The sequence below is a fragment of the Pipra filicauda genome, unplaced genomic scaffold (assembly GCF_003945595.2).
Source record: "Pipra filicauda isolate LSUMZ 115617 unplaced genomic scaffold, ASM394559v2 scaffold27_size4233163_pilon, whole genome shotgun sequence".
In the NCBI taxonomy this organism is placed as follows: Eukaryota; Metazoa; Chordata; class Aves; order Passeriformes; family Pipridae; genus Pipra; species Pipra filicauda.
The window spans coordinates 203,668-418,483 of NW_024104398.1; the positions used below are offsets into that span (position 1 = coordinate 203,668).

The 214,816-nt window shown below is 39.0% G+C and overlaps 1 protein-coding gene across 2 annotated transcripts; it reads right to left on the reverse strand.

The window, feature by feature from the left end:
- Positions 1-64,880: 64,880 nt before the first annotated feature.
- Positions 64,881-202,899, reverse strand: TTC7B (tetratricopeptide repeat domain 7B). Of its 2 annotated transcripts, XM_039382669.1 has the most exons (21): positions 202,679-202,879; positions 182,574-182,728; positions 181,719-181,887; positions 168,447-168,577; positions 166,403-166,524; positions 155,961-156,039; positions 154,719-154,891; positions 150,714-150,777; positions 145,953-146,090; positions 139,317-139,400; positions 137,987-138,091; positions 136,545-136,662; positions 136,291-136,348; positions 131,518-131,590; positions 130,125-130,285; positions 116,010-116,126; positions 111,764-111,861; positions 101,335-101,475; positions 95,406-95,608; positions 77,625-77,742; positions 65,787-65,873 (listed from the first exon to the last, which is right to left on the reverse strand). In XM_039382669.1, exons 1-20 carry the CDS (start codon positions 202,797-202,799, stop codon positions 77,641-77,643), a joined length of 2,412 nt encoding a protein of 803 aa, XP_039238603.1. In that variant the 5' UTR covers positions 202,800-202,879; the 3' UTR covers positions 65,787-65,873; positions 77,625-77,640. The 2 variants fall into 2 exon arrangements, with proteins under 2 accessions (XP_027595781.1, XP_039238603.1); XM_027739980.2 differs by lacking the exon at positions 77,625-77,742 and having other exon boundaries at positions 64,881-65,873; positions 202,679-202,899.
- Between the last annotated feature and the right edge of the window lie 11,917 nt (positions 202,900-214,816).

Sequence of the window (214,816 nt, forward strand, 5' to 3'; positions counted from 1 at the left end):
AGCAAAACAACATAACACATGTTTACGTATATATATATATATATAAACATCTGGGGTAATGGTCTGGTATAGTTACATGAGAGAAAAAAGAGGAAGACACTTATCTAAGGAAACTTTCAGTTCTAAACTCCTGTGTGAGTATATTGAAACATCCTTGAGTAGGAATGTAATGCATTACAGTGATTAAATAAATACTGTCTGTGTCCTTATAATGTAATTTTTTGTACAGTACTGTGAACAAAGCAGCATGTCAGGACAAATATATCCTTTGTTGGCAATAACTTAACAGGAACAAAATACAGTCCATTGTGTCTGTTGAAAAAGAGCTAATATAACATAGTAAAATCAACTTTTTTTTCTCTCTCCTTGTAAGGATGAGAGACGAGGGAGGAAGAGTAAAGGTCATTCCACTTCTCATAGATTTACTATGAATTTGTGATTTATCTGGTTTTAGTTTTTCCCTTTTGTGTCTGTTCATGCAATCCTTCAAACTCTCGTGGTCTCTGAGAAAAGGCTCCATGGAATGGGTTCAGTATCTGCCATGCCCATCTATATTCTGAATTTAATTCTGTTTTCTTAAACCCATGAGGATGATTTATGTCTCTGGAGAACAAATGTTCACACTATCAGGTCACTGCTTGTTTCCTCTGTTTAGGTTTATCTAATTTCTGTGGATTTAATTTGGTTGGTGTGTTGGTTGGCTGGTTGGGGTTTTTTGGAGGTTTCTTTTTACCCAGTTCCCCATAGTGCTCCACTGTCAACTACCTACCTGTGATGATGTGGGTGGGGAGAGGAGGAGGTGAAGATGTCTGGTTGCATTGCTTTAGCTGCCAGCAAAAATGGCCCTAGGAACAAAGCCAGAACCACCCCCTGAAGTACCCTATTTCTCTTTCTTATGTAGAGAGGGAGACAATCTCCTCAAAGGCCCTAACTTAAGCACCTTAACTAATTGGAAGAGAATAGGGACATGTACAGTTATATACAGATTTTAGCTGTGTTGACTGACTCTTCAGAAATGTCCATTACTGCTGTGATGCAGAAGGACACTTTGGTGAGGTGACTGATGCCAGTGGCTACCACTGGTGATACCACAGTGGTGGCTCCCAGCTGTCCCAGGGCCATCGCATCTGGGCTGGGACTGCTGCCATAGATACTGGATTCAGTGAAATCTTCACAAAATCCCATGTTGACCTCTTCCTGCTTCCTAACCACATGTTGAAGATACTGCATTTTCCTTTCGTTCTGTATTTTTTATGTTTTCCTTACTTTCTCTTCTGTGATGCAGACCATCAGTCTAAGAGAATGATTTCATTGGTTTTATTGTTTACAGGTCTTGTTAATTTTTAACCAGATTGCCACAGAGACTTGTTTGGTAAGGTTTGCGTTTTGCAACTTCCAAGTCTCAGCTGTCACACACTGAAAGGGCTTTTGTGGTGTTATTGTGTGGCAAGCAGTAAGAGTAAACAAATGTTTCAGAGATACTCTATGTTCTAATGGAAACAAAAGGTAGAAAACACCTGTCTCTGCATTATTCTCTCCATCCAGCTGTCCTTGTAATTGACACTAGATACCTCTTTCCAGTGTGTATCTTATTTTGAACCAGGTTAAAGTGTTCCTAACGATGAGACTCTCCTTGTTTTATTTTCTTTTATGTTGAATGCATTATAACTGCAAATGAATTTTACTCTTTGCTCAAGATGCAAATATTTTTATTTCCTGCTCCAAAAAAAAAACCAACATGGCTTTGGGCAGTAAGCCTGTGTAAAGCACAGTTTTAGCAGTTTTATTGTTCCCCAAAGATTATGACCTCTCTGAAGTCTCTCTGAACTCCTGAATTTTCTCCTAAACTGTAACCAAAGTTGGGCTCTAGAGTCTAAGGGGTCACTCAGGAATCCTTATTATTATGATATATTGCATTTATCTTGTCTCCTTTGATGAATGCTGAGCAATAATGTTAAACCTTTCTTCCTTTCCCAGCAGGATAGATTTTCATCTGGTATTAAGTGACTTCAAAATAAACCCAAGATAAAGTCAGCAACATAATGAGCAAATGGAGCATTGAGGAGCAAATATGGGGCACAGTGAGGGTTTGAGTTTTCCTTGTCATTATACCACCAAAAAGAACCCTTGTAACCAGTGAAATCAATTCTTGACTTCTTTTCCACTCAAACCATCAGTTCAGAAGGTGTCTTTAAATTAATTAATCTCTTAGAGCAGTAATTCACATGTGATTTATGGTGATTCAGCAGATTCATGGTGAATTTAAAACACTGGTTTGAGAAACTTGACCCCTGCAGCAAAAAAGTTAATTTCCAAAACTGTGAAGTGCCCAAAATATGGACTCCTATGTCTGCCTGATTTTATTAAATAAGACTAACATTCTTTACCATGTTTTTAAAATACTCTGCATCAAGGCTGCCATGGATGCTCAAACTATTGAATTAGACTTACTCAGGTAACCCTCCTCTTCCTTGACCTTCTTCTCTTTCCTCTAGTTTTAAGCGCCTTGGAGCTACCAGAGATCGAGTTGGGATCTGCCATGGGGATTTCACAGTGAGCTCTGAGAAACACCAAGGGTAGACACTATTGGGAAATCAACCAAATTACCAAGCTCACACAATTTATAAAAAGTTAGCTTTTTATGTCCTTTCTGGAAATAAAAATCCTTTCAAAGCAAGCAGATCCTTTTGGAGCATGAGAAAAAAAAATGCAGCACTAGTTAATCCCATGAAGACTTCCCTTTGGCAATGCCTTCCTGTAAGTAAAATAGTCCACTAAAAGCTGTCCAGAAGGATAACGTTCTCAGATGGCCACAGAGATAATATGAAAAAATGCTTTTTGGAAACATTTGCCATCAAAACCACTCAGAGGATCTCCTTGCTGCTTTGGTACCTGGACATTTCCTGTGTGGAAGGAAGGCAAAATCTGTTTTTGTCCATGCCAGCCCCAGACACCCTGGGCCTAGGCCCACAGCTAAACCTGGGCCCATTTTTAGGATGGGTGTAAAAAGTCCCCAGCTGGCCTGGCTGTGCTGAGGGCTGTAGTTCACTCTCTGCCTTCTGTACAGATGGACACATCAAGAAGGGTGAAATGAGCCTCATGCACCCCCTGGGGATTTGAGATCACAGAGGTCATAGAATATTCTGAGTTGGAAGGGATTCATACAGGGGTCAAACCCACAGCCTTGGTGTTATTAGCACCCTGCTCTAACCATGGGGCATGGCACTAAAGTAAAAGGGACAATAGAAAACTGCTCAGAAATGAAGTTATGTATGTTATGAACCTATTTGTGAAATTACTCCCAGATTTTATTTTTCATCCAAAAATAGGTTCCTTCCTGGCTAGAAAATTATCTATTTGAAATTTAAACGACTTTGAGATTAAATTAAAAATTAGATTTCTGGATTTTAAAATTTCATTTTAATTAAGTGGTAAAGTCCTTTGGAATTTAAAGCAACTGAAACTCTCTGAAGACAAATGGCAGACACATTATTTGAAATTTGATGATAAACTTGTCCGTAATTTTATCCAATTATATTAAGAGGTCTTTCTATTACAAAGCATTAAAAAGCACTACTAAGGCCAGAGAGGTGTTAGTGAAATATTGTTTCTGTTGTGTGGAGCTCTGTACAGAATTGTGTGGGCTTAAATAAAATGTATCTTGATAGTTTACCTTAAAACTCTCTGTCCTTTTCCTCAGTTCAGTTGAATCCTATGAAATAGATACGCAGCTTGGAGAAGTTCTTCACACCCCCACAAATGCTAAAAATGGCCCTGATACAACATGTATTTATGTAACAAAATCATCTGCATTAATATCTTCCTTTCCTTTCTGCAAGAAGCACAGGAGGGACCCAGGCTGACACATTTTCATGCAGCCCCTTCCATTCTTCTCCTTGCATTTGGGGCAGCAGGGATGAGCTGTGTTTTCCCTTAAAAGAAAGGCCACCGAATATACAGGAATATGATATGGCTATTAATAGGGTCTGCTGCAAACCTACAGCCCAAGCTTTTGGGCTCTCTCCCTTCAAATATTCAGTATCCTGTTATGGATCAAAATTGCGTGGTAACAACAGTTCTGGTCACTGTTGTTCTCCTGATCTTTCAAAATAAAGAGAGTATTAAAACTGAAATATTTCTTCTACTTTTCTGAAAAGACAAGATGCTATCTGATGGGATAAAGTGTGATGTATTGAGCTGTTAACCTCTTACTTACATCTGGCAGAATGAAGAGAAAAATGGTCCTGCTTGGCAGCTGTTTGCTGTCCCATTTGTCACCATCATGTTCAGGTGGACATCTGCTCTCTAGATCACAGCTGAAACCCCTGGCACCTGGGCAGGTGTGCAGCTGAGAAGAGGGCTCAGGTGAACAAAACGAGAGGCTTTATGTTGGTCTCCTAGTACTGGCTGCCAGGCTGAGATGAAAGGAAAGAGGAGTGAATTGTTGCTACTGCTGCTGCCGCCAATAGGGTCAGAAAAAGTTTTGGTAACCCTGCCATGTTTAGCATCACTACAATATCTGGGATAATCAACAGCCAACAAGCCTCGCCATTTTTCATACAGGGATTTCTGTGCCGGCTCTGCCATTCTCCTCTGACATCCAAAAGTGCTGCATCCCTTCCTTATGCCACGTCTCACCAGGATGGCTCCCAGCTGCAAGCTGGCTCTTTGGCTCAGTGTGTTACTCCCAAAAGGCTGTCCTGAAGAATGACCTCCTAAGTCTGCTAAACCAACGCTCACCTCCCCAGCCTGCTGCCTGTTGTTGAAATGAATCCCGACCAGCAGCGAGAATCAAACCAATATTCTCAGCAGCAGCTGTAAACTCGATAAGCTCCCTGTCCTCCTTTTTCTCCCCCCGCCCCATCCCTCCCTTTGCTGTTGAATGAAGGCAGAGACACGCTGAGAGAAGCAGTGCAATGCTCTGTTTGCAGGATAATATGCAGACCACATGCATGTATTAAAGACTGTATGGAGTTATAATTGAGCCAGGAGCATTTAAATGCAAGCCAAGGGGAATTTGCTATTCTGTGTGGGCAGATTTCAATTGTAAGGTTGGCAGCTCTGGTATCCTGTTCTCTAATGCCATGGGATGAGAAAAAATAGGCTTTTCTTTCAGAGCAGTTGATTATTGAATCCGCACCAGCTGTTCACCCTAATCCAAGCTTTCTGTGCTCGTTCCTTGTAATAGAGGCATCCCTCATCCATCCGTCCGTCCATCTCTCTGTTCTCATTTTCACAGGTCTTTTGTAATCTTTCAGAAAGGTGGTTAGCAGATATCAGCCATCTAAAGTGACATAAGCATCAGTACCAGGCAAGGGTTATAACTAATTAACAAGAGAAGAAAGCCCCCCCCCAGCTATATATTGAAACTCAAATTATATTTCACATCTACTGCAAGATAGGAAAAAAGCCATCATGAATCAGAAGGCAGAGAACCATTTTTTAACAGTGACACCTGACTCTGTGCCCAGCAAACCGTGTGGGATCAGAGCTGGAGTGAGTCCTGAGCCGGCGCAGAGCAGCAGCTGTCCCTCCCTCCCCACTGCGAGCCCAGGGACCTGCACCCAGGCATGCGGCAGCAGTAAAGGAAAAATAACCTTTTTTTTTTCTTTTTTATAATAAAGGGGGAGGAAGGGGTGAGATGAGAAGTGAGTTCCTTCTGGGTGCTTCTCACTCAGCCTGCAATGTTATGTAAGGCTGGTACAGCTAATGCCTGCTCTGCTTCACCATCATCCCTGCTACACAATTATTTCATCAGTCTCTCCTACTAGACATCACAGTGCTATTGTGATTAGTCACATTTATTAGGATGGCAGCTAAAATAAAATTAGTAAGCACAGGGGCCCAGTTGCACAAGGGACTGGGTGAACATGGCTCCAGAAACATTCTAATCTCTTGGAGGAGGAGGACAAGAAACAAGGGGGTGACACACAGGACCCAAAAGAGGGATGTGAAAGCAGCAGGAGAAATGCTGTTTCCATGAAGAGCTTTGGTAGGGAAGGGTGAATCTAAGTCAAAATGAGCCAACTGGAAATAAAAGGCAGTAGGAGAAAGGATATTGTAGAGAAAAGTAGAGTGGAGAAAAAGGTAATACAGTAAGTGACAAGCTGAAGAACAGAGGTTGATGGTGGGGAAAAAAGACAAATTTAATCAAAAAGGCAGCCAGCACAGCAGATCCCATCTGAATGTCTCCTGCCCATTTTGGCTGCTGCTGCTGCTGCTGCTGCTGCATGTTTTGGCCCTCTGTCCAATTCCCCCATACTGTTCCTCTATCTGAAAGCTGCCTCCTTCTCTGCTTGCTGTGTTCTCCTCGGCTCAGTGGATTACCCCATGCTATATGTATAGGCAGCCTATGGCCTTCTCTCTGGAGATCTTGGCTGAGTTGCAGATACTGAGTGTAATGCCAGAACCATGCAAACTGAAAAGCTGCATTAGCACTAAAGATGTTCAGGTTTGGAAAAGAGAGATCGTGAATGTGCTGGGGCATGGTGGGGGAAATGGACCGCATGACCTGAGAAAGGACAGACAGACAGGCACGTACAATTGCATTCCTGTATGTTATAGGCATATGGATGGAAAAATGAGCCCTTGAAGTGACTATTGGATTTCCAGGAGCTGGAGCTGCCAAATGGTATATGTGACTTAGCTAACAATTTATCGGTATATCTGGACAATTTACAGATAAAACTTCATAAAGAACTGGCTTGGCAACTCATTAGATAACAGGTGTTAATACAAAAAGAGGCCTGAATGTGATTCTTGGATGAGTAAAGAGAGGAATAATAACTTTCAGATTTTTCCACTGCAAATGGCATTGCTAACATGTCGAGTGTCCACATTTTCAGCAGAATATTGAAAAAATAATGAAGTTGCAGAAAAGAGTTCCAAAAATGCTAAGAAAAACTAAATTATAATTTGAGATGATACTTTCTAGTAAAAAAACTCTTAGTGCTTAACCTGTTATATTTATTAAAAAAAATAGAGAAATGTTTTGATTACAGTGTGAATACCTTCATGATGAGAAAACACCAAGTATTAAAGACCTCATTAATTTAGTGGAGGAAAGCATAATGAGAAACAATAATTGCAAACTGAAGCTGACCAGACAAATTTAAAAGAGGAATTAGGAATAATTTGCTTTTTAGAAGTAGGAATGTTTTCTGAATGAACAAATTTTAATTCACCTCTGTATGTGTCAGATGAGGACTAAACTCCTTTCATAAAGGTTCAGTCAAACATGCTATTTTTGTGATTCACTGCAGATGATATTGGGTGAAAGTTGATGGTTTGTGTTCTAATTTGGTGGTGTTTTTTGCCTAGAATTCCATGAAAAGCCTGTGTATCCACAGGATAGATAAGAGCTAGAAGCTTTTTTATTCCACACACTTTATCTGATCACTTCCTTTGCTACCAGTTTATAGGTAGAAACCTGATGATCTGTACACCTTTACATAGCAGTTAGCAGTCATCCCATTCACATGCTAAATAACTGTAATTAAAATTTAAAGTGCTTACAGCCTCAGTTTCAATCAAGACTGACTTCCAAGTGTATGCTTTTGGGCTGACAGCAACAGAAAGGCAGATATGAAGGTTATATGAGTTGAGGGAAAATTGGACAGAAGAGAAGTGTTAATTTGTCAAAGTAGAAAGTTCCTTAAATCTGGCACTCAGCAGGTACCTAAAATGGTTAAAACTGACATACAGTTCTTGGCAAGTACTGTTAGAGGGTGGCTGATAAGGTGCTGGGAACTGTTTGGTATAGAGTAGATGCTGTCTGGACTTTTCTGGATTAAACAAGTATTAGATGAAGTCTGCAATCATGACTAGATTCAGTAATTCAGTTGCTTCAAGTCATATGGTCCTAAAACATCCTCCGCTGGGCTGTGCTGGTACGCACCAAATCCACAAACATGTTTGTTTGGCCCAGCCTGTCTCCCATTGCTGAGGACACTCCCTGCGTAGTCTAACAAGGGAGCTGGTTGGCATGAATCTTGGTGTCAACAACAAATAAGGGCAAATATGTCCCAAATTTAGAGCCAGCAAGTTTAATAGACACAGTACTTCATAAGACTGCTGAAAATGAACCACAGCTGCCGGGCTGTTTGTCTCACAACTTCTACCACTGCAAGGGTCCAGTCAAAAAACAGAAAAAGAACAACCCAGTCAAACAAAAGCTTGGTACAAAGCCTGCCCAAACGTGAATCAATGCAGAGCCCTTAAATCAACATGGCCTAGCCCCACGTGTGGCAAATTTACCCCATGATGAATCAGTGCTAAAATTGTGACATCTCACAAGCCTGTCTTTCCGAGCACAGCCTCCTTGCTCCTTTCTCACACTTTCAAATGAACAGCCGGCTCATTTTGTACACAGCTGCCACGGTGTGATTCGCTTTGTGTTTATGCCTCAAGCTTTGCCTCTCTGTTTCCATGTCCGCAGCCTCAGCCTATTTCATGTCATCCTATCTGGAACGCGTGCGAGAGAAACGTCCCCTCTAGTCACGTGTGAGGGCATCAGGGCTGCAGTGACACCGAAGAATTGCACCTAATTTCTCTGATTGACTCTTGGTGGTGTTGTGGGGTGATGGGGTGTCCTCGCACTTGCCAGCCTGCCTGTTCCCATGTAGCACCACATCAGGTGTGGCTGGGCCATGGGTCTTGGGGTACCGATCTCTGGCAGGTCGTCTGCTGCCTCCTGTCCATCATCCAAGGAAGGTGCTGATGCAGCATAGCGGGGGACAGGCAGCCTGACCAACACAGTGTGGCACCTAGCCCCACACTCTGCAGCTCATAGCTCCTCTTTCCACGGGTATCACGGGTTTGGATCTGAGCCCAGAGCTGTGGTGCAGACCCTGTGTGGTAACGTGGGTGTAAATAGAGAGCAGCAGTTCTGAAGTCGGTGATGCAGCATTGGTGTGGAGCAGCGGTGTGGGGGCTGTGCTTTGGTTTGAGAGAGGGAGGGAGGGGGAAAAAGGGAGGGAGTGCTAAGGTAACCACAGAAACATGGTATCCTTGGATATTAGCAATCCTGACCTACTTCTGGGTATTCACTCACTCTTTTAGTGCTGTTGACAAAGGAGGAGTAAGATGGAGGGCTTAAAGCTCTGAGGGAAAAGAGGGATCTTTCCATCATTTTCTGAGATGAAGATTATTCATGATAATATTCAGCTAATTAAAATATTTAACAGTTTTCTTCCCTTGCACATCATACTGTTTTCATTCCTGCTTTGTATACTATGGAAAGTATTTTAATAATACATTACCGAAATACAACTGACAGAGATGAATTGTTATGTGTAGGGTGTAGATCGGAGTGACTGACTGGGGTGTCATTGTGCATGTATAATCTAGCTGCTGTCAGTGGTGTTAATCTGGCTCTGCGTTTGATTTAGATCAGAGAGAAACCCTTCACACGTGGTACCTGCGCCTGCAGGGCTCCTGGTGATCCTGCTGCAGTTCTCCACTTATATCAGTAAAATCACACTTTTGTAAGTGCAGGAAAAAACAGACCCTGGATGTCAGTGAGATATGGAGAATTTATTCTACTAAGTAACTGAGAGCAACTGAGTCTGTCTGTTTTATGCCAGATTAAATACCTCTTTCAGACTAAAAAACCAATGACAAGGAAAATGTGGAATTCACAGTCATTCTTAAACTATCAAAGAAGAGGGCATTATTGATAAACAAAACCAGATGGGAAGACAACAGTGCTGTTTGCTTTTGAGCAGTAAATAACCATTGTAAAGCATGGAAAATACATAGTTTAGGCCTTCAACTGAACCCCATTAAAGCTTTCATTTCAGTGGACCATGGACCATTGTTGTGCAAAAATCTATACCCGGTGCATTAATAAAGACAGAAATTGCAGCTTAAAGCCATAACTTTAGCTTCTAGTCTTTTTTTCATTTTTGACAATTCTATACCAAAAAAAAAATTAATAATGAGTCAGGGCTTGTCAAAGTGTTTTTAATATTTTTCTCAGCTGCAATTCTTTCCTGCATACACAGTCTCAAACATTTAGACTATGCTGGCAAAATGAAACAAAAAGAATCTGAAAGTAAACGGTATTGAAAGTGGAGCTTTCCAGCACAACTTGTTATTAACTGCTAAGTGAAGATCGGATTAGCTAGTGATACTAACGTAATGGTGCCTGAATTCTATTCTAATATTGGGTATATGCAGAGCTGCAAATTGAAATCCACATGTATTTATATACCTTCTGCAGAATTTGCATCTCAGCAGCATGGTACTGACTAAAGACATGGCTTGAAGAAAGCCTGTGTAGCCCTTCACCTACACCAGACCTGGTTCAATCTCTATTGTTAGTCTGCAGAGCTGTAAATTATGTGCTCAGTTGTAACAATTGCCACTTTATAGGTGGAAAACCAGTAAACCTGGATGTAGGTTAAATAATCTACCTAATGCCACTCAATGATTCTTTTTGCAGGATTGAGTGGAAATTCATTAATTCCCAATCTGCAGAGTGCAGGCATTGATCCAAATATTTTCACTATTTCTTTCATCTGTTCAAGAAGGATTCTGCTGATGATTCAAGCATTGTCTCATGTAGACTTACTTTGATCAGTCTTAGACTGTCTGGATTGAAATTTTGGCTCCACTGAGGTCAGAAAGAGTCTTATCATTGATATTGTGCTGTGATTAATGGAACTAAATCTCCACCAGTTGCTCTTACCAGTAGCCTTGTCTACTCTACACGGTAAAGCCTCACATACACAGCACTACCTGGCAGTAAACATTGAATGAACCTCTGGTGGAAACAATGGCAAATGTGGGGCATACACTGCGCCCTGCCTCTGCCTGTGTCCCCTCATCCTCCGCCATCAGCATGGACATCCGGGGGAGGGTGATAAGCAGGCACGAGGCAGCAAACATGGAGGGGGGAGAATGTGTCAGTGGGCTGTGGATAATGCTGAGCAAAATGTGCAGTTTTGCAGTGCTGTCTTAATGCCCGTGTCCTCAGCAAAGTAGACTTTCTTATTTTGAAAAGGGCTTGTGCAGCAGGTTCATGAAAGATTTTTCAGAAGAAACCTGTCTCAACAGCATATTAGTAACACTAACTTATGAAAGACTCAGAGATATTTCTAAAGCTGTTAGCTTAATTTGTTATGGTTGGACTGTGATATCTGAGGCTTTATTTTTTTAAAGGGAGTTTTTTTTTTTTCTGTTACACTCCAATTTTGATGTTTTTTAATTAAAAATGCATGACACAGATTGACTTTCTGGTCTGATTTTTAATAAGCTCCTGCACCATACTATACTGGCTCTGCTAGTGGGGTCTTATTCATTGGATAGTATTTCCCACAAGCCTGTAAACGCCCTTCTTCATTTAAATAGTTACTTAGTCTTTCTTTACTCCAAAGCTGAACTTAAATGAAATGTAATTTACACAAGTCACTCAAAGACTATTGTGTGTCAAAAAAAAAAACCACCTGCCATATTTTATCCTTTCCAACTGACAAGTAGAAAGAAATATGTTGAAAGGACATACCATTATTAAGGGAGGTTGACAGTATTTTTTTCTTTTGTTTTAATTTGGTGAAGTGGCCTTGCTGTAAACTAGGATTTTTAAACACAAAAAGATCCTGAAATATTAGATTGTGCTATCTGGACTGTATTCTCAACAACAGGTAGAATGACAATGCAAATGGCTTGTAGGAAGAAGCTCAAAGAAAGAGGCAAGATTAATAAGGCATCCATGATGGAGTAGAGACTGGATGAACTGGTTCTTGCATAGCATACAAGTCAATTCCATTGACTTTAAGTAAAACATTGCAATATTAGATCCTCTAATTCTTACTCATCTTCTTGGAGATGTGCTTCACTGCATGGGATGCATAGTGAACAGTGCTTTGAAAGACTGAGTTGTAGGTAATCAGTTGAGTTGGACCTTGCAATTACTATCAAATACCTGAAGTTGTAAGGAACATCTGGGCAACACTGAAGCCTTACAACCTATGAAATGCACAACAGAGGTCATAACCAGCCAAGGATATTAAACATCCTGTGCAGTTTTCTAAGTCTAGCAATTGTTTTTTGTGTACAGGTCACATTTCAAGGTGGTCACATTTCAAAAAGAATCTACCTGTGGCAGTTTTACCCATCTTCATTATTCTATTCTGTCCCAAGCCACAGCATGGCATGCTCTTCACTGACAAAAAAGCTTCTGCTCTTTGTCAGAGAAATTACAGTCTCAGTGGACAGAAATACCAATGTGCTAAAGTCAATGTGACAAGGAAATATTTGTGGTGAACAGAAACGTGTAAATAAAACCTTTTCTCTGGAGCAGGTGGGATTTTCTGGGGGTTGACCCCATCTATGAGCCCTCATGGACTGGAAGTTCTGTGATCCTCCAGCATCAAGGTCTGAAAAGTCTGTTCATGATCTGCACCAGCAGTAGCCATTTCTTCCTGGTATCTCCATGACAAAATAAGCCCTATATTTGCAGCTTTTTGCTAATGGCACGATTAGTGGGAACACTGGGTATCCCACTGAGGAAAACCTAAGAATAACATTAATAATGTAATCCTCATGAATTCAAGTGTTGGCCAGTCTTTCAGAAGCAGTAGAAGGGACATGATACATCCTGCAGCTAACATAGCAACTTCAAAGTGCACAGGCAGTGTACTCACAGTGCCACTAAGCGATATAAATACTTCTCTTAGCACTCTGTGCCAGGCTCCCTGTTGATACAAGCTGTTCACAAGAGATCCAGGCTAAACCTATCAGTAGACAGAAGGAACCCAAAAGGTTAGGATTTTTTAGATGGAAAATATATGAGGCCGATAAGCTCCCACTTACTAATTATCCTGTACTTCTTGGAGGTACCATTTTCTGTTTTAAGCCAATCTCTGTATTTGAACCTGCATGTTTACCCACCAGCTACAGTTTACTTGGGGAATGGTGGGGTTCATCCTCACTGGAGTGATACAAAACTTCATAGGATCCTTTTGTGCCATATTCCCACCTCCTCACATGTTGGCACTGAGCCCAGTACCACATCTCACCAGGGTGAGAAATGTACACCATGAGGGGGGAAGTGCACAATACCCCTTTGGCAGGGATGCCCATCAGTCAAAACACCTTAGAGCCAAATACAATTCCCAGGCAGGACCTAAATAATAAAAAAGATATTATAAAAGTGCCTGCAACAGGATCAAACTCACAGTGGAAATCCTGCAGTCAGAGGATCTGGCTACATATGACTCCATGCTGGCCTGGGGAGACAACTTCTTCCCTGTCAGCTCAGAGCAGCTCAGCAAAGCAGAGGCTGTTCCTGCCAGTTATTACAGTGCTCACTGACAACACTAGAGCAACACATTATGCAAGCAGGATGAGTAAGAACATGCAGGCAGTGCCAGGCAGCTATGGAGAGTTGAGTGTCCATGATTGCATCCCTGTCATGGGACACAGGTTGAGTTGTCCAGAAATGGAAACCACCCCAAAGGACTGGTTAGGTAGACTGAGCCAGTAAGTGGCCAGTGATCCTTGGGTGTTGCCTCTGTTCCTAAAAATCCCTAGTCTTCAAATACCACCTTGGTGAGGGAAGTAGCTTCCCCTTATCTTCAGTATGTTCTTAGTATGATGACATGTGAAGTACATGTGGCATAGAATGACCTGATTATTTCTAGGATGGAAAGACAAAGGCTTTGCAAAACCCATTATTGTGCTGTTGATCTCAGCACAGGGTGAATTTTAAATGGGAAATGGGCATTACTATAGCAACACATAATGTAAGCACACAACCATAGCTTCCAGAAGCTCCTAGAGGTTGCATAGGTCTCATTTTCCTTTGTACAGCTCTTCTTTTTCCTAAAACAGATTTTTTTGAAAGTTAGCTGTAGGGAATTCACATCTGTTTTCCCTGCTTTCGTTACTGGTAAAAGCGAACAGCAACTGGAGGCCTTTGCAGATTATTACATTATAAAAATCTGGTTTTGCACAGCTTAGGAGGCTATATGCTTTTGTGAAAAAACTGCTTGTTGATTAGAGCATTAACTTGGATACTCAAAATGCTCCTGGCCAGCTCCTGGAGCTGGGCGACTTTAGATATGCTACTTAACCACCATACATTACTAAAAGACATTTTTCCCTTACAAGGTTTTGTTAGAATAAGAATATGAAAGATTGTAAACTACTCAACGTGGTACAGTGGACAATATACATTTAAGATAGATATTTTTGTATTGATAAAGCATGGGTCTTGGGTGACTTTGTTGGGTTTGCCTAATCAGACAAACACTGAAATAATCAGGGAGCTGATTAAAAGTGTTCTGCATAACTTTATTGAGAATACAGCAAGTTGTCATAACCATGCTTGTTTTGGAGAGTATCTTGACAGAAAAGTACCTTAGAGTTCAGAACCAGAAGCTTTCTGTATGGCAGCTGGGTCTGCCAGTGTCTATTCCTTTTCTACTTTTATGTGTTGCTGTATTCTTGGTACCTTCCCTGCCAGGATTTTCAAAAGTGACTACAAATCTTGGATGCTTCAATTGCTAGAGAGTTCTGAGGTGCCCCCTCAGTGCCCAGATGCTCCTGTCACAGGCTACAGGGACAGGAGAGCCGGAGATGTGGACCCAAAAACAGGCTCAGAGTTCAGTCCTTTTCTCCCTAGAGCTGCAGATGTGCAAGGCATCTTGAATTCAAGATGCTTCACATTTCTATGTGTTGCTCCTTGTATGCTTCCATCTGTGAGAACCTCTAGTGAGCCTGGGAATGCATGTATATATAGCTGGGGTGCTAGAATACATAAAAATATTCATTCTGCATTTTTTACAGTCCTACAGAGTTGGAGACAGACCAATAGCAGTCAGACCAATTAACCTTGGTAAATGTGTTCAGTTCATCTCTGGGTACTAGAGGTCTTTAAGTAGTGACCAACATGCCCGTGTGACCACATGTCCACCAGCCTGATGAACTAGGTTATTTGACTTTTGAATAGCACAAAACAGACAGAAATAGTAGATAAATAATGAGACCCTCTTTGGTTTTAGGAATAAAGATTTTCACTCCCCAGCAGAGCTGGTGTTATCCAGCTTCTGGGACTTTCCCCATTCAAAGATCAGTTCCCTCAGGGGAAACCATAGGAAAATGCATTGAATGGCTATAGAATAAACTGCCAATAGGGGAGGAGGTGTTTCATTTAGCCTAGACTAAAAATATGGTAAAGAATTGCCCTTTAAAATGTTTTTAATCTTGTCTAGTAGAATTGTGGATATTTTTGTCATTCATATCAGAATGTAATTCATCCTTTCAGGATGAAAATTCTACCTCTGGCATTACAGTCAGATGCCTGTCTTTCAGAAAATGCGGGGCATCACACTGCATTCAATTGCTCATTCTTGCTGTGCCATGTCCCTTTCTTTCCACCTTGAGAAACTAAAGCCCAGAGCCTGAGTGCCTGACTGCATGATTGCTTGCTGCAGAGGGGTACAATTACCTGTGGCATGGGAATGGGATCAGGAGTGGCCAAAGTCTGGAAGAGAATTGAAGCAGCACTAACACCACAGGCTCAGACTCCTGGTCCATTTCCATTGACATGTAGACTCTGGTACTGAGTTACCAGGGCAGGAACACTGCAGCATGCCTTGCCCTGCCAGTGCACCTTTCTCAGACACATGCCAGTCTCTAATGGTTTTGGCCACCTCATCAGGCACTTGGGGGAGCAGATTCTATTTTCTCTTAATGAGGTAAAGAAACCAGCAGACAGAAGTCAAATGAGACAGATACTCTCAGATTAAGTTCCCATCTGGTTCTGTATTTTACTGTGGTCTATTAGTTTTGTATTGAATTTTTGTTCTGTAGGAAAAGTCTTTTCTGGAAATGAAGTAAATGAACAAAGGCCAAGATGAGCTTCCTTTGACTACTGCTATTATTGCTAATGCAACACTAACACTCTGTGGCCCTTCCCATAGCAGCATCCTTGGATTATGCTTCATACAAACCCAGGTCTGATGCTCATGTAACCAGGCCTAAATAGTATTGTCTCTGGATAATGAAACAAGTGATATATAGACAATATGTATAATGGTACATTCCATATAGAAATATAAGACAAAAGTACAAATATAAACCCCTTTTCATTCTCCCCCTCCCCCCCCCCCCCCCCCCCGTTTTATACAAAGCTGGGTTGAGATTGGTCTTCTTTTAAATATTTTTAGAAATATTGAAATAACTGATGCATTTTAATCCCAGTAGAGGCCGCACCATTGTACCCTCAGGCATTGCTCTGCTATTTCAGGCTCTGAAAGAGTGCGGTTTAATAGAGTGAGAAGATCAGAAAGCTTTGTCTTTGTCCTAACTTGATGTCTGAGTCCTCTAGGATCTGCTCAAATGCCCTGGGATTTCTGCTTAGTTCTCTTGAGCATTATTCCAGTGCTGTAAGAGAAGACTCTTGAACTGGGACCATGCTTCATCTCCAGAGGCAAAGAAGCTTTAGGGTAATCATTTCATTGCCTAGGGATTTGGGGAAAGTTTAAGGCATCATTGTGCCTGAGGATTTCAAGCTATATCAGGGACCAGAAAAGCCGCTGGCGTATATCAGAGCAGTTTCCACTGCCTAAATCAGCCCACAGCCTCCAGAGCAGTATATACTACATGATATTCTCTGCTCTTAGTGCTTTTTCTTTCATCCCTGCCATCTTTCCTAGGCCTCAGAAAGCATCAATATTGGAGACACAGCAGGGATTGTTCTTGTCTCTTACTCAGCTGTGGTCCACATGTGCCTTTCGAAATGTACACCATGACCACATCTAGGGCAGAATCTGCCACTGTTCAGCTGGATTTCCAATTATTTTCAAATCAATTGATGCAAACTCACTAAAGAAAAAATCTAGAGGGATTTTCTGTAATATGAATAACTAGTTATAGCCATAACTGAACAATTGTTATGCTGTGTGAGTGGCTGTGCATCTGTTTCTATCTTTAGGCAATCAAACCATCATTAGAAATAAAAAATATATAACAAATAGGCAATGAATATAATAAAAAATTCTCAAGCACAGTCATTCAGATTTTAAATAAATTTCCATAAATTCTGCTCATGCCTTTCCTCCCATCATCAATGAATATTCAAGAAAAAGGTTCATGGTCAAAAGTGTTCACAGAAATAGCTTGCTTTAATTAAGTGATACAGAATATTCACAGAAGTGAATTTCCTACTCATAACTGTCAAAACTACACCAGAAATCTCTCTTGAATAATTTTGCCTACTCTGGAAGGATGTGAAGACCTCCACCTGACCTCTGTGTCCCACCAAAGTGCTTGAGCTTTCTACATGGAGCAAAAAGGCTCCTCCTCTAACCATTTTCTCTTTGAAATTCTGCCTGATGCTGTTTTATACCCACAAGAAACTGAGTATTTTTTACAATATTGTCCTCTGTCTTCTTATTTATCTGACATTTGACATCAAAGTCCCTTTGTTGAGCAAAATGATTTAAGTAGCTGAAGCAATTGCCCAAAGCAGTGGCTAAAGGGAAAACAACCAAGAATTTGATTTCTGTGAGCAAGAATATGTTTTGTAAGCAGTGGAAATTAATGGTTACCTATGGCAGAAAACCAAGAACATGCTGAAGCTTTTTGTGCAAGAAGACTGAGGAAGCTGACTTTTTATTAAATAGTGTTGTGATTGTGGATTTTGTGGACATCCTTTGTAACCAAACAGGAATGTGTAAAATTCAGTTTCCACAGAAAACATACAACCAAAAGGCATGATAATTCTTATAAAAAACCACAGGTAGGTGTTAAAAAGCTGATATTTAGCTGATGCATCTCAAAAAAAAAAAAAAAAAAAAAAAAAAAAAAAAGAAAGAAAGAAAAAAAAGGAAAGAAAGAAAAAGAAAAAAGATGACAGGGGAGTTATGCCAAGACAAAGGAATCAGTAGGGCTGGGGAGGGAGGTCAGTGGCCATGGTTGTGGAGTCTCTCTGGAGGGGCTGTCTGCCCTGTAGGCTGAGCTACTGCTGGAGAAGCTGGGCTGAAAAAGCAAATGGAAGAAGGAGAAAAAGCATTCTCTGGTCCACCTAAAAGAACTTGCTAAGCTGTGCCATGCTTCTGCCAGCCATGAGGCACAGCACAGGCAGCGGTCCCCTGTGGAAAGGCTGCAGAGCACCCAGCCATGCCTTTACTTCACTGCCTCCATGTTTGCTTAAGGCAGAGGAGTCAGCCCTTCCTAAGGTGTTTGTAACACAGGTTTTATGAATTCATTTCATGTGAGTTTCCTGCTAATGTGAAGCGAAAGAGGAGCTGGGGCAGGCTGCGTTAGGGAGGCTCATCGGTACGGAAATCATACAGCAGCAGTAATCTCTCTAAGAGATGTGTTGGGGTAGGGGTGGGACGCAGTGACTCAGAGCAGGCAGCGGCAGCAGCCGCACGGGGGATCCGCCTCGTCCCCTGTGCCCACCACCACACCCGGCTCGACCGCCCTGCCAGGCTGCCTGGCTCCTGCCTCCCTCTGCCAGCGGACGCAAAGAGCTACCTTTGGGGAGCCACTGCCAGGTGTCCCCACATTGTCCCTCTGCTCCCCTAGGCTGTGGAGGAGCTGACCACAGGCACACTGTGGCACCCTGGGGAGGGCGTGGGGACACGGACTGCGAGGACGGCTGCTTGCCCTGGGAGAAATGGTGATTTTCAGCTGTGACCTGAGCAAGGTTTGCGATGGGGCCACTTCGGCGTTGTGCGGGGTCCAGCCTGCCCCTGAACTGCTGGAACAGGCGCAGGAGGTGGCTCACGCCCAGCCTGAGCACCGGGACTGGGGCTGCACTCCTTTGCAGCAGGGCTGATTGCATGAGGGAGCACCAATGGAAACACCACTGCCAGCTCGTGCAGCTGAGCAGCATCAGGTTTGGGCAGTTTGGCGGCTCTGAACCTGCCTACAGCGTAGTGTGGCACACTGCCATGATGCAAGGCACCAGAAGCTGCAACAGCCGGTACTTCCCCGGCTATCCCGGGGGACCAGCACTGGGACATGTCTAGCTGCAGGGATGCAAGGTCTTGTGCAGCAGCTCATTGGCAGGATCTGTGCAATTTGTAACCCCTCTGGGTTCAATGGTACTGGAAATGGAGTCATTTAAGGTGCAGAACATTTTTTTCCATCCTCCTGCACCTTGCAAGGTAAACAAAGCAGGCACGTATGTCCAGTACCTGCTTGAGGTAAAAGTAAGAAAAACATTTGATTATTAGTAATAAATTATTCTATATATAATCACTTAGTTCTGGGTCAGTCTTAAGGAAAATGCTACTGAACTTGTGCCAGATCAATCGACAGACACTTAAAATTGTTTTAAACTGTTAGTTTCTCTCTTTCTCCAAAACTGTCTCTTGGAGATCACTTACAAAGATGGAGCAGAAGGCAAGAAATGACCACGTCCTAGTGGTTTAGTTATGATAATGGCCTACTTGGATGGGTTGGAGACAGTTTAAGTTAAAATGGATTTTAATGTTGGTAATGCATATGATTATCCTCTGCCTCAAAAATCCTTTGAGGTAGGCAAGTTATTCATATCCAGATGCTGAGACATCCCAAGATTAGCTCTGTGTCTCATGTATATAAAAAATTGCAGATTTGTGGGATGAATTACTTTATTTTTTGGCTGAAGAGAAGTAACACGTGAGCAGGAGCAATTTTCAGAAGACTGTGTTTTGCAAGGTGTCATGTGAATCTAGTCTCCAAAATGGCACTGAGCGTTGCAGGCCATCAGTTCAGAGGCATAAAACAACTAAACACAGAAAACAAACTAAAGCAAACTCAAAACTTTCCGGTCCGGCAAGAAAATGATTTCGCCAAAACGAAGGAATTTATGCTTGAAAAGTTATTCAGAAAGGCTGCCCAGGAGGGAGCCACTCAAGGACTTCTAGCTGTAGAGTAAGAGGAAGAGCCCTAAGAGTTTATCTGCAATAACAGTCTTGAAAGTAGCCTGTCATTGCTTCCCGAAAGGATAACACTAAATGTAATAATTAACCCATCTGTAACCAGCATTTCTCTCCTAGTAGAGAAAAGTGGTGGAGAGCAGCCTGTCAGAGCATTTGCTTTCTTCATTGTTGACAACATATGCTTGTGTCCTAGTTAGGACAGCTGAGATCAGTTCATCATGGTATGGGTGTAACCCAAAACTGTGTATTCTATAGCCTTCCATGCCATTTCCCAGAAACTGTTGTGAATAGACTATTCGCACCCTCTGCCCATAGAGCCTGACTCCTCAGGCTATAAACTAGGTGTTAAGAGGCCTGTGAGATAGGAGGATGCTCTTGTCCTCACACCCTTTGTGGAACTCCCCGCCCTGAGGGAAGTACTGAACATTCCTGCCTGAACTGTAGGGTATATAATCTTGGAGTTTTGGAACATTTTTAACCACTCTGTGGGATCCAGAGAAAGACTGCAACAGCTCTTCCCCCAGCATCTCACTGCAATCACCACTTTGACCAGACTGCAACAGCTCTCCCACCAGCAGGTTCTTCCCCTCTCCCTTTACTTTGGACTCAAGCGGGGCCCAAGGAACACCACGTTGTTCATGCCCCAGGGTACTGGGTTATACATTTGGGTTTTGTGGGTTAAGACCAATTGTTTGTTTGTATGATTGTACTTACTGTATTATTTTAGTAAATTGTTATTCTGACTTATAATCTCTCCTTTGAGTTGAGTTCATTTCCCCTGCTGGTTAACTCTTAAACCAGCACAGCTTGCAAGGGTTACATCTAGAGAGATAGTACAAGATAGCACCTCACCTGCAGAGAGGTTGGAAGGAGGGGGTAAAACAAATCCCTTGATGGAAAGCTGGGAACGTTTATAGCCAAGTGGTATTTTTGAATGGAGCTAGGAGTACAGTTTTCCTGCCTTTTTGCCTATAAATAAATCACTAGAAATAGATTCAAGTGCTGATGCCACTGTGCAGTCTATTTTTCTACCTCTCAGCAGGATAACCTGGCTATATCAAGGATTATCACTGTCCTGTATTTTGTCTTGAAGCAGAGAGTCTCAATGGGTTGCTCAGAAAGCAAGTTTAGACTGAGTAAATTAAGTGAGTTCATATTTTGGCCTCAAAGACCAAATTTAAACATTGACTAAATTCAGTTGACGGTACGCAAACCTCCAGACAGAAAAATTCCAAAAGTTGCTGCCATTGATTGTTCCTGCCCAGCTCCATGTAGGGGCTTCACTTTCTTAGGATGTTCTCAGCTATTTTGGAAAACCAGACATTGTTGATATGCTACTAATTTTGTTAGCACTCCTCCAAACCCTGGCTCAGGTTCTCCATGCCTGAAGTACCCCATCAGCCAATATTTGTTGAGAGTCAGATGAGGATGAAGCCTCGTTTCCTGACTTTGATACAGTGCTGTAGGAAGGGCTGACAGTTAAATAAAATTTACTGATTCAGCTCACTCAAATATCTCTGCAGAGGAGCTGCCACACTCTTGACAACACATCAGTGTGGTGTTATGCTCCTGAAGGAGCTGAATGTATTCTAGATGAAAAATGCTCTTCATTTTTCTGCTTGAATCTATGCAGCTTTCATGGGGATTTTTCTTAAGCTCACTGCTGTTCTTGGTCACACACTGTGTCAGCAAAAGGAGACAAGGTTTGTCCTTGTTACTGCTGAATACAGCTGTCTTTCCTTTGGCCTGAGTCCTGGTTATCAGGGCTCTGCAGCAGAGCAGAGGAAGGAGAAGGGAAGGGGAGTGAAACTTCAATATTACCAGCTTTGCTTACTTGTGCCCAGTATGCAGGAAAGACTGAAGCCATTGCAGGAGGCTACTGTGCTAGTCCAGCTGTCACTAGGGGTTGCCACGTGAGTCGTGGATGTTGGAATACTGTAATGCCACGGTAATGGCTTTCCTGTCACCAGTGGTTGCTTTAAGTCATCTTCAGGCAATTCCACAAGTGGAGCCTTATCTGACAGAAAAACAATTGTGTTGTTTCCCTTGTCAGACCTGCTGGACTGAGCTACTTGCACAATTCCTTTACAGCAAATCCCTGTTACAACAATTTCCCCCTTCAAACATGGATTTGTTCGCTGTGGCATCTGCAAGGATACAGTTGCTTGAAAGTGGGGTGACAGCTTGATGCCTTGCAGTGAAAACTTTTTAAGGATCTGTGCTCTTGCAATCACACCAACAAAATTAAGTAGATTTCTGATACTCTTTTCGTTGGTCTGTATTATTCTAACCACTGTATGTTATCAATGCTTCTCAATATTGCACTGAGCAAGATAGGAAGCCTTTTTATACAAGAAAAGAATTCTAACATGTTCAACTGATTATTTTTGTAGCTTGGACAAATGTGGAGTTTTATTGGGTGCAAAGGATTACTCTTAATCACTAAACATCCAAAGGTGTGAGCAGACAGGATATAATCAGCAACTGCTCTACTATCTTTTGCCTTTGCTTTTATACGCAAGACCATGATTATAAAAAGGACTGAACCCTGAGCTCTGATCATTGAAAGGCCTTTGGGTGTCAACATTGATATCCAACTAAATGTAATTTCCTACGAAGAGCATAAGGCAAAAAGCCTAACCTCAGTACACAAAAAGAGAGATTTCAACAGCAGGGCAATTTGTTCTGAATATGGCACCAAGCAAGAACCCAGTTTGGGATCTGTGATTTTTGGGAAGAATCAGGAAATAACTAGGCATGGTAAATGTGCTTGATGGAGAGATTCCTAGTGATAACCTGATGTGTTTTTAACATCATGCAGCTGTGGGCTGCTAACCTGAATGCAACCTGGATATAATTGCATCAGCTGGGCTGGTCAAGAGACAAGTTTAAATAGCTCTAATAATCTCATTGGCCTTTACAAATTTTGTGATTCCTTACAAGTGTGATTTCTGTGATGAGCCTTGTGTAAGTCATGACAGACAAATCATGTGCCTAACTGCATGCCAGAATTGTTCCTCTGCCTGAGAAGCAGCCAGCAGCTATTACTAGACAGTACTCTGCCTTTAAATATTTTATTTTTGCTCTTTTGTTCACTCCTGAAAATAATTGAAAGATGATGGACTAGGGTAGAAATCAGGAAATAGCCACTCTTCCCTGAAGAAGCTGTGGTTTGGCTGCTGTTAAGATGTGATGAACTGTTAATTGTATTGAGCTTTTGTCTAGTGCCAAGAGTTGGAATCTAGCATTTCAAAGTTTTACCAGTTTATAAAGAAAAAGATGCAAGCAATCCTCAAGTTAAGAAAAAAAATCTCTATGTACAGACTTGGTATTTACAGCACAGGTACCTTGGTGAAATATGGTAGTCAGTGGTCCTTGTTTAGGTTTCATTGACTTTTATATCTAAAACAAAAGGTGCAAAACCCAGTGAAGTTCAGCCCAAGAGTGCCATTGCTCCAGCCCCTTCGTCAAAGTCTGATAAGTTTTACTTTTGCTTTTATAGAATGCATTAGGCAAGCTGACAAACTTAGATGTCAGTTGGATTTCCTAAGTAAAAGAAGGTTCAGACAGGTAGGTGTCTGTCTTTTGATTCACCTTATCTGGATTTTAATCCACATACAACTGCAGTCAGTGCGACGTGGTTAACATTGAATTTAAATATCACGAATTCTTTACATGATTTGTCATACAAGTAGAGGAGAAAGACACTGGTAATGTCTCCACTGAGAAGGAGGATTGCATTGTGAAGCCCCCAATTTTATACATCAGAGAATTCACACAGGAAAAAGTAACTGTGAATTTCCTGCAATTGGAGCCAGCTTTGCTCAGAATTTGGACCTGTAAGGCAAGAGTTACATCAACCGTATTACATCAACCATGAGGCACAAATTCCTAGCAAATTGTGTTTCCTTAGTTTTAGTGTTATAGAACTACTCTGTTAGTTTTGAGCAGTAAAGCAAAAATCTCAGTTGTGTTCTCCTCCTCTAAGGAGCTGTTTGCAAATGTTTGAAATCTTGTCTTTGAGAATAGAGTGGTTGCTGGTGTAAACAGAGCAGGATGTTGTCGAGAACCCCAGGGGAGACGAGAGCCTGGGCTGCATGGGTGTCAGGACCATGCTGAAGGACTTTGCCAAAAAGAGATAGAAGAACATGGAGAAGAAGAGGCAAGAAATTGAGGTAATGACTTTAATAAAATAAGGAATAAATATAGAGGCCTCAGTAAAGAAACAAAATATTCTGCAAAGTGACAGAGTTAGTGAAATCCTTTTGATCTGTGTTCTGCAGTTGAATTCCCCATTACCAAATTTTCCAGTGCAGCTTTTTCCAGCAGCTGGGAATGCACAGCATGTCTTCTCTGAGTGGATTCACTGTGGATTCTGAATAAGGGCTGAGTTTTACTTTCAGCACTCCTCTGTGGGAGAACTAAAAAGTTTTAAGAGGGGGTTGATAGGAACAGGTAGTGCATTTGTACTGGTTTGCTTGGAGGAGGTAATTTATATTTAGTCACTGGATGGCTTGGACATTTTTCTGTGGATCAGAATTTACATTATGCAGGCTTTCTCTACAGTGGTGCCTAAGGTAGCTGTGAGAATGCATTTATGCATTTTCTCACTTCACCACTCATTTTGTTCACTAATACCAAATCATACACACAAGGCATGTTCACACAAGGAAGAAATATCCAAATTTTAAAAAAGGTATTTATACCTGAGTCACAGTGAGTTTCAATCTCGGACTGTTATAGTAACCATCAGATTGTCAAGGCCACAGACATGGCTTGGTATAATAGAGAGTGGATAAGCTTTTATTAATTGTTTATCCAGATTTTAGACTTGTGCACATGCCTCAAAGCAAATAAAAGGTTTTAAATTTCCATTACTGCGGTTAGATGTTACTCAGAAGTAAGAGGAGGAAGTAAAAAATAACTTCAGTGAACCTACATACTGCTTAAAATGCATTATCATAGCATACAGTCATAGAATGGTTTGGATTGGAAGGGACCACAAAGATCATCTAGTTCCAATTCCCCTGCCATGGGCAGAAACACCTTCCACTAGGCCAGGTTGCCTAGGGACCCATCCAGCCAACACTTCAAGGGACAGGGCATCCACAACTTCTCTGAGCAACTTGTTCCACTACCTCACCACCCTCACAAAGTAAAGAATTTCCTCCTAACATCTAATCTAAATTTCTCCTCTTTTAGTTTAAAACCACTCCCTTTTGTCCTGTCACTACATGCTCTGTGTAAAAAGTCCTACAGCTCTCTTGTAGATCCCTTTTAGGTACTGGAAGGTGCTCTAAGGTCCCTCCAGAGCCTTCTCTTCTCAAGGTTGAGCAAGAACTCTGATCATCTTGGTGGCCCTCCTCTGAACTTGCTCCAGTGGGGTCTCACAAAAGCAGAGCAGAGGGTATTGTGGTTTGACCCTGGCCAGATGCCAGGGGCCTATTAAAGTCCCTCCACTACCCTCCCTCCTCCCCTCTGCATCAGTGCAGAGGAGAGAGGAAGAAAAAAAAAACAGCAAAGGAATTTCATGAGTAGAGATAAGGATTGAGAGAAGGCAGTGTAACAGGCCAAACAAACTCAGAGCGAGGATAAAACTTAAATTTATTACTAACAGAATAAGAGCTAAAGAGTGAGAAATAAAACAGTCTTAAACATGCTTTCCAACCACCCCTCCTTCCTTCCATCTCTCCATCCATCCCTGTGCATCAGTGCAGGAAGAGAAGTCTACCCATAAGGCAACAGGTCTTCCAAGTCTGCTGCACCTGTGGGTCACCCTTCCATGGGCTGCAGGGAGCAGCCTGCTCCACCGTGGTCTTCACCACAGACCGGGGGGGGCTAAAGACCTGAGTCCTTCCCCTGTCCCATGGGGTCCTTCCCACAGGAGACGGTCCTTGATGAACCTCTCCAGCATGAGTCCATCCACCCCTCGGGCAACAGTTCTTTTCACTGTTGCCCCATGGACGACTTCCCCAAGGGAGTGCAGTCCTTCATCGGTACCCACAGCTGTACCGATGTGGGTCTCCCACGGGGGCCACAAGTCCTACTTGGAAAAAACTGCTCCAGTGCATGCTTCCCTCTCCGTGAGCCACAGGTCTCCAGCAGGACTTTGCTCCATTTTGGGCCTCCAGCATGGACTCCTCCATAGGCTGCAGGAGGATTTCTGCACTCCAATAGTTCTTTATGGGCTGTAGTGCAGTTAAGAGGCAGCAGGACAGCTGCTTGGGGCCCTTCCCTCCATCCCCTCTATCCCCACCAGCTTTCACAGGCAGCTGCCATGCTTTCCTCCAGCCCCACACTGGGGCAGGCCTTGGGCACCTGCAAGTGCCAGAGCCCGCAGGCCTCCAGGAGAAGTCACGGCAGTGTCTGGCAAGCAGGGAAGCTGTGGGAGGGTGAGGGGTGTTGACAGCACAGAGTGGGCACAGCTCCTGGTCCAGGGTCACCTGCAGCCTGGCAGCATCTCACAGAGACTCAGTGTGATGCCTTGTAGGAAATTCTTCCCACTCGACGTTGCCATGGTGATGTGGAAACAGGCCACGTTTCAGGCTCTTTTCTTGGCAGCGGTGTCTGAAGGGAGCGGCCAATGCGTGGGTGCATGTCAGCCCTGCTCCACACTCTCACTATAATTGTGTGTATATATGCATATAAATACATATATACACACTTTTTTCTGCTAAAGAGCCTTGCAGAACCTGTTTAAGGAAGTAAGCTAAACGATTGATATGAACCAGAAAATCAAGAAGGCAGCTTATGCAGGGGAGATCCTAATTTAGGAAGAAAACCACCACTCCAGTGTTCCCCATTCAGTACAAGACAGCATTTAGTTCTTTCCACTGCTGCCAGCTGTGCAACATGCATAGGAGAAGGTGGATGTCCAGCACAGCAGTGCTGGGTGGAGAGGCGGCCCCAGGCTAATGGGATTCCCAGCATGGAGCTCCCAGCAGCTCCTTAGCCACGTGCAGGAAAGCACCTTCTGCAAGAGAAGCTCTCCCTCTGAAAGAGGAGGGACTCTTCAGGTGAAATGCAGGATATCTTGGCATGCCAGTGATCCCACACCCCTTGTGCTTGGCCTTGCAATGTTCATATGACTAGGGAGCTTCCATCTGTCAAAAGGAGGCATATCTCACCAGAGTGGGGTCAAAGCACTAACAGTGACCCGCTCCAACACGTTGGCTACAGGCAACTGCAGGTAAACTACTCACGTTTGGGACCTATGCATCCTTTTTACTCGCTTTTGCAGAATTAATATAGTGAGATCTTATAGTTTTTCTTGTTAACTCTTTTCCTGAAAGATCTGTGTATATCAGCAGCCACATATACAAGTGATCCTGCAATAACAAAGCAAGTTGTTCTTCAACAGGAAGGAGACCCTGGAATAACATATAGCCTGCAGTGTAGGGATGTTTTCCCTTTTATAAGGGAACCTTGGCTGTGCTAAGGTTCAGCTTTGCTGTAGGCTGAATTAATCCAAGGACTTTTCTGATTCATAATACAGTGAATTGTGAATTCCAAGGTGGTTTATTTGTCTTTTGTTCAGGTGATAAATTGGAGATGTGATTAATTTTCCATTTATTCCAGCATAAATCAAAAGTATGTTGTTGAACATGCCAGAGTTTTACTGAAATAAAGTTCTCCAGACTTTCTGGCCCCCAAATCAATACCAATTTCTGTTTGATAACATTCACCTTAGACAAGGCTATTGAGGTAGGTTATCACATTTTGTTGTTCAGTATGCCTCAGTAGACCAGTTCCAAGTAACCTAATGTAGGATTATGGACTACTTGTAGGTTTGAAAGCCACTAAAATAATACCATAAATTAAAAAAGAAGGCAATTGGTCTTATGATAACAGTAATCAAGACCATATAAACAAGATGCATTTAAGCTTAGTGAAAATGAAATAATATACATTGTGAATTATTCCCCTGATGTTTGTCTTCTTTACCAACGTAATTTTCTTACAACACATCTCTAGGATACGTTTTCAGTACTGTAGGTTTCTGTCTGGTAGAAAGCAGCAGTGGTTTCAGTTGCTAGAGGAAGAAATCAGAGACACAGAAGGAAATTCCTAAACTGAAATTTGCCCAGAATTTCACCAAAGTCAGGTGGCAAAATAGGTGAAGAATTTAGCAAATTAAGACAAAAAAGAGATTTAAGAAAAAAGAAATTCCTTTGGCCTAACTCACTGCATTATGCTTCTCAGATGTTGCTGATGTCTCTGAACTAATGTGTTCATGGAATCCCCTTTAAAGCAGAGTGAATTTGGGGCAGTCAGACCCTACTGTTCTGGCCTTATAATTGAACATCCTTGGTCTCACTCTATCATGGATGCTTTCTTAGCATTATAATTGTCAGAGTAATTTCTGTGGGAGTTTGTGAAATACCATGCAAATATGTCAGTTCATATTTAGATTACTACCAAAATTCATTTTGCATGCCCTTGTGATCATTTGCACTAGTCATCAGTTATTTCTTCCAACTATCTGAGGAGCACTTGTCACTTCACTGGCTGACCTGTTTCCTGTGTAGGATCAGGTGAGGATTTGGCTTCTATAGAAGAACTGCCAAGGAATAGGACAGTGTGTGTCCTTTTTCATTCCCTTCCCACTTTTCCTGATGAGAGTAGTGCTGCCCCCAAAGTGGTGTTTGGCTGATAAATGTGAGCAGTCAACTTCAGCATACATAGAACTGCCTTTTTAACAATGCATCACCCCAAATGCATGAATTGTTTGACAGGTATTTCTGTGATTTCAGGTTCCCTGTATCATATATTCACCTTTCTAGTCAAGGATGCCATGGATGTGTGAGAAGAGTGAGCCCTTACTTGCCTGGGCAACACAGTGAGAAAGCCCTCAGGGGTTCTTACTGGAGAGGCAGAGATGGGGACAGAATGGGAGCTGATGTCTGGGCAAGGATGAGTTTCGGGGGGGGGTGAGGGATCCGCAGAGTTGAAAGTTGATACCTGTTAAATTACTTGACTGAGAGATAATTAAGGGCATGAGGGGTCTAGGCAAAGCATTTAGAGGACAGATCCTGCCCAAATTATAGTCACATAGAACTAGCATAACTCCAGTGATTTTGGAGGGAATGACTACGTGGGTCTGAATCATAACTTTTAAATTTTTTAGATAGTGACTGTTATTTACCTGGGGCAAAATATGCTTCTCTATCATTGTGCTGATTTCCCATTGCAGAGTTCGGCCAAATTTAACATTATACTTTGCTCCTTTTTTCTTGGAGTTTGCTCTCACCTTATGTACAGAAAGATCTAAATTTACTACAGCTTTATCACCTGCTTCAGAAAGAAACACCTCCTTTTTCTCACTGAATCTGCAAGTTAAGTAGCAGTGAACTCCAAACAGCCAGGGCAAGCTGAATACACTTGAGGCTCATGTAGTCAGTACATCAGTGCATCTAATAATTAAAAAAATATAGTTCTGTCAGTTACTGTTCCCTGCAGAGTTTTAACTTTAGTTTAATGCTGCAGAACATATAAACTACACTCCTTTATAGATTCATTTTACTCTTTCTTTTCTGGGTTTCCAATTTTGCTTTGGTACAGTTTTTTTATTGTACAATATTTACCATACAGAAACTGGAAAAGTCTTAATCATTCAGATTTTATTAAGAATCTTTAAGTTGCAAACCAAATGAACATTTCCTTACTTGGAAACTTGTTCATTGCCCCTCAGACTGTTTGTAGCACTAAGAGAGCATCTCACTGTGTCCCAAAGGCTTGTTGCCTCAGCAAACTGTCCTGGACCTGCAAAGGTAACATAAGGCATACAAGACAGGAGGGGCCTGGGTGGCATCAAACACTTCAGGTTGTCCCCAGTTTCCTTCTAGATGGGCAATGATCAGATCTGGTTTTGTGGCTTTTTAATGTCTGAAGTATTGTCAGCTTGAATGATGACTGTACGGTAACAAATGAGAACAAGGAAGAGGAAGTAAACAGTCTAGTTTTGTGATTTAAACGTAATAGAAAAACAGAACAAATTAAACAGGCAAGCAATATATACAGCTAAGTTTGTTAAGGTACCTATAAAACATATGCAAACCTGTGTCCTGTGGAAATTAATGATTTAAAGCACTCAAAGTAAATTGGATGTTTAAATATAGCGATCATGATCTGGAGTACTTAAGGGACAACAACTTATATGACACTTCTGTGTGAAGAAATATGTATAGTTCATTTTAATAGTCTGATATCTTATGATTTGAGAGGCAAAAATATTTTGCTAATTTTATATTCACAATATCCTGTTAAACTAATAGACAACTTCACTCGCTGTTTTTCTTGTTGCTATTCAAACTGATTTATGTTCTTGCTGCAACTGGAAAACCTCCCTCCTGCAAACACATACCTCAGTTACTCACCTAACTCAGTACCCAAACAGTCTTGTTTGTCAGGGTGAGCCAGCTCTGGCACATTTATGACCATTTATCCACTATTGAACTGTCACACTGAAAGTTGACTAATATTTTGTGCTGCACTGTCATTTTCAACGGCAGTAAAGAGATTTCCACGACAGGTTGTCCTTTCTGTCTTCTCACATGCAATTAGTCTCCCATGCCATTAACACAAACATGTAGTGTTTGCTTTCTAGAAATATTGAAGTTGGTAGTTTGTTTGAGCCACAAGTGGAAGCAAAACAACTGGATATCTTGAAAACATATATTTCAAATCAGTGAACTGTTACAAAAGGGCCATTACATTGCTGTATATAATACAGCATATCAGAAAGGCAGCACCTTGAACAAGACACAGATGTCAATTAAAAGCTGCCTCATTACAGGATAAGACTCTGGTGAAGTATCCCTCAGTTACAGGGCAGCATGACCATCTCCTTGGATCACACATGGATTCTCTACAAAGGCACTCTCCAGTCCTATGAAAAGTTAATAGCTTTTTTACTGTTTTTTACCATGTTTTCAGTGTGTGTTTAACTTAACAGAGCAACATGAATCTTTATACATTACTGCTGAACCTGAAGGATCAAAGCTAGCTGTCAGTGGCCTAAATGAGAGGGGCTAATTAAAAAAGATTCCTCACTGAAGGAAGGGTTCCCTGCTCAGTTTCAGAAGACAAAGCGCATCTGAACTGGCACTATTGTGGCTTGCCTCTGCTCACAGTCATGCAGTTTATCTCTCTTCTCACTCACACGTTATCTCTATGACAGAGAAAGCGGATATGCATAAACAACAGTTATAAATGTGAAATATTTACTGGAGATTTGGCTTGAATTCATGTATTGTCTTGTCCCTCTCAAGTGTTCCTATTCTTTGCCTTTCTCATTTCCCATGCCTCTCTCTTTGAAGAACTGCCCCAGATAAAAATTCCCTCTTGGCATCCATATTCTGCAGGGCAGTGCAGGATCTTGTCACCTTCTTTCCATCTTCCCCTTCCACTCTGACAGCAGCAGCCTCTGGTACAGACAGATATGGTATCCTCAACTCCCGTTTTTAATGACATTATTAAGAATAAACTCTTTTCCCCAGTAAGGAAACCACAGAGGCAAGGAAGGGAGACGGAGTGTGGACTCTGCTGCTGCAGGCACAAGGAGTGCTACTGCAACAGGAGATTACTCCTATTTGAGTAGCATCTTCAGATCTAGTAGGCTTCTGACAGCCTCCTTGTAGAAAGATATACCGAACCTTTCCTGGATATTAATTATTCATCACTGCAGAATGATTTAAAACACATGTGAATTCTCTTAGCAAGCAGTCCCTGGTAAATATGTATTCTGTGAAATCCCGAACTGGTTGAGTTGGTGGCAATATCTGTAGGGATTTCAAGGGACCTAGAACCTAATCTGGACTACTCAGTTTAGTCAAGATGACTTGAGTGTCAGCATCTCCAATAAATGAATGATCATATTTGTATAGGACTTGTCATGTGTCTTAACTCCTCTACCTAAGTACTCATAAGGCTCCCATCACTACTGCATGCAAATGTGATGTAGATCTTACATAAAATCAACTTAGTAGAGCTATTCTTGATTTACAGTGACACCAGTTAAACCAGAAGTGAACCTTTCAAAAGTGTCTCTGCAGAGTGCTTTGAGTGTTATTCAGTGTTGTAAAACAGCTACAAACAAAGGTGTTTCTTACTGGAAGTTGAACAGATGTACTGAACTGTTGCAATGTAAACACAAATACCTTACAACTGGGGCATGGTCCCTCAGACTCACCCCAGTCCTGGGTGCAGAACAAGGTGAGATAAGCAACATGAATGGAAGGTTTTATTTAATCTTGTGACTTGCTGCAACAGAGAGAATTACTGGAGAATGTGTTGAGTGACAGTTTTCTTAAAAAGATTGTCTTGAGAATGCTTTAACACTGATAAAATGGTGACTAACATTTCAGAGCTGTTACAACACTGTACCTGCAGAAAGGCCACTCCTTGGGAATCAGTCCAACAGAGAGAGAGTAAGCTACAAGAACACAGGAGGAAAAAGACCTGCAGAATGAAGAGACAAGAACTAGTGAGAAATACTATTTATGCATGTGGAGTAGGCCCCTCTCCCTAGTGTCAAAGCCCATGCTTCTTCCACAGCCCAGTCAGGATGTGCAAGGCCTGAATGTCTCTCTTAGTCCTTTGCCCTTGCTCTATGGCTGCCCTGGCATTTCATGCAAGACCAAGGGTGAGCTGATCTTCTTAAGAAGAAAACTGGTGGGGGCTGCACAAAATGAGTCCAAATCTCCTCCTGCTAAAGCAAACCTCTCCCTCCCCAAGCCCTCAGCGAGGCAGCCTGCTTCTCCTAATTCATCAGCTGTCCTGTTCATGGCCACCTGAGCTTCTAGTTCCTTCGCTCGGCACCCTTGCTGCCACTTATGGCACTAAGGAATATAAATCTCTCCTGCAGTGTATGAGAGCTTTTAACCTCCAGTTTGCAGAATTACAAATGAAAATCCAAGGGGAAAGGCAGAGGGGAATGTGAGAACAGTGCTGGAAGAAAGGCAGACAATGTTTAAATCCTTAGCAGTCATGCTTTGAACTTGCCCTACATGACTGTAGCATATGGTGTTTGTAGGGCCTAGTGCTGTAGGAGTCTACTGTCTTTAGGATGTGATATTTAAAATGGTGAGCACACACACACATGCACCCATGCACAGAGGGCTGACTGCTTGTACATGCTACGGTTTAACTTTGCATGTTCACAGCTGCAAAATCAATAGGCCTTGTGTCCCAGATAATTTGAAGAGTGTTTTTATTCTGTTTTCCTGACTTCCCTCCTTACCAGTTTTAATTGGAAGGAAGCCTTTTTCTTTATTTTAATTACCTACCCTAAACTCTAGTAATTTTCTGTGTGTTTCACTGTAGACAGGGATGTTCCAGAACAAATGGTCTTCAAACTTTAAATACATCTATTACTGTGTAATTCACCTACATTTGTCTGTGGATAGGGAGGTTGCCTTCAACCCACTTTGGGCATCTAGCAGGGAATTGGAAATTAAAAGTCTATCCAAGAGTCTAGTTTTCAAGGGGCTTTTTCTTCCTTTTTTGAAAATTATGTTTTCTTAATTCATGCATTGATGTTATTTATAAGAATGACAAGAAAATTTCCAAGCCAGCAAATTTTGAACTATTGATTAAGCCCAAACAACCCTGAATACAGTATAACAGTAGCCTAAAACCTGTTAGATAAATGCAGATCAGTGTCTTCCCCAATGGAACAGAGAAAAGTGTTTCAACAGCAGTTAAAGCCACTGGAACTGATACTGTGGTTGTGAGGCCTGAAGCTGTTGACAGTGACAATTTTGCCAATCATTTCTGCCATGAAATCATCAGTCAGTCCACAAGTACAGACACATTAGCATGCTTCAGCTGACAAACTGTCAGTGCATTGCTTTCAGACAATGTCCTCACTTTTTGCTTCCTAAGCTTTCAGTTGGCCCTGACTGCACAGTTTGTACATACTACTTATATGTATATACTACTACTTATATGTTTCTCAAAATAACTGGAAATGGGCTATCCCTGTTCTGCATCATTTGCTTTTGAGGGTTCCCGGTGCACAGAAGCATGTCTTTCTCTAGTAAGCTGAAATGACTTTTTTTAACCTAAAATATCTGTCAGTGGGGCTAATGGCTAAGAAGCAAGAGCAGGCAACTCTTCTGAAGGGTAGCAAATGACAGGAAGGGGCCGTGACCTTTATCAGCAAACCTGCCTTGTGGTACTTCCAGGTTACCCTGTCGGTGGGTGTTGCACAGCCTGTTGGGTCACTTAATGGGATTGCTAGTGCTGCATGAGAGAGCCGGTCTCCCCTTGTCAAGTTTCTGCAGCCACCAAGTACCAATGGATCTGCCTCTTGGATGCTGTAGTGTCTTTCGGGGGCTTTGCAAAATAGATTATCAAAAATACATTCCTGGCCATATTTCAAACAGTAAACTGCTTTCTTTATGAGATTAGTGATGGGTCATTCTGAGCAAATAAATATTTGACAATAAGTTACCACATGTGGACAAATGCAGCACGTTCTATGATCTGTGACTGAAGTAGGGGGCTGAAAGGAAACATTTAGAAAAAATCCAATAGTGAACAGAATGGGCTAAGGTTGACTACCAGAAAAAAAAAACCAGAGAAAGTAGAAAAAGAACTCCTCTTACAGTTTTTGGAGCTTCTTATTACCTAAATTTGAGCAGATAAATTGATGTAGTCAGCAGCAAGCTGAAAAAAGATAGGTTGGGAGGGATTTTTCTAACTCATAATATTCTACTAACCAGGAAGTGCAAATTGTAAATGTTTGAGAACAAGCCCTTTATAAAGCTGTTCCAGGTGACTGTTAGCAGAATAGGGACTCCAGTCTGGAAGAAGTTATGCAATACAACATTGCGGAGTAATCTGATTATGACTTGAAAATAAGCAGGTAGAATGATGAGGCTATGAAGGATGAACCTTTTCATGTTTAGATCAGGATACAGTAGCAATACAGTGTTGAAAGACGTGGTAACTCTGACCCATGCTTCATAAAAAGTTGTTGATAATAGCACTGGAATAGATGAAACCAATTAAGAAAGTGATGAGTCAGTTGGGGTTTAGGGGGGTTATGACTCGGTCATGACATGATTATGATAATGAAACATTAGGTGTGTTTTCAGTAGCATCTTTCATTACAAGAATAACATCTCTTTAAATGTATTACTCTGAGTAGGAAATTACAGTGACTATCTCTGGAAGAAGAAGTGGCTCAGTGTGCCAGGTTCAGTGCAGCGAGGCACTACTTGTAGGATAAGCAAGCAGAAAAACTATGTGCAGCTGCCTAAGAAGTATTGTATACTACCTTACAGTATACCTGTGAAGCACGTCATTGGATTGAGCTATTATTTATAAGTCTTAATTCCCTTGCCTTTGCCCTTGCCCTTAAGAGAGCAAAATACCTTATTGCCATAGGAATCTGTTTTTGACCTGTAGCAACTGGGATCGTGTGAGGATGGTAAAATATACAGCTAAAATAAATAGCTCAGAAAGACTGATAAACAGTAGATAGTAAAACTTTTGTGATAGGAACGGTATCACCTACCCAGCAAATTCCCTACCTATAGTCTTTTGCTCAACTCTTGATCACTCTATATTTATTCTGATTTAGACATATCTTTCTGAAAACAAACAGAATATCAGATACTTATGACTTGAAGAATATGACTAAAAATTACCTTTAATATTGTATAGGGTAACGGGACAGGAAAGAAGGAGTCTTCTCTTTTCTGTTAATAATAGATCAAAATAGATTGAAGCCATTGGAATAGGACTCTGTTCTTGACAGCTTAAGCAAAATTAGTCAGATCTGTAGCTAAATGAGTCATGAATGGGTAAATCAGGTACCAAGGGAAACAGTATTGGATCTTCTATTATTTGATTCAGTTCAATGTGCTTTTAAGGGGCAGTGTCATTCAGGAATTGCTGTCCTTTTAACAAATACTGAAGTACATAAAAAAATAAAGTGCAAGCACCATGATTCCTCTCTGAGGGTACAGGTAGCTGGCGTTCTTAAGTTATCCACACTGTATCCTTAGCCACTGAATTGTCATCAAATACCGATACATGCCAGATCTGCCTCACAATCTCAACGTTTGTGCTGTCTGAGTAGCCAACATATTCAGCTAAAAGGGAGACATCATTTAAGAATGGATGAAATCACACCTATGGGCATATTGATTATAAAAGCTGTCCTGTAACTGGAAGCTACTATTGCCTTAAAACTTTGTTAAAGAGAGTTATGCTCTCTGGAATTAGATCCTGAATTAGATGAGATGAATATGAGGAAAAAATTGTTTACTTTGAGGGTGACAAAGCACTGGAACAGGCTGCCCAAAGAGATTGTGGAGTCTCCTTCTCTGGAGACATTCAAAACTCTCCTGTAGGTGATCCCAGGCATCCTGGTCTAGGTGAACCTGCTTTGTTGGGGAGATGTTGGGACTAGATGATCTCCAGAGGTCCTTCTACTCAAGTCATTCTGTGGCTCTTATATTTGCCAAAAAGATTTGGTTAATAGATTTCAAAATCCCAAAGTAGCTATTGTATGACATCCTGGTTTTGATTCTCAAAAAAACCCCTAGCTGATATAGAAAACAGACCTGCAATGTAAGGTATATATTATTCCCAATCATATCACTCAGTCTGGCTTAGATTTTTATCTAGTTGATTCTTTCTGCAAATTTTTTCCTAAGAAATGTCATCTGATGGGTTTAGGTCACCTCCTTTTTAGTTTGTGCTGAATCTGTTTCTTCCAGGTTAGCTTCTTAGTCAACCAGTAATTACTATCTGGGTAGCTGAAGTTGAAAGTGTTTGTTAAATTAATGATGGTCAATCAAACAACAGCAATTCTGGATTAAATTAATATATAAGAACTGCCATTTCAGTATATGTGTTTGGGTGTTTGAAATAAAAAATACACATTCACTGGGATTTCACAACTCCCTGAAACAAATCTGGCAGTAAACTGTTCATTGTGTTACTAACGGTCATGCAATGGAATGGAAATGTAAAGTGATTTGTATGTGTGTCCAGCACCCCACGATAGAAGTTGCATAGAAATGATGGCTGGTTCCTCCTTGATTTTTTGTAAATGTGACTTGTCAACTCTTCTGTGAATGAGATATGGAATGAGTGAACCTTGTTGATATGTTTTGAAGGAACAGAAGAACATGAAAATTACCAAAATAGATTGCATTTTCAGTCCTTCTAAGCTAGCATCCTATTTTTGACAAACTCATGTATCAGGCATTTTGGATAAAGGTGAAGGTGTGAGAAAGGCACTGTAGGCAAATAGGAGTTTAATTCTAATCTGAATTTGCAGTAGTAAGTTATTGGCATTACAGTTAAAGCATGAATTTAATTTTTAAAAAATCCATAATAGTCATAGCTTTACATTTTTGACACAATTTAGTATTTTGTTTATATTTAACATCAAATTTAAATATATATATATAGTATTTTTAATATTAACTTTAATATGGCTTTTAAATTTCAGATTCTGAGAGATGACTCCAGGAGGCTTGTGGAATGCTGCACCATGGACTTTGTAGGCAAGGGGAGGCCACCTGGAAGGTAGAGGGAGAAACGACTGACAGCCAGTGGGAACAGTTTTATCCATTCTTGTTAAAGCTAAATAGGAGACATTTTCGTTGAGAAGTGGGTTTTAAAAAAACTAATTAAAGAAGTCCTTCCAATTGCAAATCACAAATGAAAATTGACACTAATTCTGCATATTCAGAAAGCTGGCATTGGTGAGAGACTTTTGTTTCCTGTTTTCAAAGGAAAGAGGTCACTCCTTTACTCATTTGTTTGATGTTTGTCATAATAACTGTAATTATGAGGCACTACTGTGATAATTTAATGTAATTTAGCACATAATTAGTGAACAAAAATACTACACAATAATTCTTTCAGGGAGCCATGCTGCTAATAAATAGTGGCATTCAGTGACATCTTTCCTGTCAATGCACTTGTCAGGCTTACGTAGCTTATAGTATTTTTACTTGTCTTAGTTGTTTTGGTTTTTTTTTTGAAAAGGGAACACAAGTATCATAGCAGAATTACGGAAATGAGAGCTGCAAAAAATGCTCTGCCCTTTGACAAAGAACGCTAACTCATTCATTGTCCAGTGGGTACAGCTAAAAAAGTGTCCTCTGAAAGCTCCATTGTCCTTTCCACGCTCCGATAATGCTCAATAATGTCATCACTGCTGATCCCAGGGAAAAATACTTCTATCAGTGGGAGGGGTAACAGTAATTTCAATAGGCTTTTCTGGTACAGACTCCTTTCAGCTGATCTGCAATACAGGAAAAAATCTGTGATGTTTTTTCTTGGTGTAGAAGAGAAAAGACTTGAACTGAGGTGTATTGTGACCACTGCACACACACCACAGAAAACTCAGATGATGCAGTTGACACATGTCACAATCACAAAGCTGAAGTAAAAGAACCTAAAAAGCTCCCTTTTGAAATCCTCCTAAATGTTAATGTGACTGTGGAAGCACTACTTTGTATACTGCTCAGATCAAGTACCTGAAGCGATGAGTTTCCAGTCCAACAGCTTATCTTAGATGAATAACTTAATGATTTTTAATCAGATTTTAAAATACAAAGATTTCCTTAAACTCATATTTAGTCTGAAGAAGTCTTGTGGGAATCCTACCAGCATATATAGATACCTGATGGAAGGGAATGAAGGCAAAGGAGCCGGGTTCTTTTCGGTATTGCCCGCTGACAGTTCAAGAGACAATGGGCACAAATGGAAACGCATGAGATGTTCTGAACACAAAAACACAGTTATTTTACTGTGAGGGTGGTCAAACACTAGCACAGGTTGCTCAGAAAGGTTGTGGATACTCCATCTGTGGAGATATTCCAAACTCAACAGGACACAATCCTGAACAACCTACAGTAGCTGATCCATCTTGAGCAGAGTGGTTGGATTTGATAAGCACCTGCAGCTAGAGAAAATTTGAGTAGAAAGTCAAAAGATATCTCAGAAGTAAGGTGCCCACAGCCAGATGTTGATTGCATTGAAAAAGAATGGGGAGAGCACCATATTCCCTTCTGCACTGTGATATTATTAGCCTGCCTGTGTGCTCTAAGGGTGTGAGTAGTCCCCCCCTTTCCACAAATCCACTTTCATCATTCCTATTGAAAACCTTTCATTCTAAATCTGAACCCTCATGGTCCTGCCCTTTCTATATCAGCCTATTGTATGGGGATATGGTTAATCCCCAAGCCCTTGACCTTTAGTGATTTGTACCGCTGTCAAGACACATTATACAGCTTTCCAAACTGCTCTGCACTACAGAAGAAAATGTCCACAGTAGGGTTCTTTTGTTTAAACTACCATGCAACAGGCATCAGTTTTATCATGCAAACATTTTCTTATTTTTCTTCTGGGGAAACAAGCCCCCCCATCCCTTCCCCAGAAGAGTTTCAGTATGAAAAACAAAGCTGAGAAGCTCAAGTAGGTGCAGGGGAGCTGTCTGCAATTTGCAAACCAATGAAGATTATGTTATTCCTGCTGGGACAGAAGCTGAGAGGAAAATGTGAGCTTAGTATTAATACCTAGGAAGATGATGGCTTGATTTTTCAAAGGAAAAAACATAATTTCTCAGGCTGCCCATAGCTTTGAAAAAAATAAGTTTTGGGGGTTAGGAGCATCTGTAAGGTACTCAGGGACCTCAACTCTACCCTTCATGGGTTTTGGTAGAAAAATTATCTTTGAAAAGGTTTAGGGATTAGAGGGTAATCTCCCTTTACCCACAAAGAGAGCAGATGCAGCATGTATCCAGTCTCCTTTATGCAGAGATTTAACCTTAGTATAACAGAAACAATTTCTTATCTCTGCCAGTTCAATTCTTGTATTTTTGAGGAATTTGGCATGTGTCTCAGCTGGACTAATGGAAGTTTTGAAATGGACTGAAAATAGCAACTACTTTCACAACCAACAGTGATGACTTTCAGCCATCAGTTTAAGCTGCGTTTTGATATGGGGCTGACAGAAGAGAAAGGACTTGGATGTATTAGAAGTTCCCATAAAAGAAAAGGTTAAAGAAAACGTTTTCTTCGAAGATTTACCATGTTCTGCTTAAGAATGCCATTCTAATGCCAAAGAGAGATTTCATACGAAATTTTCTAGCTATTATCTTTAAGAATCAATTCTCACATCAGCTTCCCAATAGGAACATTTACCTTTCATGGTAAAGGAGATTAATATCAGATAGTTTAAAAGGACTGTATCTGTAATGATAATCTTAGCCTCACATGCAGAGTGATGACCTTTAAATTAACAAGTGCAACCAGAAAAGAGATCTTTGGGTCACACTGGTTATTTCTCTTAAAACTGCCTCTCAATAGCCATCGCATATATCCATAGTTTGCCGGTGTCTGGAGTAGCGTCTTCTTGCAGCTGTGGTCCTTCAACCTGGCAAGGGGAATCGGGATTCAGAGGCGCACTAACAAGGGTAACTGGGGTGATGATACATGAGGAACAGCTCTCTGCATGGAGTATCAAACAGCCTCTGGTTTACTGTTTTAAAACAGAGATGACTGGGGTGGAGTTGTTAGATTTAATATTATCACAAGTGTTGTGGAAAAAGTAAATGGGAAGTGATTATTCGCTAACTCTAGCGATACAAATTAGCTAATGATGTCATCCATTGACAGATATAAAACAAACAACACGAGGTAACAAATGGTATGAAGTCTGCTTCCCCCCCCCACAATAGTTCCAATATTAAAACCATGAGACTCATTGCTACAAACAGTTGTGGAGGGCAAAAGTTCAGAAAGTGATAAGACGGCTTCAGGAAGGATAGGTCTGTCAGGGCCTATCAGATATCAAAGCCAGGCAGCAGCCTGAAGCTCAAAAAGTTCCCAGACTGCTCACCACTGAAGCTGGGAGGCTGCTACTGCAAAGGGATTACCCTGTCCACACCTCACTTTCCTGAACATCCTCTCCTGACAGCTGCTGGAGTCTGTAAGGGATAGACTGTAGACAGACCTGTAGTCAGAACCTATCTATAGTTATGTGTTCAGCTTACCACCCACAGTGTTAAGCATGTCTGTAGATGGTACAGTCCTGATAGCCTGGACAGAAAGTCATGGCAACAGCAGCATAAAGTCTTAAGCAAAATATGCCCATGATTTGCCCTGTGCCACTGTAGCAAAGGTTGTGCTGTGTTTTCTGCGCAGTGTCACAGCTGAACCACATAGTTCACATTTCACTGTGATTTCTCTCTACACTGATGTGTTTTGTAACCATATTGCAGGGATTTTTAACCGGTGAAAAGATGGTTTTCTTGCATTCCCTATTGCTGCTGGCCTACTTTCCCATACTTCACTGGTTTTTGTAACAGTTGGGACCCCTCATTCAGCACCCCTCCCAGTCCCCTGGCTTCCCCAGCTCCAAGCCAAATAAATATGCTTTTCAGAAAGGAGAGACCTGCCTGACAAAGGGACAGAGAGGGCTGGAAAACTTGTCAGGGTATTCACCTACTTAGCTCCAGCCACATTGCCTCCTCATCCCTCACACCTGTGTTTCCAAGTTCATTTGTAATCCATTGCAATAGCTTTCAGTCTCTCCTGTGTTTTGAATTTGCAAATCAGTCTGCCTGTCTAGAGCCATATCAAATGTTTTCAACCAGCTCCACTCTCTCACCCCTGTCAGCCGTGCTGACTACATGAGTAGACTCAGGAATCGGGCAGGACTAGCCAATGTGACCTTCTGTGAATCAGCTGCAGACAGGCTCCATCTAAGGGGACTAGAGACACGCTCCAGCAAAGTTCACCATGGCATTTTAAGACTTTGCCATCTGCAGCTCCCTCTTTTTTAGTATTTGGTATTTCACAGTGGAAGAGAAGTACTTGCTCCCACCTTAACTCACTTGCTTCTCATTCCCCTCATCAGCTTAAGCCAGCTCTGAAAATTGAGGCAGTGGTCACACTGACAAAGCCACTCCTTCTGTCTCTGCCACAGATCAAGTGCTAAGTCCGCCATGAGATCTCTCTCCTGTTTTCTGTGTTCATCAGGAAACAGTCTCACATATACAGATGTGGTCTTTGGTGAGAAATAAGTGACTTTTTGTTTTGTTTTGTTTTTCACAATAATTAACAGAGACAAGATACATTTGTTTTACTGTGGGAGCTGCAATAGGCAACATCAACTCCAGAAACAGCTACTGGCTGTAGCTGAATTAATTTTTTTTTTCATTCTCCCCTCCTCTGGACTATGTAAAGTAAGGTAAAGCAGCACATTTTGTAAATGAATCTCAATTTTACTAAATTTCTTCTGTGAGAAAGAATCCTGGAAAAGTCTTTCAAATCATGAAAGTATTTTGTTGAGATGCTTTTGAATATTCTTTTACTTTGCAGCAATACTTTATTTAGAAATTTTCCTTACTGTTTTGAAGGCTCAGACAAAACATTCTGGGTCATTTTTCTGTTTCTCTTGATTGATAAAAAAAATTCCCCCGCATTTTGGGTTGCACAAAATCTCTGTGTTTTTTTATTGTGGTTGACCTGAATTCCCAGCATAGATTCAATTTTATTAATTTTTTTGACACAAAAGAATCAAAACATCAGTTATTAGCACATCTCAGAGCGCATCTTACATGTTTATCTCACAGCAGAAAAGATACTTTCTTTTGCTTCATTACTTCTTATTTTTTATAGAGTCTTCCTGTGTTACCCTGACAATTCCTCTGCCTCACTTCTCCAGGCTTTTCTGTTGTATCCTTCTGCTCTATGTAGGTCACTACTGCACTTCCCTGAAGTCTCCCCTTGTCATTTCTGAAATGAGATGCTTCATTAGCCACTCTCCAGTCTTCTGGCATTACTGACTTCTGCAGTCAGCTTGCAGACACCCCTGCTAGTGGCTGTCTTCCTCCTCTTGCTACTTTCCCTGCAGAAATAGTACCAAACACATTCATGAGTCAGAAACTCTGGGGAATGCCCATTACTGTGCACTGGGTTTCTCTTGGGTGCGTTTCACACTCTGAATCTTATGGAACCTCATTTCTTTTTTATTTAGATGCTCAACATAGCTAGTATTTGAGGAGGACAGATATAAAATTTTAACATTTTTTAAAAATCCCTTAAATTGCTATATTTTTGGGTAGAGGGAGGAGACTTGCAAATAAGAATCAGTTCTATGCTTCCAGCTCAAATGGCTCTTATTTTGCCCTAAGAAAAAGAAAACTAAATGAAGAGGAAGACAATTATGTATATGACTATGTGAGACTCCCTGCCACCTCCAACAGGAGCACTGAAACCAAACAAGGCACGATGGCTGTCTTCTGCTGGGAAGGGGCATTTCAGAGGTAGGAAACAGAGAGAACAAAGCGTGTATGTTCCAGAGTTCTGCACATAATCACCAACAAATAAGCCTGGCAGCGTCTTCATAGTCTGTAGGAGTGTGCTGCATATAGCTAATCCCCTCGTCCTGAGTTGCCATCTGGAGTATGCCATGAGCAGGTCTGTGTAACAGAGGTGTTGCAAGTCTGCGACAAGCCAGGCAGTGCACTGAGGGCCTGCCAGCAGCCACGGGCTGTTCTTGCTCAGTCACACTTGTAGCCTAATACACAAAATGTACTCAGTGAAGGGCAACTGCCTCTTGTGAAAGGTCTCCTGGAAATAAAAGCCTGTGTCGTATCAGCAGTGTTTCCTTCATGCAGTTTGGGAGTGGGGTGGCCCTCAGCACAGTGCTTGGAGCACCACTGGTGTACTGTGTTTTGGAGCATTTCAGAGGGATGGAGAAATATTGACAGCAAGTAAAAAGTGATGAAATGTCATGAGAGGATGCTTGGTCCTCACTGTACTAGGAATGGCCTTTCTCCTATCTGAAGGCCAGGCAAAGGCTATGTGGCAGCCAGGGGCTGGAGGTTGTCCTGTTACCTGCCCTGCAGTCACCCACAGTACACATTGCTCCACATCACACACAGTCTCTGTCAACTGCTCATCCCAGACAGCAGCATCGTGGCATCCCCATCACCCTGTGTGCTGGTGCAGGGCAGCTACTAGAGCCCCAGCAGCTCATCTGGAGAGCCCCATGGCATTTCCCCCACCTCTGTCCACCCCCCACATCCAAGCATCATTGCCTCCCACTCTTCAGCAGCCACAAGTCTTTTGGTGGGTGGTAGGGGGCCTATGCAGGCTCTTTACAGCTGTGGCTGTTTCCGCGTCTGCTGGATGATATGGGGTTTGTCTTTCCTGTCTTTTCATAGCTTCATCAGCATCCTAATTGTGCTCAGCTCTCTTTTATGGCAGGCATGTGAAGGCATGTGCAAATTTCCTGACTTCTGGAAAAGCTTTCTATTGGGAAAGGGGGAAAATGGCTCAAAAAGTGCAGCCAAGCCCTGATGGCTGTAAGCATGCAGGACAGTTTGTCTCCCATTTTTAGGCTCTGTACTGGGCTGTTGTAGCAGCAGCAGTTCCTGGCTATGGGGGTGCTTTCCCCCTAGCGATCTCAAAGTTGTCTGCTGAAAGCAGTAGACTCTCACTAATCACACTTCGGGGACACAGGGAAGGAAGAACTGAGACGTGACATGATCTCCTGGCTGCCCTGCCTTGTTCCTGTCTCTCCCGACAGCTGCAATTTCTTGCCACCTTGAGACTAGAGCCCTTTTGTCACGCAAGAAGTAGAAAATCATACATTAATCCTCCTTCTATTTTTCCTCCTGGGAGCTGCTGTGTTTGCCCTAAGGGGGCCCTGCCCAGATAGGGATGCACGTAGAAATGAGAGTGCTGCCCATTGGCAGTGGACACCCTTTCTCTGTCTCTCTCCAGAGGGCTTTTCCCATGGGGAGGCTGCAACAGCCTTCTGTTTGATGTCCATCACTGGTAAACTGGCAGACGGGTCACCCGCTGTTCCAGAACCAAAGCACCAAGCCCCTTTGCTTACATTAACGTCAATAATGAAAGGTGCAACTTCTGTTTGTAAAGAAAAAGAGAGAAAAGGCAAAGGTTTGGGTCATGTGTTTGCCGCCTCTCCCTCTGATAGCTTTGATCCCTTTCAGGCTTTGCTCCAAAAGCTCATTAAAAGGAAAGTACAGCCAAGTATTACTCTGAAAGAGAGGAAAAAATGGCTCATCCATCAGGAGAAAGACAAACAGTGTCAGGTACGGGTTGCTAATTTGCTCTCCCTAGGGAGATCTGCTTCTTTTTAACCAGAAGAGTGTTTTTCCACAGAGGGATGCTGACTCAGCCTGACTTTTTCTTACCTTGGGCTTCTCCCTTTCCTGGCATGACCCCAGCACAGACATCTCCCTTGCCTGTTGATCTCTGAAGGGCTGCATAGGGGACTGGGGAAGAGACCAATGCACAGGTGGCACTTGGAGTATCCTGCAACAGCTGAAATGTGGCAGGTAGAGGCATCCTATAACAACAGCGTGATGGTGAATAAGGAAACTCAAAAGAGAGAAACCAATCTGAGCCCTAATTCTATTATTCTGTTTGTCTGGAGAAAAGGACTCTGTACAACTACCTGAAAGGAGGTTTTGGTTGTGGTGAGGTGGGGGTTGGCCTCCTCTCCCAGGTAATAAGTGATAAGACAAGAGAAAACGGCCCCAAGTTACATCAGAGGAGGTTTAGAGTGGATAGTGGGAAAGATTTCTTCACAGAAAGAGTTGTCAAGCACTGGAACAGGCTGCCCAGGGAAGTGGTAGTGTCACCATCCCTGGAGGCATTTAAAAGAGGCATAGATGTGGCACTTAGGGACATGGTTTAGTGGTGGACTTGGTGGTGTTAGGTTAACTGTTGGACTTAATGCTCTTAAGAGTCTTTTCCAACCTAAATTATTCTGTGATTCTGTAAGACTCAAGTATAAAAAAAATAAGATATTTTTTAAAAAATATATTTCAAGACAAAACTAGTTATATCGCTGATACTAGCCCAATACTCAACAGAATACCTGTTCAGGGCAAGGACTATGGAGAAAGCTAGATGAAGATCCAAATGTTGCACGAAAGGAAATGCTGCACAAGGAAATGTGGGGGTTTTGTCTAAAAGTCACTCAAAAGCCTTTTGAGCAGAAACTACTGAAGATGTTGATTTGCAGCGTTGCTGGGAGCACTAGGGATATGACAGAAAAGTGGAAGAAGGGTGATGTTTTTACTAATATTTAAGAAATATAAATGAGATGTCCTTTCATGACCTTTGAGTACAGGTAAAAGAATGGAAAAGCTGAATGGAATTATTTATTAAAAATGAAGGAAGGGGGGGCTAATAAATGCCAATCATTGTCAAACTAACTGGAGTCCCTTTCTTTGCTGAGAAAATACTTATGTGTTTAAATTTAGTTTTTAGCCAGGCATTTTCTTTGAGAAAACACAATGTTTTGATTAAAAAACCCCAAATGATGCATAATTCAAAGTGGAGCATGTTCAGTGGGTTGGAAAGTGACTCATTGCCAGAGCTCCTGTGTAATCATAACTGGGGAATTGTTTCAGCAGGCCTGTTTCAGTTGAGTCCTCTGCAGGAGGAGGAATCTTGCTTCTTCTCCTGCGTTAACTGTGGCGTGTGATCTGCATGTGTGTGCATGTATCGCTTTTTCTGGTGGGTTTGCACCTGTCTACAGGGGCTGTTCCTTGATCCCACATCTTTAATGGCTTTTATCAATAGTCTGAAGGGCAACAACATGAACCCTGCGGTGATCGCATTTTTGTGCAATATAGGAGTTGGAGTCTGGTGAAGAAGGAGGAGATCTGCTTACTGATACAGTACATCTGAGACTGCTTAGCAGGATGGGCACAACGGGAAATGTCTGCTCGGCAAATGCACGGAAAGCTGTACCCCACTGTGGGAGCTGCTGGGAGCCTTGCCTCTGGTTAAATCAAGCTTTCTCTCTGCAGGTACTCCTGTCACAAACACACCGTTGCAGGGTTCCTCAGTCTGGCAAGTGAGGGCACAGGAACAGCAAAAGTGGGAAAGGCCCATCTCCACAAATTCAGCCTGGAAATAAAGTCCGGGTTTTTCACAGCCAGGGGAATCTCTCCTTACCACAACTTGTCAAAGGTCATGGTCACTGGGCACACAAAATCAGTACAGGGCATTTTTCCAAATGATGTACTGATGTTCAATTGCAATTTATTCAGGGAAGGCCTCTTGTCTCTGGTGGTAGTTTTCATGTGCTTTTCATCTGAGAACTCCTTAATTTTTTGCCACAGAATATGTAGATCCCTTAGAAATGTCATTTATGTGGAGTGTAATGCACTTGTTATTGAAGTTGTTTTATTGAAGTTGCCCTGTTTATATTAATCTTTCCTATATTTTAGAAGACAGTCTGCATGGGAACTGTAGGTCAGCCGTCAGAGTGTAATCCTGGCAGTTCTGCCTAGATCATCCAAAAACTGGTGCTTGTACCAACTTATTCTCCAGAGAAAGATGTATCGTCTAGTACAGCATCAGTCAGCAGTCTTCTCTGCTTCAGCAGTTGCTATTTTTTAGTCATTGGAAGGAGGGCTGCTTTAAGAAATACCATTTGAGTCATAGGAAAATTGAGCAGAGGTCAAGTCTCACTGTCCTGAGTAGGAAGTTGAACTCCCACTTCCTTCCTGCCTCTTTCCAGAAGATCTTGGTAATCCTCTCCCTCCTGCCTTCCTGTTACTGAGCTGCCTGGGGAGAGAAACCTTCCCCAGCTCCCTCAGGAACCTGTGAAATGGTCCTGAAAATGGCCTCTCCCAAACCGTACTGGCTGCATCATTTGTTGAAGCTGCAGGGTACCAGTAAGATTTTTTTTGTGAACTCTTGGCTACTCTCAGCTGTATGCCCATCCCTTACTGTGTGTGTCATGGCTCCTGGAGAGGTGAGAAATCAAGTGGCTCCAGCTGTGGGAAGCTGGGCTGAGAGCCCAGAGGGTGGTGCAGAGCTCTCCACAGCCCTGCCCTGCCGTTATCACCTCTTCCTACTCAGTCACCAAGCCTGAGCAATGGCCACTTGACCAAAGCACTTTTTCAGCTTTAATTATTACTAGGCCTGCTGCTAGTTAAGCAAGTATGATTTAAATCCATTTTGCAAATGAGGAAAGTTTAGGCCTGCTCCTGTGACACCACAAAGGGATGTGTCAAAGAGCTGCACGAAGAAGTGAGCTAATTCTAGGTTACCAAGAAGAAAATGGCTGAGGATACTTTCATCTTAGCACAGCTGGATGCGTGCATGCCTCATAAACAGCTGTGCTTCCTCCCTTCAGCGCACGGAGGAAGGAAGCCCTGCAATGTTAACAGAGGGTGGAAGGTAGTGCTGGTTCACCAGTCACAGGGAGGATGTGACTCCATATGTGTCACTGGAGCAGGCCAGAGGAGTTTCCAGTGGCAATCACCACTGTGCCAGCCGAGAGAGGGCCTCCCAGCTTGGATGCCATGTCTGGCTGAGGAGAGACCCTGAACAAGGACAAAGGGCTTAGCTGCTGCAGTAATAACAAAACCACTGCTGGGCCTGCACTACCTAGTCGAGGCAGGGTGGAAAGACAGGAGGGGGGAGCTTTCTGGCTGATTTAGAGGACACCTGCACATCTGAGAGATCCCCACTTTGGAAAGGCATGTCTTCATTGCCTTGAACGTCAGTACCCCTCACTGAGTTTTTTGGTTGCCAGACTCAATTCTTTGTATGTTACCCTGCATACAAGGTTTCCAAAGCAGTCTGCAGTCCTTGACTAAACTGGTGCCTTCCAGAAGTATGCAGATAATAATAAGGAATGGGTTTCATATGATTATATAGCTCTTTAAAAAAAAAAAAAACAAAAACAAAACTATGTTACTTTTTACACCATATTAAAAATATGATAATAAATATTATATAACAATTATTTAAAAATAATAAATATAATCATGGCTGGGCTTCGCAAACGAAGATTTGGGAAGGCTCTATCCACATTTGTTACAGGCACGTTGGTGACTTATGAGGCCAATACGAGATAGACATATCCGATTGCAAAAGGCACAGTAGAAAGACTCTTTAGATGGTATATTCTGCAGAACACGGTTCTTTCTGCGTTGCCTTTTCTCCTCGAGAGTGATCCTGCGTGTGTTCTCGAAGGAGACAGCTGCGTTATAGATGGTGTGTCTCCAGGCCTCCCGATTTGAGGCCAGAGTAGACCAGTTATGGTGATCAATATGGCCAAGGCTGAGATGTTGTTTCAGGGAGTCCTTGTATCTTTTCTTCAGGGCTCCTCTCATGCGGCAGCCAGTGGCAAGTTCACCATAAAGCAGGATCTTAGGGAGGCGGTGGTCCTTCATCCTGGAGATGTGCCCTGCCCAACGCAGCTGTGTTCTCATCAACATGGCTTCTATACTTGTGACTGCTGCTTGTTCTAGAACAGATGTATTGGTCACATAATCTGACCAGTGGATGTTTAAGATTGTTCGGAGACAGCGTTGATGGAAGCGTTCTAGGAGACGCAGGTGGTGACGGTAGATGACCCATGATTCGGAACCATACAAGAGAGTAGACAGCACTATGGCTCTGTAAACACTGATTATTTAAAAATAATAAATATAAATATTAGACATATTTAACTCTACTCTAGCTAAAACCAGGACAACACTGAAACACCACTGGTTCTCTAAACTGATGTGGGAAGGGTACAAAACTGGATTTTGCATTTTTTGTTTGCAGGACGCATTGATCCAAGGCTAGCGGAGAGCTTTGATAGCACCAGCTGCAGATGTTTGTTCCTACTTTGTCATGGGTGGCCTTGTGCCTCCCATCCTGCTGAGCCTCACACGTGGTGAGCTGACCGCCCTGGTGCTCCAGCCTCTCAGGCACAGCATGGACAACAGACAGCTGAGGAAAATGGGGTGACTCTGGCAAATGCTGGCAGCTCCTTACTGTCCACATGGCAGTGGCACATCATCTGGGCTCATTGTGGCTGCTCCTGGCAGCTTGCCCACACAGCAGCACTGGTGCCCAAGTGCCATCACAGTGAAGCAACTCACCTCTGCAACTGAAGCAGTGTGAGTTTGCTCAGCAGTGTCATTTGATGAATTCATTTTTATTTTCACTGTGACAACTCTTACGTGGAGAAGTCAAACTCTCCCCCTACTTAAACCTTTATATTTTTCAATTGCATTGCAAAAGAAAAGTAGAAAAACTATTATAGTCTGCAAATGTGCATTCCTGCAGTTAGTGTATTATTAGGAATGAAAGAGAAGGCTCCAAATTCTTATTTTGAAGGAAAATTAAAATCATTATCAACTATATCTCTTTGCATTCTGAAGGATTGGGTGTAACCTGGGTTTTGGGCAAAAAATCCAGGGGACACTTGCAGTACTTCTTCTGAAACTTCACCTTTTATTCATTTGTATGTGGTCTGCTCTGCCAAGTGAGACATGGTGTCTCTGAGAGCAATGGGCACAGAGAGCTGCCACTGAGCTTTACCAAGCGTGGGCAATGGCTACTCTGCGTCTGTCAGATGGATGCCTCTGCAAGGGAATTACAAAAAGTTTGTCATTCTCTATGCTGTCTACATATGATAGGATCTTCTATAATCAGAAAGCAATTAGCAAGCTAATATCTAGGAAAGGTGTCAAAGACAAAATTTTCAGACCAGATTTTACTGCAGTTTTAAGCAGAAATATCCCTGCACACTGCTGTTGTGCCCAGATGTCCTCTATGCAGGATTAGTTTGTGACCAGAGGGCAGCTCATCTGCGAGCCCAGGTAATCTTTTGAAACTGCATTTCTGAGGAGACCTCATTATGTTGCCAAATGACACTGAGCTGGCCTAACGCACCAGTCTTTCAGGGCAGCCTTGGGCAGCCAGACGCCCCTGTCAGCCAGCAGATGATTTTCTTAATAGTTTCTTGAGAGGCATAACCTCGGGGTCTAGTGACCCTCGAACAGGCCTGCACTGAGGGCAGCAGGGAGGAAGGAGAAAGACCAAACTTGTGAATGCAGGTGGAAATAGAACAGGATCCACGTCAGGATGTGATGCTGCATTTGCGTCAATCCTTTGCCATCAAGGAGTCCTGGGTTTGTAGACTTTATTGGGATGATGTGACATGTTCCAGAAGACTTCACATAGAAAACTGAGAAGTGTTTCTGTTTTCCCCTTGCTGTTTCTCTGAGCCTATTCATTATTTTCACTACTGTGGAGAAGTTAATCATAGGCACCCAGCAGAAATGACTGCAGTGCATTATGGGTGGTGGGGCCTTCTGCAGAACTACTTGCCATAACGAGTAGGAGGTGTTTCTGCAGAGAAGTCTGGAGCCAGTGGTCCAGGCTGGGCATCTGGACCATGACAGCAAAGAGCTGCTGCTTCCTGCTGCCTCCCCGTGGCCTGAAGCCCTGGTGACAGAAAAGACCTTCTGCAGGAGCCAGGGTTGGGGAAAGAGTGCTGGGGAGTGGGCCCCACTGACAGGACATTGATGTTTCTGTACCCTGGGCTGGCTTGCACACCATCAAGTCGATGAAAGGCGCCATGACTATACTCCAGCATGAAGGAGAATCAGTGGTGGGGTTGCTCGTACTGCAGTATGTCTCAAAGCAGTGTTTTTGTGGATTGAATATAGACGTATGGTGTTTTCCTCCTTGCAATGAAGGACAGACCTTTTGTCTAAAAATAATGTCCAAATTCAGCTGAGAGTGGATTCCTCCAGAATATTGCTTTTGGCCAGACTTCTCTGAATTGGACAACAGTGTCTGGAAAAGCTTCTGTGTCCCTTGACTGGCTAGAGAAAAAACTGTGCTTGATCTTGGCAAACATCCCAGCTCTCTTCAAGGCGCAGAATGCTTCTCTCCTTTTTGACCTCATTGCTGTTGGACTTCAACAGCAGCCAGAGTTTAGAACTCTCAGTTTATTGCAACAAACTGAAAATGGCTGGCAGCTGAGTTCGATACAAGCAGGAATAAGGTGGTTTATTCTTTCTCCAGAACGGCACAGAAGAGAGGCTTTGTCTAGCCAAGCACATCCCACAAAAGGTACGAAGCAGAGCAGATTTCACCAACTCCAGCCCACAGAGGCTGCCCTTCCTAGGAGGAAAATCATCATACTGCACCACGTAAATCGACATTTTGCTGTGTGGGTCAGGAGACCTGTCTGCCATGGACCCAAACAGGCTGCTGTAGGAACTTTCAGTAGCAATAGGCCACCAGCTCAGTTTCTCCCGTTTGAAACACTGGAGTTAGTCATCATTACCTTATTAGCCCACTCTTCCATGACATAGTATGCAAGTACATTTTTAACTACCATTGTAGTGCTTCATGGCATTTATTCCATTGAAAGGCAAAGGAGCAACATCTGTTTCAAAGGGAAGTGCAAGCGTGGGTAGAAAGTGCCTCCTCTCTCCCTCCTCTGTCCATGTGTGCTGAAGTCAGCTGCAGTGCTCTGAAGCTGGCCCTTGATTTGGGCAGAGGGAGGCGAATCCTCCAGTTCATTTGTGGGGTGCAGGATGTGTAGATCCAGCCCCTTTGAGAACAGACAAGAGCAGGCTGCCCATTTTCTGACATGGCTCTGCCAGTGCTGGAGACAGATGGGCCAAGGGATTCTGCAGTTGACTCTGCACTGCTGAGATTTGTCTGGTTTCTCACCCACCTCCTGCCTATGTCCTGAAAAGTGAGAAAATCTGATTTCCTGACTGTTTCCTAGCTGGCTTCCAGCCCAAGGGGGTGAATCACAGTACCACTGTCCTGCAGCCAGGCTTGCCCTCAGCCAATCACTCATTGCCAACAGCAAGTCCATGAAGCAGGATGGCTCCTCCGCTCTGCCCCCTAAAATCCCTCAGACTTTGGGCTGGTACAGTGCCTGCCCTGCTGCTGATCTGGTCAGAAAACCTGCAGAGGACTATCCAAACCTCCTGTGTGCTCCAAATTTGACAGGCTTTTCACTGCGTGCTAGAGTGTTGGCTCACACAGATTGCATACTTACACCTAAATAAAGTGAAGAACCTTCTTCACATAAAAAAGACCACACATTTTGTCTAACATGGCCTCCCCTTCATCACCCCCAACCACTACTTGCTCCTAGATCTGCATATCCACCTAGATATACAGACTTTCAATTGTGTGGGGCTTTTTAATTTTGAGTTAAATTTGATTTTGAAAAAGAACGAGATGAGCTCCAAGTACCAGAATGTGATAGCTCTGGAATATTACGCAGCATTAATCTCAGCAGTGAGTGGGAGCAAGACACTGAGGGATGCGCAGCCTGAAAAAAAAGGAGGCTTAGTAAGTAGCAGGAGCAGATAAAAGCAGACAGCTTGGAAGATTTTTTTGGAAGAGAAATATCAGTATAAAGAAGGCAGACAGGAGAGAGACAACCCAGGCCATTTCCAGGGCAGACCTTTCTGTGAGTGCCAGCAGTTCTGTGCTGCTGGATATGGAATTGTTTCATGGGTTTCTCTCATTTCCAGGCTCTTGGAAAACTATTGTCTTGTGCCTGACCTAACGGGAAGTATAACTGCTCAAAATAGGGGAACACATCCAAGAAAAAAAATGAAAAGCAAAAAATTAACTACAGAGGTTAGCTTTTCCTATTCTTAGCTTTTCTGCAAGTTATCCGGAGATGCATGCATCTTATTTTGGAACATTTAGGAAGCAGAGGGTGTTGCCAGTTCTTACTGTATAAAACCCCAAATGTACTGCATTTCTTTTGACAGATGATGAGCTGCAAAAGATACCTAAATAGGCAGCATCGTTAAGGGAGGCTGGTTTTAGATGGCTGCATTAAAGATTTTTCAAGTAAAAGGTGAAGCATTTGTCTCCCTGATGTTAAAGAGAGACACACAGAGTGCAGGACAGAGACCCAACACGTGTGGTTGCATGGATGGGGTCACAGGTTGTGTAACTGCTCAGAAATTAATGAACTGGGCCACAGCTGTATAGGTGTTTTGCACTTCCAAACCCTCCCATAAGAGGGAGGTTGTACTCAATCCTTTGCAAAGATCCCCACAGTTCCAGTGAGGATTTGGCAGCAGTAGTCTGGCCACTGAGCGTTTGCCTGTGTTACAGGCAGTCAGGTAAAAATATTGCCCAGGACCAGCTCCTTTCCTGACCCCGTTAAGCACTGTTCCTTTCTCTGACCTGACCCATCAGTGAGCTGCAGTTTGAGCTCCTCAGAGAGCAATCCTGAAGCTTTCACTAAACTCCCACCTTCATTTGAGGTCCGGCCCCCTGAGAAGAGGAACGGTGATTTAAACCCAGATTGTGAGTGCCCCGAGTCTCTTTTCTCTGACTTACTGCACAGACATGAAGAACTCACTTTTGCTTTCCTCTGAACCTCCATGGCTGCCTGATTCCCACTGAGTTGCTCCTGATGGAGATCCAAAACTGTCCCTTGAACCCAAACACAGCTATTCCCAGTGCACATAGGCTCCCTCTTCCTGCCAGCTGCATTTATTGCTAAGGGCCTGTTAGCGCCCCAGTACATCAGGAACCTGGCTGAGGTGCCATTCCCTCCTGCAAGCTCTGGGAATATCAGGATCCTAGAGGCAAAGTCACTCCAGGAGGTCACAACCAAGAGATTTGCATTGTGTTCAGCCAGAAGGTTATTGCCTCAGGCACTAATTGCTGATAAGACCATGTGTATGTAATACATCTTGTTTCTAATCACATAAACAAGTATTTTCCTGACCATGGCACTGGCAGCCACAATGTGATTAAAATTCAGAGAGTTCCCTCCTCTCCCTGGCAGCGAGCACTCCCACTGAGCCAGCAGAGGCAGCCAGTGGCCACAGCTGTGACCCAAGCCATAGCCTAGGCAATGAATTCTGCAAAGGAAGATGCAAACCTGTGGGAAGGGCTGGTTTCCTTGGAAAGTCTGCGGAGCCTGTTGCTCAGAGGACCCCACTGCATTACTTCAGCAAGGAAAAGGCAGTGCTGCCCCACAATGGACAAAAGGGATGCAATATCCTGAGGTCTCTTCCAGCAGCAGATTCTCAACTTCAAGAGAGGACAGGCTGGAAAAGAGGCAGCTATGCCTCTGCTAATCCTGACTGCACTCTCTTGAAACATCTTCACTGTGTGCATAAAGGCTTCTGCTGATCACCTGTGGGGCCAGGAGGAGTTGCTCAGCTCTTCAGTAAAAACCATGGATAGGGGGTGCTTGTTTCTCAGTTATTCCCATCCTCCAATGATGCAGAGGAGTGTGCCTGCTAATACCTGTTGGCTTTCCATGATTAGCAGCAGAAATTGTGTTTTCCAGCCTAGGAAATGACTATCCAGCTTTTTTTTCCTTCCTTCCCTCCCTCCATCTCTCCCTCCTTCCCTGCTTGCTTCCTTCCTTCCTTCCTTCCCTGGGCACGTCTTTTCCTACCTGTGGTCGCCTGAGAACTGCCGTAAACAAGTCCTAGGCTGCCACAAAAGACCTGAACGTGGGTAAGGCCCTGGGACTCCCCTGCACTTCCTGTGTGCAGCAGGGTTTTGACTTTCACCAGCCTTTTGTAGACTTGTGAAGTGAGGCGTTGATGCCCTGTGGCCCTTTGCTGGTCCCTTAGCTGGTCTCAGCCTGTCAAGTGGTCAAAGCTCATATCCCTGGTAGATACTAATTTATTCAGGAGGGCTTGCTCCTCTGGCAGATGTTCTGCATTTTGCTACATGAGATACTCAGCTGTCAGCAGAGGGGGCAACATGCATATTCAGGGCCTCCTGCAAGGACAGCCATTGCAGAAAGTGCCTGTGCCTGCAGAACCATATTTGTCATTTTTTTAATTTCTCAAGCTTCCTAGTATTTCACCAAGTGGTGGAGGCCTGTGATGTTGGAGTAAACTGCACTGAGCAACCAGGAGCATGTTTGCAGTCACTATATAAAATCTAGATGCTTATGGCATCTCATGGGTGAAGACTTTCTCAGTCTGCTGGAGGAGAATAACTGGAATCACTGTAGTGGTATTCTCTCAGGCTGCTCCAGACTTGAGCATATCAGAAACTATCAGAAGACATTTACTGGAACCGTCATAACATGTTCTTCACCCAGTTTGCCAGTTTTGCTGGGGCTTTCAGCTAAGACCTGCGAAAAACCTGAGCTGTTTATTCCTGCTTGAGATCACATTAATTTATGGGTATTTAATTCCTTAAGTCTAGGAGGTTGAAGGGTTTCACTGTGGCACAATGGTTTCTGTAGGATGCTGACTAGTTACGGTGCTTCTGAAGATTACCAAGCTTGCTTTTCCAAGGCAGGGGTCAGCCAGCAGCCAGAACATGCCAACCAAGAAGGCCACAGATGTGTCTTGTAGAACACTGAGGATAAGTGTATGCACAGAGTAACACCTAGAAAAGTCTTTCACAACAGCAGGGTCAGCTCACATTAAGCAGTATTCCTGGTGCAGTGCCTTGCTACAGGTTGCCTCTGTGGGACAGCTTGGCTACACACCACTTTGCAGCTCTAGTGGTAGAGAAGGTACCCAATCTCCAGCCATTGCACCAGTAAAAGCACTGTAAAGCTTTGTTGCTAAGGGATGGCCTCAGCATGAGCTTTCACAGTGAAAGCTGTGTGTCTCTCTGCACAGTGACCTGTGCAGAGCAGTGACAGGCACAAGTCATCACCAGCTGTGGCTACCAGTGGGTTGCAACTCCCCAGCAGCTTGTCCTGGAGAGCAAGCTAGTGGTGGTGGTGAGTGATGTGGCTCAGCTTAGCAGGTACCTCCCTTTGGAGACACAAGCGAGGCCTCAGCCAAGTGTTTGCTGCCATTTTCATGCTGGGCTGATGGAGGAAGGTTACTAGTGTTCATATTCAGCATTAACTTATAAAACCTCTCAAGTCCGTCAGCCTGCAGTTTTGCTACAGGCAGACTGTGACCTTCAGTGCAACTTCCACTCCCCACACAAGGTTTAGGGTTTAGTTAACAAATCCTCATCTCTCCTGGATGGTAATCTGGCATTAATGCAGGCATCAGTGGTGTCACCCAGCTGAACCCATCAGGAACACTCAGCAAATATAGGTGACCATTCAGAAGAGGAACCTGTACTTTCATGGGCCACCAGGCTTGAAGCACTAAAAATCACCAAGTATCTACTGGTCAGTAGGGAAGTTTGTGTGTCATATAAACCAAGTACCACATACAGCTAGGGATGCTCAGGTTTGGTCCATTAGACATCTGACTCCTACCCTGAAAACTTCAGCACTGTTTTGCTGCAGTCCCCTTGGGCTTGGTGTGTAAATGTGCCCAGACCATGCCAGCCAAGCTACAGCCCAGAAATTACAGCCTTCATCCAGTCAGTAGTTCAGGTCTTGTCTTGTCTCATCTGGGCTGGGAGCATTTGGACCCACAGCTCCCTCAGCACAAAGGCAGGTGGTCAATCAGCAGGGTAAGGAAAGGAATTAAGGAGAAAATACCCCCCTTTTGAAGCTACGTGTCCTGCAAGGAGGAGGACAAGGTTCCCAAAGACTGCATGGCATATGGAGTAAGGCCCTTGCCAGCAGCCTAGTGGTTGAAGCTGGGCAAGCAGAGTCCCTGACTTGCAGAATACATAGGCTTTTTTCTTTTCTGTTATTCAGTGACTGAGATAAACCTCAAAAAACTCATGGTCACTGATACCACAGTAACATTTCTGCAAAATATTCAGAAAACATAAATTTTACCAAATGAGGAAAACTGGAAATTTTAGGACCCCCAAGTATAACTCTGATCCTGGCTCAAACAAAACTTATTGCAGAACTAGGCTGAACCTGAATGCCGCAGCTCTGGCCATAGTGCCATACCATGTAATTTTTCCTGCTTCTCTTCTTGCAAGCTATTTATACCACGCCTGCTTCATGTAGGCTGCAGCTGCTGCTGTGCCTGAGCATCTCAGGCTGAGTGAGCTGCTCTCAGGAGGATGCTTTCTTCTAGGAATCAGGACACAAAAGCCACTGGAGCATATTGTTCATCATCTCCCAGTGAAATGGGAATTGGGTACAGTAAGCAGGATGGAGGCAGCGCTTGTTACTGATCCACCGTGCTCCTTGCACAGAAAGGAGGATGAAGCATCAGAACATGAGAAGTGCACCAATACGAGCATAGTGGGGAGTAAAATCAAACGGAGGCAGCATCTATGCCTGCTTGTGAAACGCCAACAAAAAAGCTAATACATACTTCCTCCAAGATGGTGGAACATCCAGCTTTCCTGGAGCACATGCCAGCCTTCAGGAGCACTCATTAGCTGTCTTTTGATTGTCCCTGCTGAATTAGTGGGAACAGATCTGAGTTGACACTGAATACTTCTGAAAATGTATTGTCTTCTCACCTTTGGCTAGAGCCTTTTAGGCATTTAGGTGCTGGGTGGGTAAGTGTATTTGGTGCCTCATTTTCCAGATAGTGTGAGGCTGTTAGGGCAAAGCCTTTGCTTGCCATGTGTTCCTATAGCTGTGCCGCAAGGCCATCTCAATGCTGTTGGATGTATGGATGTTATTACAGTGCAAGCTTGTGCACCAGGATTATCACCTACAGAACGCCTCTGGTGTAGGCAAGGCTCTTTTAAGGAAGAGTAAGAACCATGGGTTGCCTTGCGCTCTAAATGTAGCTAAGGCTGCATCCCCAATATCACAGTGCATTACACCCAGTGAAAATCCTGTTAGAAATGTCTGTGAAGGCTGGATGCTGACAGAGCTATCTCACAAGCACGGCCAGACTGCTGGGACAGTCCCTCCATCGTGTGCCAGAGCCCTTTGTTAACATTGGCCTAATTTGGGCCTATGGCAAGAGAATGATTCAAAAACTGCAACCCACTATATGCAGCACTGAATGTTTGGTTGTGATAATGGCCAAGAATTACAAATTAGGTCCATTTTGAGTCCAGGAAAGGAAATAGTTGTGCAATAGCATCACTTCCTATTCGAATTCTCCACAGAGATGGAATCAAGGTCCAAGATAAGAATCACAGGGTGAGGCTGATACACTCTGAGGTATGTTGGCCATGAGAGTTGTTTTGAGTCTTTTCAGTTGTGACCTATATGATCTGTGCCTCCTTTCCTCTGACTCTTATGGGAAGGCTGGTCCAGGCTACTGTTAGACACCTATTTATGAATTCTCGTGGTACATTTGTAAGCTACAGTGAGCAAAGTCCACATTATTTCTGAACTAGAATCATCCACATAAGCATGTAGTATATTTTCATCTTACAGATTATCAGCATCACAGTTGTAATGAATGCAATTTAACCTTCCTGAGCATCTCTATTATCACCCAGTCTCTTTTTCAAACCGTAATGTAACAAGAGACATCATTAGCATAATACCTCAGGCTACTACTTACAGCAAGGGCATCTCAGCTGGGAACAGAAACCTACCATGCTCTTTCCTACTGTGTTTCTTAGAGCAAGTGTGATGCTCTGTGGCCAGGATGGGAAAACCACCTTACATGTGGGTGAGACCCAGCTGGGAAATGCCAGACCAACAAACTTGTGCTCTGCCACCCTACCTCAGCCTTTGCTGTGATGAAAACAGTGAGGGGAAAAAACAGTGCAGGTTCTCAATAGGCATAATCCAACCTACCTAACTGCTGTTTATTTCTGAAAGCCTCCTCACTTCCACTGCCTCCTCTGCAGTGAAAAAACAACCCAAAAGTAAAGGCCTTGAGCACAGTGAGCTGGTCTGACTCATCCTGTAGCCTCACACTCACTAGATGTAACAGGAGCAAAGCAAATACAGGGACAAAGTCTCCTGTTCAACAGCAGCTGCCTCTTGGTTTGGGTGAGGCATAAGATGAAGTTGCACTGTAACCTGGCATCTGATACATGTTTTGGTTAACCCTTTCTCTTGCTGAAGCTCAGCCTTACGGTACATGATCCTTCAGGTGAAGCCTCTAACCCAAAACAGACGATGAAGAACATGCCAGAGATCTCTGACAGTACAAGATGGACACAGTACAAAGATTTGTTTGCATCTGCTGGTGGGCCTTCTCGGGTGCTTTTCATAACCAGAGGAACTCGTGCCTGCTCCTGTTTTTTTTTATTTTTAATCTCTCAGATGCCAAAGCTGGCTGACTCAGCACACACTGAGAAGCAATTGCTCCCAAACAACTCTGTTGTGATTTACTGCTTCATGTAGTGCTGCCACCCCATGCAGCTCCTATGTGGCAAGGCAGGATTGGTGGGCAGGAGCACCTGTCCTAGAAATCTGGCTTCCTACAGGCTGACCACCAGCACGGGTAACTTCCGCAGAAGCAGAGCAATGGGATCATCCCCACTTATTCCTGAAGCACACGTGTGGGAAGAAGTGATTTTAGCCTAAGAGCGTGTAGATCCTGTGTCAGTGAAGGCAGTTGCTCCATGCTTTGGCCACAGGACCTGCCCTGAAGTTTGCAGGTTCTCATTTCAGCACCCAGGAGTTAGTTACCCTAAATGCTTGCAAGATTAAGAAGAAAGGAAAGGAAAAACCCTTCCTGAAGGGACACCCAAAACGATAATTTTTCTGTCAGAAGACTGCTGTTTCACTTCAGATAAAGAGCTATTTTTGCAAGGCGGTCAAAAGGAAAGCAACTTGTCATGTTTTATGGCCTCTGTTGCCCCCTCCAGTCCTACATTAGTAGTTGGTGCTATTTGGAAAACAACAATCCTAGGAAAACCTGCACTTTAATAATAACAATGTCTCAGGGTCATCATTTGATATACATCTGACATGCATTGGAAGTGAAAATTGGGGCCAGAATTTCCTTTTCTGGCACAACCAATTTTCTATCAAAAAAGCAAAGCCTGTTTATAAGAGGAGTTTGCTTTACAGGAGCTGGAGTGAACTCGCACAGGAACTTACTTTCAGAACTTTCTGCTTGAAGTATAAAATGCACCTGTAACCTGTGAGCACATGCATGTGTGTAGAAAAAAATTACACTTAAGAATTGGTAAGCAAGTCCTTTTTTCTCTTTGATAGCAAACCCAGGGGCACACATGCTGATCAGATGTTTGTTCTTTAGTTGTACCCATCAGAGAGACCCTCAGCTTTACTGTCCTCGCAGAGGAGTGGGCTCAGCTATAGAAACAAACAGAAAAGCACTAAACCTGCATGTTTTTAAAGCCATGTCACTGTGGTAATAACCAACAAATACTATAATTACCTTATTTAATTGTCTACTGATTATTTTTTCAAGTTAGATAGACAGGGTACCTTCAGTAATTTCATATTGAAGAGTGTCACTTCCTTGAGGAGGCAGTTCTAGAGGCAGAGAGGGAGCCAAGAGCTAGTCATGCTACTCCCAGTTTGGGCAAGGGGAGCAGGCTGTAGAGATTTATACCTGGATGAAGCAGACAAGGGCAATCTCTCCCACAGAGATGTCTGCCTCATGTAAGGACACAAAGGAAAAGAACTCAGTACAGAAATGACACATTTCATTGACCCTTTAGTGTCCAAAACAGTTTTTTTCACTGAGTTCCTCCAAGTAAGCTTTCTAAGTGAAGGCAGATTTAGAAAGGCAAAAGCACTCTTTCCTCCCTTCAGAAGCTTTGCTGTGTGCTCCTGCCATGCTTCATGGACTGCATCCAAAAGATCAGATCTGTCAGCTGCTGTACTCCGGAATTGTCCGGCCAGAAATGACAGTGCGCTGGCGTCTAGTGCTTGTCTGCCCCATGACCTGGTATGGAACAGGAGTTGGACAGAAGTGGTCACATCTTTTCAAAGGATTTAGAAATTAATAGGTAGAATTTTCTCTCTTTGAAATAAAAACTGGGGAGCCCAGACACCTGGGCTACAAAGGTGCTTTAAACTGGGAACTAGAAAGGCCAGGTGACCAAGGTGGTGGCAATCAGGACCATGCGTCCCTGCAACGGCAAAGAACAAAGTCTGACCAACATCCACCCCACACACATTCCTCTTTCCAAAAAAAAGCTTGGGGATGCATTTCTTTCCCATTTTCTTTAGGTTTAAGTTCACTGTCCCATTTCTTTTAGCCCACTTGATGGCTTTGCAAGTTTGAAAGATTCCCAGCAAATTGCACACAATCAGTTATGACAGCCACACATGGCAAAAGCTGAGTACTCTGTCTTTCCTATTGTCCATGAGTAGGATCCTTACCAGTTAGTTTTTGTGATAATAGAGACCCATGTGGGAGCGCCACACATTCCAGCATAGCCCTCCAGTGGGACTGGAAAAGGTAGTTTGGAAATGATGAGGTTAAATAGATGAAAGTGTACTTACTGAAAGCATATTTTAGCATATAAGTTTTTTAACTTGATGCTAGAGAAAGGATGATTGCCAGATTGACAGTTAAGAAAAATATCATTATAACTGACAACTGAATAAACAAGGAATTAGCAAGGTAAATCTGGAACTCTGATATACCCAGGCTTATGCTATCATTCCAGAATAGAACAGGTTACTCAGAAAAAAAAAAGATTTTCAAGGAAAATTAAAACAATTTTTAAAATAGCCTTTGATGTTTAAAATGCATATAATTAATGACAAAAGTTTTCAAAGATACAGTTGGATTAGTTCTGCTTGGATTGCTTCTTATTCCTGTGATTCTCTATCAATCATGAAAGCAAAAGAAGAAATTAAATAATTCATAGAGTAAAAACGGTTATCTGCACCAAAATTAGAGATGAACTTTTACCAATTACTTGAATGATCAGTTTTCTTATTGCAGGCACTGTGGAGTCAGACCTTTTATCAAGTGCAACAGACACTGCACTTACACATATGCCTAGTACACCAAATGTTAATCATTTTGAGTAGCACAAGCACACTGCAGAGTAAGGGAATTCTCCTCTGCAACCTGCTATTCCAGTCTTATGGATGAGAGAAAAGTGCTTTTAATCCCTGTTGAAAGGCTGGAGATCTCAGGCTTGTACAGCTTGTCACTATCGAGATACAGTTTGAGTGCTTGACAACGCAACTTAATACCTGTTTTAAACTGGCCTAAGTAGGGGCTGCCCTGTGGAGGGTAAGTCATCTTCTCTTCTGTGTGTGTTACTACTGGTGCAGCAAATCAGACCAAAGAACTGCCTGAAGCCTTCACAAAGCTCCTACCCAAAGCTTAGTAAAACCCTGGGGCAAGGGAGCAAGGGGTTGGTGTAGTTTTCAGCAGGATCAGCCCCTGATTTATCTCACCGTTCATCTGAACAGCTCTTATTCCTGACACAGGCTGAGGGAGCAAAAGCACACATAGACTGTGTATCCACATAGAGATTTTGTCAGCCACAAAGTCCATGAACAACCCTCATGTGGATGACCCACTGGCAACCAGGGGAACACTTCCTGGGACTGGCTGTGCACCTCAGCATTTCTTCCTTCAGTCCTGTGACTGAGAAACCATGGTGGTCTGAGAACAGATTGCAAAAGACAGATCTTTCTGTATAGCAACTAAAACAGATACAAAAATATTCTTGGCCTTCTTACTTGATTTAAAAAAAAAAGGAAAAAATGCAGCTGTAAAACCTAGCAACTTGTTTTTTTAACTTGAAACCCGTGTTTAAACAAGCATTGCTGTTTAATTCATATGCTGCAAGGATTTCCACTTCTGCCTGAAAATTCCTAAATGTACAGTCTTACAGCGATAATCCATTTTTAAAAATAGGTAGCTGAGGCTATTCCCCAGAGGCAGAAGCTTGTGGATTTACAGTGAAACTGATTCCAGTGCAAGAAAAAGGAAACAGATATTCAGGTTCACCTGATATGCACAACAGCAGTGACAATTTCTCCACTAATAAAAGACATGACGCAATTAGATTGCTAACCTTTCCATTTCGGGAGTTTATCAAGAGGCCAGGACTTGAAATTAAATGAGAGGAATCAGAGCTAAATTCTATTACAGAATTCTCCTATCTCTACTTTTGTCTGAAGCTCTCTTGAGAAAGACCACCCGCCTCAGACCTAGGTGCAAGTTGCCTTGTTAGAAAAGCTTTGTTATTATAATAAAAGGTGAGTGAATAATGTGAAGGAGCATACCTGTGAAAGGTATCACAATTGTAACTAACTGAAGTGGGATAGGAAAAAGGCTCAGGAGGAACTGAATTAAACAAATAGAGGTTTGCACTATCTTCTGGTATCATGTAGTGGGTGCTAAAAGACAGCAGGGCCAGAGCACAACTTACGAGCTGGGATTAGAAAAGCAAGAACAGTTGGCAAATAGAAAAGCAAAAAAGAAAGCCAAGGACAGTAGGAAGAAAACATGCCAAACAGGGACTCAAAAATGGGAAACAAAACTGATGTTTTTCGCAGTGAGCAACATGACACAATTTCTACTGCCTTTTAAATAGATTTGAAAACTCTACCTATTACAGGGTTTGATCCATTTTACAGAGAACACAAAGTCCAAGCACTACGCAGATACAATTTGAAAGTAGCCTCAGCCTAACAGGCACATGAAATGCCAAGGGGAAAAATGGAAGAGCTCCCCCAGGTTTAAGTCTTCTGCCATTTGAAGATGCTCACTGGAGCACATGGAGTCTGTGTCACAGTGAGGATCCTCCATGCATTGGAGGTGAGTAAGCTCTCAGGTCAGTGACAAAGAAAAACATTTGCTGTTATTCTCTGAATCATCTGCTATCCTGTACTAAGCACTTTAAAACCACTTCTTGTGACAAATCAGGCAAGTATCACGGAGCACCCAATCTAATGGGGAACCTGGAACTCTTCCCAGGCTCCAAGTGTACCCAACGCTGTAAATGGGCAGACACTAGAAAACCACAGCTCACACACTGAAAATTCATTGCAACAGTGATTCTTCTCCACACACATCCCAGAGAATCTCTGGCAAGTATTTTTCTACTAAACCAGCCAACTTTCCCTTCAAGGGATACAAAGTACAGGAGATGTTGAGAAAGAACTATGAAGACAATAAGGAAAACCAAACAATATTGTGTAAATATTTAACATGCTCTTCCCAAGCACTACCAAGCTATATGTAAATGTCCATGTATTATGTAGAGGCAGGGTAATCTGGCTTCACTGAGAGCTGAAGGGGAAGGAATAAAAACAGAGTAGTGAGGATTTAAGGAAACCTGAAATCTAAGATAACAATACCATTGGCAAAGAGTATAGCAGCTTCTCTTCTCTAGACCAGCCTCATACATTTAATTTTGGTGTTGTTCATCTTCGAGACCAGCCAGCCCCATCATAATAATACGTTCACAAGCCATCTTTTCCCCCTGATTCTTAACCAGGACACGAGGAAGGTTCCATTTAAAAATCATTTTATTATTAACATAATCTTCCCATTTAGCCAAGTGTGGGTCATGTATAAGGAATGTCGGTAAATATTCCATTTGCGGCTTCTTTTTACATATTTCCATTGATAAATAAACTCTGAATTCACATAAAAAAGTTAAACTTAAATAACTAATATATTTTTTTGTAACAGGCATACATCGTAAAATATAAATATTCTTGTACTCAGCCTTTGCTCTAGATAACAGTTAGCCACACATCACAGTTATTAACAACTAAAACCAAGAACTCAACTGATTTTCTGGCCTGGACTAAAATAGAGATGGAAACAGAAAATTCACATTTTGACTTTAGGCCAAAAGAGATTGAGAGGCAGGAAGAGAACAGTTTTATTAACAGCCTTGTTAAAAATAGTCTGCTCTGCCACTGAATTTTAACTTATTCTACAATTGGTAGTCAATTCCATTATAATTTTATGTAACACTCAAGTATCACTAACAAAATATGGCACATCATCCATGAACAACATAATGATGTTTTAAAACTACCAGGGCAAAACCGCAGGCGATATGAGTGATTTGGCTCTGGCTTCACCATTCCATCCTCTCAGTCCGACATTAATGTGTTGTGTCACCTCACTGTTTTGGCCACTTGCCTGCCAAAGACCTAAAGGTTCTTTGCTCTAAAGGTTCTCAAACTACACCAGTTACCAGGCAGTCTGATACACTGGGTCTCCTCATCCAGAAGTCAGACCAAAAATCGTTTGATCAGGATGCCCTGTCAAAGGACTCTGGGAATGATGGTGAAAGGAACCACAGGACTGCTCGCTTCAAGCTCCAGTGCCGTCAGGAAGCATTCAGTTGCAGCATCATCATTGCCTTGAGCCTGTAGCACCTCTCCCAGGCTGTTCCAGACCTCGTGGGCTGTAGAGTTGACCTGGACGGCATCTCTGAGAATCTTCTCTGCCAAGCTATAGCGCCCGAGTTGGTGAAGTATCAGAGCCTGTAAGAAAACAGAGGGAAAAGAGTTGAGATTGGCCAGTAGGGCTTTCATGAAGCTCAAATGATTTGTCACAACAGTGAAATAAGAGTAAGCAGCTCTGTGGCTCAAAGTGTTAGAGACTATGTTATTTATTTATTTATTTATTTATATTAAAGAAAAGAAATTACTTGATGCAGGACTGGAGCAAGCTACTCCACACAACAAGGAGTCAAGTGGTTTTAGATAGGAAACAAAACTGAATAACAAAAACTCCACCAACCGCAAAAAATCAGTAAGAACCAGAGCTTTTGCAGCAAGCTCCAGTTATCCAAAGTCCTACTAAGGTGTGTGCCCTGAAATGTTCCTATCCTACCTGTGCATCTCAGCAACCACCTCATGTCTGATAACATCTGAGACCACACACACAGCACCATAGGCCCTCAGGGATGGCAGTAACAGGACTCAGTTCAGCCCAATGAGCAACAGCCACGGTACTTGGAATGCACCTGGTAAACAGGAAGTGTTCTCGGACAAATATCGCATCAGTAATGTATGAAGGACCAGCAGGCACATAACTTCCTCAGGAGCTTCCCTGTCACAGATTCTTTATCTTTCTCTGTGAGTTGGAATCCAACTCACCAGTACATGATCCCAGAGCATGTCCAAACCCACTAGGATATGCGCTGAATGAGGCAGTGGAAATCTCCATCCATCACATTCAGCTATGTTACTGTGCCAGAAATGTCATGGAATGACCCAGTAAGAGAGCTTTGTTCTGGGATTATAATAATCCTAAAGATATTATGCATTTTTACATTGTGATTCTGTATTGCAAAATGCACATGGAACACAAATCTTTGTTTTCCAGAGAGGCATCCTGATTACATGCTTACAGAGTCCTTGTGACTTCTCCCCTCCAAGCCTCTACTTCCTGGACCACAGTTTCTTTTATCTCTCTCTGTACATATGTCCCTCAAATCCTTATTAACCCAAGCACTGATGATTAGAAAGTACTGACATTCTATGCAGCCTCCGAATTATCCACCATACATTTTTGGAATTGTGCCCACTAGGCTGACTTGAAGACTGCTAACTCCATCCTGGAGAACATCTCAGCAGGCTGTGCTCTGAAGAACAATATAAAGAGTGCTGTATAGTATTGGTAAGTAAACAAATAAATGCAATGCAGGCTAATTTCTATCAGCCTGGCAGATGTTCTCACATAAAGGTGCTAGAGGGATTTTCTGGTTTTGGAATTTTTTTGAGCTGTCAATTGAGTCAGCATTTACAGAGGAAGTAAACAGTACTTCCAGTTCAAAAATCAGATAACTCTCAGGGTCAGTGAAGTGATTGTCAGGTATCAGATGTGAAGTACAAAAAATGAAGCAAAGAGATGGAATATATAAAGCTGCTTTGGCTGCAATACACCTAACCTTAATAAAATTTAAGTGTTCTTCAAGATTCTGTATTTTCAAAAATCTTGCTTTTTCGTGTGCAGATATGTATATTTTATACTAATGAAACATGCGAGATCTTTGAATATTGGTAATACTTTTTTTCTTAAATATGCCAGACTAGTTTCCCTCCTTGCTAAGGATACAAGCTGCTCTTTTCAAGACCAAAGAAAGCAAGCAAATTTTACAGATATAAGCCTGTTCATAGGAAGAGACACGTTACATCACATCTGCCCTATTCTGTACAGCAAAAAGTATAGCTGAGCTTTTCCAGGTGACAGAACTAGGGCAAATACTAGCTGTTTGCCTGCTGTTACACTTTTCTAAGAATATTAGTGTTGAAATTAGCAAATTAGCATTAATGAAGGAACCACTCTTGCATGGGCAATCAGGTTGCATCCTGTAGCCTCATGTTTTGAGGGCACAGCTTTCTCAAGGGAGCAACTCCCGAAAGTCAGTCTTTCACTGGTGTCTCAGGCTGGGATGGTATGAAGATTCCTGCCTCAGGTAGCAGCCCTGGGACAATGAGCTTTGCTTCCAAAGAACCAGTAGAGAGAAATTTAGACTTGTTCCATGCAGAGCTTCAAAAGGACAGTGACATTTGGTCACTGTAGCTGTGGCTAAGCTCAAAGAAGCGATCTAGAGAAAGAATGCAAAATACCCTCTGATTCATCAACTCTCTCTCAGAATGATGGTCAGATGTCATATATTGTAAGTGTCCAGCTTGTACATCCCCTTCCTGGATGACTTCTTTAAAAATACTGAGGCGCGGAACATTTCAAATTGTTTGCAGTCCTTGCCTGACTTTGCTGTAATAAGCATTACAGTACAGATCACAGGGAGAAGGAGAGGCATGTCTATCACACAGCAATATCCTTTTGTGACCCCACACCATTACCCATGCAAGAAAACAGACTTCCAGTTTACCAGCTGTCAGCATACGCTTGCTTTTGGTACCAAACCCTTCAGGAAAAAAACAAACCACTAAAACCAACAATACCACCCAACTAACTCCCTCTCCTTCCCCCCAAAAACCAAACTCCTCTCTTAGAGGAGACTTCCCAAAAATCAAAACAAATTATCCTAGTCCTCCACTGTGTATTTTCCTCTGCTTTCCAACTGGAAACAAAATCTCCAAGTTACCAGTTCTGGCCTTTACCTATTCAGCAGCAGATGTACAGACAACATTTATCTGCAGACTAATGTTAGGTCTCTTGCTTTATGGCTGGAGATGGGCTTAAGCAACACATCAGGTCTGCAGAAACAGAGGGATACCTAAGTGACATATGGTTCACACCTTCAGCCTTCGCAGGTTAGTTTAAAACCTAAGCAGAATGCCATCTCCCTACATCCTCTTTAAAACCAGAGACATAATCTTTGAAAAAATAATATGATAGGGATTTTGGAACTTGAATCAATTAGAAAAAGTGCTATACAATAATTTGTGTAAATAATAAGAAATATAAATAGTAAGAAACATCCATTCTACAAAATATGCTAAAAACAGTTCCTAAGGTATTACAGAAATCTAAGGTAATCTAGTTGTTCTTTCTACATTTTAGAATGCTGCAGTATTTGACAGATATGTTTAAGACATCTGTTGGCATCCTGCTAAGAGAAAGCAGGATCTTTCCTATTATTGCATCTCTTTCACATGGAAGAAAAGAAATTTATGACATTTGCTTCTAACACAGTTATAAAAGCCTCTAATGTGTGTGGGCTTCTTCATTTTTTGCAGCTCAGTACAAATGTTGCTTATTACTTCACTCCATGTTTGGTTTGCTGAGAATGCTGGGGTTCTTTGTTTTGTTTTGTCAAATCACTGATCTCTTAGTGTGTTAAGGCCTCCACTTTGTCTTTATGTTGTAAACTCTCTAAGCCAGTTCTACATTGTAGAGGTTGATTTCGTAACTCAAAAAAAACTCCAAGAGAAAAGTCTAATCAGAAATGGCACAGGCAGAAAGTGAAGGGAATCTCTGAAGAAACGAAGAGACTTTTTTGTGCCATCATCACAAGAAGTGAAAGAAGTGCTTCATGTCTCCAATCCGCTGATATTTATACCAGTCACTTTGAATAATCAGCAGTACTCGAAGATTTGTGGAGTTCAGATGCTCTCTGCTCAAGGAAAGGTCAACAGCCCTTTACAATGCCCAGGCCACTGCTGGGGATTAGAGCTGGGAGTAACAGAGACTTTGCAACTCCAAGAGCCTCCAGAGGCTCTCAGAAGGGGCTTTCTAAAAGAGTATCACTGTGTGCTGCCTGCAACAGGGAGGTACTGCAGTCACTATAAACAAGGTTCTACATAAATTTCACATCCCAACAGAACAAAATCCCTTAGGAATTAATAAAAATGGGGGGAAAAGTGCTTCCAATTTCTGCCACAGGATATTTTTAAGATCTTACCAATTGTTTCCTCACCAAGTTTGGAGTCACAAAGTCTCCCTCTCGTTGGTCAACAATTTTACGTGTCTTTCCTCCCCCAATCATCCCCTTTACACTTCATTTTACATTGCCCCACTTACAAAACTGCCACCGTTGCTTCTTTCACCCAAGCATCTGTTCAAGGACTGTTTTTACAATGCTCAGTCAAACAAGGCCCAACCCCTGACTAAAGGCCCTTGACGCTGCTGGTAAAACAGGAGTAATTTGTTATTTATTACTCAATATCTCCTAGACACCTACACAGATACAGCCCAGAAAAACAGCTATTGAGTCTGAATAGACAGAAGTATCTTAATGTATCATTCAAAACATTTGGCTGAATAACCTTCATTTATACTTATCTTACTTGCATTAAGGAACGGGGATTGTATCTTCTGTATTCTGGATACTCTCTTGGGACTAATCATGTTCTGTGTTTTAATTAATGACACATCACAGGAATCATGATACAATTAGATAAGCGGAAGCTAAGAGGATACAATATAGAAAGCAACAGGCTGATCATGAGAACTAGGATAACAGAAATATTGCAGGAGTCAGTAAAACAAAGCAGCAAAAATAACACAACAGTAACACAAGTTCTGCAGCATGGTGGAAGCCTGTCAATCAAACAGCTTGGGAGATGGACCTGGTTTTATCAGGCAACCACAGGATGACAGTGTGAAAATGTGCCAGTTCAAAAGAAAAAAAAACTCAAGTGACATCAGGGAAAGGTTTCCACTAGAAAGAGAATAAGACTTCAGCAGCTGTGCAACACACAGCTACACTAGGGCCTCCTCTGGCACCTTGGGCAGTCTCTTCTATTCAACAAAGGTCATTTAAACTGGAACAGACACAGAAAAATGACTATTGAAATGATCAATAAAAATGTGAATTTACAAGAAGAGACTAACAGACTTGGTTTGACTAACCTAGAAAATCAAAACCTGAGAGGAAATGAAGGAACTTGTTATAAAAACAGTAGAAAGAACAGAATAGAGAAAAACCTTTTTAGTTAGAGAATAAAGTTGGCACAAGAATACATGAGTATAAATTTGCAGTAAGTTTACCAAAACATTCCTGGTAATTGGAGTACAGAGGTTTTGGAACAGCATTCTACTTGCAGTCGCAGGGTGTAAACCAGTGTTAAGTCCTACAGTCCTACAGAAAAAGCTTGCATGCTCTGCAGGTTATGAGAGGAGACTTGTCTAGAGGGCCCAGGGAGCTTCCACTACTCCTGTTCTGATATCAGGTTATCCCTCTCCTGCACTGTCAGGAAAGAGAGTGATAACATTGTCATGCCTATAGAATATTAGTACTTGATGCTTCTGTTTCAAGAACAACTTTCTCTTCATTCTTTGGGTAACACTGAAGAAGCAGGTGCAGAGAAATGTCCAACTAATGAATGCAAAAATTAAAAAAAGAAGAAACCTAGTATGGCAAAATTATTTGACTCTCAAATCTTCAAATCCATGAGGCTTTTTTTTTTTAAAACAATCATGGACCCTACACCACAACACAATCTTTTGGGCACAGAAAGATGCATAATGGGAATTACAAATGCATGTTTAATCAGCATTCACTTCAACAGGACCTAAATCCTTACTCCACCTAGATAACTTTCAGTTTGTCATTACAGATCTATCTATATCCTAGATAAACAAGATACTTTTAAAAACTGGTCTCTGGTGATGGTACAATAAAACAAATAATTACAATTCTTCAATAAGCCAGAATTATACTTTGATATATTCTGGACATGTCAAAGTTATATTTTGGCACAGTTATTTTTCCCCTTGCAGTTCAACATATTAAGGTTATTTTTCATTAGCTAAATGTAAGCATTTTTAAAAGGAACACATTCAAGTGAATCTGATTTTCCAAATGGAGTGTTACAGTCTCCAAGTCTTCAGTTAGAAAATGCATTACTATTACTTATTAATAAAATATCATCCCTCAGAATCTGACAATATGATATAATAAGCAAATGTATAAAGTCATAATTACTTAAATAAGCATGTAGTGTAGTCTTCACTGCAAAGGTACATTTTTTTTCTGCAAACAGGCTTTCTCTCTTGCAAATTAAACTGTCATAATGATTAACCAAACAATCAATGGAAAACAGACACCTAGAAAAATAAACACAGGACAGAAATGGAAAAATACTTAAATAACTAATTTATGATTTTAGAAACATGATTAAAACTAGCCATTTAGAACAGTCCAGTAACTAGTCTAGTCTAGTAACATTCAAATTTTTTCCATGGAAGTAACTTAAAAAAAATTAGTCATAATTATCACTCATCATATGCCTCAACAAACCAGAGCTTGATCATAACGTGCTAAACTATATTTGCAATAACTGAAAAAAAAATAAAAATAAAAAGGTAGCACTACAAAGATCACTGTCGTTTCTTCGATGTAACTAAAATTTTCATCTCGAGAGAGCTGGAGGTTTCCTTAAGGTTTAATGTGTGACTATTTCTCCACCCTGTCTGAAAATAAACAGTTCTCAGTCTTGACAGAGGCACCGCTTGAGATTTTCACCTTTATTCATTTGCTATCAAGAATAACAATTTCATTTTCCCTGAGAAAAATATAGGCTACAGGTGGGAGATGTTCTCAAAAGCAATGAAATTTATTTCAAAGTGGAAAAAAACCCCAAACCAAAAAGCTTTGACCATGAGTCCATTCGCACTTTTGTCTGTTTTAGGAGGGATGCTGAAGTATCAGCACTAAACTCTCTCTGCAGAGAGAGAAACTGGTATCTGAGAGAAACGGACAGTATGAGAACAAGAAACGTGGCTGACCTAACATGCAAAAGAGTGCCAGAGACTCTCGCTATGTTTAAGAACCGCAGCCTGCTGACCTACGGAAGCCTCAACTATGGAGATTTGAGTTCTACCAGATATGACATTTATATTAACTCATCTCTAGTAGGTCTGTTACATGAGTTGTTTGCTAGAAAGCTTTTAAATTTGTATGATACAGACCTTATTTAGGTAAAAAATAGCCCTCAGAGCTAAAAGTTTCCCTTGTTAAAACAACGGCTATAAGAACACATTACAAGCATATGAAAATAAAAAAATAGACTAATTTTGCTTTTAATGATGAGAGCAGGGAGACAGAAGAACAGTGGGAATACTACTTGCCTGTTTTGCTGATGACCTGCTGAAGCTGAGTAAACTAGCAGCTGCAAATGTGTAAGCAGATACAGAGCTATTCAGATGCGGAAAATGATTTTTAAAAGCTACAAAAGACTTAGAGAACTCACTACATCTAACTTTCCAGTAATTTTCCCAGTCCACTATCCTACTGTTTTTAAACAAGTCCCAGTCTAAGAGAGAATCAACTTTCCACTGTGGTTTTCAGAAGGACATGCTAGTAACATCCCCATCTTATCTAAAAACCTTAAAAGTCAGGGATTATGACCATAAACAGTTACAAAACGCACTGTGCAATGTGTGGAAATCCATATGCACTGTAATTTTAGCATCACAAAACTGCCCCTTGTTACATGCTGCTTTTTCAGCCTATTTTGCAAGTGTTAAGGTGGCTGCTATTTTTAAACAAATCTATCAAACTTCAAGGTTTACCAGAGACTTGACAGTGTTATGCTAAAATAACGAAACAGAAGTGTTAGTGAGGCAAAATGAGAAGAATTTGTCATGATACATGGAAAAATAAGTAAAATTCTGGCTGGTATTTTCCAACCTCTGTGATAAAAATACATTTTTAAAATGTATTCTATAATCAATATTTTACACTTATGTAGAGTGAAATAGCACATTATTTATACACTATCCTCTCTTATTTTCCTTCTAGCTGATGAATTGGTGTTGAAACATGTCCATCTAATAGAAGTATGACTTTGCATAAGAAATCATGTGTACACTCCTTTTGAAGGCACATACATGTCTAGTCACTGTAAGTAACTATTTTCTGCAAGTGCAAAAAAATTGTGACATATTGCATCAGTTTGAAATACGTCATTCCATCAGAAAAACAATGAATAAACACAGTTCTGTGTCTGCAGACATAGATGTATTTTAATGCAGGGATTTTGAAGGGAGGCCATATTATAAGGTTTAACACCAACTGGATTGACCACCAATACTTACAGGTAAAGATAATAAGTGTATTTCTTCAAATATGCTCAAAATAAAACTTCCTAGCAGCTCAGTATGGATTTTCTTTTTAAAATGAGAACAACCAGCTAATAATACTACAGTCGATCGCTCGTTAAACCAAACAAAGCAACTGATGAACAAATATGAACCTGCGCCTGCAGGCAACATTTTGTTCACAGCCTATCCCAGAACACTGTCTACGTGTCCTTTTCTGCCTTGTCCCCCTCCCTTGCCTTCCCCCATGCCCAGCACACACAGAAGCTGCTCTGTGTGCTCCGTGTCATCGCTGAAGGCCCAGTTTGTTATTTCTCTACCCTTCCCCCAGTGCTAACATACCCCCTAAGGTATCCAATTGCTTCCTCTGCTGCAAAACACTTGTTGCTAGGAGAAAACCTACTGCTTGGCAACAGATTTTTAAAACAACAACTTTGGCTTTGTTACACTGAACTTCCCATCGCCAGCATGAAATAACGAACGTGCGTGGTCGGTCGTGCATCTGTGTACTTATAACTGCCCTGAAAATCACTGACCCCTTCCAGCAGGGAGGTGCTTGCCTTTTAGTTCCTTACTGCTCGCAGCCCAGAACGCAGAAAGGTTCACAACTGAAGTTTGTTTTTTAAAGTTGCTGATCACAGCCCTCCATGCCATGGAAGCTCTTGGGGGACATCTTTTCCTGTTAAGACAACATGATCTTGCAGTAGCCTGCTGTACTTTTGATTTACACTCTCTGTGAATGTCCTATCAGTTTATAAAAACATAGCATGACTACCAGGCTACACTGCAAGAACTAATTTGACTATAGCAAGCACACTGGAAACAAATAAAACATCTCAGGGATAGAGTGAACTAGCTAAGGACTCCAAAGATTATTTAACTTTTTTTTAACTCCATCTGAATATTAAACAGATGGTTTTAATTCATATGCTCTGTTTACCAACACCGTAAACCCTCAAGGATTCTCCCTTCAGAAGTCAGATGACTGTGGCTCTGGCAAGTACCACTCGCATCAGGGAATAATTAAGTACAACCTTAGTCCTCAGATTATGGCCAGTCCTAAATTTGGTTACTTGTCATTTGGTACAAAAGTTTTACATTTTGTCCCAGGTGTGACACCATGAGACAACCATGAAGTGTATGTAGGTCTCTTGATCACCTCCCTCAGCGTGGAAGCTTGGCAGCACTCTATCTTCCCTTCCCTCCCTCCAAGCACTGAAGCCACATCAGTGCCCACAAACAGGAAAAGAGGATTTCCCAAATGTATAAAATCCTTCAAGTACATACACCTGTGATGAAAATTGGTGCTGGAGACCACAGCTACAGACAGTGCTGTTTATGAATGGGCCCACAGTGCTTTCCTTAATTCAGTATGTCCTTGTATATTGTCATGGATACATTCACCCCTTTCCCATATGTAGACAATTTATAGATGTACGTGCATCACAATACATTCACAACAGAAATCCTACCATTTTATCAGTCTAATCTGTAGCAGCATTTCAACACTACTTGGGTTCAAAGTAAGGCCAAGTTTACCACTGGATCACTGTGGTTCATACAGAGACTCCTAAGTACTGTCTGTTATTGATGCCATTATTTGCTCAGTTTTGAGTCAAAGGATTGGAAGCACAGAAAACTACATTTCTGTTATTCAAAACTTAGAACTAACATAAAATTCTTTCAATATCCAAAACAGGAAAAAAACCACCAACTCCTCCAAAAATTATTCCGTGCAGAACAGGCTAGAGAAACAGAAAATCAGACTAAGATTTTTCAAATTAGGAGCCTCAAAGTCAGCCCACGGAGTCAATATTCGAGTATTTGAAAAAAAGCTGGATTTTTCACAAGAATTGAGGATACTAGGAATTCAGTGTCCTACCTCCACTGCCTAATACTGGATTCTAATCTAGTACATCTGAAGGTTCCTGGTGTTGAAAGCTTGTGCTCCATGCAAATCTATCATAATGTCAAGAAATTCATGTTTTTCTGTCCATCAGTCAACCACTGATAGAATTAAAGAATAAGTAATTAGAAAGAGCAAACAATGACTTTTTAAGAAGCTGTTTTTCATTAATGACAGTTTTTCTATAAAATCACATTAAACATACTGGTTACATGTAGTTTCTGGAAATAGTAATTAGAAAAATTGATCAAATGTTTTAATGGAGAAATCAATCAAGTCAGGGGAATAGTTTATGTATCTAAGAAAAACCAGAGCTGCAGATGCAGTACTAGGCTCTGTGGGTAAAACTTATAATTAATAGAACTGTCAGAGTTCAAAACAAGCACTTTGGAGATCTTTAGCTAGATTGCCACTATACTGAAAGCCAGCACTGGCAGTCCATGCTTGTACACACTCAATACTACAGAAACTAGCACTTACTTGTCTGAAATTTTGAGACTATGGAAAAGGAATCACAAGTGAATTATATTCTTCTGAAGAACCTTTCTGCATTTATGCATGTGCATTTCTCTCAAATATTCTGAAAAATGCTGTATTAAATATTCAAAGTCAGAACTGCAGTATTAGATAAAAGATGACCAGTCCTTCCATTACTGAAATAAAACAGGAATTCAATGATTAAAGCACATTATTCACATTTTCATGCCTTTTGCCTTTAGCCAAAGAAACTTTTGCATATAAAAATATGTACATACATATGTTATAACTATGACCAATGTCACTATTTCAAAAGTGTATGACACCACAGCAGCACATACTATACTGGCATTGCAGTAACCTCTAAGAAAAAGAGATTATTTTTAATACAGCATTAATAAATATATTTTTTTAAAGCATTCCCAGGAAACAGACCATTTCCTTCCCTACCAAGCAGATGTGAACTGCCATCTTCTCATCAGGCTCAACACACTACACTGGAAGAGCCATTTTCATGGTAGTTCGCAAAAACCTTCCATCATGACAGGGAATGCACCCCTTTCTCCCCTCAGATTCTGAAAGGAAAGGCAGAAGCTGTAGGTAGCCTGCTAACCTGCCTGTCTGACAGGACAGCTGCCAGCAGACCCATCTTTAAGGGATGGCTATTTTCAGTGTGAAGGGAAGGCATACACCCTCCCATCTGTGCACCATCAGGCAGAGATCAGAAGAGCCAAAGCCCACCATTGGCTAAGAAAAGGCTTTTAACACTTTCAGAAAAATAAAACAAACACTTCTCTATATACTGACTTACCTTTCACAAAACCTGAATAAGTTGAACATACTGAAAACTAAAGAAAAAAGCTTCAGACAACTAAAGAGAGAAACCCAAACAGCAGTATTTTTTTGGGGGGAAGCTAAGAATAGCATCAATGTACCTCAACATATAAGCCTTTGCTAATACTGATCTGGAAGCAAACAGATTAATATAACTGAAGTATCACCTGTGTTTTATAGTTCAAATCTATATAAGCCTATCACATTTTCTCAAATCTTTTTGTGGATCTTTGTTAATTTTTTACTGAAAACTTGCCAAAAATAAGGTATTTTCCACTTAGTTACCATCAGATCAGAAGAGCCCTCCTAGGTCAAACATTTGTATCCCCTGTTGTTACACACAACCTTAGTACAGGATTTCTTGTTCCACAGTGTGGAATTCCACAGCAAGGAGTCCTCACCAAATGATCTTCCCAAATTTTTCACTAGCTGGTTTGTTTTCATTTGTTCCAGTGCCAATGCCACTTAGCCTTACTTGGATTATGCATATTCCTCTCATGTTTACAAGGAGCATATAGTATTATTAAAATGTCCAGGAAATGTTTCAGAGACTTACCAGAGCTACAGTGCAGTCACCTCAGTGCCCACTGTGTGTAAGGACAACACTGACGCAAAGCTACAAGTCGGTTTTGCCATCCAGCCACATTACTTGGGATTACAAGAGTATCACAGACCTGTGAGGAAAACCCATGTGAAACCTATGCTTTAGTTCACACAGAGGTTTCACTTGCCCTATTGACCAGCCTCAACTGTTTTTACTGGGCATGGCAGTCTCCCTGTTTTGGGAATATGAAGAAACCAGTGGAGCATGAACACCACCCCCTTCTACAAGGAAAGGAGAAATCTGTAAGCTTACAAAATTAATGGTGAGACTACACTCTTGACAAGATGATGACACTGATAACAGGGACAACATGATGTCTCATGTTGGGTTCATTGTTCAACTCATGAACAATGAAGATGCAGCTCTTGTAGAACAATGGAGATGACCAACTACTACCCAGCTCTTTGTTCTCCCCAGTCATTTCCATACTCCATCTTGCTCTTGCATGTTTGTGAAAGTTACCATATTTCTTAAACTAAAGGGTCTCCAAGACTCGCTTTCAATCAAACTTAGGTCTTTGTCCTGCAACTGTTCTTCCCAAGTAGAGGTACTACATTAACTATTCTAAAATCTTCTGTTAACAAATGATTAATCCAGTAATATTTAGTGAAGCCCAGGTTATTTCACTAACTAGTTCTTCCAGAATTCTGGTCAACTCCTCCATACTCTTCCACCAGCAAGTACTTGCCACAATTTCTATACTTTCATTTCCTCTACTAATTTTATCTTTGCCATCCATGATAAACATCAACATTCCTGTTAAAGATTGAGGCAAAATATGAACTGTAGTTATGGACTTTTTATAAGTGGATATCCATCACTGCACTGATTGACACTGATTGACATTTTAAATCATATGCTGTGGTTGGTTTATGGCTCTTGAAATCCATTTTCCAAACTGTATAATAAATTAGTGTACAAGATTAGAATCTGTAGAGAAGTGTAATTCCAAATGCTGTTTCTCCCTCAGTCCTTTTCTTTGGTTTACTATTCTCAGTTGACAGGTAGCTGGAATAAATTTGAGCCCTGCTTCCCAAAGTGTCAGAACCTTGTCCATTTGAGTCACTTTTCTAGTTCACTGGAGCACAGTTGGCAGCAAGAACACAAGAATGGTAGAAAAGGCACTCCCACACAAAGCTAGGATTTAATTAGAGTAAGCAAACTGGGAAGTTAATGCTGAGTGAAGAGCTGAAATGCAGAGTGGCAGCTTCCACTTTTCAAGGAAGGAATTTTCAAGGAATAAGAACTACAGCAGCAGCATGGGTTTGGTGGGGAAGGTGGGAATTCTGAACTTAAATGAGCTGTTGAGTCTGAGGTGAGATACAAACATTTCCTACTAGTTATTGTGTTAAACATTCATGGATTTTATCTTCACAAAAATATTCAGACATAAATGTTACATTAACTTGAATGTAATGTACATGGCAGAAAGACTGCACCTACTAATAAAACTTCCTTAAATTTCAGGAAGCTTAGGGTTTGATTCTGCAGCAAATGAGATGAGTTTGGATGCCTAGGCTGAAGCTACCTCATTTATTTTCAAGAGATCACCAGCTGCTTATACTATCATATCACAATTTTAAAGGAAATTAAGTTTGATGCATCAATTACTTTAATAGATCTGACAGCATTTCATACTGTTTTAGACTTTATATCAAGAACAGTTATTTCTGGCAGCTGTAACCTACCAACTTGTGGCTAGGCATCGAATTAATATGACAAAGCATCATCACAGACTCCATTTGTGTCACAGCATTTCATAGCCCTCTGGTAAGTCTTTGGGTCTATGACCCTCATAATACCATCTGTTCTGATGCTATTGTGGCTATCACTTCTTCAAATGGTCATAAATTAAAAACCAGACAGAGTCTCAAAGAAGCTATTGTCAGCTGTCAGGACAAACTGTAAAAAGGACCATGAAAAAAAATGGAAATTGAAACGGCTCTGCAGCTGATAGACGTTCATTTGCTTGTCTTTTGAACATTTGTAACCACAGGACAATATATGACTTAATTTATTACTTGCACCCATTTAGAAAATAAGTGGTGTTGTTTTTAAATGAGAGAATGTACTTTTAAAACTATGTATTTATTTTAAATTACTTATTTTAAGCAAAACCCACTTACCAGCAGAGACATTTTAATTCAGAAACCAAGGCAAAAGCAGTCCTTTCTTTTAGTAGGTCAGATCACCTTTGATAGATGGCAAGTATTTTTCCTAAGTGCTACCTAACACAACCTTTGCCCATGCAGATTTAGAGCTCTGAAACCTTTTTCACACTGTGTATTGTACAGAAGAAATTTTGAATCTCCATGAATTTTTTATTATTTTTATAGCCCTTTACTGCTAAGGTCTTTATATCACTCACAATTCACTATTTCAGCTAAACATGTTATGCTATCAATTAATATAGCTAAGCTAGTGTAGCACAATGTTATGTTCTGGAATAATTTTAAAAAGTTAAACTTTTAAGAGCTATCTCCATGAGCACTAATCACAGTGAAGGCTGGTTTGGTTTCTAATGACTGTGCCTTATATTGCTGCAGGAAGAATTCACAAACGCTCACTCTCATACGCGCCTGATGTTACCTAATTAAAAATCTGAAATAATGAAAAAGCCTTAGTCTTTCCCCCTGCCTCTTGTTTTGTAATACTTGCACAAGCCTTTTTTTTTTTACATCATTCTCTCTTCTGTCCAGATGAAACTGATTAAAGAATTAAATAATGATTTAGTATGTCTGATTTCCTAAGGATATTCAACTTAAAGAGTAAGTTCGATGTGTGAGATATAAACAGTGTATTGGTAGTGACTGAGGAAGATTGAACACACTAAGTTGCAACAGATCATTTCACCAGCATTACTGATTAAAGACTAATTAATGAATTAGAACCCAGAAAAAAAATGGAACTCACATGCTAATTTCAGATACATCCATAAAAGAAACATCTGTAACTTTCACTTACAAAGTTTAGTTCCTGCAATAAGACAAAAGCATCTAAAAACTTCAGGATTTTTCATCAAAGTATTTAGAAAAAAAATTGAAAGAATCAAATGTCTGCATCTTAATGGGCCTACAAAAGCATGCTATATTGCTCAAGTGGTTTTGGGTAGTGTCTTTCCTTGCAGTGCTTAGCTTTTAACACTGTGAACAATGTTCATGTTTTGATATTTCTGCCAAGTAAGTGCTTTGCTAATGAATTGCTTCGCTTGGTTCATCTGCACAGTTCTAAAAGACTGAAGATTTTTTCCAGGTCAGCTGCTTTATGTATAGATATGTGGCTCTGGAATATGAGTACTCCATTTTAACATCTCAGTGTTTTGCTAATTCTTCTTTTTCCTTCAATTCTATACCAGGTCTTAAGAAAGAAAAGCTGTTTCTAAAAGCAACTTCAAATCCAATGCAAGGGCTGCTTCTTGAAAGCCAGCTTTCTTAAAGCATCACAACAGCATCTATCATAATGCAGGATTTCTCAGATTTGTGAGAAAAAGCCACACAAGTATTAACTACATGTCAGAGATCAGCAGAAAGAAGTTGTAATGCAGAGTTATGTAGAAAGTTTTTTTAGTTTCCCAAGACTGTTTAAGTGCATCTAAGTAAAAATCTACATTCAACATCAGCATCTGGACAACAATAAATATTTATAACCATTCTGACACATTTCTGGGTATTAAACTGCCCTCTTTTGTTTTCCTCTCACTAATCACAGTGGGAGCACAGAGTTCTGTTTTGCCACATCTTACCAAACTGATCTTCCCCAGAGGATACTACTCTCTTCAGGAACAATCTGGTCTGAGAAGTCTTACTCGAAACTATATTTATTGCAGATAATGGTAATCGCATAAGCACACAACATAACAGCAAAAGGAGATTTATGACATTAGTTCTCCACACCTGACTCTAGTTACACATAAATAAACATATGTTACATATGTGCTCAGCAATTCATGTTAGGGGCTGTAAGTCTTCAACTTCCCCCAAGGACACAGAAGAAGACTTATTTCTTTTTTGTTCAAACCCAGGTAGGAGTCTGATTTGTAGGACAGAAGGATACACCAAACCATAGATCTGAGCAGATCTGAAAAAAACTAACCACCCATTATATAAAAGCCGCAATCTTTTTTTCCTTCAGATCTCTATATCCGTAGACTTCATATTTAGTGCTGGTTTGAAGTTAACTTTTTTTGAATTTTGAACTTACTATCAAGGACAAATATAAGACAAGAAACAAAGACTTACAGTAGTTTATCACCTATAAAATACATTACTATAAAACAGTCCTAAGTTTAACTGAGCTCTCAAAAGTAATCACAGAATTAAAGTACTGATGCCACAGATACTTCTGAACCAGTCTGCTGTCCAAACAGCCATCTCCTTTGCCTAGCTGTAATGAAATAATATATTCATTGAGCAAATCCAAGGCAATATTGACAAAATCTTTCAGAAAGGAAGAGAGCTGGGGGAAAGAGAGATGTAGGTAAATGAAGTGATTTATTATTTAAAAGTATTGAAAGTTCTGCAGTGAGTTTGAGATAAAGGCCTCATTTTCAATGGCTGAGCTGAAATGGCTATTAAGGAGATGCCACATATCCCTTCACTTAAACAGCATGCAAAGGCAGTAACTCTCAAAGATGTAATTTTCACTGATAAATGACAGAACTGATTTAATCATCTACATTTAAATAGGAGGTCCATCAGTGACCATACTAATTTAAATATCATAAGGCAAAGCCCTTCTAGAGTCTGCCAATCATGTGCAAGTCAAAACCCAAAGACACTCCACAGGCTCCTTTCAGCAGGCAGTGGGAATGCTGCAGCTGCTGCCTGTGCTGGTTTTGGCTGGAGTAGAGTTAATTTTCTTCACAGTGGCTAGTATGGGACTGTGCTTTGGATTTGTGCTGAACACAGGGTTGATAATACAGAGATGTTTTTGTTATTGCTGAGCAGGGCTCACACAGAGCCAAGGCCTTTTCTGCTTTTCATACTGCCACGCCGGCGAGGAGGCTGGGGGTGCATGGGAGGTAGGGAGGACACACAGTCAGGACAGGTGAACCAAAATGACCAAAGGGATATTCCAGACCATATGACATCACACTCAGTATATAAAGCTCAGAGGAAGAAGGAGGAAGGGAGGGTTTGGAGTGATGGTATTTGTCTTCCCAAGTAACCATTACATGTGATGGGGCCCAACTCTCCAGGAGATGGCTGAACACCTGCCTGCCTGTGAGAAGCTGTAAATGAATTCCTTGTTTTTCTTTGCTTGCGTGTGCAGCTTTTTGCTTCCACTATTAAACTGTCTTTGTCTCAACCCATGAGTTTTCTAGCTTTTATGCTTACAATTCTCTCCCTGATCCTGCTGGTGGGGCAGTGAGTGAGTGGCCATGTGGGGCTTGGTTGCTGGCTGGGGATAAACCACGACACTGCCCTAACGAGATTGACATTGGAGATGCCTGTGGGGAAAACTATTTCTTCAGAGTTCAAAGGCATTAGAAAGAATAAGCATACGAATTAAATGTGAGTCCCATGAATGTGATGCTCAGAAAGAGAAATCAGGAGGCTTGTACTGTATTTAAAGCTAGGTATGTCACAGCACCTATGCTTCGGTTTCCCCATTTCTTGATTGGGAATACATACTTCAAGGCAAAAGATATTTGAAACTTCACATATTGACCACTCAAAACTGTTATGGAAACAAATATTTTAACCTTTTTAAAATACCTAGATTTTTAGAAAAAGGGTAAAAAATATTTGAGTTATTGTCTTACTCTCTGCCATCCCAACTCCCTTAGTTTCCATAACATCTGCAGCCGCTCAGCTTATTTTTTCTTCTTCTGAACTTCCTCAGATGTTTAAGTATTCATGCCTAAAAATATAATAACTATAACTAATGCCATTTTTTCAAACGCCAAGAGTTGTTTGCAAAATCAGTGTTTTAACAAAATGTACAGACTAGAGTCATGATTAACTGTTGAAACTAAAAAGCTATTACCTTTTTGCTCTCTATAAAGTCCATGTAGAATTTAAAAGGTACACATCAACAACACACTACTGGTTCAAAGAATGACGAAAGCTCAAAACAGCTTTCTGTTTTCAAGTTTAGCATTATTTAGTTTCACTCATGATATATTTTTCCACCCATATCAGCTTAACCAGGTAGTTTACCATGATAGAAGCAGCATCAAAAGCAGTAACAATTCTAAATCTGCATTCACAATGTTTCATGCAGAGTGAACTTGGATTAAACACACAGTGTTTATTCATAAATGGCAGAGTATTGCTAAGAGTCTAGTTTTAGAAAACCTTTTATGTGCTTTCACACATGAAAGTTTCTTTGCTCAAGCAAAGAAACTGTACAACGTAGCTTCTAACAGTAGTAACTAGTACCCAGGTTAAACATGGTAAGCTTACTATGGCTGCAGTAACCCTGCAGGGTTGACCAGATTTTTCAATCATTACCCAATTAAGGCAACATAAATTGAAACTCTGACCATTGTTTCTCAATGCCAAATGTATCAATACCAGTTTACCAAGACGCTGGCTCATAACTTTAGTGTTGATGTTAATACTACACCACATCATAGCAACAGCATGAAAAGATCCTTTATGCTCAGCAGAAAATCAGATTGAAAAGGCATCCAGACTTTCAAAGTAAAAGAATTTTCCAAGCCAATGGAAAATTTAAACCAGAGAGATCCAGATAATCAAATTGTGATAACTGGGTATCTCCATCCTAGAAAAGGACAGAAAAGAAAGATAAAAGAAACACAAAGACTACCTCGCAAGTTAATAGTTGAATAATTTTTACTACCTAAAAGTAGTATAATGTTTGTATTTCAGAAAGAAAATTATTATTTCAGTTTTCTTAAATTACATGCAAGGCGTCTGAACAAATGTTGAAGAAAGGAATAGTTAGTAGTATGGTAAGATGGAAAAGTAAAATAAAACACAGTATGCGTTTATCACTGGTGAGACATTAAGCTAGCTTTTACAGTATTTGAGATTAATTCCAGGAAAAAAAATAAAAACGAAAAAGGTTGGACAACTAATTTGTCTGAATTTTAGTAAAGTTTCAATACAGCTGGATATAGGAAAACAAATAAGAGATGGCATAGAGCAGCACAAGAATACAAAAATGAGTTAAGAACTAGTTTCTGCTAGTCCATTCATCTAATAGGGATGGATGATGGTGAGCAGAATTCAAGGTTTGACCTCAGGCCATATCTTAGTTTCATTTATTGTCTTAGTACATAAGTATCAAGAGTACTGATGAAAATTGATTGCAATGAAGTTATAGCAGAGAAGCAGGTCATCCAAAGGCTTTTAGTAGAGAGCTCCTCCAGTCCACGGCTTGGGTCGCAATAGTTTCACTTAAAAAATCATTCTCATCTCCTATTCCCTAACTCTAGTTGCAGAAGGCAGCAATTAGTTTTATTCCAGAAAAACATTGGCCTTTTTCAGTGAGATTCAGCACACGAGGTGGCCAAGCACCATGTCTCCTCTCCCCTGCTAAGAAATCATGAGATGGCAGCTTTCTGCAGAATAGTACCGCCACATAATTTTCTTCATACCATTTGTTGCTACTTGTTGAAAAGAAAATATTCTAATAGGCATAATAATGGAAAAATAACCATCACACCTTAGAAAGGAACACAGTATTCAGAGTTGGACAAAACACACTTTAGATTTTCCCACAAATTAAAGCTCACTGAAATAATTGCTTTCTCTTTAATTAATTTGTTCATCTAGATTAAAAAAAATAACTTGACATAAAAAATAGCCTGTCAATAGCCTTAAAGGCCAATTCTTTAACTCCATCTAACATAAGTTAGCTACCAGAAAACAGTCTATGTTAGAAGAAAACTGATCTTGAAGAAAATATATTATGCTATTCACACGTAGTAAGTTCGTTGAATTCTTCCAAAATGGAAGGTGCAACTCATCTTTAAACTGTAGACTCATGAGCAGGGGAAGGACTGCTATGTACAAAACCAGCCAGCAGAGAAGCTAAACTTCTATATGCAGAAGTGGTCTTCCAATGAAATTTAAAATGAGATCAGTTGAAGAGTGAGAGAGAGACATGAAAAGACTGTTCCAGACTGGGGATCTGCAGAAAAAACACTGAACCAGAGTAGACAACTTATCTGGGGAATGCAGCTGCTTGACATAACCCTGGCTAAAGCGAGCATTAAAATAATTCCCTAAGGTACAGTTGCTTCCAGATCTCTAGTTCTGCATTAAGGTAGGCCACTTTCTGCTTGATAAGGGTAAGATAAAGCACAATTTTAAAAAGCAAGTTGTTTATAGTTCCTAGTCAGAAAAAAAAGAACCATAGTTGATTAGGTAACTTCTGGTCCTCTCAAGAGCAGTCTGTTGTCTCGGTAAACAGCTTCTTGCCAAAGCAAGTAAAGCTCCTCTGTGCTAGATATAAAGCAAAAAGCAAAAGGTAATTTTGCCACAGCACCAGAAAAGTACCTCAGAACTGCATGAGATTTATAGCAAAATACATGCACTGATAACTTCTGTGCAATTTTGTAACAATACGTTATTCTAAAACAGGTCGATAAAGAGCCAGGGCTCAGACACTTGGCAACAGAGCTGCAAGTTGCTCACACATTTACTAAACACCTCAACTAAGCCATACAGAATGGCTTGTGCCTAATTCTATAGCACCTAGTAGCACCCAGTTACATTTCAATAGTATGAAAAGTTATGCAGCACAAGAAAAGAAAAACTAAGACACAATATGTGTAGATGACTTCACACTTCAAATGTTTTTCTGTAGCTAGAGAGTTCTCACCTACAGACTTCTACAACAGAACCTTTCTCAGGAAAAGGAAAATAAAATCCCTCTTGCTCATTTGAAGTCGAGGATGGCTGCTGTCTCAAAGCCTTTTTCACATTCTTTATATTTACCCCCCAAATAAATCCTTAAAAATGTTTCTTCATTAATTATATGAAATTCAATTATAAATTATTAGATGTCAGATGTTACCTACGAGCAAAAGCATACCAGGTGCTACACAGTTTTTATTGCTGTGTAAGTTCTCAGCTCCAGCTATAAAGTAATACTTCAATAAATTCAATAAGCACAGAAATGCCCAGGGAAGCAAAATAATCATAATTAGCTCAGTGCATACTTCAGCTGAATGACCTAATTTAAAAAGTGTTTTGCAAAGCAATTCTCATATTGAAAGGCAATTACACAGAGCAAAATAAAAATAGCATTTTTGAGATCCATGCAAAAAAGCACCAGCAAGTATCCATGAAAAGGGATGTAAGAGATTACAGAGGATAGTAGGGAAGAGCACACATTTTCAATTTTTTTCCATGCCTGTTCTCTTTTTTTATTTTTTTTAACAAGGAGAACTTAAACATCAAGAGCAACTATTAGCACTTTACTGACATGAGGCCTCCCGGTCATATCCTGAATTAGTGGGACAAAGACTACTGACATTTTGATTTTGTTAAAATTAGTCTTCGTTGTTAGTATTTTTCCATTAGTATAAATCTGCATGTTTTTCCCTCTCCATCCTAATTTAGGTGGCCAGCTATCCAGGAAAAGGCATGGAGGAAAAGGGATATCAACAAAACCCACCCATTAAAGTCAATGACTTTAATGTCACCTGTAATGTTACCTGTAGAGGGTAAAATGCATAAGGAGATGGAAGGACTTTTAATAGGAATTGCCCATTTCTAAAACCTACAAAAAAAAAGCTCGAAAAAGTAAATTTTTCATTATGTTGTGGTCAGATGCTTTTACTAGCTTGCTGGTTTGTTCATCATCTCTACTTAGTACTATGAAACAAGGAGATTCCACATAAACAGTGGTAAAGAGTCATAAATATTTTGTTTTCCTTAAATAATACTAGACATCTCTGTCTATAGAAGCCTCAGTGCAGATCACCAAGGTATAGTTGAACCTCCCATGAGAAAACCATCAAGAGAGACAGAAGCCCAAAAACTGTATTTGTGAAGATCCCAACTGAGGCTTTTCAGTTGCACTGTTTTGCCACTGACATTTCTGTATGCAATGACATAGATGTACTCAAAATATTAAGGCAGATTCATAGCAGAGAATACATGTATACATACATATAAGTGTATATTTTACATGCACACATGTAAGACAAGTCAATATAGTTGAGAAAAATACTAATCTCTTGCACCTTCCTTCCATGATGCTATGGGTAATGTATCATGGAAATGAGAGAAGAAAGAATAAAATCTATGCTTTATAGATTTTTACCACTTATAAAAATAAGAAAATCTTGCATAACAGGAAAACTGTAACAAGATTTTGCCCACAGACAAGTGTTTTCATTGTGTTTTTAAACAGAAATCATTACCTCTATCTACAAAGCTTGTCTTGCTTGCATTCCTAGAATCAGAGGATGACTGAAGTAGGAAGGGAGCTCTGGAGTTTGTCTACATATAAACTTGAAGTAGAGTCACCTACAGTGAGTTGCCAAGGGCTGTGACCTGTCAGATTTTGAATATCTCCAATGATGTGAGATACCCAAAAACTCTTTGGCAAGTGGATGTATCTTACATGTGTATCTGAAAAACTGTCACCATTGCACAAACAGTATGTGATCATTCTCTCGTTTCCCAGTTCTTTGCCTGTCAAATTACTTGAAACACTGCAGAGCAGGGAATCCCTCCTCAGATGCTTTGTTACGATGTCCAGCAAAAACAAAGCCCTATTCCAGACTGGGCCACTGTGATCTTTGGATTTTTCCTCCTTGAACTTGAAATGATACCTGGTTGCTACTTAACAAATGATGATATTTGATCCATAGTTGCTGTATATTAAATTAATTGATAATATCTCAGTTTTGATAACAGAACCCAATTCAAAGACTTTATGCTACAAAACGTGAAAAGCTTGAGATGAACACTACTTGTATTACAAAACCTTAAAACAAAGATTTTTAAAATCTTCCAAGCAAAGAGAAGCAGCTTTGGAGTAATACTGCACATTGCAGAATGACCTGCTGCAACTGCGAATTGTGATGAATTATCTGATGGGTGGAATTTTATCAGCTCCACACAATACAATAAAAACATGGAATGATTTGTGACATGCAAAATAAAGAGGAGTAATTCTAGCCAAAGCATCCTTTCCTTCTGCCAGCATCTACCACTAATTAATTTTCCATTTTTTTACATGGGAACAAATACAAATGATAAAATGGTTTCTGCCAAGTTGAGCCTAAATTGATAAACTGTGGAAAAATCTATCACACAGATAACATGAAAACAGATGAAAACAGAAAGTTAAAGCTGAGCATACCAGGCAAAAATCCTTACGTAAAAAAAACCAAAACGAAGAAAAAACACTAAAGACCCCCAAAGAAACCCACAAAAAACCCAAATACCACCCCCCCACTTCAAAAAAAAAAAAAAACCAAACAAAAAACCACTGCAGATTTCTGAAAATTTTTTTTAAGTGTTTTGGGCTTTTTATCTACTTTTGAATTAACTTTCCTAGGATTTCTAATTGAAAGAGTTTCTCTATGTATTTTGAAAGCTGCCTTAACCAATGCTACTAGACTCCCAGTTAAATTCTCCATCTTAGTTCAGTTCCATTCAATGCAGCAACTGTGCATGCTGCACAAAATCAGACTACCTTTGCATTTTCAGAGATTGTCTATACCAAGCAACTAATTTAAACCCAGTTGCAGTATAGCTCTTATAATGGATGACAGCTGAGGACAGCACAGACAAGTTGCATCTAAGAGTGGGGGTGTTTTCTTGTTGAAAGATCTGCTCCGGTCACAGCTGCTTTAAGCCATTTGGCATAAATACAGAGCAGTGTGAAAAGAAGGTCTGTTACTAAGCAGGACCTATGTTTCATCAGCCCCCAAATACCACTTTCAGAACAGCAGTTCTCGGGGAATCTACAATTGCCCGAGTAAATGGGAGTTCACTGCTTCAAGTTATAAACAAAATTAGTGCTGTAAATTCCTGTAGTCACTTTCTAAAACAGCAACTAAGTTCTAGTTTAAACTCAAATTTGTAGCAGTTATTGTTGTCAAAAACTGAACAAAAATAGATCTATTTTAAAAGAGAACTGTAAAATTCAGATAACGCTTTCAGGAATCAAGAAATTCTACTGATCTTCCTCCAATGGTAATTTTTAAGATATGAATCAGTGTTAAGTGGTTAACTGCTGTACTTGAGCTCAACAGCTTTAAAAATAAAAGGAGATAGCTTTGAAACAAATGGGAAAAAAAACTTCCTTGATTTTTCACCTTGATTTTCACTTTGTTATATTTCAAGAGCTAATGACTATGCAAGTTGATTTTATGTACTTTTTATTGCACTAAGCACGGATGGTTTTCTGTTGTAAGGCTAAAATGGGAAATAATATTTTCAGGACAGAAAAGAATATGGTCTGTGAGTGTCACATGGCAGATGAGGTATTTAAAGTGTATCTAAACAGTCCTTGAGTCACTTGAACTCAATGGGTTCCAGGTTAAAATACAAGCAGAATGGCTATTGTTTCCTCAGAGTACAGAATGCAACCACTTGAAACATTTAGATGTGACAGTGGTCAAATCACAGCAAAACACCTTCTGTAAGGTGCAGTGAGCTTTTGGCCCAATACATGTTTTGTTTTCTCTATTCTGTGAAATAACCCTGAAGTTTCTGAAGGGCAAACCCACAACATTCTACTAACAAATCTAACAAACCCAATGACTGTTATTTCTCCATTCTTCTTCAATCACCACGTGCATGCGGATGCACTTAGAGAGCAAGTCAAATGAGGACTGAGATTTGGCATTAGCATTTAGCTCTGTGGTAATCAGTTACAACCCAAACCACCTACAAGAACCAGAATAATGTGCTTAGGACAAACCTATGTGGCCTAAACCAACAATTTTACCTGACAATGAAAAGCAAATGAGTTAACAAATATTCTCCAGATGAGAACACTGCCTTACTGAAAGAAAAAAAGTTAGTTAGGGTGACTGTGTTTAGACTTACTCTTCTTTAACTCCCACAATCCCTTCAAATGGGGTCTGAATTCACATTTCTAAAGACTACTCTGTCAGTGCAGTTAGAAATAAATAATAACATATTTATGACAGAGAGATAAAGCACACATAGTTAATCTAAGCCTTAAGAGATCTGCCTTAGTTCTGCATGATTATAGAAACTTTAACAGATATCTAACAGTGTGGTGTAGGGAATGTAACTCTCCAAGAAAATGCTTTTTGAAAACTAATTTCTACATGAGTAATTTGGTTAAGTAATTTCTCCCTTTCTGTTTTAGTTTTCTACTCTTAGAAACTAAGCTACTAATAGGATTAACTGGCAAGTGCTATGATGAATTACTTAATATTCAAAAAATACTACAGTCTTCTGGGATTGTAACAACATACAAATGCTGGATAACCATTTCATGTCAAAGCTACATTCAGCTAAGAAGTTTTCAGCCTGAGAGAGAATACACAGATTTGTTTCCTGGACAATGGATTGAAATATTCAGTGCCATTTCAGGCATTACTGAATGATGGCCTGTTTCAGGACTTTTTGGACGTCAGCAGTAAGGGCTACTTTCCACAACAGCACTCTGACTGCAGGAGATAAAAGTGTGTTTATTCTTTTTTCACAGGGGAGGAAAACAATGACAAAAGCAGGAAGGCAGCAGTAATGCAGAAATCTGGAGGTACTGATAAAGGGGAGGGAGAATGGAGAAAGTTGCTCAAATAAATCCATTCTGGTCAAAATCAGACAGGTGACAACCATGTGTTTATGACACTGAATTGAAGTGCGAATCATAATTTCAAAATTAAGTAATTAAAGAAAAATTTAAATTTCATTAGGTGTGAGAAAAAATTATTTGAAATACAGAACACAAACTGAAGTATTTCAAACCTTTAGAACACAATTTCGCGTTGCTCTTCCTGAGCGCACTACACAACTCCTAAAAAGAAGAAAGGACACTGCATTTGTTCAAAGCCTTGCTGCTGCTCTCTCTGAAGTACACCTAATTAATACTGACATGTTATTGCTTCCCTCTTGACATCTTGTGAACAGTCAGAGCTAGCCAAATAGCAAACCAGGATGACCTCTGGCTTGGAGAAAATTTCAGTTAGTGACAAACAGTAAAAAATAGCACCTGAGAACAAGGCAGATCTTAAAATGAGCATTGCTCAACAGAACAGAGTGAATAACTGTATGGATTTAAACATTAACTGTATGAGGAATAATTCAGTTGCACAAGGAACCAAAGAGAATTTTAAAGAACTGGTTTTGTTGTTCAGCTGATTTAATTAATAACCCCCCCCCAACATTTTATAAGGGGCAAAGATAGCAGTGAGCATGAACACAAACACGCTGCCCCCTGCAGCCAGCTCTCTGTTAGAATAGCTCACATCTTAGGTAATGCAGAGGTATGACCCAGTTAGTTCAATTTCTCAAGTTTAGGTAAGCAGAACACAGCTAAACAATTTTTCATTTACTCGTGGATCAAGTCACCAACATTTGGTGTTACACTGTCCTAAGGTTTTCATTAATAAGGCAAAAACCTCCCCCCAAGCCCTCACATGTACGATTATCATTTTGCTGGCAAACAGATCTCTCTCATCACTCTTAACTGCTCCAGTTTTGACACCATCGCCAAGACCTCCTGTTTTTCATTTTAGTGATCTCTTGGAACAGGAGTAAATCAGTGAAGACCCTAGCGAGAGGAGCAAAATGAATAAGAACTTGTTTCTTTAGAAAACTGTAATTTTGGAAAAATATAATCTTTTAACAGCTGATATCAGCAAATAAAAAGTGACTTCATTCAGATAATACATTAGACTTCTGCAGAGAGCATGTCTTAATGGTTACATTAACAGAATGTGGAGTCTACACGAGAGACAAATGCAAGAGTCTTTATGCAGGAACTCCAAAGCACAGCACATGCTGCAAGTCACAGGAGGAAGTACAACAGTTCTGAAGCCATAAAACCAACCTTTCTGGTCTTTATTCACACATTTCTTCAGTAATTTAGATTAATAAGGTTGTTTCTGTGTAGAAAGAGTAGATCATATTCAGGAACAAGTACTTAAAAAGACTTATGGCCAAAATGAAAAATAGTAAAGCTTCAAAATTTAATTTTTCATCCTTCTTACCAGAGTTTTGTAACATCATTAAAAGGATGGATTATAAAAGGAGAAAACTTACGTATTCCCAATATGCCCCTGTCGTTCATACAAATTTAAAAAAATATTTTATTTAGCTTTTGTTTTTCTCTGGACAACTACAAAGACTATCTCAAATCAAAGATTAGCACCAGGAAATGTTACTGAGTGTCAGATGTCACTCACTCTAAAATTTTAATCAAAAGAAAAAAAAATCCTTAAAACTGACTGCAGCTTCAACTATTTCCAGTAAATTTACTTGGAGAGGCAGAGGTGTGTACATATGCTACATGCTAGAACTTGTGTCATCCTTACATCTTATTGCCTTTTTGCTGCATTTTATACATAAAGTTATTATGATCTGTACTTGGTATTTTCTCCTCTAAAAAGAAATTCACCCGAGCTTATTAAATAAATCTAAGCTCTAAGGTAATTTTTACAAGGAAACAGTAGCATTTTATATTACCTTCCAAGCATTGCTAGAAAGCCATATCAAATAATTTTAAAATATGAAATTCATCACAGAAAATAAGGGTTTTTTACACAGATATTTTGTTCATAAACCAAACTGTCAGCTTAGAATTGAGAACACAAATATCAGAAGTTAATGTTTCAGCTGTTTTTATAGAGGCTGGTACCTCCACAGTGCTGTGGCTCTAGCTCCTCTGCCACTGAGATCATATTCCTTTATAATAAATAGGTAAATACACACTAAGTGTTGGGATGTGCAGATATTAATCTATACACACAGGAAAGACTAAATATTGCAAACTTCCTCCTTAAAATACTTCTTGCAATAGTCAAAGATCAAGAAGTAAACACAATCTTGTACTTTTTCCCTACATGAAATTACATAGACAAGTATTTTTATAGCATACATCTTTAATATTTGTATTTAAACAGCATAAATTTCTCAGAATCTACTCAATACAATATCTTAGTGCAGAAAACGTCTAGAATAGTAGAGAAAGCTTTCAGAAACAAAATTTAAAATTATAAGAATTCTTGTAAAGGACTGGCCAATCCGATGAAATGAACGGTTACCTCCCAGCTTGGACTCAGAAAAGCTCATAAAAAGGAAACTTTCATTGGAAGCCCAGTAATTTTCATCTCACATATCTCTTAAGATAGCTAATTTCTCAGTTATTCTGAAGAGCATTGTGTGTTTACACACTATTTATTCAAAGGTGGATTCAGAGGAGGGACAAAAAGATACCTAGAAAAATAAGGTTTTATTTTCACTGAGATGCACTGCTTTAGGATGACTGTCTGCTCCTACAGAAAAAGGAACCTTTTGGCATTTGTCAGCAGGCTCAAATATCCTGAAACGCTGAAAAGGCGAAACAAAAAATTTTCCCTGTGCTGCCTTTCTATCTGATCTTTTGTCTCATATGTTTGCCTCGGGGATGCACAAGAAATTTCTCTGAATAATTCATAAGTACCTAGGCAGGAACCAGCTTCCACTTCTGAACAAAAAGATTTGGTAACAAGCTGATTTCAGCTGTTATATTCTGCTCTATCTGGAAGAAAACTGGATTAAAAGAGAGAAAGTAATCTTCCTAACATAGTAAGCACAGAATATATACATGTATGTATATGTGAAGTATATAAAAACCCATACATTTATGCTGGGGAAGGCACCTTTGTACTTAAAGCTACATTCACTTGAGGGCAAGACTGATTCTCTACCTTTCAAAAATTCAAGAAACCACGTAGCATGAAGGTAACGAATAAACATGCAGAATGTAGAGATCAGCCCTACTCTGTGCTGGTGTGGCTTCACCTCAAGTCCTGTGTGCAGTTTTGAGTGCTACAATATAAGAAAGATATTAAGCTATTAGAGAGTGTCCAGAGGAGGGCAATAAAGATGGTGGCTGAGGGCACTTGTTCAGCCTGGAGAAGAGGAGACTGAGGGGAGACCTCACTGCAGTTACAACTTCCTTGTGAGGGGAAGAGGAGGAGCAGGCACTGATCTCTTTTCTGTGGTGACCAGCGACAGGACCCGAGGGAATGGCCTGAAGTTCTGTCAGGGGAGGTTTAGGTTGGATATTAGAAAAAGGTTCTTCACCCAGACGGTAGTGGGGCACTGGAACAGGCTCCCCAGGGAAGTGGTCACAGTGCCAAGCCTGACAGAGTTCAAGAAGCATTTTGTCAATATTCTCAGTCACATGGTGTGATTCTTGGGGATGGTCCCGTGCAGGGCCAGAAGTTGGATTCGATGATCCTTGTGGGTCCTTTCCAACTCAGGATATTCTATGATTTTATGAATTCAACTTTTAGTTTGGAATAGCAGAATCACTGGTCTTTCCTCTAGACTACAGTATTTTACCACAAGCCATCTTTATTTCCTAATGGTGTTGAATATTAGGCAGATGCAAATGATTTCTTTTTCTGTAGTCTCTATTAGGACTGAAATAGTCTTATTGCCTGCAGATCCTTTTTACGTCCCAACAGAATAAATTCCAGAAAAGACTGTTTCCAAAGCATTTTCTTAATAAGAATACAGATCCAAAACTCATAAACTATGGGTCACGATTTCACAATACAATATCATCAGTTGAGATGACAGTACTTATGAAGGTAGACTCAAGACTTACCAGCCTCTGCATGCTTTTCACATGTGTAGGACTAATAGATAAGGCCTCTTCATACCAGCGTTTGGCTTCATCAATATTTCCACGAAGTTCAGACACCTGACCTCTCATGTAGAGAACATAGTGGGACATGGGAAAGAGATTAGCTGCTTCCTGGGTACACGCTGTGGCCTCAGCAGGCTTCCCAATCCCTATGTAGACTTCAGCTGTGGAAGGAATGGGAGGATCAATTAATGATTCCTGCTTCATCATTAGATTGTCACATTAGACGTTGTCACATGTGCTCTATTAGTAAATAGTTTCATTCTGAACAAAGGCTATATTCCCCCCCAAAATTTGCATTTTAAGAGAAATTATTACCTGAATTATTTTAAATTAATTATTCTTCTAGAAAAGTTGCTCTTCTAGATATAAAAGGAGTTACAGCCTCTAAATGGCTTTTTTAAACCCCAGAATTCTCTTTATAGTTTGTTATTTATAACTTAAGTCTGGGATTTTTTAATTTTAGTTTTATTTTTGAGATGTGAGCATGTCAGTATTCCAGTACTATTTAAAACAATTGAGTAGCTAGACATACACTTCTGTAAATCAGATTGACTATAGGGCGAAAAGAAAGGGTTCATTCAGTAAGCAATTAACAACTAACAATAGAACAAGTATTTGCCTTCAGTAGCTCTTATGACACTCTTCAACAGTGTTATTTCTCTACCCTGCTGGATTATCCTAATCTCTTGCTGAAAGAGTGGGAGAAGAGAGGAATAAAGAGATCCTAAATGCAAGAAAAAACTATTAAAAATTCTGAGTTGGGTCATCTTTCTCTTTATGTTGGTACAGACCCAATAAAAATGAGTAGGTATGGCCAGTCTTCGCGAACGAAGATTTGGGAAAGGTCATTACCTTTCAAGCCTGCACAGTGGATTTTTTAGGTGAGACACAGTGTGCGCTGAACTGAGCCCACCCTTTAATCCTGAGGTTCAACTGCCGGGGCCGAGCGAAGCTCGGACAGTGGCAGCGAGGTCCTCGGGACGTAGGTTTGTTTGGAGTGACCTTCTCTTAGATGGATGGCCTTACAGGGCTGACGAGCTCCATCTGCCCGGGGTCCCTGACTGGGAATCGAACCCGGGCCGCGGCGGTGAGAGCGCCGCATCCTAACCACTAGACCACCAGGGGACCCCTGGTGGTCTATAAAATAAAAATGAATAAAAATAAGATAAATAATGAATTTTTATTCAATAAGTGAAGCCTCAAAGTAATTGTATAACTGCATTCTATTGTATTGCACTGTACAAGGTTTTTATAGATTAAGGTTTAAATCAAGGTGCTGCATTGAAACAGCAAAGTGATCTATCACTGCTCAAGATATGCCTCTCGCTGTACTGTACAGGCCACCCATCTTGGTTTAAAGTCTCTCAGATCAGGAACTCACACTACAACAGTGGATTTGGGATTATGCCTAAAACTCTGAATGAGACTGATGTTTGAGTGCCTTTAAAGAGGCTTTTCTCCGAGATAATTGCATCAAACAGACTTGACAGTATCTCTAACTAGTTAACTTCAGTACAGCAGAGTGTATAAACTGTAACTTACAGGTGATACCTGCTATGAATATTCACAATTATTATTTTCATCAAAATTAATTTATAACAATGACTAACAAAACATTGACTTTCAGTAGCAGTAGATGGGCAAACACAGTTTAAAGTTCTTTCTCATTTTCTATTTTTTTAACCAATTTTTGTAGGATTGCAAGAATAAATTATTTTCTTCCTTCAAGACCTGATCTTACTGGTGGGACAACAGATCTTTTTCTACCAGAGGAGTATTATTTTGCTTCTCAGTTGACTCGGTGATTTCACAGAAAACATTCTACCAAACACAGCGTGTCCACATGGATGTATTGATTAATGCAGTATATTTTTAGAAACTACCAAAATGTTATTTGATGGAAAAAGTCTCACCCACATGAAGAACTAACACATGAAATTGCAGATCCAGTCACATTTTTTTCCCCTAACCCTAAAAGAACCACCTCACACAGTCAGAGATGGTACTGTATAACTAAGGAACAGCAAAGTTCTTTCTTCTGGAAGACAATGAACAGATAAAATTCTGCAATCAAAATCAAAATTTAGGAGAATATAATTTTTCTAGGATTTTACTTTTACTGTTAGTAGACTTCAAAGAGTAAGTGGTAGCCTAATTTTTGAGCTGTATATAGAGCAGAAAATGTGAATTTTACTGAGAGGTGTTTTTTTAAAAAACCCTACAATATTTTTGAAAAGCTTTGGGTACTGTTACTCTTGAGTGCTTTTTGAAAAGGTACTATGTGAGAAACAACATTTTAGTGAGTACAAAATACACTACATTATTTAAATGCTAACCATTTGAGCTCTACCGGTCTTGCTGTCTCTTCTCCAGCATCATCAGATTTGAAACATAATTTGAAATACACACTCCCCAGTTGCTTGGTGAAAAGACAAGTTCAGAAAAATATAATTTACACAGATTGTAAAAGGTACTATGTAAAGCTAATTATTAATTAGGCAATTAATAAGATAATTATTAGATATTAATACTCAGTAACTAAAAATTACTCCCATTGGTGATTGTCTGCTATCATAATAATTCTAGACTGAAATATAAGCAGAGATTGTCTATTTTAACAGAATACAGTTGAAATTCTGTATTTCTTGAGAAGAAACAATTATAGTAGTAATAGCTTTTAACACTAGGCTGCAATACTGCTTACAAATTCATCTTCTGTTGTAAGAGATAATAAATCTTGCTGTCCTGCTCATGAACTGCAGCAGAGAAACTTGATTTATTAACACACCTTCCTAAAAGTATTAAATTTAAACAAAATAATTCCTTTTGTTTTTAAAGTAACTCTGTAATAACTTTAAACAATCTTCTCCTTTCCTCTACCAGAAGTTACGCCACCCCAACAGAACATATAGCAGGCTTTTTGAAAAACTGTGCATGAATGAATGACTAGAAAATGGAAGTTGTAGTTAAGTGTTAAGCATGAAAGTTCATTCAAGAAATTTCTGAATTCAAAGGAGAGCTGTTCATTCTGAGATAATGACTTCAAACTGAATAAAAATGTTAAAAACTAACATGACAAATTCAAACAAATCAGTTGTGGAAAACTGGCAAGTGCCAGCAGACTTTGTAGGAACATCTCAGAGGAGCAGCCGTTTAAAAAGAAACCAGGTGCCAATCTGATGTGCTCTTTCCAGTATCTCCACCTGGGGAACACCAAGAATGCCTTCTGGCTCAAACACTTCCAACACTTACATGTGCATTTTATTGAGGAATCAATCTATTTTCCAATCAAGCAGCATAGCAATAATGAGTTCAGGCTTGATGCATTTCTCAAAGGACTATCACAGTCATTGATCACTTAGGGACAGGTCAGGTTTTTAACAGTGAGCTACTGAAGAATGGACTAATTGCAAAAGTCACTTCGTTTCACATTTAAAATAAGCCTGATTTTCCACCTTTACATGATATGCCCAAAAATGAAAGGCTGAAACAGTCCATTAATAAAAACAAGATGAAAAATTAAAAGCAAGTTACTGTGTACAAAATCAACTTCTATGGACTGAATGCCATGCTCATTTACACTAACGACAGCTGAAATGACACTGTATATCCATCCATAAGAACAAGCATTTTTCTATTTTTTTACACCACCTGTATTAGTTTGGGTAAATATCTTCCACTAAGTTTTGCATGTATTAGAACTTATTTACATAACTTTTCCATGTCTCTATAATCTTACATGAAGAATAATTCTTAATTTTTGTATTTTAAGATTTAAAGCTTATTAAAGATTTTTCTCTCCCCCATTAAGAAGTAAAACCCTGCACAACCATACAGGGACTCAAACAGTTAAATGTGGCATGAGTCTCAAAAAGGAAGCAATTTCCCAATGGTAAATCTTCACTTTTATTTAAAGAATATGTGCTGTAAGGCGTTAAGTAATTTGTTAAGTAATTTTATCGCTGTTTTCTATGCAAGTAACCTATATATACACTGATGAAGACACCTTCCAGAATATCTGTTTTGTATTGTGCTTCTGGGAAAAAACTTTATTCTCAGTGTTGCTACAGTTAAGAGCCTTTCTCGAGGCTCAGCATATTTACTGTAGCAGGACAAGCAGCTAAACAGCAGGATACCTAAAGACTCTGAAACACAGCACAAATCACCAACAGAAGCACCAAGAACAGGATCATTTCAAAAAGAAAGGAAGCAGACTTCAGGTTGCAGAACCTTCTCTGAAGGTAGACAGCAGCTCTCTTTAATCTCTTGGGGTTTTTTTGTTTTCACTGCTTCCCATACACAAACAGGCAGAGCACTCTTCATCCTCTGCAGTGTCCTTCTACTGGATCTTTAACACTTCAGCTCATTGTCCAACCCAGCTCTCTCCTACTTCCCACCCATGCTTCCTTCTGCTGGGAGTCAAGAATATGGCCTACAGACCACATGTGCCAAGATAGATATTTTTAAGAGTGAAAAGTGGCCTGTGTAGTGGATTGCAGCAGCCAACCACCAATGTGTATGCAAATCTGATTAAGTTGTGAACTAAAAAGGAATTAGAAAAGTGTGTCCAGACCCCTCCTTTGTGGGCAAAACAGCAGCAGTCACTTGCATGAATAGAAAAATCAGCAACAGGACATGACCAACAAAAACTAAAAAAAGCCAAACAGAAAATTAGCAGTTCAACAAGTTGTCAAGGAAGGCTGAGAAATTATCAGCATTACAGATGCTAAGAGTTACTGTGGATGGCTGTCTGTGACAGTTTATAAATATTTAAAATCCATGATGCCATGATGCAGGGCAGGAGACTACACTATGCCCTGTTGGACCCTACCTTGTTCTAATCTGTGTTGTTTTCAAGGAGCCTTTCCACCCCCAAATGAGATCACTATTATTAATCACTGTAATTGCTCTTTCTTTCTAATCTTCTGGGCTTTTCCTCTAAACCACTAAACCATTAATAACTGGGAGCCCTTGCCCTGCAATGACTTTCACACAATAAAACTGTTAATGCAAATAGGTAAATTAAAATGCTAAGAAATAAAGGACAGTTTTGTTAAATATAAACATGAAAGGAAAAAAAAAGCGTATCACTGAAAAATGCTCTGAGAGCAGACCAAAGCAGAACAATTGCTGGATGATTTCTAAATTACGCCTTTCTGATGCAAATATCATTAAAAACAATTGCAAGTTATACATTTTTAACTGTGTAAAAATACACTGCATTATCATTTTCTGGTTAAAATTTTATGTAACTGTCACTTGTGATATTGCATTTAGCTTCAGGCTTGGGGCAGCATAACAATACTAAATCCACTCAAGATGACTCCACATTTAGACAAACAATCCTGGGTATCTTACATTAATGAAGTCAGAAGGAAGAGAACTGAACGAGAGCTCATTATCACAGCTTCAAGGGACAGGTTGCTCAACTACTACTGTTTTTTTCCCCACATATGCAGAGTTATTTATTTCCAATTATAAAGATCTGTAGTTACAAGAACTCTATTCAATAATCTTACAAACATCTTTTTGCATTCAACGGAATCAGGACACCTAATTTTCCATATATTAAGATTCTCTATGTACATCAGAAATTAAATTCTTCAGGGATAAGGGAGAGAGTGTTCCTTTTGTTCTACAGAAGATATGACTCCATTGATAACAACTGCATTCTAAAAGTACTGTCTTATCTTTTATAAACTGACTTACATACAGAACAACTCTAGTGTGCTTTTTATTTCTTGGCTTGCTTCAGTGCCACATACATGGATAATATTTGATCTGATAAGTGATAACAGATTCTGAATGAAACGAACAGATTTTTGCAAGTCCTTAGGCTAGCAAGAAAGGCGAGGACAAAGAAGAATAAATTTTACTTTCATAATACCTGCATGAAGCCATATTTGAGCCAGAGTCATCCAAGGATGCAGGGGACCTTGTTTAGGGGCACTGCTTTGCAGAGATGAAGCAACCTCGGACAATGCTTGCTCCACTCTGGAAGCTGCTATTGATGTGGCATGGACTGAACCTGCAGAAGCAATAAAAAAAAATTTACCATCATAGAAAGAACAAAGGCCATGTACGTTGCATAAAACACTTAACAGTGACCCTTTTTATAAGAGTCTTTACCCCAAATTCCTCATATTTAATTTGCATTTGCCATTTTAGAGAAGTTGTTTTAAATGTCAGGGTAATTTTCCTTCTTATGAAAGCTTTTATTCTTGTCTAAAAGACTATATAAAAACACACTGGACATTGGTAACTATACTTGATGCTTTTTTGGGTTGCTACTATGAATACTCTCTATTAAAACTTGACACTTCTTTTCTGGCAATGTACAATCCAAAAAAGGTTTGTGATGGTATTGTACATTATAGTCTTCAGGTTGCTGCATGCACTTTGATGTTAGTATTTGCTATGTCTTTCCATAGAGTGCAATTAGAGGATTATTTTAAGACTAATAACAGAGTAAAAAAAAAAGAGAACTAAAATACACAAGACAATCACAACACACCCCATCACAAACACACAACTAAACTGCACTGAATGTAAAACTCGACTAATCAAGAAGTCTGAGTTAAAATGCCTTGTGGCAAAAAAGTCCCTTGCTTAAAGAACATTCCCAAGGTACACTAAGGATAAAAGCTGCCATGGCTAGAGAATACCTAATGGCAATTGTACTTTTGATTGCTACTTACTGCTAGCATATCCAGTAGTGATTTTCTTTTAAAATCAAGGACATGAGTATTTTAAGCGACACCCCTTCTTGTCATCTAAGTCTCAACATATTTCTAATTGTTTTATAATTACAAATTACAAAATCTCAGACTCACTAGACCTGATTAATAAATAATGACAGTAAAATGTTCTGCAGATACTATAAAAGAAAGAACTGGTTCCTGTAAAAGTTGAACTGCACCCCAAAAGTTTGTCCTCATCACTAGAAGTTATGAAATAAACAAAACCTTTACGCTCAGTATCATGGGAATTTTAAAGAAGAGATCTGCCACATAAAACATACGTTCTTAAGTGTGACAAGATAAATCAGAAAACCAGAAAGCATGAGAAACTCCCAGTATATAGATTAGGAGGAAGTTTGTCTGAAAGTGTGCATCGTATTTCCTTTAAGTGACAGAAACAAGGGAAAAGCAGCACAGGACATAATTAGCATTTCATATCATTATGAAAAGGAATTGCCTGGGAGATCTGGAACAGTATGTGGCAGTGGAGCTTGCTCTCCTTTACTGGCTGATGAAACAACTCAAACTCCAGCCTTCACAGCTGAACATTCACTAAAGTTTTTGCGTATCTTATTTTAAGGCTTGACTTCTGAAGAAATAAAAATGTCTAAGTAAGAAGCACATGGAGTGTATTCTAAGAAAAATACTAGCAAGGGTACCATAAATAAGTACTAGTCATCAGCAACCCTTTTCTTGTCTGACAGTCGTTTCTCTAAATGCACCTCACTGAAGACTGTCACTTCTTACCCTTCAGGGGACTGACAGTGAAAGAGGCTTCTTGTCTCTCCAGAAAAATTTGTAAAGAAAAGGTGCGATTCATTGACACAAAGGAGATTATCTAATCCCTTCCTTCTGAAAAGCAAGTATGCAATTCAGTATTAAAAAGTGCCTATACTTTCTATTGTGTAAAGCAAGGACTCTGGCTGCTAGCCAGGCCACAAGTAAATTCAGGTAAAAAATGTGCTGTTAGATTTTAAGCCTCTAGTACTTAACCATAAAGCACATATGGTAATATATTATTAAAAATTTTTGTAAATCAATTTATTAATAAAAAAAACCTATACTGTGATAAAATTCTTATGAGTTTCTATGCCACCTATATTAAAATTAAAACAGAGTGGATACTGAGTGCTTCCTACCCTGGATTTTACACTAAGTGGCACAAAAAAGAGGAAAAAAACATAAAATATCTTCTTAGAAAAATTTTTTTTAAGTGGTATTATTCAAATTGTTTATATTTCCTCCTTAGGAAAGAGGTAATCCTTAACATATTGCAGCAATTAGTTCTCTGAAGATAAGATACACATATACACAGCAAGTCTTCTAGACTTTTAGAAACTCAGGCTGTAGATTATTCAATATAATCAACTAAATTTAAACAATATTGAAAACAAGTGGATTCTTGGGGTTCAAGTTTGAAGATCAATGTTAAGCAGCATACAAAGAAACTTGGTGTAAACTTTTTGTTTGGGAATTCCAGCCCTTGAAATCTTTCACACTGCAGTCTTATTTAAAATGTAGCAAACTTAAGGATGTCACAAAACAGCGAAGACCACTGATAATTGTGCTTTTTTTATTTGGTTTTGTTTCTTTAATAACCCTCTTTGCATTGGTTAAGAGAGATATCAAGGACAGGGGTACAGTTTCCAAAAGAAGGAAGGATGACCTCTAGTACAGCCTTGCATATCTAATCAGCACAGCCACTTTACCATACATTTACATCTTTGCTATAACCCTTTTTCTTTCTTTTTGTTTTTTTTCAACACTGTCCAGACGGGCATCTTTCAGGTATATTGCACTCATGTTGATAGTTCTAACTCATAAACCCGTAAATACTTCTTCAGTATAGCCACAATTAGCTGTCATCTGACTCATTTCTGCCTCCTTCTGTTAAAACACATTTAGTAAACTTTCATTTTGCAGACAACTAAAAATCATTTAAAGATCTTCTGTACTAAAAAGCTTTTTCCTGCCTTCCTTCAAATTTTATTCCTGCCTTTTCTTACTAGAACTAACTTATCTGAATTCTTTGTTCCTTGCTCTAGCCCAGGATGCCCGGGTTCAGATTTTTATATTTACATTACAATTCTAAAACATACAGTAATTTCAACTACAACTGCTAAATATACAAAGTGGTTTGTGAGAAACTGAGGGTAAGGTATAGGTCCTGAAGTCATCTTAAAGTCTGTTTGAGGCCTCACAGATCCTACACAGCCAGTTACTTATTTGGTGGCTCCCTGATAATTTCACTGTAAGCTCTGCTCTCTCTTCCCAGTCTTATCTGCACTTTGCTTTCACTAGTTTGAGTTCAGCACCCAACAGCCAAACACAAACATAGCCTCACTTTCAGTGTTACAATTCACTGTTGTAGCTTCCTTCAAAAGCTCAGATAGAGTAGCAGCAATTTCTGATTTAAAATTTTACCACATCTTTCACGCACGCAAATATCCTTCCTATTCTAGACAACTTCTATACCTGCTGTTAGAGCATGACACTTAAGAATCAAGAAAAAATTCCCTCAAAATACCACAAGCAGCAAAAAGTGTTTATTTTGAGACAGAAAAGCATGAGGTCTGGAAAAGTATTATATCACCAAATAGATTCCGGCTACTCACTTTTATTTAGTTAGTTTTGCTCTGAAGCTTGTTTATACTACAAAAGGCCAAGTGTGAAACAGGAACTGTCTTTGCAAGATCTAGAGTTCACTACTTAAATTACTTTAAATCACAGAGTATTCTGAGTTGGAAGGGACCCACATGGATCATTGAGTCCAACTCTTAAGTGAATGGCCCATACAAGGATCAATCCCAGGATCTTGGTGTTATTAGCACTATGCTCTAACCAACCGAGCTAACTTATTGATTAACATCTGGAATCACAATCACATTGCACACTGCAAAGTGTGACAGAAGGTCTTAACCATGTCAAAATGTTCCTAAATAAATATCCAATAACCTCCCACTCAGGTTTCCTATAATGGCACTGGTCTAGAATTTACAGTTTCTACTCACCATACTAACATACAGTCTGCAGCAACCACGTTGCAGATTCTGTGTTTCAACTATCTCTCAAATAGAAAACCTACCAACAGCCTTGAACAAACACAATTTAACCAAGAAGTTAAGTCATCTCACAGAAACCTTTCTCTCCCAAGTCACACCTACAGTACAACTTTTGTGAATAAAGCATTCAACTTACTCTCTTCAGGCTTTTCTTAAATATTACAGGAGAGTCTACATGAACCCATCTATTAAATACCATTTATAAGTCACCCTATGTAAATGAACCTGTTATGATTTCTTCAGTTCTTTTCTTGGTCATTTCCTCATAAATTCTTCACAATGTAGCCTGATGGACATAAACTAATATGTGGACTCTAACAGCACCTATCTGGAATGCAAGCTTGGAGAAAAACAAAATCACTTTGTTATGAACATCCAATTTTCCTTCTGAAAATGAGTAAAAGACTGGACTATCATCTTTCATGGAACATGTTCATACCAACTGATAAAAGCACTCTGGTAGGTTTTCTTTTTATGCCGTAAAAGAGAATATTACTCAACAGTTTTACATTCATCATGTTTTCAACATTTCAACATTTACATTTAGAAAAAAAATACTTTAACTGCAATGCTCATGCAGGAGAAAAGAGGAAAAACCCCACGACTTTCAGCTTTACATGCACACAGTTGGCAGTAAGAACATTAGTGATGTGACACAGACAACTCTATGCTAAGAAAAGCAATTGTTTGATACAAAGAGGCAGTACCTTCTGCAGGACTAATACATCACCCAAGTGATGCATTTAATAAGACAGACTGGTAGGTTTAGCCAAAATTAAAAATTTTTTCCTTTAAAATTCATTAAGAGTCTGAGACACCTTTCACAATCACAAATTACAAAGCTAGCTTATGTTTTGCTGCAAAGTTATGTGTGGAGATGATAGTAGTCAAGTACAGACAGCGTCATTGATAAAGCATCCTCTCAGCACTTTGAAAAAGATTTTCTGTGCTTAGTCACTGTCAAACATGTTGGTTTACGTATCTTCTTACTTTTCTCTCCTTCACCAAATTGGTCCTGTACTACACCATAAAAATTTATGAAAAGGTAAAGCAATCAATGAAAAAAAATAATCTACTATTCAAGGCTAAGCACACAGCTTTATAAGGTAACTGTTTGAAGAAAAAGAATATTATTTAACGTCCTGATTAAAGTAGCAGTTATTTTTATTGATCCATATTCTTCATTCTCTCTTATTGAGCTTGATTTCATAATTTCATTATTTTAAAGTGTACTCTTCCTTTATTCTACAAGTAAAATTTGTACCACAAAATAAAGCAATAGTTTATTATAACTCATGACAGTAGTTGCAACATACTCCTTTAGGAACAGCAGTGGTATAAAATCTTCTCTAATACAACATACTGGCAGCTGGCCATTATGGTACACAAGACCTTCCTAATATATCTTTATTTGCAGTCCTCTAGAAATGAATACTGCCTCTTTAATTATTAAATGCAAGTGTTAGTTGAGTGCATTCAGATATCATAAGATTACAGCCCTCAGGGTTCTGAATGGGCAAAGAGCATCAGCCTTGTTTTACACACTATCAAAGCTTCCACTACTGATGGACAAAACATGTACGTTTTGTGGTAAAGGAAAAGGTGATTTTAGTCCTTGAGAAATTAATAGAAATGCACAGTGAATACTACTTACAAACTGAAAAAAGGGAGTAAAAACCATGAAAGTAAGCATCTGATGGATTGCCTTTGGACAGATCAAACCACAAATTAAAACACAAAGTAAGAAGAAAAAAAATGTTATATGTATATATAAGCCAAAAACTCCAAGAAAGCCAGAGGATTTCTGATAATCTTCAAACTGTAAATCAGGTTTACAGAATTTCAAGAAATAAAAAATTAGGTAAGATGCTACACCTCTAAAGTCATGTTCCTGTTCAACAGAAGTCAAGCTGATGATAGAAAATGCCTTAGGCTTCTTTCACTAGGGAAAAAAAAAAGAATTGAGCAAGATAAAGAACATAAGATTTTTCAGCCCTGGAAACTATACTAATATACTATAAGCATCTAGGGAAACCGTTCCTTACTCAGACAGCTTTAACTTTCAATAATTTTTGACACTATACAAAGGACTCCAATATCTTTTTTTTTTTTTCGTAGTTCTGCTACTTCTCATGCACATGGTGGAAGCTCCTTTCCCTGAGGATACAGTAGCTTGGAAGTGGAAAATCTGGGCTTCACATAATCGAATCTGTGCTTTGGTTTCAGTGTTCTTTCAGTTTGCCTTCATTCTTAAGTAGGTTCTTGTTAACTTGTAGTTTTGAAAGAACAAGAACAAGCCAATTAATGCTAACTGGGATGTACTGTTTATATATAGAGTAGCTCTGAGCAACTTCAACTCAACGATGCCCAAACCTGCAACAGAAGCCAATCAGGATTCAAATACTTCAAGAAAGTCAGACTTCACTTCTGTAGGACATGGATTTCCTCGAGTCTGAAGGAAGTGCTTTCCTTAACTTCCAGTTACAGGTTTGCATATGAGCGAGCTAGTGTTTTCAAAACTCTGGTCTTATGTCAGCTATTTTAACAAGTAAATTTTGCTAATATGCAAAGATTTATTTTCTATGTTTTGTTAGGAATTAATACCTTTGATATGACATCAGTTTAAAGACTAGGTGTCAAAACAAATTCTTAAGATTGGATTACAGTAAATTCAGTGACAAAAAAGTGCTATTTATAAAGGTATCAGTGAAGGACAATTTAACAGAAGTTAAAAGAAGTTAAGAAGAAATGCCTGAAAACCTATGTTGATTTTAACCTGCCACCTGAACTACTCTAGTAGCATTGCTGTAAAGTTTGTACGAAAAGCAGCTGAAAGGCTGGATTTCATTGACATTCTGTTGAAACATAATCTATTTAAACACAGTTTATCAGTTGTGAAGATTATCAGAAAAATACAGCACAAACATGCCCATCAGGAATAGAAAGCCAATTTACAGCGAGTAGGTGTACAGGGCTCAGGAACTTGGTCACAGTATGGAGAGGCTGCATGGGGCCAGATAAAGATATCTGGTTTAGGATGAGGATGAGGAAGATGAGAAGATACAAACAGTTGGAGAGGAGACTCTGTTCTTGAGAGAGAAGATGAGGAAGTATCAGAGGCTAAAAAGCGAAACAAAGAGAATGATAAAGGGGTGTGGGGAGGGCAGGAAAGAAAAAAGATTCAACAGGGTTTAATGGACTAATAGATGCCAAAAATGCAAAGCATTTGTGTCACAATTCAGCAAGATGGAAATGGTTTCTACATAAAATAAATATCACTTCTGAGAGCAACAGCAATGAAAAATACCCCTTTACTTATATGTACTCTCCTTCCATACTAAACTAGAGTACAAAAGTAAAATAAAGATTTTTTTTTCACTATGTTCTAATGCATAAATTTTAAAAATAAATTAAAGGGGAAATAAAGACCAAAGTCTAAAGTAATATTGTTTCTTCCTATAATAAACTCAGTGGACTCCAACCAAATTGAATCCTCTGTTTTTTAAAAGACTGAATGCAACTTCTCTTAACCAAATAGCCAATGAGTCTCTGGTGATTTCCATACACATATCTACTTTTGGATATGAAATGTGTCTGTCTCCCTATGAGATTTTACTTCAGTGATTGATTCATCGAAACCCTTTTTTTGCCCCCCCCCCATATTTATTTCCTTCATCAACATATACAAACATAGGTGCATGCCACTCACAGCAAGTCAGCTGAAACAGAGGGCAAACTTAAAGTAAATTTGGCACAGTTATTGACCAGAGCACTAGAATCAACAGTCTTGCCTTGTAAGAAACTCACAATACACTCTTTTGATATTCAAGGGCTACACAAATTTAAACTTAAATCACTTAATCATTATGGTATTGGTAAGACCTCTATATAAAGCAGTTTTTTAATAACTTTTTTTTTTAGATGTCAACTTCTGCTTAATTGATACACCTAAAAAAAAGAATTTACACCCATCAAACCTAGATTTTTTGAAGGATTTTAAAAATTAAATTTCAAGTACATAACAGTTCAGATTTGAATTTTATCTCTCATTTCTTGGTATTTAGATTGACTGAATTCAGGGCTAGACAGGCAAATGGTATCATCATCACAGATGACAAGCAAAGTTAGGAAGGGGAAAACTTCTAAATTTGTGTGCATACGCACATATACACAAAGTAGCACTACACTGTGTAACAAGGAAGGGAGCAAACATTTTCATTCCAAGAGGATTTTCAGCAATAACTTTCTTGCATTTTAACATTCGTTTATTTATTTGTCAAATTCCTTCTGCATTTCTAACCACTGTGGATCCACAGAGGTTGCAGATAAGCTCTTTCAACCCTATAAAGGTCTAACATCCTGATCACCTATTGTTTTTATCATCTACCTATTGTGAACAATATGTTACTCACAGTCTGCTTAAGCTTTCTTGAACACTATGACAAGCTTCACTTCTTTCATTCTTATATATAACCTTTTAATTCCTGCAAAATTTTTATATAATATTCTGGAAGAAAAATTCTGGACAAATCCTGGATGTGAAGTTTTTTTATATATATTGAGAGAGTACATAACAGAGCTCTAGTCCTTGCCAGAAACTGGTATTGCAATAAACCAGAGTATTGGTATTGCAACAAGGCTTCTTCTGCTAAAATGAACAACTGAAAAAACCCACCAACAAACAAAACCAACTCCAACTCTCAATTTAAAAAAAAAAAAAAGGCCCCCCCCATCCTTCACAATTACCTTTTATAAGATAAATAATCAAAAAGGGACCCCATAATTTTAATTTCCCATCTTGTTCTCCTTGACAGTGAAATTCTAGCAACACAGGTGAGATTCAGAAAAAAGACAATTTGGACCTGCCAGAAAAATCAGAATGTATGCAGAGATCCTGTTTTCCAGTCAAGATATTGTCTGCAGGACTTGAATCTGGGGCAAGTTTCTTGAAAAGTTCCCCATTTTGGATGAGGGTTCATCTTTACTTAAAAGCATTGAGGAATCTGCACTCTTTAAAATGCACCAATTCACTATGCTCTCAAGTGTGGCAGATGTAAAATAGTACACCCTGGGGGTGTAGATCAAAAGCTGTATGTCCCCACTGGAAAAATAACAAACAAAAAATCACAACTAACCACAAAAAGCCCTTTTACAACACCCCTCCCCAAAAAGCACTTTTTTTAAGGCATAAAATTTTATCTATAGCTATGTCTATCTATATATGTAAATGAAACCTATAAAATCTAGATATGTTCTTAAAAATGAAACAATGAGCTAGACTAGAATATAGAATGATCACCACAGAATGATATAATGTCATCTTCCCCATTTTAACTACACAAATAGAAGGAGACATAAAATTCCACATTAGGGGCACCAAGCTACATTATGCCATAACATATGGCAATTCTTTGATATCAGGTGACCTGATCTTTGTAATCATAACTGTTTGCACTATAGCAAGCACAGAACACTTTTACTTTATTTTAAATTCAAAACTGAGTGATCATTCAATCCAATTTTAACTTTCAGAAGCTAAATATCTAAATTGGATTTTTATGTAATGCACAATTCTGATACTAAACAAAGATACACATTACACATTTCAATGTATCTTAACTTGTGGGTCAAAGGTACTCATATTCATAGTTTGGCAAACTTTTCTATAAGCTGTTTGTGTCAAAGTGTGATTAAACAGAAATACACCCCTGAAAGGTGTCAGGAAAAACATGCTATGGTTTTCATATAAAACCCAGAAAAGAGAAAACTCTCAAAATTTAGAACACAAGCAAGATACCGTAAAAGTTACACAATTCCTTCTGCAATCTTCACAGAATGCACGTCTCATATGCTTTCTGATTGTATAACTTTTAAGGTATATTAGTTTGCATTATGATAACTGAATATATTAATATAGGAAATGACATATTGTCAGTATTTACTGACATGTAACAATCTTAATTTTTATGTAGTGCACCTGTGTACTACAATTTTTATATGTATATAAAAATAATACAGTATATACAATTTATAACAAATAAATTTTGCTTATAATGTCAACCATGTCTACAGTAAGCCTATCCACTCATGTAATTATATTTTAACATAGATTTTAATCCATTTAATTAGCAACAATGTCTTCAATTTTTTTGAGATTAAAACTTCTGAAATTTTTTTGATTTACCTTTTAAACAAAAATGTGCAAGTACCGAACAGACTGAAAAGCACAGGACTTTGGCAAATAGGCTAGTTCAGAATACTAGTTTTTAGCCCTTGTGTAACAAAATACAACTAAGCTCAGCAAGTTCCATACTACAGATATTTACAGAGAATGTGGTCAGCAAATACTTCATAAATAAAAAAAGAAAAAATCATATATCACACGATGTCTATTTCTACTTACATAACAGTGAAGATATAACTTCATTTTGCAAAATAAACTAAAAAAACTAATGCAAAATCTAGCTATGGCCATACCATTTTACCTATTTCATTGTTCAAATGTAGCTCTTACCTGTTTCAGGATCACTGAAATCTGGTAATGTAATTGTATTAAGCTGTCGTCTGTCAGCAATAGCTCTGTCTAACAGGCTGCTCCCACGGCCGGAGTCACTGCAGTGAAATACAGAAATTGTGAGCTATTAAAATATAAAATTTTATACCGATATACAAGTTGCATGCTGCCCTACTCCCACAAAGGTTCTTGCTATAAAAGTTCTGGCTATGACCAAATTTAGTACCAAGCACCACTAACCACTCACAGTGCATTAAGCCACTTGCATTGAAATAGAATCAAACTGAGCAAAACTAAACCCGTATTTACTTCAGCAATTCTGTTTTCATAATTAATACAACCACAAAGGAAATAATGGTTTTTAATTTGGTTCATGACTAACACCTCTACAGAAAGGATCTACTGTGCCTTAAATATTTATATAATATGAAGTACAGCTATCACAGAAAGCCGAGAAGGCAGATGTAAGTTTGAAAATCCATACTTCTCTCAGATTGAAGAGAAACACTAAACTCAGGACATCTAATTTTTGGTAAAGATGTTATAAAGATGCCATAACTTCACTTCACATAAAAAAGCATCACAATTATCTCCAGAGTTGTGGGGCGGGCTGCTTGTTTTTTGATTTTTTTTTTTAATATAGGCACATTTGCATATTAACTGCCTAATGTTGAATTTGATTCTAACAGCATAGTAGGAACATTTTGAACACTTCTAACATCTAACAGCTTATGCAGTAGCAGTGATTTTCACTCATTGCACCTGTGGACAAATGCACTTAATCTCTATATTAGCTGTAACTCAGTATCTGCTCCTCAGGTTTCTTGTTAATATGCTTGCTGGAAAACTAATAGCTCCTAGAACTACTATTAAAGATTCAGCAGAAGAACAGGGACTGAAGAACTAAGTGCTCTTTCTCCTCAAGATGAGGCGAGTACTGAGACACGTTGTCAGCAAAGTGTGAGGAAGCACATATGGGCATTCCTTCTTTAATATTCTATGCTTAATAAAGTAATTTCATTTTTAGGATTGTAAGTCTGGTACTACTCACTATCAATGAATATCTTTTTAAAAGTCTCATTAAAAAAAATAGAGAACAAAGCACCCCACAAACATTAATTAAGCTTTAAAGCAACTGAACTGTTAGCCCAGCTTTGCAGAGTGCAAACTTTTGTCTGATTCTCACTGAAGAGAAAAACCTGTACAAAACTCCTAGTTTAAAGTAAAGCCTGAGAAACTTTAATCTAAACTGCAAGACTGGAATTCAGCACATCTCTTCATCTGCCTTAATTTAACAACACCCTCCTTACAAATTTGAACTGAGAGGTCAAGAAGCCCCTCAATAAGTCCTTAGAGTAGCACACTTCAAAAGTCAGTGAAACAACATCCCCTCTTTCTACCGCTGTTATTAAATGGTATAAATACAATTTTGTATTACCTAACAGTACTGCAATATTTCCTTACAAAATTACATTATTATAGCAATCCACATGAAACAGAAGGGAACTTTCTGGGACACACACTATCATCTGTAGTTGTTACATCAACTGGTATAAATTTTCTGGTAATTGCTGTCTTCAATCCACAAGCAGCAACGTGCCACATTGTTGCTGATGAGGAAAGTCACACTTAGCCTAAGTATCTTCTAAGACCAGCTCTGTCATTGTGGTTTGTTGTGTTTTCCTAATGTAAAATAAGAAATGGAAAAATACTCGGATATTTTCTAATGCACTTCAAGTAGCAGGCTGGAGGTACACATTTAAACCTTCCAAGCCTTGCAACACAAAGTAAGTTTTAAATTCATATTAAGCATCTCATGAGAAAAAAATTTGTATGTCAACTGAAGACAAAATAAAAAATGTTCTAAATCTTAGGCACACTGTGGCATTTGGCCCTCACTTTGTGTGGTACATCTAGTTATTTGTAATTTATTTCTATTATTGAAATATTATTGAGGGCATTGAACCCAAGTTTATTGCACAAAATCAGATGAATTGAAGAAGAAATATTTAATGTAAACCACAGCTTATCAAAAAAGTGACTTCTTATCTCATTGGGAAAATGAGACATCAAAATTAGTTTTCAGTCCAAATCAGAATAGAAGAAGATACTTCAAATAACCATAAAGGATATTTAAATCTTTGACAAACAACATTCCAAAAAGGTTTAAAGTTATTAAAAGACTTTTTATTATTGGCTTAAAGAACTATTAAAAAAAATTCAATTATTTCCAGTGGGAGACATTTTCAAATGGTGCTTTGCAGCAAAATGAAGTGCATGTTAAAATTGCAGAATTTGGAAAATTTAACTTTTCACAACAATCCTGCATCATCACTCTTCGGTATATCAGGAGTGCAGTCGGGTGAACAGAACTGCTCAGTCACATTTCAGATCTCAGTGAGAATTGTTATCCCAGTCCGACCAATCTGGATCACTGTAATACCATAGGAAGTTATTCAGCCCTTAAATTTCACACAGATGAGCCAAAGAAAGATTACAATTCGGTATCTTTATTCACTGTTTGATATAACTCTGAATGTGTCATTTAGAAAACCCGTCTCCTTCCATCATGACACTTATCCACAGTTCCTGTCCATTCCATTCCTAACTTGATTTTAACGCATCACCAGAGCTTCAAGAAAAGATTTAAATGTTAAGATAAAAAAAAGTAGAAAAACTATCAGATGCAAAGTAGTTCTTGTTAATTTTTCCACTTAGATGTTCTTGAAGAATGGTAATGAGAATTAGCAACCACTGCTGTTTGAAGCTGACACAGCCAAGAGTAAATTTTCACAGTCACTGCTGATGTCTGAAGGAGGCATTAAAAGTGTGTTTAACATGGCACAGTAGCTCTTAGCACAAAGACAACAACAACTACAAAGTAATGACAAGCTATGATTAGAGCCCTGATCTCTGTAGAAGATGTCACAGCAGAGAAGGAAGGTGAAAAGTTGTGCCAGAGTACATGCAAAGCCTCTCTGAAATTACACAGAAATTTTAACTATTCTGCAAAGCACAGCACTCCGATACTAAACTCTTAACCCCCACTGCCCACACACACAACCAGCTAACTAAAATAAACCACCACCCACCAAGGTAAAAGAAAAATTTTCTCCCGGGTCCCTGCTGCTCGTTCAGTGACTTTGACTTGAAACCGACTGAGCTCAAACCTTCCTGGTTGCTGACATACTTGCTTTCTGTACCCTGAGGGATGCTCCCTGTTCCACAAGGCAGTATCGGTCTCTCTCAGTGTGTTCCGAGTGACTCGAATCCCTTCCCAGGCTTTTCCTGCCACACCTTCCAAACTTTCCTGCTCCCAACTGCTCACTAGCTCATTAAGGAGAGAAGCAATTGTCCCTCTTCAGCCATTAGGTCAGCTCTCTCAATCTTCTTAAAGAGTTTCATGTATTTACATAACTGAGATCAATTTAGAGGAAAAACTCTAACAGCCAATGTTCATCATACTGCTACACAGGTATCTGATGCCACCTGGTACAAAGTTCTTCTGCTGTAGCATCTCTTCTTCAGAAACTGTCAACCCTTCAAACAACCAAATAGCAGAAAATTCTGCCTGTCCTCTTCTTCAGGTACTCGATAAACATGTTGAATAGTACCAGCATGGATTTCTGCTAAGTGGCCTTTCCATTTATTTCACAGCTTGCTAAATATATATGGCAAAGGACCTCCACAAAAACATTTTGGAAACCCAAACAGGACTATAACAACTTATCTATTGGTAATGCCTTTGAAGACCTAAATAGGTTCATAAGCAAGACCTCCTTTAAAAAAAAAAGCCATGCTAACTTTGCAAGCATATCATATCCATATGACCTCTGATGTTTTAGTTTTAATTAATGTCTAGTCCTCTTTCATATTATTTAATGAAAATTCTTGAACTATATTTCCACTACAGCAATCTCTCCACTTACCAGTATAAAAGACTCTAAAACTCCAAATCGGGAAAAAAACCAAGACCATACAAGTACATTGAGAATGGATGAGTTACCCAATCTCTCTAAGCAGTGCTCACCTCTGCAGAATTTACTAGCTTTGGCATACCTTACTTCATAGAACCCTGGGTACTTCTACATGACCATCAACTGATGTCTTTGCACTTCATCCCCCAGATTCTCAGAGGATTAGTTTGTTCATATGAAATGCCAGACCAAGCAAATGCAGGACTGCTAACCTAATATTGCCCTGCTGAGCAGGGTAGCGAGCAGCCTAGAATTCTACAGCATCTTACCTTGGGTTAGTGAGATTGTAGCAGGATTTCCAAATCTGGAGCATGTGTTTACACGTTAGGAGTGCTTCATCTGGGCCTCTGCACAGAGACTCCAATTTGACTTTTGTAAACAGTAATCTAGTGAAAAAGGAAATTAAAAGAGAAAGAAAAGAGATTCCCATTCAAGCAAAACATTTTTAAAGATAGTCAACATCACACTAAACTGGAGGAAACATAATTTCAAATATAGTCATAACTTAAGTAATAGTTTAATGAAGTAATTACATAAAGTCAAATATGTAATGTCACCAAAGTAACAGTGCTTTTTACATGATGGCCTTTTCAACTGGACAGAAAGAACAGTTGAGAAGACAATGTAGCTTAGTGAAATTAGCAAGACCACTAAGAACAGCACATCACACGCTGAACAGTGACATCCATCCCTGCCCAGGGGCAGCGGTAGGGAAGGAGGGATTGGAACTAGATGATCTTCAAAGTCCTTCCAACCCAAGCCATTCTATGATTCTATGTCTTCACTAAAAAAAAAAAAAAAATCTTTACTACTTTCATGAGAAAGGACAGTATTTTGCATTAACTGGTCTCAAATGACAGTAATCTAACATATAACCCACATAAGAAAATAACTTGGTACTAATGCAAGTTACTTCCCTATGTTATCAAGTTCTCTTACAGGAAAATGGAAGAGGCTATACTGAAGAAGATACCACTAGACCAGACAAGATTCAAGAGAACTAGTCAGCATTGGTAAAGTCAACCAGAAAACATAGTTCCACTCTACATTATGTTGACATCAGTAGACACAAAAATTGATATTTGATTTCAATTTTGAACATTTACAAGTGAGAGTCTGAAGACAGCACAGCATCCATCAAATATGCAGCAAACCATTCCTAATGGACGCAAACATGCTTGCCAGAAGTCACTATAAATTAATTCTGATTTCAAAGTTGATGTTTCTAATGGCAGCAAGACAAATAAAGTGCACAGCCTCATAAGATGACAACTGCATATTCCTCTTATATTCCATGTATCCCGTTGAAGGTTCTCCACAGAGGCTAACTTAGACACCTTCCTGGATATTTAAAGAATATAAATGCAATGTGATAATAAAGGAACTAGTCAATTGGTATGCACATTTATAGGAGCCCCAGCATCTGGGAACAGAGAATACACTAGAAAAATACTAATTTAAAAGCAATTTTTAGTAAATTGCAGGATTAAAGAGCACAAAGCAGGAGGAGAGTATGGATAAAAAACTGTTAGCCTACTTTCCCTTTTTAAACCCAGGTGTACTTTGGCATTTTGTTCCAGTGCAACCTTAATCATACCAAGTGAAAAATTTATATGATTGCTCATATGGTTTGTGTGGGAAGACTGGGAAGGGCGTAGAGGGTGGGCATGTGTGAAAGCTCAGAAGTTTCTTATCCCAAACACCAACTTTGAGGCTGCTAATAGTAATTGCAAACTGTCAGAGAGTTTTCTCAAGAATAAGAAATTACATCAAGTGCCTCAGCAAGTTACAGTAGCCAAAGCTTTAGCGTTGCGCTGAACATCCTCTGCAGAAACTACCCAGCATGTAAACCTAAAAATGAATCACACTACCTTAAGTGTACAATATGTGTGTTGTGGGACTGGGGAGGAAACGAAAGGCAGGTCACTGAGTTAGTTTAAGAAAATGAGTACCTGTAGATAAGCCAGGTAAATACAGTCATATGCAGTCTCACTTGATGTCTTGAAAGAATGCAGAACAAAGTAATCAGTTACAATAGTTTAGCTTTCTTCCTATTAGTAAATTGGATTTGAGCATACAGGGAGCTATATAGATAATTTAAAGTCATATTTCATTTGGCAGAGATGTACTCTCTAGATATTAGTTTAACTGTGACTATATCACTGCAAGAAAAAAACATGAAGGTCTGTCCATCACTTTACTGAAGAGAGAAGAAAAATGACAAATAACATCCTCCTTCCCTCATGCTCCCCTCCATCTATTTTACCCTTAACACACGCACACAGCTCCCTCACCAAAGAAGACCTTTGCCTCCAAATCCAAACCCAAAATCACAGGAATCTACCTTATACAATCCCTCTCCTGTTTCTCTGTATGTAAAAGACAGTACTTTTTATGTTTTGAAGAGCCTACAGAAGTTTAATTTTTTAAAATCTGTGATCATAAAGCACTTTACAAAAGTTATGGAACACAATCAATTCAGAAGCACTGAATTTGCAAGTCATTCTAGAGTCAATAATCATAATATATACCTTATTATGTACAGTTTACAGATAGACTGAATTTACATTAACAGTCTTCAAGCATTTAAGATGTTCAGGAATCCTGTAGCAGAGAGAAGGCACAGGATCAGTAATACACTAAGATTTAGCATGCAAGATATAAAAGCAAAAATGAAGCAGGAGATAGAAAAGGAGGGGATTTTATTATTGAGAAATGACTTAAAAGCACATGTAAAAAAATAGCAGGAGTCTGTGCAAGAAAAATGTTGGAAGTTGGGCTACTAGTGCAGGATTCAATGTCAAGATAGCAGAAGACAAATATACTTGTAAGAATTAAAGCAACAGAGGAGTTTGGTGCTTCCAGATGCACTTAGTACACATGCAACATCATCCCTGTTTCTTGTGCATTATGACAGTAAACATACTGGATCGTTGCACATTTCCCAAAATGCAAACAATAAACAAAGTATGATGAAAAAATATTCACAATTCTAATAAAGAAATGCTAGGGAATTGTATCTAGTATGGAAAAAATGAAGTACATTGGTGTGGGATTAAACCAAAAATAATCTTTTGAATAGAAAAGGTTGCATTTATAAAGCCACACAGAAAACTTTCCTGGATCCAAAAAATATTTGGACTATAAATCTTAAAAGAACTAAGACACTTCAGAAAACTGAAATGGGATGTTAATAACAAAATGAAAACTTGCCAACTTAACAAATGGGGGAAGGAAGGCAAGGGGAAAGAAGCAATAGAAAGGAGGAATACCATCTGACAAACTGGTCTCCCAAATTAACTTAATTTTTTCAAGTTCCCCTGAAACACGGCTGGAGGTATGAGCACCTCAGGGACAAGTATTACCAGGAAGGTTTTAGAAACCAAGAGGTAGAACATTTGAAAAAAGCTTTTCTGAAAGATCAGCTTCAAGCATCTGTGGAAACAGCTCTTCTGGAATACAGCCCGCATTAGTAACACAGAGAATTTTAAACTTTACAAGGAGCTTTTCACACCGGGTTTTGATACACTGTTAAAAATTATGAAGAATGGATAAAATCTACAAAGTGATAGGATGATGAAAATTAAGCTGTACATTTAATGAGTATCATGAATTATCTGTTCATGTCAGTTTGTGAGAGTCAGAAGTTTAAGCTACTGGCACATGGTGACAGAGTAACCTTGACATAGTGGAATAGCAGTTGACTAAGAATGCAAGTACTGAGGAAAAGACAATATTCAAAAAAGAAATGAAGAATAGGACAATGTGTGTCAGAGATCTGTCAAACTGGAATAAATGTAACAAATAAGAACAGAAATTTGCTTGGGTCAAATCATCTGGGTTAGGAAGTAGGTAAAACAGGTTCTTTTAAAGACCTACTAATCAGGCATTTGTGCCAGCATCAGTATCTGATATGGATGCAGTTTTTATCATCAGCTAAAAATAAAGTGAATTGTATCATTTTAGGAGACTAATTACCCAGACACAAAATGGAGAACAAATCAAACTCTTAAGTGGAAAGGCTTGGTTATTCTTGGAGCTAATAGCTGATAAATTTATGAAATAGCTACTGAAGCAGTAAATGACTCCATTACTTCAAGACTGTTCTCACTAACTAATGAGGACATTATAAAACAGCTGCTGATAATCTAATCCATATATTACTGGATATTTATTTAAATAAAGAATGAAAAATCCCAAAGGAGTTTATAACACAGTCTTTGAATTTCACTGTCATACACCCAAATTATTTGATAGCAAAGTTTAGCAAAGATATCCAGAATGCAGCAGAAGCCTGGTGTTTAACACAAAGATGCTAAAACGTTTAGGGATCTGTATCTCAGGTTGAAGGGGTAAAACTCCTTGTGCGACAAGCCAATCACTGATTAACGGTGAGCAAGTAAGACACAGAAACATGCAGAGATCCTATCAAGAATAGCAGGGGACAGGCAAGGGAGAAAAAAAATCAGCACAGAAAGCCACATCTTAGGTACCTAGTAAAAAGCAAAGCTAAACTACACCTGAACAGGTTATTATTATATACAAAAGTTATAGTCTTTTAAGGCTTTTTTGTATTTAAGTAAGAAAAAAAAGAAAATGTGCATACTAAACAGGGACAAGGGGATGAAAATTAAGAATATTCAGGAATTGATCCCCAACCTCCACCACAATCCTTACCTATGTTGTCTCAGATATGAGAACTATAACAAATGGAGAATAAGAATGATTAAAGACTGACTGATGATTAAATTTAAAGCAGCCAAAATAATCCATTTTTCAGAATTATGGAAACAGTGGCAGGTAAGATTGTCTTTTCTAAAGTAAAAACTTTAAAGAAAGTACCACTTCTGTAACGACCGGGGAACGGCAACTATATTGCCAATGCTTTTGTCAAGAGGAAAGGAGTATTAGATAACATCATTAATGAAAAAAAGGGTTATTGTTCAAGTTTAATAAAGAGATTGTACCAACAACCTGTGTAACAGTTATTCCAAACCAGAGCTGCCTAAGAGCTGGGTTCATCAAGGTAAGACAGCTGTGAAGAGGCCAGATGCAATTCAGAAAGACACGGTGCCATTGTACAATACCCCAGTGAGACCACATCTGGAATGTTATATGTAATTCTCACTGTAAGAGTCAAAACCACACACATGAGGAATTTCAAATCAGAGCAGCTACAGAGAAAGGCTGCAAGGGTGATCTATTGACTGGAAACTGCAGAGTAGGAAAAATACTTCATTTAGTTAGTCTAGCAAAAAAAAAAAGCCAAGAAGAGGTACAAATTCTATCTATAATTACAGATGAGACAAGCACCATGAAGGGAAAAGAATAATTTATCTAGAGGATAATGTTTCCACGAAAATGAGTATATATAAAGGCCATTCAGACTATTAAAACATTAAGAGTGGAAATTAGGTCTCAAGATTATAAATAAAATTGTAGAAAAGACTGCTTCCTCACAGTTTGTTTTGGATAGACTGTAGAAGAGGTGGAGCAAATAACCTAACTCCTTAAAATACAGCTGATTAGTTCATGGGGAAAAAAAAGGAAACAAAACCCAAACAAAACCAACTCCCTCCCCAAAAAATAAACCACACAAAAAAACCCCTCACCAAGTCTAATCATATGACTTGTCAAATCTTAGACTAACTAGTTTGACAAATCAATCTTTTTTAACAGACAACGTAGGCTTCCTTTCATAAGATCTGAATTTAAAGGAAAAAATAATTATGGTGATGTAAAACTTACATTTACGTGCATATTTCATACAGTTTAATCTCATGTCTGTAACAAACTGTCATAGAGTCAATTGCTTGTGCAAATTAAATCAGGTTAACGCTGGGACCCCACAGAGTAACTGAAATGGGAAAGTAGTACACAGAATGCACAAAATGAATTAAGCTGGAACAAATATTATTCAATAGTGATTATCCGTAAGAATCTAAATCTATTCACTTTTCCTAAACAAAGTGTTAGCAAGACATTTCTTGCACTCAACAATTACATATATAGGAAAAACCTCTGATGACTGTTACAGGAAACAGAAAACAAATGAGGAAGTAGGAAGAAGCCAAACCTTGGCAAGTTCAGTTTTGCTATGTCAGTACATTCTATCAGCAACTGCCCTTTTAAAAATCTTGTAATTACTCATAAATAAATGGCTCAGAAGAAAAAAAGTTAAAATTAGAAGAAAATCCTAAAGTTCCCAGTGTTTATTTCATCCACAGTTCAGATTTTAACAGTTTACTGTCTGCAAGTTAGTAGCTTCTTTTAGAAGGAGAAGCTAGGGCTGACTGCTTTAAGATCCTTCACATGGGAATTTCAATTGAATGCAAAAGGACTCTTAATTTACATGTAATATATCCTCCTAATGAAAAGATCCTTATAAAGCACAGTAGGAAACTTTGCAAACAAACTGTTCAGCAGCACAGCTTAATAGCTGTCAAGCCACATTTCTTTTTAAAATCACAATATATAGCTATTGGAACAAATACAGCCTTTGCAATCTATATGTGGAAACACATCCTAGAAATAGCTAACCAAGAAGCAAAGAAGACTGTCAAAAGACAGGTAGTTGAATATAAGTCCCCAATGAAGCCATTATGCTCAAAATAATTAACACGATCCTTTCCAAAAGACATGATGCAGGTGATTCTCTCTCTGTAGTAATAAATGATATTGAAATATTTTTTGCACTTGTTCGCATGTGAAAACTGGCTACAGTGCCACTGAAAGGCCAGGGCACATGCCTTTACTGTCAGCAAGTATGGTGACGTTCTTATCAGAAAGGACGTTTGGAGGTGGTCTTATTACAGAAGCCGGCATCAAGAGTATGAAGTTACCAGTACTACAGAGGGCTTGGCAAAGAATAATATAAAAATCAATGGCTGGAAACCAATACGGGATCAATTCAAATTAAAAACAAAATTGCAGTCTTAAAGAAGAGTGCAGCTGAAACAAGGTACCACGTGCTGCAATGGTTTCTCCAGGTTTTGCTGTGTTCTTATCACGATCGAATGCCCTCTGGAAGGTAAGCTTTAGCTCAACCTTTATTAACAGAAAAAGTAAAGTAAAGTAAATTTAGGGACTTCTAATATATAGACAGTCAGGTGTTTTAAAAATTGTTCTTCCTGGCTTCAAACTATGAATTCAAACATTCAGTTTTGACAGCTGTCCCTTTAAACCTGCTGTAGAAAGCTTACAGCTTCACATTACTCAACTCCCAAACATCTGCCTGATCACCAAAACACAAAATGACACAATTGCAAAAATCTATCTTACAGGGAAAACAACAACATGAAACTAAATAGAACATGAAAGAATACAGTTTTATAAAGGATTTATTTACATGGTCAGTGATCTTAGATGCAACACTTCTATCACCATGATAATCAAAGCACAGCAAGAAACTTATGGAGGTGTCTGCTGCAATTGCAAACTGAACTGCTGCACAGTCTACTCCACTTTGAGCATTCAAGAAAAGTTTTATTATCAGGAAAGATACAAGTAGTTCATTATAAAACATCAAAAATCATCATTTTTAAGTACCTTGAAATCACTGTATGCCCAACATAGGCAACAAGAGGTCATGCAAACAAATCTAGTTTTTGTAAAAACTCCAGAAAATCATTCAACTTAAAAAAAGAACTCCTAAAGTGTTTCTCAATCAGTCACCAAACCTTCTCCAAATTTGGCTGCACAGATCCCAAGTACTGGGAAGCCCATACACATACAGAAAAATGGATGAAGTAAAAATGGACTGTTCGGATTGCTAACTGAAACATGACTCTCAAACAAGCAAAAGAAGGAAAAGAAATCAGCCCTCAAGCCCCAAAATAAGACAATTTTGTGAAAATCATGAATAGGTATACTTGCTGTGCATCTGATGGCCTTTCTTGCACCCTTTGAAGTATTATTCCTCATATATTTGTTCATACAGCAGTTCATCCTGTGACTTTTGGTGTAGTGTATGTAAACAGTATTCCATATTATGAACTCAACGTCCCTAAGAAAATGTAAATCTGTAAACTATAATAAAGATAGTTTCTGACTAAAGCCAGAACAAATTAGTTATACTTGAAAACTTTTTGTTTTCCTGCCTTGAATACCCTGCAGCAGCCAGCTCATGACCCAAACTGGGACTCTTTCAATCAAGTTTCAAAGAAGAATCTACAGCCTAGCAACTATAATTCAGGGATAAGGCCCTGAGGCCAATGACCAATTTGTTATATAAAGTAGTATCTACCAACAAACAATGTCTTTCTAATGAACCATTCAGTAAAAGCATATAACAATAACCATAGGGGAAGGGGAGTTAGAAGAGCCCGGAATAAAAAGAAAAAAACATAAGCAAACCATACTGTCTCTCATGACTTATAGAAAAATAATTCCTGAGATCTAATTCATATAACTCCCAAGATAAACAGGATCTAAATGGAATCGATTTGAAAAAGCATGTTGTCAAATGTTGACAAGACTGTATATGCAACCTGAAAGACATGATTTTGGCAAGCATAGCACATCACTACTTCTTATCCAATCTTATATCACCATCCTTTCCTCAAGTAATTCCCAGTGCTCTATTTGTCAAGAAAAAACCCCAAAACACAAAAGCTTAAGTTTTACCAGCACCACACACTGCAGTGCAACTATAACCCACCTTGGGAAAGCAGAATACCATACTATTGCCTTTAGTTGGTAAATATCCTTGCGTCCCACAAAACATCAGTGTACGTATCATCCTATATTGCCTCTACCAATCAGCTCTTCTTTTATGCCCACCTGAACAGCTCCCAGAGGGAAACAGGTTTGTTATTCAATGAACTGAGAGAGATGTTAAAAGGCCCTTTGATTCTAGGAAATCTAATGTAGCTCAATAGAGCCCTTGAGGGTCAGGAAGGAAAGGATTTAATAGTTTTCAGAGGAATGACATATTGGCCTGATGATGCTGTGAAATATTCTCAGAGCAAAAAAACTGCCATCACACTTCAAGAAATGTAAATGTTTAAACTGTGAACTTAGTCTTCAGTTGTCTTCAAACCTGTTACCATATGTCTTTCCTTTTTGAGTGTACTTAACATTAAAATAACATGCTTGCACTTCTGAAATAACCCATCTGTTGTTCCCTACTTCTGCTACTTTAAAAGCTTGTCAGATGCTCTCCATTACAGTTCCAATTTTCAGCATAAAATTAGCAATTTACTATTTATTTTGCCTAATTACACTAATTTCAGGCACTATATTCATCTTTAAGTGCCCCAACACTTGAAATAATGAGGGAACCCCAGTCAAGATTAAGAAAACAATATCCCTAGCATTTAATTAAGAAACCTAACTCTGTCTCCCTTGACTGAGAATCTAATTTTGACTAACCATGAATTAGAAACAGATAGAAGTGTTTTTTCAAGATTTCACATCATTCGAAAGACCACTAAGATATAAATTCCTTGTAACAAGCAGATAAAAACAGGGAAGAGTCATACAAAGGAGTTTGTAAATAATGCTGCTCAGGTAATCACATATATACTATATATATTGCACAAGGTTTACAAGCCGAATATGAACCAAAGCAACACAACCACCATCACCTTGCATATCCTTAAACACACCCTCAGACTGTAATGCACACCTCTGGGAATGCCTATACATTCAGAGGAGGAAATCAGTGGAATAATATAGATAAAACAAGGAAATCCCAAGCAACCAAGACCTCAAGAACCCCTCCCAGTTAAGTACTTTAGTAATTTAGGATATACCGTGGCTCCTTCCTGCTTACTCTCCTCGCATTCAGGGTAGCACGTCCTTGCTTCTGTTTCAGGAGGAGAAATGGATCATCTCACCCAGCTTCCCACATATTTCAACAGCTAGGACTCAGAGCAGCACCATTTGTGGGTTCAAACTTTGTCAAGCTGGAGAAGAACTGAACTTCACATTTCTACTACTGGGACAAGTTGTCTAATGAGAGGGGGCTAAATGTGTAATTTCAAGTGAATTCAAACACAGTAGCACCTGACTAGGACTAACTATTCAGGATTTTTGGTGTTGGCACTTTACTCCCACCCATCTCAGCAAAGTACAGTATTTGTAGTCTTTTCAGTACCTTAATCTGTTCAGCAGTCTTTTATTTAGAGATTTTTTTGTCCCTGGATCAAAGCATGCTCGATTTCCAGAGGCTTCAGAGGCAGCATTTAAAAGGAGATTGATAGTATTACTCTGAAAAATACGGCTAACTTGTTTGTAAGTAGTGGCTACAACCTAGCAACTTAAGCTGACAAAAAGTTTGAACCAATATTCAGATATTCAGTAAATACCTTGAATTTTTATTATCTCTGAAAAACATTACTACACATCTATTTCACTTCTAGTGGTTTCCTAGATTTTCAACAGTATTTTTCCCAATACCTCTTAAGGTCTCAGAGTAGATTGTGTATTTATGTTCCCAAATTAATGAATAAAGGAAGAACAATCAACCCTATTCAAAAAAAAAGCTAGACCTTGTTGCTAACAGCCCAATGTGTCTGCTAATTCCTTCTACTTCTTTAGATAATGATGAGACATAATTCTTTGGCTCTGAGGAGTTTCTTTCTACTTATTGACCTTGAGGCATCTATGGCAAAACCATTATCTGATTGGTCAACTATCAGCTTTATAATGCAGGAAGGTTAAGGCTAAATTAAGATACAAAGGTATGCTTGCTGTACGCCTCAACTATTGAACATGAATTCTAGGAATGCATCAGGCTTTCAGATATAAAAAACTGACAGATAACATATTTACTAAGTGATTACAAAAAAGTGCTGGAAAGTATCCACTTCCCAGCATGACTCACTACATATCCTATAACTTCCTTTCAACCTCTGGAATTTTACGAAGATGCTGTATTATAAATTTCTGAAAATGTAGATACTTTTTAAAGAAAAGCAAAATAAAAGAAAAGCTGTGAAGAGGGCAGGACAGCACTCAGTGCAGTAATGCAATTACAGCATACAGAGATATGCAGATAGGAATAACAATGGAAGAAATAAGAAATAACATAAATCACAAGTTCTATGTTTTACTTTAATACTTCCAAATACAGAGGCTTATTATGCTGCAAAGCCACTAAAGTATCATTTTGCATAAGGGTGAGGTAATGGAGATGTCCTAGTTATAGGGGCCGGGATCAGTATATCACTATGTGAGTATAACTAAAATCGTGTATTCTACACCCTCTATGTAATTTCTGACGGACTGTTAATAAATGGATCATTTGCAGCAGCTGACCAGGGCACACCTAACACCTCAGGCTACAAGCTGGGTGTTAAAGAAACCCTTCGAGGCAGGGGAGTGTTTCTTGTCTTCACACCAATGACTCAGCTGTGATAACTCCCCTCTGGGGAGGCATGAGCACGTTCACACTCAGCCTGGGGGTCGTCTCTGCTAATGGGCCACACTGGACTGGCATAATACGCAGCTACAACAAACAACCTAGACCATCAAAGATTCCAAAACTATCCCATGACTCACAGAGCTAAATCACCCATTGTGAAACTCTCTGTCCTGTAGGGAGGTACTGGGCATTCCCACCTGAACCTAAGCATATATTGGGACTTCTGGTACCACTCATAAGATCCTGAGGAGAACCAGAACTTTAACAGGACTGCGACTGCCACTCTTGACAAGACTGTGATCATTACTTCCACAGAACTGCGACCATCACCCAGACCAACAGCTTTCCTTTCCTTTTACTTTGCACCCAGGGGGCCACGTGGTGCTCAGCACAGGGTTTGATGAACACCATTCTGTTCTTGTCCAAGGGTGCAGGGTTACACATCTGTCTTTGGGGGTTAAAACCAGTTTTTTCTCTGTACTGTATCACTGTATTTATTGTAATCCTTTTAATAAATAGTAACTCTGACTTGTAATCTCTCTTGAGGTGGGTTCGTTTCTCCCATCGGTTTACTTTTAAACCAGCACAGGAGTCTAACAGGAAATACAGAGAATACCAAGAAAACTCTTGTAGTATTTACTTATTAGGATTGCAGACATAACTGAAAGATAAAGCATAAAGATAAGTGAAGTGTTTACAAAAGCCAATAAAGCACCACAGTTGAATAATCAAATGTTTCAGCGTATTTAAAAACTAGCAAGCTGTAGCGGAACACAAGAGGATCTCTTCCCAATCTGCTAGGAAATACCATTATATTGTTTATAGAAGTTGCAAAATAAGAAAATGGACTCAGTGATACACTAAGCACTTGTGTATATGCACATACACAGAGCACCAGATACAGTGTTCAAGAATAGACTGTAAACCTGAGGTTTTGCTGATAAATCCTTGCAAAAATTACCCAGTTATGTGAAGCAATCAATCTAAATTTATATTATTGACCAGATATGTCTGTCTAGCTGTCAGTATCAATTGCAGAGAGCATCCAAGAAACCTCAGTCATATTTTTGACTTCTCTGGGAACTTGACGGCACTAAAAACCAGACTCTGAAAGACTTTCTAGAGATATATATAGCTGTGTTGCACCTTGGATTCTTCAGCAATTGCTGCCACATCTGATGGTGATTCCTAATGCCAAAATATTCCTCTCAAATTCCCTGATCTGCACCAGTAGACTGTAACACAGTACACTGTACGGACACAGTGTTTGCATTATACAACAGGACTAATGATTTAGAATCACTATTATGACTCATATGATTAATAATACACACATGCATTAATACAAAGATCAGTACTGTCATGAACAACTTGGGCAACATGTTTAACCAGAGCTGCAGTATAAACAAGTCTGGAAAGGCCATGAACCACATTTGAAAAACCCATAAATACCTTTTGAATGCTCAAGAGTAATTTTAAATGTTTTACTGAATGAACCTTTGGTTTTGCATTACAAAAGAGATTAACGTAATAGGGAGCTCTCTTACAACAATCGGGAATTCTGAAACTACAGTTTCAGACATACTTCTAGACAATTATTACTCTGAGAGATACAGCTTTAAATTACAGCTGTAAATTACAGCTTTGTCTGTAATTTACACTGCCACTAAGCTGCAGAAAATGAAACAAGGACAGAAGATGACACTCATAGTTCTTTGAGCATATCTCTTTAACAATAATAGGGTACAGAATTAGGTTGCTGATACTTCAATTGCATCTTAAACCATGACTTGCTGACATGTCCCTTGGTCCTGAGGAAAGCACAGACAGGTTTGAGAGAGGAACTGCTAGACAGTTCTGAAATCATGAAGCATGTGTAGAAGCCCCTGATAAGAACCGAGACAAGCCATAGGTGTGTGGATAAAACAGGAAGTGAGAAATAGCAAAAGGTCACAAAAGCATTTACACAGAACTGGCTGCAAGCCACAGAAGTTCTGAGGAGAGGTGATATCAACAGAAGTCCTGGTCAGATTTATAAGGAAAAAGGCAACAGTACCTTACACAGACAGTCAAAAGGAGAACTGAAATGTCAAGGAACAGGAAGGAAAACCACTGCAATCTCTATTTTCAAACTAATAATTCTTTTAAAAATCCTATTTTTTTGTATGTTGACATAATAACAATTTATGACACAGGCCAGTAATTTATACTTCAAAAAAACTGTCTAAATAAGTATGTAGGATGTTTGTAATACTATGGATTACAACCTCACTGACAGTTGATAAAGACTGGAAAGTTGGAAGATTGGAAGTCAATGGTTAATGGAAGCTGTCCCTGAGAAATTTCACTGTAAAGCGTTTAATGAGACTTTCACTAAGAAAATAAATTTAAAAAAACCCAAAAAACTAAAAAAGTACAGAACCCAAGTGTATTTTAAGATGTTCTCAACATGAAAAATAAACAGAAAGAATAATTTCTTTCTTAAACAAGAGAACATTTACCAAACACGCTTCTTCCCTGTTCACTTGTTTAGTTATCCATCAGCCAGCTTCAGATGACTGGTTATTATCCAGGCAAAACAGGAGATTCTCTGTTATGATGTATTTTACAGAACACATTCCATACAATATGCATAGAGTTATCTGTAGGATGGAATAAATCTATGCAAGCTAATAGTAAAATCCTGTTTATTCTTCTTGGAATATAGCATAAAAGCAGAAGATGCAAACATACTATAAAGCATGCAACAGGGAGAAATTATCTACACAGAGTGTAGAAAAAAAACTATAATAAGATCAACTATACAGGTCTATCCTCCCTTCCAAACCAAATCCTTAATTGCTCTTTAACAAGTGTTTAATAAAGAGAGTTGTATTAAATGGGCAGGAGGGAAGACTACTGTAAACAAAAAATAGACTAAACTTCAAATCCATCCCCTCTTGAAATGAATGAGATGAGAATCTAGAAAAAATAAGTATGAGAGAAAGCGCAGAAAGCAAACATGACATTCACTCACATAAAATTTTCTGGATATTCACTCAAGGCCATATCAATGATATTCAAAGCATCATGATAATGTTTCTGGGCTGATAGTAAGAGTGCAAGGAGATGAAGAGAGTTGGCATCATCTCCTTGTAGTTGCAGAGCCTGACGAACATAACCCAAAGCTTCTGGTATCTGATTTGAAAAAAAAAAAAAGAAAGCGCCACTATTAGAAGTATTGCCTATTACTTGACTGCATATCCATAAAATTTTCGAAATACACATAACATGTAGAATTCTATACACTCCTGTAAGACACTACTGAGAAGTTTAAAATGGACCTGATGCTCTACAGTAAAAATTAAGTAAGATATATAAAACAGTACCCTTCAACCCCTTAAAATATTCACTTACTATTCTCTTTCAAGTATTGGTTGTACTTCTAAATGATCTTGAAAATACTTTAATTGTAATGTATTAACTAAAATGTATAGTTAGACAGGAACAGTAACTTTTCTTTACGTAGAATTTCATTATCTCCTCAGCAGCATGTGCTTTTGTTCAAAATAAGTACATTAGGTGCTAAAAATGGAAAATTTAGTTAAGCAGCATGAAAATTTTGGAATTCAGAAATACAGAGTCATAGCCTGCTACTGAAATATGTTTTGTGCTAATTGACAGTCCATTCCACACTAATGTGACATAGACCAAGGTTTGCGCTCCTCTGTCAATAGCAATGACAAGTAGTCACCTAGATTGTGTTCAAAAATAAACAACTGTGCTCAAAATTAAAATAAAAGACAACATAGGAAAAGGCTTATCATGATAGATACAAAGCAGTTCCACAATATACAAATCCATGTGATATATGGTAGAATGCCTCAAACATAACAGCTGCACAAATTGGACTAAATTTAACTCTTTTATAGAGTTAAAATATTTTCCAGTTTTCTTAAACACTTTTTTTGTAATTTTGTTCACAATAATCTAATCTCCTAAAGGTACTCAGAAAGGCCACGGATCTTAGCAGATACTCAAGATTTAAGCACTATCAACATCATTAAAGACTAGATTCAGGAGTCCCACTCTCCAGGATCTGAGCAGAGATTACACATAATAGGTAGAAATATGGTAAAAACTGACTTTTTTTTCTCTCCATCTAGCAAAATAAATGCTGAAGTAAGTGGATTTACTTATGTTTTATTTCTGATCCTAGAGCTGAAAATACAGGCAGAACTCCGGAGAAATCTATAGATAAGACTGAAGGTGTTTGGAGAGAGTATTTCAGGGTTTTTCTCTCATATATGCATATAGGCACAAGGAAAAACAGGTTTTTATTGAAGAAATTTTTACCTGTATCCATCAACAGATAGAAATTCTAATCCTCATATGACAGCATGATGCTGCACTTTTAAAACAAAACTAACCTGTCTGGATATGGCAAGCTGGAGTGCCAAGTAAAATGCTGCCAGATGATCCGTTGGAGACAAACTGTGAGCCCTTACAAATAAAGAAACAAAACAAACAATAGTGAGTTTTGCCCCTGTTCAGACAGGTTAGACATACCTACAAATGCATATATATTCATTTATTCATATTCGGATGTCTTAACTACCCGTATGCTCATATTTTTATAAAAGCAGTGTTCATTCAGCAACTTTTCACATACTTCTTAATCATCCATGATTTAAAGGAAGCACTTTGGGACATTAAAAGTAATTTTTAATAGAAATTAATTGTGTAATTTCAGTATAACTCTATAAAATGAGCAATACAAAATGATTCTTCAAATATATTGTACTCCAAAGCAAACACTAGATGTAATTACTTAAGAATAATATATAGTTATAATAAAAATTAATTAAATTAAGTTTTCTAACAGAAAAAGGAACAAAAAATCCAAATACAAATCCCCCAAAACAACATGCCTTCAAAGAGAAGAATTATATCATCTGCACAAGAAGTACCCAAGCAATCACACTGAATGTGGTCGGATGGTTCTGAAACACAGAACTCAAAGAGGAAGAGTAGTAGCACAGTAGGTCAGAGTTTTGTTCATTCCCAGACTCACAAAGTTCAAACATATTTTCAGTCCAGCAAAATAAGCCTCCTAGGAAGCCAGTTAATTCTTGGTTTTAAGTTGCTTTAAGACTAAGTTAGTAGAACATTTTGTTATCACAGAATCATTAAAGTTGGAAAACACCTCTAAGATCATCAAGTCCAACCATCAACCAGCACAATCATCGTGTTCACCACTAAACCATATCTTCAAGTGCCATATCCGTATGCACTTTGAACACTTCCAGGGATGATAACTCCAACACTTCCCTGGTCATCCTGTTCCAATGCTTGACAACTCTTTCTGTGAAGAAATTTTCCCTAATATCTAATCTAAATCTCCCCTGGTGCAACTTGAGGCCATTTTCTCTCATTCTGTCACTTGTTAACTGGGAGAAAAAACCGACCTCCACCTGTCTACAATCTCCTTCCAGGTCGTTGTAGAGAGCAATAAGGTCCCCCATGAGCCTCCTCTTCTCCATGCTACACAACTCCAGCTCCCTCAGCCACTTCTCACCTGAATGTCCTTCTTGTCCTGAGGGGCACAAACATGAACACAGAATTCAAGGTGTGGCCTCATCAGCGCCAAATACAGAGGGACAATCACTGCCCGGTCCTGCTGGTCACACTACTCCTGATACCAGCCAGGATGCCATTGGCCTTCTTGGCCACCTGGGCACACTGCTGGCTCACGTTCAGCCAGCTGTTGAGCAGCACCCCCAGGTCCTTTTCCACTGAGCAGTTTTCCAGCCACTCTTCCCCAGCCTGTAGCACTGCAGGGGGTTGTTGTGACCCAAGTGCAGGACCCAGCACTTGGCCTTGTTGAATCCCATACCATCGGCATCGGCCCATCAATCCAGCCTGTCCAGATCCCTCTCCAGAGTCTTCCTACCCTCCAGCAGATCAATATTCCCACCCAATTTGGTGTCGTTTGTGAAAGACTGAGGGTGCACTTGATCTTCTCATCTGGATCATTGATAAAGATGTTAAACGGGGCTGGCCTCAATACTGAGGGAGAAGACTGCTTGTGACCAGCTTCAGCTGGATTTACTTGCTGTGTTGCAATGTAAAAGAGATTTAGGCTGGACAGCTTCTTTATCACAGCATTACAGTAAAAGGCTGCATAAGATCTGATTCATCATGAACCTATATTTGAAGTTCAGATGAAGAAGTTTATGCTGATGATCTTTTTACAAGTAGAACTTTCATTGACAAAAGCATTGAGATGCCCAACCGCAGAAGTGGTTTTTTGATTACTCACTCTCAAAATATTTCTAACTACTGCTGTTGCAAGTAATCCCAGTTATTGAAACACAAAATAACTTTTCCCCATCTTTTTAAAAATTTTGTTTGTTTTCTTGTTTTTAATGTTTTGGTCAAATGCACACTCTGAGTCTTATTTATTTTATTATCCTACAGAAGTTGTTCTTGTAATACACTCTACTATTTTCTCCTGTAATACAATCTTTCTGCTTTTTAGCAGGGCAATGTTTGAATATAAGAACAAAAAAAAATATGGCTGTACCCCAAAATGATGTGTAGTAAGTTCTGGGCAGATAGCATGGAACTATTTTTTTTATTTATATTTGTTTCAATCTTCCAGAATGCTCATTTAGAAACAGGATGTGTAATAATCATCTTTGGAACATCTAATGAGTCGTCTCCATTGGGATGAAGTAACAAAATTGACCTTCAAATCATTACAATCACAAAGAGATCCTTCTGCTTCTGACCTGTGCATTTCTGTCTTCCTGAATCCAAAGAGCTGTACAACTTCTTCAGTTTAGCAACTACACCCAGTACGCTTTGAAGTTGTTTTAAGTTATTAAGGGACAGTTTTATATTTGGTAATTTCACCTCTAAATTGGAGATTAGAGGCACAGGTAAAGCCTGTCCAGGACCAGCCCTTTTTAAAATTTAAGTTTACAAATGAAGTAATACTGAGAGAGAACAAAAGATTTTAACTTAGAGGGTACTTGTTCAGTCACCCAAGCTCCAGATAGTGAAAGAATAAAGCTGTTACTATCTATCTACCATTTGGTGAGTTCTGTGAAACTTCAATTCACACCAACCACAGGAAAAGCACTGAAAGTCTTCCAAATTTAAAAAAAAATTCAGTCAAACACCCACTCAGTACTGTGTGAAGACAGTAACGAGCACCTTCTTGACTGACCACTATCACAAACTGGTAAGCCTTGAAATTTGGCTCAGACAAGGGTCCAAAACATAACCATATTTCTTCAGGGCAAATATGTCTTCAGGAATTGGTCCTCGAGGTAAGTGATTAAAAAAATCCACAAAAAAAAAGTTAAAGCAAATGGCACATCAAAATACTCAGTCCAGTATAGGCTGCTCGCTTTATGTAGGAGATGAATGGAGAATTTGAACTTCCATCTCCTAGAAGACATTTATTTTTCAGATGTGGGAACAGAAAGTGGGCATGACTGGTATGTTGAACATAACATACTCTCTGTGGTAGCAAATTTTTAGTAGCATCCTATACTTATGTTATCAAAGCAAGGAACCAGAAATATTACCAATTATATTGGAGTGTATTTCCAGTACAGCTGATCTATCAGATATAAGTCTCTCTATGAACACAAGTGGGGAAATATGTTAATATGGAGAACAAACTCCTTTAAAACATACTTTTTTTCCATTTTCTTAGAAGGTAGCTACGGGGTTTTTGAGATGCCAAAAGTCTGTTATTTTGGAGGAACAAACCATTCTACTCAAGATTCTGTACGGAGTCCAAGCCATTCACTAGAACTTTCAAAACATATACCCTGCACATGGGTAAAACCTCTGAAAGATAATTTAATTAGTAGTCTATGTACAAGTTCATTATGAGAAAGGACAGCTGAAAGGATGACTACATAACTGAAAGGATGACTAAGCATAACTTAACAGCAATATCCTGGAACATGCAGTTAAAAATACAAAACATTGTTTCTAGGATATTGTATCAATTGAAAGCAGATGCCACTAATCCTCATGTTCTAAGATCTTCTGTGTATAAATTTATATTCTGATAGTTTTGAAACAGTGATGATTAAGTCAGTAGTGGTAAGAGGGATGGGTGAGGAACTGAGGTATAAACCAGGAGGTAGAAAGTTCAGTTACAACGTGGAGAAAGAATGCTGAAGTACTAAAAAAAATAATTAGAGCCACTAAGGAACAAGAAGAGCAAAGACATGTTAAAATATATTTACATACAGAAGAATAGCTAAGACAAGACAGAAGAAAGAAGGACCAATATATACCAACCTCGCTCTAAAGTTACCTGCAAAATACTTTTTCAATCCTATTCCTTCAGATACAAAATCACCACTAAGAAACCAGGACTTCATTTCACATTAATGCACAAATCTGTTTCCCTCCATTTAGGCTTATCTCACCAAAGGAGGGTTTTAAAGGGTATATAAACATAAAAGAGACATATTTAGATGCTGCAGCACTTTTGTCAGCTTTTCCATCAAGATTTGTTTCTTCTATAATTAGGGTAGAGAGTTCTCATTCACCTGTTCATCCTCATTTCGTTTGCAGAGTCAAATCCTTGAGAATGAACTACTGTCATCCCCAAGGGCACTACTTCCATGCAAGATACTTGGAAGACAGGGCATTTGCACTGTCACTGCCTACACTGTTACATGTCCAGATAGAATTTTTAATTTATCCCTAGTTTACTACCTTACTACCTGCAATTTGCCCCTCACCCACAGCAGCAGGGCCTCAATTATTGCTCTGCCACTATGGAGGTAAGTGCAAAAGCCTGCTCTACAACCTGATCAGCGGCTGGCTCTTAGAAACACTATAACATTGAACCACGACTAGAAACCTTACATCACATGATTTTTCCTTCTAGATCAGAACAGAATATTTCAGCAAATATTTTATACTAGAGAGCAACACAAGTGTCTTTAAAATTAAATAAAAGGAAATCCGTAGAAATCAATTGAGGTAATTCTGACAGAAGATGATGGAAAGAAATGCTAAAGAAATACATTCTGTACTGAGGAAGGGAGACTCCCAGAGGTGAAGTTGTCATTACATGATCTTCTACAAGTCTCTCTTTTTAACACACAACGAAAGCTTTTCACTACATATAGCAGAACAAAATGAAAAGATCAACACCCACTCACCTTTGAAATGCAAGAAGAGCCTTTCTCTGCAAGACCTCTTGCATCCCTCGCAAAGATGCTAAAAAGGATATATTGAATCAGTGATATGAATGATGAAGATAATTCATTCCACACGCTAATTGAAGAAGCTTTAATACATTGACTGAAAAAATGGTTGCACATAGAAGCTTCAATTTTATGTCTAGCATTCTGCTAGGTAACCTTTTTTAGAGAACATGGGAATTTCCAATTGTGAATGTTTATTCTTATCTTACCATCAGTGGCCTGCAGACTGTAAGTCAATCCCAGTGCCAAGTAGCCTTTTGCTTTGAACTCTGATGTTTTGTCCCCAAGATCAACAACTGCCTTGGCAAATCTTTCAGCTTCTTCCAACTGAAAACATTATAAAACATCCATGTAAGTCTAAAACTAGCTAAATATTTCATTACAATGTGAAGAATGCACAAAATGTATTTTATGCGCACTGAGCCTGCTAAAACCTCAGCCATGATTGCTTTCAAGGACCATTTCATTTCTCATTAGACTTAGTTGTCCTACTAAATATTGAGTAAAGACAACAGATTTTAAACTGAAACACTCATGGTAGAGAGAAACTCTGTCACACAACACACTGTGTTTTTACCTTTTTTCTTTTCTTTTTCTTTTTTTTTTTTTAATTAAAAAAAAGTATTTCTGGTCCATATATGCCATCTACCATTTTTGCATTTTTATAAATAAGAGTTCTTGGCCCATGAACAATTTCTTTAGGAAAATCAATCACAAGAACTATGTCTCCTGTAAAAAACAGCATATCCATGCAGAACTCTGTTTTGAATACTTTATTGCTGAATGCATGCAAACTCATAAACAGAGAAACATAAAAAAATTAAGGTTTAATAGCACATCCATCCTAGCACACTATTTAACAATCTAGAAAGAAAAAAATACCATCTGAATCCATTCCAGTAAATGTAAATGCTAAGTACAGTAAACTACTCCATATGGACTCAATCAATATGGAACAATTTACAGAACTAGGATCCACTCTAATTAAGACTGTATTTTTGTCAGCCTCAACAAGTCATGTTTCTGCTACTACTCTATTTTCTCAGTTTCTGATTGTGACCTTTCCCTCCTTTTTTCCTCCTTTTTAAAATATTTTAAATATATTCTCCTAAAAATTACACATATATCTTGAAAACCACATGATGATGTTCAATCACCTTAATGTTTTTGTACAGATACACTAATTTCAAAGTTATCTAAAATACAACTCAAGTCACATTTCTTTTAAAGACACTGTCCCTACTATGAATTCATAAACATCAGCTACCTGCAAACATGGTACCAACAGAAGAGTCTCTTGATTATGAGATCTGTCTCATTATCTTCCAAAAAGTTATTTTCTTTTTGCACAGAGGAAAGAGAAGTCTAAGTTGCATTTATAACCTGTCTTCCAAGAACTCTTCAATTTTTATACATTTTAAGCTAGGTCATAGATCAGTATCAAAATATGCTACCTTGATAAACATAACCATTGCTGTCAAATATTTCAAATTAGCCATTCAAACAGGGATGTACACGTGCATTTACATATAAGTGCTATACTTTTAGAGATGCCCAAGTGTATGCAGTCACTGCGAGAAAGTATTTGCAATGTCCCTAAACCAAGATTTTAGTACAGCTCTTGATGAAAAGACAGAGTGGCAAAGCTTACCCAATGGAGAGATCCCATACAGAGCTTTGCAGCAAGGAGTGGAATAGTTGCATCATCTGGTTTCAAACGTATACATTCCTTCAAGACTTTAACAGCTCGAGCAGACTGTTAAAAACATTTTCCATTGAAATTACTGAAAGCATAAATAGGAATCTTCTATCTGTGAAACATAATTTACTTTATTTTTCCCACATGAAGGAGACATTACTACCCATTTTGTTGAGAATCTGTCACAACTCCTCATGCCAGTGCAACACAAGACTTTAGGCGTTGCTTTTGTTATTTAACCCCCGTGAACCATCATTAAGCATCCCCAGAGAAACATTTGTCGAGAATGTAATTCCAACGGTACACGATTCAGGAAACAGTTGAGATGCATTTAAAACTTTGCTAGGCCTGTAACTTCACAGCCTTTGAGCCAGGCAAACAAAAGAGAAGGAACAAGACAGAGCCCTGACAACAAGCAGGGTTTTGGTGTTCTTTGGGAGTTACGACAGCAATTAGGAATAGCTCTAAGACAGACTGGCACTGTTCCTCCTTTTTTTTTTTTTAATTTATTTGCCTCTATCCAATTACAACTTAGAAGATAACTCAAAGTATATAGAGAACAGGAGGAAGAACCAAGCCTCTTTAGAACCAATGTCCTGCTAAAATATTTTCTAAGGAAAATACATTCCTTTCCCCTATACTGAAAATAAGCAAATTATCCTCATTGAGAATGATCTTTTAGAAAATTAGTTGTTTATATTACATAATTAATGTGATTTATTTTCTTTAACATGACAGGGAAAAGCAAAAATAACTGAAAATAGAGGATTGCATCTGATAACATAAGTTCCTAGGTTATATAAAATTTTAAAACTATCCATCAGTTGCCCAGAATACACAGTCTCAAAGACAGCAACATTAAAAGAAAGACATAAATTTTCAAAGGACAAAAAAAAAGCAAGAGCATCAAGAATTAGCATTAATTTGTACTGTGGTATAAAATTCATTCATCAAAACCATATTTAAACAAGTTTCAATGTATAATAGGATCTCGTATAATTCACTGCTTCCATTCAATCAGCTGATCTTAAGATTGTTGGCAAGACAGTTGTTATCACCACTTTTCAGTCTTCCTTAGTTAGAAACTATTGAAATAACAACATTCTTTGTACAGCACTAGGCATAAATTTACTAGGCGTAAAACACTAGGAGTACAGTGTACTTAGGTGATTTAAGGATTAAAATTATTTTCAAAAACACTACGGATGAAAATTATGGAAGTGTCAAATGTTGTTATCAAACATCATCAATACAAGAATCACATAAAAAAATTTAGACTTACTTTTCCCGCTGCCATCAAGGACAACGCAAATTGATACCAGAGATGGAACTCCTCAAACGCAAACTTCATGGCTCTTTCTAAACACTAATTATGGGGGGAAAACTGTTATTTAAGGGCACATTCTTCAATTATTAATAAGATATAGTGTAAAGATTTTCTTACAGACTCGTATCTAACGTACATGTAATTAAAAATTTAAATCATCCAAATACATGAAAACAGCTGCCACATTCTATATGTAAAAAAAAAAACTAACAGAAGACTGTTTTCCTGTTTATTATGTTTGTTTAAATACTCCTGCTGGTACTGTATTATGCAGTCTGAAACAAGGAATGATAAATAATAGCTTACTAAAGATACCATCTGTAAAAGGCAGGAGATAAGTCTTAAGTGAAAAGGAAAAAGAGTACATAGCCTCTTCCTAAACTGTGAATACTTAACAAGCAATGGCACCACGAGTACTTATTCATGGCTGGGCTTCGCGAACGAAGATTTGGGAAGGCTCTATCCACATTTGCTGCAGGCACGCTGGTGGCTTATGAGGCCAATACGTGACAGACAAATCCGATTGCAAAAGGCACAGCAGAAAGACTCCTTAGATGGTGTATCCTGCAATACACGGTTCTTTCTGCATTGCCTTTTCTCCTCGAGAGTGATCCTGCGTGTGTTCTCAAAGGAGACAGCTGCGTTATAGATGGTGTGTCTCCAGGCCTCCCGATTTGAGGCCAGAGTAGACCAGTTATGGTGATCAATATGGCCAAGGCTGAGATGTTGTTTCAGGGAGTCCTTGTATCTTTTCTTCGGGGCTCCTCTCATGCGGCAGCCAGTGGCAAGTTCACCGTAAAGCAAGATCTTAGGGAGGCGGTGGTCCTTCATCCTGGAGACATGACCTGCCCAACGCAGCTGTGTTCTCATCAGCATGGCCTCGATACTTGTGATAGCTGCTTGCTCTAGAACAGATGTATTGGTCACATAGTCTGACCAGTGGATGTTTAGAATTGTACGGAGGCAGCGTTGATGGAAGCGTTCTAAGAGACGCAGGTGGTGGCGGTAGATGACCCATGATTCAGATCCATATAAGAGAGTAGACAACACAATGGCTTTGTAAACACTGATCTTGGTGCTTTTCTTCAGGTGTTTATTACGCCATACTCTTTTATGGAGTTTTCCAAAAGCACTATATGCCTTTGCTAATCTGTTGTCTATCTCTCCGTCAATCTTACCATCTGAGGAGATGAGGCTACCGAGGTAATTAAACTGTTGGACTGATTTGAGCTCTGATTGACCAATGGTGATGTGGGGATGATGGGGGACATCCTGAGGTGCAGGCTGATGGAGGACCTCTGTCTTCTTTAAGCTGACCTCCAGACCAAAGAGCTCAGCAGCATCTGCAAAGCAGGATGTTAAACGCTGCAGAGCTGCTTCTGTGTGGGCAACAAGGGCGGCGTCATCAGCATAAAGCAGCTCCCGGACAAGATGGTTTAAGGTCTTAGTGTGGGCCTTCAGTCGCCTTAGATTGAATAGACTTCCATCAGTATGGTATCGAATGTAGATACCGTCCTGATCATTGAGGTCTGCTGTGGCCCTTTGGAGCATCATGCTAAAGAAGACGGTGAATAGGGTAGGAGCGAGAACGCAGCCTTGTTTCACACCATTCTTAATTAAAAAGGGCTCAGAAAGTGTGTTGCCATATCTGACTTGGCCATGCTGATCCTCATGGAGTGAGATGATCATTTTGAGGAATTTAGGGGGACAACCTAAACGTTCCAAAATCTGCCACAGACCTTTTCTGCTCACAGTGTCAAAAGCCTTGGTGAGGTCGACAAAGGTTACATAGAGACCTTTGTTCTGTTCCCTACACTTCTCTTGCAGTTGTCTGAGGACAAATACCATGTCTGTGGTGCTCCTGTTGGCTCTGAAACCACACTGACTTTCAGGAAGGATTCCTTCTGCTATAGTGGGTATTAGTCTGTTCAAGAGTATTCTTGCCAGGATTTTGCCAGCAATGGAGAGCAGAGTAATACCACGATAGTTTGAGCAGTCAGATTTAATTCCTTTCTTCTTAACGAGTACTTATAAGTAACATTTAAAAGGAGGGGTGGTGTATAAAGGTTCATCTTGCAGTATTATTTCTGTTTTTAAAAAGTTTAACTTCACACTCCATATTCTGCTGAGATTTTAAACTAAATAACTGAATGCCAAAAGGAAATTCATTATTACTATACTGAGACTAAACACATTAAATTAGCATTATATGCTAATTTTGGATGGTTTATATCTGCTGTTGTCAATAAGAATTATTTCATTTTGCTATGTCCATTTTTACTAATCAGGCCAGTTCCAGAGAGCAGAAAGGTAAAACACTTTTCTGGATTAAACTGATTTAGGAATTAATTTTCTAGACTGCAGAGTCCAATTTCTGCTCTGACAGCTACAATGTACATAAACTATAAAACCATGAATTATTCTTCACATTCAAACTCAGCCGTACCATTACAGAAAGCACAACCAGGTATGCAGTGTGTTACCACACTATAACAGAATCCAATGCAAAGCAAAAAGATCACATGAAGAAACAAATACATAATTTACATGTGATATCTTCTCCTGTTAGACATTCCCTTTCACAAACTTGACAAAAGAAAAAAGTTGCTAAACCCCTCTCTCTCACCCTCCAATAGCTGTGGTACTAAATCAAGTGTCTCTAAATCAAGGAGAACTAATTCAGGCTTTTCTTTTCAAATACACTTTTAAATACAACTCTACCTGTTTTGATACCAGTGTTCTACACATGACTTAATTAATTTCAGTACTGCTTCCAGAATTCTGACCTACAGCAGCCATATAATCCCAGAGATTCACACAAAACAGTGGTATACGGACACTTAATACTTAAAAGTTTTTAGACTGCATAATCATACTTTTTTCTCCCATTGTTACATCTATGTCTGTGCACTAATTATACAGAAGTATTTGTTCACAATTAGAAAAATAAAAATTTTGTTTTCTTGGCCTTGCCTAATTAAAAACTAATTACCAAATCTAACTAGAAGACAATGAGGTTGAAGAAATTGACAGTTTAGGGGTTTATAATTTTGCACTTATAAGGACACAGGACACAACTCTAGATTAGTCTAAAAGGTTTGATTTTCATGTACTAATGATCTAGCTACCATTCTTTTTGCTCGACTTCAAGTTCTCTTTACCTGGCTTTGTTCAATAAGAAATGTGACAAGTTACAGGATTTTTCTTTTCTTTGGAAGATGACAGAATTGGCAGTTATGTGGGGGGGGGGGGGGGTAAGGGATACATGTACATGTTTGTGACCTACACAACAACATGAACACCTCATAAACTGGATTATTCTGAACAAAGTAACAACAAGTAATTTCAAAGAGCTAAAGGCTCTATCAAGAAATCCACATCAAGCAATAGTACCCAGGCAGACTGTAAGATAACATTCAGGATAATAGCAACTGACTTAACTAACTGAAAATATATTCAGCACAATCCCTCTTCTGAGGAAAACACAACTGTTGATATTGCCTTGTAAATAACCACAAATCACTCCATGAACAGATAATGTTGAACACATTACAGAATTTTGTTGCTTAGCACTATGGTCTCCTGAAAAGAATATGCTTGAAGTTAGAGAGTTGAAACATGAAAGGACAAAAATCTAAGAAAATTTCTGGTCTGGAAAGCATCTCTTCTGATAGGATATTTATAAGCTCAATATGCTGTATCCTTCAAAGCTTAAAAACCAACTTGATGACAATCAGAGAACTTTGGTTTAGGAAAAAATTATGACCGTATAAAGTTCTTTCATCTAGCTGAAGCCACCCTAAGAAACTGAAAGCCCTCTGTATGTAAACTCGACAAAAAAATGAGCCCTTTTCAATTAAGAACATAACTCAGCATCAGAACAGTTTAACAAGGATAGGACAGATTTTTTATCATTTAATGTTTTTATATAACAGTTGTCTACTTCCATAAGTAATCAGCTATAGCTAAACCAGAAGATGACAATAAGATATTGGAACTGGTGCGTGAATTCCATTTCTACAGTTAGAATAACCTCCTGCTTTCTAATTTGAAGCTACAACAGCTCCTCTAGAGCAACCATAACCAGCTCACAGAGAATGAAGCACTAAAAAATTAAATGCCTTATTACATAAACGAACAGAATGTTCTACGTTTCTGAATTTGTGTTTATTGCAATACTTTAGATTATAAAGGTTACAGACTATGGGCTGCAGGATTTGAGGGTAGATATCCTCTACTCAACTAAAATGTAAGAGTTTCTTGAAGTCTATGTTTTCTGCTGTGCTTTGGATGACAAGAAAACAACAAATGAGATGTTCTAACCATTTCCTGGTAAGACCCTGTTGCAGCTGTATATCTAGAATATCTGTATGCTAAAATAAGTATTGTCTATCATACCAGATCTTCATAAGATGATTTTTTTCATGTTCAGAAAAGATACTTAATGGACATATAACAAATATGTTTTAATTATACTGAACTGAAAGTATTTTTCCAACATAATGGAATTATTTTTTCTTTTTTAAAGAGAACATGTTAAAAGAACCTACATACAATTTTGATTGAATATTACCACAAAGATGCTAGACAAAGATTTAAAAAAAAACAAGAAAAGACCTTAAAAGAAGCCTTAGCCAGACTTCTGGTGTCAAAGACTAAGCCATGGCTAAAAACCCTCAACTAAGCAGCTGGTCAAACACGGAGTCTTTTATTTTCCATGTACTTGTGGATCTGCTTTTGTCTGTAACCAAGATCACCACCAGCACAAGCAACTCCTAAAAGGCACTGAAATCAAAGATCTAAGTCCACTATTCAGAACATTCAACTGTGCTCAAAACACAGAAGGAAAAGGAACAGGCAGTACTCATATGTTAGCTACAGGGGCTAAACCAATCACACAAGCAGTGAGGGAAGCAAGCTCTGTGCTTTTTCTCCATGTGAGGGGACTATGAGACTTTCTTCCTACCCTTCAGGATATTGTCCTGGACTTCAAGACACATGGCTAAGAACAGAGATACCACTAGCTCTCCTGATGAAGCCAAAAACCTCTCTCTTAAGAAAGGTACAAAGAACTGTCAGCAAGAAGCGGCATCTATTGTGACATAAATACTACCCAAAATGTTCCCAAAGGAGACAGTGGAGGAATCCCAGGAACCTGTGATGTTCCCATAAATACAATGGGTGTTTTACATTCTAAAATTAAACACAAAAAATCCATAGCAAAAAAACCCTACATAAAGCCATCTTGACACCAGACAAAATAAAAGAATCAGAATTGAAACCCAGGGCTGCACTACCCTTGCCCAGTTGCTAAGCTACTATATAAAATGGAATGGCTGCTAGTTGCTTGACGAAAAAAGAAATCAGAGTTATCAAGTTTGGGTTTTATTACAATATTTTTTGATGTCTCTCCTTTCAGAAGTTCTAGACTGAAATATATCAAGTGTCAACTCTTGCAGCTTTGGTGCTACCACCTAAAATCACCGGAAGGTGATAGTGTCTGTTGTGGCAAGTAAATGGAAATATTCCTAATTAGATTATGTTGTAGGGTTGCAGTCCTGTATGAGATTTAGTACTCCTTCGTCTTGTGAAACAAACTTCCATCGTACTAATTAAAACTGACTTGTATTGCAACTTGCAGCTATGAAGAGTTTTCAAGAATAAGAACACTCAAATTGAGAGTTTAACATCACAGGAGACACAGATTAATAGCTGACTATCAACATAGATCAGAAAAGAACTGGAGCACTTTCTTCTCATTTTTATCTCAATAGAAGTCCTCTATTATGGTAGAGAGAAACCATGTCCCAGCAAATTAATCCCTGGGTATGCCTTCCTAGCACATACGCTGAAGTATTCTTTCTGTATACCAATAATTAACTGTGGTCAGCAACAGTACCCTGCTGCTGGGTGAGCACTGTTTGAGCAGCAGAAAGATCTGTTCTGTCCAAAAAGCTGTAGTTATTTCTCAGGTATAAAACTGTTAACAGTACTTGACCATTCTCTGAAGAAGTAAGCTGCCACAATCTAACAAAACACATGCGAGTTACATAATCAAACATAAGACATCCGAGAGTGAGAACACATTTCCCACATACCTGAAAAAGAATACATTTCCTTTTGATTAACTTCAAAACCATTTTATAAACTATGAGGACTATGGATCACCCCAAATACTAAGAGTTGTAAAAGAAAGGTTTTTTCTGAAATAAAACATCACAAATCTTTTTTCTAGGTAATTATATCTATCATTTTTATATCCACAACAGCTTTTATTTTTTGCTGTTCATTCTTGCTGTCTCCATTTAATGTGTACCCTTTTAAGCAGATCCATGCATCCCCACCTAAAAATCATGTGAATTTCCACAGCATTAAACATTTACCACATCTCCACACAACTTCTGTGCTTGACCACCTCGAGTCACTTGTGTAAATTTAGACAGTAAGCATTGTGGGGTTGAAACTACCTCCTGTATTAACAGAGTAGTTAGAATTACAGTGTCCGTATTTGTTTATCCCTTCATTACTACCACAATTAACATGATTAACAGAAAACAGCAATGACAACACAGTTGAATATTACTGACAAACCTCTGAGAGCATTTCATACTGGCCTCTTCTTCCCAAGGCTATAGTAAGTAAATCGTAGACGACAGATGCACTTTGCAAACTGATGATACGATCGTTTTTGTGTTCAGGTATTCTGCTTAGTACAGCATCACGGTTAGCCTTAAACACACCACAAATAAGGAAACAAAGTCAGCCAATCTAATTGAAGTTATATTTTCACTCAAGTAACTACCACTCTATTCAAACTGACAGCCACCAGTTGATATAAGTGATACAGAGAGACAGTATCTGCTACTCATTTATAGATAGAAAGAATCACCAATTTTATACATTAGTGGAAAGACTGATGTTTTTACCTGAATCTACTTTTAATTATTTCATTCTAATTACATAAATTAAGTAATGTATTTAAATTATTGAAGAGTTCTCAGAAACAAAATAAGGTGGGGGTTTTAAAATAATGTATATTCATCTTCTAAAATTTATTTTTATTCTTGTATGCTAGTAAAACATATTAGAAGAATCTTCAAATCCTGTACTCCAGTTTTTGTAAAATAAGGCAATAAATTTCTTTTCTCTTCACAACATTATGACACTAGCCTCTCACTTGTGGAAGATAACCTGTCCAGGATAACCCACAATCACCTTCAGGGTTTACTACTGAGAATGAAAACTGACCCTGGTTCTGAAAACAGGTTTGGAATCAGGCCATGTTTGCAGTAAGGCTTTGTACTTTCAATCCTGTTTTGTGAAAGGCACAGTGTAAATCTGATTCCTTAATTAAACTGTTCCTTTTGTGAAGGAAGACAGCTGAGATAGAAATGGATTAAACGAATTGACCATGTTCACAGAGAAATCTTGTTAAAGAGCAAAGAGTAAAAGTCAGGTCTCCCAATAGCTAGTACCTATACTGAAAAATCCAGTACTTCTCCCACTATACCATCAAGCCTCTGAAAATACCTTATCTTGTTATTTTACCTTTTTCTAGTTTTCTTGGTGTTTAATATTCCCATTGGTACAAATGTTAGTATATCTGCTAATTTGAAGTCAGAAGTTAAAGATCCTTCTCTCTCCTCATCGCCCCTTTTCTTTATTTTTAATTACACAGGGCATGGCCTCCTTAATACATTTAGTTAAATACATTATGCATCTTATTTCCCCCTTTTCCAAATGCAAAGAATGACACACAATAAGGGATAATAAATTTTTTTCTGCTTTAACAGGATAACATTTTAAGGTCTGAACATCCTCAATATATCATTAAAATCAGAATAATTAAATACTGAAAAAAAATTTAAAGAGATACATGGAGAGTAAAATGCACAGACATTTCAGGAATTATCAACTGAATAATCAATCCACAGTTTGGTTTGAAAACACCCCCCCCACACACACACACCCCAAACCAGACATTTTGCTTTCTTTTGATCAAGAAGTCTTTTGCTTTTCCTTTCTACGCTGCATAATGTTTAATGAGCTTCAAGAACTTCTTTTTAACTCCACATTTAATCACTATTTGACTCAATTCCTTGCAAGTACAGAACAAGCTATGAACTAGCACTTCTTGTGAAAAAATGGCTGCCAATCCCAAAGCAGTATTATAGGAGAGGACGTCTTGTAATTATTAAAGATATCTTATATATTTGAACAATCATTTTCTTCATAATTATAATATAGAATGTACATACAAACTTCAGTCATCAGTATTTCAGAACTGCCACGGTCTCAGACACAATCAAGGGACAATTAGTTAAACTGCAATGAGTCACTTGGCCACAGTTACCACACACACTTTAAGCCTGTAACACATCTGAGCACTACAACTTAGTTCAACGACAGCAGAAGAAAGGATATGCTCAGCCATTTTACCACTGGTTAAGAATTACACATCGTAGTGATCAGTGACACGAAGTCTAGCTGGAGGCCAGTAACTAGTGATGTATCCCAGAGACTTATGCTGGGCCTGATCCTGTTCCTGATCTGGATGCAGCCTCAAGCACATTTGCAGATAATACAGAACTAGGAGGAGGAACTGATACGCCAAAGGGCTGTGCTGCCATCCAGAGGGACCTCAACAGGCTGGAGGAATCTGACAGGAACCTCATTGAAGGCTTCAACAAAGACTTGGAAGTGCAAAGTCCTGCACCAGGGAAGGAACAACCCCAGGCACCAGAATATGCTGGGGGCTCCCCAGCTCAAAAGCAGCATGACAGGAAAGCATCTGGGGGTCCTTGGTGGACACCAAGTTGAGTTGGAGCCAGCAATGTGCCCCAGCTGGAAAGAAGGCTATTGATAGCCCAGGCTGCGCTAAGGAGCGTTGTCAGCAGGTCAAGGGAGAGCCTCCCCTCTGTTTAGCACTGGTGAGGCCACACCTGTAGTACTGGGTCCAGCTCTGGACTGCCCAGTACAAGAGACATGGAGCTACTGGAGACAGTCCAACGAATGCCCACTAGGATGAATAAGTGACCTGGAGCATCTCTTCTGTGAGGAAAGGCTGAAAGAGCTATGACTCTTCAGCCTGGAGAAGACAATGCTCAGAAGGGGAACCTTATCAATGTGTAGAAATATCTGAAGGAAGGATACAAGGAAGAGGGAGGCAGGCTCTTTCCAGTGGTGCCCAATGACAGGACCGGAGGCAGTGAAACACTGGAGGTTCCCTTTGAACATCAGGAACCAGTTTTTTTACAGTGAGGGTGAATGAGCACTGGCACAGGCTGCCCAGGGAGGTTGTAGAGTCTCTCTCCTTGGAGATATTCAAAAGATGTCTGGACAGAGATGCAGCCTGCTCCAGGTGGGCTGGTTTGAGCAAGGGGTTCAAATAAAATGACTTCCAGAAGTCCCTTCCAACCTTAATCATTCTGTGATTCTGTTACCACAACTCAGCTGACACGCAATACATACATGCACTGTAACATGAAGGTATCAGTCCTTCAGATCACAGAATCACAGAATGGTTTGGGTTGGAAAGGACCTAAAAGATCATCCTGCCATGGGCAAGGACACTTTCCACCAGACCAGGTTGCTCAGAGCCCCATCCAACCTGGTCTTGAATGGGGCTTTTTCTTCACTAATTCACAGACAATGAAAGGAAGGGATCATACTAGTTTAATAACACAAGAGCATCTCAAAACACCAGCGATTACTCAATCTTCTGTAAGTGTTCTTATTTCTTTCCCAAGTAGTGGTTTCAAAATCATAAATCACATACTACTTCACAACTACTACAGCTAGAAAGTTAGCATGCATGGAAGCTGAAGTAACAGGTCTCAACTCTCAGAAAGGTAAGTTTGTAATGATGAATATTTTTATGCTCAATCTTCCCCTTTCCCCCCTCCAAAACTGAACAAATGACTTAGCCAAAGTAAGTCAGTCATGTCAAAGATTTTATACTCCCCTGAAACAAACTTTTTACCTGAGAAAATCTGCAATAATTAAAAAAAAAAATAAAATTGAAAGCTTGCTAAGGGTTATGCTCTACAGTGACAGCACTTGATATAATCAGGCAGATCTGATTCAAAAAGGGAAAGCTGTAAGTAATCTGAAATGAAACTTAACAAGGCAGTACTTTTAATTTGTTTTTTGGCTTCTTAATGATGATATGTAAGGAACTACACATTCGAACATAGTAATAAGCAGTCAGATCTTGCAGAGCCGGGACTGCTTCAACTTCACACCATGACCGTGGTTCACATCAGAATTCTGTACATCTCCACAAGCTGCTCAGGCACATTACAGAGGCACCTCTCAGTGCTAAGTATATACTGCAGTAAAATCAACATATGATATGTGGAAATGTTTGCTCAGTCTATTTTTCTGTACTCTGAGAATCAAAATCTAGACAGAATTTCTAGATTCTGTCATGAATATTGCAAGGCACATCACTAGGAATGAGGAAAGTAGTTAGCACACAGTGTAAATGTGTGCCACTTCAAAATAGTTCAACTAGGACAATGTTCACTAAAATGCTCTGATCTATTTAACTGTAGCAAATCAGAAATTATGCCAAAGCACGTAGGCATTTGAATCACCTATAGAACTTAAAAGACTACATCTCATTGATGTGCAGTGAGACAGACTGCATGATGCCTGAGACTGCAGAGGTTTCACACCTCCAGTTAAAAAAACAGCAAAAGCTTCAGCTTCAGCCTTCATTTAATTTTATCTGAGAACATAAAAAACTGACATGGTATGAGAATGCCAGTACGTGGCAGTTGATTGATGACTAGCAAAATCATACTAGAGGAAATTATGGAAGATTGATTAAGGCCACAAGCAGGCCATTGGAAGGAATCACTTATGAGGACTTCTTAAAAAAAAATCCAGTAGCAAAGACTGAATGTCATTATCATTAAAAATCATTTACAAATTTAAGTGACCGAAGTTTTATGCACAATAGAAAGTACTTTTTGACAACGTTTATTATGCCCATCTAGTAGTCTTTGATTTGCCTTTAACAACAAAAATAACTTAGATTTTGATTCTGTCTGAATAGCAACCAGCTGGTGTAGTAGTGCCAAATGAAAGACCTGGCTTGTTCACTTGCCCATGCTTAGAAGGAGGCTAAGTACAGCCACTCCAAAGGAGAAAAACTCCATAACACTTGCAGACCTCATCTTGCTGGCTCAGAGGAACAGAAGCCTGAGTTTCAGAAGTAACTGCCTGCTTTCCTAACAGAAAATGAAAGACAAGGCAAAGTAAGGCATGGCAAAAAAAAAAAAAGAGTTCTATTTTCATTTAAAAAAATCCCAAGGAAAACACACACAGTCTCTCTATTTTACCTACCATAGATTCACTAATAAGCAGCAACAGTAAGGCTTCCTCTGTATTTTCTTGAGGACAGAAGATGCTGTTCAAAACAAGAATTTAATTATTTAATCAGAACACATTACTTTCAGGAGTAGCTCATACACATATATTAAAAGCACTGTAAAAACTGGAAAACTTCCAGAAAAGCAAAGAGAAAATAACTTGCATAGAAAAAACAATTGGTTAAAATGCATTTCTTTGCAACGTTCTAAATTTGCATTTCAGAAAAGTTAGCCAAACACAGTAAAAGAATAAAACTACCACAGCTGTCAGAGTTGAACACATTCAAATATCCCAAAATTGAACATAATTTGACAACTGTAAAAAGTAAACCCATTCTTTAATTAGCCTCTGGTACCTAATTTATCTGATCTGAATCTACATCACTGATTCAGAGGTTAGCAAGAGAAAACTCTCATAAAAGAACAGGATAACTTTTGTATTTTAGACAATATGTGGAGAAATATTTCTATTGGTCTTTCATCAGATATGCTTGAGATTTTTCTTCCTGATGCATTTGACAGCTATGAATATTTTTCAATAGAGCCATGACAATCTTCACCCACTTGGCATAACCACTGTTACTTCCAAGAAGTTTAATTATTTGTTTTTAATGAAGTACGCTTCCTTATGACTTAATACTGAAGGTTTGCATAGGACTAGTTTGCAAACTTCACTGCTTTCTCTCAACACTGGATGCTTTCTGAATGCTTTTCTAAGCTGGTGGACAGACAACAGTAATCTGCATTGGATACATGTCTGGTAGGAATTCATCCATCCTTTCTCACATACAGAGAAAAAAACTCACCCAAATCAGTGACTGTGTTTCATCTCTTCAGATTTCTTCCTCTAAACTATTTCTGAATTAGCACAAGTACTATTTCCTGTTAATCCAGACCATTAGTTCCACAATTAACTGTTTAAATGTAGAAAATAATCTGTTGCTGTTAATAAGCAATTCCTATAGTCCCAAGGGTGTTTAAACTACAATACATTATGGAAGGGAAACAAAACTTGTCCAACATTAAACATCCTTTGATTTCTTTATTTTTTTAAGCACTAGAAATATAAGCAGTAATTAAATGCCTGAAAGGAAACGGAAACTAAAAGACATCTGAACTCCAGACAGTTTGAAAGCAACATTGTGAATGTATTGTGGTAATATACAACATCTAAGACACCAGGGCAGTTGTTTTGTTGTTGTATTTTTATTTTTTAATCAATGCAATTGCTTGCCAGATTTTGAAGAATATTCTAAATCTCAGAAGACGTTTTTATTTTTACATAACAAAGACATTTCAAAACACAGTTACTCATGAATAAGAACCACCTAGGATAAGAAATGAGGAGTGATGAGGTGGCATCAGAGAGCTCCTCATTTAACTATCCAGTCTTCTCTGCAGAATTTAACAACCTGGAAGAAGATTCTACCTGACTGACTGAAAATGGCTCCCAGAAAGCAGAATAATGATTGGAAAGAGCTGCTGGAGAAATTACTTTATCAGAAAAAATGGGAAGTTGCCCCCAAGAGAAGTCCTAAAAAGTGACTTATCAAAATAAAAGCAAACATTATTTTCACCTACAAGTTTAAAACATATTTTTGAAAATAAGTTGTTGTTTGTCTCAAACAGTGAAGTTCCTCTCCATGAAGAAATTACTGAGAAATTTCTTTGACCTATCTAAGTTTAGTTGAGTGAACTTGGACACTTTTTGTGTCTCCTGACAGATGCAGGCATATGAGTAAAGTAATTTCAATGTAACGGGGCAGAACAAAAGAGGAATCAGAAGCATGAAATGCCTATCAACCAAAGGCAAATGAAATTTATCCTCAGTTGAAGAACTGGTTAAACAAAACTGAAGAGGCAGTTAACATGGAGATCTACAAAACCATAAGTGCTACTAGTCAAATCACGTTCACCATCCTCAATAGAACACAAGGCAGTTATTTAATGTATCAGGCAACATATTTAGAAAAAAAATTGCATCGTGGACTCAGAGCCGATGGTCAGAAGAATACCTAGGAAGAAGCTTCCTAGATAATCTATCTTGCTATTCATTGTCTTTAGTACTTACTTTCAATCACTACTGGAGATGACATAGTTGGCTAGACGTGTTTGATATGATATGGTGTTAGTCAGTCTGATGTGACAAAAGAAAAGGACTTAATTACATGCTCTGTTGAAATTGCAGAACTCCTTGCCTGCATGTCCCGAACGAGAAAATTAAACTGAACAAAGCCCCACTTTTGCCAGGAGGCATGATGAAAAGGATGAGTTGAGAATGGAGATCATAAGTTTGAAAGACTGAGCCTGAGAAACCTGCTGTAAGTATTCTGGATCAAGAAAGGAGAATTGCCTGAAGTCTTTGAAGATAAAGGCCATTCTACTGATAGTAGTAAAAGCAACATAATTATGTGGGTTTGTTGCTGTGTTAAGTATCCATTAATGGAAATCTGCAATAAATACAGCTAACCAACTCAAAATAGTGTCATACTGCAGGCAATTCTGTTACGATATAAAGATCCTGCGAACACTAAAAACATCTCTCCATTATTTAAGGTATGACTACTTCTCTAATCAATCTGCCACAGAAGCAAACTCTTTTGCACATAACAAGGTCACTTTATGGAAAAAAACTTTCATATTAACTAACAAGACATAAATATTGTAAGAGAGGAACAGAGTGTTCTTTAGGATTTGCTGCATGATACCAAGTCGTTTGAAAAAGAGAATACATGATCCTGCATAAAAGAGATTTCCTCCTGTTTGGTCAATAAATGTATGCTTTCTGTGTGCAGTGATCAAGGTGTATTCATAAAAATAGGTATTTCCTTTTTACCAAAAAGGTTGTCTGTACGTGCAGTTTGTTAAATATGTACTCGCAGGGAAACACAGTAGTTGTTTCAGCAGATTGATTGTTCGACTCCATGCCTGCATCTTTTCCTAAAGCTCAATAGACTGCTTTTAATGACTTCACATCCTAGACGTAGTCAGACAAAATTGAAATTATAAAATACACAATGCCTGGCTTTTAATCCAGTTGGACAACAATATAAATAAAACCAGAAACAATAATAAATTCTTTGAAGAAAAACTGTCAAAAATGTCCTATGGAACAGAGAATAGTGTCCTCAAAAGACATCCCTACATCACAATGATTTCACAAAATCTCAGAGGAGTTGAGGTTGGAAGGGGTGTCTGGGGATCAGAGTCATTAACTTCTAAGAAAAATTTAAAATTCAAGGAAATGGCTATCTACATTTAATACTAACCCTAATGGTGATAGGTTTTGAAAAAAAAGGTTACATTTTCAAGAAGGAAGAAATACACAAAGCTACTCTAGAATACAACATCAGATATATCACACAAAAATGATCCATAAATAAAGCATCACTTATCTGAATCATTGAAAGATTAAAACTCAACAAAAAGGCGGCATCACAAAGAAGTGCCAAAACTAATCTAAGATGATTAAAAGGTAGCTGCCTTGGGAAATAAACTACTTTTGAGACTGCTAGATAAATTTCTAGATATGTTTTGTTTTTTTTCAAAATGCTTCACAGACCAACTTGACTTCTAATTTCTAAATCTTTCCTAGAATAGGGGTCTACAAGCATCACACAACTTTTAAATTGTGCGGTCTCCGATTTGCCATCCAATTAATGTTTTCTTTTATAGCCCAGGTATAATAAAAATAATGACTTTACCATATACATCATGACAGAAGAATAAAAATTTTTACAACTGAGAACAAACAGTCTCATGTATACAGCACAAACTTCTGCTTAGAGAAACATTTTCCTTCCCTAGTTCTCTTCAGAGAATATATATGTATATACATATATACACAGACAGCATGGGAAACATTCCCATTCATATTGCTAAATTCCTTCTACGTATTGAAAAAGATAAACCAAATTAACCGGTGCACTGAGTTACAACTGAAGTTATAGAAACAAAAGAGGTATAAACTCAGCCATACTTTTCTCCAGTGTATACACGTGGTCTTCTACTGAGTGCATAATTCTTAGTATTTGAACCTTTTCGAAGTGGATCATCTAGGGGTGATTGGTGAGGAGGATCTTCCAGTGGATTCCAGTAACTCTGTTCACACATACCTCGTAACAAAATTTCCGCGAGTTGTCTCGCTATCGTCTGTAAAAGCGAAGGATAAATATTTTCTTTAGAAATGCTGAATACAAACTCTTTAAAAATGCTCAGATTTCTTTCTAGTGAAGACTAGTTATGTAGAATATATTTTCTGTTATTTTACAACATCCAAAAAACAGGTATACTGCTATTTAAGAAGTGAAAGTTCCCAGTTCAATTCTCTAAACACAAAGAAAATAATGGCAAAAACAAACAACTTTTCAATTATATCAGTTAAATCCAGATACTTCTGAAGTATCAACAACACCAACTGCTGCTCCTATGAGCAGAGCACATGCAGGTATATTTTCAGACATTTTGTTCTCAATAACCTCTACTGCCTCACCAGGCCTGGAGCAGTTGTTTGCGGGGGAGAGACCACAGTGGAGCAGATGGTCCACACTGCAGCCTGCTAAGAGGACCATGGTGGAGCAGAGTGATATTCCTTGAAGGAACTGCAGCCCAATGGAGGGACCCCATGCTGGAGCATGGGAAAAGTGTGAGGACTAAGGAGCAGCAGCGAGGAACTCACCACAACCCTCCACCCCCCATGCACCACTCAAGGAATGGGAGGGCAGGGAGAGGAGGTAGAAGAGTCAGGAGTCAAGGATTGAAGTTGAATCTGGGAAAACGGGGTGGGAGGAAGGTGTTTTAGTTTTTGTCTTTGTTTCTTACCATCCCATTCTCTCTTAATTGACAATTAAATGAAGTTAATGTCCCCCAAGAAGAGTCTGTTTTGCCTGTGACAGTAATTAGTAAGCAAACAGCTCTGCCTCAACCTAGAAGCTTATTTCTTCCCCGTCATGTTAAGGAAGGAGAGTCCAAGGGTAGCTGGGTGGGCATCTGGCAGCCAGAGAAGGTCAACCCAGTACAGACAGTTATAGTTTGCGTGCTGACTGGGGCTGCATTCACTTAAGCCAGGAACTGTAACCTTACAAACTGGTGGATAACAGGTCCTTATCAATATCGTATGTATCTGCCTATTCATCTCTAACTCACCCACTATATTTATTATGCTTTACCTGCCTACCAAAATTCAGATGCTGCAATAGGAATATGGTTTACTGTAACTTACCATTCGCAGGTTTTGTGTAGTTCTTGTTTCAACAGCTCTTAGTAACTCTCTAAATCTACCAACTCCTCTTGTCAAGTTCCTGTATATAAATATAGAATTTGACAGTATTCCACCTTGGATGTAGTAACACCATAATATATTATTTGATAAAATTGTTAAAATACATGCTCTCTTTTTTTTTTCCCCTGCATAGCCTCATTGCCTTTCTGTGAGACAGACAGATAGCTATATTCATCTGGGAACCCCACTACTGCTTACTACAACATTCCCTGCCAGTTTATTGAAAAGAGATGATCAGTAGATAGTTCAAGGGAAAGCAAGGAAAAAAGTAAGAAGCAACCACCTCAAAAAGAGAAAAAAAACAAAACTGAAGTTGGTCTCACTACTACAATAGTTTTTAATTTCCAATGACATTGGATTTCAAAGTATAAACTTTAGGGGAAAAAAATCCATTTTAGCTGCCTCTTGACACCTTAAAATAGGGAGATAAAAAAGAAGTAGATCTTGTAACTGTCAGTGAAAGTAATGTAAAATTTTGAGCTCCTTTTCAGAAGGGAAACAGCACAAACACATTAAGGTGCCCTGTGTGGCCAGACAAGGACTGGGGGATCAGTGTTCTGTTCTTGACTCTAGCTGTCTTTTGGTGTAGCTTCTGCAACTCAAGTTTCTTTGTTTGTGCTTCTTCCACTTCTGCTGCCTAAACACCTTTTACAAAGATTCAAGACCCTCAGAGGCATCATTCATACTAATAATTTTAGCAGACCTGAACTTTCTTATAAAAAAATGGATTATTTTGAATGGTCTTCCAGCTTTATCTTTTTCTCATCTCTAGATCAGTTGTGGTTTTTTTATTGCACATAAAAGCAGTTGATAATATTTTATTTTATATTAATACCATTTGTCTTTGAACTGGTGAAGAACTGGGTTGGCTTTTTGCTGAGCTGAAAAACTGAATTCTGCCACCTCAACACAAAATACAGGACAGCCATTTCAGTATTTGAAGTTTAGTTACAGAATAAAATCATTTTATCAAAAGCATATTTTGTGTTAAATCATTGCTGTTATGTCATATAGTTGTATTATCTTAAGGTGTGATGTTATGTGCAAGCTACATAACATTTACCCAAGACAGGCTCAAAAAAGAAATATTACATATTGTGTAAGCTTTCTTTAAGTAAAAGCTATACAGCACTGCATTATAAATTTGATGTTGAAATTGCCTTCCTTACTCTGTTGTCTTTATTTATAAATATATTTAAAATACTGATTTTCTGAATTGCAACTCTGTACAAATTCAAAAAAGAGACAGCATTTTTATACAAATACTTTCTTTAAATTTAGTTGCAGAATACTTGAAACCAGTGCTGATGCAAGAGATCTTGCTACAGAACTGCAGAACTCCTGCAGAACTCCTATCTCTTTACCTAGAGACCTACTCATTTATTTTACTCTTCATATTACATGACAGCACTCATGTCTGTTCTGTTTTACAAAATTATCAGTGTATTTCAGAAACTTTAGTCTCCACCACATCTTTCACTAGCACAGACGTCATCTTTCATTAGCACAAGTTCACCTTCTAAAATACTTTTATATAAAAGCTCATTTAAAAAGAACTAGCATTTCCAAATAACAAAAACTGTATGTACAGGTTGAAAGTTATGTCACCAGTTGACTAAAAAGAAATAATCACCAGTCACACAAGAAATAGTAACTGTTTGTAAAAAGCCCACATGCTAAAGCAGAGCTTGACCACAGAGTGACCAGTCAGTATATACTAAAGAAAATTCATCTTGTGTAAATATCTAGCATGGAAATGACTGTTTGAAAGATAATGTTGATTTATATATTTCACACGGGCAGGCCACAACAGCTAATGTATAATACACCAACTTCATATACTAATGAAGTACAGAAAGTCAGTAGCCCAAATTTTAAGAAATCCCCCAAACTCATTGAAAGCCTGATACATTTGGCACCTTTGGAAAGCCAAAATACACATCATTCACTAATACCACATGTCAAATATTTTGGAGAGCCAACAGCAGATCACTGGAATCCCGGCTTTAAGTCCTCTGCCTTAAGTGCATATTTCCCATGAATGGAGTTCTCTCTCAAAGACCGTATTTCAAAGTGACAGACGTGTCCTCAAAACAAGATTTTAAAAAAAAACCAAACAAAAACCAAAAACCAAAACAGACTTGCCAAAAACCTGAAATGATCCCTGCTAAATTGTCAAAAAAAGAGTTATGAGCAAGAACTTGTCAGCTTGAAACTTTATCTTCCCAGTGCAGATGAAACATATACTATGTAGTAGAACTTCAAATCACAATGCCTTTATGAAATTCTAGGAATTGGCATTTTTTTCCATATGAAGTTTATGTCTTTTAATGTGTTACAAGAACAACAAAAAAAATACTTCATGAAAAAACATGTAACTTCATGTAACATGTAACTTCATGACAGGTTGTTATTAGTTGCCTATTACATTTTCATAAGCATCTACAAGGGACTAAAATTTGTGACTGAAGTTCTACTGTATCATGGAAGAAGCAGTAAGATTGTACAAGAAAAGAAAGCAGTTAAAATACAGAATTAGTTTTTGCTTCATAAAGCATTTAACATTGATCCACTGCACAAGTCAACACAAACACAATACAGATTTGTCAAGCATCTTCTACGTGAAATATACTAAAAAACAGATTTCAAAACTACAATCTAAAATCAGCCCAAAATTGAGTTAAATGCTTTGAGAGACAAGAAATGAAGCAAAATATACCATGACAATATGGTAGGTCTCCACACCACGCTGCTTTTAGCAAAGTACATTTCCTGTATTTGTTAACAGTCTGTAACACCGGGGAGAAGAGTGGTGGCTATTCCGGCACATACTTTTCCTGCCTAGCCCAGGACACACACAGCTTTTACCGGCTTTTCACTACGATGTGCCTTCATGTTAGCAGTTCCACCGTGCTGACTTAATGCCAGAGCAAAAGGGCACATTAACTTAGAAAACATAGTTCCACAGTGTCTGTAAACGACTTTGAGATCCTTTCTCGAGACAAGGAATTTTAACATTAACACACACTCAGAGTTGACACATTTTCAGTCAAGACAAAGACAATCCACAGATGGACACTGCAAGTTACACACATGGGTTTACATGACTGCCTCCCGTCAGAATTGCACCTTCCTCGGTTTTAAAGACAATTAGAATGTTTGCTGCTTTAAATCTTCTTTGACTCTTTCAGTAGCAATTTGCCAGTTAGGTTGAGAACCAAGATCTATTGAAAGTCTAGGCAGATCGATGCCCTTAGGGCATACTTGCATCCTTGTGTCTACATATTTGCACCCTAAACCCCAACAATTCATGGTAGAATCTAATTAATCACTGTGATACAAGATCAACTTTTATGCTCCTTTGAAAATTTCAAACACAATTTTTGTTTAGAATAATGAAAATATTTTAACTGCTCCCATGCAAAGGTGCTCACTCCTAAACAGGGACAGAAGTTAGTAACTGTAGATACGATACAAGCCAAGTGCAGGAAGAAAATTAAGGGGCACCAAGGATAAACTTCCAGCACAGAATCAGAAGACCTGTATATAGGCATGAAGGCCAGCAGTAGAAAACTTTAGGCATAAACATACTTGTCGCCATCACCACCAAGAAGTCTATTGGTTTTAAAAAGCATGGTTGGCATCAGACAACACAGGGGTTTGGCATTAGTGGTCCAGAAAAACCTCACACCCTAGAAACAACTTCTTATTTTTGTAGTTTTAAACACACACCCAAAAAGTAGAAAAGAATGAAAGAAACTGCTAACAAGAAGCAATCTACATTTGAGTGATGTTAGAATAAAAAAACCAAATACTATTCCTTATAACAAAGGTAGTGAGATTAATCACAACATACTCAAAACAGGCTACAAAAGAAATGTTTTAAATTTAACCTCAGAAGGTTGATAAGATTAATTTACTCTGTACTTACAGTGTATTTTGGTAGTATCTCCTCCATTAGTGTGAGAAGGGCTTTGTTTGTGAGGCATTTTCCTTATGCTTATCAATCAAAAAGCCCAAATATTTAGTCTACCATTGCCTTTTAAAGATTAAACATGAAATTAGAATAAATTTTGTTAAGTGATCTTCGACCAACCCTCACCTGCTCTGCAATTCGGTGGCTAAATTGTAAGCACTTCTCCCATTTAAGAGAGAAAAGTATATCCAGAGCCATGCAGCCACACCATTGAATAGGCTAAGCTAATTATATTATTACTTCATTGCTGAGGCACATTTTTAAAATACTCATCCTTTAAAAAGAGAAAAATCAAGAACAATGAGATCTACAGGGCTTGATCAAAGCGGTAAAATGGAAACTGCATTTTGGAATTGAGCTCATGTTCCAAATGCACCTTTTCTTTTGTTCTCTCTGTCTTCCTCTCTATATTTATATAAAGAAAAAGAAATGCAATGGTTGTAAACTCATTGATACTGTAAGATTTAAAGTTGGTGTATTTCTTCTAAGAATTCAAATAGGAAATAAAAAAAAGGAATTATTTTAAAGGTAAGGAGTAAGAGCAGACAAAACTCTTAGTACGCATGCCAATCAGAACAGTGGCATTTCAGTAACTTCAATATGATTGACATGTTTACAAAAAAATAAAAATTATTTAAATCCATACACTCTAGCTAATTATTTTAAGCCAATTAAGAGTAATTTACACGGTATTAAGAGAAGAAATCATTTCACATTGAAACAAGTTACTTTAAAAAGCAAGAAATGTGACAAATCAAGAGACTAACTCTGTAGCAACAGAACATCCTAATATCAAGGCCTGTCACTTACCCTCTGCTTTATACAGTCTCACAAGAAGAGCTACAAGAAAAATGAAAAGGACTGACATTCTATGGCTCTCTGCAATAACTTTATTAAAGGCTGACGAAACGGAGAAGACTAAGTACTATGCACAATAGAGATGCTTCAGATGGTTGTGACTAATGTCTGTGTCTGGTTTCCCTCAGCTTTAAGAGGGTGGAAGGGAAGCATAATTTACTCCACAATTAGAAAAACATCCTGGTAAACATTTAGATATCATCTCTCAGAGGCAACACAGTTGCAATTTCACACAGTTCTGTTTTCCCTCTCTTTGTTTCATACTTACAGTTTCAATATTCCCACAATATCACGTAATTTCCACTAAACATTAATTATCACTGGACATTACTTTTCGAATAAAATGTAGAAAACACCTAATTATCTGCCAGAATCTAAACTACTCTTCTTTTTTTTTTTAAAGCCTACTTCAAAAAAAAAAATTATTGTGACACACTTCTCATTTTATTGTTAACTCATGCAGAAAGAAAAATCCCAGGTATCTCAAATTCACTACAGAAGATCATGTTTGCTTGATGCTTAAAAGTTCTCAGTTGACGTTTGGGTTTATAAATGAAACATCTTCAGTGTGCCATTAGAGCTACACAAGCCTAAGTACTTGAAACAGTCGAATCAAGCAGCAATTCTTGCATTCATGCATTCAAAATGAAAACACACACTGCCTAGACTGCAGTTTCACTTGTACTTAGTCGACTTAATGGTTCACTGCCTAAAGAGGAAGACCTCATCCTCCCCATTCTCATCTCTTCGTGTTCTCTTATTCCACCATTCTTCCTTCTTGATATCTTCCTACTCTCACTTGCATGGTCCTATCTGTTTTCTGACAGCCACACCAGCCACTATCACACCTTGCAGTGAATCAGTTCTTCTCACTAGTATGACAGAACGCTATGATCTCTTTGCTCTTTGGTTTCTGCTGGTTTGGAGAATGAAAAGACTCCACAGAAGAACCAAACAAGTACCTGAACCAGCAAAAGGCAAACAAGAAAAATTCATGTTAGGAGTGTAGGTATGGAGAAGATGAGAGCAGGTAACTCCACTTTACAATGTCTGGACACCAACCCTTTTGTTTACTGTTTCTCTTGACACCACCACACAAACACAAAAGGAGGTACATCCAGAATAAACCTGTTTTGAAAACTGCAACGGAAGTGATTTTGTTTGCTTTCCAATACAGCAGTGATATCTCACATGTAAGGAATGTGATACTTCATGGGATTTCAATGCTTTTGAATTTAATCTTACTTTCTATTCTTTACTTAATCACCAACTTGTTTTGAGACTGATGTAGGATATGCAACAAGATCTCAAGAGATTCAGAGAGTGATGGGTAGCTAGCACTGTATTCTAATACAGTAGAGAGCTGATCATACAGTGTCTTGATGTGCATTTATGTCAAGCATTTACATAAATCCTTCTCTCATGGATTTCTTCACTGTAAAATCCCTGGTTGTGAGCACTGTATAGGAATATATGGATTTTCGGATTGCCTTCCATCCAGTGTTCCTCACTTACTAGCATGAGAGCTATATTCCTATGCTATTTCTATTATATGCTAAAGTGAAAAAAGAAAAATAGATAAAAGAAATTCTACATAGACAAGTCTTAAACTCTACGGAGGGCTTTTTGTTGTGCTTGTCAAACATTTTGTAAGTCAATACAAATCAATTACAGCAATTATATGAAGAAAAATTGGTTGATTTTTTGATTTCTTTTCCAGGGTTAATTTTCTATTGAGAAAAAGCCTATCTATGACAAACAGCTTCCCGGAGAAGGCTGGGAAGGTCTTCCTTCACTGCAGCTGTGCCAGCACAAGTTAACAGCACCATGAAGAGTACAGATCTGCTCCAGGTTCCCCAGCCTTTGATTCAGCATGTGAAATATATGGAGACTAGACCAAATTGCAGTCTGGATCCTGGACTCTGACAGAGCACTATCCTTGGAGGAGGTGTGAAATAAAGGAGAAGCCACGAAAAATACCTCTGAGAGCCAGGAAAGTCCGGTTTTCACAAAGCAGACATCTGATTTTAGAATTCAAACAGAATGCAATTTTGCTTTAGGAGCATACAATTCCAGTACATTTGTGACTATTACTACCTCAAAAATAAAAACCATAAACAAGAGAAACTTAAAATCTCATAACACGAATACAAAACAAATACTAGGATAGAGGAATCACTGGGTACGTAAACAGCTGTCCTTTCTTCCTCAGGGGCATTGTACTTGAAAATAGCTATGTTAAATACTAATGTCAAAGTTCCTGTGCTCATAGGTTTTCTGAGAAAAACATCACGACTTTGAGCTCCTTCAATATGAAATTACAAAGCAATTACTAGACAAGTCATGTAATCAGCCTGAAAGACATGTAAATTTATATATTTCAAAATTTTTTTAAAAAAACACATAAACCCTACTTTAAGTTTTAGAACAGCTTCCAGAACTTCTTTGTTTCTCATTTCCAAGTTGAAATATTCCTCATCTCTCAAGTGAAAAATGAGTATGTAGTTTGATTCTTTAATAAAATTCTGTACACTTCAGAAGAAGCCATTAATTTCAGTTTTGTGTTCTAACAGAGCACTAAAATAACACTCTTGTGCTTCAGAATAATTCCACTTCTTTTTTTTTTTTTTTTTTTAACTAATTGCATTTCCATGTATTTTCAAAATACCACCACTTAGCAGTAAGGCTAAGTTAAGTTTCAAACACTTCCAAGTTTTTCATACAAGATAATGCATACCTGAAAGATAATCATTTAATCATCTAAAAAGCTTGATTACTTGACTTAAAATAAAATCTCTGTACAGTTAGCAAACAAAGGGGAAATTTGAAGTGGTTCAATCAGCTTTCTTGGCAGGCAGCAATACTCCCTATGTTACTGAAATTACGGTCTTCCAGATAGGAATAAAAGTTATCTTGTTTTCTTTTCTTCTGTGTGACTGACATACCCACACAAAAATGATGATTCCATGTCTAGTGGAAGAAATGTAATTAAAAGAGTTGATTAGCCAACTGACTGCTAGACATGCAACAAAACCAAAAACCCACTCCATAACAAAAGGATTTCAGACAAATTAAATCCTCCAGCAGATTTTGAGAGATTTATTAGCACTCACTGGAGTGGAACTGAAGTCCAAAAAAACAGCAAAAGATCTGTAAACATCTGCTCAGATCCTTCATCATGCTCCAACGAATGAAGTACTACAGCCACTGTGCTGGTAACAGGGTAACATCTGCACTGACTCACACCAATGCCAGGTTATAGTTTGGTGACAGGAGATTTAACTTCAGACTCAGATCCTCTGTCAGGTTCCCTTCACAAACAGACACAAATCAGAGATTCCACTGCACTGCAATACAAATAGCAGTTCACTCTGTCCGTAGAAACAGACTGGCACAATTTTCTTCTTCTCCCTTAACATTCATAAGCAGTCAAAATTCTAGTGGTTCCCTGTCTCCTCCTGCCCTTTCAACATCTCCAGCTTCAATTGCAAAAATCAGTTTACTTAAAAGAAACGCTTCCATTTCTAAACTACCTATATTAAAGATGTCTACCTTTCCTCTCCTTGAAAATGTTTATATAATCTTTACAATTTTAGATCAAAATTGAAGTACATTGCAAAGTTTAATGGGAAGATCTCAAATCTACTTTCTACAAACCTAACATCAGGAGGGATAACACATTTAAAAACAAAACAAAACAAAACATCCTTAAAATAGACGTATTAAAAAGCAGTCTATAAATTAAATTTGTCCTTATCAGCAAAAATCTATTTGAAGTTCTCTTCAGTTCTGGTAAACCCAAGTTTAAAACTAAAAAAAATAAAAAAGGGATCCCTAAAAACAACATAATAAGCAGCCTGGAACAATGACCATATTAGGAAATATTGAAAGAATTGTGATTGCCTCTGAATTAAAGAAGGAAACTAAAGGATATAATGGCAGGAATATGTAAAATAATGATTGTCACAGAGGTATTTTTCCTAATACATTGCTCCCTCTCATACCACAAAAAAAGTATCACTGGCCAATGAAACTGGAAGAAGAATTAAAAATTTTATATATAATGTGTAATTAGCTTATAAACTGCAAGGAATCACTGTACTAAAGACTGCAAAAAAGACTATATGCTTATGTAGGAGCTAACAAGATTTAGCAGCTTCACTGTGAAAGATTAAAATGTACATCACCTTTACAATCACCTCTCAAACTTCACACCAGACCAACTGATTATGGTCTAGGAAAAACACTCCTATGGGCTGCATGTTCCTTAGCAACCCACTGCATGACTTTTTTTGTGCAGTTAATTTTTGTTTTCCTCATTAATAGCAATCTGCTATGTCTGTTGCTGATTGCTTTTATGCACAACATGTCAGATTAAATGCACCATTTCCATTCCTGGCCTTCCATCAAAATTCTTCAAACTGTGGAAGTTTTAGCTTATTCTTAACCATGACTGCCAGAGGGATTTTTTCAATACATGTATTTTATTTATTTTTTGTGCAGGCATGAAAACAGAGATCTTATTTTTAGCTCTGGTAAATGAAAAAAATTAGCTTTCAGAACATTCCATTCCTCCTGCGATTAAATTATGAAAACAGAACTAAAGTGTAACTCTCATATCATGTGTTATTGCAGCACTACTTCATTTCCATGCTGAAAGCCCCCCAAAACACTTTGAAAACTTGGATAGTCTTTTTTCAACCTACCATCAGTACATTAAAATCTCGAACTCTTTACAGACACTGCTTGATTTCCTTCACCTCTGGTTTATGTATTTCAAAGAATAAAAAAACATTTTTGGTGCAAATCAGTACTACCAAGAGTTCCAATATTTCAATCAAACCACATTTTCCTAATGGAATAAGAAGTCCCACAAACAAATTTTTTAACTATGTAATTTCAACAAATGTCAGAAATGTACTTAAAAACCATTTGTGCCAAGTTTTGAAGTTATTAAAAATGGAGAGTTGTACTCCGTTTCTCATTTTGTGTGGTAACTGCATTTATTTTTAGGCTTTTAAGGAAAGCCTTATTTAAAATAAATTATAAAGGAATTCCCATGCAGACTCTAAAGGGATCTATAGAGCAGATACAATGGAGACTGTATACTCATATACATACTGTTGATCTTCATGTACATTTATCCTGCAGCATAATGTTAAAATAAGTCATAACTGAAGAGATTTGGAAAAAAATTATAAAATCAAAATTATAAAAATCAAGAGTTTCGATATGTTGTCAATCACTTTCTAACAGTGTTTGATAAATTTCAAATAGTTAAAAATAAGGTATTTTAAGTTCTTACATTTAATAAGTTAAACTATAAAATGCTTTCTGCTTAATACATTTTGATTAAATAATTTTACAATATGTAAATAAATACAATATGGACAGCCTTTCTATTTCAATCAAAATGTTACTACTCATATTAATAAGAGACCTCATGATTACAGAATCCACAATTGCTACAAACAATGATGTCCAGTAAATCACAAATACAAAACCTAAAAAAAAAAGCAAACACAATAAAAGAAGAATCAAATCTTACCCATTCTTGAAATATAAAACATGTGCTCTTTGCAGTCCTGTTTCCATGAAAAAACCAAGTTCTTGTTCATGTGCAGTGGGCCCTGGCTTAGGGCTTCTGTTTTGTATATTGGCATTAATTACCTAATAAAACATAAGAAAACGGGAAAAAATGTATTTAGAAAAAAAAACCAAAAATCAAGCTTTGTGTACTTTTACACAAAAGTTAATACTTAATGTTGGAGAAATGTTTGCCATCTGTAGGTAGTGGCTAGTGGACTATTTCTATCCTTACCTCCATTGCCACCCTTTTCATTCCTGGATATACCCCTAAAGTCAATTTATTCACCAAGCAGAAATACTCCTAAACAAGATTTTATTATAGTTTTTCAAAAATTTTTGTGAAGAATGGTAAACAAAAGGGAAGAATATAAAGAAGCATATTTGCAACCTTATTCAGTTAGCAGGAGGTGATGATATTCAAAAATTTAAAACTCAGGTTAAAAAAGACTGCTGCAGAGAGCAGTAAGATTAAAAGCTACCTCCAGAGTGACTTCCAAAAAACAATTTAGAAATAACTTAACTGTATTACATCAGTATTAAGAATGCTGTCAAAATGGAGAGCTATCAGCTTTTGTTTGCCTTCATATTCACTGTACAGTCTACCAGATACTAAAAGCCAATAACAAAACAAAAACCCTTAGAAAATACAAACCTGTATCTATTTTAAAAACAGTGCGAATTACTGTTCTCCCCATCACATCAGTCTTCTTCCCCATTTCTTTTGTTTGCATGATCCTAACTGTGTCCTATAACCCCTTCAAAGACACCTGTTAAGTGACAGGCCCGAGGCTCATAAGCAATAGGTCTGAAAAAGAGGGTCAGATGGATATTGCCAGCTCACTTCATTCTAACAGCATTCACAACACAAAGAACAGAGTCCCAAGTGTATTGCTTTTTTTCAAAGGTATCTTTAAGCCTAAATAAAAAGCAGCAGTGTGTAACTACTAGAAATAAAGGGTACCACAAATTCTCTTTTCTCTAAAAAAACACTTAAAATAACACCAAATGAAGAGCCTAAGCTTAACTTTCCATAATTCATAATCCATAACTTGTAAAAGGGAAGGAGGGTGCAGTAACTTGCCTAATATTCTGCAGAACTGTCCAGAAGTTATATCTTGTCTACAACATTAAGAAGTTCAAATATAACAGCTTTCATCAATGAAATCCAAGTCTCCTACATATCTAGTACCTTGGATTTTGACAGTAACTGTAGTGCCATATATACATACAGTAAGGACTGTATTACTGAGATAAACTGACAAATGTGCTATCAAATCCAAGAACACTGTCCTGACTCAATTTATAGAACTATTAAGACTTTTCTACATTTTAAAATCCTATGTTTATCTGGCTATCAGATCACGATTTTTCCATTGCCCGGGGATTGTGCCTATTTGGTGAAGCAAATGCTGTCAGTTACTGTTCTGGATACCACACTGATACATCATTGTACCTGCTGACAGGTACAATGTTAGGTCTGAATTTTACCTTCAAGTAGTTTATAACAGAGAATTTAGGTGCAATTATGTTATTGGCTTCAAATAAGCATCAACAAGACTAATTTTCAATCTTCACAGCTTCATTTTGAATTAAATTCTTTTTACAAATTACCCGAAAATCTAGTAAGTATATAAATGCAATACACATATTCCAACATGTGTGTTTGAAAGACACCATAATCCCATGTGCATGAATGAACTACCACAGGGTAACAAGAGGCCTCAGATCAGCATCTTGAATATACACAGTAACTCAAAGCTCTGTGCCTTTTCAGCCTACTGGCACTGTCTTCCAAGAGGTCAGAATGAGATAACAGCTAGAAGGATAGCTACCAGACAGCCATTAAGGCACACTGATTTATTGTCCAATTGTAGGTGTGCATTGAAGGCCTATGAAAAGAAATATCAGACATGTTTTTGTTGAGTTACCATGTTGTTGGTAACACCACATCAATGAAAGATGAGCCACACAATTCTTCAATTAAGAAAACCACCCCAGCTTACCCTTTCTATCTCCTGAAGGTACAGGAGAGCAATATCTCCAGCCTTCTCGTAGCATGTAACAATTTCTTGTTCACGGTCCACATGGAGATTGCTAGCTGAGGAAGAAATTGGCAACTTCTCAAGACAGAGACCTGGGAGGCAAAAAAAAAATTCAAATGAAGCATTATAAGCTAATGTCATATAATATTATACACAAAACATAGTCCAGGTTAAGCCTCTTTAGCCAGGAGAAGAAACAAAGGAAATGAAGGTATGGTCCCCTGATACAGACACTAATAACTATGTAAATAACATTTAATAACAATTAATAGTTATAAATCAAGAAGCAGCAATTTTTTAAGCAATTTTTATTTAAAAGACATTATGACAATTGACCACAAAAGTACCTAGTGTCTTTCTATTCCAGTTTTACATCACTGGATTTGTCTTCATTTTTCCAGAATGATCATAGAAACCAATGCACAGTGAATAAAGGCACTCAAGGTAATATTAACTTACTTACTGTGCAAGGCAAAAGCATCTATAAAAACAAATGCATTTTAAGAAATAGAGGTGTTAGGCAGTGTAATTCTTGTACTTAAATTTAGAAGAGGTAGCTCACTCTCATCAAGGCCATGTACATCTTTTCTGCTCAGGCCTTATCCAACAAACACATTATGTGGTACTTTGAAGGAAAAAAATAATCTTTGCTTGTCTCAGATATAAACCCTACAACTCTTACTAATTAATCATATATCCTACACAAGTCACTTCTATTACAGTTATTTTCAAGATAATTAAAGAGCTGGAAAGAACCTCAAGAATATTAATCCATTCATCTGATCGAAGAATCAACCAACCTCTGACACTTGCCTAACCTGTTCTTAAAACCTTCTGACAATAGGGATGCCTTGACCTTCATATGTAAATTATTATAGAGCTCAACTATTCTCTCAATTAGTATTTTCTCCTCATGTCTAGATCTCCCTCTCTAGACTATTATTTCGATTCATCCTCAAAGAGAGATTATTCTGTTCTTTACAAAACATTTTTTCAGTATTCATCTAGAGAGAGAGACATGCTTGTAACAAAGAATGTCAATTCTCACTCATTTCTTTTTTCATGCTTCCTTGACAGCTAATCATTTTTATCTCCTCTTGACACTCTCCAACTGGTTACCTCTATCTTGACTCACTGTGCAAAACTGGATACACGGTTCCACTTGAGGCCTCAATAGCACTCAGCAGGGAAGATTAAAGATTTACTGGTTTTCATAAAAGATACTTTAAAAAAAAAACTTTGGTGTTTTCCCTTACATGTAAGTAAAAATTCTCTTCTGTTTATGATCTGCAACAGATCACCAGCTCATATTCTGCAAGTCAACTATCTCATTTTACATTTATTTGAATAATGAATTGCATTTGAACTAGCACTTTCCACGTGTTAAGAGATGTATTTCAGGTCATTCTTTTAGCTTGTCAGCAGTAAATGCTGATCATAAAGTGCCTTCAACTGCTCCCACATTAATATAATGCATAATTTAAATGACTGTATTCTCAATTCATAGTTGAAAGTTTTGAGAATCCATTGCTGAAGAAACTAAAAACAACAACAAAACACATGGTTATATACTGGGCAGAAGTCTGTAGAATGCCAGGTAGCACAAATCCAATTTGGAGAATAGTTTATCACAGGACTTCTGTCAATCAATACAAGGTGGGGACACTATGTTTCATTGCAATTACAAAAGAAAAGCCTAACTTCAGAAGATATGTAATTTGGAGGGGTTCTATGGATAAACTCAAAACTACGCAATATCTGTTGCCTCCAGATTATTTTAGAACATCTATTAAGTTTCAATACTAGTCTGTAAAAGTATATATCATTTGTATAAAAACACAGATTTCTGGCTTGAGAGGATGCCTTAAGTCTGTATCAGAGTTTGTTGGCCACCTTTACTCTCCAATTCACCCTTTTACCAGTACAAACAACATATAACCTACAGCTCTATTTGCTAGCTACACATCCAATTAAGACGAAATTCTGACTCCAGCACTATCCCCTCTGCTAAAAAAAAAATAACATCCAGTATACTTTTCAAAACCTACATATCCCTAAAGCATGGCAAATACACAAGTAGTCTGTCTCTTAAAAACCTGCAAAACCTGAGTTTTACAACAGACACTGGATTTTTCTCACGTCATAGTTTTCACCTAACATACTTCTAAAAATTTAATATATTTGCATATAGTCTAAAGTAGCTAACACTAATTTGCCTTTTTTTTTTTCAATTTTTCAATCAAATCACAAATATCTGAGAGGTTATTTTACTAACAGTAAGTCAGAGCTCCCAAAACAGCAAGATTACACTACAGAAAAAAGTCAGTTATCCTGCTACTACAGTAGTCTTGAACAGACCCTCTGATAAGAAGATCTACATGTAAGGTTGATACTGGATATAAAGTTTGCAGTGTCCTACACAAACCTTCAATCTCAGAGCTGACCACAGAATACAATAAATGAGCTGCAGTAAAAACGTCAAATGACCGAAAGCACCAGAGAGCTGGTCCGCAGATCACTCCTCCCCACTCCTCCTTTCCCATGACACTGAGAGCCAATGCCCCAGAGGTATCATGCCCTATATGAAGTATATAACTCAACTGACTATTTGTTGATTTGATTCAGATTTATTCTTTCTATTTTTATATTTTATGGCCACGACCATAATCTTTTAAATCTGAAAGACTCACTATAAGGGCATTCTCTCATTTCAGCTGAGAATTTTCTTTAAGATATGAAAATACCTCAGTGCTCTGCCAGAAATTTTAAGTAATGCAGCAGGGAACTACTAAATTCTAAATGTTCTTTGATGAAGTACAGAATACTCTTTCTTAGAGAAACTCTATCATATAATTACTATTCACTATATTTTTCTGGTATGTTTATTACAACCCAGGAAAGTACGTATATTTTAAGCATGCAACGCTTTGGAGCAGGAATTTTATTCGGCGAACTATCCTGAAATGACCACAACAGAATGGTTTGCACACTGTATTTCTTTTGATGACTCAAGGAATAATTGCAATTCAATACCGTATTAAAAATGAAAACATATTAACTAGATGAAAAATCCTGAATAAATTCTGATTCTGTAACAGGTTAAAATTTGAGTCACTCCAGACTACTCGTTTAATTTTTTTCCTAAAGACAGATGAAATTTAACAAATAATGTATTAAAGTACATAAAAGTACCATTTAATTTTAAACAGATACACACAGCAACACAGGAATAACAACCACATAATAATGCCCACTTCTTCATAAGAATACTGAGAGATGATGGAAGTTAATTAAAATAGGGATCATTACATTAGGCCCCCCCAGAAAAAGAAAAAGCACACGGTAATATAATAGAATTGAGAAAGACATGAAGTTAAAAAAACTCCACATATTGCCCTAAATTACTTGCTGAAGACTTCTCATAGAATCAGACAAGTCAGTTCTCACCTTTGTGTTTCTTCCCCCACCTGCCAGGCAGGAATCTCTGCTACTCTCCCCCCAAAAGGCAGGCATTTCTTTAACTGTTTACAAACTGCTTTGAGATATTCAGAAAATAGGTACACATTACTGCTACAAAATATTATTGCATTTGTTGTAAAGGTCATAGCTACCGATTTATTTAATTTTTATTCATTATTTTGTTTTATTCTGCATTCAGGAATATAATGACAATTGGTATCACAAGATGACTTGGATATTCATGACTTAAGTTTAAGCCCTTTCAGTTAAAACCACCTTCAAATAAAAGCTTCCAACAAACTGGGTCAGTTTTAATCTGGGAGGACACTTATCTCATACGTATCTAGTCCTGATATCAAGCAAGATGACTCCTGAGGGAAAAGAAAGTGAGAAGCAGTGAAATGAATACTAGTCCATACTAGTTAAGCTTACATGTTTTGCAAGGTAACTAAAATTGCTTGTCAAAAGAGCAGAAGAGTAACAAACAGCATTTGGACAAGAAAAGAATATTCCTGACATTTAAATTACATGATAACTTGCAAAGGTTTTCTTCAAATTTTCAAAAACTTTATAAATTACTCATATTTTGTAAAATATTGAGAAAGTAAACACTAGACAGTTTTATCACTTATTCCAAGTGGCATTCTTGTGTCTGTAGTCTCAAATCAGTGGCCAAGGTTATGCCAAGTAAACTATTTCATTTTTCACAAATAGAAAACCAGGCTGGCCCTACCACCACATATGCACAAACTGACCACTGCCCAAAAAAAGGATGCCTCAGTGACAACAGGTAACTAACTATACTTAAGAAGTCCTACGCAAGTAGCTAATCAACCATTTTTATGTTAAAAAACAAACAGAAAACCAGTCTTCTGTAGAAAGTTCTGCAGGAAAACCAATCAGCACTCCCATTTCACCATACAGAGTAAACCAAAAATTACTCTAAGGTCAAAAGGGAATCCACGGCACAGTTCAGATCTTTATTAACTACTCTTACCACACAGACCATTACTGAGATAATTTAAAAAACACAACAAAACCACAAGGCTAAGGCCTATCACATCGATAGCATGGTATATGTGAGGATTATCCATGACGCCAGCCAGTACCTTGCCTGTATAAATTTTAGAGCCCACAAGTAATAATGGACTCCATGGTTTATCTACTGTTTCCAGTAGGCAAGTCCAAGGACAGATGAAAAACAGTGAACTACTGTTTTATACTTAAGTCAATAAACACATTTTTTCAAGAGAGAGAGTTGCTTCAATAGATACAGATTCCTGGGTTTGCTTCCTGGTTTCCTTACCCGGGCATGTAAAATCCAAGTGTATTGGAGTACACAGCACTTAGTCTTCCCCATAAGATATGCAAAGTGTTCCAAATGTTGTAACACAAAAACCCCTTTCATCTCCTTTTAAAGAAACTTCATGTTTAGCCTATGTATTTAGAAGAAACAATTATACAGACTATGGCAAACACTTATTAGTAATTTTAAAAGAGAAACTGGAACAATATGAGTTATTGCTGTCAAGGAACTCCCACAGTTTATTTCTGAACTTAGAACAAACACCGCTAATTTCACTGCAGGGAAGGACTTATTTCTAGAAGTCTTCAATCAAAGATTGTGACTTGCTTGCAGAGAATTTTTTTAGAAAGCAAAGCATGGTTTTTTTTCCCTCTTCAATTCCCTACTGATATTTGCAAAGTAATTATTATAAAGGAAAAGAGAAAAATAATAGATAATAGGCAAATATACTACCTCTTACTTTCATAATTACTGCAGATGCACTATCTTAGTAGGAATTGCCTATTGCTACAGATTATCCAAGGAAATACAAACAATTAATTTCTCTGATTTTTCAAGTACCTTCAACTGCCCATCCCCTTATGCCAAGACTCGGGTGGGAAGGTCTCCCAAAAACTGTCAGAATGCAGGATCTCTATGGTTAGTTCCATACACATTTTCCAGAAAAGGCATCAGGAAAATGGTCAATATCCTCTTCTCCAGCATATCTGAATTTAAGGGAAGTTCCTCTAGCTAGCCACTCTTTTAAACACAGACCACTTACAGAGAATTAAATTCCATTCTAGATGATACACAGAGCAACACAGGCAAAACTTTCCAGAGTTGAACACAGCTTTTTGTCACACATGCTCATACTGCAATGTCATTACATTAGCACAGCTTTTCTAATGCCATAGTTATGCTAGGGCTTCTAAGTGTCTTGAAGTTTCTCAAAAAAAGGGAAAATAAAATAGCACAGAAATACTCATCTCCTTTTCTGAACTGAATACCTACTTACTACTCCAAGCAGTCAATAAGACCATAACAATATTTTGGGATTTCTTTTAATATCATCTGAAATAACTGTTTTGAAACAATTGGTCACTCTTTTCCTCTAAATGTAATGAATTCAAATCTTTGTATTTTCTTAAGAGTACAAAACAGACTTTTACAATATCTTTTAAACAAAAGAGATCAGTATTTGTCACACACACATTTGTTTCTTCATAACCATGTGCCAGACAGTTCTTGCTGCAGTACAGCCCTTTGACAGACCAGCATCTTGTAGAGGGGCCGAAAAAGTTCAAACAAAAGATAAAAGCTGATATAAGGACTGATAATTGCTGCAGATCCTGGAGTGAGTGAACATCTTTCTGCCGACACACCCCCCCCCAAAAAAAAGCAGAATTGCTGCACACCAGTACATAGAGTGGACATCAAGGAAGCTGTTCGCTCAGGAGAAAGGAGATGATTTAACTATGGAATTTACAGTTTTGCTGTAAATGTTCCTGTGCCATGAGAAAAAAAGGCCAGAATCACTAATTTTTAATTTGCGCACAACATTTTTTTCCCTCCCCTCACTCTGCCAAAGGAAGGATTCTGAAGAAATTCTAAAGATTTGGAAGAAACTAAGAATAAGAAAAAGATACCACCAAACTGCTCAAGTCCTAAAGAATTCTATTTTATTAAGAAGCATATTATTTTAATTCAGTGTTTGTATTTCAAATACCACAGCTAAAAGCAGCACTGAGGAAAGTGGGATAAATGTCTGGGTTCCCCCTAGTCCCTGCTCCAGCAGAGCAGAAGTCATAACACAGGCTGGGGAAAGACAAGCTTTAATGGAGAAAGTCTGAAGAATCCATGGCACAGGGTTCCCAGCAGCGGTCTGGAAACTGCCTGCAACATTTGCACAGCAAGACAGGAGGACAGAACCCAAGCTGAGTTCTTGACCCATTGCCTAATGAGGCTAGAGATCCCCAGCATAATTACTAAACCAGCTTCCATTTAGCATTCTTCCATGAAGAACTGCTTGGTGTCTGCTGACACAGGCTAGCAATGCACAAGATCCCATTACAATTGTATATGATTAAAGTTAAGCGCAGCATCTTTTCCTAACTGCAGAGTAGCAATTCACATGCACCTGACACTTCCACTGAACCTAATGAGTATTTCCATGTTTCTGTAAACAGAACTAATTAATAGCCAATCATTTAACTTGGTAAATGCAACATTAAATTTGAATATGGGTCAGCAGCAGTAAAGATAGTGTCACCTTTCTCAACGCACACCATCTAAATGTAAACACAGTTATTCAAACAGGCGATATGAGATGTAAAACAGTCTGCAGAAATAAGGCTACAATTCTGTAATAACACAGTCTAACTTACAGACAACATCCCTCACATACTTAATTTGTTACTGTAATACAAAACAGCCATCTTGACATATCTGGAGTAGTCTACTAATCTATACACTGTATTAATTATAAACACATTCTCTACTAAAATCTAGTCTACAAAGTTGCCGACTTTAAGAAATGTCAGACTCGTAAATTGCTATATTCCTCTATAAGCATTTTTACAGTCACCAATTTGTAATGCTAAGTATTATAAATTCATTTTTTCAATTATGTCTTTTGACTTACACAGCAGTATCAGAGTTATGTTACCTAAAATTTCAATAAGTTTATTTCCTATTTAAATATAAACTTGCTATTTAAGAATTCCTAACAAGTTGCACCTCCCCAAATTAACATCTCAATATCCCACTGTGCATGCATCTCATCCCTGCTTCCACAAGCAAATAAAATTGCTTAGAAACATAGGAGACACTGCCATGTACAGTATTTGAATAATGCCTATGTGTGCTTTCCAGTATATTACCTCATTCATATACTGCTGAAAACTTGCAGAAACTTAATTGTCCTGTTCCCAGAGGCCACATCCCTACGGGAATATTAACTTCAGCCATCATTAAAATGGATTCTAAATATATGCTTCCGTATGGTAACAGCATATAGAGAATTTTTTTCTGATTGGTCTTGTACGAAAAGGAAGTACGAAAAGTTGGAGCTACTTACACATGCTTAACATGAAAAAAGAAAAGTCAGACAAAGGCACTCTTTCATTACTTCTTTATGGATTTATAACTTCTCTTATTTCAATTCTTCATGATCTTCCTCAGTCTCAGCAATCAGCATTGCCAATTAAGCTGATCTAGTGAACAAATAGACCCTAAAGAGACAAAATTAACCTCCTGAGCAAGGGAACCTTCTCCATCTATCAGAAGGTAGTCCTTCCTACATAGATACTCAAATATCAAGTATATAATACAGCCAGAAATGTGCAAAATCCACATTTTACTTTGAGCCAAGACTTGCCACCACAATCTCAAGACTGTCCTGCCTTTCTCCTCCCCCTGCCCAGCCTCATTTCTTAGCTTAGCTCCAACTGCATAACACAGCTCTAATAACCAGTACTGACATTCAGGTTATTTTTGTGGCAGAAGGAAAAAAATCTTTTTATTGTACTGCTCCTTAAAACTTCATACTAAAAGGTATGATGTGCTCCTGTGACTAACAGGCAACAGCTTCAGGGAATCAGCTCCAGCAATGTTCACACACCTGCCCTCAGGCTAACACTTTGGAACAACAGAGTCATGCAAACCTGCCCATTTCCTCAGCAATGTCATCCTTCTATGCCTATTTTTCTCTCCCTCATCACACAATCTTGAAATAAGCTGGCACCTCCAACCACAGGCATTTTGCTACAGCAAATTGTTTTATCAGATGCTTCTCCTTTGCTTTTGTGTCAAATGAATTTACAAGCAGATGGGAGAAAAGCTCCCTAACAGATCCAAATAAGCATTCTCATGTTTTTGCAAATACTAAGTGGACCACTGATTTGAAAAGCTCCATCTTTTCAATTTATGTTTTGTATTATATTTTTTAAATGTCCCCCTGAATGTCTCCAAGTAAGGCTTTGAATCTTTGAAAATTATGTATTTAATATAAAACCTATGATTTTATTAATATTCTATCCCACACAACACCTTCTACATACCCATACAGAGCCATTACTCAGAAGCATAGCATCAAAATTAGCTCTTTTCTTAAAGTAAAGGAATCACCAGGTCTAATCAGAACTGTATTTTATGGGCACAAACACACACACATAAAAAACTCAGTGTGAGGTCAAAAAAGTACGTTAGTCCATAAAGTTAACTACATAAAAGAAAATTATTCTCTCCTACAACTCTGTTTTTAACCTGTGAATTTCAGGAAATGGTGAAGAAAGGCACGAAAATATCACAGATAGCTACCGTGAGGTAGCTATCTCCTCGCAATTTTTACATGAGGGATATCTAAACAGTGCTGTCCTGGCCTATTCTAACCAAGTTTCTGAGGCTTTGCATCGAGCATTCACATGGCCAGTCTACTCCCTGCTGTTTTAACGGACACAGTAGCAGATAAATTTTCATCACACCATCTTACATCTTCTTCTAATTCAGGATTAAGCACAATGCATCACCACTAGCAGCATTTTTTGTTGCCAGAAGCCAGGAAAAAACTAAACCCAAATCTATCTATAAGCTCTTCAGCCTGATAAAATACAGCCATGCCTTTATCACCACATTAACAATTTTGAACACTTTCTCTAGGAGGAGCAACAGAGAGGAACCACTTTCCAACATCGCTCAGGCACTGAGACCCTCCGATTCCCTTCACATCACAGGCTGGCAAAGAGCCACATGTAAAGGAAACAGAAAACATTTCAAAGGTAATTTGATAGTTTTTTCTTGAAATTTTGTTGAAATTCTACAACGTTGCATTTTGACAAATCTATTGGTCTTATAACCAGGCTGTCCACAACTAAAGCTATAGACAGCATAGCGAATTAAAAGCATTCTTTGAAAGACATATATGCATTTAACTCATTTATGCAATAAAAAATCTGAGGACTTCTTTGTGAGTGTGCTGCAAGCAGCAGATAGCTTTAGTTCTTTGGTTTCACAGTTATTCCAAGTTGAAGACTTCAGGGGTGCAATGACACTAAATTTCCTGGACTATCCTAACAAAGACTTTTGTAAAGCAGACTATTGTAATTTAATGAAGATTTTGCAGTGAAGTATACAAACAACCCTGATGAGTAATGCATTCACACACACTCAACTCTGGAGAGTCTGAAGAGGTAGAATTTCCCTCTTCGGATTTTTCTCACAACTTACTTTCTAACAACATAAATACATACAAACATATATTTATATATGTACACATATATATACACATACATAAACACACACGTCTCCCCAAGAGTTGAGCATATCTTTAGGGATCTCTCTTTCCCTTCCACGTTCCAATTCCATTCTTTCTCCCTATCATTGTCACTAGTGCTGTTCCTCTTCCCCTTCTTTCTAGCCATCACTAGATAACACTCCAGCAAAATTTAGCTTGAACCTGCCCCTGAACCCATTTTGCCCTTCACTGCATCCATACACGAATGCTGAATCTTCCTGTGCTGTGAACAACAGAAAGACATAGTTTGTATGTTCCTCATGCAAGAGCAAGATGAGGAAAGCAGGTCATTTCCAAGGGCTTGTTGTGAGCTATGGAACTCTCAACAGTTACAGTGCAACATGCTCATTTAAGTACCCTGTAAGAACTGTAGAAGAGGGAGCGTGTCAACTCAAGCATCCCACTCAATCTCTGAGGTTACAGAATGAAAGCTGAGTGAGAAGGTAAGCACCTGGAAGTGGTCCCACCTTAAATAAGGAAAAAAAACCTTAAGGCAATTAAAAACTGCCATTAGTTATCTGCCCTATGCTTTTATCAGTGGTAAGAACAGCAGTATCAGACCACTACACAACAGCATACGAGACTGCAAATCCACTGGAACTGGATTGAAATGGGGCAAATCCAGCAGGTACCTTTCACTGTCTCTGCAGGCTGCAGCACTGCATAGTGCAGCTGGGCCACTGCAAACAGCTGCAGATAGTCCCTCACTGCTAAATATCGTGGTGCTATGACTGCCAAAGAAATAAGTCTACGTACCCTGAAGAGTTCTATCTTTATATAATCCAGTTATCCTTGAACTTACAACAAGAAATACAAATCCAAGTGAAGCACAAAATCCCTGTAAGAATAACTCGTAATAGCTACAAACCTCAATCACCTCTGAAGAGACTCCAAATTCAGACTATAAAGTTTATAGTCCACTCTTACAAGGAGAAAGAAGAGAATCCAGCCGGAAGGGGAAAGAGAGTGAGAAATAAATGCACACTACTGGGTAGAAGCATATGTTATTTAGTTGTTAAGTACTTTAACCTGTCTAGACTTTGAATACTAAATTTAAGACTGCTCTGCGATTACCACCTCATTCTAGAACATACAAAGGACTATATTCTTGCAATCTTCTACCATGGGAATAAGGGAAATTAAAATTTATGAATCTGCTGAGAGAGTTGGAGTTGCTCAGCCTGGAAAAGAGAAGGCTCAACGGAGCCTTAGAGCACCTTCCAGTACCTAAACTGGCCTACAAGAAAGCTGGAGAGGGACTGAGGGCAGGTAGGGATAGGACAGGGGGGAATGGCTTTAAACTGAAAGGAGGCAGGTTTATGTTACGTATCAGGAAGAAATTCTCTATGGGAGGTGGTGAGACACTGGAACAGGTTAGGTTGCCCAGAGAAGCTGTGGATGCCCCATCCCTGAAGTGCTCAAGGCCAGGTTGGATGGGGCTCTGAACAACTTGATCTAATGAAAGGTGCCCCTACCCACGGTAGGGGGTTTGGAACTAGATGATCTTTAAGATCCCTTTCAATTCCATTTAAACTGGAAACAAAAAAGGATGTTTCTGAGCACAAACAAAACAACAACAAAACCCCAACAGTTTGCTTGGTTTGCTCAGGTAAACTGGTAGCGAGTCACCCAGTAGAAGTGACCAAACCAGCAAAATCCAATCAAGATAAATAAGGCTTCATATGCTGGTTTTCTTATCTCTTCTTTTAATCTCTAAATCTGAACCAACAAAACATTCCAGAGTAGAAAAGATACATATTTTTCTATTTTTGCATACATTATATTTAAATTAAGTAAAATTATTAATATTAATATTTTCTGCAAAATTTATGCCACTATGTTTCAACCATTTTATATCCTTATGAGGTCAAATAAAACAAAGAGTTGAGCTCTGGGAAAAGATTCAGTTGAATTACTGGGATTCCTTGGAGATATAAGCAAATTTAGGTACTTAAAGTTGATCAAGTCCAAGACTGCATTTTCCTGGAAAGAACATGACAAATTCAACAGACATCCTCACACACTTAAAAAACAATACAAGACAAAAAAACCCAGCCAAAATCCACAAGGCTGAGTGGAAGTGTACCCAAACCAGACATTGCTCAGAAGCCCACACAGATGTTGTGTGAGAAAACTGGGCAGACTCACATCATGTAGAACTCCCCACATACTCCCTTCCCACTGTGATCTAAATAGTGACCAGACTTATGAAGCATCCTTCTGTCTCTGCTACCAGTTACTTCCCTTATTTCCTTGACACCTCTATAGAGCATGATTCATGCTTGTCTAACGTTTACTAGAGGACTGTGTTGGTGGAAATCAGTCACTCTCTTCCAAGACTAACATTAGAAACAATCCTTGATCAGTTGTCAGTTAACACTATTGAAGTCTCTCACAAATTGTTTGCTGCCTTTGACACTCCTCTTGCCTTAACAAAAAGTACATGTGCAACCCAACCCAAGCTTAAACACAACAGACCAAAGCAAACATTTAGCTCAGTAAATTTTAATAAACCTCTGGCATACAAACTGACACTTTCCTCAACACACTGACCCAGCTTGAAGTCTATTACAGTTTTCTAAATTGAAGTGGCACTGCCACCTTAAGACACAAGGCCAGCATTACAATTATACTAGACCAGTAAAAAACAAAATACTTTTTAATTAACTTCACTTCTGTTTTTAAAAAACTATATCCATGTAAGAAAATTTCAAAAATAAAACTTGTAAGTCACACATTACTACTTTTCTCAATTAAGTGGCGATTTAGTTATGTGACATAGCTTAGGTTGAGCATTTTAACATTCAGTAAAAGGCATGACAGTGAATTAAGGTTCTCCATTCTGCCCACAGCAACCACAAAACTGCACTGCTTTTTGTAACTCTTAACTTTCAGCAACTTTTTAGTATTTAGCAACAGTTACTGTGACATTTATATACAGAAGGACTTTTAAATACACACACGCAAAAAACTTGATCAGGTGACAGTGCAGTCAGAATATTAATTGAGGTACATGTCCTGTCAGCCTAGCACAAACTCTGAATAATTTAAAGGACCCAAGCCATCCTCTTATTTCATCTATGAATATGGTACTCCACTACTGTGTTGATGATATTCACACTAAAAAAATTCAACTTCAGACAAGATATAAATTAAGTTTTAAAACACATTATGATACTGGAAAGAGCAATCATACCTTTTGTAGAATATGCTTCAGCAATCATCCGTAGCCTGTACGGTGGCACTGCAGTGAGCTGCAAGTCATCAATGCCAACTCTGGCATATGTATTCAGAGCTTCTTTGTAATCACCTTCCACATAGTTTAATTTGGCCATAATTAGGTTAGCTTCCTGTAGGAATTCTGGCTAGAAAGAAGAGAAATAAGAAAGGGTTTTTCCTCGGAAAACACACCTAGTTCCTTCCAATAATTATTAGATGTGTTTCCTGTATATATTCATGTAGAATATTTCTTCTAACAGAGCAACAAACCAACAAAATTCTGTCCCCTGTAATATTTGAGAAGCTTGAGGTAGGGGGGAATCCACAAAAAACTATTTAAAGGTAGCCTATCATTACAACCCCTCCAATGTTTTCTCTAACACCATAAGCACAGTTGAAAATCAACATGGCATCAAAACTTAATGATATATGTTCCACAGTCTACATATTTAATTCACACGAGTTCAAAGTATCAGGGCAGAATAAATGTCTTGAAAAAGAAGATTAATGGATGAATAAAGAAAGAAAAGGAAGAGAAATTAATACTCCCAGAAACCACAGGAAACAAAATGTTATAGATGACTGTAAAACAAGCTTCTTTTAATCTCTCAAAAGATGGGTGTTGAGTACAGAAGAGATAAGTTGATGTAGCAGCTACAACAACAGTTAAGTAAAAGAAGGGCTAGAATGGTTAAGAGCATCAAAAGGTTCTGACAGAAAATGCTCTCAGATATTAACCTCAATTTCTGCACCTCCAAATACAATTTAAGGAACCTTTCCTCAATACTACAATTTCAACTTTTCTAATTCTTGCTCAGGCTGATTTACATACCTTTAGATTTCCCCTATCAAGAGCTGCCGTGAGATGTTTCCTGACCTCAGTCAGTTTTGGCTGGGGGCCCCGTGGACTACTACTCTGTTTAAGAGTATTTTCCTTCAAAAATTGTTCTAGTTTGGACTCCCCGAGGAGAAGCTCTGCCATGTCATCTGTAAATAAAACCAAAGACAGGAAATATTAGAAATCATTTTATTTCACTACCGTTTCAGTGGAGACAGCCATTGCCTGAATTTTAAATAGAAACTAATCAAAGCAAACACAGCATCCAGTACTCAGGTTTATCATAAGTCATGTAGTACTTTGTTTTACTTTTCAATTTATCTTTTCCCAGCCTGGTTCATTGTAGAATCAAGTCTCATGAGTTTTAAGATATAAAGAATTAGAACACTAACCTAATGTCAGTATTCTCGCCTTCCTCCTTAAAAAGCAGCACTTGATTCCAAAGCTTTATGTAGCTTTCTGAACATGACAAGATATACTTCTGATACTCACTTTACCAAAAAACTGTTTTCAAATATGAATACTGATATTGGATTAATTTATTTGTTTGAAGTTACATGTCCTTCATGATGTCTTTGATCGCCATTCATATTTTGTCTGTAGATTTCACTCAGACCTTGTTAAGGCTCCAACCATCCCAAGTCTGAAAGTATCCCAGGTATGAAAGTCCATTTTCATCACTCTCCCAGTTTCTTAGGGCTTACCTAAGAAACTGGTCATCCTCTACCCAGGGCCACTAAACTTATTTTACTGAAATGTGTTAGTTCTTCCTCTAGTGAGAAGAGTGCTGTAAAAATCTTGGACTTGAAAAGACCTGGTCATGTCTTGCAAACAATGTCTGAATAATCCAAATATGTAATATCAATAAATAAAATAGACTTTTAGAAAGGAGAAAGGCAAAAAGTTATCAGTCAGAAAAGTGCTCATCACCTTTAGCACTGTCCCTAGAGGTTATGAAAAGGGACAGAAAGACCAGGGCATGCAGAAGTCAGTGTTACTGTAGAAGAAGAGCTTTCCCTCAGGAAATATATATCTTTCAGAAAGTATAAATGAATCAGCATTATCTTTTAATTATAGCAAACTTCAGTACAAGCCATTCTACAGTAAGCTATAAGGACCAATACTGTCCTGTAACATGTCCTACCAAGTAGAAAGACGAAAACTTAGAACTTTTTTTTTCCTTAAAACTTCCAGTTAACTGCTGATTCTTAAACCACAATTTCTTCGAGAGAAAGTTAAGAGACCAGACAAAATAACAGAAGCATCAAGGGAGCACTCATTTTTCCATTTATGTTTTTTATAGTGTGCTGGGAGAGATATCCATGGTAAGCTCAACATTTATTTGTTCTCAACTACCATTCACTTATGTTTTACTGTTTAAGCACTACTGGAAAAGTTCTTAGCATCCTGATGAAGACAAATCACACCGGAGATGCCACCTGGTTACCAGCCTGCTTAATTTTCATCTGATCATAGTTGTCAAATTCATCAATCTTAAATTTGTAGTGTCAGTTCCATTCCCAAAGTCCACCGAAAGGAGACCACTAAAGCTTCTCCTGATCTCCAGATCAGACAACAATTTGAAGTGTCACTTTCTGCATGCATCTTCTCTTAAGAGCACCTTTATGCCTCTTCACACGCCTTTGGTTTTGCCTAAACTGCGCACCTTCTGCTCAATTTATCCTCACAACTCTAGATCTAGCTTTGATACATGCTAGCCAAATATGCTGTTCCTTGAAACATAAGGAAGGGGAAAACAAACCCCTGGTTTGGTTTTTCATCTCCCTGACGCACCATTGCTTTAGAGACATTTGAAAAAACAATAACAATCACATCTTCCAAATACATATTAAAGGCATACAATTCCCAGTTTAAAAAAAATACTACTACCACTCAATAATACACCTAAAGTGTAATAATGAAACCTTATTACTCACTATTTGCCAACCAAAAAAATACTTTTATTTAGCTATTCAATGACCATATGGCAAATGGCACAGTTTGACATGCATCAGAAAGTCCATCATACAATTTGCACATCCCTTAAAAGTGAAGTTGATCAGTTTATAAAGCTTGACTGAAATGTTTTCATCTTAAACATCTGATGTGCAGTTTAAAAAACCAAATAAGAGAACTTAAACTTAAGTTCCAAAAATATAAAGGCTCAAAGTTTGTACACTATAATATTTTTGGTACAGCCTAGGATATACTGCATGGAAGGCTGGGTAATCTGGCACTCTGGAATGTAACATTTCTGAACAGAACTAGAATGAGAAGGTTTTACGGTAGGTAAGAAATATTTTGGTCATGCACAAGAAACCCCATTGTTAGCTGCAGCAGGAAACAAGTGAGTCTATCAGGGCTGAGCACATTTATGACTTAATATGGCTTGCAGAGTCTTTCCCGTGTTTCGTAAGCAAGGATAAGTTCCTTGCTACAGCATGAATTTCATGCACACATTATATCAGAGTACAGCAAAAAGCAGGGAAAGGGGTAGTACATGCTCTCAGCATAAGCACCTGGAGGGACCAACACCAGGCTTTGAAATTCCTTGTCCACAGCCTCCATTGCTCAAACACTTTGTAGAAAGAGCAGCCACCTGGTTCAACAGTCATGGCCAGCTGCATCTCCCTAGGAAAGGGCCCAAACCAGAAATCCCAGACTGCCTCCTACCCCAGCCACAGGTCCAGATTCTGGAAGGCTCAGAGCCTGTCTGAGGGCTGGGCTGAGGCTGGCCAAAGGCAAACGAGTACACTTTGCCCCCTGGAGAACAGGAGGAGAGCCAGCTAGAAACAGTCCTTTTCATTGGATCCAGCTCATCATCCTGGACCACACCATTCATCTGTAAACAGCACAATTGCCATTTTTAATTTCATAGGCTCTCAAAGCTCCTCTCATTTGAAGTCTATTTTAATGTATTACACCTGAAGTTTTAAATCCTTTGATGAAATAAAAGTAGAGAATGACCCAGTTTGTTCCCATGCACACAATGTTATCAGTATAGTTCCAGGAATTTTTGAAGCAATTTACACTAACTAGTTTTGTTACTCTTTCATTGAAGTCTGTTCAGCAAAAATGAAAAACAAAAGATATTTCAGTGTACTAAGTGAAGAAAAAGAAATAAAAAATATACTTCAACATTAGGGAAGGTACAGGATCATACATAGTTTCGAGCATTTCCACAGATTACAAAACCCCTCCAGATAGCCTTGTTCAACACTTGACTGTTCTCACTGTGGAATTCCTTGTTATCCACTCAACATTTCCCTTGCTGCAGTTTTTGTCCATAGTTTCCAACACCTTCAGTGCACATTTCTGAGAAGAGGCCACCTCTGTATTTGGCTGCAGTAGGATCCCCTCTTAGGCTTCCCTTTCTAAGATTTAACAAATGCAGCTTTCTTAACTGCTTCTCTTACGTCACTCACATTTGCCCTCTTAGCAACTTGGTGTCCCTCCATAGGGCTAACTCTGCTATATCAATATTCAGTTTAGACCCAAACCTAGATACAACATTCCAGATGAGTCTCATAAGTGACAAACAGTACAGGAATAATAATTTCTCTCAAAATGCTGAGCACGGTGTGAGGTTGGTCTTAACTTCTGCAAAGGTTTGCTGACAACTCACACTCCTTATCCAACTGGACCTTCAGATCCTTTCCTGCATCAATGCCTAAGAGGTTCCACTCCTAATACATCATAGATGAGATTTTTTTTTTAAACCTGTGATCAAACCTCTGAGCCCAGCCAGTTTCCAACTTACCTCCTAACCCACCAGTCTTTTCAGCTGAGCTACAAAATATACTGTGGGAAACTGTGTCCAAAGTCTAAACAGTTAAAGCCAATAATACCCACCATCTTCACTTCATCCCTACAGTCACTCACTTCTCATCAAAAGCTATCTGGTTGGCTTGTCCTTGATAAATCCCTGTCGACTGATCCTAATCATCTTCTTATCCTTCCAACCAGTTTCCAGGACATACTTCCTAATATTCTCAGGGCCTAAGGTTAGGCTGATCGACCTGTAGTCCCTGGACCCTCCTTCTCGACCTTCTTGCAAATGGCCATCTGTGCCTTTTACCAGTCACCAAGAATCACCCCAGTCACCAGGACCTTTAAACATGTCCATGCAATGACACTGGTCAGCTCTTTCAGACTCTTGACACAACCCACCTGGTTGTGAGAGACTCGCCTATGTCCCTCTGCACAACACAGCAGGCCTCTGTCAGGGCATAACTCTTCACTTCATGACACTTTTCAATCAAATGGAGTTATTTTCCATCCATAGCAACATATTTTATGCAAGTATTGATACATATACTAAAAAGCACAAATGGTACAGAAAAGTGCCATTTGCTCCAATAAAGTAAATCTTCCAAGAAAAGTAATATGTTAAAACGATTTTCTTTCATTTTTAAAGATACTCAGCATCTATTTCCCAGCAGTCTGTTTCCTGCATATTGTCTCTTTTCCTTCAAACGGAAATCTTGGTATAATTGATAAAAATCAACAGCTTGTGCAGTTTCAGTTTCAAGCTACAAACTAAACAAGAAATTAAACTGACCAAATATAAACACGATATTTCAGCCCAAACCTCCTTTGTTACAGACTTACTCCAAATCCCACATTTCATTTTCATAGCCACAGTATTATTATAAACTCATAGTAAAGTCAGATATTATGACCAAAATTACCCTTCTCAAAGATAGCTTTAGCACAACACTCCATAGGACTGCACTTTCTGCAACTATTCCATCTCTCTGGAAATCAAAGTGTAAGCTGCATGCACCATTCCATCTCTCTGGAAATCAAAGAGTATAAGCTGCATGCACAGAAAAGACAGATGGTTCTGTACACCAATGCAAGGCTGGTTAGTTTGGTGCACAGTTTAACATGTGCTGTGTGAAAGGCTCTCAGAGATCAGAGGCCCGTTCCAAACTTACAAAACTGTACTTCAGTTCACTGTATGCAATTATTTGCCTTGCAAAGAATAAGTCACTGACAGGTCCTTTCAGGACAGGTATTTTACCCAAAATATTCAAAAGACTCCAGTGTGTGTGATCTGAGTACACAATTTTTATTTATGAAACTCTTGAAAATAATACTTGAGGCCAGCATAGTAATGTCCCACACAGGAGAACAATGAAGATTAATTTTGCTAATTGTGCTTTTAAAGCTAAGTGGCAATTTAAAATAGGGTGAAAATATGTCGAACTGGTTACTCCAAGTTTTAAGGGATGTGCAAGTTGATACCTCCTCTCTGATGTGTACTCATCAAAACCAAAGTATTTCATTTAACAAGTAACATTCCTCTTTCCTTTTATTCAGTTTAATGCTTTGCTGAGCAAGCTCCATTTCCAAAGAAGGTTGAGGAAACATGAACATCAAACGTCAAAAAATAGCAAGGAAGCCAAATGACACCCTAAGACAAGTGCTTTGGTTTGAGAGCAATATCATCAAGGCTGTTTACAATTAAAAGAGTGAGGTCTATCAATTACATTCTTCAACACTTCAAATAGCAGAACTTCGGAAGTGCCAAAGAAGAAAGTGTCACGTGTGCCTTTCCCTCTCATATGCATTTCTTCAAGTAGGTCTCAAAAATTCTTCTGGTCCACACTCCTGTAACAAGCACTTCTTTAGTTAAGTTAAATACCGTAGATCTTTCTTTATGGAAAGGTAAGAACAGTTATACTGTGGACCAGCTGCCAGATATGTTTTGTTTACACAAACTGCAAAATTGTCAAGGAAGCACGTGAAACAACTAATTCTGGATTCTTACACTGAATTAGCTGAAGAACGGGTCAGACACTAAAGAAAATAAACCTTGCACTGCTAGGTGTGAAAATGCATGCCCTGAGGCATGAGGATTCGTAAAACAAAGTGCTGAAATCATTCCTATTACTAAAGGGGAAATAATCACTCTGCCTATAACCAAACAACAGCATTGGCATATGCAAGAGCAAAGTGCAGCCATTCCAGCTGCACCACAGAAAGAGGAAGACCAGCTTTATAAGACCAATTCTCACCCATTTGTGCAGAAGAACAAGGCAGGGATAGACCCAGATCTATCACTCTGCATAAAGTTGGAAAGATTATTCCTCTCTTGTACACAGATTTTTTCACACTGGGGAAAGTAAGAGGAGAGAAACATGAAGTCACCTCTTGAAAATTTAATTTAACCTCTCTCCGTCTTCCCCCTCTCACTCTCCCTCCCTTCACCTTAAGATAAGTTTCTTCCCTCTGACAACTACTTGAAAAATTATGATGTTGTCTCTGAAGACAGGACACAAGCAAGAACAAAGTGTTAGGGGCAAGCTGGCACACACTCTGGAACCACCCAGACACCTTAAGATGAGAATCAGAGTAGTCTATACACCCAGATATTTTGTTCCCATCACTGATGCAAGTTAGAGAAGCTAAGGATCCATACACTAGCCAGACACAGTGCAGCAACATGTAGTGCACATACTTTCCTTCAGAGGAAAGGTGGGAGAGAAAAAAAGTAGCTGTAACTTACAGATCCAATTAAGCATCAAAACAAAAGCTGTTCTTCTAGGTCATCCATCCACAGTACAACTCATACTTTCCCTGTACCACTGCTGCAGATCACGAGACACAGCATCACAAGAGAAAGAGTTACTGTCAGACTGGCTTTCATCACAGAAGTGCAGCACTTGCACAGCTGCTGGTGACTAACACTTGAAGACAACAGGTCACAGACTGCAAACCATAAAAGCCACTGCAAAGCAGAATTTTCTTATTTACTGAGTCACTCATCTGCTAAGTCAGTCAGTCAGGGCCAGACATCGGCAACAAACTTTTAAATCAAATTATTACTGAGCAAGTACTTTATTAACAAAGCATTGGCTCGAGGTGTGTCAACCATTCTGTGCCGGTAGGAATGAGACTCAATTGTGCTTATAACAAAAAGCCAATTACATGGACATTTCTGAAGGAAACCGTTTATGAAACTATAGCTCTGGCAGAGGTTTTCATCATCTTGAAATAATGTAAGTATTGTTTGAGAAGAAATTGTTTTTCTTCCAGTACAGTATGAGTGAACTAGATTACATTCTTCTATGAGACACTTTATAGAGACAGAATTAAACTGCGTAAAGTTGATACCTTGAAGTCTAGTGTTCTTTCAGCCAGTCTAAATAGATGCTTCAGAAGAACAGCAAACCTGTTTGAAAACAGTTTAGGTACCATGAAAACCAGTACCCACTTACAGAAAATGAAGGCAGTTATGGATCACTATAAAACTCTTGATTAAAGGAAAGACTCCTTCTTATTCATATATTTCTCTGCTGAAGAGTTCATCAACAGCAATTACTTGGTAGAATTAGGGGGCTGATGACTTTTATCACAATTGCATTGCAGAACCATTTCCTAACTGGAAACAGCCTCGCTTGCCCACCTGTTTCTGCAACATCACAGTATCGCTGAAATAATCCACCTCACTAATAGGATGCCCTCTGCCTATAATCAAAGGTAACTCTGAGCAGCTTGGAACTGCAAGACAAACTGAAGGATGCTTTAGGTGAAATGCCCATCTCTCTTAGCACTGAAAGAGAAAGCAAAAAACCCAGACATTTCTACACAAGCAAACTGCTTTCTTTCAGCTTAGAGAAAGCTTAGACACACTCATACAAAATGTCTTGAGAACAACCTTGTGCAGATATGACTCTCTCTCTTTGCAATGTCAATCAATAATAAACATCTTCAAAATGAGAATACAGGCTGGCATAAACACAGGGTAGAAAAAAACCCCACACATGATGACATGTCTCTGTAATATAGACTTTAAAAATATAATGAAAGCTGCTTTGCTACGTTATTTGTAACATCTGCTTTTTGAAGTAAATTCTTTACCATACCATTGGAATCTGAAGCAGCTACTCACAGAAAAACAAAACTGAAATACAAGATTAATCTTCATTTATCCTTTGTCAAGAATGATGAAGAATACTTATTACTATGAGCTTAAAACCATAGTCCATCTTGAAACATCCACTGAATCACATGCTAAAATGCAAAATAGCCACCTTTCTGATGAATGGTACCACAACCTCCAGGCACTTGTTGAAGAACCCAGGGGTTGTTAGCATGCTAGGTGAGAGGAATATCTAGCTCTAAATTCCTTTCTAAAAGTAAGAAAAAAAAAGCCTAGCTCAATACAGGTTAGAAGCTCTGCCTCTTGCCTTCAGAGTCTCTCCCCAAGAGATGGCTTTAAAAGTTCATTCAGTTCCAGAGTACACCAGGACACGTTCATAGCGAATGATGATGTGGTCTCAATAGAACTAATGAACCTGCTTGCTACCTGTTCTTCTGTAGGGCACCAAATAACTGCTCTGCTGAAGTATTACTTTTCCTGTGGTGGCTCAACAGTCTCAGATAAAAACAAGGCAAAATACTGAAGTTTGTCTAGACCATGTCTGCCATCTATGTGGTTTCTGAAGTGTTCCTAATATTAATGCAGAAAAAGTAATTTTTTAAGGGTCTGACAATTAATATTTTCAGTGTATTTTTCCATCACAAGGAAATACTTGAAAGGTACAACACAAACACGCCTCTTGGACAACATAGTTGCTACCACTGCTACAGCAACAACTATCAACAACCCTGCTCTGGTATCAAGTCTCTATGCACCACAGGTTTCTCTGCAATGAAATATCCATGACGCTGCTGTGGTGCACTGGCAAGAATACACCCAATTCTATGCTAACAACAACAGTTACAATGGAGCCTTCCTCCACAGCTCAACATCTAGAGCAAGAAATTGTGTATAGAAAACCACTGTTTCTTCCTTATATGCCATATGGCATTGAGTAAAAGAAATACTTTTAGTATTTCATTTCACTTTCTTCTGAATTACACAGCTGCAAGAAAAAAGTACAGAATTAGGATAAAATCTCCGATTACAATGATTTAAGCGAAGAGGCTCAAAACCTCACACTCAAGCCCTGAGGATGTGAATTTGAGTAGGACGTATTTAGGAATAGGAAATACAGAACAAACTAGCTACAGAATCTGTAAACAAACAAACTTTACATCTAGAAGCATGTTATATCACATGTTGTATTGCTTCACCCACTCTCCACAAAAATCTTCAGTATCTCAGGTAACATATTTCAAACTCTTAAAAAGCACAATTGTCCAAATGCATTGAAGTCTAAAGATTATGGTTATCATTAGTTTCAAATGAAGATACTGCATGAGGTGAGATGGATTAGATGAAGCATGGAGTTGTAAGAACAGAAGAGACTGCTGCTTCACCTGCTCGGTACTGGATTCCAGAAAGAAAAAGGAATAAGAAACTCAAGACTAAAAATAATTAAAAAAAAAAAAAATCAAAGAATAAGGGTAGGAAAGAGCCAAGGGGTAAAAACGACAAGTATGAGATTTCCACTATCCCAGTGGGACCATATGTTGATATGCAGAACTCCAGCAAGTTGAGATTTGCCTTGTAATCCATCTTCTGATGCTTCGAAACTTCCCAGAGGGAAACTAGCTTGGGAATGAGAAAGGAAACTATTCCTTCTCAATCCCTAAAACTCTTACTCTCTCTAAAGGTAAAACTAAACACTCAGAGTACTGAAGAACTGCATGTTCCAGTAACTGGAGATAATTTTTTTCTCAGACTTCCTATAACATAATGGAATATCATTATGCCTAAATATAAAAAGCCAAACTAAGGAATTTTATCCAGGAATGGGATGCAGTAAGAAGGATCCCAAAGGGGTCAACTGCTACATATAGTACCCAGACAAAAATTTCAAAGTGAACTTTTTTGTAAAAACAGCTGAAAACAAGAAAAACCTTATAGCATCACACAGAACATTTATTAAGAAAGCCATTTTGAAATAGAGCTTTCTTCCAGAGGAGGATCTGGAAATCCTGGATCCAGAACTGATTTAATATTCAACAGGCAGAAGAAGCATGAAACACATATTTTTAAGCCAGGAACAAGTTGACCATACACTGAAAGCAAACACATTTGCTTTGATCACAATGCATGTAACAGTAAGAGCATTGGCTTAAAGAGGAATATTAGCAGAAATCTCCAAGTACTCATTCAACTCTGTGCTCAGCACTCAGTAACTGACCAGAAGTTACTCAAACTAAAATAAATGCTAAAACTAATCTTAGATTTCTACAAGGTTTACATTAAAGACAAGAAAAACAATATATGGATAGACAGGTGTCACTTATGATTCTATCACTAAGTAGCAAGAATTCACAGCATCACAGGATGACTGAAGTTGGAAGGGACCTCTGGAGATCATCTAGTCCAACATCCAACGTCCCTGCTCCAAGCAAGATTGACTAGAGCAGGTTGCCCAGGATCTCATCCAGCCAGGTCTCTGGGGACAGTAGAAGAGTATCTAAAGAACATGTGCAGACCAACAGGCACTACTGGCAGAAAGGCTGCAGACTGATGCAGAGGATACACAGGTAGAACCAGAAGCACAAAATACAGAGTCAGCTGTTCAAAGAAATTGAACTCCAGTTCCCAACACCTTTAATTATACACAATCATTTGCTCCTCTGCCTCTTAAGTACACAGAGGGCATGGGCATGGCGCCTTTTTACTGTGCAGTTATGCACCATCTACACAATTTTCCTGCTTGACAGCCAAAACTTGCTTTAAAGAAAAATATTATAGGTTTTCCAAACTGTTCATGCATAGACAAATTTACTTTCAAAGTACCTCTACTACTGAAATGTATTTTATGACAGCACATATTAAGAAGAACAGAAAACTGCAGCAACTTTTGAATTATGCTACTTTAACGTTGGTGGGTTTTTAATATTCAAGCTCCCAAATTTTGTGAAATGTTAAGACCATCAGAACAGTAAATAACTGGGCTAGGACAGTCACAATGTATCATCTAGAATACTGAATCAAACCTGGCACATTCAGTCAAACACAATGCAAAACCAAGAAATAAGAATGTATGTCATACCCAACACTGGGAGCATAAAGTGTGGGAAAAAGGATCATCATCATCATCATCTTTGGGTGTTAACTGGAAAGGATTCTAGTAACCACACTGAGGAAGAATGATCAAAATTTAGGTTCTTCCCATTTATGTTTGTTTAGGATATAAAGATCAAAGAGTGCCTTGGAGAACAGGAAAAACACATGCTGTGAGAGCTAGAAATTCTTTCCAGTCTTGCTTGTTGCTATGATTTATCTCTCAAAGGACAAACCAGTCTTCCTGTTCCTTCTAACAACAACAAAATACTAGAGACTATTTAGATGGAAGGCAAAAGCCAAGCCATGCCACGGGGACAGTGCCTCTCGTCCATTCTGTACCAAACAGCTACATTACAGCACAGTGCAAATTTCACAGAATAACAGAATCACAGAATATGCTGAGTTGGAAAGGACCCACAAGGATCAGAGTCCAACTGTTAGTCCTGCACAGGACCATCCCCAAGAGTCACACCATGTGCCTGAGAGTATCATCCAAATGCTTCCTGAACCCTCAGGACTGGTGCTGTGACCACTTCCCTGGGGAGCCATTTAAAAGATGATGACAATGGAATCCAACTTTGGTTCTCCTGAAAAGGTAAAGAAAATTATTGACAAAAAAGAGAATTATTGATTAATTGTCAGGTCAGAAGAGGGACATTTTTCATCTATGGGATGACCCAAAGCTCAGATGAAAACCCACAAATGAGCCTCTGTTCCCCAGAGGACAAGATCCTGCAGTTCTATACCATTTCCAGTCTCCTCCTCTTCCATCTCCAGGTTCAACCTGAGAAAACTCAACAAGTAAATTCTTGAAAGGTAGTATCCTACATCTGTCAGTCTCAGAGACGACTGTCTCAGATACACAACCACCAGTGTTAGACAGAAAGCACCTTTTGGCAACTTTGTTGGTTGGTGTTTTGGGGAGGTTTTGGTTGGTTTTTTTGGGGGGATGGGTTGTTTTTGGATTTGTTTTTCTTTAATTCTACCAGGTGTTCTAACAGCAAAAAGTCCCTGACTTCTGCCTTTCCTTAAACCCAGCTCTAAAGCAATCCCATTAGAGCCTTGACTAATACAGAGCATTTTCTTTCCATTAAGGTAAAGCAACTGTAATTAAATGGTAAAAAGAAAAACAGGAGTGTGGTTGGAAGCTGAGCCCAGTAAAATCTGAATTTGAGATAAGGCACACTTAAAAGATAAGGAACAACTTGTTCACATAATTAAATGCAGAAAAATATGGGAGGGCCTGGAAGCTGCTGATGTTTTCATATCTTGGTTGCCTTTGCAAAAGTTTTATGGAGATAAACCAAGTTATCAGGCTCAGGTGAGCTGCATTCAAGATTCATCTAGAGACAAAAGGGATTTCCCACCTGCTTTTTGTTAAAGAAGCACAGATAATATGAGATTACAGTACAGGATTTCTGTTCATGCATACACGTTTGAGTGGAATCAAAATGTGTAAGCATGAACAGAAATTCTTTATCACCAGTGGGGTGATGAGTGGGTTGGGAACTTGCAGAAACTCATGCAACACTTCCTGAAGCAACAGAGCAACTGATAACATCACTGATCAGAGCAGCTACTAAAAACTGCCACTATGCATTCTGCCACACATTTGCTGACACCAGAGAAATATCCAAATTCAGCACTCTCTCTCTCTCCACCGCCTGGAGCAGAGATCAAATGCTCTCCAATTATTCAAGGTCTTGCTACCCACAATATCACACTATTAGCCAGATATCCTCACTCTCTCCAATTTATCTCAGCATCTCATCACTTTTTACAAAGCTACTATCTTCAGTTACTCTTTATCAGATCGCAAATTAAAGTGTTCAGTGCAAGGTAAACTGAGGAGAATTTAACCTCAAATTCTAAAATTTTATTATTTATAAAACAGATTTGAGGGAAGGAGGAATGGCTTACATCTGGTATGGTTAAGGACCTTCTGCCCTCTTCTTTACTGCCATGCAAATCAAACTCAAACAAAAGTGGTATCAATGATCCTAAGTTTATGCCAATGAAATTATTTCCCTATAGAAAAGTTAATACTAACTAACCTTTAACCCTTTAAGATAGGTTAAAGGAACCTAGAAGAGCTACAATATAGACATATAGCAGTATCTATTCACTGATAAATCTGGCTACCATTTCTTCTTGTAACTTTAAACACAGCAAAACTTCAACCAACACAACACTAATATTTGAGATGTCTGATTTCTAATATAATTCCATTCATGATATATGAAAGTATTCTTATAAATGTAACCAGTTATAAGCTCCAAATATGAAAAGTAATTAGTTCACTCTACTCAGATGAACTACATGCTTCCTCACAGCGGGAGAATAAAGTTCCCCTTGCCTTTGCCCTTCACTGGCTGCTGCCACTGTTCATTTTCCACCAGCTGTTGAACTATTCAGACCCCTGTAGGAGGCAAATCAGCTCGGCAAGCCAGCAAACACTAACCCCAGAACAAGAAGCATAGAGTTTTCTGCTGGCTGTCCCAGCACAGTAATTCCCACCTCTGGTGTTCATCAACCCAAGGGAGAGGCCAGGAACACATAACCGGAGAAACTGCATAGAGAAGCAGCAGCTTGAGCAAAGGCAGGCAGAAAGAACCTCCTCCACATAACAAGAGCAAGGTGTTAGACCAGCTTGGTTACTTGTGAAATCATACTGACTATGCTTCCATTTTCTATTCCAGATGACAAGTCAGTTGGAATACAAGCAGCAGATCTACATCATCACTTATACTGTTATAACACCCCTGGCTATCTGAAGAAACAAAGCTGTCAGTCAAAAATAAAACAACACATCTTAGTACTGTCACAATCTTTGGTCTTCATTCAGAAAAATGTCTGTCCTTAGTAAACCTGTTCTGTAAATATGATAGTGAATGCAATAGGAGGCAAACAAAAAAGATAACAAATTAAGAGGGTGCTTCATTTCCACTTTAGTGGACATGCAAAAAGGCATGTCACATGGTCTGCAAAGATCTCTTAGGAAAGCTTTGCATATATAAATTGCACTACAAACTGTATGTATAAAAAAAACCAAAATAAATTTGGTAAGCACCTTCTAAGTAGGGCATGAGTCCTAAGAGGTTTAGAAATCCCTTGTTTACTCTGAGGATAAGCTTTAACCATACATCTGAGGTCTTGTATTTCACAAGGCAGTGAAACGGATGAAAACTGATGTTTCTATTTTTATGTTCTACTTATATCAAGATAAGGAAGCAGCAAAGAAGGTGACAAAATTAGATATGTAAAATAATTCATAATCTTTTGGGTTTGCTACTTCTCTCTGTTCCCTTATTCTGCCAGGCTAATTGTGAGGAACAGTATAATAGGAAATTATAGAAACAAGGTGTTGATAGGAAAGGCAGTCAGAGAAGAGATCACGCACAAAACAAACCAAACAAAAATGGGATAGCAAAAACTCACTTGGTAAGAAAGCAGTGTGTTATAATGTTATTGTATTTCCACCAGTAAACTTGATACCTGTAGGTAATATTCTATTTTCATGGCAATGTCACAATGCTCTTGGTAGCATACAGATCCATGAACTTCCTTGGTATACATTCTCTCCCCACAGTAATGCAATATTTCACACTGGCTAAGGTTTCTACAGAACTACATCATTCTACCTCATTTGAACTATAAAAATTCGCCTCCTCAGTGCTTTTCCCAACAGAGCCATACATCTCACCGAACTTGAACAAGGTCACATTCTGACTGCAGCAACAATGAATGGCCGGAAACACCCATGGAAATTCATGGATCCTTTATTTTATCCATTTAGCTCGCTACTGAACCAACCTCTGATTTCCTCACTGTGTTCCCAAAGGAAGGAAAGAAAACATGAGAGCGCTGATGTCCTAAAAACGCCTTGCGCAGACACAACCTTCACACTGAGGTCCATTGTCAGTGCTTCCTCTGAGACACTACTGTTTCATCAAAAATACCTGACTTGCAATCAGCTTTGCAAAGTGATTGCTAGCTTCCAAAATTATCATTCAAGTACCATAAAATTCCAGACACCATGAGAATCCCAATTCCTAAAGCTATGAGTGATACAAAACTTACATTAAAGCTGTTGCAGAGAGGCTTCAAAACACAATCCTCAAAATCCCAAACACTTCAATATAATACATGAATCATCTGTATAACCAAAGCCATGATAAACTCACTGAAAAAAACCCATAATTCTTATTTTCAATCTTCGAGAAGAGCAACTTTACAGAACTCTTAAAAAATAAAATTTTTAAATGAAAATAAAAAGGGGATTTCAATTATATGCGATCATTAGAATCAAAGTGCTGCAGTCATCACTAGCTATTTTGGGGACTGCTACACTAAACCGTGATCTTCGAGAAAATCTCTCTCTTACGAAATGTTGCGTTTCATACGTAACTGGTTTTGATGCCAACCAAGTTTTCCAAGACAAAGCTGTACATGGTTCTCCTACAGATTAAGGCCTTTATAAAAGCAGCCCATTCAGACTGGCTTAAAATTTAAAAGAATCCTATAACGAATGTTTCTCAGTTGTGGGCACATTTTAAAATACATTCTCATTAATTTCAGATATTCAACATTTACTATTTTGCCTCTTCCAATATTCTGTGAACAAGTAATTTTGTACTCAAAGCTTTCACTAACTCTCATAACCATGCTTCATCCCCCTGGTGTTCATGTGCAATGTGAGACAAACTTCAACAAACAAGCAAAATTTCTTCAGATCATTTGCTTAGAAGAGGACTGTTGTGGTTTAAGCCCAGCTGGAATTAAACACCACACAGCCGCTCCCTCAACAGCCCCTTTCTGCCCCCCATCCCAGTGGAATGGGGAGGAGAATCAAAAACTTTTATGTTAAGAACAGTTTAATAATTGCAAATACAGTAAAATACAGTAATAATGGTAAATGGTAATAATAATGATAATGAAAAGGAAAAAACAAGCGATGCACAATGCAACCGCTCACCACCTGCTGACCGATACCAGATCCCCCTTCCCAAACCCAGAGGCTGCCTTCCAGGCAACTCCCCCCAGTTCATACACTGTGCATGACATTCTGTGGTGTGGAATATCCCTTTGGTCAGGTTGGGTCACCTGTCCCAGCCTTGCCCCTCCCAGCTTCTTTTGCTACCTCCTCGCTGGCAGAGCACGAGACAAGAAAAGAGTCCCTGACTTAGGATAAACACAGCTTAGCAAAAAAACAAAATATCGGTGTGTTACCAACACTATTCTCATCCTGAATTCAAAACACAGCACCACAACAGCTACTGAGAAGAAATTAACTCTACCCTAGCTGAAACCAGGACAGAACCTAAGGTTAGTTAGTTAAACCAGCTGGGAACACTCACCAAGTTTCATTAGTGTACACTGATTTAAGATTTCACTCCTAGCAACTTGGGGTTTGTCTCAGTTCCATTTGAAAATTGATACTCAGGATGTGAACACTCGAGGATGGCACCTTTCTTGCAACCAAACAGCCTACAGCCCAGCCAAGGACCTTGGCATCTTTGGGACCCTCAAGGCAGCATGATGATTTATTTCTCTGCCAGCCGCCAGTTTTTGAAAATCCTGTTGTGCAGGGTATAAACGGCAAGGTGCTGGGAGTAGAGGAGCTGCGGGAATGGCTCCTGCAGGAAAAGGCCAGGGGTTGTTCTGTCCCAGGCCCAGCTGGCTCCAACAGAACCACAGCAAGACACAGCTGAGCCCCTCAGCAAAGCTGACAGCACCTCTGGGAAGCTGTATTTAAGAAAAGGCAGAAAACACCACAAAACAGAACAAAAGGAGCGAGAAACAACAAAGGAAACACCACCAAGGTCAGAGGAGGAGGAGGAGGTGCTCTATGGTGCCAGAGGAGGAACCCAAGGGAGGTGCCAGGGAGGACACAAGCCAGAGCAGGTGGATATACCCTGAAGGAACTGTGGCACATGGACAGCCTGTGCCAGAGCAGATTCTTCTTGCTGAAGGACTGCTGGCAGTGGGGAACCCATGCCAGAGCAGAGGAAAAACGTGAGAAGGCAGGAGCAGGAGAAAGAAGCCACCTCATGCCAACTGTAACCCCTTTGTCCCCTGCATCACGAGGCACAGGAGTGAAGTTCAGCCTGGGAAAGGGGGGAGGAAAAATGTTACTTTCATCTCTGTCTTCCTCTTTCTGTCTCTATTTTAAATGGCAGTAAATTAAAGTCATTTACCCCAAATCAAGCCTGTTTTGCCCAGAACAGTAATTAGTAAGTGGTCTCCCTGTTTTTATTTAAAGCTACAAATCTTATCCTATTTTCTGTCCCTGCCCCACTAAGGAAGGGGAGAGACTGAGCAGCTGGGTGGGTATGTGCTGTTAGCCAACTCACCACCCAGCACATAACAGTTTTGACCCAATCTTTAACAGGAATGCTGATGAAGCAAGAGCTCAAACCGAGATTTGTGTTACATGGCATGAATCTCATTACTGCTGCTGAGTCCTGGTTCTGAAGTAGACAAATATAATCCAAATTGGCTAAGTGCCTAACCAATCTGAGTTAGGTTAAAGACCCTTTTTTCACCCATCCATCTATCTATCTATCTGTCTGTCTATCTACCTATCCTTTGTGAAAAGCAATGCAAGTCACAGGCTTGACAGAGGACATACATTTCCTATGATCCAAATTGTTACTACTACAGAATAGCAAAGGCAGTGAGCAATCCATTAATATTTCTCTTCTCTCTTGATCTTAGAGCTCCTACTTCTATGAAGGAGTACATAGGATCCATCAGCAGAACTAATCAGAACAAATACAAAAATCAAGTCCACTCAAAATACTGCACCTCTCAAGTGCTGCATTTCTTCAGAAGTACATACTATTGCCACATGCATCCACACAGACCTTCATCCTGGGAGCTTCACTGCTATTTCATCCTTCATCTAATTTGGGTTGTGAGCTTCAAGGAATGGGAACTTGCTAATAGGAGATTCTGTATCAATGCAAGACAGTCCAAATAATAATGCACACCATTAAAATTTCTGTCAAGTTCTCTAATCCCTAATTACAAACAGAAGGTAAAGTAACAATCTATTCTTTTGCGATAGTGCAAGACTGAAGAAAATACAAGAAGGCTTCCCCAAAGGATTCCTTCCCATGTGTGTTCAAAGAGCAATAAATGCTGTTCCTAGCAAGGTTGATATCCTCAGTTAAAATGCTCCAGCATTCAAGAGTTGGAGCCAATTCCCTACACACCAATATATGGATAGAATGAAGATCCCCTTCCCCTTCTGCACTCCCCCAAGCTTTTAAATAATTCCTATGACATATTGTTACACATTCAGCCAAAACACAGATCTTTCATTATCCATTCCCAAGTCAATTTGTAAAACTGAACATTACCAGAGAAGGATGGAGTAAAGTTCGGAGTGCTTTTTTTTCAGTTGATTGCTTCAGATGTACTAACAACAGGGATATGCATCAGAGCACCTTTCAGTTCATATCTCTCTCCATGGATGGAACAGAGGCATTGTCTCTCCTTTTTAATCTTACTAGCTGATAACCTTGACCTGCAACCTGTTAGGTACACCAGGATTTAGAACACAAACTTCCAGTTTTAGACAATCAACAGCGGGTGAAGATATTTCATTAAATAAATTACTCTCTTCCTGTGTTACTCCACTATGAAAGAACAGCCCAGTGCAAATCACTTCACTTACTGACTGTTGATGTTCTCAGTTACCTAGACTTGGAAGCCATGACATTGATTTAATCATTCATGTGCTGTCAAAGAGATAAAATCTACATATGATACTTTCCCATGTTTTAAATATCAAGGAATGCTTCAATAATTTGTATTTTGACTGGTATAGAATCTAGAAGATGCCTTAATAGGAAAACCACTGAAGTGTAAAGTTATGCAGATTGCATAATCCTCTCTGATATGCTTCACTTAGGTAAAAAGTATGTAGATTGGAGAAATTTAAGTCAAATTGTCAATAACATCTCCTGTCTAGCTCTCCCTACCTGTCTGAAATACCTTAGTACATCTTAAAACTATGAAGATCATACTTCCCAACTGGACAGCCAAATCACATTTGCCTTTGCTTGAAGTGATCTCTAACTAGTTCATAGTCTATCACTCAATGATGCATGTCCTGAAACTAAATATAAAACCTTCCACCTTTTCACTCAGGTTTATTTTTAGTAACACCAGTGTCAGGATCACCACCCAGTTGTTCTTAAGGCCAACCCATGAAAGGTTATCTACTATCCATCCATTCATTCTTAAATTCTCTCTCTCTCTTCTTTGAGTCAGGTTTTTCCTTTTATTTTTATTTCTATACACCTGAATGATGCAGTTTTCTTCCCTGTCTAAACGTGCAAAGCTATTACAGCCTTCACAACTGATGTCAACCTTATGCTCATCCTCTCTCTGCTAACTTTAGCACCTCTGAATTCACCCCAAGTTCTGTCTTTGCAGACTTGACTGCTCTCTGAAAATACCTCCAGGTCCACCTCAAGCCCATGAGTGAGCCCATAGAGGCTGACACTATCCTCATACACGGAATGAAGGCATCCATGGCAAAGAAAACTTCTCTTGTTCATCAGGCACAATTCTTTAGATAAACATTTTGAATTTTGTGATACAATAAATAAGAGACCAAACAAGCTACTCATATTATTTATAACGAAATAAATAAAGCTGCACTACATTGCTGAGGTATGCTTTTAAGAGAAAGGACAGAAGCCTTCCTACGACAGGCTGTGCACAGATCCCCCGGCAGCGCACAGAAGGACATTTAGGGCTTTATGCACACTGTCAGCATGTGTGCCTGCAGAACTGCAGCGCTCGTGACCAGTGTCGGGCTGCTCAGCACTTCGGGCCTCTGTCACTCCGCAGGGCCGCGCTGCCGCCGACGCGGAGCGCGGCCCCCCCCCGCACCCCGGCGGTGCGGGACCCCGGCCCCGCTCCCGCGGCGCTGAGCGCTGTGCCCTCGGCCGGGCCGGGCCGGGCCGGCCCTGGGCGGCTCCCGCCTCCCGCCGCCCCCCGCGCCGCTCCCGCATGGCCGGGCCGCCCCCCCGGGCACCGCGGGCCCCTGTGGCCGCCAGCCCGGCTGCACCTGCCGGACCCCCGCCGCCCCCCGCCCGCGCCGCACCGTTCGCGATGAGCTTGGCCGAGAGCTGCTTGACGAGCTCGGGAATCCGCTCCCACTGGCACTCCGAGCGGCACCGCTCGATCTCCGTCTCCAGGCGCGAGCCCGCCTTCCTGGTGGCCATGGCCGGGCCGCGGGGCCCCGGCGGGGTAGGGGCCGTGGCGGGCGGGGGGAGGCGGGGACGGGCGGCGGCGGCGGCCCCGGAGCGGCGGAACTCGAGCGCTGCGGCCGCGCCGCGCTGGCGGCACCGCGACCGCCCCAGCGGCGCCCCCTGGCGGCCACGCGGGCGGGGCGGGGCCAGCGGCGGGGGGGGCCGGGCCGGGCCGGGCCGGGTCTGGCGGGAGCGGCCGCTGCCGGAGGTCCCACCACCGCTCCCGGGGCTGCGGGAGGGACAGACAGACAGACAGACAGACAGGGAGGGAGGGGACGAGTCTGCCCAACGCCACCGCCGTTCGTAGCGGGGCCGGTACCGCCAGGCTGCCGCGGGCACCGGCGGGAGCTGCTTCTTCAGAACCCACTTACACACGGGTGGGAATGGCACGCTCAGCTGATTTCATCCTTACACCGGCGAACGATGACCACAGGCCCCCTTTCCCCCCCCATCTGATTTACTTTCCCCTTCCACAAAATGTAGCGGAAAACTGGTTCCTGCCCGTCATTGGTCGCCTCTTCACCTGCCTTGGCACCGCTCACCACCCTTCGCTTGGTGCTTTTAACCCATTTCACGGCCTTCTCCCCTTGCCCTCTCCACGTTCGTACCTCACACCACTCCCAGTAGCCGACAGACCCTCGCACGCCGTGTCCCACGCCACGGCACAGCCCAGCGGAGCCACCGGCGCAAAACTCACCTGCGCCTCAGTCAAGGGGAGAGCAGGGCCTGTGTAACAAAGGTCCGCACTGCACAGAGATCGTGCCCTACGTTTTGAGAAAATAAATGCATTTCCAGCATTTGGGAGAAATAAAAATACTATCTGAAACAATTCCAGTGGGACTGTGTATCTTTATCAAGTGCTACATCACACATACATGACACACCAGTTCCACAAACTCACATACACCTTGGAAAACTGCTGCCAAGACTGATTTTCACTGAAAAAGTAGCAAAAAGACTGAGACTGCACTAAAAAAACCCAACTCACATATTATTTATTTTTCACAAAATAAGGATACAGCCCATTGACAGAAAGAACAGGTTTTTCAGAGATACTGTGTAATGAAACAAAACATAAATTCAAATAATTCAAATGTCTTGCTCCACACCCTTGGGTCACAGCGCAGACTTGTACTATTAATTCTTTCCATCTGCAGAAATGAGAAAACAGTGAAGCCAACAGGAATTTGGTTGAATTTGTGACAATAACTATCTGTCACAGATGATGACAGTTTGGAGTTTTGAAGATTCAAAAAACAGGCTGGATGCTATTTTTGCTCTTACATGCATTGCACTCCTCTGGATCTAACACATGTTAGTCTTCAGACATGTGAAGTTCACAAACTCAGAAGTGAAATTTGGGCAAACACAACATTACTAGCCTGAGACAGGTCAATCATTGTTTCATAACTGTTAAGGACAACATATTCTTATTCCCCCAACCCTGTGAATCTTCAAACTTCTGTGGATCAATGCTATCATGAGTCACTTTTATGTGCTGTTCTATAAATAGATCAGTTAAATGTAAACATGACATTGCCTATGGGCATTGGTAGAGTTGTTGTGCACATAACAGAATTTCTAAACAATTTTCTAGTTTGGGTATGTCTGTGTGTCACATGCACTAGGTGCTTTCTGAAGTTTTGCTTTGGTTTTGATCATCCACTGAAACATCAGGAACGGGATGCATCTTTTTAAAGATCGACAATTTCCATCGAATCACTAATTGATCGGGAATGGACCCAGGCTTATATAACTGAAAGCTTGTATTCTCAATGTAATGAATATCCACTTCCTACAAATCTTGTTCTGCTTCTATCATCCTTAGACCATCACAGCTATTGCAACTCTATGACAGTTATCAGGTGTCTTTTTCAGTGTTTCAACTAATTAACTTTTCATTCCCAGTTCTATTGAAAGCATAATAGCACAAAATTCAGATATTGTAATTTGCCTTTTGTCAAGTTGCTATTATAGCACTTTCAGGTTACAGTCCCATTTCAAACAAAATATTCTTTAGATTTTAAAAGTGAAATAGAAATGGTAGCAGAACATTACAGTGTTTAAAAATACAATGGAGTGCTGCAGGATTGGAAAGAGGATTTAGTAATATAACAAAAGCAAAAGGAGAAATGTAAAAGCATTTTTTGCTTACCTGAGGTTTCAGAAGATCTAGAGAACATTAAACTGATTACAACATGGATTACTATACTGGAGAGATAAGACAATTAAGTTAAAAATGACACAGGAAAAGAATGGTAATTCAAAATGTTTGATATTGTAACTACTAGTTCTTTTACACATAAGATTATGAAAATGAAAATTTCAACTTTTGAAAAGAGCTCATTTGCTTATGAAGATTATTCATGTTTATTCACAACAATTTTAACACATTTTGTTAGCACTGATCACATCATTTCAATAAGAGCTACCAGTAAAAGAATAGTATTAAAATATTTACATAACAGTTCATCAGGCTTATTATCTCCACAGCTACTATTTATGAAGTGAAATGTCTATGCAAAAGGAATTAGTACATTTTGAAATTCATTGAAACACTTAGAAAATCTGCTTTAACATTAATGAAACTTCCATATACCTAAGACTGCTCTGAGAGGATTCCATTAGAGATGACCCATATTGGAATACAATAATGGATCTGGAATGAATAGCATAAAAGTCATAGAGAAAAGAAGTAGGATCCCACATATTTTGTCAATTGTCCCTTATTTTTTCAACTTTAAACAAAGTGTTGTTTTCTGGAAGTGGCCTGTTCATCAAATTGTTGGGGCAGACTGAGACATACATTTACTTTGCTAGAAATAGTCTGCTTGTAAGGTGAGGCAGCTGGCTGACAAATATAGAGAAATACTTGGTTTCTGAAAAGGATGGAAAATTAAAATGCAGGAAAAGTAACTAACATGTATTGGTCAACCATTTTGCCTTATGCCATCACTCCCACTCCAATTCCCCCAAACACAGGGCAGTAAGAGAAATAATGGATTGTTCAGTGCAATTTCATGAGCTTGCTATGAGGAACTTAAAGTACATGGCTCCACACCGTGGTGGTTTGACCTTGGCCAGATGTCAGATACTCACCAAAGCCACTCTATCACTCCCCTCTGCAAGTGGACAGGAGAGAGAAAACACAATAAGAGGTTCATGAGTACAGGGAGAGATCACTCACTCTTAGTGTGATGGGCAAAATAGACTCAACTTGGGGATATTGAATTTATTACCAACCAATCAAAATCAGAGCACGATAATGAGAAATAAAACAAATCTTAAAAAAATTTCACCTTTCTTCCACCTCTTCCTCCTTCCCAGGTTCTACTTCCTCCCCACCAGAGATGCAGGGAGACAGGGAACGGAAATTGCAGTCAGTTCATCCCAGGTCGTTTCTGCCACTGCTCAGAGAGAGTTCTTCCCCTCCTCCAGCAGGGGGTCCCTCCCACCAGAGACAGTTCTCCATGAACTTCTCCAGCACAAGTCCTTCTCATGGGCTCCAGTTCTTCACCAGCTGCTCCAGAGCGGGTCCTTTCCACGGGATGCAGTCCTTAAGGCACAGCCTGCTCCAGCGTGGGTCCCCCACAAGGTCACAAATCCTGCCAACAAGCCTGCTCTAACGTGGGCTCATCTCTCCATGCGTCCACAGGTCCCTGCCAGGAGCCTGTTCCCACAGGTTCACAGCCCTCTTTCAGGAATCCACCTGCTCCGGCACGTGGCTCCTCTATGGGCTGCAGGTGGATCTCTGCGACCCCGTTGCCCTCCATGGGCTGCAGGGGCACAGCTGCCTCACCACGGTCTCCACCTGGGGCTGCAGGGAAATCTTTGCTCCAGCACCTGTAGCACCTTCTCCCCCTCCTTCTTCACTGACCTTGGTGTCTGCAGAGCTGTTCCTTTCACATATTCTCACTCCTCTCTTCCCTGAACACAACTACATATGTGCAGTAACTTTTTTTTTTCTTTCTGAAACATGTTATCACAGAGCTGTTACTACCATCTCTGAAGGGCTCGGCCTTGACCAGCAGCAGGTCCATCCTGGAGCTGACTGGCATTGGCTCTGTTGGACATGGAGAAAGCTTCTGGTAGCTTCTCACAGCAGCAACCCCTGTAGCACCCACACACACACTACCAAAACCTGGCCACACAAACTCAATATGTTATTCATACTCTCATACTTCTCGTAACCTGAAACTAAACCTGATAAAGCAGCTTTCTGCACTAGTAACTCCACACAGAACTATGAGGAACAGACGTGATGGGGGTTTATACTGATGAAAATGTTACAGAGAATATAAACTGACTTAAATAAAGTAGCGTTTTAATCTCTACTAAGATATTAAATATTCTGTAACAGGGAATCAGAAAAATCAACTCAAAGAGTACTTGCATTTTTAAAGGTAACGTATTCAAATATACGATGCTCAAAACTCAGACAAGAAAAAAGAAAACAAACCTGCAAGAAAATTTACAAGGTCTCTGGGTTTTATTCTAGATTGAGTTTGGCTTCTTAGACAAACACTATTCACTGCTGAAGTGGCAGGGAAGGAACCCAAGCTCACCTTTATTCTAGCTGTCCTTCATTCTAAAAAAAAAAAAAAAAAAAGTTTAAAACAATTATTAAAAAAGTTTAATGCAGTATTTTCATAACAGCCTTGCTGAAATCAGCTCTCTGATATGGAGGCCCTTGAGGTAAATGGGCCAGGTAAACCTTAAAATCCAACTTGTGTCAAAGGCTAGCAATCCTTAAAGGTCAGTGTTGTTTCACTATTTACATAAAAAGCATTTAATATGCAAGTTTAGACTACTACTCTGGTTTTAGTTTGGCACCCTGACCAGTGGTTTGTTGTTTTTTTTTCCAAGTAGTTTGTCTGTGTTCCTTCTTATAGCATACATTTCTGTGAGAAAGACAACAATTCTGAGGGAAATACAATGTTACAGAAGACAGCACAGAAGTCCTTATTTTATATTCACAGTGTAAAATAGAATAAAAAAGTAAATATTTAAAAGCTTTTCCTCAGCATAAATCCGTATTTTACCAATCTTTTTGTCTTTCAATACAAATCAACATTTTAATGTCTATTAAGATCTAAATGTATTCTACTGCAAGTGATGAAGGATGCAGTTCAAATACTATGTGTATTTTAAAGCAATTGTAATCCCTACTACTGCCTGCCATTTTCTCAAATGTGAAGTGCAAAAATTTTCAGGTCAAAACATATTAATGTGAGAATTAATTTCTCTACAGTGAAGAGCACAACTCATAAGCAATTATAGAAGCAAACATTTTACTGGAATCTAAGTCTTTGTTGGTCTTTTTTTTCCCCAGTTATTACAACATTGTTAGTGACAGGAGGTAACTGCAGAATTCTCCATTCCTACTGAAGTCAGTAATCTCTGTGAAATTTACAACAAACCATAGAAAAATTTTTAGAGAAAATAATTTCACAGTGGCACTTGTCTCCTTTTTGAGAGTATCAAAATGCAATTTAAAGGGAAGTAAAGTGAGACTGAAGAGCATCTGTGAAATCAACAGTTTGAAGACATGCACGTTATAAAACCTGCTACCCCTGCCTCATAGCAAGGAATACAGTGAGTATAAATGAAATAAGCTTTATCAAAATATTTCAACATTTCAAGGTTTTGTACTTAGAGGAGTGTATTTTCTTAGAGATAAAATTGTTACATCTGCAAATGTACATTATTGTGTAAACCATTACGCCCTTACAGCTGTTTGAAAGTTAAAATCACACACAAAGCAGTTCAAGAAAACCTAGGAACCTGGGAAGCTTTCTTCACAATGGACTTTTGATTTTGTAGTTTGTTGCCTTTAAAGTGATTCAGTTTATACTGCTCTTGGGAGATAACAGGCAATTGATATTTAAAATAGAATGTATGCCACACCATCAGGCAAATACTTATTTTTTCACTGTTGTATGAAATCCCTTTATGTTAATTTTTAGTCTTTAATAAATGACAGGGGCTAACAGTCATTGATTGGTGGAATCTGAAGTTTAATTACTAATTGCAAAAGATAAAAAGTCAGACTCAAAAAGAGGTCCTTTCCAAGCCCATTCATGTGAAACAGGAACCAGCATTGCCACTGAAAGGGCAACAGAGTATCACTCAAATGGCAGTTTTAGAGACTGAATAAACATACTCCTATCTTAATTCCTACATGTTCCACAACTGTACTTTTACAAAGGTGAGATGCCAGTAAATTTGCTATCCTATATTAACTGTAATGAACAGGAAGCAAAATGGGAAGAAAAATTATATACTTTTCTGTTTCTCACATTTACTGTGCCAGCATAAAACTTTTCAGTCTTGTTCAAAGATCTAAGGATTTCAGATAAATGTTTTGGCTACTTTTAAGTTTGGGGAATTTAATTAGGCCTCTACTTCTCAACACAGAAAGTAAGCCAGGTACCATTTTTAAATATTTCTTAAGGGTAAAAATAAGCTACCTATTACATGTTAGGAAATTAGAAAACCAGATCATAGTAAATATGTACCTTTGTAAATCTGAATAGTCTCTTTATCTAGCAAAGCAATTGTGGCAGCTCTACTCTCTGTAGAACAACTGTTTGATTTCATTACATTATTGGCTAAAATCATACTTAGAGCAGTTTCTGTCTACACAGAAATCACATAATACTGTTTCAAACTACATTTCTGTGACCACTTAAAAGAAGACGAAGTGTTTCTCACATTGAATTTACTGAGTGCAGTTACATCTCTTCCTCAGTTCCGAAGTTCAACCCCTTTAAATAAATTCAATTGTTACACAGAATGAAAATTTTGAATTTTCACTTTTTCTTCTTTTCTTCCCTCAATGTTCCTTGCTGCTCATTAGTAACAAAAATATTTGTATTTGTTAATAAACACCAGTATTTTCCCCTTTGCTATTTAAATGCATCTGGGACAAACAAATTAGTTAAATCCGAAGCATGTACAGTGTCATACTGCATTCAAACATGTTGCTTGTTGCTGTCAATGTGAGCAGCTAAACTACTCGCCAGCTCCACTGCCAGACCACCAGAGGGAGTCGAAAACTACATATAACTTCTGAAAGTTTCTAAAACTGTAGGCAGCTTAAAACATCAATAGAAAATACTGTATGTTGTGAGTACTGTGGCAAATGGGTAAGAAAGTTGCTGAGGGTAATGAAAAAATTCCAGCAATATCATCAGTTCGTTACTATCCAGAGGCAAGAAAAACGTTGGTGACAGAGACAAAGAAGCGTTCGGCAACTACTTTTGTTCTGCGTTTGAAAAGAATGAAAATCATACATTTAAAATAGATTTTTCGATGAAGTAATAACTGGAGAGAAGTCTTTAAAAAAAATCAACAGATCCAGAATTAGCACATAAAACGTCCTAAACAAAGGGTGGTCCCCTTCAGTCTCATCACATGCCTTGGAACAGGTCATGGAACACCAGGGCCTTCCTGAGGACACTGGCCTCATGCCCGTGTGCCAAAGGAAGGTGGAGGAGGACAGTGGTAAAATACAGTGTGCCCAGCCTGATGTGACCCTAATAGAAAAACCAGGAAATTTGCATGCAAAGCTACATTATGATGTTCCAAAAGCAAGGTCTGTAGCAGAGAGGGTAGAAGGAGACTTCCTAGGATCAGCTGAGGAAAATTACAAGACACCTGTACTCCCTCAGTCAGAAGCACTAAGAAGTGGACCCAGTAAGAGGAGTGCAAGTTGCTATTTCTGCACAGCAAATACAGGTTCAGAGACCTGCCCAGTCACCAGTCTCTCTCTGCCATAATAACTGGCAGAATGAACAAAATATTTGCCTTATGTTTTGGAAATTAAACATCATGGAAAGAAAACAGCATTCACAAATATAGTAGCAGAGAAAATTAGAAAAAAACCCCAAAGTTGAGACCTGTGCCAGATAAATTTATATAAAAAATCAGACTTTTTAACAGCTACCACAATAATTAAGTATTTGGTTAAATACCAAAGAGGCAGTGCATTCTTCAAGTCTTGATGTATCCAAAACTAAACTGGATGTCTTTCAGGTAACATGAATCAGTCAAACACAATTTATTTGCTCCTCAGATGACTCACTGACTTACATTTGATACAGGATGTCAGAGAGGAAATCACAGATAATTCCCTGAAATCCTTGCTGCATTGTGCAGTGGCAGCCTACAAAACACCAGGCATCATCAAGAAGACTACTGAGGAGAAAGCAGCCAACATCATTCTGCCACATTGTAAACCATGGCACGTCTGCACGTGGAGGGCTGGATGCAATTCTGGTCTCATTGGTTTGACTCCGGATGACATTTCTTATAGTCTTGCAATATTCAGATGGCTGTACACACAACTTACTTTATCTGGCTCTACTCAACCTTTCAGAACTCTGTTGCCTAACACTTGCTCTTGTTGTGCTTGTGTCTTCCGAGATTCTCTAAAAATCAATTTTTTTCCTTTTCATATACTCTGCTATGTCATAACTCTTTCCTACAAAAAGTTCAACTTAGTATTTGAGAGAAGATTAGGATAGAAACACAGTTCATTTAAAACACAATAACATGATCAAAGAAGCCTCCAGAAGGTCTAGCATTTGTCTGAAACCATAGAACAGATCATTTCCAGTCCACTTCACTGCCCTGGAGATCATTCTACCTATCAGCACAGAGAAGGTAAGAATAGAACATGTGCTTTTTTGAGCCGCTTGATAAAAACTAAAGTAGAAAACAATAATGTTACTGTGACTACAGATGGTTGGGGATGGATGCGAGCTATCCTTCTATGGACTTTATCTATCCTCAGTTCACAAACATGATTCACAAAGCTTCTGGGGAATAACTGCCAGCTTTCAGCCTCTTAGTGCTCCTGCCGCATCCAAGTACAGGCTCTTGAAAACCTGAAGTTCCACATCTGCAGGACAAAGCAAATTTCTCCTGCATGCTGCTGATCTGACCCTACTTCAAATCCTAAAAGACAAATCAGCCAGCCAGATCTGGTATCTTGTTCAGAGTATATTTAGATCCAAGTCTGAACGTGGTATTTGAGTTTGTACCTTTTAGGTTGCACTCAAATCCTCTGCCCCCCCGTCCCTCCCCCAAATATTTTTTTTTAAATTTTTAAAACTGTTCTTTTATACTTCTAACACTATTCATTATGTTTATCAAATATGTCATCTGGAGAGTAAGATACCTATTCATTGACCAGTGTAACCTTAACCTTATCCCTAATGACCATGTACCTTAAGCCAGGTTATTTCCACACTTCTGATAAAGGGAAGGGTTTATTGCATAGCTTTCCTTCATATTTTTATTTTCTCTCTACATTGGTCATTTGACTCTACAGTTCTTTTTGGGCAGAAATATTCATGCATTGCATTTCAGGACAAGCAGAAAGACTACAGAAATCAAAGAGACGGGAGGGTAAACATAAACAGAATGCTCAGGAAAAGAACTGAAGTAAGTATACAACAAGGGGAGTAAAATTAAATAATAGTAATTCAAAACAAACACACACCACCACCACCCTGAAAAGCCCAAACAAAACCTGCATAACCTACTTAATCCAAATGGATGCTAGAAGAATGTAGGATTCTTTAGGCATACTGATCGCATTACACCACAGGACTAACATATAGGCATATTCACATGTTTTCCTCCAAAACCAAGCTCCTGACAGTGCTGGAGATCAGTAATTGCTCAAATACTATCAGTCTGTATGAGAGACTTAGAAATTTCAGACACTTCTCCCTGCTGTTACCTGCTAAGTTTTACATAACGCAACAGCCAATAAAATCTCTGGTTATTACCTATAAAACTGCCTTCACCCAAGTATCATCTGCCTAGCATTCAGATATTCAGTTAATTTTTTTTACATTCTTCTGTGAGAAAAGTTCCCAGCACAGCTTTGAGGGTCGGAAGAACAAAAGACATGCAGACCATTAGCTACCATGGGGAATATCCACACTGCTGCTCTGCACTGTGCACAGCTCTGGCAAGAACCTCTGCTAAGGGAATCCAAGGCTGACTTGTTAATAATGACATGATATACTTCTCCAGATTGTTTTGCATGAACTTCGAAGCCACCACAGTGGTTAACCACACAGTTTAGGGCAACAACAAAAAAAATCTCTATTTCTGAACACCATGGCCTGGAAAAGAAATCAAGCTGCTGAAGATCAAAACCTTCATTACAGTTATCATTCCAACACAGCTAAAGCATCTGATTCGCTGAACGCTGATCACACCCTGGTGGTTAGCAAGACTTGCAAGTGAGGGGAAACTACCTCCAAGACAGAAGCCCAGCAAAAGATTTTCATAAACCTGTGGCTCTTATAGGACTGGCCAACAACAGGCTGAGCTTATCATCCTTAACAGCTCCAGAGACAGGAGCATTCAGCTGACATCTGGTTCCACAAATCTTACACAAGTCTTGAGCAGTCTTCTAGAACTTTCAGCTTTAGAAGCTTTCTTGTATTTCCTCCACCACTGCATTCACAAAAGGATCCTGTCTTCTAGTGCTTCTCCAGTCCAATTCAGAATCACAGAATGTTAAGGGTTGGAAGGGACCTTAATGATCATCTAGTCCCAACCTGCCTTGCCATGGCCTGGGACACCTCTCACTAGACCATGTTGCTCAAGGCCTTATCCAAGCTGGCCTTGAACACTGCCAGGCTTGGGGCATCCATAACCTCCCTGGGCAACCCGTTTCAGTGCCTCACCACCTTCAGAGTAAAGAATTTCTTCCTAATATCTAACTTAAATTTCATCTCTTTCAGTTTGAACCCCTTACTCCCTGTCCTATCAATACAGTTCCTGAAAGAGTCTCTCTCTGGCTTCCCGTAGGCACCCTTCAGATACTGGAAGGTTGCTATGTGTATCCACATAACCTTTTCTTTTCCATGCTGAACAGCCCCAACTGTCTCAGCCTGTCTTCATAGGGGAGGTGCTCCAGGGCTCTTATCAACTTCACAGCTCTGCTCTAGACTTGCTCCAAAAGAACCCTGTCCTCATTCATTTTCTGAACATTAGGCAAAATAAAGCATTGCAATTACTTCTCTTGGTTTTTGGTAAACTTCTGCCACAAGGTTTCGCACCGTGTTGATGTGACAAAGAATTTCAGAGATGTGCATATTTGTCAGAAACCAAATTTCACTGTGATTTGTTGATAACTGGAATACAATGAGTTAAGGAAATCAATGTCCATGTTGCCACCTTCACATGTAAAAATGACACAGTTTCCAAGAAAAAAAGTTTGTCAGGGTAATCTCTGGGGTTTTTATTCTAAAAGACTTTAAATTAAATGTGGAGGCCATTGCTTCTTTAAAAGCAATGGTGTGCAACCAGAATGTCCTGTAAATTACAGCGAGGCAAAGCACTCAGCATTCCCTTCTTTGCATTTCTTTCCCTCTCTTCACTCCCTGCCCACAATGACACAAGTAATAGCACACCCTGTTCCACTTACTGCAAATTAACACAGCCTGCACCTTTATAACCAGCTGTCATAATCTGTCACCAATTCATTTTTGCCTTCACAACTGCAAAGGTAAAGGTAGAAATTAGAGATGATCTATACTACTGGGACTTTAGCAAAAGTTTTTATCTGACAAGAAATAATTTTGCAGGTTTCTTCCTCTGTTGAGAAAGAGGTCAGTAAAGATATCTGTAAGCATCAAAATTTCCTGCAGGAGCATCTTAATAAGACTGTCAAGGTTGAAAGCCAATGCCAAGTTTTTACTAATTTCTGCCATCCAGATGTAGATTAAAATTAAAGGCCTGTTCTCACTCTGGTATTGAAGTAGATCTCAAGTTTTCCTTTTAATCTGACAGCTTTAACACTGAACTAAGTGACCTGCCATGGCTGCACACCAATGGAACTGGCACAGCAATACATATTAAGTAGAATAGTATAAACACTTGAACTTAGAAGCAGCAGGGATATAGCACCTTGAGCTCTAATTTCTACAATTCCTCTACAATAAACACATCACCAGATACAG

Coding starts and splice junctions, on each gene's coding strand:
- TTC7B (XM_027739980.2), bottom strand. CDS start 202,799: ATGGCCACCAGGAAGGCGGGCTCGCGCCTGGAGACGGAGATCGAGCGG. Junction 150,778..154,718: donor CGTGTATACACTGGAGAAAA/GTATGGCTGAGT, acceptor TGTTTTGAACAG/CATCTTCTGTCCTCAAGAAA. Junction 95,609..101,334: donor TCAAATATGGCTTCATGCAG/GTATTATGAAAG, acceptor TTCCTTCCACAG/CTGAAGTCTACATAGGGATT.